General features: G+C 43.1%; 3 protein-coding genes and 1 long non-coding RNA gene across 6 annotated transcripts; 1 reads left to right on the top strand and 3 right to left on the bottom strand.

Annotated features, from left to right (window-relative positions):
• Positions 1-13,409: 13,409 nt before the first annotated feature.
• On the bottom strand, positions 13,410-45,119 carry ethe1 (ETHE1 persulfide dioxygenase). The gene is made up of 7 exons (XM_039770603.1): positions 44,861-45,119; positions 38,243-38,387; positions 34,268-34,416; positions 22,938-23,067; positions 18,721-18,810; positions 18,500-18,616; positions 13,410-14,382 (listed from the first exon to the last, which is right to left on the bottom strand). The coding sequence occupies exons 1-7, from the start codon at positions 45,014-45,016 to the stop codon at positions 14,336-14,338; spliced, it is 834 nt and encodes a 277-aa protein (XP_039626537.1). The 5' UTR covers positions 45,017-45,119; the 3' UTR covers positions 13,410-14,335.
• Positions 45,120-48,006: 2,887 nt separating this feature from the next.
• On the bottom strand, positions 48,007-84,734 carry LOC120540110 (transmembrane protease serine 5-like). Of its 3 annotated transcripts, XM_039770602.1 has the most exons (14): positions 84,692-84,734; positions 76,418-76,573; positions 69,374-69,536; positions 69,100-69,210; positions 65,949-66,098; positions 63,123-63,267; positions 61,875-61,994; positions 60,921-60,964; positions 59,506-59,671; positions 54,846-55,024; positions 52,740-52,835; positions 52,454-52,599; positions 48,295-48,447; positions 48,007-48,053 (listed from the first exon to the last, which is right to left on the bottom strand). In XM_039770602.1, exons 2-14 carry the CDS (start codon positions 76,424-76,426, stop codon positions 48,033-48,035), a joined length of 1,503 nt encoding a protein of 500 aa, XP_039626536.1. In that variant the 5' UTR covers positions 76,427-76,573; positions 84,692-84,734; the 3' UTR covers positions 48,007-48,032. The 3 variants fall into 3 exon arrangements, with proteins under 3 accessions (XP_039626536.1, XP_039626534.1, XP_039626535.1); XM_039770600.1 differs by lacking the exon at positions 48,007-48,053 and having other exon boundaries at positions 48,201-48,447; XM_039770601.1 differs by lacking the exon at positions 48,007-48,053 and having other exon boundaries at positions 48,201-48,447; positions 61,875-61,991.
• Positions 70,695-167,069, top strand: LOC120540113. The gene is made up of 3 exons (XR_005635752.1): positions 70,695-70,801; positions 75,462-75,570; positions 166,936-167,069. It is a non-coding gene; the product is annotated as an uncharacterized LOC120540113 (long non-coding RNA).
• LOC120540112 (D(2) dopamine receptor-like) lies at positions 93,575-189,485 on the bottom strand. The gene is made up of 8 exons (XM_039770605.1): positions 189,435-189,485; positions 136,114-136,448; positions 118,106-118,215; positions 112,034-112,170; positions 108,214-108,413; positions 106,565-106,654; positions 102,540-102,879; positions 93,575-99,173 (listed from the first exon to the last, which is right to left on the bottom strand). Exons 2-8 carry the CDS (start codon positions 136,435-136,437, stop codon positions 98,977-98,979), a joined length of 1,398 nt encoding a protein of 465 aa, XP_039626539.1. The 5' UTR covers positions 136,438-136,448; positions 189,435-189,485; the 3' UTR covers positions 93,575-98,976.
• Between the last annotated feature and the right edge of the window lie 14,304 nt (positions 189,486-203,789).

The raw sequence follows: 203,789 nt of genomic DNA, 5'->3' as shown, positions 1-203,789 counted from the left end.
TCGTGGCTCTTTTTTTAAATAAGCACCTACCACATCGCCTCAGTAGGCAGAAGCGCACGCTGGGGCAAAGCCGGGCAGGCTTACGCAGAAAAAAGCTCCATTGAGACAAATGACAGGATCCAAGAAACCCCTGTGTGAACGTGGAAAGGTTCTCACGGCTGACGAGCGGAGCGAAAACTAAACAAGCAATTGTTCCAAGCGAACAGAGAGAGATATTAACAATCCTAACCACAAAACCAGGCATTCATTAACCATAACCCCTACAGCTTTATTAAACTTCCGTAAATAAAGTGTCCTGTTGCAACTGGCAAGGCTTGTTTTCTCTTTCTGATGCTACTTTCTTTTCTGTGTGGTTGGCACTGTCGAGACTGGCAGCGGTCCCTAGCCTGGAGTTTGCATGTTCTCCTCTTGTTCAGTGGGTACCTCAGTTTTCCCCTCATATAAATGGCATGATGTCCCGTTTATGCCAATATTGCTGCCACCTGCGAGTATATTGAGACGGTATGCTTCTGTATAGACCGATATAAAAAATTACATCACTAAACTATACGCAATGCGCTATATCATGGATGTTTTACGGAAACATTTAGGAAGCATTTTTAAAAGCAACAAATTTCCTTAACAGTGATATCTATCTATCTATCTATATAATATAATAGTGATTAATAATTTAATATTATTCATCACTCCAGATCATGGGCATTCATACAAGCCATAAGTGATTCCATGTCATTGTGACTTACACAACCTGTGAAACACTTGGCTCCTTTTTTCCAACTGCAGCAGAGCCAGGTGAAGTGTCTTGTTCAGGGTCACACAGTGGTGTTAGCTGGGGGGATCTGAACCCACAGCCTCAGGGTTTGAAATCTAAAGCCTTACTCTGCACTACACCAATCATGCCTGCCAAAAATACTTACTAGTGATATCAAAGCTCACATTTATTATATTGAGTACAGTATTGTTCATCACTCCAGATAATGAGCATTTGTTCGAGCAATAAGTGATATGCTATAATATGATGGGGTAACGGGGGGCACAGCGACTACCACTGAGATCCGCGAGTCTGGGTCCAAAATCTGTACCCGTGTGTTTATTTTCTGTTTTTTCTCCCACAATCTGTAAAGACATTTGGGTTCGGCTAATTGGCTGGGGTTTTGTATGTGCGGGGTCTGCCATGAACTTGTGGTCTGTCCAGCAGGTCCCAGACGACCTCAAATTGGACTAAGTGGGTTTAAATATGAACGTACGATATATTACATGAGACCCCACTAATCTTAATCATTTAGATCGGACCCTGTTCCAGGGAATCATTTAACAACCTCCCCCAACTATCACGTCAAGTGACCCCCACCCACCTCAGGCTATCGTGCATAATATTATTTGGTGGATTTTGGGACTTCATCACATTAAACACCTCCAGTATTTCAAACGCCTTCTTGATATTTGGGGCTGATTTACGGTCACTGTGCCGATTGAATGTAAAAATCACGTTAACTTGTAACTTCTTTTCAATTCTCCCTGAAGACACGTCTGCGATCTCCGGACTTTTCGAGTGACCGATCGCCTTTCGTCCCCCCTGTTCAGCCCAACTCCGCTAAAGCCGCGCTACTCACCTCACCGGGGGTGTCGTGGTGTTTGTAGTCTTTAACCCCGCCGATGGCTTTTCTGTTTTCAGCGAGATTGAACTCCTTTCTTAGGCGCAGCTCCTCTTGTCCTTGACTCTTTTCCGACTTGAACTTTTGCGCCTGTGTCGAATTTCCAAAACCTGCGCGCTTAGCCACGCCTTACGTCGCCCACAACACACACACACACACACACACACACACACACAGAAAAACTCCACGTCATGTGAAGCGAAACTCTGACAGGCTGACGCGACGCACCGTCTCGATCTGTCACTTGAGTGGCTTTTATTTGACTGTTTCCTCTTGCGAGTCCCTGAGCAAAGCAGGTGGATTAAGCTGTAAACGAAGGGGCGGGGCTGGGAAAAGGAAAAAGAGCGCGCATGCTCGGTCTGCCGCAAGTCCGCGGATAAACCGAGTCGCTCGGGGCTCCAGTTTAGTACTTTATTGTTAATATTACCTTCAACATTGGTTTCAATTTCTTTTTGCATTTGGAGCGCAGGCAGATAAAGCGCGTTGCTTACAGTAGTGGGGTTTGAATCAACAGCCTCATGTTATGAAGTCCAGTGACTTAACCACAACGAAACACTCCCTGCTTTCTTTTAACAGAAAACTCCGAAAGTATCCTTGAATTGATCTACACCGGATTCACTACCTGCACACTGTATTGTGTTGTAGATTTAATTTGAAATGGAGACATTTGCCATTTTTGCTTATCGATTTGTACTCAATAATCCATAATCACAAAGTGACATGTTTTCAGAAATGTTTGTAAATTTGTTAAAAATCAAAAACTGACGCCTCTCCTCCATAGAAGTATCCAGATTCTTCATTCATTACACAGCAGAAGACCCTTTGGCAAGTCTCTACAAGCTTGGCACACCCAGATTTGGGCAGTTGACCCCATTCGTCCTGGCAGATCCTCATGTTATCAGAATGGTTTGCAAATGAATCAAACGTCAAAAACTAAAATCTTGTCACTCCTAGAAATATTCAGACCTTTTTGCTGTGGCACTCCAAGTTGTGTTCAGGTGCATCCTGCTCGATCCTTGAGACGTCCAGAACTTGACTGGAGTCCACCTTTGGCACGCTGAAGTCATTGGATGTTGTGCAGAAAAAAACAAAACAGTTTTGTACCTGTTTATAGAAGGTCCACAATTCACATTACACATCAGGACATAAACCAAGCCATGAAGTCCAAGGAGCTCTCCGTAGACCACCACAATCAAACTGTGGTAAGGCAGAGATCTGGACAAGGGGATCAAAGGATTTCTAAAGCTTTGAGAGCTGCCAGGAGAACAGCAGCCTCAACGGTTTTGAAATGGATGAAGTTTAGAACCACCAGGACCCATCTTAGAATTGTCCGTTCAGCCAAACTGAGTACCAGGTCAGAGGGGCCTTAATTGGTAAGGGACTTTTGGGCAAGAATCCAATGCTCACTCTAACAAAGCTTCAAAAGTCCTCAGCTGAGATGGGGGAACCTGTTGGAAAGACCACCATCTCCACAGCACTCTATACATTTGTGGCAGATGGAGGCCATTCTTTAGGCATTTAAGAGCTTAAAGCACTCTGAGAGCATGAGGGGACACAAGATTCTCTGATGTGATGAGACTAAAATTGAAATTTCTGTGCAGAACTCCAAGCACGACGTCTAAGACCAGGAACTGCCCATCATCTGCCTGGTATCATCCCAGGGGTGACAACAACATTTTTATTTATTTCTATAGCACATTTTCATACAAACAGTAGCTCAAAGTGCTTTACATATTAAAGAATAGAAAAATGAAAGACATAATTATAAAAAAAATAAATCAACATTAACATCGAATAAGAGTAAGGTTCAATGGCCAGGGGGGACAGAAAAACAAAAAAAACTCCAGACGGCTGGAGAAAAATAAAATCTGTAGGGATTCCAGACCAGACCCCTGACCAGTCCCCTCTGGACATTCTACCTAACATAAATGAAACAGTCCTCTTTGGATTTAGGGTTCTCACGGAAGGGCTTGATGATGATGATGGTCACGTAGACTTCTTCCTTTTAATCCGTCCATCATTGTTGGAGCATCATGAAGCTTTGAGTAGGTGGAGGTGGCGCAGGCCACCACCACAAAGAAACCGGAAAAAGAAACAGAAAAGAGAGTAGGGGTCAGTACGGATTTTAGAGCCACCATGAATAGTTGTTATGATGAATTGAACATACGTGTGGTGGTGGTGGTAGAAGCAGCATCCTGCTATGGAGGTGCAGTCAGTGACAGGGAGAACTCCTTGAAGACTGGGCTGACCCAAAGCATACAATCAGGACAATGCTGGAATGGACTGGGGACAAGTCTCAGAGCGTCCTTGAGTGGTCCAGCCAAAGCCCAGACTGAAACACGAGTGGACAGACCTGAAGATGGCACTTCACAGACGCTTCTCACCCAATCTAATGGAGGATCTGCCCAGGAAGATTGGGATCAACTGTCCAAATCCAGGCGTGCAAAGCTTATCGAGAGTTACCATGAAGACTCAAAGCTCAAATTACTGCCAAAGGGGCTTCTACAGAGTACTGAATGAAGGGTCTGAGTACTTCTAGGAAAGAGAGATTTCAGTTTTTAATTTTTTTAAAATTGCAAACCTTTCTGATCACATGCCGTCACTTTGTTATTATGGGTTATTGAGTTTAGATTGATGGGCAAAATGGCACATTGTATCCATTTAAAAATTAAATCTACAGCACCATAAAGTGTGCAAAGAGCGAAGGGGTCTTAAAACTTGTTAGACGTCTGCTGGCTTTGCTTCTCTACTAATGTTCTCATGAAGGTGTCACAGTGCTGGTCATGATGGCATCATCGGACGTCTTTAACTGGCCAGGGACCAATTGAACCCAGAATGTGATCCCTATAGAGTTAGCTCTACCATTTCAAAACAAAGCCATGTTGTTTTTGATGCCCATCTCCGTCTTCATCACATTGCAAATGTCAGGCCAGTTGATTTGCTTTTTTTAACACGTCTGACAATTTTTATAGCTAAAAAAAGATGGAATTCAAACTCACTTCTTATTTTGAACAGGATGTCCGTGGAGTTGCGTTTTAAATTCTGAGTACGTCAGCGGGTTCATGTTAGCCCATTGTGAGCAAACTGGAGGTCCTAAACATTCACAGTGTGTCCGTCTTCAGGATTTGATTCATTTTAAATGATTTCCAAATCTCGTCCTAATCAGATATTTGAATACATCAACGCACAGAGAGACTGCAGTTAGCTGACAGCGGGACCCACATTCCAGAAGATGGGTTTCATATCATTTTGTTTCCTGTGTCCCCCCCCTGCAAACCCATAAGAAAGGCAGAACTCAATGATGAAAGAGCAGACTGGTTGCACATTACTTGGGGCGATGGCCACCTCATGGAGGCTGGATTTGGGTTCAGCTTCCAGCCGCAGTGCCCTCACTTCTACGTGTCCACATTCTTCTTCTTCTTACCATCTGCAGTGGGGATTTCCTCAAACACACCAATGAGATAACAAGTCAAAACTGGAATAGCAAGTGTGGGTGTGCCATGTGGTAGGATGGCACCCTGTCCATCATGCTCAATTTGCCATGATATTAAATCCAACGTAGTGGGCATGGGGAGAGACAGAGACACAGACAGAGAGAGAGAGAGGCAGTGGCATTGAGGCTCCACAGTCTTTGGAGGGTCTGAAAGGTGTGGCGCTGGCATCTTTCTGGTAGGCAGACTATTCAGGGGTTTAGTTTTTTAAGCTGGAATAGACCAACCACCTGTCCTTCTGTCCAACCATCCATCCCTAAACCCACTTAACCCAAAGTTGGGTCATGGGGAGCTGGAGCCTATGGGCACAAGGTTTTAGGGTGCCAGTTCCTCACAGGGCACCCATTTGCAAATAATAAGCTTGGTAAGAGATGGCTGAAGCACATTCATTTTCCACCCACCTCTGCCTTGGCATAAAATAAAACGGGTCTCCATTTTTTGATAATGTTACACCAAACTGATTCTCTTTATGTGAAGATTAAAGCTTGGTAAATCCCCATAAGTGTGTTAAAAAAGAAACAGCATTTCCAGGGTGCACTTACTTTTTCACACGGCTGTTCTGTCTGCTTGTGCCTCTGCAAATCCACCCACCCCCGCCAACCCTTGTCTCCATTCCTAGAAAAAAAAAAAAGACTTTAAATATGTGGCAATCCATTTGAGCGCAATCAAAAGTGGCGGAAAAAAAACAAAACGTCCTTATCTGGCTGTGGAGCAGCTGACTAAACGCCTGGCGCACGCCCTGCTGACTCACCTTGGCACTCGAGTCTGCTGGGTATCCTCCTGCCAGTCTGTGCTTATCCTTATCTGCCCAACCCGTGGCTCAGTCAAAGAAATGGAGGCCTCGCTTTAATACTCCACTAAGGCGTCTTTTGTTTGGGGACTTGGGGACTGGGCGAAAGGGGACTGGGGAGGGCTGAGAGGGTAGCAAGGTGGCTCAGTGGTTAGAAGTGATGCCACGCAGCTCCAGGAGATCTGAGTTCAGTTGCTACCCTTACACTGTGGTTATGTGGCATCTGGATTTGTGGTGGGCACTCCAGTTTCCAGGACCCCAGTTTGGAGAAAAAGAAAATCCCAATTAAACATCTTAAGATTGTTGTACCGGTAACAGGAGTTGAGTTCCAGCCCAATGTGCCAGTTGTCCCGTGTCGCTCTTCATCCCAGGAGGTCCACTGCTTGCTGTATACCGTGCACAGTGTACAAGTCACCGGACCCCAAGTAAAGCCCACCCGTATTTTTAAGTCATGTATTAGGGATGAGAGGCCCCTGTCACTCAAAGTCAATGCTTTTCTGTATTTGGAAGTTGGCACACTATGCCACCTGGGTTAGATTTTTATGCCGTTTATTCTGCTGTTTCTTCCATTTTCTCAGGAGTGTGTGTGTGTGTTGACTCCCCATGCCAGGCTGGGAAACAAACCGACTGCCATGATCATCTCCTGGCAGAAACCAGTAATGCCACGTGAAGGAGCTTTAAAGGATGATGATGACGACTCGCTAATCTAACACCCGCTGCACTGATGACGGCTCACTAATCTAACACCCGCTGCTCAAGTGGGCACAACAACAGTCAGCAGCCCATGAGCTCACCAGATAAGCTCTTAGGAAGCCATGGCTTCTAGAAATGTATAACGTCACTGAGCCCTGACTCACCATCAAGAGAAAAGGTCATTGAACCAGCATGAGTTCATCGTTATGCTGCCCCCCCATCCCCAAAGTGTCCTCCACAGGTCCGTTTTCTGACCCTCATTATCTAGGACGGGATCACAGAGAGCCAAAGCCCAACTTAACTATCCTTGTCAGACGGAGTCCACCACACAGTGAAGGGTGACGCATGGCGCTTTATAATACATCAGGAGTCAAACTGGAGGGTGACAAAGACACTCAGAGAAAGGGACTGAGCTGTCATTCATGCAATCAAGGCCACCACAAGCTTCACTTGAACCTCACGTCACTTTATTTATTTTTTAATACACTAGGGAACACGGGGACCTTTGGTATAGCACCGCTTTTCATTCTGCCATGTCACTGTGTCCAGCACTGCACTTTCCAGTTACAGACTTGTTTGTCACTAGCCACGTCACTTTGTCGATCAGAAACCCAGTAACGGGGTGAAAGTGCCTGCATTCCCATTGTTTCGGTCACATATGACTTTCAGTCGGCCTGTGCAAATGTCCCTTGCTGGCACAGCCATCCCTGTCTGCAACCCTGCTCACTGTGAGAAGGATCTAAAGCCACCGCTGTGCTTCTCCTGTCCGTGTCAATGCAGGTCTAGTGAAGGGTCCTAGGGTGAATTCTGTGGCCGAGCTAGCCTGTCCGACTGCTTCATGGGAGCAGGAGCTCTCGATTGAGACCAAGGCCAAAAATCAGGCCTCAAAGCCCAGGGGTGTGCGAGGTTTTGTGTGACAGGCAGACTACCCTTGGCATTCAATCAATCAATCAATCAACATTTATTTATATAGCACATATTCATATAAAAAAATGTAGCTTAAAGTGCTTTACAAAATGAAGAATAGAAAAATAGAAGACACAATAAAAAATAAACATAAGTCAACATCAATTAACATAGAATAAGAGTAAGGTCCGATGGCCAGGGTGGACAGAAAAAAAAACTCCAAGAGCTGGAGAAAAAAAATAAAATCTGTAGGGGTTCCAGACCACGAGACCACCCAGTCCCCTCTGAGCAATCTACCTAACATAAGTCAAACAGTCCTCTTTGTATTTAGGGTTCTCACAGAAGGACTTGATGATGATGGTCACGTAGACTTCTGGCTTTCAGTCCATCAATGTTGGTGCATCATGAAGCTTTGAGTAGGTGGAGGTGGCGCAGGAAACCGGAAAAAGAAACAGAAGAGAAACATTGGAGATAAATAGACAGAGAAGGCACTACCTGTACATAATAGTTAGTTGTGAAAGGCACTATATAATAGACAGAAAGACACTAACTAACAGATAAACAGTGAAAGGTGCTATATAATAGATAGATAAGGCACTATAGAATGGATAGACAAACAGATAGATAATTCTGAAAGGGACTATATAATAGATAGATAGATAGATAGATAGATAGATAGATAGATAGATAGATAGATAGATAGATAGAGTGAACAGCACTACATAATAGATAGCTAAGGTACTCTATGATAGTGAGATAAGGTGCAAAATAATAATTGTGAAAGGCATTATATAATAACTGTGGTGGGCTGGCGCCCTGCCCAGTGTTTGTTTCCTGCCTTGCGCGGTGTTGGCTGGGATTGGCTCCAGCAGGCCTCGGTGACCCAGTAGTTAAGATACAACGGGTTGAATAATGGATGGATGGATTGATATATATATAATAAATGGATAAATAGATAAAGATCCGGCACCTTCACTTCACTTCTTTTCATTCCTGTAGTTTTCCCACTGATAATGGATTCGTTTTCAAGATGACTTTGGCTCTGCTGCTGTTGTCACACCTCAAGCCTTCACCGTCACTTCCACCTCATTTTTGTGCTTATTATCTCCTGCTTTCATCTTTTTCTTGCTCCTCTAGTGTTTTTTTATTCTTTTAGTAATTACCATATGTTCTTCTTTTCTTCTTTTGCTGGCCATTCTTCATCCCACATTTGGTCCTTTTTTTTTCTTCATGTCCCCCACTATTGCTCTTTAAATCAATGAAGACATCACCCGGCCCTTACTTATTACTGCCTTCATGTTTCACCCACTTAGAGATCTCCTGGTGCGCTAGCAGGACGGGGTAGGCATTTGAATTTGTAGAGAGGGACAACTAAATGCCAAAATAGGTTGAAGTTTTAGTTTTTTTTTTTTTTTGCTTTCTTTAATTAGATAGACGTAACACCAACCCCCCCTCCTTTATCACCATAGCCCTGTTGCACCTGCCTACCTGTACCCTCAAAGCCTCTGGTTGTTCCTTCACATGTCTGTGTGTCGTTGGAGTTCTCAAAGCTCTGACTTGTGATGTTTCGACTTCCTACTTCAGTGCACTCACGCGAGTTTCAGGTCTGAGTCTGGTGAGAAACATGAGGTTGATTTGTTTGAGGTGCTGTTTAGGACAGACATCCTACTTTGACAGCACGCACACACGCACACACACACACACACGCACACACACGCACACACTCTCTGCTGGATACTGAACCAGATACACTTTGCCCTGACGTGTATACACTGCATACTGAAATGCTTTCATTCCATACTGAGGCACATTAACACCGTATACTCTACCCTGAAACGCTGACTCTCTATATTCATTGATATGTACATGTGATGTTGCAGATGATGCTCAATAAATAAAGGAGAGTCTTGGACCATCGTTACATATGAACTCCAAACGCAGCCTTTCTTTATTGACACCTATAGGTTCTTGTTGACAAATCATGGCAGACTGAAGAAATTTAGCAGAGAGCTTCATTTAATCAGCTAGGCTCGTTTACATAACACATTTGATGGAACGGTCCTTATGGATGACACTGCAGTTGTGACCCGCTGGGCTGGCTACTTTGAGCAGCTGTTTAAAGCTGACCCTCCCGCTAGGATCTTGGATATCTCTCCTCCATGGTTCTTCAGGCTGATCCCCAGTCTCACTGAGATGGCACAGGCGGTGAACCAGCTGAGGACGGAGAAGGCTGCAGAGATCTGTGGTGTCCAGGGTGAACTTCTCCAGGTTGTAGGCAATGGCTGTCCTCTTAGCATTGCAGGCAATCTTGGCTTCCATTTGGGAGACGGCATCATCCCAACTGACTAGAAAATGACTCATTGTCCAAAACTGGAAAGGGAAGGGGGGTCACCTGGATTGCCACAATTTCAGTAGGATCCATGATCACTTGCTCACCTACTAGTGACCGGAGCAGTCTGGGTTTGCACCTAAGAAGTCTACCATCAACCGCATTCTGGCACTGAGGGTTCTCATGGAGCACAAACACAAATATCGGCAGAGTTTCTTTGCAGTCTTTGTTGATTTTCATAAAGCACTTGACTCCGTTGATCAAGTTGCATTATGGGACATCTTGAGGCTTTGCAGGATCTGCCCTAATTTGCTGGATGTCATGGCTGCCCTGTACACTGGTACTGTGAGTGCTGTGCAGAGTGAAAGCAGGCCCTCCGTGTTTTTCCCAGCTGATTCTGGGGTCTGTCAGCAGTGTGTTCTGCTCCTACTCTGTTCAATGCTTGCATGGACTGGGTGTTTGGGGGGCATTGTGGGGTCCAGCGGCTGTGGGGCATCTGTTGGTGAAGAGAGATTCATGGATTTTGACTTTGCCGACGATGCTGTGATCCTTGTGGAGTCAATGGAGGCTCTGATGGGGGCGCTCGAGAGACTAAGTGAAGAGTCTGAGTGTCTGGTCTTGCGAGTGTCCTGATAAAAATCAAGATCCAGGCCTTTAATGACATCTTTATGGGCACGGCCATCAGCAGTGTGTCTGTCTGCAGCGAGTGTCGACGTCGTCATTGAGAGGTTTACTGACCTCAGCGTTCATGTCTTCATATGATGACAGTAGATGTATTGGGAGAGCAATGGTCATGAGGTCACTGGAAAGGGGTGTGTGGCGCTCCCGATATCTCTGTAAAAGAATGAAGGTCCAAGTCTTGAGTCCTGGTGCTCCCGGTTTGTGAGACATGGACGCTATCCAGTGACCTGAGCTGAAGACTGGACTCCTGTGCCTCTTCAGAGAATCCTTGGGTCCCGCTGGTTTGACTTTGTGTTGCTCACGGAGTCCCGAATGAGGCACATGACCTGCACTGTGAGGGAGTGTTAGTTACAGCACTACGACCACGTGGCGCCATTACCCGAGGTTGATCCGGCTCATTGTTGAGGACCTGAGTGGCTGGATCAGGCCAAGGGGATGCCCACGTAACACCTGGCTATGGCAGATGGTTGACCATTTCCGGAGGGCGGGACTGGACTGTGTGTCTGCTTGCAGGGTTGCTAACCAGGATCCCAAGCTGTTTTGTTGTGTGGTGGGTGTGCCAGCGTGCGGTACCAGTGCAGGCTCCCCAACCACACCTGCCTTAGATACATGGTGTGTACTCCATAAACAGACCTCTGAATGAAGTGTTATGTAAAGTCTCAAATGAGTTACACATAGAAAAAGTCCTCGGAGTATAAGAAATACAAGTTCTCATGTGCACACTGTCACCAGACAACACAGCACAAAGCGAAATGTTCTACATCATCTTGTTTGTTTGTATTGGGACACACGTGTCTGAGTTTAACAAGCACATGAGTTTCAAGTATATTTTACTCTTACTTTTCAAATGCACAGCATTGTGGGAATGCATCTTCTACAGGGAGTTCTCCAAAAGTATTAATAATATTTGAATAAAAAAGCAGGCAGTTTGCACATCTCGAGCACACAAGTGACTAACGGACTTATTGATCATGTGACATGAGTTACGTGGGGATATTTTGCTTTTTTCACTTCGTTTCCCGTTGGTCGCCATTATGTGCCACTACACCATAAACATTTTTCTCTTGTTTTGCCAGAAATTACGAGATTAAAATTGTGGCCAGCACTACAAACTACATGGGGTAACATATAAAAAAATATCATTTTTGGGGTGGAATATTCCTTTAAAAACTGTGCTGAGCCCCCTGCAATTGAGGTGGTCAGGATGGTGCCATCTGGTGAAATTCCTTATGTTCTTACTAGTGCAGGAGGGAACTCTTGCAGAAATTTAAAATTGTCATGGTGGCAGGGTGGTTGACGCCGCTGCCATACAAGTAACTGGCACACCAAACCTGCACATTTTTGGAAGAAGCAAGGAAAACTGGACTGTTGGCGCTGCATAAATGTAAAGATTTAGCTGACACTTGACGTCTTGACAGGGAACAAACAGGCCATCACTCCTGACGGCGTGGCTCACTTGTGTTTGCAGACTAAGCGCCATTGTTTTACTGGGCCTGTCCTGACATGAGCTGTAATGCCACATTACCATTTAATAATCACAGCTGACAAGCAGAATTTGTTTATTTGTGTATGGTGGCTCAGACAGCCTCACCAATCCAGTATCAGGTGTTCATCTTGCACGCCAATTCAAATGATTTTTGTTCAAATGCTTCACTGACTGCAACTCAGGGCCACAAACAAAAACCCTTCCAATGTCCACCTCATGTCAATGTGGCTTTTTCTTCTTCGTCGTCTCAAGAGACTTAGTGATTCCATATTGGACCACATGTGGACACAGAGATGGACTGGCACCCTTCACCAGGCTCTTTCCTGCTGCTATGAAAAGCTCCTGCCCTGCTCATCCCTGAATTGGACTGAGTGGCTTTGAGAAAGAGAGTTTGGTATAATAATCCACCTACATTTTCATCCAAAGGCACTGAGGAATGCCAAGCGCACCATGCAGTACCTTCCATGTTGCTGCCATACTGTATGTCAGGAATGCCACTCAGTTTTCATAGAAGCAGAACTTCCCTCTGAAGCTCTGCAGCTTTGGTCAAGTGACATCTCTGAATGTTCCAACTATGAGCGAGTGCGCGTCCCCTCAAACATGCAGTCCTGCCTTGCACACAGTTCTCCCAGGGCAGGCTAGTGGCTAAGCCAGGGTTAGTAACTAATGGTTTAGTGCTGGGTACCTTGGTGGCATTGGGGCTCTGGTTAGTCACTGTAATGTATGGTGGAAAAAAACATAAAGACCAGAAAGAGCAACAGACAAGAATACTGGAGGCTATGGTGATGAAGTGCCTAAGAGTAATACGGTTAGGAGACTGAAGTCTTAATGAAGAATACAGGCAGCAGGTGAAAATAAGGACTATTAGAGACAAAATTCACGAATTGAGGTGGGATGGGTACGGGCAAAGAGTGGAGGACGGAAATTTAGGAAAAAAGGGGAAGGGCAAAGGGCAGGAAAAAAAAAACCAAGGAGGAGATGGACAGAATAAATCAGCAGACATAGTCAAGGCATAAACGTACGCTTAGAAACAAACGGAGAGGCAATGAGAGCAACACTGAGACAAGCTGAGCTGAAGAAGAAGAAGAAGAAGAAGACCTTCGTTTAGGTGTGTGCTGGGAATTTAGAAAGCTTTCTGAAACATAACAGGAGAACCTTCAAGGATGGATGGCATAATGACATGCTGAACAGGTCCTTGTGAACCACACATTTCTTAAGGCTTTAATAAAATATCATCATCATTATTATTATTATTATCATCATTGTGTATTTGGCAGACACCTTTACCCACAGCAACTTACAAGATCAGCTTTCATTACAATTGTTTCTGGAAGACTTTTTTTTAATACAATGCAAGCACAAACAAGTGAAGAAGCTGTCATTTTGTTGTTATTTATTTATTGTCATATTTCACATTTATTTATTTGTGTATTTGTTTAATTTCTCACAAAACATTCCCCCAAAGTCCCAGAATATAAAACCGATTGGTGATTATTACGTGACTAGCTCACCTGAAGACACTGACGTTGTGATCGTTGTCATTCCACGAGACGTGTCTTCTGTTGAGCTCAGCGGGTTTTCTCTTCATGCTGCTGTGTGTTCTTAACTGCACTCATCTACTGGGATGTCTCCCACAGTTGGTCACATTTTATCATAACGCCTTCATGACACAATACACAATTCACACAAATTCACTTCATGTACCCAAAAGCTGTGATTTGCCTGAACGAGGCGACTTTAATTGTATAAATACATTTTAGACTCCATGAGGCATTGCTGTGCTCCAGTGAAATGCTGTGCTGTGTTAATTCACCCCAAAATCATTGCCAGATTAATAATATTTTAAAATAGTAATTATGGCCAGATTAGACATTGTAATATTTTCAGAATTCCTCAGTGATTTTGTGTAATGATTAGTGAATCAGTGTTGCTTCTTACATAATCAGCATTGTGTCCAGTGAAACCCCTTAATGCCTGAAGAGCAAAGCTAAGACCCCATCAGCCCCGGGGGACAGCAAGCTGCTTTTATTCTGCACATAAAAACAAAGCCTCCCCCGTGATGGCAGAATTTAGCTGAGCCAGTCTTTAAGAACACAAACTGAACCAGAACTGTTTCAAATGGCACACGGATACAGAAAGAAAATTGTGCCAGCTTCTGAACTCTACCTTTAAAAAGGCCATTTCCAGGTGAAAGGTTTTAAAAAGTATAGAACTGATTAAACAAAATGATTTCCCATTTTCTCTGTGGCACCAAATATTTAAAAATGTGTTCACTTTAAATTGCTGCTGAAGAAACTTGGCCCATTACTTGTCCTGGACACCACACATGAGATTGGCTGGAACTGCAATGTCTGTAAAGAAGAAAACCACAAGATCTTTACTGTAGGCATCAGGGTGGGCAATCCCACAACATGTAGCGACCACAGCCATTCAGTTCTGTGGCCCCTGCTTAGCCCATCTATCCCTTTTTTTCTCAATTTGCTTCCTCTGTTAAGAGCTTGACTCTGTTTTGCCAGCAGAAACAAAACCTGAATGCTGTGCCACTCCAGTGCAGGTGAAACACCTAAGAGCACAAATAGAGGGCAAAGTAATCCAGCGTTCACATCATGGGAAAGGGGCAGGAGAATTGAAGAAAATACAATCTCCACACCACTACAGGACTGGGAGTCAAACCAGACTCAGACCTAGACAGCTTTGGAACATCCTCACTAACATCTCAGCCATCATGTAAGAAAACAATCGAGAAATATTAACAAATGCAATGCAAGCATTCATATGGAGATATTAGCTAACGGAAATCCTTGCATCCTTTCAGATTCTTAAGATCCTTGTTGTTGTTAACACGGCATAGGGAAATAGCCCTGCAAGGCAAATGAATGTGCTGGAAGGTAAACCTAAAGCTCAGTCTTTGACCGTATGCTGATCAGGAGAACATCTTTGAGATGAACTTTTCAATTTAGGCTAGAGTGCCATTTCTGAAATGCATTATAGGAGGTTTATCCTTATAGCAAATCAACAACACTCACTGCTAGCTTTCTCCTTTACCATTTAGGTGGAGTCTCATCGTAACTTTACTGTCGTTGCTATATTTCACCTTTTCTACATTTAATATAGCGTTTACTCTAAACCGCATTATCCTGCTTATCCACGTCAGGGTCACAGGGAAGTCAGAGGAAAGATTGAAATATTGTGTGTAGTTAAAAAGGTGGAATGTGATCAACAGACAGAGAGACAGACGGACACTATGTGATCAGTAAAAAGACAGACAGAGAGACAGACAGACAGGTACATCCTTAGTAGTCCCTCTTACCTTGGGGTTATCAACTTCCTCACGAGTATAAACTTCAAAGTTCAAAGCATTTGCTGTTTGACTGTCTGTATATTTCAGCTCATCTTCACCATTCCTAATTCTTTATGCCTCCTCCTTGACTTTCCAACTAAAGCATTGAAAAAATCTTTTTGGGTGGTCTTTCGCCTTTTCTGTAATATTTCTCTCCAACCGCCTGTTAGCCGCCCTAATGTCCTTTTTACTGTTGCCCTCGTGCTCTCAAACGCCTTACGATTAGCATAGAAGTCAGTAGTCTTATACGCCTTGTCGGTCGGTTCTTTCCTTTGAAACTCATCCTACTTCATACATAAAAACACTTTTATACCTGACCCACATCTCATCAGCGGTGTCAACATGTAAAAGGCTACCACATCACAAATTTAGGGGTACATTTTGCACAAACATTAACATTTTCTTTACATAGACAACCACAGACAAATGGAGTAAATAACCAAGCAGGGCGGAGGGCAGTGGGACTTTAGGGACTTTCAGAGCTCGACTTGATTACATTTTAGAAGAATTAGGTGGATAAGTCTGGCGAGCTTTGTTGGGCAGAATGGCCCGTTCTCATCCAGATTGTTCAAATGTTCCGGCACAGTTTATTTTACTTGGAGGCTCTGCTCAAATTTTTCCCTACCAAAATTAAACTGTTTTATTTGTGAATATGGGCTCTGCCGAAACACGGAATCGTAATCAGCAGATTTGCCAGATAGGTTCTGTATAATCTGCTTGGTCGAAAGACAGACAGACAGACAGACATGAACTACTGTATTTGATCAACAGATAGGCGCCATGTGATTAGCAGTGTTAGGGGTCATGCATTAAAAAGCAATGTGTGTTACGCAGTCAGATTACTTTTCAAAGTAACAAGTAACCGCACGCTAAACTTTATTGAGCTGAAAACACCTGCACTACTTAATAAAGTTCTAGATTACTGCAGTACTATTGAAACTTATATTTGACACTCAAAAAAAAAGAAGTACAGTACTGAGTTATATAGCAGAAATGTTCGGTGACATCCTGCACACGTGTGCTCTGGCCATCTGGTGACATCTAGTGGGGAAAAAGTTAAGCACATGTGTAGCCTGCGATCAGGTGACAAGAACTGAACAGCCTTTCTATTCATATGCATTTAATCCTACATGTGCTGAGGGGTCAATTGAATCGACCCAGTTCAGGGTCCCAGGGAGCCACCGATTATCACAGCAGCACTGATGTAAGGCAAGAAGCAGATGTGCTGGACACGTCAGGTGGTCTTCTGCAGAGTCAATCACACTGCCAGGAACAAAACAATGTGCTGCATGCAATTCAGGAACAGAAGCCTATGAATAGTCAGTTTGAGGTTTAATCAAATTAATTTCTAAAGATTTATTGAAACGGTTTGATTGGGTGGCACCCATACATCAAATCTTGGGAAAAGGGGATTGGTATTATTTACTTTACGCCAAATGAAGAACTAAAAGCTTTTATAAAACACAAGAAAAAGATTAAGTGTAGCCGTGTTTCTGGTCAGTTTCATGAAGCTTCATGTAAGAACTTAGGATATAATAAAAAATATTGATTGGCCAGTGAAATGTGTAGTCTTTCATGAAAAGTCGCCATGATAATTTTATTTTGGCGAACAATTCAGGTAAATGATCACTTTCAGTAAGCGGAAGTGGGTCGAATGTTGCAAGAAATTTTAGTAATGTGTGTAATGTAATTAATACTTGTACACAAAATATTATTTACATAAAGCAAAAACATTCTCAAATATGTATGTAGTACCATTTAACATCAAATGGAAAATTGCAATTTCAAAAACCGATTGGTTTTTGGAAAAGTGCAAAGAGACAAAAATGCTTAGAATGAGGTGCTTTACCATAATATGATGTGAAATTATCCAACTTTTAATATTTTTGGAGAAACGTTTCAGGTAAAGTGCCACTTTCGGTTAGCGTTTACAGCTCAAAAGTTGATAGAAATCTACACTGTGTACCTAATACTTGTATGCAAAATTTGGTTGACCGAAGTGAAAGCGTACTCAAGTTACCGTGTTTACACACACACACAGTTCCAAAAAATTGTATTTTTGGATTTCTAAAACATTGAGATTCATGAAAATCTTGAGATCAAATTTTTGGAGGATTCCAATACTTTCCCTATACTTTGTACACGAGAAAATTGGAGAAAATCAAATTCTCACTTAAGATAATTTGTACAAAACCTTTTCGAAACTTGGCAGGATCTCATCGGTAACATTTTAGAATAAGTATTTCAATTGAGGAGGTGGATTCTCTCCCCTCTTTTTTTATTTTGATTCATTTATTTATGTACATATTTTTACTATTATTAAAGTCTTACTCTGTTAGCCCAGCTCTGTTTCTCATGGGTGGGGTGGCTGATTTGTTTCAAACCTAGTTTTGTTAAACTTGACTTGCTTGTATGGAATGCTGTTTGATTTTAATAAAATTAATAAAATGTTAAAAAAAAAAAAAGGTCTAAAACGTCGAGGTTCATCAAAATCTCGACATCGAATCTTTGGTCGATTACAATACTTTCCCTATATTTCATATACAAGAAAGTAAAAAAGGAAAGCAATGCAAATGTAGCACAATGTAATACTTTACATTTCATAAGTAACATATTTAGTTACATTTTTTTGTGAGTGTCAAGTCATTTAACAAAGGTACTTCTAAAAGTAACATTCCCCAGCACTGGTGATAAATAGACAGATGGTCTGTATAAATAAAATGATTTATTACACTGCAAAAAAACTGTATATACAAAAACTTAACAAATAAAACTTTAAATTGGGAGTTGTTTTGCTTTTATTTCGCAAAAATATCTAAGCAAAATTTACTTGATAAGATTTCTTAAAGTAAGCTAAAAAATTGTAAATGCAAATGTTTTAATAGGTCAATAATTCTTAGAATATGGAAAACAAGATTTAACGTCTCTTGTACTTTTCACTTACTTAAACTTTTTGCAGTGTTATTATTCCCTAATCTGTAGACAGATTGTCATTATATGATCAGTAAGAAGGCAGACTGGCAGATTAGAGAGACAGACAGGCCCAAAGCAGCATGTGACCAATAGACAGACAGACAGACAGACGAGCACAAGTGCTTCAGTATTTTTAAGAATACGGCGAGTGTTACCTATTTGGTCTGGCTTAGGAAGATTCAAATTATTCATGATATGGACAAATTCCTTCTCTTTCAAGATAAGACGTGGATTTAGTCTTTTTTCCTCATCTACTGTTGAGACTGTGCTACCTGAAGAATAAACAAATGACTGTTAATTATTATGCTAAATTATGAAAAGTCAAAAATTAATCATAAATGGCAAAAATCTCTTAGGGGGTTTTCTTCCTTTTTACCTGTATAGTCATGAGCAGGATATACCAGGCATTCACCAGGGAGTTTGAAAATCTTTTGATGGATTGACTGGTACAATTTATTTGGTGAACCTAAAAAAGAAAAGTAAAAGAGACTAAACCTGTTGACAAGTCAGTAGCTTTAAAATCCAAGATGTTTAATCACACTGAGAAAAAAAATGCACAACACATATATAAAACGGGAGCGACGCAACGAGAAAAGCCTCCTGACAGCAATTAGCCGACTTGAGACCACTTGGCTCTCAGTTCACCCAACAAGCTTGAAGGACTGAAGGATCTTCTCTTCTGTCAGACTTTATATGAGCTTACAGACAGAAATGTTGCTCTAAACAAATGTAAATGTTAATGCTGAGAATACGCAGCAGGTCTTCATTGCAATTTTCTTCTTGGTTCCTAGACTGGCACACCAGCCTCCTGTCAGACACACAACCATCAGGAAAACGTTGCCATTAATTTACTCTGTAAAGCTGTCAACACTCACACCTCCGAGTCCTCATCATTGTTACATTCACGTACAGATCGATAAGAACAAGCCATAATGAAAGACACATGCCTTGCAGTCCTAAGCCTCGCTTCAGACTATTCATCGACATATGCAAAGATGGAGAGCGGAATCCACAAAAGTCTCTCTCTGGGTTTGTTTTCCAATTTCCTTTGATAAAATCAATCAAACTGAGGATGATCACATCCACGTCTCTGCTGTTCTTCCTGAGTTCACACCTTGAAGTTCACGATGGTACTTTGTTTTTGTCTTCACCGAGCTTCACATCAAAGTGTTTACTCTCTCGGTTGGCTCCCTCTATTCTCTGTTCTCTGTTCTTGAGGTCAGGTCTTCCTCATCCCCAAGTTTCTCTTCATGTGTGTTAACATTGGTTTTGTTGATCTTGTTGTAGCGGTTATTACTAAATGTCAGTTCTATCCTCAAGTTTCAGTCTCTTATTGAACAGTCATCTTATTTCTTTTGTAAAGTGCCTTATGAAGGTACCTGGGTTGTTGTCTACGCTTCCTTTCTCCTTCTTCCTCTTTTGAAAATGTGCCATCTTGGCTTATAATGTACACAACCTGGAACTAACCAGGAAAGCCCACCTCCTAAAGGGTCAACTGCTGTGCTTGGTGACGTCCTTACTGAAGCAGTGAGGAAACTCTTTTTCAGGTATATACATATATACATTTTATACCCAAAAAAGTCAGAGAAACACAACACTTTTAAACATCAAACCAACACTACTGACATGTTATGTAGCCCCACTACAACCTTAATGGAAAGTTTGAATATCAAACATCAAGCTAACTTGACCGCGGTATTCCATGTGACGCGTTCCAGGTGACGGCACTCAATTGACTTTAAACTAGTGAGAAACTCTTTGACAACTTTAATATTTTCAAGAGCTCTCATTCCCCAATCCGTCTCAAAAGAGCATCAAGATTTATCTGACAGACTGCTCGTCGGATTGGTGGGGCTAAATGCTTGAATGACAGGGACCCGATTGAAGGGGACAAGGCAGGTGTCCCTGCTCTCCACAAGCCTCGAGAACATTCAAGATGACAGGTAGAGACTGTCAGACAAAGGATAAAGAGCTCTGAGGAGCAGTTAAGAGGAGTTGTTACTGAATCAGGGAGAGTGAAAGAGACGGGCAATGAAGGGGCGGCCGATCAGATACACTGCCAGTAGTAGGGGAGAGCAGGAGAGTAGCAGGGTCTTCTTTTACCGTCAATTGTAACAATGAGAAACGCTCAGCAACAATATGTTCACTTATCTCTGTATATTTCATCTGCTTAATGAATAATCCCAACTCTTGCTGTCTCAATACCTTTCTGGTTTAAATAAATGTGAGAAAGGTAGAGCTAAAAGATCTTTAGTAGCCTACCAGCTATAAATCAGGCAAAAGTAATCAACAGCAAAGGATTCACCAATAGGAGAAGGTTCAGCCTGTTGGTCGTGATTGACAAGTGAGGAAATCACCACGAAAAGAGGCACCCAGAAATAAATAGGGCTGGCTTTAAAAGAAACACTTCATGAAATTAAATTTGTCTTTAAAAATATGATCATTTTGATATACAACATGTAATAAGTTTAAAATAATAACACTGAATTTCGCATGCTGGGGACGAATACAGTTCTGTCTATCAGTCTCTCTCTATGTCACACCCGTGTGCTTAGGACTCAAGTTCCAGGCTTGTTTAATGGTAATTCCACCCCGAGCTGAGGGCTGGCACTGCTGCAGAAGGTCTCGTCTCCTCTCCTTTCTCCCACAGACATGATGACCAGCAATGGAAACATGGATGATGTCACTTGCGGGTCTGGTCCCCTGAGCCCACCTCTTCCACCCTGCACAGGTCTTAACCAGCTTGTCCGCCACCTTGACTTAAGTCTAGTGGTAGACTTGCGACCATCAATACACTTCTAAACTAGACATTAAACGTTGTGTTTGTTATTTTCAATTATTCAGTTATATGGGGAGCCCCAATTCTTGTTTGTGCTTTCATTTACACATAATAATTACATGACTTTTTAAAGTAATTAGCTGACTTTTACTGAATTACGTGTTTTTCCACATTTTGACTCATGCACATCTATAATAGTACTTTTTCATGTGATTTTATTTATTTCATTTTGGCATAAATGGTATTTCATATTTTTCCTCCCACATCCCTCAAGATATTATTTTTGGTTAACTGGACATTTTAAACTGGTCCTGAGTAAGAGTGTGCAGTATGCGTGTGCACGTGTGGGCAAAGTGCTGGGCTGGCCTTCCTGCTGGGTTAGGATGTGGCTGCCCTGTGCCCATGAACTGGATCAAGAGGGTTTGGGAATGCCATGTTCTGTTAGTTAGGGGTGCTCAGGCCTCCTGCTTTGGATCCTTCTCAGGTGGGCCTAATATTGATGAACTAGCGACTTGGCGCGTGCTACGCTGCGCGTTGGATGACAACAGCTGAAGGACTCCCTGTTTAAACGCGGCTGCCAGTCGTGAACTGGGTCCTTCATCGCACCACATTTGATTTTTTGTCTATCACGGTTGTTTTGCAATCGTAAGGACCTCTCGTCGGGTGTCTCATTGGCACGCTTTTGCCTCTTTCTTTCCCGATCACAGCGTAATGTGTCTTCTCTCTCTGTAGGGGTTTCAGTTGCCTTTCGTTGTGCGGCAGAGACGCGTCGTTCAGCTAATCTGTGTGAATGCTGAGTGTCCGTTTCTTGCGAGCGACTGTCACGCCTTTGCCTCTTTGCTTCGTGATCACGCTGTAATGTGTCCTCTCTCGCAGCAGCAGCAGGTTTAGTTGCGTTTCGTTTAGGCATTGTTCAGTAAGGTCACATGGTGCACATGGGTAGCTGAAGACGGAAAGGCATAGTGGGCCTAGTGAAACACACGAACTGGTGACCAGGAGAACCATCCGACTCAGACGCGGGGCTCGAAATACTCAAGTGCACGTTATTTATAATTTATATATTTTTTTTTTGTTATGAACTTCCCCAAAAGAGTTGATCCTTGTAAATAGTTAATAGTATATCAACAATATAATCTGTTGTAGTACGGGCGTTAATTAGCGTCACACCTCATACCCTGCATACACCACGTGTTTGGCTGTAACACCAGAAGCACGATGGACGCTGTAAGGGTAGGTTGTGGTCTCTGTTTCTTTCGTGATTTTTTTATTTCATTTCATTTATTATTTAATAGGCAGAGGGGAGAAGACGTCAATGTGACGCTCTATCTATTTCTTTACTTTTCTTTTGAAAAGATTTTCAGGAACAGGACAAATAAAAGCAAAGGGGAAAGAACGGAGGGGGGTAAGCAGGAATTCTGCAAGGGGACGGACTGGCGGCCGCGCTGGGCTTTTATTATATAGATTATTATTGTTACATGGTAGAACCATAAAGAATTGAGCAGTGGAGTGATGCACTGCTCCGACATGACACCAAGTTATCTTCATGCCTCCTGTTTCGTCAGGTGGTGTTCACCTGATTCTATGAGGACAGTTCTGGATGAGGCAGAGTTGGAATGTTTTTGTGTTTATGATTGCAGTTACAATCACAGGAAAAGCATTATGCTGACACCTGCTGGCATATGATGGGATTGCAGAACTCCAGTGGGTGGAAATAAAGAGAGAATCACTAGGCAGTTCTCTCAGTCTCCAAAAGTGTGGCTGAACACCAGCAGGTGACGTTCTCGTTAGCTTTAGCATTGGGGTGCTGATCCTACCTTGCTGAAAATCCGTCCGTCCACAACCCCTAATCAGCAGCGCATCTCCGGTAAAAGCCATGGTCTTGTCGTTCAGCACAAATGTCAGGCACCCATCTGTGTGTCCTGGGGTAGAAAGTGAATCCAGGTGCTATAAAAAGAGAAAAGGAGCAAAAAACTGAAGAGACGTCAAGCTAAACCAAGGATGAAAAAAACAAAAGACACATTCAGTCTCAAGCAGTGGTCCTGCTCTCAAAGGCCTTAATAGAAGAAGCACATGGCACACAAGACACAGCATTTTGTAACATTGCACTTGGTTGTATGAAAACAGTCGAATGAAGTGCCATTGAGTAGTATATCTTTCAATTTGAAGTTATATGTAGTCATTAGCATGGGTCCAGAGTCCTGGCTCTCCTGGCTTCTCCAGCTCAGCATGTTGCCTTCGTGATCCTCACCAGATTAAGCAGGGTGAACGTCAAGTGAACCTCTCTGATGATAAAGCTTTGCTTAAAATAAACCTAATTTTACTCTTAAGGTTCCCATAGCTGTTAACATAGCATTGTGATACAATCTAATTGCATTTACTGTTAGATGTTTAATCCCATTCAGTTTCTTTTTTGCCCAGAAATTAAATGGGAGAGCAAAACCAGCATCTCCTTTGTGACCAAATCTGACATGCAGTCACGCGGCTCATGAGCCCACCCTTATGAAACTATTGAATACACCGACATTGTAAAGGCTTTTCTGTCACATTGGCTGTCGATTCCTCCCTTCTTAGATTCAAAATCTTCGTCATGACATTTTGCTTCACAGTGTCACACAGCGGATGTTGAGCGCAGGTCACGTCCACCTTGGTAACCATCTGCGACGGTCAGTCTCCGAGTTACAATCAGTACAAGTGTACGTTCTTAACGGGGTCATCAAGGGCGGACAGCGCAGGTGGTCACTGCACATCCCTGCCACTGAAGCGCCTGCACTTTCATGGCTGCTTGGGTTTTTCTGCAAGGTACTGCAGTATTGCACTCACATACCAAAGATCTTTAAAATGGCAGGCGAATTTTAGCGTAACCAGATGTGAGCAAGTGTGGTTGTGTAAGTCATGCGTCCCATCCAAGATTAATTACTGCCCGACGCTATAAGTGGAAGAAAAGGACATTTGCGTTCAAGCAACTCAAAATCTGAACTAAGCGGATTTGGAGAATGTGCTGCTGTGATGGTTATTCACTACGTCTTTTAAAGCAGGTATCAATGTAGTGCTGGATAACATCACAAGAGTTCCACTAATGCATTAGGATGACATTTGTACTGGTGAAACATGATAAGGCATAGCGAGATGAACATTTACACACAGGTGGAGAGGAAAGCTGCTTTCTTTTCCTCACAATGGCATACTAGACCTCTTGTGAAATGCAGGCCTGCTGTACTCGCAAAGATTTCAACCTACTTCATCCACGGGATTACCTCAAGGCTGATGTCTGCCTGCCCATCTCCTCTTTGGTTTATTTTGTGTAGCAGTGACTGCAGGAGTTCACATCAGCAGAGCCACGTCTTCAATCTCCAGGGGCCTCATGTATAACGCCGTGCGTAGAACTCGCACTATAACATGGCTTAAGCACAAAAGCCGAAATGTGTGTACGCACAGAAAAATCCAGATGCAGGAATCTGTGCGTACTCCAACTTCCACGTTCTTCCGTTACATAAATCCCGATCAGCGTGAAAACTGACGCCCGTGCACGCGCTTTATGTAACGCCCCAACTCCTCCCAGAATTACGCCTCTTTGAATATGCAAATCAATATAAATCGCCCTTAAGCGCAGCCTTCTGTGAAAAGACAATGAGAAAAGCACGGGGGAAAACATAAGAATTTCAGCGAATACCAAGTGGAGGCAAAGGAGAAACATACTATTTGTTCGAATAAACTGTGGTATAATCAACAAAAGGAAGTTGATCGAGTGACATAGCGTGTTGGAGAAACTTGAAAGCTCACGTTAACAAAATCGCACAGTGTCGGAAATAAAAAAGAAGTTGCATATCAAAGTCACCGTGAAAAGCCGAGTTGTAAGCCCACTGTCTGAGTGTCATATGAAAGTTTATTAGGGTACAGAGAACAAAAAAGGCACACAGTGGGGAAAAAGCACGAAATGTCAACTTCAATCTCGACATTTCCACTTTAATCACGTAGTTTATTTTGTCATTAAAGTAGAACATCATAAACTTCATCTTAAAATCGTTTAATTAACCAGTTTCTCAAATCACATCGTAATTAAAGTAGCACGTTAAATGCTTTGTTTTGTATTTGATCTTCTATGTGCTCTGTGTGTGTGAATCACTACTTGCTTCTTAAACCGGCTCTCTTCCTCCAACTGGTCACAGAATCCATGACATTCGTCATATTACAGTTCTCTGAATAACTAAAATACTGAGATGTATACGTGATGTCATTTTCATGATGATAGGAGTTAAAGCACATTATTAAACATGGCTTTCACGGTGCAGTGATTGTGTGCGACCTTCGATGAAATAATTTATTGCAGCAGTACTCAGGGGCGGCTCTGGGCTTGTGGTGGCACTGGGCAGAGGAAGAATCGGTGGCTCCTTCGCCCGCCAATGTCAGTAAGGCCACGTCCGTAAGTAAGTCCAAAAACATAGACTTACGGAAATGCAGGCTCCAACCCCACTGCGATCTCTTTGTGTTGATTACGTAGCTCTTCCCAGACTCAATTCCTGATTGGATTCTGCTCCTTCCCTCAATAGCCACCCTTCGCATAGGAAAAGATATTCCAACATGGAAGACACAGAGGAGTTGCTTACCTGTATGCGTCTAAATTGTGTTTTTTTAAGTTTAAATGCTGCATTGTGGAGGACTGCCAGCTTCCCATGCCGGTCTTCACCCCCAGGCCACCAGGAGGAGCTCTCCCGACAGCAGGATCGTGCCCCGAGGTCCAGCAGGGCCTTATGGACTTTGTAGTGTTTATTCACAGCCCTGCTGGATACCTTGGGGGCCACCAGGAGTCGTGTGGTGGGGGCTTATGGGCTCTTTTGTGCCTTATGACCCGGGAGTACGTCACGGTCACGTGACGGGAAGGAACGACGTGCTCCCGGGTTGAAGTAAAAGACTGATTGCCCTGACCCGGAAGGAATAAAGAACTGTGGACTGCTGGGACAGGAACACCTCCGGATCAGGGGCTATAAAAGGACAGTGCCTCAGTCCAGACGCTGAGCTGTGCTGGGAGGGAGAGGAGCAAAGTGTCTGGGCGAGGAGGAGAGTATTGTGGTTATTGGGATTGTGAGTTTATTGTATACGAGTAGTGTGGAAGGTGCTTGGTGTACTGTGCTTAAAAATAATAAACAGTCTGGGACTTTTATCCAGTGTTTGGAGTCATACCTGAGGGTTCAAGGGAGCACTAGCGCCCCCTACTGCCACACTGGTGTAGTCGGCAGGATTCTCTGGCCTTCTGCTGGCAGGGGACCTGTTTTAAAAATAAATATTGTGTGGGCAGACAACCCTCAGTGGATTCCGCATCATTGCACAGAGGCAACAAACACTCCCGCTACGCCAGCAGCCATCCCTTCAAGGACTTTCCTGCCAATGCTAAGCGAATGGCTGTCATATGCATTTTCTGTCATGTTATTATCGACTGAGATATTTTCGTAAACGATATGAAGAGGCTGGTGCGGATGTTATTTTTAAATGAGAACTTGGCCATGTGGATGTGGCTTCTGTCATTCGGAGTCTTTGATAAGTTAAAGAGGACAGCCATGGACCAATGGTTGAGGAGTTTCTTCAGTGGCTCGACTCATCCTTTTCACAGCTAAACATCTCTAAGGCTTTTGCTTTTTTAGACGTAACAACAGGGGAGACTGTAGACATGGCGGAGTACCACAAACACACCAGGAGAACCTTTGATAACAAGCTGACCTTTGATTACGGAACAAATCTCAAACAAGGGACAACAAATGGTTGTCCTTTCTAAGGAAACTCAGTTGTTTTAAAACAAACAAAATGATAACGATGTCTTCTTTTTTTTTTTTTAACGATTCTTTCAAAAAGTGTCTGAACAAGATTGTTAAAATTAGTAGTAAAATTATTGGCTTGCAGCAGCCATCTCTCACTGCGAGTATCACAGACAAGTCAGAAAGAAGGCCGATTCGATTAAGTGAGACCACCGCCACACTGTTTCCAAAGTTTCATTTGTTGCCATCACGCTGTAGATTTAGGTTGTCAAGGTTCAAGAACAGCAAATTTAAGAACGCGTTTATTCTTGTGCCAATCAACAGGCTGAATTCCAGTTCCTGCTGAGTTATTACGGATACGGCTAGAGATCATTATTACTTTTTGATTTTAGGAATCTTATGGGAGTGTGCACCGGGTGCAACAATAACTGTCATATGTTGTCATTTGGTTTATTTATGATTATCTGTTTGTAACAAGCACGGCACCGTGACACAGTGGGTAGTGCTGCTGCCTCACAGTTAGGAGGCTCGGGTTTGCTTCCCGGGTCCTCCCTGTGTGGAGTTTGCATGTTCTCCCCGTGTCTGCGTGGATTTCCTCTGGGTACTCCGGTTTCCTCCCACAATCCAAAGATATGCAGGTTAGGTTCATTGGCGATCCTAAATTGTCCCTAGTGTGTGTGTGTGTTGTGTGTGTGTGTGCCCTGCGGTGGGCTGGCGCCCTGCCCGGGGTTTGTTTCCTGCCTTGCGCCCTGTGTTGGCTGCGATTGGCTCCAGCAGACCCCTGTAACCCTGTAGTTAGGATATAGCAGGTTGGATAATGGATGGATGGATGAATGTTTGTAACATTTGAACTTTCATACGTCCTTAACCTGCTGTACATGTAAAGTGTTTACAATCTGCCATCTAGTGGCCACATCTGGAAATGTTCCATTGTTTTGCTTTGCCATCTAGTGGTCAGCATTGTAACTACTAAAATCAAGTAATGCAGACTTGTTTTCACAGCAGTGGTTCTCAGAGTGTGATGGTCTGTAAGGATACAGCATGTAATCCATAGGCTCACCTCGTCATCTCTCTTAAATGAAACCCCTTGCTGTCAGAGCCATTTGGAAGAACTCTGAAATAACCGATAAGGACGACTCTGTCTGCCTTTATGACAGACGATGACATCTTTTACTTCTACACCACTTCTGACTGCTTGAGTGACTTCTTTAAACTTCCTGTCTTTCTTTCATCTGACCAAACTCCACCACTACTTTTCTTAAATCCACACTGACATCTGCTTGTAGTGCTGACAGAACTCCTGGCAAGCGACAGCAATCCCTTAACTCCATGTTGGTGGCTGACACACACACACCTCCTTGGCTGTATTAATTCTCTGCCTGCCTGCCATGGCGCCACATTTTATAATGGATCAATGGCTGAAATCTGGGACTTAGGGATGTTACTCCAGCAATGTTAGGTTTAAATCAGACCACCGTAAGACCCCCACACAGTGGGTGTAGAACACCAAGTGATGCCAATAGGAACACTGCATGCTAACTGGACCTGTGAGAAGACTGCAGGGAAGAGGTGGAGACTTGCAGGTAAAACCAAATAAAAGTGATCTTGTGTGGCTGATTAGGGTCTTTTCCTGGTTTGGAGTGACTGAGGGGCTATAAACGTTTGATGGTGTGCTGTTCATGTTGAGAATTTTGTTGCTTTTTTCAGGGAGCAATACAGGCATTGAAATTACTGCCCTGAACTAATCAGCTATTTGTGTAAAAGATATTCATCTCTGCACCTCTGGTGTTAACAAAGGTGCCAATAATGGCATAATTACTACGTTATTATGCATGTAATATTTTTATACTAATTACAAGCATAATAATAAGAAGAGTAACTGTAATGCAGAAATGCATGAAATGTCAACTTTAATCTCGAAATTTCCACTTTAACCACGTAGTTTATTTTGTCAAAGTAGAACATCATAAACTTCATCTTAAAATCGTTTAATTTACTAGTTTCTCAAATTCCATTGTAACTAAAGTAGCATTTAGTTGTATTTGATCTTCTATGTGCTCTGTGTGTGTGAATCACTACTTGCTTCTTAAACCGGCTTTCTCTTCCTTCGACTGGACACAGAGTCCATGACATTCGTGATATTACAGCTCTCTGAATAACTAAAATACTGAGATGTATACGTGATATCATTTTCATGGTGACAGGAGTCAAAACATGTTATTAATCATGGGAACACGGTGGCTCAGTGATTGTGTGTGATCTTCAGTGACATAATTTACTGCAGCAGTATTATCTCTTTCAAATACACTAACCTCCAATTCCTGTCCTTACTTTTCTTTCCCCAAGTAACCGATCGCCACACAATCAGCTGAGTAATAGACGTTAAGCCATCTGTAAGCTTTTAATGCTGATTCTTCAAAACCTTTGAGGAACATTAAGATATCTTTGTAGTACATGTTTAATTATTCTATCCATCATGCCAGTCCCAGTGAAGCATACAGTGCGAGACAGGAACAATCCATGAATACAGCGCCAGCTCCTCACTAGCGCTGCGGCACCGTGTCCTCACATGTTTAATTACTAACAATGTTGATTATTTAAATGAAGTTAAAGTTTTATCTTTATAATATAATAAACATATTTTGTTGCATTTCATCTTAAAAATGATATCATCATCATATGTAAATACGCGCTTTATAAAGTGGCTCAGGTTGTGTCATATTATAACTGCATCATAAGTTTACAGTATAAGTCCAGAAAGTTCTACAAGGAGCACCTGATGGACCGATTGAGTGCGTTTAGAGCTCTTGGGATGAAACTGTTTGTGAACCGCGATGTCAGTACAGGAAAGGCTCTGAAGCGTTTGCCGTATGAGAGCAGTTCAAATAGACAGCATGGCTGAGGCAGCGTGTGCTTGATGCTGTATCCCAATAATTCTCTTTCCGATCAGCTGCTCCGAGTGGTGCAGTTAGAGTAATATGGAAAAAAATGATCCACTGTGACAACACCTAACGGGAGCAGCTGAAAGAAGAAGAAGGTGCAGTGAGAGTAACAACGCTAAAGCAGCTATGGTATTTAGAACAGTTTGACCATTCTGTGGACCATCATATTGTTACAGGTTAATTACAATCAGATGCCTTAAACTAATAAACACTATGCGGTTAATTTCAGTGTATTTATAAAACCGCATCAGGGATGTTGATCTGACAAAGAAAGATAAACCACACAGGAACAGTAGCACTGCTTTGATGCTGGGTGCCTCGAGTCTGCAAAGCTGAGCGGAGAACTTGCGTATGCTAGGGTATGAGGTACCGTTGAAAGGTGCTTAGCTTTATGCCAAGTTTAGGTTTTATACATCGTGATTAGAACGCGGAAACGTTCTTACGCAACATTTCTGTGCGTACGCACCATTTATACATGAGGCCCAAGGACTTTGTGCAGTTCCTTAAAGGTGTACCAAGTTCAACTTCCAGGTCAAGTGCCCCCAGTACAAAGATTCTTAGTCGGGTGTCTCCCACAGCCCAGTGGCACAGATGCTCTACCAATGAAAGAGAATACAAGCACAGGCAGAGAGGTTCAGATGATCGATATAAAGAAGCACATATCAGGTCCACACATCCAGTGGCCAACATGGGTGGCTCTTGAGTAGCCTTATGACCTGTGGGTAAAAACTGAGCAACCCAGTAATTCAAGGGTTAATAGTCTCACTGGGGGCTGGGTGGTCTCGTGGCCCTGGTACCCCTGCAGATTTTTTTTTTCTCTCCAGCCGTCTGGAGTTTTTTATTCTTGTCTTTTCTGTCCTCCTGACCATTGGACTTTACTTTATTCTTTGTTAATTAGTATTGCCTAATTTAATTTTTATATTTTTTCTTTTTTCATCTTTTAAAGCACTTTGAGCTCCATCATGTGTATGAAAATGTGCTCTAGAAATAAATGTTGTTGTAAAATGTGATTGGGCAGGAGGGTTGACGTCTTTGATAAGTGTTGTTTGCCATTCTCAGGCAGCGTAACAAAGGAAATATTTTGAAATTTCCTTGCTGCCCTCATCGGAGTGCAAATCTGACAAGTCATCCTGCTGCTCTATTTCAATGTGCAGCGAGTCAATAAGGGAACCAAAAAAAGACAATACTGACTGAAAACCAATGTCTGCCTTTTTATATCTTTCTTTTGAACAATAAAGAACAGAAAACAAACTCTGGAAATAGATTTGTTAGTGGGGTAAAACAATTGGACATTTAGATATCCATAAAAACACCTTACTCTTCTAGAATACAGTTATATGACAATACAATAATAATAATAATTATCAAGAATTGCCCATACTTTTACTCTGCTCCCTACTATTTATATTGTTGATTACAGATTTCTCTTCATTAAACTGGCAGGATGATGTAGCTCTTTCCACATGTGCCCATCACCCTTTTAAGTGGGGTGCCAAGTAAACCCTGAAGTAGTTGGCATAGAGTGGTCCGATTCTAGACAGTCTTTCAATTCTGTGACACTTCTTACTGTTCTTATTCCAGGATACACAAAGTCTGCTCTGTCCATCTCTCATAGTTCTGTTAAGGAGAGCAGGACAGGAAGCCGTGTCTCCTAAGCCAACATGTGGAGTGCCCTCGTGTTCACCAGTGATGAGGTAACGTGTGGTAAGCTGGGGCTGAGCTATTAGAGAGGTGCAGGGTGGTGACAAATATCGCTTCAGAACTCCATCGGCCAGACTCTGTTTTTGTTAAACACGGTGAGACTCGAACAAAAGCAGCAGCCGGGATGTCGCAGACAGTGCTGACCCCCAGGAGAGCTTGGGAGTTGAGGGTTGTTATTATTCCGACATTTTCCCTATTTGAGCCATTACTGCTTTTGTGTTGAGTTCACTAGACTCGTCTCGTCACCAATTTGTTAGAAATTCTTATCGTATTTATATGTCTAAATACATCCAATCCCACAGGGTGGTGAACAACAGGAACACTTTATTTGACGAAACTGAAACAACCACAAATGCTTATATCTTTCTCACACACTGGTCTCACTATTGCTCATTCCATACACATGATTTGCTCTAAACTGCACACTCCCTTTTTATATCACACCTGTGCACACAACCATACCCTTTACCATATAAGAAATAACAGGATACTCCTTGACATTTACAAATCAAGAGGAATACGTAACAAGGGTGGACTTGGATAAGCAGCTGGTTTATCCATCAGAAACCACTCAAACACCATTAGGACCAGACGTTGTGATACGGTCAACAGCTGCCAGGAAGGTCCACCTCATTGAACTTACCGTCCCACTGGGAGGAAGTGCTACCAGTAGCGCATGAGGACATGCACCTCCAGGACTCTGAGTTGGCAGCAGAGTGCAAAGAGGCAGGCTGGGCGACTTCCCTACCCATTAGGGGTTGGGTGCTGGGGCTTTGTGGGTAAATCAATAATCTGGCTCCTACTGGCTACGGGTATGACTGGTATCAACTTACAGAAGGTCGTTAAAAAGCTGGCATATGAGGTGGAGAAGGCCAGTTACTGGCTGTGGGTGTGGAGGAAAGAGTTTTGGGGGCTTAACCTCACAGTAAGGCCAGACATCCCCATTTGGCCATCGTAGCACAACTGGGAAATGTCCCGGATAGGGAGCAAAACATCAGTGAACGGTGGCACCAGCTGACGACCCTGCAGCTGGCCTAATGGACACTGGTAGAGGTGCATCAGGCAAATGCCGAACAGGAATAACGCCACCTGTACAACAATCTGAACTGGAAAAAGGTTTGTGGTTTGTGGGACTTGGCCACTGTCAGGTTAATCTGCAGATGAGTAAAGGAATGGTAGGACATTCTGTGCTTAGTTATCTTCATCTGACTGGTTAAAGCTATCCAAATGTTGGTTGAAGATATGGAAATCTTCTTGATTGTCTTGTTTTTTTTCTGTTTACTGCATTATACAAGTTCGTCTTAGGGATCACTCACACCACACTCGCTAAGGCAGTGCAGTTTAATATCCTATACGTCATATGCGAGGGTCTGGCTTGATAAAAGTCCAATTAGCACTCGGTCAAAAGCATCCCATATGATGCTGAAAATAAGCCACTGCCCATAAAGGTGGTAGGTAACGGTCACAATATGCACACATACATGTGTTTAGGGTGAAGAAACGGTCGTTACAAGTCACAGTCTTCCAAAGGTCACAGAGCTTTGAGGGTCTGGATGCTGACCTCTACTCCCACTTTTACTCACTGAACGCTCCTGGTACATTTCTCCACATTTTTTGGTACTTTTACCATCTAACCCTTCTGATGCCCTGTCCCTGAACCTCTCTCCTCAATCCCCTCTACTGATATCCTTCTTTTACAACTTATTCTTCTGCTCTCCCTCTCACCATTATAAAGTGGAGAATTTCCTCCTTGTATAGTATTGCAGCCTAGCTGGTACTAACTTCCCTTTTTTATAATTTCTGGAGGCCCTCTTTTCATAACCTGGTCCTTCCCTCTCTCGTCACATTGTGGATTAATAAGTCATCCATTTTAAAACATCAGTAAGTGGCTACCTGCAGCTCCGCTGGCTGGGAGCTGGGAGGCTGTTAATATGTGAAACATTTCATCTTCTCTGCCTTTTTTCTTGTGCTTGTCCTGGCACCTCTCTCCTCCCTTTTTTTCCTGTTCTTACAAGGTTGGCAAATGGAATTGGACAGGGCGATAGTAGGAGTTCTCAAATTATAGTTTTGCTTTTAATATCAGCTGTAAGTAACTGCTGGTCACCGTATTATTACATTTCCACAGACCAAAATGAGACCCAGCATCTGACACAGGAGAACAAATGTTATAAAAATCGAAACATTTTTTCTATCTTTAACGTCAGTCCATCTACCCATTCATTTATCGATCTAATTATTCCAATTCAGGGTCATGGCCATGGTCGTGCCAGAGCTTATCCAAGAAGGAAGTAACCCTGGATGGGACACAAGTTTGTTTTAGGGCCCACTCACACCACACTCGCTAAGGCAGTGCAGTGTAGTGTAGTGTAGTGTAGTGTAGTGTAGTGTAGTGTAGTGTGGTGTAGTGGTTAGGGTTAATTAGATCTCTGAATGTTGTAAGTCACCTTGGATAAAGACATCAGCCAAATAAGAAAATAAATAAATAAATAAATAAATACAACAATAGGAGGTCAATTTGGAGTCCCACGTGCTTATAGGATGCAGAAGTTGAAACTGGAATAGAAGGGGATTAAAAAACTAAACAAACCAAACAACAACACAGCTATAGTGATAATGTGGAGGCAGTGAGTGACCAGGCCAAGATCTGAGCCAGGTCTCCTTGAGCTGTGATGTAGGATTACTCACCACTGCAGTACCCTGCCATCCTGTGTGTAATTGTGTGCAAATAAATTATTAATGTAAAAGAATGCTTACAAATTTTCCAAACTTGATGGTGTCCCCCTCGTCAATGGTGATGTCCGCCTTAGCTCCACTATGCTTAGAAATAATGCTTTTGCAACCAGGCAGCATTTTCTTAAGGAGTCCTGTGCCAGTAATATGGTCAGCATGGCAGTGGGTGTTTGCTGGGGAGAAAAGAGAAGAGATCACAGATTGGCTTGGTGCATTGCAAGTGCTTTATGGACAGTTAAACCATCACACCAATGGCAGCCCCACGTGAGCACTCAAGTTAAAACAGATTAATCCTACTGTCCTGCAAGAGGTATTACTATGAAAACAAAATAGAAAATTGGTTAAAAAGTTAACAAGGAGAGTTTCAAAATACACAGCATAAACTAGCAACATCGCTCAAAGCATTTCAGGAATGTACTGGCTTTCTTTGTAAAGTATAAAGGCCAATGTGCACAGCAAAACTTGTGCAAAATACAGTCCGGCCATTTGGATAAGCCTGTCCTTGGAAGCCCAGCTTGACCATCACAATACAATATGTAAATATGTAAATATATATATATATATATATATATATATATATATATATATATACACAGTATATGTAAATAAATATACATATACTAGCAAAATACCCGTACACATACATACATACACACACATTAGGGGGCTTTCCCCCTGCTCGCTTCACTCATAAAAGGGTGATACAATGAGAAACAAATACAGTTTTGATTTTTTTTACCTCCTCTTTGCTCGATCAGCTGCTGGCTTGCTGCTGCTGCCGTGCCGTGTGATCTGCATCTTGCACGGATCTTCGAACATTTAAAAGCCTGTACAGCAGCTGTCTTTGTCATCTGCTCTTTGTCTTTTATTTCTGGCCCCGGCGTAGTTAAATCTTTTGGCACAAAGTCTCATCTCGTGGGACGCGAGTTCTTGATATTTTTTAGTTTATAATTTAAAAACAGAATAAAAATCTAAAAAAATCTAACAACATCACATTAAAGTTCGATAAATCCTGATATATATAGGGGTCCAGATCTAATTATGCAATTTTCATTACGCTGTAACTTAATTTTATTATATAGAGAATTCACAAAAATTTCTTTTTGTTGCCTATAGATGGCAGCACCTGCCCTGCATTCCAAAATCGAAGTCGAACAGCGGGTGCGATGTGTTCGTCTTTTCATAATTAGATCTGGACCACCCTGTATATGTGTGTGTGTGTGTATATATATATATATATATATATATATATATATGAGAGAGAATAGTTATGTGGATATCCCAAAAGTGAGACATTGTGAAGATTTTTGAAAGGCATTTTAAAAAAAACTTGATTACTTTTTGAGATTTGTTCAGTTGACATTCAGACCTTTTTGAGACTTTCTTGAATTTCAGAATATCTGAAAACTATAGCAAGTCCAATTGAAAATTTTAAAGGAAGCAATTTTGAGATCTCTTGAAATTCTTTTCAGATAACATCAAAAAGGGGTATTTTAAAGATGTCTCAAAATGTTGTGACACGGCCGCAACAAAAGGTGGCAAGGCTGAATGGTTAATATGCTTTAGAAATTCCATAAGATTGTCTTTGTGACAATCAGCATACCCGCATACACTACAGTGGGTCAGCGAGTTTCACAATTAATTTGATTAAAATGATCATGTGGATGGCACAAAGGTGCAGTTCAGTACTGCTGCCTCACGTACCCAGTGTTCCGAGTCCCAATCCCACCTTAGGTCAATGTCTGTGTGAATTCTGCGCGATCTTTCCATGTCTGCTTTGGTTTTCCTTTGAATAATCTTCTTCTTCTTTCTAACGTACCCTAAAAGATGTGCAGCTTAGGTTAAACAGTGCTGGAGCTGTGTGGCCCTAAGCAGACGGTGCCACCGGTAGCGGGATACGCAGACATGCCACACGGCCACCAATTGGGAGCCAACTGAAATCAAATTCTCGTCTGTTAATTTGTGCTTCATATGAATTCAAGCTCTTGCTCATCATGGTGACAAAGTGGTGACATGGCATATGTTGATCAGACATGGAAGTGGCACTTTCACCAGACACATGGCATAATGACTACAACTAGATGGCATTGAGACCATCCCTCGCAGATATCAAAGTCGCCCTTTCAATGCCCCCCAGCACTCACTGGACTGGACCCTTCAGCTCACCCCTTTAAAGTCAGTTACACTGATGAGCATGGGGACTGACCAGCTCATTGTTTTCTACATCTGCCACTCCAGGGGCACAATTACACCTCATCATTCTGCTCTTGCACCAGTTAGCACTGGGCCAGGCCTCGCACCCCATTTTCTGTTGTTTCCTACTCTATATAAATAAAACGTATTATTATTATTATTATTATTGCACTGCTTTACTACAAGCTGTATAAAACCAGTTTGAGAATACATGTTTATTTGCCTAGCAGACATTTTTATTCAAAGCAGCTTACAAAAGAAGTCTACATAATCGAGTAGTCAACAGCTTGCTATTGCCTATTACAAGATAAGGTGGGGTACAAAATTGATCATCCCAAGTTAACAGCTCAGAACAAAATAACAGTTGGTGACAATTCCTGGGCTACAAAAGCCTAACAGCTGATGTCAGTTCGATGGACACAAGAGTCTTCAAATGCTTCTTAGAACACACTGAGGGAGTCAGCATTTCAAATGGAGGTGGGCAGCTCATTCCACCATCTAGGAGCTACACATGAAAAGAATCTGAATTGAGATGTGATACCAGATGACATTCATTAGCAGACCCGAGTGGTCGAGGTGGACAGGAGGACCTCACAGGTGTCTCCATACATACAGCATAGGTGCCGACCAATTGACTACTCGAGGATTTGAACTAAATAAACGTCACTACAGGGTGCCAATGTAGTGATCTGAAAAGAGAAGTGACACGGGCCTGCCACAGGTGACTGAACACCAGATGTGCTGCTGCATTTGGAACCATCTGTAGCAGCTTAGTGACATATAACGGTACGCCTGCCACCGGAGAGTTGCACCAGTCCAGACATGACAAGAACAAAGCCTGGACCAGGAGTTGTTTACTGCATACTCTGTCAGAAGTGGACTGATCTTGCAGACACTGTATAGAGTGAATCTGTTGTTGTGACTTGATCAGTGAAGGTCAGCTGGTCATCAATCACCACTCCAAGGTTGACGACTGACATAATGAGCCGAGCTGAACACAGATAGGATGTTGAATAGATGGATGAGGTGGGATAACAAGACGGTCTTTGCCAGGTTGAGCTGGAGATGTTTTTCCTTCCTTCAAGTTGCAATATCAGTGCGACATGCAAAGATTCTAGTAGATACCATGTGATCCTCTGGAGGGAGCAACAGGTAAAGCTACTGTACATGTCACCAGCATTGCATGTGCAAGACAAACCATGGAACCAGATGATTGTGGATGATAGTGAGCGAAGAGGACAAGGCTTGCACAAGGGGTGGTCAAAAGGTATTTATTGAACCTGAATATCGTTATAGATAGATAGATAGATAGATAGATAGATAGATAGATAGATAGATAGATAGATAGAATTACTTTTTTAATCCCAAGGGGAAATTCCCATACTCCAGCAGCATCATACTGATAATAACAATATTAAATTAAAGAGTGATAACAATGAAGGTATAACAGGCAATAACTTTGTACAATGTCAACGTTTACCCCCCCCGGGTGGAACTGAGGAGTCACATAGTGTGGGTCTCCTCAGTCTGTCAGTGGAGCAGGACGGTGACAGCAGTCTGTCGCTGAAGCTGCTCCTCTGTCTGGAGATGACATTACAAATTGGTACAGTGAGAAAAAAAATTAAATTGTAATCCAATTTGTCAACAGTTCTTCTTACCATTACACGCTAAACATTACTGAGTGACTAAAAGCTCAGGTGTAGTGAAACCCAACAGTCGAGCTGGGCCACGGTGACCTGAGCTGCACTCATTAGTTAGCTAATGGCTGTAGATTCTGAACTCTGCCATGATAATGTACATACTAACCTGCATACTTCAATTTGAGGCCAAGTTCCTGGACCAGATTAGCATCCCTTTCAGCCATCTCTAGAACTGGGTCAATCAGAACTGCTTCCTTAGTCTTGACATCGGCCAACAGGTAGGTGTAGGTACAGCTTACAGGCTCAAACAGCTAAGGAATAAACACATTTTCAATTATGAAAACAGGCACAAACGTCAAGCATTGAGCGCTCTGCTCAGACAAATAAAGGTACCAAGAGTAAAGACTTCAAAAGTGATAAAGATATAAAATAACTGACGAACAGCAGTACGAACGTTGACAACTGTTGTCTGATATTTTTAAGGCAAGGAAGGCAGACTTTTTGACGTAAGGCAGTTCTGCTCATTGATCCTGGTGGCAGACAGCATTTTAATAGCACATGAAAAAAAAGAGTTTCATGTGACAATAGGGACCTTAGAAACACACTGCAGGTGAAATGAAACTTGTAGTTCAGATCGCTGCACTGTGCAGCTACACTTGAAGACGTGGAGACGTCTACAGCTCACAGCTAAGTACAGAAAATACAGAACAACTTTGACCAGCCATTCAGCCCAACTTAGCCTGTCAATTTCAGTTCAGATAACTTTTTGTGAAATATCAACAAGACAACCTTTATATAAAGTGATTTGAACCATGACTCTGAAACATGGACAATGAAAAGATGTAAAGAACAGATGCTGGGAAAAGCAGTAAAGGACTGATGAAGTGGAAACGTAAGTCTGATAGGCAGAGAGGAAAACCAAGACATCAGACAGAAAGCAGGAGTAACAGGTGTAACTGATAAAGCCAGAGAGGAGGTCGAACATGGACAGAGAATGGATGAAAAGTGTATTCCAGAAAGGAATTGGAAGAAGAATGGCCACAGCAAAGTGACAACGACTTCAAAGTATCAGGACTGTGACAGGAGGGTACAGAAGACCGGAATCTCTGGCAAAGGTGAATCCAAGTAGCTGACCCCCATGAAAAAAACCCCACGAGGAAGACGGGACAAGTTCAATCAATTACATTTTCATTCAGTCACAGATGAGTATCTGGATGAGCAAAGTTACATTTTTTCGACTAGCTTTTTATAATTTCTTCTTCCTTCCCCCTTCCTCTTACTTAATCTAAAAAGCATAATATCGTTTACTTAAGCATTTTATTTTATTCACTTGTCAGACAGACCCTAAAGAAGGAATGGCCATCTTTCCTGTGTCAAACAGACGCGTCCCTAAAGAAACTGGAAATTGTTTTTGGTCAGCTTACTTCACCCTGCCTTATGACAGGCGCCTGCATTAATAACCTGCTGTTATAACAAAATGGCTCTGTCAGCTATTAACCCTAAGTAGCTTGCAAGCTGTTCAGTTTTCTTTCACACCCCGAACAAGGAAATAACAACCTGAGAGGGACAAAAGAGAAAGAGAATGATAAAAGGCGGAGAAGGAGATGCAGTCAATTTTTGTTACTCCTATACACCCCACAACTTGGGAATTTACGCCGCACTAGCCATAGGTAACAGAATACATTTTAAAATACGTGGTATCTCTCGCCCAGCACCTTCAGCTCGTATCCTCGTGTGTCCGAGCCTCTCTTGCCCAGTGCATTCCCATACAGCCTGCCTCTGTCATTTTTGAGGTGCTGTGCTCACCTCAAGTCCGCTTCAGTGTGGCTCCTCCTTGAATTTCTTACACTTGCACTTCCTCTTTCGATTGCATCACCAAAGCCAAACTGACTAATCACACTGAAGCCCAAATGACCAATCAGATTGCTTGGAGGAACCAGACACAGACTTTCCCATTTTATTATACAGTAGATATACTGTATGTGGCTCTTCAGGTTTAGAAAAGCATTCTAACATTTGTGTACACTTTTCTTTTAGATAGACAGACAGACAGACAGACAGACAGACAGATAGATAGATAGATAGATATTTTATTAATCCCAAGGGGAAATTCACATAGAAACATTTTTAATCGGCTTCCATCTCTGCACCTGTATATTCTTGTTCTTGAACTCATTTTAAAGTAAAAGCTATCATCCGCTGTCTAATTCCCCTGATAATTCTGAACACTTCCATTATATATCATCGTAACAGCAGTTTGCATAAACTGGGAAGATTCACCTTTTTCAGTTTTTCTTCATAGCTCATATTCCATAGTCCTGGAATCAGAGCGGTCACTCTTTCTGGACTGTCTGTACTGCTGTTATGCCCTTTTTTGTAACGTAGAGTTCAGCAGTGCACCAATTACTCTAAATGGGGCTTCATCAGAATGCAGCTGCTAGAATCCTAACTAGGAAAAGAAAATCTGAACACATTTCTCCAGTTTTGATGTCACTACACTGGTTACCTGTGTCATTCAGGATTGACTTTAAAATTCTGCTTATGGTTTATAAAGCCTTAAATAATCTGCTCCATCTTATATATCAGAGTGTCTGACATCTTATATTCCAAATCGTAACCTCAGATCTTCAAATGAGTGTCTCCTTAGAATTCCAAGAGCAAAACTTAAAAGAAGTGGTGAGGCGGGCAGGCGGCCTTCTGCTGTTATGCACCTAAAATCTGGAATAGCCTGCCAATAGGAATTCGCCAGGCTGATACAGTAGAGCACTTTAAAACACGGCTGAAAACACATTACTTTAACATGGCCTTTTTATAACTTCATTTTAATCGTAATTTAACTTAATCCTGATACTCTGTATGTTCAATTCATCATAATAACTACTCATGGTGGCTCTAAAATCCGTCCTGACCCCTACTCTCTTTTCTGTTTCTTTTGCCTGCGCCACCTCCACCTACTCAAAGCCCCATGATGCTCCAACAATGATGGACGGATTAAAAGGCAGAAGTCTACGTGACCATCATCATCATCAAGCCCTTCCGTGAGAACCCTAAATACAAAGAGGACTGTTTCATTTATGTGAGGTAGAATGCCCAGAGGGGACTGGTCAGGTGGTCTCATGGTCTGAATCCCTACAGATTTTATTTTTTCTCCAGCCATCTGGAGTTTTTTTGTTTTTTCTGTCCCCCCCCGGCCATTGAACCTTACACTTATTCGATGTTAATTCATGTTGATTTATTTTGTTTTCTTATTGTGTCTTTTATTTTTCTATTGTTTATTATGTAAAGCACTTTGAGCTACTGTTTGTATGAAAATGTGCTCTAGAAATAAATGTTGTTGTTGTTGTATCAGTCCGTTCCCTAGCTTATGAATGACCTTCCTCGGTTTGCACATAACATCATCACTGTTTGTAACCTAACATCTTACTGGCCTTGTTAGTGGTCAGTCTTAGTTGCCTTGCTCTCCTCAGTCTAAATATGGACAGCGACGAGTCCACTCGGACTTTCAGTTCCATCTCATAGGACACACTTTCAAACTTCACTGTGTATTCAAAACTGCCGCTTACTTCTTATGTTACTAAGCCCGCCTTATCAATGACCTTCCATTTGCACAAATGATTTCCTCATATTACACCTGCGTCTATCACACTTTCACCAATAAAGGTAAACATCGACGTGGATTTAATTTCAGGGCTGAAGACGTTCTGTTTGCGTCTCTAGATAATATGAACTGGCCAGGTGTAGGAGACTGAATGAGTGCAACCAGCAATAAACGGATGCCTCATTCAGGGTGGCCTTTTCACTTGCGCTGCTTTTAGCAAGTTTGCATTAGGAAAAATAAATAAAAAAATATAACAGGGGAAAATAACCTTTGAAACCTAAGTGTATCAGGATTGCACAGTTACAGAATAGAACATCATACAAATTATTAACAGAGTGCATGAGAAATGAAAGGACAGTGCAGACGGTGAAATGATAACCTGATACATAATGCTGGACGGGTGTTTGTCCAGCATACAAATCTACACCGCTGGGGCCGTCTCCGCCAAATGGAATGATTTACTATTTTATTATGCTTGTCAAACTATAGATTAGTAGTACTAGGGTGTTGTACCGTGTTAGCCATTATGAATGTAGAGAAAAGCCAAGCAGAATGAAACCTTTTATTGGCTAACTAAAAAGATTACAATATACAGGCTTTCAAGGCAACTCAGGCCCCTTCTTCAGGCGAGATGTTTCCATCTAAACTATAGATTTAAATTACATGAGGCTCACCTGTATGTTAAATTGTTTGGAAATCGTTAGACAGCACATGAGCACAATCTCTACGACTGGCTTATTTCATACTGTAATGTCGGGCCACTATGGTGGTTGCCAGCACAGATCTGCAGTTGACTCCTGCTCCTTTAGGTAGCTCACGGTCCTTTTGTAAAGCGATTTGCTTGTTGGTTTACAGGCTGCTCTCTACGACATCTCCAGGCTGATGCAGCTCGTCACCACTGTTATAATATTTTGTACAGTGTAATGACAGCCAATCACTGGTCACTGGTGTTCATTTCAGCACCAGTTGTAATTCTTCTAAAATGGCCAAGAAACAACAAACTTCAAGAAGCTTTTTTAGGGCTGGAACTTCCATCATCAAGAAAGATATCCAGCGAAAAAAAATGATTAAATGTAGGAAAGAAAGGCATCTCTTAATTGGAAATATGACGATTCTTACATAAAAGCTGAATTGTCACCGATGACTACTACACAAATAAAATTAAGAAGAGACCTGGATGTGAACGACGCACTGATCGTGTCATTCAGTAACAGGACTCCTCACTATGACTGTCGTGTCAAAGAAACAAGCCCACTGCTCTCAGTGTATTTAGTATTTTGGTCAATCACAATGGTTTTATTATTATCTTTTAAATTTGACATTGTGCGTTTGACTTGTTTGGTCACACATGCACTGCCTGGTCTGTAGCTACAACAAGTTTGGGACCCGCTGCCACGGGCCGTGTTTTGTTCTGAACTTTGGGCAGCTTTACTTAGCAACTGCACCTGTGCTTTTGTCAGGGAGGTGCCCCTTGGAAGAATTTTAGGGACCTTCATTGAACCTTCAGTTTGGGGCCAAATATTGTGCCCTTTAGAAATTTGATTTTGTTACCCCACCTGCACTTTATTCCTCCTTGGGCAGCACAGGGAACCCCTGCTAGTCTCGGATATACTTGGGGCCGCTGCTCTACTTTCAAGCTGTTTTCCTGCTCTTCGTAAAGAAAATGGGAGACCCAGAATCCAATCATGAAAAGTCTTCATAGGCTACAGAACACAAACCTATGCTGTAACATGGCCAGGAGGGGACAGGTGGCCTGATGACACCCAGACTGTGACACTGTCCTCCTTTGTCTGTTATAGCTGGCCTTGGAAAACTCTGCGTTTTTAAATTTTTTTCTGCCTTTTTTGCATTGCTATCCTCCATTATTAACTGCACATCTCAACGATAATATGAATGGTCAGATATTGTTAGGATTGTTTCACAGCACTCAGTTTGAAAGTGTTTTGTTTTTTTACCATTTATTTTAAGTCTCTGTATCTTCATGTGTGTTCATTATGCAAATTAGTATTTTTTAAAGTTGATTTTTCCTGTGAACTTATTACAGTACCTTGAGTTTGCATTCAGGGAAAATGCTAAACAATGTGAGGAAACAATAGGCGACCCTGCCATGGTGGATCTTGCTCCCTTTCCTGGCCACGAGGCATGGGAAAGAAAAGTTAGCAGGGCAGTGGTGCTGTACCCTTTCTGTGCCAGGACATGGACACAGAAAGACACTGCGGCAGCAACACATACACCAGAGTTGGTGTCCCAGCAACCACGGAGGAACACTCTGGTTGGACTGGATACCAGGACTGTGGGTGACTGCCTGCGATGGGCAGAGCATACTGTTCACAGGGTGGCAGGATCTCAACTGGCAAGCGTCAGTACAGATGCCTACAGGGCAGTATGGGAGTTGAGGACCCAGGGGATTGCCCTGATGGGTTCGGTGGGGGCCGTCAGGGGGTGCGGACATATATTGGTGGCACAGGGACCGTTAAGGTCCTGACTGGCTAGGAGACAATGATTTTTAAAAACATGTAACCACTACACATAGGAATTTTAAAAAACGCGTCTCACAGGATTAAAGGCATAGTTAAATTTCATAATGAAACCGCCCCTGCAGTAGCTGTATGACTTACTGCTCATGACCGGTCTCTGAATGTACGGGTGCGAGTGCCAGTGGTCCTGCACCGCTTGCCAGAAGGGAGTGAGAAAAACGACTGAGCAGGACGGGCTGAAGGCATCAGAGCTGCGCAGCGCTGCACAAGAAGACTGCATTGATGACGTCAAGACTGCGCAGCTATTTCTGCGCTCGGCGGGCACTAGCAGAACGCTGCACCAGGCGCGCAATACTGAAAGTTGCGTTTGCTTTATGCCCAAGTTCTCCTGTTGTATCTGGGAAGTTTTTATTTATTCTGTTCGCATTCCGTTACACGCTATTTATATTACAGATTTCGTAATCGTGCTCTGCAGACGCCTACGACAAAGCAGCTTTAATGTTGTTCAAACGCGAGCTCTGCCGTAAAATGCTCACACTTTTTTGTGTTTTCGGCCGGGCTCTGCTTTGAAGCCTGAGAACTTCCCGGCGTAAACACAACATATTTCGACGGAGCCCCCTGCCCAGCCGAGTCCTTCCTTAGCGATCCTCAACCGTCAAAGTCACTTTGCCAGAACTCGTCAACTGAAGCCCCGAGAACGGCGTCATACCTGCCTGAAGACGAGACCGGAGAGCCGCGACATTCGCTGACAGTACGTCCGACGTCCCGTACAAGCGGGGGCTCCGCCGCTGCCTCCCAACCTGGCGGCGACCCCGATGGCACGGACGGGTAGAGTCCTGAGTGGTGCAAGCAGAGAGGCGCTCATGTCGACGACTGCACTGGCAGACGACAACGCCACTCGAGTCCACGAGCTGCGCTGCAAGGGGCGGAAGCGAGCAGCAGTGGAGAGCCGGCGAGGGGAGGTGCCAGTGCCAGTTGTATTCTTGTAGGCCGACACGCGGAAACGAAAAGCATTTTCACAACAAAAGAGCTACGTGCTTCGTGAGGCGTGCAATCAGGATGACGGGGCAGATTTGTAAGCATCTCTGTGTTTATTTTAATTTACAGTTCGCACCTGTTGGACTGGACGGTTTAACGACTAGGAAGCTTTAAAGATTCTTGGATGCCCGCCAGTCCAGACGCTCATTAAAATGTTAAATGCACGTGAATTCCGGGAAGGTGTAAGTTGAAGTTACAAGAGTAGATCACCTTATTCGGTCGTTCATATTTCAGTTTATCCATGTTATAATTATTTTGCCCAGTTCCGCGTCACAGGGATTCTGGCAGCAATGAAGAAACCTGCCCTGGACGGGATGCCCGTCCATCACAGGGCACCCCCACCATAACTCCCACCTGGCCGGTTTAGAGTTGAAATTTACGCAGCTTGCACGTCTTTTGGGATGTACTGATTCCATACATGCTATTTATTACTCCGAGCACATATTCCATGCAGCTCTATTTGCTATTCATTTGTGGTGTTATCTTTATGACAAGCATTGTCTCAAGATACACCACAAGCTGATAATGATTTGAGTTTGGAGATTTGATCCATTGGTGCATTTAATGAGCCTTCTTTATCAAGATTCTTAAAACTCTTACATAATGTGGGTAAACCCTGTTAAAGGATACGTTTGGTCTCTTTCAAGTCAAACCTGTCTCTTCACAAACATGGCATATATTCATATGGTATATATTTCAGTATTTATTTATAATCAATACTGAATTTTAATATATTTTCAGCAGTAAAAGAATAGTCAAGGAGAAGGTGAAGTGCATCAGGAGTAGTGAAGGGGAATTTAAAAATACAGACAGTGAAATAGCAGATGCTCTGAACTTGACTGCGCATTGGGAAAATTCTGAAGGACTGGCAAATGGCAAATCTTATCCCATTATATAAAAAGGGTGACTAGGCACATCCAAGAAACTATATGCCAATTAGCTTAACATGCATCACAGGTAACTTAATGGAAGGAATTATTAAGGAAAAGATTAAGAAACACATGGCAAGTACAGGAGTTTTACTGAATTGTCAGCATGGGTTCAGAAGAGGGAGGTCGTGTTTTACCAACATGCTGGAGTTCAATGGGGAAGCAACAAAAGCATACGATCAAAGTGGAGCTTATGATATCATTTATCTTGACTTTCAGAACACATTTGATAAGGTGCCACGTGAGAGGGCGGGCATCAAATTAAAAGAAGTGGGAGTTCAGGGTTTGGGGTGTAGATGGATGCAGAATTGGCTCAGACACAGGAAGCAGAGGGTGATGGTGAGAGGAACCTCATCAGAATTGGGGGACGTTAAGAGTGCTGGGGCTGCTGCTGTTTTTAATATATATATATAAATGATTTAGATAGGAATATAAAGAACAAGCTGATTTGCAGTTGATACCAAGATAGGTCCACTGGCAGATAATTGAGAATCTGTTAAATCATCACAGAGGGACTTGGACAGCAGACACGCATGGGCAGATTTGTGGACGTTGAAATTTAATGTCAGTGACTGTAAAGAATTACGTGTAGGGAAAAAATGGGAGGTTTGATGACACAAGGGGAGGTCTGAAAATCAAACGTTCACCCCATGAGAAGGATTTCAGAGTCGTAGTGGACTCTACACTCTCAACTGCCAGGCAGTGTTCAGAAGGCTAACAGAATGTCAGGTTATATAGCGCCTTGATGTGTGGAGTACAAGTCACAGGAGGGTCTGCTCAGGCTTTATAACACACTGGTGAGGCCTCATCTGGAGTCCTGTGTGCAGTTTGGGTCTCCATAAAGACATAGCAGCACTAGAGAAGGTCCAGAGAAGAGCGACTAGGCTGATTCAGGGCTACAGGGGATGAGTTAGGAGGAACGATTAAAAGAGCTGAACCTTTACAGTGTGAGAGGAGACCTGAGTGAAGTGTTTAAAAGTATGAAGGGAATTAGTCCAGTCAATCAAACTGGGACTTTAAAATGAGTTCAACAGGGGAACGTTTTAAGGGTAAATTTTGCACAAACAGGATGTTTTTCCTCACACAGAGAACCACAGACACTTGGAATAAGCTACCAAATAGTGTTGTGGACAGGAGGTCTTTGATGTCCTTCAAAACTCGACTTGATGCTGTTTGGAAAAAATGAATTAGATAGGACTGGCGAACTTGGTTGGGCTGAATGGCCTGCTCTCGTCTTGATTGTTCTAATAGTGCGCATTTGCCATTGTGCTGTGAAGTTAAACGCACTGCTTACACTGGTGATTTACAATGGAGGGTGTGGGGTACGGTGGAAAAGAATACAAACACTTCCAAATGCATCCATTTTTCAAGCCAAGACAGTTGTCATGCAAGTCTTTTGTTTTTGTGTTTATGAACCAAAGGTCTGCCTCTCGCTCACATTCAGCTTGTGCTTCCTCTCCATGTGCCTTAATACTTTGATTTTTGAGTAACACTTCCTTTTTCTCCATCATCCACCCACACAGGCTGATTCTCAAACACATTTTGTGAGGCGCCTGAAACGAAACAGGAGTTGCCACACACTTTCCAAGCAGATTTGGAGCCCAAATTGAATCCTCTAAGGGTGCTGCTGATCGTCTGTTTTAAGTTTATTTTTTTGTATGTTTGCTGCTGGACTCGTCCCCTCTTGATGATACAACGAGGATGTCCTCTCATGTGGTTGATCTTCACGTCTGCCGTGATGTCCTGCTCCAATTTTCGATTTTCTAAGGCTCCAACCCAGTGTGATTATAGTCTCACTTAAATGCATCTTAATTATTAATTACCTTACTCTTTATTATTATAAAATATGTAAAGAACATACAATCTGTAAGATACAAAAAAGAAGTTTCTGAGTGTTCTGGGTCTCTGGCAGCATCAGGGAGCATCTTTGTCAGCCTGCAGAAGATAAACAGACATTTGAACTCAAGTCAGTTTATTCCTATTTTTATTTCCTATCACGAAGCATCAGCTCCTTTTGCTATTTTTTTTATTCTCTTTTTAAATTCCAAGGGCAGATCACCTCAACTACTGCCAGGCACACACTGAATGAGTGTCCAGAACTTGCTCTCCATTTGGTTGTCACTTTTTATTTTTAATAAAAGCAGACCTGCTTTAGACATCTGATATTCAAACTCACCTGTAACTTGTGGTAAACCCAGTCCAGCAGGTCACTGACATTGGTGTAGACCCCAGGTCGGTTTTGACGGCCACAGCCATCACCCCAGCTTACGATCCCCACAAGCCACCAGGTGCCTTTTGATTGACAGACCAAAGGTCCCCCACTGTCACCCTAAAAAAATAAAAAAGCAGGCATAAGAGCGAGCCGAGTACTTCCTGTAAGTCTCAGATGTAAATAAATGTGTTTGTTTGTTGGTCTCATCCGTTGCCCCGTGTTGTCATCAATGTTTTTAATTGTCATTAAGGATCTTTAGTGTGATGAGCTCCTTCTGTCTCCTCTCATAGGTGCTCGATTCGATTGGGTTCTAATGACAGGAGTCCGTAGTATTAACCTCTGTGCAGCGTTGCTGCCATGACAGGATGCACCCGACCAACAGTGAAGTTCAGATCTCCCCTGGCAGACACACCTGATCTTATTTATAGGAATAACAGAAGTAACAATATCATGTATGCTGTATACGCAACATGCACAATGTCACCACTCTCCAACACCAGGATAAACATAACCTTATTTTAATTCATTTTTATAGATAGAAAATTACAAGATAGAGATGAAAGGCACTATATAATACGCAGACAGATAGATGGCAGTGACATTGAGCCATGTACTGAGTACCGTGAAGCTCTTACTCACATGTCTGACCAACGTACAACATGTCGTAACTCTGTTTCTGTATTAAGATGTATCACGAAAAACATCTATACCATTACTGTTAGGAAGCAGCCGAGGTTTTTTTTTCTTTAATCGTTCAATAAATCTGTTAAGTAAGTTAATAATTGATCTGTCCTTCTTATCCTTAATAATTCTGTCCATTAATTTACCTATGAGGCATTTTTAACAAATTAGTCAATTATCTGAATCAGCCAGATCTCATCTTCCTAAACCTCTTCTCCTGGGGCCACACTATAACATGGCATCAGGACAAAAGCGGAAATGTTCGTATGCACAAAAAAATCCAGATGTATAAATCTGTGCGTTCGCCAACTTCTACGTTCTTCCTGCTCCATAAATCCCCAACAGCGTGAAAAGTAACACACATACACGCGCTTGCCGCCACTCCTCAGCTCCTTCCAGAATTACGCCTCTTTGAATATGCAAATCAATATAAATAGCCCTTAAGCTTAGCGTTCTGTGAAAAGGCAATGGCAAAAGCATGGGGGGATATAGAATAATTTCAGCGAATACCAAGTGAAGAAAAAGAAAAATGTACTATTTGTTGGTTTAAATAGTGGGATAAACAACAGAAGGAAGTTGATTGAGTGACATAGCATGTCGGAGAAACTCGAAAGCTCAAGTTCACAAAGTCGCACAGTGCCCGAAATAAAAAAGAAGTTGTCAGATATCAAAGTCGCCGTGAAAAGCCGAGTCGTAGCCCACTGTCTGAGTGTCATATGAAAGCTTATTAGGGTACGGAGAAAAAAATAAGGCACACAGTGGGGAATAAAGCACAAATTGTCAACTTTAATCTCGAAATTTCCACTTTAATCACATAGTTTATTTTGTCATTAAAGTAGAACATCCTACACTTCATCTTAAAATCGTTTAATTTACTAGTTTCTCAAATCCCATTGTAACTAAAGTAGCACATTAAATGCTTTGTTTTCTATTTGATCTTCTATGTGCTCTGTGTATGTGAATCACTACTTTCTCTTCTTCCAACAGGACACAGAATCCATTACATTCGTGATATTACAGCTCTCTGAGTAATTAAAATACTGAGATGTATACGTGATATCATTTTCATGATGATAGGAGTTAAAGCATGTTATTAAACATGGGAACACAGTGGCAGAGTGATTATTCCTGCCTCACGCAAGATACTTGCTGCACCGTGCGCGACCTTCGATGAAATTATTGTAGCAGTCCTGTCTCTTTCAAACGTACTAACCTCCAATTCCTGTCCTTCCTTTTCTTTCTCCAAATACCCAATTGCCACACAATCAGCTCTGTAATGGATATTAAGCCATCTGTAAGCTTAGAAAGCCGATTCTTCAAAACTTTTAAGGAACATTGAAATATCTTCGTAGTACGTGTTTAATTATTCTATCCATCTGTCCTTCCAGTGTCGCGTCAGCCTCAGCAAGAATACAGTGCGAGGCAGGAACAATCACTGAACTAGCTAGCACTGCAGCACTGTGTCCTCACATGTTTAATTATTAACAATATAGATTATTTAAATGAAGTTAAAGTTTTATCTGTATAATGTAATAAACATAGTTTGCTGCTTTTCATCTTAAAAATGATATCGTCATCATATGTAAATACGTGCTTTATAAAGTGGCTCAGGTTGTGTAATATTATAACTGTATCTCAAGCTTACAGTGAGGTGATTGTACTTATAAGTCCTAACAATTCTATAAGGAGCACTAGATGGACTGATTGAGTGCGTTTAGAGTTCTTGGGATGAAACTGTTTGTGAACCGCGAGGTCTGTACAGGAAAGGCTCTGAAACGTTTGCCGTATGAGGGCAGTTCAAATAGAAAGCATGGCTGAGGCAGTGTGTGCTGTATCTGATAATTCTCTTTCCGATCAGCTGCTGTAGATCTGTGATTCACACTCAGATACAGTGGTATAAATGCTCCAAGTGGTGCAGTGAGAGTGATATTGAAAAAGATGATCCGCTGTGGTGACTCCTAACAGGAGCAGCTCAGCTAAAAGAAGAAGAAGAAGAAGGTGCAGTGAGAGTAACAACGCTAAAGTAGCTATGGTATTTGGAATAGTTTGATCATTCCGTGGACTATTATATTTTTACTGGTTGATTACAATCAGATACATTAAACTAGTAAACAATATGTGGTTAATTTCAGTGTATTTATAAAGCTGCATCAGGGATGTGGATCTGAAAAAGAAAGATAAACCACACAGGAACAGTAGCAGTGCTTTGACGCTGGGTGCCACCAGTTTGCAAAACCGAGCAGAGAACTTGCGTATGCCAGGGTTTTAGCTGGCATGAAAATGTGCGTGGCTTTACGCCAAGTTTAGGTTTTATACATCGTGATTTGAGCGCGGAAATGGGAGTACACAGCATTTTTGTGCGTACACACCGTTTATACTTGAGGCCCCTGGTGAGGGTCATGATGACAGCAGGTCAGCCCAGACTTCCCTGACCGCAGCTGCAGATTCCAAGTCTCCCTCAGGAATTCCCTGGCATTCCCACGCCAACTAAAAGATAGAATCCCTCCAGCATGTCCTGAGTTAGCAGCAGGGTCTCAACCCAGTGGGACGTGCCTTGAGCAGCTCTAGGGGGCAGCTGCCTGAGGGTCATTCCCAAAGCACCCCAGTGGGATGTTCTTGTTCCAGAGGAGCAGCAACTCTACTCTGAGGCTCTCCAGAACTTGAACTTGAGCTTCTTTCCCCATCACAGAGTGTGAACCCAACCACCCTACGACAAAACTTAATTTCTTTCTCTTTTACTTGAGATCTTCTTCTTCTTTCTGTCAGTATCCACAGCTCATGACCAGTCATGAGAACAGGAATGTTGCTTGTTTGGTAAACTGAATTATGACTTTAGACTCCGCACTCACTTTACCACCATGGACTGGTGCAGCATCTGAAGAACCGCAGCCACTGCTCCAATCTGCTTGTCAATTTCATGTTCTCCTTTTTTCCATCACTGATGAAAAATACCTTGAGATACTTGAACTGCTTCACTAAGAGCAACTGTACTCAACCCCTGGAGAGACCAAGCCGCTCTTTTCCAAGAGAAGGCCATAACCTCAGACTTGGAGGTGCTAATCCTCATCCCAGCCTCTTCACACTCGGCCATGACTCACTCAAGTATGTGATGGAGATCAGAGTCCGATGAGGCAAAGAGGGCAACATTATCTGCATAAAGCAGCAGTGCTAGCCCTGGCCTCCCCACATAGATGCCCTCACCTCACATCCTCGATATCCTGTCGGTGAAAACCACAAACGGGTTGGTGATGAGACACCATGTCAAAGAAGCCCAACACCCATAATAAATAATAATAATAAGAAGAAGTGGATATTAACAGGATATTTTTTTTCTTTATATGTTACAATCTCATTTGCTGTCTTCCAAACACTACATATGCTCAGTAATTTCAGAGTTCAGCTCTTAGGGGCAAGTACCCAAAAGTAACACAACCATCCTTACTTGGCACGAGTCCACCCTGCCATCCAAGTAACCGGCACACAGCATGCGAGGCGTTATCTCGTTGGGGTAGATCTCAATGTCATTGCATACGCTGCTGTCGATAAGCTGTACCTGGCCATCTCGGAGCACACGGGAGACTTGAGGTCCTGCAATAAGATACCAGGTGTCATTACAGGCCAAGCACGATTTAAAATGTGTGCACTGGGTCGACACATCTAGTGGTCAGGAAAGACGCTCGATACAGTAAGGAAAGACTGCTTGATGGTTACATTTTGATTGTCCATACCTCCCTCTGACGTATAACCCCATCCGGATATCCAGCAGTTCGAATTGGGTGAGAACGTCTGTGCATAGCTTGGGAGACACACTGGCCGCACCGTATCTACAACAGAAGAAGAAGGACCTTATATGTTGTCATCGCCTGACTCTTGACTGATGGCTCCAGCCCAGCACAGTTCATCCACACCACATTGAGGAAGATGAGCAGGGGAAGCTTCAGTGGACAACAGAAAAAGAAGACTTGTGGAGCCTCCTGGTGTCTGGTATTGAACATTACACTTCATAATTTATCTAAAAGATTGAAGTATTTTGTAGTCTTTGTGTATGCAGTGCTGCCAGACCAATAAGGCCCTTAATACATTCTCATACACGGTGGAGTTCAGACAGACCTGTTTGCTTTGCTCAGTCATTCTTTCTCTTTATCTGCACGCAGGTCTCTAATTTGTCATAATGAAATTATTCTGGAGGAGGAGGGTCTTCACAAAATTCTAATGACATCTTTTATTCTGGAAGGAAAATATTATTGATGGTTCAGGAGTAATGGAATGCATTACCACCTTTGGATTCAGAGAGTATTCAATCCCCTTCACTTTGTGCACACTTCATAGTGTTGCAGATTTCATTTTAAATGGGTAAGTTTACCATTTTTGGCCATCAATCTCCAGTTGAAAAGGCACAGTGAAAGCATGTTTCCAGAAGGGTTTGCAGATTTATTAAAAATATCAAAACCTGAAGTCCCTCCTTCATAGATGCATTCAGACCCTTAATTCAGTACATCATAAACAGCCCCTTTGGCAGCATTTCCAGCTTTGAGTCTTCTTGGGTAAGTCTTACCAAGCTCTGCACACCTGGATTTCCCAGTTGATCCCATTCCTTCTGCTCCATTAGATTGAATGGGGAGCATCTAAACTTCCATCTTCAGGCCTATCTGCACATGCTCTATGAGGTTCAAGTCTGGGCCATTCAAGGACACTCTGAGACTTGTCCTGAAGCCACTCCAGTATTGTCTTGGCTGTATGCTTTGCGTCATTGAACCATCGCCCCAGTCTTGAGTTGTTGTTCACTATTGAGCAGGTTTTCTACAAGGACTTCTCCTTATTTGGTTGCATTCATCCTTCCCTCAATTCTGAGCAATTTCTCTTTCCCGGCTGCTGAGGAGCAGCCCCACAGCATGATGCTGGACCCACCGTGCATCACCATAGAGGTGTTCTCAAGTAGGTGATGAACAGTGCCTGGTCTGTGCCAGACATAGAGTAACTTTCTTCTACCTGCTCTACCATAAACGCCTCATTGATGGAGAGCTGCAGAGATGGTTGTCCTTCTGACAGGTTCTTCCATCTCAGAAGAGGACTTCTGGAGCCCTGTTAGAATGACCACCTCCCTGACTTAAGGCCCTTCATGCCCACTTACTCAGTTTGGCCTGACTCTTCTGGTTCCAAGTGTCCTCCATTTCACAATTCTTGTAGTGAACTGAGCTCCTAGGAACACTCAAACCTTTACAAATGGCTTTGTCCCCTTACCCTGGTCTGTGCCTCACCACAGTTTGATCCGGAGAGTTGCTTGGACTTGATGGCTTGGTGTTTTGTCCTGCCATGTGGTGTGGCTTGTGGGACCTTCTATAAGGGGACTTCAATCAAGTTCTGGACACATCTCAATGAGAATTAAAGCAAACTGGAGGCACCTGAGCACAACGTGGAGCGCCTGAATACTTTGAGGAATGAGAGATTTCAGTTTGTGATTTTCAATGAATTTGCAAACCTTCCTAAAATCATATTTCCTTTTTAATATTAGGATTTATTGAGTATACTGTAGATTGATGAAAGAAAAAATTAAATATAACACAATAAAGTGTGCAGAACGTGAAGCAGTTTGAATACTTTTTGAATCGGCTACAGCACAGAGAGACCAGTGATCTGCCAGTTTAAGGTGAGTCACAAGTACTGGAGCTCAGGTCTCATGTCACAGTGTGAAGAAACAATAGGGACAAAAAAAAATGACAGAATGACAAAACGTACAGAGTGTGCATAGAAAATCTGACAAAGACAAAAAATAAAAATCAATAGAAATCAATCTAAAGGCGAGAGAAGACATTAGACATCCCAGTTTGTCTTACCAGTAAAGCTGATGGCAGTGGTAGTCCTCAGCATGGCAATGTCGTAGTCGATGTTGATCCTGGAGAACTGCTGATGGTAGAAGATTTTCTGGACGTTATATCGCCCCCCAGTGGGAGAGCCTCCCCAGTTCAGAGAGCCCACAATTATTGCCCAGTCCCCTGGTTTCAGCATATCATATCTGTAAGAAAGGGTGTGCAATCAGCAGGAGCGAGGAATTTAGGGGGGGTGTCAAAATTGTAAACGGCCAATGAAATAGGAATGTGAGGAGAGAAAATGAAAAGCCACAGTGTAGATAAATAATCGCTTGGATAGATTTGAAAGGCACTGCATGACACATATCTAGATAGAGATGAAAGGCTTGATCAGAGTTGGGGGTCTCAAACTCCGTCCTGAGGACCCCCTAAGGCTGCAGGCTTTTGTTCCAATCAGCTTCTGTTTTTAATTGGACTCTCAGACTAATTAAGTGATTTGTTATTGCCGAGATTCTGTGTTTTAGGACCAATATAGAAATTAGAAAACTAAATTTGGTAAAAAAATATATACAGGCAGTCCCCGGGTTACGTACGAGATTGGGACTGTAGGTTTGTTCTTAAGTTGAATTTGTATGTAAATTATTTTAATAAATGCTATTCTTGACCGACTGCAACCAAGTGCTCTGCCAATGAATGATGGAGTTTCACGTCTCTCTGAACGTTTTATTATTTCGACTTTATTTTCCATGGTAATGGTTTTTCTCTTCTTTCCTGTCTCACCAGCACTTGCATCAGATTTGTGTTTCAGAGACTTTCTTGAAGGGTGAAGACAAAAGGTTAAGATGAGCTCTTCTGCACAGCACTGTCCACGCGATCACAGCACGTCTGGTGTACTGATGAGAGACAACTTACTGCTATGTACGTAACAGCACAAGCAGGCTTGTTATTGAGGATGAATGGGAGTAGCGAGGGGCACTTCACCACCCACCCACCACACAGTCACCTCCACTACAGTATGCAGCCTGCAGCGTCCGCCCACCGAAAACGAACACGAATCGCCCACCACCGCCCCCATTCAACAGGCAGCCACCCGATGCACACTACAATGCTGCCCCCCCGCCGCCCCATTCACCCTCAATGGCCTCCGTTCAGCCACAACCGGGTCACCGCTTGCAGCATCACCAGCTGCCCACCGAAAACGATTCAGGGGCAGCCGTGTACTGAAATGTCCTCCACCTCTTCATCCAGCCTGCGTCCAGTCAGGGGCAGTAGCTGTGGCGGCGTAGTGGGCAGACAGCCAACCGCCCCATTAAGCCTCCATCCTGCACACGAGCGACAGCTGTGGCCTATGGCAGGCCGTTTTAACATTTAATCTGTTTTACATGATATCAACAGTTACAATGCTGATATCATTGCTTTTAAATTTGATATCGAGTTTTTAAAATTTAATATCACGCTTTTGAAATTTGATATCAAGCTTTTAAAATCTGATATCACGGTTTTGAAACTTAATTTCAAAAAAGAGAGCTTAAATGCTTCTATAGTATGGCAGGTCACTTTAACATTTAATCCATTTGTCTTTTTATAAAATTTGATATTGAGCTTCTGAAATTTGATATAATTTCAAAAGCTCAATATCAAATTCCAGAAGCTCGATAACATATTTCAGAAGGTTGATATCAAATTTCAAAAGCGTGATATCAAATTTAAAAAACTCGATATCAAATTGCAGCAAGTTGATATCAAATTTAAAAGCAACGATATCAGCACTGTAACTCCTGATATCATGTAAAACAGATTAAATATTAAAACGGCCCGCCATAGTTAATGAGGCGCATGCGTCACAGCTGCAGCCTCGTTCGTAAGTCGTAGGTCGGATGTCCATAACCTGGGGACTACCTGTATATTAAAATGTACTAAGCAGTTACAGTGGTGTGAAAAACTATTTGCCCCCTTCCTGATTTCTTATTCTTTTGCATGTTTGTCACACAAAATGTTTCTGATCATCAAACACATTTAACCATTAGTCAAATATAACGCAAGTAAACACAAAATGCAGTTTTTAAATGATGGTTTTATTATTTAGGGAGAAAAAAATCCAAACCTACATGGCCCTGTGTGAAAAAGTAATTGCCCCCTGAACCTAGTAACTGGTTGGGCCACCCTTAGCAGCAATAACTGCAATCAAGCGTTTGCGATAACTTGCGATGAGTCTTTTACGGCGCTCTGGAGGAATTGTGGCCCACTCATCTTTGCAGAATTGTTGTAATTCAGCTTTATTTGAGGGTTTCTAGCATGAACCGCCTTTTTAAGGTCATGCCATAGCATCTCAATTGGATTCAGGTCAGGACTTTGACTAGGCCACTCCAAAGTCTTCATTTTGTTTTTCTTCAGCCATTCAGAGGTGGATTTGCTGGTGTGTTTTGGGTCATTGTCCTGTTGCAGCACCCAAGATCGCTTCAGCTTGACTTGACGAACAGATGGCCGGACATTCTCCTTCAGGATTTTTTGGTAGACAGTAGAATTCATGGTTCCATCTATCACAGCAAGCCTTCCAGGCCCTGAAGCAGCAAAACAACCCCAGACCATCACACTACCACCACCATATTTTACTGTTGGTATGATGTTCTTTTTCTGAAATGCTGTGTTCCTTTTACGCTAGATGTAACGGGACATTTGCCTTCCAAAAAGTTCAACTTTTGTCTCATCAGTCCACAAGGTATTTTCCCAAAAGTCTTGGCAATCATTGAGATGTTCCTTAGCAAAATTGAGATAAGCCCTAATGTTCTTTTTGCTTAACAGTGGTTTGCGTCTTGGAAATCTGCCATGCAGGCCGTTTTTGCAGGCCAGTCTCTTTCTTATGGTGGAGTCGTGAACACTGACCTTAATTGAGGCAAGTGAGGCCTGCAGTTCTTTAGACGTTGTCCTGGGGTCTTTTGTGACCTCTCGGATGAGTCGTCTCTGCACTCTTGGGGTCATTTTGGTCGGCCAGCCACTCCTGGGAAGGTTCACCACTGTTCCATGTTTTTGCCATTTGTGGATAATGGCTCTCACTGTGGTTCACTGGAGTCCCAAAGCTTTAGAAATGGCTTTATAACCTTTACCAGACTGATAGATCTCAATGACTTCTGTTCTCATTTGTTCCTGAATTTCTTTGGATCTTGGCATGATGTCTAGCTTTTGAGGTGCTTTTGGTCTACTTCTCTGTGTCAGGCAGCTCCTATTGAAGGGATTTCTTGATTGAAACAGGTGTGGCAGTAATCAGGCCTGGGGGTGGCTACGGAAATTGAACTCAGGTGTGATACACCACAGTTAGGTGATTTTTGAACAAGGGGTCAATTACTTTTTCACACAGGGCCATGTAGGTTTGGATTTTTTTTTCTCCTAAATAATAAAAACCATCATTTAAAAACTGCATTTTGTGTTTACTTGTGTTATATTTGACTAATGGTTAAATGTGTTTGATGATCAGAAACATTTTGTGTGACAAACATGCAAAAGAATAAGAAATCAGGAAGGGGGCAAATAGTTTTTCACACCACTGTATATGGGAATAATGTTTTTTGTTTCCATTTTAACAAATTTTCATCTTGATTTTTATTCTACTTTTCCTGGTGTTCCGTTATTTACTAATTAGTGGGTCTGACGCTAAAGTAGTTTCACGATTCACTGCCAGTGTCTGCTCTGCTCGTGTTTAATTGTCATTATTAAGATACAATGAAGGGGGCAGACTGCACAGAGAAAGGGCAAAACAGAATGAAATTAAATCTATAGCAAAAATAGACATATTTCTGAATGTCTTATGATTGTAAAAATCATGCTGCTTTTCTTTTCTGGATGTAGAATAAGAGAAGAGAAAATAAATACCAGCTAATTAAATGAGACGAGTGTTATCAGTTGTTGTGACTGATTGTGACTCTGCTTGGAACAACAACCTGCAGCCACAGTGGACCCCCAGGACCGAGTTTGAGAACCTGCTGCTCTGTAATAATAATAATAATAATAATAGATTGATAGAAATGGGGGGAGATATGAAAGGCATTATATAAACTCTCTCTGAATATAAAGCTACACGGGGTCCTTGCCCTTTGTCATCTGGGAGGCACAAACCTGGCATATGATAGTAAACCGTATGGCGTACGTCCAGAACAGAGCAGAGCAGGAAAGTCTGATGAAGAAAGGCAACAAGAGGCACACAACGGGCTGAGCTAAGCCCATTTTGTCAAACAGACGTTTCCCTGCTGTGCTAGTAGATAAAAATAATATGAAAAACATCACAAAAAGTCTGCAGCGGATCGGGAGTTCAAGCACGACGGGCTGCAGGTCTCACGGCTCGAGCGGTACGCGTCGGTGGGAGTCGGATTGGGTTTCATTCTCTTTTGCCTTTTTCTCCAACTCCCTGAGACCTTCAGTCAGACAGACAAGTAATAGAAATGCTGGGAAAAAAGTAGAATTGTAGACCTGGAGAAATGGCCGGGGGGTACGCTGAGCAGCACTTAACCCCCTTTAAGTTCTTCTGCCCTGCTCATTTGAACATGTCCTACTATGTTTCTACAGTGTGATTCACTCAGTGTGCCAATGAAAGTTTTTTTTTTTTTATCAAATTTTTTTAGTTCAATGCCATGCATCACTTTCTAGTTGGACACCACCACAAAATCAGACGAGTCACACACAGCCTGATACTTACATAACAAAGCAGTGGGCAGCCGTCACCACCCACCGCTTGGACACCACCGATCCACCGCATATATGCCGGCCATCCCACTGCAAACTTGCCTGCCAGGGCCATCGTCCTAAAATAGAGGGGCTGCCTCCCAGAATACGGTTGATGGGTGCTGATTGACGACCGCAGTCTGGAGAAGCAAAAACGTAAATGTTCATATTCTGCTAAAAACATTTCAAGTTATAACTCCACAATATTATTTCTTTTGTTAATTTAATAATTGGCTTTGTAGAAAATTCCATGGGGGGGGTTGTACCATGGAGTGCAGTAAAAGACGTTTCTTTCAGTGGCTTCATTGTGGGATGTGGTACGGCATGTTGGTGGTCTGTGGAGTTATAAGAACAGTGGAGCTCCAGCTCTGTGGGTGTGCGTGTTCATGTGGCCCCAGGGTGTTTAATGGGGCTGACTGTGATTGAACGTGAGGGTGCAGTCGGCTCTCCGCAGCTCATGATTGGGGTTTCGCACCCATGGAAGTATAAATGGAGACTGAGTAGACGTGAGGGGGAAGATCAAAAAAGAGAAACGAAGAGTGTGGAGGTTAAAAGCGAAAGGAAAGAGGCAGGATCACGACACAGTTGACAATGTGAAGGGGAGGCGAGCGGATGGCACTTGAGGGGAAGGAGCAACAAAGCACTCCATGTGTGCTGTCGCAGACACCGAAAAGAGCTTACAGGGGGTCCTGCTGAAGGCCAGGGGACGGTGACCAGGGACACAAGCCCGCCACTGCACCCCATGCTGAGGAGACATCAGTTTTGAAAGACAGCACAAGAGGCTCCTGTTGGTTATGAGTCCTGTTTGGGGTTTACTTATTAGTGTTTGATCTCCACTCATATCTTTGTTTTTATCAACAATTATTTTTCGACTAATTTATTAATTAAGGTTTCTGCACTGCACTCTGTTGGATTTTTTTGTACCCTTTGTGAAATTAAAGCACTGAGCACACTTGTACCTGCTCTTCTCTGTCATCGATGACCCGGGTTCAAGGGAGTATGGCAGCTGCATGAACCCAGGCCACCCCAGGTGGGGGGGTTCAGGGTCTTAAGTACCCGATTTCTGCTGTTGGCCACTTGGTCATCCAGAGATGCCCCTCCCACTGTTTAACTTGACAGACCTGAAGGACTCAAGTGAAATCCCCAGAGGGATACGAGAGTAAGACTGCACACAACCTTCTGTGGAGGGGCTGAGACCCTAATATCTTCACTGATGAGCCTGGTCTCTTTAATGTATGCTCTCTTGTAGTGTTAATTCTATTTTTACAGTTGTAACAAGTCTCATTACCATAACTTATTAAGTGAGAGGCTGAAAATCATATGAGATGTCTGCTGTGGCGAGTTGGAGCAGCTCAGTCCGTGAGAACTTCGTCCATTTTGTAAACTCACCTGAGCAGTGGAGAGAAATGACTTCATTCTTGGGGCACTCCGAGCTGAAAGACATAGCAACATGAACAGATGCATTAGAAATCAAGATCCATTCTGTTATTTACTGCTCCAGTGACCCGCACTTAGGCCAGTGACTCAGGTCGATTCAATAACGGATGAGTACCCCATTCTAGTGATGGTCGCCTCACAAACGATCGACTCTCTTCAGCGAGACGTATGAATGAACGGGACTGCTGGGGCGCACGCATGTCCTGCGTGATGTCTGTTAGGCCCCGCCCCTTCTGACAGCGCCCCTCCCTCTCTCGCTCAGGTCCGCTGATCGTTAGTCATCAGGAAGCGCTGAGTGTTTGCCATGGCAGTCAGAGTTGCATTTCACATTACTAACACTTTCTAAATGATGTCTGAGATGCTTATTCCCAGTATTCAGACCCCAATCTGTCTCTCCTCTAAGAGTACCTGCTTTACTGTCACTGGTTTTTATCCCCTGGTTGGGCACACACTCTAATTTATTTATTTTTTGCTCTCTCTCAGATCAATAGTATTATCAAATTGTGATTGTGGTGCTGTGGCTCCAAACCCTGATAAAAAATATGCACATGCCAAAGAAAAATCTATTAGGCCCATCATTGACTGACATAACAGTGCTGACCGCTGTCATTTATAGCCCTGCTAATGCCCACCCTCCTCATTTAGTGTAAATGTCACCAAGCAAGACGTCAAAAACTAGTGTAACTCAAGGTCTAGTGGCATCAAAGATAAAGGATAAAGAAAGCAGACTCGCAGCGCGCGGACAGATCCATCTTGTAGTAGCGCATGTCTTAGCAGACATCAGATTCTGTGGAGTTAACTGAGCTTCTTTGCTGTGAATTTAAGGACATCCACACAGCAGGACAGGCCTCCCTCTGACTGCCAACGTGTCTCTCACCAATTTAACCAAACCCTCGAGGAACTCACATTGGCCTGAGGAGCCATTCGGTGCTTTGGACTGAGGTGCTGGCATTGATGATGGCAACTTTGCCCACATTCTTCTCCTGCAGTATTCTGAAGTTCACCGTCTCCTCCACCGGGATGCTGCTGAAGGAAAATAACGAAGAATGTCCAAATGAAGCTTCTTGTGTACCTGCTAGCTCAGTCATACAGACAAGTCCACATACGACAAGCCGCTGCTCCCAAGTAAAGGCCTCAGATTCAACACCAGAGCTGGCAAAATGGAGTAAGGGTCAGCCAGATTACAACACTGACGTGAGCGGGAGAGGGAGTGAATAAAGAAGAGAGTGAGTCAAGGGAAAGAAAGAATAATTTTGAATTGAACTTTATTAATCAATATTCAACAAGTCATTTACAATAACACAAGTAAAGCAAATAACTCACCCCAAAAAAACAACACTTCATTCATTCATTCAGAAAGAAAAGTGATTAAAATGAGTGTGCAAGCCACTGAGTGAGCTGGGGATTAGCAAGAGAGCAGCACATAAATGAGAATGTGAGCTGACAGGTGATTAGATGAGTGACTGAACATGAAAAAGAAAGAGTGCGCAACAGGACAAGCGAGTCAACCAGTGAATGAGGGAGACAGAGAGCAAGTGAATAAATGAGAGCGATCAGGTGGGTTAATAAGAGTGAGTTAACAAAAAGGTGAGTCAGATTGTGTGTGTAGAAGAGAGAGGGAGAGGGAGAGTGAGTAAATGAGTGATACAGTAAGTGACTGGGTGACAAAATGAATGACTAAGCATACAGAAGAGTAAGTAAGCAAGTGGATGTGTGAGCCAGTAATTAATCGACTTATCGAGGGAGTGAGTTAAAAAGAGTGATTGAGTGAAGGAGGGAGAAGGTGATATAGCCAGTGAGTGACTGAGTATACAAGAGATGGAGTAAATGAAAGGGAGAGAGAACAGAGGAGTGAGTGGAACAGCTGGCTGCGTGAGCAAAAGAACACAAGAGTGAATAAGCAACAGAGTGAGGGAGTGAGTTGGAAAATGAGTGAGTGATTGGATAAGGGATGGAGTGACTAAGTGAGTAAGACAGTGTGTTAGTCAGTCAGTGAGGTAAAGAGTGAGCCAGCAAACACGTGAAGTCAGGGAGCGTGTGACTGAGAATCCGCCAGTCCTTGCTCTAAAGTGCTGTGCCTGGAGGAGCCCAGTGTGGACGCCACCATATCACCCCTGACTCCCTCGTCTCTGTTTTAGTGACTGACGCCTTTACCTGGTCATGCCGAGCTCCTGGCAGAAGAGCAGTGCCATGCTCGCACTGAAGCCTTGGTGGCACACGCTGTAGTACTGCTGATCAGATTGTCTGTACAGCCTCAGGAGTGAGTCGCTCCCCCACAGCATCACGGGATTCCAATATTCTGGAATTAAGAGGCACCAAAAAAGAAGATGTGGATTATAAACAGCAAAGGTGCTCAGAGCGGCGGGACTCTGTCCTATAAGCAGCAGCGCTTAAGTGCACTTCATTGGCATTCTGGGGGTCTGCACTAAACCACTCGGTGTCCTGTACTCTTTCATCTCAGTGCACGAGATCATGTGAAGCTCGTCTGCCATGTTAGCTCAACTCAACACTCTAGCTGTGCTCAGCCTGTGATTTCGACTACATAGCCACTTGAGTTCAAAGACAAAACACGCATGGGTTAAACGTCAGTCATAAGACGCTGGTCATCAGAACCTACTGGCAGCATACTGGAACAGCGTACTGGAACAGCGTACTGGAAATGTCTGCTTATAACTTGAAGTGATCAGCCACTGGATTGTGACGTATAAATGTTGTGATTGGAGTTGAAACGGCCGACCTCGGTCAGTTCACGTAAGAATTTGTTTAGTTTTTATAAAATGTTTGGCTTTACAGATAATTGAAGGGTCTTTCTTGTGCCACCCATGCTGACATATGGTGGGCTCAGAAAGGCTTGAGATTTCTTTTTAAATTGGTACATTTGACATGTTTTGCTCATCCATCTACACACAGTAAGCCACAACGACAAAGTGAAGGCGACTCGGCTGATTCCAGGTCTACAGGGGTTGAATTATGAGGAAAGATTAAAAGAGCTGAGCCTTTACAGTTTAAGCAAAAGAAGATTAAGAGGAGACCTGACTGAAGTGTTTAAAATTATGAAGGGAATTAGTCCAGCGGATCGAGACTTGTATTTTAAAATGAGCTCATCAAGAACACGGGGACACAGTTGGAAACTTGTTAAGGGGAAATTTCACACAAACATCAGGAAGTTTTTCTTTACACAAAGAACGATAGACACTTGGAATAAGCGACCAAGTAGTGTGGTGGACAGTAAGACGTTAGGGACTTTCAAAACTCGACTTGATGTTTTCTTGGAGGAAACAAGTGGATAGGACTGGCGAGCTCTGTTGGGCTGAATGGCCGGTTCTCGTCTAGATTGTTCTAATGTTCTAATGTTCTAACGTGTTTTCAGAAGGGTTTGAAGTTTATTAAAAATCAAAAAGTCAAATCTCTCCTTCCTTGATGTATTCGGACCCTTTGCTGTGTGCGTATGCTTTACTTCCCCTACTGGAGTCCACCTGTGGCAAACTGAACTGCTGGACATCACTGAGGAAGGTCACACAGTTCACACTGCATGTCAGGACAAAAAATAAAGCCATGAAGTCCAAGGGGCTTCCTATAGACCCCCATTACCTTACCTGTGGTAAGGCACAGATTAGGGCAGAGTAACAAAACCATTTCTACAGCTTTGGGTGCTCCCAGGAGCACAGCGGCCTCAAGAAAGACAAAATTAAATATATTTTTTATCTACTAGCATAGTGAAACATCTGTTTGATAAAATGGGAATTGGAACAAGTTTGGGACCACCAGGACCCTGCCTTGAGTTGGCCATACAGCTGGACAAGAAGTGCCCTGGTCAAGGAGGTGATCGTGATGTTCAGAAGTTGTCTGCTGTCAGAATGATGACCATCTCAGCAGCACTCCGTCAGTCAGGCGTTTGTTTATGTTGGAGTAGCTAGAAGGAAGCAGCTCTTGAGTTAAAAGGCATTTCAAGGACCCTGAGGACAAAGATAATCTGGTCTGATAGGACCAGACGCCGCTCATCACCTGCATGATGCCATTCTTACAGTAAAACCTGGTGGTGGTAGCATCATGCTATGGAGGTACAGCGACATGGAGAGACTGCTGAGAATGAAGGGAAGGATGAATGCAGCCAAATACAGGGAGGTCCTTGAAGAAAGCCTGCTCAGTAGTGCACGTCACCTCAGACTGGGCCGATGGTTCAATGGCCTGAAGCGTACAGCCAAGACAATGCTGGAGTGGCTTTGGGACAAGCCTCTTGAGTGTCCTTGAGTGGGCAAGCCAAAGCCCAGATGCAAGCCCCACCAAACGAGTGTGGAGAGAGCTGAAGATGGCATTGGGGGGGAAGAACCGGATCAACGGCCCAAATCCTAGCGTGTCAAAGCCAGTAGAGTCTTACCAAGGTGACTTGAGGCTGAAGTCGCCATCAAAGGAAACTCTGCAAAGTCCTCAATTATGAGTTTAAGTGCTTCTGTCAAGGAGAGAATTTTACAAACCTGTTTACTCTAACTCATTATGGGTCATACAGTGAAGATTGATGAGCAAAAATTGACAACGTTATCCATTTAAAATGAAATGTACACAAACACAAAAATGTGTGCAGAACGTGAAGGGGTCTGAAGACCTGCTGCTGAATCGTCTGAAGTCACGCCAGATGACACCATCAGGGTCACAGCGTTTAAGCTGGCACTGCACTGACAGTAACCATCCAAGATCATTTTTAAAAAGACGTGCCTGCTGCTTCGTAGAAATCCTCAGCTGGACTTAATGAATTTGATTTCGACTTTTCTGTCTCGACTATTTTTTTTATTATATCTTAGCCTGATCTCTGACATTAATGTTTGTGTCATTCGTTCCCCAGGTCCTTCTTTTTCTTATTTATTGTCAATTCTGTCATTCCGTACAGCCAGCAGTGAATTACTAACAGGCCACACTAGATTACATTTCCAGGCGTTGCCAAATGATCGGTTTGTTTTATTCCTAGTGAGGCGCTACATTCACCATTTGAGGTCAGTGTGGTGCTGTTGATCTCCTTCTTGACCACGCAGGCAGCAGCGGTGGACGACAAGCTGCAGTTTTTTTCCTCCTTGCATGAAAGGCTTGAATTCCAGCAGGGAAACTTGTGCTGCTTTGGCAAGTAGATGAGCTTCACTGCAGGAAAAGAAATGGAGATAGAAAAGAATGGGAAAGGGAAAACCATCCATAAAAAATGACACTTCTTTCCATATCAGAAGGCATTGCAGTTGCTGTTTTTTAGGCTCATTAATTCAGACTTCCATCCACATAAAAAGTTCATAACTCTGTTCACATCCTCCAGGAGTAGCATATGGTGGTGGTGGGGGGGCGGCTATGTTAATATTATGGTGGGGGCTCACAAAACTCAAAACGAGGCTTCAGACTCAAAATTAGCTGCCAGGTAGTCCGGACTATAGAAGCCTGGTACTCCAAATTCAACTAGCAGGCACTGCAGACGTGAAAAGGGGACAAAGCTTATAATTCTCAAAATGGGAGAAGAGATCCGCAAAAGAAAAAGAAAAACCCAGGCTTGTTAAGGTTGACCACAAAATGCAACAAAAATTAAGATTTCGTAAAATAAGCAATGTTTCGTAACCAGAAGACTGTTAGGAAGGTCTTCAAACCCAAACTGTAACCCACAAATCCTAGTAGAAAAACGTACAGCAGAAGTCAGAAACCAAGGGATCTTTAGAATACATTTTTTAAGGAAGAAAACATATTTGGAGTTCAACAAGCTTGGATATTTATGGTTCCGTGGCTCCAGTCTTTAAAAAGTCGTGTTGATGACAGTCGTGACCTGCAATGTCCCAAAATGAGGCCTCCAAAGTAGCTGGGGAGCAGGCCCTCTGTGGTAACCAGAGACGTGAGATGTTTACCACACCACAAAACACCGGGATTAAGCAAAACGAATGACAGACTGTTACAAAGATAAGTAATGTGCATATTCAGACAAGAAACAAATAAGAAAAACATGAACCTGATAAAGCTCATCTATTTATCTAAGCCAAAATGTGAAACAAGTGCCAGAAGACATCAGTTCCAGGTCTGTCACCAGAAAAACAAAGTACACAATTGTGAGAAAGAAGGATTTTGAAAAAATCCACAATCTCGGACCAAAATCTACCCACAGTTCCCATGTAAATATTGTGATGTGGCAACTTCTGGAAACCACAGCCCTGTAATTGTAGTCACATCATAGCAAACATGTCACAAAATGAAAAACAAAATGACATTGTGGTAAATTAATAAATAAATAAGTGGGGAAATAAAGAAAAAGTCAAAAACGCATACTGTAATACGTACATTGCAAAAGTAAAAGTGAATTTTCCATTTTACAAAAGCATCATAGAAAACCTCCAGGGAAAGATATGAAGCTGAGAAAATAATAAAAAAAGTGAAAGGACGTAGACTCACCTAAAGGATTATTATGGAACACCTGTTCAATTTCTCATGAATGCAATTATCTAATCAACCAATCACATGGCAGTTGCTTCAATGCATTTAGGGGTGTGGTCCTGGTCAAGACAATCTCCTGAACTCCAAACTGAAGGTCAGAATGGCAAAGAAAGGGGATTTAAGCAATTTGGAGCGTGGCATGGTTGTTGGTGCCAGACGGGCCGGTCTGAGTATTTCACAATCTGCTCAGTTACTGGGATTTTCACGCACAACCATTTCTAGGGTTTACAAAGAATGGTGTGAAAAGGGAAAAACATCCAGTATGCGGCAGTCCAGTGGGCGAAAATGCCTTGTTGATGCTAGAGGTCAGAGGAGAATGAATGGGCCGACTGATTCAAGCTGATAGAAGAGCAACTTTGACTGAAATAACCACTCGTTACAACTGAGGTATGCAGCAAAGCATTTGTGAAGCCACAACACGCACAACCTTAAAGCGGATGGGCTACAACAGCAGAAGACCCCACCGGGTACCACTCATCTCCACTACAAATAGGAAAAAGAGGCTACAATTTGCACAAGCTCACCAAAATTGGACAGTTGAAGACTGGAAAAATGTCGCCTGGTCTGATGAGTCTCGATTTCTGTTGAGACATTCAAATGGTGGAGTCAGAATTTGGTGTAAACAGAATGAGAACATGGATCCATCATGCCTTGTTACCACTGTGCAGGCTGGTGGTGGTGGTGTAATGGTGTGGGGATGTTTTCTTGGCACACTTCAGGCCCCTTAGTGCCAATTGGGCATCGTTTAAATGCCACGGGCTACCTGAGCATTGTTTCTGACCATGTCCATCCCTTCATGACCACCATGTACCCATCCTCTGATGGCTACTTCCAGCAGGATAATGCACCATGTCACAAAGCTCGAATCATTTCAAATTGGTTTCTTGAACATGACAATGAGTTCACTGTACTAAAATGGCCCCACAGTCACCAGATCTCAACCCAATAGAGCATCTTTGGGATGTGGTGGAACGGGAGCTTCGTGCCCTGGATGTGCATCCCACAAATCTCCATCAACTGCAAGATGCTATCCTATCAATATGGGCCAACATTTGTAAAGAATGTTTTCAGCACCTTGTTGAATCAATGCCACGTAGAATTAAGGCAGTTCTGAAGGCGAAAGGGGGTCAAACACCGGATTAGTATGGTGGTCCTAATAATCCTTTAGGTGAGTGTACACTAACATAACAATAACAAGTCCAAAATCCCCCAAAAAATGAAAACCAAAGACAACATCCAAATTTTGAAGATGCCAAAGAATCAAAAATGCAAAACATACAAATTCTACAAGCAAGAAATGAGAGTCAGCAGCACAAGGAAGCAGGGGGCTCAGCAATGGCGCTGAGGCAACTCAGGCCTTATGTCGAAATGCTGATGTATCAAGGGGACCCACCCCCTTTGGCTTAATATGAAGAAGACAAGGAAAATAACTAACAATTCATAAAAATAAATAAATAAAAAAGTAAAAGGAGTCCACGTGAACCCAAAACACTTGATTGTGAAGCACGTCTAAGGTTAGGGATGTTACAGACAGACAGCCTCCCTGGCAGAGTACATACCACTGTATGCTGGTGCCAGTATATGGTATGGTATATGCCGGCAGTCATTGAGACCACTGTGTGCCACAGGCACCCCAGAGGATGTGTTTCTGACGGTCAAACAAAAAATCAAAACCTCCTACCAAAGAGGCAGACGCTGAGGGAGATGACAATCAGACATATCAGGATTAACATCAGGATCTTAAATCTGCAGGCGGCATCAGTGGGCGGGCTAGCGACAGGCTCAACAGCACCTAATATGTCAAGAAATGAAAGGGAGAGGTTAACAGCAGGGTGGCACGTGAAACATTCGGTAAGAGCAGCAAACTAAGATGTGGCGATTCGCACTTCATCAATTCTGAACTCTGCGTACTTGGCATAACTACTAGAAGAAGCAATGAATGACTGACTGATTACCTTCTCTCCCCTGTGGCTCCTTATTGGCATCGATTTGAACCTGAATGTCAAGTGGGCTGGTCGTGGGCTGGGAGTCACTGGGGAGTTCAGCCCTGGAACTGATGATGGAGTGGAGCTCCGCTGCCAGGTCCTGATATGGAGAGGGGTTTGCTGGTGGAAGTGGCTGTTTTTTCAGGAAATAGAAAAGTTCAACACATTAACACTAATCAATTAGAGCATTTCTCAGGTATCTGTTTGAAGTTAGGGGCATTGTATGTTTTTTTTTTTTGTTGTTTTTGTTAATTTTGAGTTATTATTTCTCATATCTTTATATTATTTCTGTTTGTTTTTTATGTAATGTGATTGTTATAATATGCTGGTTCTATCCTACAAGGTCTGAGTATGTCTTGTACATGAAACATGGACCCCAAAGATTAGGATTATTTCAAATTCATTTTTTGCATTATGCATTTTTGTACAAAGTTTAATTTTGATGACATCTTAGTGCAACATCATATTGTTTATACATAGTTGTTTAAGAATTCCTAAGCAAAAAGTCCTGAAAATTATTCAAAATGCTCACTAGAGGGGGAAAAACACACAAAGGGCAATGAAGAATTGTTATAAATAAAAAGGTTTTATTTTTACAAGAAGCTCTGTTAATGAAAAATAAGCTCTGAGGAGCAGGGCCATCTTAACACGAGGGCATGCTGGGCAGTTGCCCGGGTGCCCCATGCTAATCTATGTATGTATTTACATTTGTATTCCTGTGAGAGGTTGTGTAGGTAGGGGTCCCAATGCACTGCTTTTCCTAGGGGCCTGTTAAGATGGCCCTACTGAGGCGCACAGAGGCACAGAAGATGATGTCTTCAAAACAGGCCACCCTAAAAGCAGGCAAAGTCCCAATACAAAATCCAAAAGTAGTCGAAAAACAGAGCACAGAGGTCAAAATATCCAGAAACTCACAAAGGCTGAAAGATGGTCAACAATCCATCAAAACCCACCAACGTCAGTGCATTCACAATGAACCGCAAGAGACTGTGAGTCTGGAGTGGAGGGCAGTCCCTTGCAGTGATGGGCAGGAGGCCCCGCCTCTTGGGAACCACCCACAGAACATGAGGAACAAGGCAGAATAGACACGAACATACAGAGAGTAAGTAATCAACACTGCTCACATAAAAAAATGAGTAAAATAGACATAAATATACCATAGGCACCCCAGCCAGGGGAAGAACTTTTTTTAATATTAATAAGATGTAGTGCAGTATGCCATGCTGATTGGTAATCCATGTATTCTAATGTTTCCTTATTTTTATTTCCCCCTGTCACCCCCCAGGTGGTCGCCATGAATCCCCTCATGACAAGTCAGCATTACCTCATGTGTTGTGGACGTGACTTCAGTTCAAAGGGCCGCATTTCTACCTGAGTGTTGCCCAGGAGGTGCCACAGGTAAGTGCAGACACAACAAGCCTTTATAAAGGGCAGCAGTCAGGGCAGCTCAAATTCCACCTCAAAGGTTAATAAACCCAGATGGCTTTGTTCCACTGTGGTCCCCATTTGTAGTCACTGGGCGTACTGCACCCTGGTGGCCCCCATCCACCAGTAAGTGTACTTGGGGGCCTGTACAAATATTCGTGTGGGTTTCTTTGTTGATTTATGATACTGAGGCAGGCCTGTCTACTGTCCCATGCAGTGCCCCCTGCCAGTCGGACCCTACTTCAGAATGCATATCCAAGATGGGGGCCACAGCTGTCCCTGTGCCACAGACTGACCTTTGTGATCTGTGCTTCATAAATGTAAATTGAGTTTATACAATAAATGAGGTTAGTCCAGTGAATCATTTGCCACCTTTATATCACTGTTAGTACTGTAAATCTTCTTTAATGCGACCGCCATGTGGGCCAAGATGGAGTTAAAGAGTAACATCTACTGTATCTGAGTGAAGCTTTAATTGGTCAACTGCCAGAAGGGTTGGAAAAAATCCAGCAGCTCAACAGTTTGGGTGGTTGGACTGTTGATCGTTGAAGGACAGAAAGCAAAAAGTAAATTTTTAATTTATAGAAGCCCAAGATAAGGCCAGGACTCTTAGCCTGAGGGGCAGCAGGGGAAAGCAAGTGGACATTGCAATAGTCGTAAAGTGAGTTGGACCCATTCATCTGAGTCATATTCTCACAGCATGGCATTGCCCTCTCTACTGCACCTCCTGCATGTAAAAGCCCACCTCATGCAGTTTATGTAAACCCTAAATGGGGTGCCAGTCCATGGCAGGGTCTGCTCAATCACACACACACATTTGGGGCCAGTGTGGACTTGCCAGTGGCTTAGTGGATGTGAGAGGTAAAGTAGGGTGCAGTAAAACCTCGACTGTCCTTCAGGTGTCGGGACTGACGTCATGACGGATAACAGAACAGCTAACTTTAAAATGCTTTACTGTAGATTAGCGAATAGTCATATTTATTTACAAAACAAGATATAATATTAACAAAATGAATTAATTCATATAATATTGTAACAACCCACGTGGATAAGGAAACTCAGAGGTACTTGGAGTCTTTGTTCCATACAAATTGTGCCCTGCCTTATATGCCATTATCTGGGTTACGGAGCCCACCTCCAGAACAATTAAAGAAAGCTTTCCCAACCAGTAAGTATCTCCTGCCTCTCACGCTCCCTTTTTCTTTATACCGCAAACAATCCTGCTTATTGTCCCCTGACTCTCTACACAAACCTTCCTTCCTTTTTCTCCTCACTTCTCCGGTCACTCCTGTCCGCCACCTCACAGAACAGAAGCCCCTCAGCCTGTCCCATCACTTACTGCATTCATTACTCACTTTCTGTTTCGCAACGGCGCATCACAAGCTGCCTGCACCTCACAATATATTAACAAAACGTAATATAACAGAATTTAAAAAGAAACTTACAATACAGGAGGACATTAACATTAATACATTAAAATTACTGTCCGTGGTTTCCATTTTCAACACGTTTTTTAATTTTGTCAGCAACTGTTGTTCTTCCTACTTTGTAAATTGAAGCAATCCTTGAAGCACTTTTGCCGCTTTGTAAACGTTTAACAATTTCAGTTTTTTGTGACAATTCCAACACCACATACATACATTTATTGGCCATAACAATGTATAGTAGATTAATTAAAACAAAAGAGAAACGCCGCTATACGCTACTCAAATTGAAGGTGTGTCGCTGACACTGCGATTTCAAAATGCGCCCTGACATGTGGTGCTGGGGGTCTACAGAGGAGAGAGTTATTCCAGTGTGCCGAGCTCTCAGCGTACCACACAGCAGCAGTAGTACAGTCATAGGTAGCAGTCAGAGTTTGTATTTTTAAATTTTAGCCCTGGTTGTTAACAGAGACTGACGGATAATTGAGTGACAGATAATCAAGATTTTAAAACTCAGAGAGGCATCTGGGATCCCACCAGCCGAGACTGGCACATGTCACTCCTGGATGTGACCTGGATGAAGGAATGTGATCTCCAGCTCAACCTGGCACAAATGGACCTTCTGTCTCGTCAGCAGCTCACCTCTGTTTAGCTTTTCTCACTATCACTAAGTCCCACCAAGACAGTAACACAGTTTGGGGTGTTCACCAATGACCAAGTATCCTTCACTGAGCATGTTACAACTCTCTGTTGGTCCTGTGGATTCACTCCATACAACATCTGGAAGACTGAACCATATTTAACAGAGTAGGCAGCACAATTCCTGCTCCAGGCTTTGGTCTTGTCACATCAGGACTGCCATAAGTCTTTAATAGTAATAATAATAATAATACATTTTATTTATATAGCGCCTTTCCCATGCTCAAGGCACTTAGCAGTACTCTTTGCCTTAACCTTGTGGCCAATGGCAAAACGAAAAAGACAGCTTGGTAGAGCCCAATAATGAAAGGTTTCCCAGGCTGTAAAAGGCATGGGCAACTCCTCAGAGTCTTCTCCAGCTCTAACTTCTGACGTCATTCTGCCTGGTTTTATAGAGCCAAGCCAAAATGGATGTGGTCAACTCTGGGCACTGCAGCCGAGGTCAGATGCCCCCACTGATTGGCTGTTTGGAGTTGCAGTGAAAAAGGAGAGACAGTTAGTGAGAGTGCCCGCTCTCATCCTGGATTTGTACTGCTTACCTCAGAAGAGCCAGGAAGGAGATCGCCAGATGCCCATGCATGGATTATAGGGAGCTGTACCTGTCATTTGTACCAGCGAAGGGCAACACTGCATCAGCTAGAATAGCTAGAATCTCTGCACGTCTCACTGACACAGCAACCTGGATGAAGGAATATGATCTCCAGCTCAACCTGGCAAAGACAGACCTTCTGTCTCTTCAGAAACCCACCTCTGTTTAGCTTTTCTCACTATCACTAAGTCCTATCAAGACAGTAACACAAATGTTGGGATGTTCACCAATGACCAAGTATCCTTCACTGAGCATGTTACAACTGTCTCTTAGTCCTGTGGATTCACTCCATACAACATCTGGAAGACTGGACCATATTTAACAGAGTAGGCAGCACAACTTCTGTTCCAGGCTTTGGTCTTCTCACATCAGGACTGCCATAAGTCTTTGCAGGAGTATTGGCATCTGTCACCAAGCCACTGTAGATGATCCAAAACTCAACAAGGCATCCGGGATTCCACCAGCCAAGACTGGCACATGTCACTCCTCTGTTCAGATCACTGCATTGGCTTTCTGTGGTGGCATGGATTAAGTTCAAGTCCTTGGTGCTCAGCTACAGAGTAGTCGGTGGGTCAGCATTTACAGCACATATGGAGGCACTTGTGAGGTCCTGAGTTCCCCCTTGACCACTTAGATCTGCTGATGAAAGGTGATGCCACCACTGCGTGGCATTTATATCTGTGCTATGCAAATTAATGGCTTCCTCAATGTCTTTAAGAAGCCTTTGAAGGCCGTCTTTTTACCTAATCAATTTCTGTGCAAGTTAGGATTGTATTATCTACAGGGTGGTCCAGATCTAATTATGCAATTTTCATTATGCTATAACTTATTAAGTTTATTACATAGAAAATCACCCAAAAAATCCCGGACCATCGAAAAGTGTGCGAACTGCCGACATGAAGAATCATCTTCGCGCCGAACTGGAATCGTCCCCGCATAAATCAAAGTCTCCAGATGATCTGGAGCTGCATAATTAGATCTTGACCACCCTGTAGGAATTATAACTTGATTGTATTTTGTTCTGAGCTCTTCACTTGTGGTGCTCAATCTTGCTCACCTTGTCCTATCACGCTTATTCCCAAAACTGTCGCCATGACTGACGTTGACCTCTTTTGTAAGACGTATTGGATAAAAGCATCTGCTAAGTAAACAAATGTAGATGTAATGTAAATGACCGTCCAAGAATATCCTTCCTGGCACTAACAAATAAAACTTGTAATAAAGTGGAAAGTGAAATTTTAAAAATAATGAAATTCATAGTGAAATTCACAGTAAGTGCTGGAGTTTTATCTACACGGTAGTTACCTCCTGTAAGTTGTCCACAATCCTCGGCGCTCAAACTGTCCCCTCTAGCACATCGCCACAAGTCATTACCTACATTGGCCACTGGGGGCATCAGGGAGTTCATTTAACACGTGAATGCCGGCGTTTCAGGCGGCCAGCCTCCCACCCACGCCGGCTTCACTTCATTCCGACTCAAGCTGATGTTTATTGGCCATAACAATGTATAGTAGATTAATTATAATAAAAGAGAAAAGGCTCTGCTATATGCTATTAAAACTGAAGGTGCGTCAGATTTCAAAATGCGGCCAGACGTGCTGCTGGAGGCTACAGAGGGGAGAATTACTAAAGTGTGCAGAGCTCTCAGCGTACCACACAGCAGCAACACTGAAAAAAGTCTAACATGGATGTTGTTCATTCAACGTAACTTTTCTCTTTCAAGCAACTTAAGATTAGTCATTAAGTGTTGTAGCTTTAAATATTTGGCTTCAGATCTCAATCAAAGTAAAAAATGTTGTTTGTACCAAAGTACTGTAAGTTATGGTGGAGGAAATAAACATAAAAATCTATTTCAGTTACCCTAATATTTTAGGTTGTTCGTGTGCTGCTGTGTTTGAGGGCCGTTTGTATTTTCTTTCAGTCGAACTTCCCAACTGGCAACAATGAAGAAGCCTTTCCTGAGTGGAGTGGACGTGGCTGTCCAGGTCTGGTCATCTTCAGCAGCAGGCGTTTATAGCGGAGGATTTCTGGTAAGTAACCCTGATCCTCAACTGTTCATTTTAAGTATAAGAACTCGTAATAAAAGATATTTTAAAGAAAGCTGTAGAAACGTTTAATACTTTTTTGTTGTATATTTAAGATTTACACTACAAAATGCTTGTGTATTTGCACTAGATTTTAAAATAAATGTAAAGAGTACAGCTTTAGAATGTGTTATATTCATAATATTTTTAATAGCACAAAAACAGGTTATGACCAATAAATCATTTTAAATTGTAACAACTTAAAAAATAGATTTACTTAATTATAAAACAAGTGAATTGCACCCAATCACTCTAAATGATTTGCTTCAACATACGTGGGTTCAATAAGATAAAAACAATTCTATTGGTTCAGATTGAAAATATGAAGTGTGAATCATTACCTGAATTATTTGAAGTTGAATGGCGGTTATACTTTTTCAGTGTAGTAGTACAGTCATAGGTAACAGTCAGAGTTTTTATTTTTATTTTTTGGCCCTGGTGGTTAACAGAGACTGACGGATAATTGAGTGACAGATAATCGAGATTTTACTGTACCTGAAAATGAATAACACAGACATGGGGAGAAGTGCAAACTGCAAACATGGATGACGATTCAACTCCAGGACACTAAATAAGTGAGGCAGCAGCACAAACCACAGTGCCAGCCATTTTAGAGACACGTTATTAAAAATTACAAACAGGCTGTTGATTTAATGGATCTGGCAAAATTGTGCTGGGTAAAAGTAAATAGACATCCATCCATTCATCCATCTTCCAAACCTGCTTATCCTGAGCAGGGCCACATTAATGAACATCCAGCTTAGCATCTAATTATGAAGACACACACACTTACCACCTCCATATTGGTCTTTGCACAATTGTATTGTAAACCAAAGAATCCCTGAGAACTCTGGTATCTAGCGCTGAGATGAATGCTTCAGATGTGCAGAATCATCACTGCCTTTAAATGGACATTCTGCAGATCCCATAGATGATCAAAATGCAGCTTCTAGGCCAAAAAACATAGAAGGTTTTATTAGATTTGAATAAATGAAGTGTATTATGACATGTTGAATGTTTGTAGGACATGCAAGTAAGAATGTTACTGGACTGTAAACATGACTGTTGTAATACTACTACATGATATAATCCACCATTCCACCAAGATGGCTCAGCTCTTGTTACCATTGGAGATGTGTAACGGCTGGCTAGAGCTACCAACATGCCATCTGTCCTCATCCTACTAGATCTCTCCTCACGGTCTACTGCCAGATCCTCCATGCCACCCTCTCTGGCCTTGGCATCACTGGGGCTGCCCTAAGAGGTTTTAACCCGTCATGAGAAGATTCCACTGCATGTCTTGGTCAGGAGAGATGTCAGTGGTGCACCAGGCAAGCACAAGGGTGCACCAAGGATCACTGCCTGGTCCTTTCCTCTTCTCTCTCTACACCTAATTACTAGGCCTTAATGTCCAGTGGTGGACAGAGCAGAAGAGCCACTTTGAATGTTTGGGCACCAGCTGGGAGGTAATAAGCAAAAACACTAAACCTTGTGGCCAATGGCAAAACGAAAAAGACAGCTTGGTAGAGCCCAATAATGAAAGGTTTCCCAGGCGGTAAAAGGCATGGGCAACTCCTCAGAGTCTTCTCCAGCTCTAACTTCTGACGTCATTCTGCCTGGTTTTATATAGCCAAGCCGAAATGGATGTGGTCAACTCTGGGCACTGCAGCCGAGGTTAGATGCCTTTTTCTCCTCACTTCTCCAGTCACTCCTGTCCGCCACCTCACAGAACAGAAGCCCCTCAGCCTGTCCCATCACTTACTGCATTCATTACTCACTTTCTGTTTCGCAACGGCGCATCACAAGCTGCCTGCACCTCACAATATATTAACAAAACGTAATATAACAGAATTTAAAAAGAAACTTACAATACAGGAGGACATTAACATTAATACATTAAAATTACTGTCCGTGGTTTCCATTTTCAACACGTTTTTTAATTTTGTCAGCAACTGTTGTTCTTCCTACTTTGTAAATTGAAGCAATCCTTGAAGCACTTTTGCCGCTTTGTAAACGTTTAACAATTTCAGTTTTTTGTGACAATTCCAACACCACATACATACATTTATTGGCCATAACAATGTATAGTAGATTAATTAAAACAAAAGAGAAACGCCGCTATACGCTACTCAAATTGAAGGTGTGTCGCTGACACTGCGATTTCAAAATGCGCCCTGACATGTGGTGCTGGGGGTCTACAGAGGAGAGAGTTATTCCAGTGTGCCGAGCTCTCAGCGTACCACACAGCAGCAGTAGTACAGTCATAGGTAGCAGTCAGAGTTTGTATTTTTAAATTTTAGCCCTGGTTGTTAACAGAGACTGACGGATAATTGAGTGACAGATAATCAAGATTTTAAAACTCAGAGAGGCATCTGGGATCCCACCAGCCGAGACTGGCACATGTCACTCCTGGATGTGACCTGGATGAAGGAATGTGATCTCCAGCTCAACCTGGCACAAATGGACCTTCTGTCTCGTCAGCAGCTCACCTCTGTTTAGCTTTTCTCACTATCACTAAGTCCCACCAAGACAGTAACACAGTTTGGGGTGTTCACCAATGACCAAGTATCCTTCACTGAGCATGTTACAACTCTCTGTTGGTCCTGTGGATTCACTCCATACAACATCTGGAAGACTGAACCATATTTAACAGAGTAGGCAGCACAATTCCTGCTCCAGGCTTTGGTCTTGTCACATCAGGACTGCCATAAGTCTTTAATAGTAATAATAATAATAATACATTTTATTTATATAGCGCCTTTCCCATGCTCAAGGCACTTAGCAGTACTCTTTGCCTTAACCTTGTGGCCAATGGCAAAACGAAAAAGACAGCTTGGTAGAGCCCAATAATGAAAGGTTTCCCAGGCTGTAAAAGGCATGGGCAACTCCTCAGAGTCTTCTCCAGCTCTAACTTCTGACGTCATTCTGCCTGGTTTTATAGAGCCAAGCCAAAATGGATGTGGTCAACTCTGGGCACTGCAGCCGAGGTCAGATGCCCCCACTGATTGGCTGTTTGGAGTTGCAGTGAAAAAGGAGAGACAGTTAGTGAGAGTGCCCGCTCTCATCCTGGATTTGTACTGCTTACCTCAGAAGAGCCAGGAAGGAGATCGCCAGATGCCCATGCATCTCCTTTTCGACTGCTTAGGTCTGCTGATGAAAGGTGATGCCACCACTGCATGGCATGAAATCTCTGCTATGCAAATGAATGGCTTCCTCAATGTGTTTAAGAAGCCTTTGAAGGTCGTCTTTTTACTTAATCGATTTCTGTGCAAGTTAGGATTTTATTATCTAGGAACCGGAACTTGACTTTATTTCGATCTGAGCTGTTCACTTGTGATGCTCAGTCTTGCTCACCTCGTCCTATCACGCTTATTCCCAAAACTGTCCCCCAGACTGATGTTGACCTCTGTTGTAAGACGTTTTAGATAAAAGCATCTGCTAAGTAAATACATGTAGATATAAAGAATATCCCTCCTGGAACTAACAAATAAAACTTGTAATAAAGTGGAAAGTGAAATTTTAAAAATAATGAAATTCATAGTGAAATTCACAGTAAGTGCTGGAGTTTTATCTACACGGTAGTTACCTCCTGTAAGTTGTCCTCAAGCCTCGGCGCTCAAACTGTCCCCTCTAGCACATCGCCACAAGTCATTACCTACATTGGCCACCGGGGGCATCAGGGAGTTCATTTAACGTGAATGCCGGCGTTTCAGGCGGCCAGCCTCCCTCCCACCCACGCCGGCTTCACTTCATTCCGACTCAAGCTGACGTGGAGAACATCGGAACAGATAGAAAATGGGGCATCTGTAGAAGTGCCAAAGCAGGGGATTAACCAGGTGTTTGTTATTATTAAAACATCAGCTTGTCACCATTGTTGAAAACGCATTATATAAATTAGCAACTTCCTGACAAAACAGGCACAGCAGTGAAGTGTTCCATTAACATTCCATTTACTTTTGTAATTACTTTTTAATTCATGAATAAAGCATTTTTGGGCAGGAAACGTTGTTCGTTTGGGATTCCTTTGCGTAAAAGGCGATGTGGGAGAAAAACTGATAACAACTTGCGTTTGCAGTCATTTTAATGATGGGGACTGCAGCGCCGTCTTCTTATTTATAATACACGTGTATGTAACTCACTCACTGCCACATTCACTACTTCTCGTTTATTTAAAAGGCTGAAATTAAGAAAGATGTCAGTAGAAATCTGCCAAGAATGGACATTTAGATATATCAGTGATTAGGGGCGGCACGGTGGCGCAGTGGTAGCGCTGCTGCCTCGCAGTTAGGAGACCTGGGTTCGCTTCCCGGGTCCTCCCTGCGTGGAGTTTGCATGTTCTCCCCGTGTCTGCGTGGGTTTCCTCCGGGCGCTCCGGTTTCCTCCCACAATCCAAAGACATGCAGGTTAGGTGGATTGGCGATTCTAAATTGGCCCTAGTGTGTGCTTGGTGTGTGGGTGTGTTTGTGTGTGTCCTGCGGTGGGTTGGCACCCTGCCCAGGATTGGTTCCTGCCTTGTGCCCTGTGTTGGCTGGGATTGGCTCCAGCAGACCCCCGTGACCCTGTATTCGGATTCAGCGGGTTAGAAAATGGATGGATGGATGGTGTTTAGGGGTCATCCACCCCATTAAAAAACAAAACCTACTCCAATTCTCAAAACACTTTGACTGATTTGATTGAAATCTGGTGACGTTATAGAAAAAAAGAAAATTCGCCGACAGGTACTTGTTAAATTTCGTTTGTTTTTATTTGTTGATATTTGTTAAGGTTGCAATTTACTCACTGGGTGTGCTATGCAAATGAAGGGCGTAGCCGAAGTGATAGACGGGCTACTCGTAACCAATAGGGTGGACGGACGTCTTAAGATGGGGCGGTGTCCTGAACAGGAATAAACAGACTTGATCACATTATGAAATACAACAAAGAAAGGAAAATACAATGCTGAGCGGTTAGCAATCGCTGTTTATTTGCAATTGACTGCCAGTACTCTTGGAATCCTAGCGCCTGTCATCGTGGTTATCCGTCCCCTACTTTGATCTACTGGTCTGATTTACATGAACGTCGAATGGGCGACTATCAAACGCTGTGAAGCACCAACACTTAAACTACGGGTGCGTGGGGTTGGGGGATCGTCTCATGGGTTTCGGGTGTGCGGCACTTCAGAACGAAGCGAGGCACCCGGGAAAAATGTGCGGGTTATCCGGTTTCATTTGTAAGAACACAATAGGCTACCCTTTAAAACGGTGTTTTGTAATGACTGCCAACAAAAGGCAAATCATTAGGAAAAGAGGAGACAAGAGAGTTTAGGAGCAACCGCCACATGACAAACCAACTCGGGATCCCAGATTAGGACCCGAGTGTAGACATGCGACGAGTGACACCTCAGCACCACATAAATTCAGATTGAATGGAACCGGTGTGAGGTTTTTTTTTTATGGTGGCTGGAGTGCCAATTCCAGTGGCAGTTTTTTCCCTGCATGTTGGAGAGTTTACTTGCAGGGCTGGATGCAGATTAGGATTAGCAGGAGAAAAAAAATTGATCTAATACAGGAGTGTTTTATTCAAGGATAACTGAAATTAGTTGAGGACAGGCAGGTAAAGTGACTCCTTCAGGGTCATACAGGGTCAGTAACGGGATTTGAATCCACAACCTCAGGGTCTGAAGTTCAAATCCTGGCAATCATATTAGCCTCTGGTAAAAAAAAATATATATATATATATATATATATATATATATATATATATATATATATATATATATATTATATACAGAGAATCACTCCATTAGTTACTAAGTAAATCTGGCACACTCAATTAACCAACGGCACTAGAAATGATGCCCATTGTCTTACAAAATGTCTTGGGAACCTTGGGAACACAGCCAGTTTCTCAAACAACCAACACTTAGCATGTCTTTATATTGTATATAATATACTGTACGCATGTGTCTGTGTGTGCATATGTGTTTAGTGGTGCCTGTTAGTCCTGCCCAAAGGACAGCAACTCATTTTATCACTCGTTTAGGCAGCTCAATATAATTAAAGTTCAACTACACTACAGCGGCGACGTGTCACTGTGGCAGGCTTGCTGTTTTTATAGACTTTCACTGAAGCTGGTTACTGGAAATGCAATGCCAGCTCACACTGCTGAGGAGTCAGCAGTTCAGACTCTACATGGACTAAACCCAGGACACTGGATACGTGAGGCAGTAGCAGTAACTAACATGATGCCATGATAGATAGATAGATAGAGATAGATAGATAGATAGATAGATATGAAAGGCACTATACAGATAGACAGATAGAGTTGCACTCAAAATTATTCAACCCTCATTGTATCCCTCAAGTCATGAGGTTTTCTGGCCACTTGTCACCTCAGTAATCTGATGTCAGCTGTTGATGGCTCCCTCTCTCTGTTCCTTTAACTCTGGACCTGTCAAGTGTGTGGCATCTCTACGACCATTCAGTGCCTTTGGTATCTTTTTGTTTCCTTTTCCTTGTTTGTCTTCTCTTCATTTTTTGCTCAATTCTCTCGATTTGCTCGTATTTCTAACATGCAGTCAAACGTCCCGGTGAGCACACGCCGAGCCAGTGCAGGTACTGATTAGTTACATCAGGTGTGCCTGAGACAACAGCTGGCTTTGTAAATGTGCTCCTATGATGGTTGACTAATTCTGAGACTGCAGCAGTCATTAATAGCATGTGCAGAAACTCCTTGTAATCTTAGTTCTGTTGAGATATTTAAATTGTTTCTGTTTGATTTGTTTACTGCAGACAACTGGAAGTTTGTACATTTTGCCAATAAGCCTAATTTGCAATGAGGGTTGAATAATTTTCAGTGCAAAGGTAGACACACAAGGCACTATATAATACAGAGTTAGACAGAAAGATATTTAAGGCGCTTAATAACATACAGTATAGATATTCACTTTCAGTTCAATTCAGTTAATTTTTGTATAGCAGCTTTCACTGAGTGCAGGCTCAGAGTGCTGTAACAAGTTTATGGGTAAATAAAATTACAAACTTTACAAGTGACTAATTACATTGTCTGCAGTTGGTTGGCACCCTGCCTGGCATTGGTTGCTAACTTGTGCCTTGTGTTGGCTGGGATTGGCTCCAGAAGACCCTTGTGACCCTAGGATATAGCGGGTTGGATAATGGATGATAATTACATTATGAGCACACATAAAGACTCAGATTCGTTGAAACTGACAGGAATAAATGAAAGAGTTCCAAACTGGCTAAAATAAACAGAACCTGACAACACGTAGCTTCTGTCTTTATGTGTTGATCTCATTCTTCTCTACTTAATAAACTGACCTCCATTAACTCTTTTTCTGATTATGAAGGGGACAGAGGTGTCTCAAGGGGTGTTGGCGGGTGTGTCATGAGTGACATTATTGGACACTGGTGGGTGTGGGCTGCAGTTGGACTCTTCTCAGTGAATTACCAAGGAAGTGGCTGCACGATTTCTTTAATTCAGCTGCCACCGGGCTTCTTCAGCTGTTGCCACCAGATGGACAGAAATCAGTTTAGATTAAGTGGATATTTTTTCTATTTACAGTTTCCTTTATTAAGTTATGATGTTGGATTGTCTGTTGCCTCAGATATGCGCTGTTTGGTACAGGAGTCTCAGCATCAGTGCTAATATGTGTGATGCGCCATCTGTTGGATTGAAAAATGCAAAGCAGTTTGTCCATTCATTTTTTAAACCCACTTTATCCTTAGTAGGGAAGCGGGAGCCTTTCCCAGCAAGCATAGATCACAAAGTAGGAGGAATCCTTTGACAGTTTACCAGTCCATCACAAGATGAGCACATAGACACACACACGAGCCAGTTTAGCAATGCCCATCAGCCCAACTTACCTTTCTTTGGATCGTTGGAGGGATCCATTGTGGACACAGGGAACATGCAGACTCCATGTTGGCAGGACCTGAAATGTTAACCCCAGGCTCCTTCCTGTGAGGCCACCGTGCCACCTTTTATCACAACATGTATTGCAAAATATTTTCCAGTCAATGGCACATCACAAACGATACGATGAATATGCCTGATGGAATTTTGTAGATTAAAGCGGATTGACATCTTATTGGCTCACTAAGTGGTGGATTCAGATCCCATCCTGAACACAATTGTTTAGGGTTTGTCACATTCTTAAGGTGTCCCAGTGACATTTTTGTCTCTGCCCTTTGTTTACCTCACACCTGTCACCCAAAACGGGACCAATTCCGGGCTGATTCCTGTTTAACACCCAGTCTCCCTGAGAGCCTCAGAAGGTGATGATGATGATGATGAGATGAGTGGGTGGATTTGTTTTGGTTCCTAACTCCTTGTTCACAGTTTTTTCAAGATATTTCATTCATTTTTGACCTTTCGGAGTTTTTAATTTACTTTTCACTTTCAAGTGGTCTTTGAATATTTCTCAATAACTGAGGGAAGCACAACATTGACTGTCTGTACACAAATAACGTAACATATAATAAAGCAGGACACAGGATTCCAGAGAACGTTAGCCTATCCTGGGCACGCTGGGCACGCTGGGCACGCTGGGCACAAGACACAAACCATCCCTTGACCAGATCCTTGCCTGTCACAGTCTCACACTTAAAGTGGGCCAAACTGAAGGCTCAGGTTAATCTAACATGTCCAGCTCTGGGGTGAAATCCACAGTTCCTTGAAAAGTGAGAGTGTGAAAGGCGCTATGAAAATAAAATGTATTACTATTTAAAAAAATAAACCCCCCAGACACAGAGAACATGCAAACACTACACAAAAAATGACAATTTGACCCCAAGACAGTGGGTGCATGAATCAGGAGTGCTAACCAGCGCACTGCCATGCCGCCCTCTAGACTAATGCGTGACCCAGCTGTATAGCGCCGGCAGTGGGTCAGAGTCCGACGGAGATGAATGAAGGGAAAGGACAGGTTGGAGAAATGAGAAAGTCAGAAATCTGAAAGACAGATGGGTGAAGTTCAGCTTCAACTTAGGCACCACAATGACAATGGCCCACAGTTGTTGGCACCCACCACATGGTGAACATCTGAAGAGTAAACAGAGGATCGCCATACCTGTCTGCAAGCTGCCAGCCCTGCTAGTTAGGAGACGTGTGGCCATGTCTTCAGCTCTCGCTATTGTGCCGCTGCTCTCCGGCTATGGAGTCAGTTACCTGCCTCTGTGTGTGTGTGTGTTGGGGGTGTGCGTGCGGACGAGACAATATCCCATTACACATAATAACACACTGATGTCTAGGAAGAGCAGCTTGATGTCATCATCCAATGGCCTTGTTTGTAGTGGAAGGCTGCCTGGGCCTATAGGGGCGAGCTGATGGGTTGCTATGCCCTATGTGGAGCCACAGATGGGCAGATCAGGTTTCCCGTCAATCTGCTTATCTCATCTGCATCACATAATGTTGTAGTTCACGCACCAGCTGAACGAGACCTGGCAGCTCTGCCATTTAGCAACATGACAGAAGTGAATGTCCATCCGATTAGACAGGTAAATCAGGGCTTTGACTTTGGGTGTGCTGCCCTCATCCTCCTCTTTGTCATTTATCTTCACTAAAGCTCACCAACTACACTTCTTGTGGGTTTATATAGCGCCTTGAAAAGGTATGCTGCGTGAAGTGCTCCATATTTACTAAAGTTAACACCAGACGATGACGGTGCTCAGCCAATGACGTCCACTACATAACCATTTGCTGAAGTCCCCAACTCTGGTCCTGGAGGGCCCCAGGGGCTGCAGGTTTCCATTCTAACCTTTTTCTTTATTAGTCACCTGTTTTTGTTGCTAATGAACTCCTTTTCCTTTCATTTGAATTGACTTGTTTTTTAAGATTTGTTCCTCTGAATTGTTTCATTTCTTTCCTTAAATGGCACCCAAAAAAAAAATGGCAAGTGAAGTGAGTGAGCCAGCAGAAGGCCACCTAAGTCAGGGCCTCAAACACCAAGCAGTTGCTTCGTTATGCGCTGATTCTTGTCGTTAATTACTGTAAACCCGTTCTTTAATTCTATGGCTTGTTGCTGCTGTCATTGTGTAATGGCAGACATTTCAGAAATTATTGATTTTCTCTTTTCTAAGATCTCTGGTAAAATGTTTTTGGACCTGAGCAGATCAGCATTCCTGAGACCTTCATCTTTCTTTCTTCTCAGATATTGTATGATGGTCACAGTTTGCTGGTCGTGTTTTGGTTCATTTTGTATCTCAACAACTAAGGCATGTGAGTCTTCAAGAGCAAGTCAACTAAAATGAATTCAAAAGAAGTTCATTAACAGCAAAAACAGGTCACTCATTAAGTAAAAGGGTCAGAATGAAAAGCCCTCCAGGGTCAGAGCTGGAGACCCCTGACCACTTGGGTTCAAAGACAAAGGAGCCGATTATAAGAGAAATGTCAGCTGGTGACCTGTGACTGGAGACAACGGGCAGGTGAAGTGGGTGGTCCGCTGCCGATTGTGGCTCACACTATAAATATTGTGATGACAGAAGCAAGTAAGTTAATATTAAACTCATCTAAATATTTGGTTAGTTATAATAAAATGTTGGATTTAGAAAGCTAAATGGAGTACTAAACAGATCAAAGAAAGTTCTGCCTTGTCCCCTAAAAACTGAATTACGGTGGACTCAGGAAGTCTTCAGAGCCTCTCCCTTTGTGCGTATTTTATTGAGTTGTAGATTTCATTTTAAATGGACACATTTACAGTTTTTGTCCATCAGTCTTCACTCAATAACCCATCATGATAAAGTGAAAACCTGTTTACAGAAAGGTTTGCAAATGTATTCAAAATTAAAAACTGAAATCTTTTATCCCTAAAAGTATTCAGACCCTTTGCTGCGGCCCCTCAGATTGTTCTCAGATGCCTCCTGTTTGCTTTCATTCTCCTTGAGATGTTTCTAGAACTGGATTGGTGTCCCCCGTGACTCATTGAATCATTTAGAAAGGCTCACGTGTCCCTGTGGATTGAAGGTGCCACAATTTACAGTACATGTAATTCCCCTCTCGTTCTATTGTGGTACAGCTTACCTCAGCAGAGCTGGAAAGGTGATCCCTAGGCACACATTTGTGACACCATGAGATCCGAGGAACTCTCTGTAGACCTCTGTTAGAAGTTCTGGTGAAGCTTCGATCAGGGGAAAGGGATCACATCATTTGTAAAGCTTTGAGTGTTCCCTGGAGCACAGTGATCTCAAGAACTGTGAAATGAAAGAAGTTTGGAAGCACCAGGACCCTTCCTAGAGTTAGTCATCAAGCTAAACTGAAGCCAAGAATCCAATGGTAGCAAAGCTTCAGAAGTCCTCTTCTGAAATGGGAGAACCAGTCGAGAAGCACAACCATCTCCATCGATCAGACACATATGACAGCCCGCTTAGAGTTTGCCAAACAGCATTTGATGGACTCTGAGGAAAAACATTCACTGCTATGATGAGACAAAATGTGAGCTCTCTGCATGGAACTCCAGACACTGCGTCCGGTGAAGACAAGGCACTCCTAAAACCATCTCTACGGTGAGGTATGGTTCATGTTAAGGGTGTGCAAGAACAGTGAGATTGGTCAACACTGAGGGAAGGACAAATACAGAGAAGTCCTTGAAGAAAACCTGCTCCAGGCACCATGTCACCGCAAACCAGGGTGATGGTTCACCTGTCTTCATGACAACGTCCCAAAGCACAGAGCCAAGACAACACTCGCCACTCTTCACACTTGCTTCTGGTACACTGAAAAAATTCTCCATAGCTGTCTCTCATTAGAAAAACTCTGTCGTCGTTCATTGATGGGATGGTGACATTTGCATTCTTTGAATACATAGACTGAGATATGGTCAACAGGAATTATGGGTAATTGTTTAAAGATAATCATTACACTTTCATATGATTGCATTTTGTAACTCTATTCAGCTAGGCATTTTATTTCAGGGTCCGAACTTTAATATGTGTGTTTATGGGACTGTATGATAAGATTATGATTATACAGTCACCATCACTGCAATCTTCCTGCTAGGCTGGCGGGTTGAATCGAAAAATACGCTTCTGTCTCTTTGTTATTTCTCAGCTATGGTTCCTCCCCGGGCGCAGGTTCAATTCTTCTTCATGTCTTTTTGTGTTCAGTTTGAGTTGTTAAGGTACGCTGATGTTACTTTTGCTTATGTTTTTAAGCTTTGCTTTTCTTCTATGTGCTTTGTGGGTTCTGTGTGTTTAGAAATCCAGAGGGTCTTTCACAATTCCTAGTGGTTCATTTTGAAAGCTCTTAGGAGTGGTGAGTTCTTGTGCTTTTTGTGAATTTAATGTGATTTGCTAGATGTTGGACATTTCGCTCTGCATTTCGACTATTCTTGTGACTTTTGGTTCCACTGGATTGTCGTAGCGTTTTGAGCAAATCCTGTTGCCTTTGTGCTTCACAGACCTACGTTGTTATTGAAGAGCTTTGAAGAACAAATCTTTTATTTGATAAAGATTCTACCAAGGACCTTTTTTGTGTCTAGCCAGGGTTTGTAACAGAGTAGTCAGTCTGAATGGAGCTTTAGTGGCCTGCAGCAACATCTGGGCTCAAAAGCAGCAGGTATGGACGCTTCACTTTCTGTTCACTTTGGTGACTTTACCCTGGCGGTGTTCTGAGAATGGGGGGAGGGTATTGTCCTCCCAGCTTTAGAATTGGAGGGGCAGCTGGCAGAGGGCACCTCTCACTTGAACCCGGTGCAGACTTGAGTTACTGCCTTGTGCCCGTGCTGCCATGATAGGCCCCAAAACCAGGTAAGTGAATTTCAATGTAAATGAGTTTAAACAAGTGTACTGTGTGTGTGTGGCATGTCTGGAGGATCGCAGGAGTCGTCGGGTAGAGGGGTCCTTTCATCGGATTGGCTGACTCATCGGTGGAATGGCCAATAGGGCGAGGCAGCTTGATGGCTGAGGTCTCCAGGACTCTAAAAAGCCCAACTCCTGTTATGTGATATCATCTCCTGTTCAGTTCTGCTCTGTACTTGTAATATTGCTGTTGCACTGTTATATTGAATTGAGGATGGATGCCTTGTCTTCTGTTCTGTGTACTGTCTTGTATTTTCCCCCCCTTTTTTTTCCTCTCACCTTCGCTTCTCTTTTTTAAATTCAGAATGTCCCGGATGTAACTGGTGAGTTTAACGGGTGATTTCAGTCTCGGGGCTGCAGTCTCTCTCCATCATCCTTCCCGTCTTCACTTACAGGGACAACATTTACTGACGCACATATAATGGACAGTAAACGGGACGATGAAAACAAAACGCACTCAGCACAGACACAGACAAATACTTATTATTATGTAGTCCCGTTACATTGGGCCACTATACAAAAATAAATTGTATTATATTGTATGTCTGGGGCAGGCGCTCTCCACAATTGAAAGGTGCCAAATAAAATAAGAAATCTTGGCTTGCTTACTACTTAGGCTGCAGTTACTCTGTAATGGAAGAGGAAGGATTAGAAAATGAGTGGAGTGATGGTGCAAGAGTATTAAAGTCAGCCCTAATTATGTGACTCGTCTCTCCAATCCAGGATCTCCACAGAGCTCTTCCACTGTGTAACTTAATGCCTTGACTCCCATATTTGGGTTGCTGGGCCACCAGTGCTTTATCACCATCAATAAATAATTCACCACAGTGGTCACGGCACACTCAAAGTATAGAAATAAAAACTGACACTCGGGAAATCTGCTTGATACCGCAGTCGATGCCAGCAGCACTTGGCACAAGACAGGGAGCAGCCCTGGGCAGGGTGCCAGTACATGACAGGGGGCACGTAAGCACACAGCCACACTGAGCCCGTGACCTGAACACACCTGTCTGGACATTTGGCAGGAAAAAGCCAGAGAACTCAACCCAGACTGACATGGGGAGAACGTGTGGATCTGACCTGAGAAAAGTCCAAGTGTGGGATTCAAACCTGGGACGTTGATCTGTGAGTTGGGAGTGCAGTTTACTGCATTGCCGCACTGTAAAAAATATAAGTAAATTTAACAGTAAAAATACTCTAAATGGTGAACGTAAAATACCATCCATCCCACTACAGGGTCGCGGGAGCCAATCAAGGGCGAAAGTCAGGAAACAAACCCTGGACAGGGCGCACATACCCGGGACAATTTAGAGTCGCCAATGCACCTAACCTGCATGTTTTTGGACTGTGGGAGGAAACCCACGCAGACACGGGGAGGACCTGGGCAGTGAACCCGGGTCTCGTAACTGTGAGGCAGCAGCGCTACCCACTGTGCCACTGTGCCGCTCAAGTAAAATACCTTTTCTGAAAAAAAAGGAAAGTTACCTTTTGTTCTACTGATAATTACCTGTATATCTTGAACAATACATTTCATTATTTTTTACAGCCAAGTTCTGTAAAATCAACATTTTTCTACCTTCAAAATATGCTAACTACCGACTACTGATACATTACAGTTACACTGAAAAAGTCGCTGTTTAGTTTACATTGTAAAACTGTTAAATAGTGAAGCTAAACAGTTGTAAAATGTAAAACGGTAAAGCGCAGTTTCGGTAACAGCGAAGTTACGAGATTTGCATAGGACACGCCCCTTTTACCCTATGAATCGCATACCTTTGTAGGTTTGTCCACAGTAGGGAAAAAAAACTTCAGCAAAGTTAGCAGACTTAGTTTCCCTGCATGCTGACGTTATAGAAGAAGATTTATGGTGGGTTGTATTCGATAAGCTGGCACACCGGTAGGGCACCATACACCACAGTAGCAACCTTTACTTCTCCACCAGGCAATGTGCCATAACTTCCCTAAAAATTGAATTCTTTCAATGTACGTAATTAAATGATATATGTTTGCCATTGATTGTTATTAATTTATTAATGAAAACTGTGCACTGGTGTTTGATCCTGACAATATTTCCTACAGGTTTATTGATTGGCATATTTATTACAGTGCATGGATTTTAGGTTATGGTTGAAAGTTCACTTCTATTGGAATGAGCTGTAAAGAAAAAAAAAAAGTTATTTACTACAAAGTTATACCGTAGACCTTATTTTTTAAGGTAAAATTCTGGCAACCACAGCTGCCAGTACTTTACCGTAAATGTAACATTTTTTTTTTTACAGTGCATGCCACCCTAACATTGCCATGCATATATAAAAATGCATGTTGGGACCCAAATGGCATAATGTGCAGAATTACAGTGTTTCCCACATGTATTGTTAAAGCTGAATTCCAGGCATGCTAAGTGACCTGCTCACATTACAAAGTGGTCATCGTGGGTGATTGTCCAGCACTTTAGCCCCCCAGGCCAAACTGTGTGCCCGTACAGAGATCTACCACCTCATACTCCGATGGCCGATGCCACTCCCTTCTTGTGTTCTTCTGTAAACAGAGCAGCAGGCCAGCAGGTCAGTGACTGCCTGACAGTCCTACAAAATGAAAACCAGGTGGGCATTAAAGGGCAATTCCAGCACTGTGAGAACAGACAATGGAGAAAACGAGCTGGCGTGGGGGTCCTAGTCGTGCCCGATGTCCTTATTTTTTCCACCGCTTGATGTTGTAATTTTGTTTGAGGCTTATTGAATGTTATTTGAACATCAATAATTAAAAACCTGCCATTCGTCTGACTTGGAGCAGTGGCTCGGTGAAGCTTATCCTCCATGCTATGAAGAGTAAACAGAATGTGATTTACGGTCAGCGCTGCAATCCAGCAGACATTTACTGGAGGAGACAACGTGAGCAAAGGCGGTAGAAACACTCAGCGGACATCTTAGAAGCTCCTGCTTTGTGGTAACCTTATGCTTGCGCCGATATCCGTTTTCTCAGGCGGCGGCTCCACCTGATTGCTCTTTGATGTATAATGTAACACCTCAGCGTGTCAAAACGAGATCTGAGAAGCGTCACCTGCTGGCTCCATTTCATCTTGAATGCCTGATTGAGTTCTTAAGCAACTTTAAAGAGAGGAGCCCTCGGTCAGGGTGGATGCTGGCGATACCCAATACAGCCTGAGGTGGCCGTGAAGGGCACAGTGGGTAGTGCCGACCCCTCACACATCTAATACCCCATGCCCAGTTATCTTCTTATTCCACCCATGTCTGCCACATCCTCGCACACCTGTAGATTAGGTTGTCTGGTGATTCCTCATTGACCCCATTTGTCGGTCTGTTTGTGGACTCCATGATGTCCAGGATGGGTTCCATGCTAGCACAGACTTCAGCACTTGTGACCCCAAATTGGACAAGCAGGTTTGAGGGGGACTGTCATGAAGAAGGGGAATCATTGCCTGAGACAAATCAACAGTGAAACAACCCGGCAATTCTTAAACCTCTTCTGCTGGTGACAGAAGTCTACTACAGGGAAGGTGGCATAATGGACACGGCTCTGATGTCTCACCCATACGGCTGCTGGTTACACCCTTGTCTGAGTCTACTGGAGTAGAATGAGTCAGTTGGTGCTCCAAATGCAAAAAACAATGAAAGTTAACAGCATTGAGCATCTGCACTTGGAAAGACACTGTGGAAAGGTCAGGTGGAAAATGGCGTCTGTTCTTTTACTGGTTTTTCCATGTGTGCTTCCTGTAAACCTGAATCAAGGGTGCCACACCTTGGATGTGGCAGAATAATCCATGTGAATCCAATCTACCTAGAGCCAAAAGATTCTGAAGAATCCGATAAAGCACAGCTGGCAGCAAATGCTTCACCCGGTGAGCTGTGTATCCAAGAGCTTTCAGGCAATGGTGGCCTGCAGCCCTGCATTTGACTGCCTGGACTTTTCATTACAGCACAGCAATCCACTCGCCGCACTGCTTACTCCAAATCAGGACCATGAGGGGCCGTACCTGGCAGACAGCAGCTACGACAACCCTAGACCCCGCAAAGGATGGGGCGCCAGTCTACTGTGGTACAGACCCACCAGCTAACACACAGACCCCAAGGGCCATTTTAGACTCTGCAGTTCATATAAACTACTTGTGCTTAAATGGGGGCATGGGCTGCTGGGGGGACTAGGAGGAGGACCCACCAACACACAGGGAGAACATGTGAGCTGCACTGAGACAGCAACTGGAAGTGGAGCTCAGACACTGGGACCATGAGGTGCCAGGAGTACCAACCTCTACACAGTCGAGCTGCCTTGGACTTTTCATTCTGTAGTATTATAAATATAGCGCCTTTTATGGCCATATAACTAACCTTTTAAAGCTCTCTATCATTTAGTGCCACTCACATGTCATTATCTATTATATAGTGCCTTTTACATTATCTATCTATCTATCTATCTATCTATCTATCTATCTATCTATCTATCTATCTATCTATCTATCTATCTATCTATCTATCTATTATATAATGCCTTTCTATCTATCTATCTATCTATCTATCTAAATCCTGCCATCTACGCTATCTATCTATCTATCTATCTATCTATCTAATCCTGCCATCTACGCTATCTATCTATCTATCTATCTATCTATCTATCTATCTATCTATCTATCTATCTATCTATCTCTCTTTATTTCTCATGGGTCGCATGCGTGGTGACTGGCTGCTTATCGTCCATGCGGGGTCTGCATGTTCTTCCCGTGTCTAAATCCCAGGTCCTCCAGGGCTGTGTTGTGCTGCGTAAAGCAGTTTCATTTGATTATTAGGAAACGGGTGACTTGTCAGTAGCCAACTCCGACTTTTAGTTTGACCCTGAGTGAGTCGGCCTGCTGGCCTGTCCCATTGTAACCAAATGCATGACAGGACAGCGGTGTCGTAGTCAGTCATTCACTACTAAAAGGTGCGATGACATATAAAGTCTGCATCGTAATCAGTTAAACAAGTCAGACAGGCAGGGTGGCACAGTGCTTAATGCTTTGGACCTCAAACCCTGAGGATGTGGGCTCAGATCCCACTACTGACTCCATGTGACCCTGAGCAAGTCACTTCACCTTCCTGTGCGCCAATGGGGTTAAACAAAAAAAAAAATGTACCCAGTTGTATCTCAAGTATTGTACACCATCAGCCAAATAACTATAAAACAAAAAAGGAGCATGAGTAGCTGTAAAAAAATACTTTATTAAATATTTGTCTTCATTCTCATCAGTTGTTCTTAATGAAGCTTCAACCAGGTCCTCAAAATTCTGGTTCTGCTGTGACATCTCATGTGCACCCAAAGTAGGCAACGGCCGATGATCTTGTTGGGACTGGCTGGGCAAGCAATTGGGCACCATATGGGCCAGGAGTTGGTTTGTGTGCCACCCTGGTAAGGAATATGTTAACATTCGAGAATGCATGTAGTGCTAAGTCGCCATCAACAGAGGGCAGCATTTGGAGATCTCCATTTTATTACACTCCGAGTTTGGAATTAGGCAGAACTGGAAGTCTAGTGGCAGAGGTCCCCCAGTCCAGTAGGTGGCAGGCTTTTGATTTACTTCTGGCTCCCTGCTGCCTGTTACAGTGAGTGGGTCATTCTTGCCTTTTAAGGCTAAACTTTGGTCCACTGTGGCAGGGACACGGGTGGTCAGTACAGGGTTGACCCCATGACATCGTGAGCCCATTCCTGATCCTTGATGTTATTCGGAGCAGTAGCTCTCGCACCTCCTGGCCATAAGCCCATTTGGAACTGAAGGAGGAGAGACAGCGGTGTGTGTTGAAGGAACTGGCATGGCGGTAGATTGGGGGGAAAGTGAAGGAGGCGCTCTGCCTGTTAGTCACGGGTGCAACCGCAGTATAGGAAGGTCCTTACTTGTGCTGTCTTCAGTCCTTGCGCTGTACCCTTTGATGTAGGCTTTACTTTGTAATAATTCCACCATTGCTTGGGTTTGGGGACAGCTGAAGAGCACCCATAAAAAAGATGAGTGACAGAAGCTGCCTTCACAATGCATGGCCACATATTGGCAAATGGATGAAGAAAGACAATTGATCACCAGTACAGATCTGGAACAGGGCTGCACTTTTAAAATGAGATGAATGGACACGTGACGATGATCCTCATGAGGTGGTACCCTGAAAGAGACGATGAGGGGTCCTCTGGAATTAAAAAATAGAATCTGGAAAGGTGGAATTGGAAAAAGCTGCAGATAGCAAAAACTCAAAGACCACCCTGACAAATGTGTGCGCCCACCCTGTAGTGGTGCTTGTGTCCTGAATAGCAGCACCTCTCAAGGTCAGTCCTGGGCGCCCCCTTGTGGTGGCAGGTTATTCTTCAGGCTAATTTCACGATCTCCAAGTCGTTTTTCCTTTTAATGGACATCTTTGTTTAATTAGCTTGCCTTTCTCTTTCTCTTATTCTGCATTTAGGAAACCACAGCAGTGTGAGGTTAAAGTGCATAAGAATTTTTAAAAATGTCAATAATGTTTACCAAATTGTTCAATGCTTAAATGTCACTTCCATTTTAATTCACTTTTTTCTGTGAACCTAACTCCTGGCATTTGATGTTGAGCAGAGCAGACACGGGTTCAAAGTGTGCCAAATGCTAAAGGCCACCGGACTTCAGGGCTACCCAAGTGTGCGCTTAGTAGGGAATAATGGCTGGAATACCCAAAACATTGGAAAAGAACTGAGGATTACAAAGCAAAAGAATTGCCTTCTCACCCACACGTAAATTCTTGCTTCATTCAGTGAACATTTAGCATAACCAGTTGATCATTTCTGGTTTGACACAAAGGAAAATAACGTAAAAAAAAAGAAGGAATAAAAAGAAACATGCGTAACTACTATGGGAGTTAATAAATAAAGGCAGACATTGATTGTGAATGAAAACCTGCAGCCACAAGGGGGCACCCAAGACTGAAGGTTAGCACCGCTGAGGGATCAGAGAGGCTCTGAAATGAATGTGGAGGAGAGCAGGTGAGCTGCCAGTCATCTCTGAGCCCACCCTACAAGAGGGCAGTGATCCCATCCAGGAGGCGGTCTGAACTGAACGTGCAGAGGTGGAAATGCAAGGATGGATGGGCAGGTGGACAGGTGGCTCAGAAGGACAAGGTGTGTGGACAGGTGAGGGTAAAAAAGGTAAATATGTGTGGTGGCGCTTAGTCTTCTGTCCACCCTAAAATGAGGCTGGTGTCCTGGATAAGAAGGACACTGAAATAAACATAAAAATGAGGCAAATGCAGAGATGGATGATAAAGGATGACCATGGGTGGGATGGGGTTGTCATTTCTGTGCCCACCCTGTACCGGGTCGGAAACCTGCCTGGCAATCTGAGACAGACTTTGAAGTGAATTTGCATGATAGGAAGACGGATGGATGGTTGGACTGAATGGACCGACTAACTGCTTTTACTGGATGGATAGTAAAGGTCCATGAATGGTGAAGGGGAGCCTCTGTGCCTGTGTGGTCGCTCACCTTTGTGTTCATCCTGGACAGGGGTTTGAAATTAATAAGCAGAAATGAAAATAGGTGGATGGATGGCTGGATGGTAATGCGCTGCGGAGCTCAGAGTGCAGGTGAGGAGAGGCGAGTACTGGAGGATAGATGCTGATTTGGTCAATTCATTAGGTGACGTAGGCGGCCATCTAGGGTGCTGTATATGAAAGTTAAGGGACGCGCATTCTGGATACCAAAGGGTGCGGTTTATGTAGCTCAAGTGGCACATGTTCCCAAACTTATCACGTCCCCAAATCCAAGCTATGGACATTGAGGGACACCAATTTGGTAACACAAGGGGTGTGTACTCTGGACACTGAGAGGGGGTCCACTGTGTGGACTTTGACTGGTGCTAGGTGACTGGATGGATGGTAAAGTGCTGTGTGGCTTGGAGGTGTAATGCCAATGGACGTGTCTGGAGAGGCAGACTAGTGGAGGGCGGATGGTGAAGGTAACTGCGTGTGTGATGATGGCCATCCATGTGTCTACCCTTACATTGTCCTCTGAACTGAATACACTGATATGAACATGAAGGTATGGACGATAAAGATAATTGTGTGTGACGTCTCATCTTTGTGTCCATCTTACAGTGTAGTCAGGGTCCCATCTGAGATATGACCTGAAATGAATATGCAGGTATGAAGATGGATGGATGGTTGGACTGAATGAACTGACTGACGGACTGTGCGATGGAGGAATGGTAAAAGCCAATGACTGGTAATAGTAAGCCCCTGTGCCCGTGTGGTCGGTCATCTGACAGTGGCACCGTTGGCTGAAATGAAGAAGCAGATATGAAAATAGATAGCTGGGTGGATGAATGGATGGGTGGTAAAGTACTGTGGGGCTCAGAAGTGCAAGGCCTTCATCACCCACCACACGACGAACTCGTGAGTGACACCTCAGCACCACCCTGAACAGTGTGAGGTTTTCTTAGGGTGCCTGGACTGCCAATCCTGCCACCAACCCCCAGGTTTTCCCTGCAAGCTGAAGGACCTGCTCACAGGGCAGATTAATGTCACACCTTGGAAGGGCCTTGCTCAGGGTGTGCAATGGAGTAGAGTCTCTTCTGGCGAACTGGCAAACCTTCTGATTACCAGTGCAGATCCCTAGCCTCAGAGCCACCACTCCGCAGAAGGTAAAGGGACTGTAACTGTCTGCATGTGTGGCCCCCTATTCATTGGTCTATCCAAGAAAATGGCCCCATCTCTAGTATGGCATGGACACTGGCATGAAAATGAAGGGAGGGATGACAAAGGCAAGCGTGAGTGGCCCATCATCTCTGTGTCCATCATGCAGTGGGCTGATGTCTGAAATGAATATGCAGGCATCGGGAAGAATGGTGAGGTGATGGACACCTGATCATGTGTGTGTGTAGAACTGGACATCTGTCTGGGACAGAACTGAATATGAAGATCTGAAAATGGATGAATGGGCGGAAGATAAAGGTATCTGTGTGTGAAATGCCAGTTATTTACAGGGCGAGTCAAAATTATGTCAACATTTGAAAGGCAGAAACAATTTATTCACAAAACAGACTTCATATGTGATTTACAGGAATGTCTCAACCTGTTCTCCACAAAAACCAACAAGCAACAGCACCATTTAAAGGCCGGACGCACATTTCACTGGGAATAGATGACACAGCAGTCCGTATTCTGTCCTTCAGGCCACTGATATCACAAACGTTCCTGCTATCCCTGCGCTCATTCACCGCACCCCATCACCAGAAATCACAGGGTGTCAAATCAGGGGAGTGTGGAGGCCATGGCAATGATCCACCATGAGCTGTCCATTGACCTGGAAAGGTGTGGTCGAGATAAAAAGAATCCATTCGCGTTATCATAATTTTGACTCGCCTCGTATTTGCCCGTTCTACAGTGGTGCCAGTGTCCTCTCTGGAACAGACACAAAATGCAGGGATGGATGATAAAGATAAGTGTGCAAGTGGTCAGTCGTCTTGGTGAGAACTTCATACCGAGAGAGGAAGCCTGTCTGAGATTGACTATGCAGGTATGGAAGTGGATGGGTGAATGTCTAGGCAAGATGGAGAACTGAATGGATGGGCTAACTGTTCGGTGGATGGATGGTAGCGGTCAGCCTCCCTTCACATGACTGGTGTGCCATCTGAGATAGGCTGTGCAGATGTTAAGATGGATGGATGGCATGTCTATTAATTAAGAGGTGACAGTCCCTCCATGATGTTTGTCTGATTTCAGCTTCAGTCTGGTCGGTGATTTTTAAAGGTTTTTCTGTAGGACAAGAAGGGTGGCATGGTGGCACAGTGGTTAGTAGTTCTGCCTTACTCTTCCAGATCTACCCATGGTCACTGCTGGGCGGGGTTTCGTAGTTTTCCTGTCAGGTGAATTGTTGACCCTCAGTTGGCCCAGTGGAGATGTGTGTGGCCCGTGATGGACTGGCACCCCATACAGGCTGGCACTTGTCATGTACCCTGTGCTAACAGCAGAGGCTCCAACCCACTGTGACCAGATCACAGATAAATGGCTGAAGTATTCCACAATAATGGCCATAGCAGCAGGCTGGCATTCTTCTTGATCGGAGATGCTTGACTCCTCTTGGGCTCGTTTTGGCCCTTCATCCAGACTCCATCTTTGTCTCTAACTGGAACTTCTAAAGCCTCGCAGCTGAAACACAAACCAATGAGTCAGGAGTCCAAAGATGTGTGGAATCCACCAGGCTGAATGAGTGAGACATGGTGACTTCATTCATGTGGTCTTTCTCTTAAATCAGAATTCAACATTTTAGAAGGAATAGGATGACAAACGTGAAGGTGACGCGTTACATCTCAGCACCTCATTTTCTGGTTTCTCTGTCAGCCCTTTTTTCTCAGTCCTGCTGTCATCCAACACACTGAGGTCTTCACTCTCAACATTCAAAAAAAGCTTCAAAGATGAGTAACCACAAAGTGTCAGGCCTAAGGCAGAGAAGAAACCCTGAAGACTTTTTAGGCGGTCCAGTAAAGGTCCAGAAGGGCTGAGTGGCTCAAAAGTGCAAGGCGTTCAATCAGACCGATGTGTGGGAGGTTTGGCTGCACGCTTCAGCAGTGGAGGATCTTCATGAACGCTTTGCGGAATTCCACGTTGAAGGTGGTGTAGATGATGGGGTTGACGGCGCTGTTGACATAACCGAGCCAAGTGACAATACTGTAGAGCTCAGGAGAGATGTAGCACTGCAGGCAGTTCACACGCAGGATGTGGGTGATGAAGAAAGGGAACCAGCAGATGATGAAAACACCTGAGGACAAATCGGAGAAGGTCACGTTACACAATCATGTAAGGAGATGGGGGCGTCAAAGCACACTCATGGTGGAAAGAAAGCACTTGCGGGGAAAACGTCACACCCAACAGCCCGACAGCACGGTGAGTTTTAAAATATAATATCTACACAACTGGCGATGCCTAGGGACCCCCTCCTCTGCACCAGGCCGCTTCAGGGGGCGTAGTAATGCCAGGACAGCCTTGACAGAATGGGTAGCACCTGTGCCTTGGCAAACTTTAGGGTTACAGCATCTCCACATTTCTAAATTCAAAGCACAACGGTATGATCGTCACTTCAAGGCTGACAGAAGATCCAGTGGCTGTCCCTACAAACAGCGGCACCAAATGTCTGTGCCCACCAAGGCCCAAGCCTCATATAGAGAAAGCAATTAGACAGAATGGACAATGGCCACTGGCCTGTGTTTATAGACCCTCGGCTTCGAAGTAAATGTTCTCAGTTTGAGATATGAATATGAATGAAGAGGAGAACAGATGGTCAAAGAAAAAATGGAAGAGATAAAATGCCAGGGCTTAACATCTGCCCTGGCAGACACCAGGACACACAGACCAGGGCACCCAGGGCGGCATGACACCCAGAGAATTGTGGAAGAGGAGGGCCAGAGCCAGCCAGTCAGAGATCTGTGTGAGTGTGGGGGCACGGGGGGCTCACTTAACATGATTACTATGAATGGATAAAACTGAAATACCCCATTATTATTATTATTATTATTAATAATAATAATAATAATAATAATAATAATGGACATATGAATGGATTGATAATAATAAAGACCTAATTAGAAATCACATATTGGATGAAGTGGGTTTTAGGACTTATTATCACTAACTATTTATCACTGTTATTATCACTACAGATTCTGAATATTATTATGTAGGTTTCAGAATGTCATTATTATTATTAATGGAGATATGCATTGGCTGATAGTAATAGACATCATCAGAAACCATAATTATCATTTTTAATTATCTTTATTATTCTTCAGCTACCTATTATTATTCACCTTACATTGGATTACGTGGGTTTTAGGATTTTATTATTATTATTATCACTGCAGATTCTGAATATTATTATGCTGGGTTGAGAATCTTCTTCTTCTTCTTATTATTATTATTATAATTATTATTAATTAACATAGGAATGGATTGAGAATAATAAAGTCATAATTAGAAACCATTTCTACCTCAATTATTATTATTATTATTATTATTATTAATGGATGGATGAATTAATGATACTAATGATGACATTATGACAAGCCACTTCTATTCATTTTATTAATTATTATTATTATTATTAGTAGTAGTAGTAGTAGTAGTCCATTCATTTATTTATTAATAAAAACAAATATTATATGATAACCATATCCATCCATCCATCCATTCTCCAACCCGCTGAATCCAAACACAGGGTCACGGGGGTCTGCTGGAGCCAACCCCAGCCAACACAGGGCACAAGGCAGGAACCAATCCCAGGCAGGGTGCCAACCCACTGCAGGACACACACCAAGCACACAATTTAGAATCACCAATGCACCTGACCTGCATGTCTTTGGACTGTGGGAGGAAACCCACGCAGACACGGGGAGAACACGCAAACTCCACGCAGGGAGGCCCCGCGAAGTGAACCCGGGTCTTAATAACAATAATAATAATTGACTTTGGAATTGATTAATAATAATGATAAAATAATTCGACACTATCTCTACCCTAATTATTGACACTATTACTAAATGATCCTGAATTTCATTAAATATGTTTGAGAATGTTGATATTATGGTTATCATATGGCTATTATGGGCGGCACGGTGGCGCAGTGGTAGCACTGCTGCCTCACAGTTCGGAGACCCGGGTTGGAAAATGGATGGATGGATGGATATGGTTATCATATAATATTTGTTTTTACTATTAATAAATAAATGAATGGACTACTACTACTACTACTACTACTACTAATAATAATAATAATAATAATAATGACATTATGAAAAGCCATGTCTTCCCCAATTATTATTATTATTATTATTATTATTATTATTATTATTATTGATCCTGAGTTGGATTTAGTAGGTTCGAGAATGATATATTATTGTCATTATTTTTAATGGGCAGGTTAAAGGATGGATAATATTAATAATAATGAAATAATTACAGGCCATGCCTACACCAATATTATTGATCCTGAATTGGAAACACAGACGTTTATTTATTTAAGTGCAGGAGAATCCCAGCCAGGGTAGTTAGTGTTCCTTTTCCATGGTTGGAGGTCCAGTACAAATAAGGGAAAGTGAGAGACCCCCTCTCATGCACATATCAACCCCAAGTACACAGGGTGACAGCCTGCCTTTTAGGGAGCTCGCATGCCCATGTGGACACTTGCAGGACACCATGGGAGTTGAAGTTCCCAAGGGCTGCCCTATAGAGTACCAAGAGTTCCACAAGAGGGAGCTGTTGAGATGAGATTCCCCCTTGCCAGGGTGGCTCCTCCTGACCCCAAAGTGCATCCTAGAGACAATGGTTTGGCAGCAGACCCTCCATGTCACCGAGGGAGTTGGAGTCAAGAGAGCAGGAGGACAAAGTTCATCTGGGAATAGTGAAAAAGAAAGAATTGTGTAATGGAAGAAAGCCTGTAAAGGTGCTGTTATAAATTAAAGGTCTTTTGAACCCAGGACTCTTGTCTGTGTGGTCGTGTGTAGGGTTTCTGGGTCTCTGAGACGCACCCTACAGGTCACAACTAACAAAAACAGCAGCTCCAGAATCCCTGGATTTGATCCGCAGCCCTGCCTCTGTCTGTCTGAAATGTGTGCGTTCTTCCCATGTGTGTGTGTGTGTGTGTGTGGGATCATCCCTGGGTACTTCAGCTTTCTCTCAATTGTTGTGCAGATCCAGTTGATTGGTGTATCAGATTTCAGTTAAAGGGTGTGTGTGACAATGACCTGACGGCCTTGTGCCCAGTGCTGCTGGTATGAACTCTAAGAACTCCTCTCAATGTAAATGGAGCAGTCGGATGACCAAATGGATGACAGATAAATAGATAGATAGATAGATAGATAGATAGATAGATAGATAGATAGATAGATAGATAGTGAAAGGCACTATATAATAGATAGATAGATAGATAGATAGATAGAGACTTTATTAATCCCAAGAGGAAATTCACAAGTGGCACTTTCAAGACACTAAAGTCTGACACATTGAACTTGACCAGTCTTACAACTTCTATGAATGAACATCACCATCTATTTAGGATGAGGGCCTATCTGCCCATCAGCTGCCCACCGCCAAGAAGAGGACACCCATGTGGACCCACAGAAGAGCGGCTCACCCAGGACGATGGCTAACATTTGTGTGGCTTTCTTCTCTTTCTGCTGGGACAGCTTGCCCTTCGCCACCGATTTGAGGGCCGACTTTTCATCCCCGGTCGCCGTTGCACGTGGCAGCTCAAAAGCCCTTTTGAGTCTATGCTGCCCGTTGAGGAGCTGGGGTACAGCTGGTGCTTCGATTGTGGAAGGCAAGATGGCTCCACTGGGAAGAGGCCGAGAGGGTGACGGAGAAAGAGAGTGTATTCCTATCGGAGTGATTTTGGGCCGACTCCTCTCCGGCTGGGTCAGAAATCGAATTCGGTCCGAGTCAGCAGGGTGCACTACAGCTTCTTTAACCAAAGTCTGTGAAGAAAGCAAGAAGAGAACCAACAAAAAGTAAAGACGATGCTGGCAGGTATCATGTCTGTTAGTCTTATGAGTGTAAATTGATGGCCATGCGTGTAACACACAGAGTTTCGTGAGTTTTTTTTTTTCTGCTCTCATGCCGGTGACCTCACATCTATCTCGGCCTGGAGTGGACTCTCTTTCCCCTCGATTGTCCTCTGACTGTCTCGTCAGGTTTCTGGAAATGGCCTTTTCTTGTCCACCCAGTCCCCTCCTCATCCTTACTTCTCAATGTCTGACAATCAAAGAGCAGAAATCAAATCTGCGTTCATTTACATTGGTATTAACGTGCGCCACCGTCGAGTGGCACCTGACCACATTAAAACATCTGGAGCCCATCAGAAAGGGACAGCGACTGTATTTAACATGAGTGGCAATGCAAATGTGTTTTCTATCCACATGCATCAATCGACTGAGCAGAAAAGACAAATGAATCCTGTATGACGGAGGCAGCAGTCAGTAAACTGCAGAAGGGTGACTGACCAACCTATCACCAGTGGAACTTTAAAAAGTGACATCAAGCTACCCACTGGTGTAGAAGACGTGGTGGTCAGCCCTCCTCATCGTATCTGGACCGAGCCAATCAAAATAAAACAGAAATAAATATCTGGGGCTAAACAGAACAGTGAGAAACGGACTTGTTGCATTGTGTGACTCGTTACCAAATTTGCAAGAAAATATTTGAAAGAAAGTGCGGAGAGATCTTAAAGGGCAGGACTGGAAATGTTGATGGGCGATTTGAGAAGGGATTAGTTCTTTTTTGGATGAATCTTTTCAGCGAGTCCTACAGATCGGTTCGTGAGCAACAACAAATCGATTCAGCAGAGTTTGACGGGTGGGCTGCAGTGCATGCAGGTCGTCATCAGTGTCTCTCGAGTCACCGGCGGACACAGGTTGAAAGCACAAGTGCCAGTGCCATCCGTCTGACTCCTGATTCTCCTTCACTTCACTTCGGGATCTTTCAAGTGTGAACTGAAGCACTACTGACAAAGAAGGCCTCTGTCATTGATCACTCTGCCTGTCGTTCGTCAAACAAGTCGATACAGAAACAAGACATTTACACCAGAACGTACTAACTGTTAGCTCTGGGCACTTTGTTACTGGAATTGTTTATGTCCCTTTGTACATTTAACAAATTAGTCAAATAATTTCTAACTTTGTTGTTTATTATTTGCAGTCGACTTTACTTAAACACTCACTTTTTATGGTTCACTGACTGTGCAGGATGTGCTGTTCAGTAGTTCCTTCAAATGCGAACAGAATCATTGCTTTGGCACAAGTCACACCGTGTTAATTTATTTACATTCTTAAACTGAATCATTACCAAACACCAGTCACACGATCCTTTCATTTGATTTTCAAACTGAATCGTTACCTGAGAGCGAATCATACAGTTCTCTTTCATTCGATTCTCCAACTAAATCATTACCTGAGAATGAGGCACACAATTCTCGTTTATGTGTTTCTCAAACTGCAGTTTCCTGAGAGCGAGATACGTGATTTGTGTTCTTTGGATTCTCAAACCGATTCATTTCCTGTGATCAAGTTACACAATTCTTGTGCACTTTGGTTTTCTAATCAATTATGTATTTTAGCTGTGCTGTTATGCTTTGTGCTTTCAAACATGGCAATGTCATATTATATGAATTATCAGGATGTTAAATATCCATCCATCAAATATCCAGCCCAGTATATCCTAACTACAGGGTCACAGGGGTCTGCTGGAGCCAATCCCAACCAACACAGGGCACAAGGCAGGAAACAAACCCTGGGCAGGGCACCAGCCCACCAAAGGGCACACACACACACACACCAAGCACACACATTAGGGACAATTTAGAATCACCAATGCACCTGACCTGCATGTCTTTGGACTGTGGGATGAAGCGAACCCGGGTCTCCTAACTGCCGCCGCTGTTAAATATGTAATTTATTATACAGTGGAAGCTCGAGATACGAACAGCTCTGTATACGAGAAATTCAAGATACGAGGAAAGTATGAGCGAAAAATTTAGATCTAAATACGAGCATTGGCTCGGTAACGAGCCACGAACCAGGCTGTGGGTATGCGTGACGCGTTTCCCGATCCGCCTCGACTGGGGGATTCACCCAAGCTGACGCTGCCCGCCCGTCAGCTCACTCAGTGTTCCTTGTTCTCCCGTAGCGTGAGGATCTACGCGTTTGTGCGCTTGGGATTTCATTGTTTTTTTTTCATTTAACATGAAAATAATTATTCCACGAGAGAGCCTTCCTGAATCAGAGGGGACTCTCCTTCCCCACAGTAACCCGTTTCCTCCTCCCCACCTCCCTATCGTCTCCCTCAAGCCAGCCAGGACTCTTCATAAAGGTACACTACAGTTATATTATTTACCAATGTTATTTATTAAAGGTAAACTACAGAATATATTATTTATCAGTGTTATTTGTTAGGAAAATAGATTTTTATGTTGATATTTTTGGGGGTGCGGAACGGATTAACTGGATTTCCATTATTTTCAATGGGGAAGTTTGTTCTAGATACGAGAAATTCGGTATATCAGCTCAGTGCTGGAACGAATTAAACTTCTATCTCGAGGTTCCACTGTATATAATTATAATAATTATTATTATTTAATCGTAATATATAATTATAAACATGTAAAGCAACTGGTTCAGAGGGCACTTGCAGTGAGCAGGTATTATTCGTTCTGCTGGCCCAGGACCCTACTGACAAATTGAATCAATGAAATGGGTAGCTCAGATAAACTGAAGCAGTAGGTTTATCTGAACTTCTTAATTTATTTTATTATGTTATTTGAACTTACCAATGATAACTTGAGTTTCACAGTGGGAGGAGTTAGATCATGGAGCAGAATGGGCGGGGCTAGATATCTGCGCAGCAGCAGCCCAGTCTGTTTAAATCAATGGGGTTCAGAAGGACGATGGAGATTTTCATAAATAAGGTTGCACAGCTGCTGTATTTTTTTTTTTTTTGTGTTCAATAAACAAGTCCATCATTGGGATGATCCTGTGCCAGAACTACTGAGAGGACATCAAATCCCAGAAGTCAGCAGGAGTGCTGGGTCATTACGAGCCTCCATTTTCCATTCTAACTGCAGGGTAGTATCTGCGGTGCACCGTATTGTACAGATAATCTCAGGTGGACACTGCAGATGCATTTTAATATCCGTTGTAAATGCAGTTTCTCTAAATTAAATACAGATACAATCGTTATAGGAAGCGCATATTAAAAGGAGTCTTTAAGAAAACGAACTGTCATCGCAGGCCATGTCACTTGTTTAGAATATCGATGAAGTGGGTCACTTTGAAAAGATGTGTCCCTTTAAAGCCATCGCTATGACACAGTGGCATGTTGCATGGTGTGATGTCATTGCCATGGCAGTATAAAGGTCAGTGTTGCCTGTGGCACTTTGTCCAAGATTGTGGATTCGTTTTCAACACGTCCATTGGTGGTTTAGTGACTGGCTAGAGACTCTGTGCTTAGTTTTTTCGACAAACGTTTAGCGTTTTGGAGGTAATGTTTGGCTTGTTAAGTTTCAAGGCCACTTGAGCCCTCGCTAGTTTTCAGATTTACGATTCTGCTTCATCTCCCGATCCCATCCTCCTTTCTCTGTCTTTCGCTCTCCCTTGTCAGAACACTCACCACTTTCTTCCTGTTGGGCTGCAGGTTGTTATTGCTGGATTTTACAATTAAAGTGCACAGCTTCACGTCTTCGGGATGTGTGCATTTGTTCTGAAAAACAGACGTATGTAAGTATCAATCGTTAACGTATGTGTAAGAGACAATGCAATAACGTTTCTAGCCATTCATACCACCTTCAGAGCTGATTGCTTCGTTAAAGGGCTCTGATTTGACTGTGGAGCCCAAGATCATCCATTTGCACAGCCGCAGCACCACACGTCTCCGCGGGTCTCGGGCAGCAGTTCAGGAATTTTTGACAATTATAATATTTTAGTGAGTAGCAACATATGTTACGTTATGGTTATGATCATCATATTCAACATTTGCTCTTTATATTTTAGGTTAGATTACATTTGAAAACACAATAGAATGATAGCAAATACAAAACTTCTCAATGAGTTAAATCAAAATGAATGAATAGTGCCCGACTGTAAACGTCTGTCTACAATCTGCTGATCTGGACCGGCGGTGCCATGTGCTGCTGTGGCTCAACAAATGGATGCTTTTGGCCCTTTGCTCTCTTAATGTCTTCCTCCTGGTTCTCTCTTAACGTTTGTCCATTTGCCAACATAGCAGTTAAGAGTTCCCAGTTCACACTTTAGCTTTGATTTCTCCTTCTGTGAGTTTTCAGGAGTTTGATGTTCAATATGACTGATCTTTAGTTTCGACTCTCTGCCCGTGGCGTCTCCTCTCCTGGTCATCCCTTTGGTGGCGTCTCTTCCTGCACAAGGCTAACAATTCCTGCAGGCTCTAATTCAAAAAACTGGAGGCTTCAAATGAAGGCTGGGAATTAAAATCAGCCTTAATCCAAACTCTAGTAAGCTTCTGCCTACAGAGACTAAGAAAAGAGGGGAAAAAAAGACCCAAAACCGCTCAAAAAAATAACAAAATAAAAATCACAAAAGGGGCCAAAGTTGAGCCATTGAATCCAAACAGTTTTATAATTTTTACAGGCTTTATTTACAAACAGTCACAAAAACAATGAAGGATCAAAAAGGTTATGCCCACAAAAGCAAACAAAATCGATCCATAATCCAAAATTCCATTTCAAACAAAGCCAATCCAAAGTTCGAAACCAGAATATCAAAAGAAACACCGGCTGAATGGCTTCTTCAAATCCAAAAATGTTCAAATATGGATTGTGAGTCTGGCCATAATTCATAGTTGGCAAAAAAACAGTTCACTGGTCCCACAAGGGACACTAACTCTCAGCCAAGGAGGGTCCCTCAGCTGTGACGTCCAGAGGCCTTGCCCCCCGAGGTGCCAGCCACAACGCACATCCATCCATCCATTGATTCTCCTAAGTCGCTTATCCAGAGCAAACCAGCCTATCCCAGCAAGAACAGACGCAAGGCAGGAACAACACTCAGACTGGGCACCAGATCATCAAAGGGTCCACAAGGCACATAATAAACTTAGACTTAATTACCACAATCATTTACACTGGTAAGTAAAAAGAGAAGCACATAGTCAATAATAATGACATAAATATAAAATCCTAACTGAAAATTTAAAAAAAGGCAAGATGTGTTAAACCCTGGCATTAGCATGACAGGCCTTCTTCTTTTCAGTGACAGGAGGCTGGCAGTGGGGGGCATGTCGCCCGTTACCTTTATAGGAGGGTGTGGCTCAGGGTCCATTCCAGAGCTACAACGCCGCGTCGCCACCCTCTTCCGCCGCCGGCGAAGCACCACGTAGATCTGCACGTAGACAAGCAGCGTGATGATGAAAGGAACATAGAAGGAGACGATGGAGGAGTAGACCACAAAGGCCGGGTTGGCGATGCTGCATTTCGCTACGTCTCTTGTGGCTGGCAAAATTAAAAGAAGCAGAGTCGGATATGTGTTTTCACATGTTGGACATGCATGACTCGAGAGAGCAACGTTGTAACGGCCGACCGCTTAACCCTACACGTCCAAGACCTGTGGCCAGGATAAATTACTGAGGCTAATCTATGAATATTAAGCCGTGCCTTTAACAAATAAAATGTTTCCCACAATCGACAGCTTAAACATAAGCACACAAAAGCAGATATGCAAAAATAGGTGGAGAAATATATTAAATGAAACAATAACAAAAAATGCAAATTTCACACGTGGAAAATAAGTATATATGTGGATATGTAGACTCACCTAAAGGATTATTAGGAACACCTGTTCAATTTCTCATGAATGCTATTATCTAATCAACCAATCACATGGCAGTTGCTTCAATGCATTTAGGGTGTGGTCCTGGTCAAGACAATCTCCTGAACTCCAAACTGAATGTCAGAATGGCAAAGAAAGGTGATTTAAGCAATTTGGAGCGTGGCATGGTTGTTGGTGCCAGACGGGCCGCTCTGAGTATTTCACAATCTGCTCAGTTACTGGGATTTTCACGCACAACCATTTCTAGGGTTTACAAAGAATGGTGTGAAAAGGGAAAAACATCCAGTATGCGGCAGTCCTGTGGGCGAAAATACCTTGTTGATGCTAGAGGTCAGAGGAGAATGGGCCGACTGATTCAAGCTGATAGAAGAGCAACTTTGACTGAAATAACCACTCGTTACAACTGAGGTATGCAGCAAAGCATTTGTGAAGCCACAACACGCACAACCTTGAGGCGGATGGGCTACAACAGCAGAAGACCCCACCGGGTACCACTCATCTCCACTACAAACAGGAAAAAGAGGCTACAATTTGCACGAGCTCACCAAAATTGGACAGTTGAAGACTGGAAAAATGTTGCCTGGTCTGATGAGTCTCGATTTCTGTTGAGACATTCAAATGGTAGAGTAAACAGAATGAGAACATGGATCCATCATGCCTTGTTACCACTGTGCAGGCTGGTGGTGGTGGTGTAATGGTGTGGGGATGTTTTCTTGGCACACTTTAGGCCCCTTAGTGCCAATTGGGCATCGTTTAAATGCCACGGGCTACCTGAGCATTGTTTCTGACCATGTCCATCCCTTCATGACCACCATGTACCCATCCTCTGATGGCTACTTCCAGCAGGATAATGCACCATGTCACAAAGCTCGAATCATTTCAAATTGGTTTCTTGAACATGACAATGAGTTCACTGTACTAAAATGGCCCCCACAGTCACCAGATCTCAACCCAATAGAGCATCTTTGGGATGTGGTGGAACAGGAGCTTCGTGCCCTGGATGTGCATCCCACAAATCTCCATCAACTGCAAGATGCTATCCTATCAATATGGGCCAACATTTCTAAAGAATGCTTTCAGCACCTTGTTGAATCAATGCCACGTAGAATTAAGGCAGTTCTGAAGGCGAAAGGGGGTCAAACACCGGATTAGTATGGTGGTCCTAATAATCCTTTAGGTGAGTGTATATCCCACCATCAAAGCAACAACGTGACAACACCATGTATATACAATAACAAACCCTCCCTTGTCCCAGTAACATATAACAAACACAAAACACAAATAACGATAAATGAATACGGAAAATGCCAATGCTAGTGAACTTGAGTCCAAGTATACAACTGTCCTGAATGCGGATGACTGGCCAACAGATAAGTGATGCGTTTGAATTTACCAGAAAAAATGAAACGACTTCACCGTGAATCCACCGTGTGGTGGATAATGTAGTCCAACCCCGGGGTCTCTGGCGATGATTAAATTGAAATAAATCCGGCGGAATGAAAAACAAACTGGTACAAAAGAGTGACGTGGAAAACAGCAGGTAAAGTCGGGTCGTTGTCGTTGTCTCCTTTTTTTCTCTGCTTCCTCCTGATTTATATAGTAGTGAGCCGTCTGTAATCGATTGATTCTAAACAGGTGCTTTCCATCTTGGGCTGTGGTCTCTCTCCATCATCCGTCCCCCCTGTATTTACGGGGGCAACATTCACTGACGCACAAATGATAAACAGCAAACAGGATGATGGAAACAAAACGCACTCGGCACAAATACTGAAAACACTATTACTACTATGTAGCCCCGCTACAACATCTGTCAGAATTTTGTGGAGATTTGTCAGAATTTATACTCCCACCATGGATTTTCATGCAGTTCCAGCCCTTGTTGTACAATTGAATGGAATTCAAAAGCTTGGTAGGCCTAAGCTTGGAGATGAACCGTTCGTGGTCTGATTAGGAGTCCTAACCATAGCAAATTAGGCATAAAAAGACCATAAAGTCAGGGCCATAACCTGAACAGCCTGCCCAAGGAGACTCTCCCCAAATCCAGCTAACCTGAAAACTGCAGATCCCAAACAAGGTGAGCTAGCAAAATAGTTACAAATGTCCTAAAAATATAACAAAAGTGCCTTAAGAGGAGGGATGACCACAAACCCGTGGCAAACTGAGAATCTTTATTAATTAAGGATTTACTTTATTAACAACAAAAAAACAAATTATAAGGTAAAGCCCAAAAGAACAAATAGAGGCAAAGACAATTCTGCACTAATTATGTCCAAATCCACAATCCAATAGAGAAATAATAAGAACATAAGGAAAAAAACAAAAGAAAAACAGAAAATAAGTTCAATTTTACAAAGTCCTTCACAAACTCAATGTTCAAATCCTGAGCTGGTTAAAACATCAGAGGGCGGGCTCAGGAGTGATGATGTCAGTGTGGCCCCACCTCCTGGGGCTCCACCCACAAAAGGACAAGGAATATCAGGACATTTAAAAGAACATCACAGAAAAAAACATCTAGAACCTCCATAATAATTACACAAAAACGATGAAACACGTTAATATGTAAGAGAGCACAGAAATGGAGTAGACATTTCAATGTTGTTGCACCTGGTCAGGTGGAGGAGCGCGTCACAACCTTCACATCTGTGTGGTCTACCATACATCTTTCCTCATGCCATCAAGACTTTCTATGGGGTCTTTTGTCCAAGACAGGGGGTTTTATTCACAGTAGAACCTCTTTTGTTGGATAATGTGTTGACTAGCAGTAATCAATGATAGGTTAATATTTTGGCTTGACGACAGTTATATCTGTAGACACAAAATACCAAAAACGTTTAGAAAACGTCATTCAAAATAGAGTTTTGTATTGGCAACTCTGATAAGGAAGGAAATTCCAAGATGACCTTTTATCCCATCGGATTGTTATAAAAAGGTCACGAGCTCCATGGACACGCTCCGAACAATGTGAGAATGATTCCTGACGACAGGATCAAAGCCAAGCGGCAATAATGAGAAATACAAAATGGTGGACAAAATGGTCCAAAAGGTTAGGTGATTTAGGAATTTCCACACATAAATGTCGCAATCAGGAGCCTTAAAAACCCTAACACGATTATTTGGTTAGAGAAATCCATCCAAAAAAAAAAGTAGAAAAAATAAAAACAGAAGCCAATACCCTAATAATGGAAATGTTGTATGCAAGTAAGAAGCTGCCTGAACTCTACACACGAGACAATAAGAACCCCAGTAATCCATAAGTTGAAGATACGAGAGAGAAGCTCCTCACCTGTGTTATTGAGTCCAAAGAGCAGGGGGCAGGAGATGGCAAACGACAGGACCCAGACGACGGCGATCATCAGAGTGACTCTGCGCCGCGAGCTGTACCGCGTGTTGTAAAGCATTGGCATGGCGACGGCTGTGTACCTGACGAACAAGAAAGAAAATAATCAGCGCCGGACTTCATTGGCATGCCGATGAGTTTCTAACTTCTTTACGGTGAGCAGAAACTTCACACCCTTTATATCTGGTGTGTCATTGAATGCTGCACAGTTTGACTTCTTCAGTTAATCTCTGACGCCAGTTAGTGAACGGTTTACCGTAGGGTGCCTTACTAGATAGAGATAGATAGATAGATAGATAGATAGATAGATAGATAGATAGATAGATAGATAGATAGATAGATAGATACTTTATTAATCCCAAAGGGAAATTCACAATACATATACTAGGACACAGTCCAGGCAGGGCTGACTTAACAGCATCATAGGCCCCCAGGAAAAGTTTTGATAGCAAACCAGAAACACACATAGGCCTCAGAAACATCCATCCATCCATCCATTATCTAACCCGCTATGTCCTAACTACAGGGTCACGGGGTCTGCTGGAGCCAATCCCAGCCAACACAGGGCGCAAGGCAGGAAACAAACCCTTGGCAGGGCGCCAGCCCACCGCGGCCCCAGAAACATTGTAGGCCCAGTATTCCTGGGAACCCCAGCCAGCACCCATACGTTAAGGCGGCCCTGACTCCAGGTGCATCTTCACAGATAATCGCCCTGCTGTTTCAGTATGTAAATGAAAGACTTCCCTCCATGCAGACCAACATCAATCGGGTGGCTCCGTGGTGGAATGAGAGCACAGAGTGTTTTAAAAGCAGACATCATGAGTGTGGGCGCATGTAGAAGCGATGAGCGGTCGCAGAGTACTTAATGCGGGAATGGACTGATTACGCATTCATGGGCAGAAGAGCGATTGGCTCAGCCATCGCTCATTGAGGCTCCACGGATCATTTAGCACATTGGAATAGGAAGGACTGCGGTGGGCTGGCGCCCTGACTGGGGTTTGTTCCCTGCCTTGCGCTCTGTGTTGGCTGGGATTGGACCCAGCAGACCCCCGTGACCCTGTAGTTAGGATATAGCGGGTTGGATAATGGATGGATGGAATAGGAAGGACAGGGAGCAACGAGTAAGTAGAAAATGGAATGAGAAAGCAGAAGCAGCTGATGAAGTCGGTGAGAGTGGGAGAGACGGAGGGGCAAAGCGGACAAGCGATGCCCAGCGAGGGAGGGAGAGAGAGGGAGGGGCACTCCGGCGGATCGAGCCCTCAGTACAGAGCAGCACTATCGTGTGCTCCAGTTCTACTTGTAATAGTCCTAGCATAGAACTGCAGTAAGTTGGATATCTCCGGTTCAAGGACGACTCTCATCCATCTTGAAGAGTAGAATCAGCTCACAAGACCTCTCACATCGGAGGAAACTCAAGCTGACCATGCCTGATATATAAACTGTATATATTTTTTGTTCTTTTGACCCAACGAGTAAACACAAGGAGCCCATAAGCCAAGCAGATGGTATCAGAATGCATCTCATGCGTTGAGGCCAAGAACGTTGTGAATCTGACTGACTTTCTAGTGTTGATGTGCTAATTTGAAAATACACAAGTTGGGCTAAAACCATATAATGTCCTCCTGCCCTAACACACACACACTCACAAGGGCACAGGGACAATGCGTAAACTACACTCAGGCAGACACCAGGCGCAGGATTCAAAGAGGAGGACCCTGAATTCATCTCTGTAGCACCAAAGCTAACGTGACATCCTCGAACCTGGAGACAGGAGGCCATCCTAGGATGAGACATCAGTTCATCATTGCATTGCAAGAAAATATTCATTGGCATCACTTTTAAAATATCGATTCATTTGCTGTGATAAACTGTGCTGTGTTCCCTGTGGTACTCTAAACTCGTCGTATGCACACAGCATTTCTGATTACTCTGAGATGTTCTGTGCTGCCAGTCATCCACGTGGCACGTTTTATGTTGGCTTCAGTACACTGAACACTTTCCACAGCTTTTAAATGTCAAATACATGAAGCACACAAGCGTGTCTTCTTTTAATTAGACCTCTGCAGTCACCTCCATGGCTTTGGATCACAGTCGTGATTATCACATTCAGACGACTAAAGCCGTGGAATAGAGACGGCAAATCTGTCAAACTAACGTAACCTCTTGGCATCTCCTTCATTTCACATGATGTCTGAAAAGATTCTTCTGGTCTGCTTTGTGTGTAGCTGCCACCCAGGGCTAACATGAAATGTGTGAAGGAATGAAGAATTCAAAGAGCCGTCCCCTGAGACTCAGGCTGGCAGTGAGTCCTCAGATCAGCACTGAAGCACGAGGACGGAGCCTGACGGCTGCCTTAGCCCCACGTCATTCCACCATCGGGCCGGACGGCACTCACACTTACCTGTCAATGCTGATCGCACACAGATTGAGGATGCTGGCTGTGCACATCATGACATCGAGTGTGACAAAGATATCACAGTGGATGAGACTGAAGCGCCACTCTCCTACCACCTGTAGGTGACAAAAGGGGACACTTGACAAAATGAATGCATTGAAACGTAGGATCTTTGACATGAATAGCAGCCCAACCATCCATCCTTTCATTTTAACTCTTACTTAATCCAATTGAGAGGCACAGGACTGAAGACGATTCCAGTAGCCGTGGGCACAAAAGAAGGAACCAACCAGACCACTGCTGGCAACCTCTGCTATACTGGGCTAAGCGGACAAACTTTCTATTGCATGATAACAAAGCCCCCAAAAAGACAAGCTGTGGGGTCCCAAATAAAGTGCCTGTCTGGGACAAACGAATGGAAATGAAAAGCTCGTATATAAAAGAAAGATGATATGAAAGGCACTATATGAGTGATAGATAGATAGATAGATAGATAGATAGATAGATAGATAGATAGATAGATAGATAGATAGATAGATAGATAGATAGATAGAGTGAAAGGCACTATATAATAGATAGATAGATAGATAGATAGATAGATAGATAGATAGATAGATAGATAGATAGATAGATAGATAGATAGATAGATAGATAGATAGATAGATAGATGAAAAAATACCAAAACGTTTAGAAAACGTCATTCAAAATAGAGTTTTGTATTGGCAACTCTGATAAGGAAGGAAATTCCAAGATGACCTTTTATCCCATCGGATTGTTATAAAAAGTCACGAGCTCCATGGACACGCTCGAACAATGTGAGAATGATTCCTGACGACAGGATCAAAGCCAAGCGGCAATAATGAGAAATACAAAATGGTGGACAAAATGGTCCAAAAGGTTAGGAGATTTAGGAATTTCCACACATAAATGTCGCAATCAGGAGCCTTAAAAACCCTAACACGATTATTTGGTTAGAGAAATCCATCCAAAAAAAAAAGTAGAAAAAATAAAAACAGAAGCCAATACCCTAATAATGGAAATGTTGTATGCAAGTAAGAAGCTGCCTGAACTCTACACACGAGACAATAAGAACCCCAGTAATCCATAAGTTGAAGATACGAGAGAGAAGCTCCTCACCTGTGTTATTGAGTCCAAAGAGCAGGGGGCAGGAGATGGCAAACGACAGGACCCAGACGGCGGCGATCATCAGAGTGACTCTGCGCGCGAGCTGTACAGCGTGTTGTAAAGCATTGGCATGGCGACGGCTGTGTACCTGACGAACAAGAAAGAAAATAATCAGCGCCGGACTTCATTGGCATGCCGATGAGTTTCTAACTTCTTTACGGTGAGCAGAAACTTCACACCCTTTATATCTGGTGTGTCATTGAATGCTGCACAGTTTGACTTCTTCAGTTAATCTCTGACGCCAGTTAGTGAGCGGTTTACCGAGGGTGCCTTACTAGATAGAGATAGATAGATAGATAGATAGATAGATAGATAGATAGATAGATAGATAGATAGATAGATAGATAGATAGATAGATAGATAGATAGATAGATAGATAGATACTTTATTAATCCCAAAGGGAAATTCACAATACATATACTAGGACACAGTCCAGGCAGGGCTGACTTAACAGCATCATAGGCCCCAGGAAAAGTTTTGATAGCAAACCAGAAACACACATAGGCCTCAGAAACATCCATCCATCCATCCATTATCTAACCCGCTATGTCCTAACTACAGGGTCACGGGGTCTGCTGGAGCCAATCCCAGCCAACACAGGGCGCAAGGCAGGAAACAAACCCTTGGCAGGGCCAGCCCACCGCGCCCCAGAAACATTGTAGGCCCAGTATTCCTGGGAACCCCAGCCAGCACCCATACGTTAAGGGCCCTGACTCCAGGTGCATCTTCACAGATAATCGCCCTGCTGTTTCAGTATGTAAATGAAAGACTTCCCTCCATGCAGACCAACATCAATCGGTGGCTCCGTGGTGGAATGAGAGCACAGAGTGTTTTAAAAGCAGACATCATGAGTGTGGGCGCATGTAGAAGCGATGAGCGGTCGCAGAGTACTTAATGCGGGAATGGACTGATTACGCATTCATGGGCAGAAGAGCGATTGGCTCAGCCATCGCTCATTGAGGCTCCACGGATCATTTAGCACATTGGAATAGGAAGGACTGCGGTGGGCTGGCGCCCTGACTGGGGTTTGTTCCCTGCCTTGCGCTCTGTGTTGGCTGGGATTGGACCCAGCAGACCCCCGTGACCCTGTAGTTAGGATATAGCGGGTTGGATAATGGATGGATGGAATAGGAAGGACAGGGAGCAACGAGTAAGTAGAAAATGGAATGAGAAAGCAGAAGCAGCTGATGAAGTCGGTGAGAGTGGGAGAGACGGAGGGGCAAAGCGGACAAGCGATGCCCAGCGAGGGAGGGAGAGAGAGGGGAGTGGCACTCCGACGGCGGATCGAGCCCTCAGTACAGAGCAGCACTATCGTGTGCTCCAGTTCTACTTGTAATAGTCCTAGCATAGAACTGCAGTAAGTTGGATATCTCCGGTTCAAGGACGACTCTCATCCATCTTGAAGAGTAGAATCAGCTCACAAGACCTCTCACATCGGAGGAAACTCAAGCTGACCATGCCTGATATATAAACTGTATATATTTTTTGTTCTTTTGACCCAACGAGTAAACACAAGGAGCCCATAAGCCAAGCAGATGGTATCAGAATGCATCTCATGCGTTGAGGCCAAGAACGTTGTGAATCTGACTGACTTTCTAGTGTTGATGTGCTAATTTGAAAATACACAAGTTGGGCTAAAACCATATAATGTCCTCCTGCCCTAACACACACACACTCACAAGGGCACAGGGACAATGCGTAAACTACACTCAGGCAGACACCAGGCGCAGGATTCAAAGAGGAGGACCCTGAATTCATCTCTGTAGCACCAAAGCTAACGTGACATCCTCGAACCTGGAGACAGGAGGCCATCCTAGGATGAGACATCAGTTCATCATTGCATTGCAAGAAAATATTCATTGGCATCACTTTTTAAAATATCGTATTCATTTGCTGTGATAAACTGTGCTGTGTTCCCTGTGGTACTCTAAACTCGTCGTATGCACACAGCATTTCTGATTACTCTGAGATGTTCTGTGCTGCCAGTCATCCACGTGGCACGTTTTATGTTGGCTTCAGTACACTGAACACTTTCCACAGCTTTTAAATGTCAAATACATGAAGCACACAAGCGTGTCTTCTTTTAATTAGACCTCTGCAGTCACCTCCATGGCTTTGGATCACAGTCGTGGATTATCACATTCAGACGACTAAAGCCGTGGAATAGAGACGGGCAAATCTGTCAAACTAACGTAACCTCTTGGCATCTCCTTCATTTCACATGATGTCTGAAAAGATTCTTCTGGTCTGCTTTGTGTGTAGCTGCCACCCAGGGCTAACATGAAATGTGTGAAGGAATGAAGAATTCAAAGAGCCGTCCCCTGAGACTCAGGCTGGCAGTGAGTCCTCAGATCAGCACTGAAGCACGAGGACGGAGCCTGACGGCTGCCTTAGCCCCACGTCATTCCACCATCGGGCCGGACGGCACTCACACTTACCTGTCAATGCTGATCGCACACAGATTGAGGATGCTGGCTGTGCACATCATGACATCGAGTGTGACAAAGATATCACAGTGGATGAGACTGAAGCGCCACTCTCCTACCACCTGTAGGTGACAAAAGGGGACACTTGACAAAATGAATGCATTGAAACGTAGGATCTTTGACATGAATAGCAGCCCAACCATCCATCCTTTCATTTTTAACTCTTACTTAATCCAATTGAGAGGCACAGGAGCTGAAGACGATTCCAGTAGCCGTGGGCACAAAAGAAGGAACCAACCAGACCACTGCTGGCAACCTCTGCTATACTGGGCTAAGCGGACAAACTTTCTATTGCATGATAACAAAGCCCCCAAAAAGACAAGCTGTGGGGTCCCAAATAAAGTGCCTGTCTGGGACAAACGAATGGAAATGAAAAGCTCGTATATAAAAGAAAGATGATATGAAAGGCACTATATGAGTGATAGATAGATAGATAGATAGATAGATAGATAGATAGATAGATAGATAGATAGATAGATAGAGTGAAAGGCACTATATAATAGATAGATAGATAGATAGATAGATAGATAGATAGATAGATAGATAGATAGATAGATAGATAGATAGATAGATGTGAAAGGCACTATACAGTAGAAAGGTAGATATTGTGAGAGACACTATATAAGACAAAGGTGAATGTGAAAGGAACTACATTACTAAATAAATCTACTGTATCTTAAAACCATTATATAATAGATTGGTATTAAAGTGCCATAGGGTAGACGTGAAAGGCACTATTTAATAGATCATTTATTTGTTAAACAATGTTTAATCAATAACATAAAAGTACACAAATATGCAAACACCCATATATTCAATTCCCCTATATTCTAAATTTTTTTTATAAAAGAAATATACATTTTCAGTATTTTTTCTTGACATGACCTCTATTAAAGCCCACATTACACCGTTTACCCTACCAAATCAATTTGAGCCCCAGGTGGTCGGGCCAACTCTGGCATCGCTAGTTTGGTGGCTGGTTGGCCTTCTGCTGCAGAATGGATTCTAGTGCCAGTTTCGTGAAACTGTCTGTGTCTTGACTGTTGTGTACTTCGCTCATCACTTGATGGCAGATAGATAGATAGATAGATAGATAGATAGATAGATAGATAGATAAGATAGATAGATAGATAGATAGATAGATAGATAGATAGATAGATAGATAGATAGATAGATATGAAAGGCACTATAATAGATAGATAGATAGATACTTTATTAATCCCAATTCACACACTCCAGCAGCAGCAAACTGATAAAGAACAATATTAAATTAAAGAGAAATAAATAAAGCAGTGCAAGTTAAAAAATGCAGGGTGGTGAGTGCCAGGCAGGTATAACAGACAACAACTTTGTATAATGTTAATGTTTACCCCCCAGGTGGAACTGAAGAGTCGCATAGTGTGGGGTCTCCTCAGTCTGTCAGTGCAGCAGGACGGTGACAGCCGTCTGTCCCTGAAGCTACTCCTCTGTCTGGAGATGATCCTGTTCAGTGGATGCAGTGGACTCTCCATGATTGACATGAGTCTGCTCAGCGCCCGTCGCTCTGCCACGGATGTCAAACTGTCCAGCTCCGTGCCTACAATAGTGCCTGCCTTCCTCACCAGTTTGTCCAGACGTGAGGCGTCCCTCTTCTTTATGTTGCCTCCCCAGCACACCACCGCGTAGAAGAAGGCGCTCGCCACAACCGTCTGATAGAACATCTGTAGCATCTTATTACAGATGTTGAAGGACGCCAGCCTTCTAATGAAGTATAGTCAGCTCTGACCTCTCTTGCACAGATCATCAGTGTTGGCAGTCCAGTCCAGTTTATCATCCAGCTGCACTCCCAGGTATTTATAGGTCTGTACCCTCTGCACAGTCACCTCTGATGATCACGGGGTCCATGAGGGGCCTGGTCCTCCTAAAATCCACCACCAGCTCCTTGGTGTTGCTGGTGTTCAGGTGTAGGTGGTTTGAGTCGCACCATTTAACAAAGTCCTTGATTAGGTTCCTATACTCCTCCTCCTCCTGCCCACCATAGCAGTGTCGTCAGCGAATGTTTGCACGTGGCAGGACTCCGAGTTGTACTAGAAGTCCAATGTACAGCATGTTGGCTGAACAGGATGGTAGGCGGTGCTCTTATTTCTCAGCAGCTTATCATAGCGGTGTCTTTGCGGCACTGAGTTTTCATGTCGTGCTGCTCGGCTGAGTCACTTCCCACAGTAGACGATGAAGGACTTCTTTGTTGTACACCAATTTCTGGGGGTCTCCCCTCTTACACAACTACTATACAGTCTCTGATTTCACCTGAAATATGAGAAACGCTTGGACTTTATTTTAGTTTTATGAATACCTCGTTTCCCCGATGATTGCTGGGGTAGACTCCAGCTGCCCCGTGACTGAAGGTGAACAGACGTATGACTAGATGGGTGAATTTCCAGTTTAATTTACTGAACCTTCACCTCTGCTCCCCAAGGCTGACGTGAGGCCGTGACAAAGATCTCCAGTTAACAGTTGACGTTAAATAAAAGACGTGAGAGAAGTAACATTTTGTTTGGAGTGATGAAGTACATTCCAGTAATCCCAGGATTTGATGGAAGGCCTGTAGAAATAATCTGGCAATGCTATGTGATTTTCTTTTCCTTTTTTTGTCAGTGTAGTAATTTATTCATTGTAGGCCTCCATCGAACAATGGCGTTCTGTAATGGCAGGCAGACTTCCTTCTCTCCTTCAGAGTGTCACCTCTCACCTAATATCTCCCTCGCCTGCTACACTGCATAATGAATTTCATCTAATTTTACGCCGGAAAACATTGCTCATCTGCCATTCATTATTAATGCTTTGTCTTTCTGGATGGCGCAATTAGACCATTTGAATTGGAGAGCTCTGACATCTCTGCACTGAACAACGTCGCTCAACGCATATGAGATGCATAATTCATGTTCTGCTCAACGCGCTGTAGAGAAAGATGCCGAAAGACTCCAATCGCTCACTTTGCTGTTTGTTTTTTTACTTCCCGGTCACTTTTTTTTTTTTGGACCGCGAGATGAGATGGCATAGCATCCATATGGGAGTAAAATCCAAAAGCATGTAGGGGTCGGGGAGGCAATGGCGGTTTAAATAGGCAACGAGCATTAATAAACATTAAACACGAGAATGAAGATGAATAATAAACACAAAGTTCAAATGCCAAAGTGAAGTGGATCAGCAGCACAAACTAAATGAGCAAATCGCACAGGCGACACACGCCAAAGACGCAGAGTGAAAATTAATGAAGGCTTCCACGCGTTTGAATAACGCGATAAATAAATAAATACATGCATTGTGAAATGTGACAATGAATAAATAACAACAAAATGAGGCGCAAGTGTAAATAAATGAATATCTCCGTTTGGGTTTGCTTGTCCCTTTGTGGGTGAACGAGTCAAAGTCCCTGGCACTCATGGCACGCTCACTTATCTGCTGCCCTTAAACGTGTTCTGCCACGGATGAGAAAAGGCAGAGAGAAAAAAACAACTGAAGAGTTAACAGCTCAGGTGGGTCAGAGTATCGGCAAAGCCCACCAAACTTACCTGCTATGAAACTAAACAGGCGAAAAGGGACCAGGAAATGAGCCTAAAAAACATCAACATGGCAAAGCCAAAAGCAGGAGATCGAGACACTCAGGCGCCAAAGCCACAACGCCAGGTCTTCATTTTTAGTTTATTTATTTGCTTTTGTACTTTTCCTGTGTCTTTTTGGTTTAAATTCCTCCTTTTGTGGGTTTGGACAGGGCTGGTACATTGGGGTGTGGGGCGTGTGGCACATTCAGGGTGGCATTTCCGTGTAATTTTTGTTTTTTTCTTTTAACATTATGAAATAACAACACAAAAATGTTAGGAATGAACCTTAAGAATTTCTGACACACTCTGTGCCGTATTTATAAACTCCCTTTAAAAACAGTGAGAGATATTTTAATTTTAAAAATTTCAAATTTGGCATAACACAGTCCACTGCACCTCGGCCAAGTAGTTTTCTTTACAGCCTGTAGCCTTCACCCTAGAGTTGACTCCAGTGGGCGGTGCAACCAGAGCTCCAGGTAGGTGGAGTTGACTCCAGTGGGTGGTGCAAGTAGGTGGAGTTGACTCCAGTGGGCGGTGCAACCAGAGCTCCAGGTAGGTGGAGTTGACTCCAGTGGGCGGTGCAAGTAGGTGGAGTTGACTCCAGTGGGCGGTGCAAGTAGGTGGAGTTGACTCCAGTTGGCAGTACAACCAGAGCTCCAAGTAGGTGGAGTTGACTCTAGTGGGTGGTGCAAGTAGGTGGAGTTGACTTCAGTGGTCGCCAGTAGAGAGTAGCTGCAGATCTCCAGAGCTCTGCTCATTTGCATTATGGTTAAGATTAGGGATGTGGGAGGCTTATCAGACTCAAATAACACCAAGTCCTGTTGAGTAAGTTAACTCCACCTACTTGGAGCTCCAGGGTTTGATGTTCCAGGCTGCAGACATACCAGACTCGCCTCGCCACACTGCACGTGTCTGAGAATTAAACCAGCATTGTGTGTGTTTTAAAGCCACATGCCAATCTGTGGTATTGATGTTAATATTCCTGATATCTATGCTGGATATGAAAAAAATAATAGAAAATACTTTAGACAGATGCGGCCTAATAAACATGAATATCAGCTACATGGCGGCTTTACGCTCTTTACAACCCAGGATGTCAGTGCATTGGTCAGCACACGATGGCGAGTGCTCAGAGATGCTTACAATGGAATCATCTCTGCTGAATGAGTCTCTCAAGAAATTACAAGTTTCAGGCACAACATTTTGGAACATTTGTAGAAACTATTTATTTATTTTTTTTTTGTATTTCATGTTTCTGTAAAAAAGCATCGAATTTGCATCTTGACTGAAAACAAATGACATGAAACATTTCTGGTAATTCTCACATGGATGCACAGCTGCGTATTTAACCTTCTGGAGTGCCAGCTGGCTTACACTGATGGTGACAGCACCATTATCATTTTTGTTTTAAGTTTGACGACCTATAAACTGTAACCATGTAAATTATATTAAGCTCTTGGACTAAACTGACTAACCTAATATTATCATAACATTAATGAAATCAAAGTATGATGGTTATTTCTTACAATTACCCATGATTCATCTTTACTCTAATGTTGCTACTACATGCAAATGACCCAATGTTATTATCCAATGAATGTGCGACGTCGGTTTTTCTAGCTATGAGGAACTTTTTGTAGGACGGCAGGAGAAGTCGTAAATGTGAAGTACAGAATCACGTGGGCCTCCTGTCCTTAAAGAAAGTTGAATCATGAACTTCGTTTTCCTTCTTACTGTCATGGAGTTCATGTACATCAGTTGTCGGGCCAACACCATTTAATAGAGGCAGAAAGAGAAAATAAATGAACAGGCACACAGTGGTGCTCAGACTCAAATGAGAAGAGATAATCGCCTCAAGTTTTGTCCCGTAGCCGTGTCATAATACAAAAAAGGGTTGAGTTTTAGGGGCGAAAAGCGAAAGTACACGCAAGAAAAGAGCACAATGAATAACTTGGAATACTTCAGATCAGATAAGGATTTGCAGTCACATTGATTAAGCGTGGATCACAACCTCAGAGTCGGACCTAACGACAAAATAAACACTGGTGGCCTGTGAGGACCCAAAATCATATCAAATCACGATGGAAATATTGAAAAAAAGATGGAAGATGAACCAAGGAGAGTCTTTTAGTGTTTTAGCTGTAAAAGGACAGGAGAAGAAGCCCATTAACAACAAAATATATAAAGAAAATGGAATAGCAAACACTCTGAACGTGTCTGAGGGTTGCGCGTGTGAAGAAGTCAGTAACAGAGCCTGCCAACGTGGTACGTGGGATTTGGAAATTATAGAGGGAGACGTGCTGCGTAGATTAAATATGCTGAAATCTTAAAAATCACTGAGACCTCATAATGTTTGGCTTAGGGTACTTAAACAAGTTAGTGATTACATTTTGTAAAGAAAAGGTGGGATGGACTGGCATTTCGACTGGTTCCTTACCTGGTCAAAGGACCCATGTGGTTGACAAAAGACACCGACAGGCAGATGTCCAGACTGGGATGGATGGCGTTTCTTGGGTAAGGCTGCCTATCTAAGCTGTATACACCTGCCATGTGCCAGGTGGTGGCATCCTCTTAGTTGAATCTCTCATGTGCACACCTGCAGTTCAGCCTGGGAAATGTAGTCTCGTTGGGCACCCTTACTGGGTCTTGTGGGTGCCACCAGGGGAAGCTGTTAAAAATGAATTTCTTTATGCTGAGGAGATTCTACCTGATAATGGCGGTACTCCTGGGTCCAGCGTAAAAGGAAAAACTGAGTCAAAGTTAGGACTTGTCTGGTGAGGTTTGGAGGATGGAAGGAAGAAAGGAAAAGAAAAAGATTGGTGACTCGTGTGTGTGTATGTGCGTTCCTTTGAAGAACCCTGTCCTTTCAAAATATTTTATTTGAACCCGTAACCCACTTTCTCCTGACTATAGAGATAATGTCCAGTGTCATAAAGAATGTGTCAGGTCCCTCGGAGTGTCCGCAGGAATGCAGACCTCACCTTCAGATCTCTACTTGATGTTACTGTGGAGCCATCAGGTGAGTGGATTGGCAAGTGCGTTGGACTCCATGATCTGTTCTCATCATAACTGTTCAAATGTTGTAATTGTGCCCTTGAGTGGAGAAGCTCTGTTGGGATTCAGAAGATTCCTAAGCCGCCTCAATGGTGGCAGCATGCCCCCCATAGTACCCTCGGTGACTTAGCTCACCAGCAACACCCTGATGGTAGATCACTCCTGGGTGGGAGACTTTTGAGGTTGGCCGTGGCCCAATACTATGAATGGCGGCCTCCAATTCACTTCACAAGAGATCTCGGATTAAAATGGCACGATCCACCATTATGAATTGGATAAATACAAAGAATTGTTTAATCTTTCAAAACAAACACATCAAGAATATCAGCAGTGTGGTGTAATGGTTAAGACCTAGGACTTCAAACGCCGAGGTTGTGACTTTAAATCCCACTACTGACACCACTGTGTGGCCATGAGCAAGTCACTTCACCTGCCTGTGCTCCAGCTGGAAAAAAACAAAAGAAATGCAAGCAATTGTATCTCAAATGTTATAAAGTTATAAAGACATCCGCCATTCTTCTAAATGTCATAATAAATCAAAGTTCTTTTGGTTCTTTGCTGTGTGACGTTTTTTGGTACAGTGCCTGATGTTGGTGCCCATTTTGAAAAGCACTCTGTAAATTGACTAAACACACGGACATGCTTTTACACCTCAAGTCTTCATGTCAGACTGCACTCCACTCTGATGGTTCTCCTCCTTCTCCCTCTTAATTCATCCCACCTCCCATGGCCGGCTGCTGATCATTGTGGATTTTTTGGGCAGCAGATATCTGGCAATACGAGCATCCAGAGGGTTAAAGGTAAAAAGTGAGTTCTCCTCTGGCTGCCCTCGTCTTTGTTCTGAAGTTTATTTGCTTTCGCTTGTCACAGTTCACTTCAACTGTAATCTCCGGGCCTCAGAGAGCTCATTTGGAATTTGTAGCTCATGACGGGATATTGGAAAAGCTTGTTAAATTCCACTCTCCATTAAGTTGACCAAAAAAGTGATGAAAATTGGGAGTGAGTGTGTTGCTATATTTAAAGAATAATGATCTGTGGAAGCTTCAGAAAAAAAGACGAGAAAAGCTGAGAAGATCCCTGCAGCCTGTGGGTCTTTCTGACTCCACAAGTACACAATGATTGTTACAACATCAGACGCATGCAAATGCAGCAGACGCACACCATTAAGGGCACAAAACCTCCCGAGACGCTGAGCTGATTTGTAGGGACCGAGCATTTTAGTTTTTCCTCCTCACTCTTTTTGCATACAGCAGCATAATAATCAGAATGGACAAAACAAATTTCGGTTTTCACAAAGTGGCAGAGTGGAGAGTCTCCGGGTTCTAATATCCTCGGTTTGGATCCACTGCCTGCGTGGGGTTTGCATATTCTGCTCCTGGATATTCACGCCAAAGATGTCCAGATTGAATTAACTGGGAGCCCTAAATATGCCCGTTGTCGCTGAGTGTAGGCGTGTATGTATGCTATGGCAGCTTGACAGAATGAATTTATTTAATTGCGTTCAGGACTTGAATTTCAGCACAGGTGTATGGGTATCCAGCCTATTGTTTGAACACAAGGTATGAGTTAACTCGCATCTCATTGAGCCTGTCAAGGTGCAACATACAAGAAAACTCGTATCTCAGTATGTAGCCACTAAAGACACCGTCGGCTTGCTGGCGATGTTTGCAGCTGCGTCTCAGTTGCCCACTAAAATGCTGCCATCTAGTGGATTGCCACAGAATTTTATTTTTTTTGATGGCAACAGCTTTTGGAAAATAGTGTTACAAATAGTGTCACCCATGCCTTTCCCGGCTTGTTGTGCGTGTCAAGCTAACATTGGTTAGATTGTTATAACTGTTTGTTATGGTAATGTTCACGTTTAGTTACTCAATATTTGGTTTTATGGATTGAGGTGTTTCATTGAAATGCAGAACTTGTCTTTTCCAATCTCCAACTGAGGAAATGAAAAGAAAACACACCCTGAACTCGGAATTCCTACTCGCAGACTCTGGCCTGATCTCTCAAGTTTGACTTAGTCTGACTTGAGACTAAGAGATCAAATCCACCACAATCAGGAAGTACAGCAACACTTTATAGGTTTAATTTGTGTACTGCAAGAATTAAGTATAGGAGTCCCAGGCACTAACTCACTTCCACAAATACTCAAATCTTATACCACCAAACCCCAGCTGGAATAAGAGCAAACAAGAATCTTCATTTATAAAAATATTTATTCTACTCTACACATGACTCACAATACCCATTGAAGGCAAATCCAAACTCAAACAAAGTCAGAACAAGAGGTTAAAAAGTGCAGCAAATCATTAATCACAAGTGAAACACAAGAATTCACTGCTCTGAAGCGCAATCACAATGAACCGCCAGAAACTGTGGGAGACCCCATCAGCAGAAATCGCCACGTCCTAGGGAAACAAAAATGGTACCATTAGTGGGGCAAAATAACATGACCCTAGCAACCCCTACTTCCTTCATAGCAGCGGGACCTCAAAATGGCGACGTCTATGCAAACAAAATGGCGACGCTGTGCAAATCATCAAAACAATATGGTACAAAATTCGAATGCAAAGGAAATGACTTTAAATCAGGAAAATAATATTGCCCACAAACTCTCTGATGTTTAAAACATTGATTCATATCAGGCGAGTTGTACAAAAATGCACAAAGTGCAGGAAAAAATTAAATAACAATGGATTCACAATATCAGGGAATTAGGAGCAATTTTCTAACTTTTATTTGGATTTTAATTTTCCTATCTTAATTGGATCTGATCTCAGATTATGGACAGGACTTGCTCACTTTTTGGTCTGTTTTGCCCAAATTATTTTTGTCCTGCTATTTATATTATTCGACTAGCAGAATACCAGCGCTTCGCAGCAGAGAAGTAGTGTGTTAAAGAAGTTATGAAAAAGAAAAGCAAACATTTTAAAAATAACGTAAGATGATTGTTAATGTAATTGTTTTGTCATTGATATGAGTGTTGTTGTCATATCTATCTATTTATATATATATATATATATATATATATATATATATATATCAAAATAGCTGCGATTGCAGCGGAGAAGTAAAAGAAAAGGAAACATTTTAATAATAACGTAACATGATTGACAATGTAATTGTTTTGTAATTGTCATGAGTGTTGCTGGCATATATATATATATATATATATATATATATATATATACACACACACACATACATATATATACATATACATATATATACACATACTGTATATATACACACACACATATATACATACTGTATATACAACATATACATATCTACATATATACTGTATATACACATATATATACAAATCTACATATATATATTAGGGTGGGACTCGATTAAAAAATTAATCCAATTAATTAGAGGCTGTGTAAGAATTAATCTTGATTAATCATATGTAATCGCACGCGTAAATTTGCCCCAAATCGCAAATGTTTTTTTTTTATTTAAAAGCGGTTTTAGTGGGCGACAGAATCAAATAATAGACATGGACATGAATATTGTAAACTGAAGCTGTTTTAATTTCTGAAAAAAAGCTTTTAAACTGCATTTGAATTCAAAACAGAAACAAAAATATCATCCCTGGTTAAAATTGGGCAGACTTAAAAATAAAGTGGTAGTTTAAGTACTTTAAGTACATTTTCAGAATAGTATTGTCTTTAAATAATAATAACCAAAATTTCACCATAAAGTGCAGTTTTTCTTCTTAAAAAAATAAGTCAGAAACATAAAAGGTAATTTGACCAGCTTACTCTTTAAACTCTGAGTAACATTAGCCAAAATGATTTTGTACATTAGGCTAAAACAGTGTGATCATTGAACATTTTGTAATTAGATGTATTTAGAATTACTAACGGTCACGGAAGTCCAATGATCCCCAGTAAGAGCCACAAAGTCCGCTTTCTGTAATGCATCTAATTTTGCTTGCTTTTCAGTGTGCACAAAACCATGCTTTTATCAAGGCTTTCGGGTAGTCGAAATGATCAGTCGTAGGGCGCGCTTTATTCCGACTCTAACATTTTTGTAGCTGTGATGTGTGCATCAGTGTAATGGATGTACCAGGAAATCATGCATTGACAAAAGTTCCCCTTTGCTTGGAATTGAAAGTGTGATTAAATGCGTTATTTTTAGCGTTATGGAGTACATGCATCGAAGCTTCTCAACTGTGCTTGTGCTAAGAAAGGGAAAATTTTAAAAATAACGTAACATGATTCTGCGTTAACCTAATATTTTTCATACGTCCCAAACCAAGGAGATGGGAAGGTAAAATGAATCGGGTAGGCGTACATAGTCAGTACATCCCCTCTCGAATCGAACCTCGAATGTCGGCGTTAGAGGCGAAGACTCTACAATTGCGCCACCGCTTGTCTATGCTAAAGTATGTATTGTAGATCGGGCTATAGATATACATTTATATATATACCCGTGTATGCAGTGGAGAAGTAGAAGTTATGAAAAGAAAAGGGAACATTTTAAAAATAACGTAACATGATTGTCAATATACAGTAATTGTTTTGTGAGTGTTATTGAATGTTGCTGTCATCAAGGATTTGATTATCATTATTTCTTTCAATCAGGCTCGTATTTATGCGATGTGTTCAAGTTACATTCCGTGTTTGTCAATCGTTGTAAAGATAAGAGGTTTCATTCATCGATTAGTTCCTTACTGCATCAATAAACAGCTCGTCTTCCTTTTTATCTGTGATGTGACAAACTGCATGCACGGGTTTTTTTTTACGCTGTCTTCCTTTAGCGGGACATTGACTTTTTCCACCGTGTGCTTTGTTTCCACAGTAGCTGCATTTATGAATATGCTTATCAGGCGCTTCATATTTTTGCTGCCTTTTCAATTGTGTAATTCGGTTTTGTTCAGCTCTTTGGAACTGTTGCTTTTATCTGTGCACTGCATCAGTTCACGTGAGCCACTCGGTGTACTTGCATCGAAGGTTCCCAGCTGTGCTGGTGCCATCTCGTGCTATGTCCATAGCTTTATTTAATGTTACCTTAGTCCTGGCACTTAAAACTTTCTCTGGCAGTTTTGCTGAGTTTGTGTCAAACACCACCCTGACCATCTCATCTTCCTCTCCATAAGCACAGTCCTTCACCCGTGAATATTTACCCGTGGCAGTTTGCTATTGGATTGCCGCTGACGGATGGCCTTATATGGGCAGGCACTAAATTACAAGCGCCAGCGTAGCCTGTCTATGAACTTAATTTAAAGTGTAGGTTTACATCGTGCTTTGTTTCAAGTAGCAGAACTCGCTTCTTATTGTTTCGCTGCCTTCTCAATTATATAATGCATGTTTTCTTCAGCGCTTTTTGGAGGTCTTCCTGGTTTTCTATGTACTGCGTGATTACGTGGGAGGCGTGATGATGTCACACGAAACTCCCCCCCGGCGTTGAAGCTCATCTCCATTACAGTAAATGGAGAAAAACTGCTTCCAGTTATGACAATTACGCGTAGAATTTCAATATAAAACCTGTCCAACTTTTGTAAGGAAGCTGTAAGGAATCAACCTGCCAAATTTCAGCCTTCCACCCACACGGGAAGTTGGAGAATTAGTGATGAGTCAGTGAGTGAGTGAGTGAGTGAGTGAGGGCTTTGCCTTTTATTAGTATAGATTATAAAGCCCTTTGTTTAGTTTTTTTTGGAGTTTTCCTCTTTTCCCTTTTGTTTGACTTTCCGGTTATTATTAAACTTTTAACAGCCCCAGTCCCAATTCTGGGCTTGTGTAGGCCAAAGCCTGCCTTTTGAGTTGTGGTCAGGCTGACTAGGGTGAGGCCAATCAGGTCTTGTGCACATTTTGGGACATCTGCTCCTCTTTTTGAGCTTTGTGCTGGCAGGATTACATAACATGAAAACATTTTCAAACCACGTTTATGAGATAATTGTTTGCATTTGCTTCTTCCCCTTGACCCAGAGACTAGAAAAAAGTACATGTATCACAATTTAATCAATGAGCTTTTCATCATATTTTTTTTGTCAGGGTTTTCACTGAATTTTCTCGGAGAGACAAGTTTCAAGGTGATGATTATTTCAGGTCATTTATTCTACTGATGCCTCGTGGCCTTGATCCTTTTGTGTGTTGTAGGCTGCTTTGAAATTCAATTAACGTTTAGGACGTTACTGCCATCTGTGCATTGAATAAATCTGTAACCTAACAGTGAAAGTTATATAATATGCATTTATTTTGTATTTCTTATTATGTTTCAGTGTGTGATTTTCCAATTTATTATACATTTCGGATTTTTGCTTTCAGAGTGTTATGTATCAACATGCATTTACAGTATGTATTTTATTGTTGTTTAATGATTATGTGCCATATTTTACATATTTTCCATTACGACTATTAGAAGGTACTGAGTTTTTAAATGATGTTCCTTTTTGGCAGAGCCCAAGGAGGCGGGGCCATTTTTGACATCACCACTTCTGAGCCCTCCCACACAGGTAAACAGAAAGGCACGATATAATTGATTGATAGATAGATATGAGTGACACTATATGCTAGATAGATAGATAGATAGATAGATATGAAAGGCACTATATAATGATAGATAGATAGATAGTGTAGTTGGCAGGATTAGATAGATAGATAGATAGATAGATAGATAGATAGATAGATAGATAGATAGATAGATATGCGTCAAGGCACTATATAATGGATAATGGGATGTGAATGGCACTACATGATTTAGAGCTTTAAAAGGTTAAATAGTTACTTGGCTGTAAAAGGCGCTATATTTCTAACATCACAGAATGAAAAGTCCAAGGCAGCTTGACTACACAGAGGTCCGTTCTCCTGCTGCCCCATGGTCTCAGTGTCTGGGATTCAGAAAGTCTTCAGAAGCTTTTCCATGAATTATTCCTGAATGTTTGATTATGTGTGAGGGGTTAACTAGAAGCGCTTGTCTCTTTTTTAATAAAACGCACTTGAAATGATTCTTTACAATCCCAGACAGGAAGCTTCCTCTCATATTTGTTACTCTGAGATGACAGACGCCATGACTGGATTCAGACTGACAATTAGGTCTCATTAAACAAATGAGAAGTAAAAGCCTTTTTGTTTTCAAAATGATTGTGAGATGTCCTCAGGCAGGATGAACATCGAGACGTGCGCTTGTGATGCCTTTCACTGGCTGTCTTTCACACGACTTTAAACATTTTAACAGGACGGCGTGAAGTGTTTCACATGTCAGAATGTTAAAAAATGCACAAAGGAGCCTCTCGCTGCTTTAACTCTCAAAACGCTCAAACGTCCCGCTCACGGTGGAGATGTGGGCTCATCAGAGCGAGTCAGAGGAGAGGCCCCGGCAAGACCAAAAGACAAGGCTTGGAAAATTCTCTTTTTGTTTGTGATTCTGGCGTGAACATTTGGAAAGTAAGGCCGGCCATAACATCTGGGGGGTCAGAATCAGTGGTGTATTCTAAAGAAAATGTTACTGTTGTCCGTTGTCACAAATTACTTTTGAGAATGTCTGCCTAATTTATAAAGTCAAGTCAAGTCAAGTCAAGTCAAGATGGGCTTCCACCTCAAGCTACGCGCGTTTGGACCCAGCCGGTACTTAGATGAGCGATGCTCAGGAATACCCTGGGTTCATTACCGTAGGAGGTGTTGGTGAGGCCAGCAGGGGTGGGTGGATCCCAATGCAGTGACAGGGACACAAACTGGTGGATAAAATGAAAAATTAAGGTCCTGACTCCCTGTGGTCATAGAAGATCCCTGGGCCTCTTTTATAAAGTGTAGGGTGTTTTCTGGTGTTCTGCCTACATTGGACATCATGACCTGGTCATTCTACCCCCTTAAGCCCAAGGAGCTGGTGGTGGATTTTAGGAGGACCAGGCCCCTGATGGACCCTGTGATCATCAGAGGTGACTGTGCAGAGGGTGCAGACCTATAAATACCTGGAAGTGCAGCTGGATCATAAACTGGACTGTCAATACAGATGCTCTATGTAAGAAAGGTCAGAGCAGACTATACTTTCTTAGAAGGTTGGCGTCCTTCAACATCTGCAGTAAGATGCTGCAGATGTTCTACCAGACAGTTGTGGCGAGTGCCCTCTTCTACGCGGTGGTGTGCTGGGGTGGCAGCATAAAGATGAAAGATGCCTCACGCCTGGACAAACTTGTTAAGAAGGCAGGCTCTATTGTAGGAGTAAAGTTGGACAGTTTAACATCTGTGGCAGAGCGACGGGCACTAAGCAAACTCCTGTCAATCATGAAGAACCCACTTCATCCACTGAACAGTGTCATCTCCAGACAGAGGAGTAGCTTCAGTGACAGACTTTTGTCACCGTCCTGCTCCACTGACAGACGGAGGAGACCCCACACTATGCGACTCTTCAATTCCACCCGGGGGAGTAACCGGGGGAGTAAATGCTAACATTATTCAAAGTTATTGTCTGCTTTTACATGCATTTTTATTACTATTTAATTTAATATTGTTTTTTGTATCAGTATACTGCTGCTGGATTATGTGAATTTCCCCTTGGGATTAATAAAGTATCTATCTATCTATCTATCTATCTATCTATCTATCTTATCACCCCCTGTCCATTACTGGCTAACTATCTCTCTCACCCTTTCACTTTTTAGCAGCTAATGTGTGGTGAGCCTCCTGGCACAAAATGGCTGCTGTCTCATCATCCAGGTGGATGCTGGTGGTGACTGAAGTGCTCCCCCATTCTACATAAACCACTCTGAATGTTTTGAGAAGTGCTATATAAAGGCAATGTCTTCTTCTTCTTCTTCTTCTTTATTATTGTCATACCATCTATTCACATACCAGCGCCACAGCGTGATATTTAGGCAATAAATATGACAATGAAGCAGAACTGCAATGTAAAAGAAGGAGCAACACCTGTACAAACGGACATCAGACTGACAAACAGCCATCAGTGATGACAGAAGGTTTGCAGTGGACAAGGAATTCAAAGGAATGAAAAACAGAAGAGTAATGATAGGGGGGCACACTGAGGAACAGTGGGTGGGGTGACATTGTGTTCAGGAGAATGACTGCCTGTGGAAGAAACTGATTTTCAGTCTGGCATTGTTGGTCCACAGACTCCAATACCTTCTGCCAGAGGGAAGCAGAGAATAGAGAATGTGGGAGGAATCCCCCCATAATGCTGTTAACTTTTCAGAGGCAGTGCTTTGAGTGGTCCCGATGATGGTCTCCACAGTGTATTGACCTGCGATTAGAGGCAGGATAGTTCTCAGAGCAGACAGTGATACAGCTGGTCAGGACGCTCTCCAATACAATGTGGTGAGGTTATGGCTTGGAAGGCCTGTTCTGATTAGGTGGTGCAGGTTATGGAGTTGCTGCTGCACTTTCTTGGTCAAGGTGGAGGTATTGATAGATCACGTCAGATCCTCTGAAAAATGCACAACAAGGAATATGGTGCTTTTCACTCTCTCTACCTTGGAACTCTTGTTGTAAAGAGGGCAGAGCAGGTTGTCCTGAAGTTCTCTTTAGTTGTAGTAATATTGAGAGATGGGGTGTTGGTCTTGAACCAGTCGACCAGCTGGTCCAAGTCCATCATTATTGTTGATGAAACCCCACTACTGTGGTGTCATCATCGAACCTGAGGACGCAGTTGAGGCTGCGTATCACGGTACAGTCTTGAGTTAGCAAGGTGAACAGAAGTGGACTAAGCACGTACCCCTGGGGAGCTCCACACCTAAGAGTTATTGTGCTGGAGATGTAATTCCCAATTCAGACCATCTGTGTTCTTTCTACCGGGAAGTCTAAAATTCAGTAACAAAGTGGAGAACCGAAGCCCAATAGTCTGAGTTTTCCTATGAAATTCTTAGGGCATCTCTTATTTATCTGTCCATCTGTCTATGATGCGCTTGTTTCAATCTATGGATCTGTTCTGTTAAACGTTTAATCTATTCTCACATTATAAGCCCAGATGGACACACCCCCAATACCCACCCCCCCACTCTTTTAGTCATATGTGTGATGTGATTCTTTTCACAGTGAAGTACAAAAATGGAAGCAGGTCTCAAAACATGCCAGACCAGCAGAACCCCAGGCAGCCCAGCCCCAAACTCAAATGGCAGGCTTCTTGCATGTACAGGCCTTTGACTGCTTGGAAGTACTAAAACAGGAAAATACCGGCTGGGAGAAGCCAAACGTATAAAATTTACAAACAGGAGAGTGGGAAGCCCGTAGAAACCCCTGGCCTACAATGATAAAAAGGAAAGCTCCTTCATTTGTAAAGATATAATGCACAAAAATTTAAAAACAGAACAAAAACAAAGCAAAAATGCATTCAAAAAGAGTATAACTCTAAAAGACAAACCAAAGCAAACAAATGCACCCTGTAATCTGATAGTCCAAAAACAAGGCAAAGATTGAAGAGAGACAAAACACTTAAAATGACAAAAATTAAAATACAAACTGAGCCAAACAAAAGGACTAAGAGCTAATGTTGGGGTGAGGAACTGAAACCACTCAGCCAAATATAAAGGCTTCGGGACGCCCCCAAGGTTCTACTTTGATAGCACAAGCTGCATAAAGAAATGCTTTTAACACAAAGCAACAATTTATACAAGACATTCCATAAGAAATACAATACTCTTTAAAAAAGAAAAGAAAAAAACACTCTGACAAATACTTGAGGCAGGGAAGAGACATTAGTGTTACGTAACATTCGGCTGCCACTCACACATTTAGCCCCACCCAGCCATCTACTATTCAGACATCTAGCCCCGCCCAGTGAGCTACCACACAAACACCTTGCTCCACCCAGCCTGCTACCACTAAGACATCTGGCCCCTCCCAGTCAGCTGTCACTCAGACACCTAGCCCCACCCATTCTTCGCCATCACTCATATTTTTCCTGTAATTTCTGTTGTATTCATTTCTGACAAATGTGCTCTGAGATTTTTCTTCTGGTACGGCAGATAGAAGTTTCAAGGTCATGCAGCTGTACTACTCACTAATCATGACGCTGGAGAGGGTGACATGTTGATCAGCATATGCCAGTTAGAGTTTCACTGGACGGGCTACACCAGTCAATATGGACCCTATAAAGCTGTTATCAGAAATGCCAGGGCACAGCACAGCACACTTATGTAGACAATGCCAAGTTAGACTCAACAACCAACCTCTCAGCTTGTGTTTAGACTATGGCAGAAAAATGGAGGACTTCAATGTGGATTCAGGGTGGCCATACAAATCTCAAACTGAAAGAGGTGAGGCAACAGATATCCTGGCATCAGTCACTTAAATGATTACATTAAAAGATGCCAGTATTGCTCGTCCTTTTCACTGCATCATCTCTTACAAATCCACACTCACCCACCTCGAGGTACACGACCCACGGCATGACCAGCGTGGCCACCAGCAGGTCCGCCACGGCAAGGCTGACTATCAGGTAGTTGGTCGTGGTCTGGAGGGCCTTCTCCCGTGACACTGCCATGCACACCAGGACATTCCCAAAGACGATGACAAAGATGAGCAGGGTCAGCAACATGGCATAAAAGTTGTAGGGGTGTCGGCGCTCAGGGGTCGTGCTGTTGCCCGCATCCCAACCATCTCCATCCCAGAAGGACGTGCCATTGCCCAGGGGCTCGGCCTCTTCATTGCTCTTGTTCAGGGCAGTGAAGCCTGTTGTGGGCTCCGCCATCTCGCTGCCACCTGCAGAATAAAGAGTGGACAGGCTGAATGGAAGGCAGACTCTTTGAGACCAGGCGATTAATAAAAGGAAAAGGAAAAGGGAGGAAAGAAAATGACCAAAATTGTTCATTCTCTGGGGGTCCAGTTGATTCTGATGTTCTCTTTAGTGCAGACATGGGCTGAGACGCTCGCTACAGGGGGCTTACAGTACAAGTCTCAAGAAAATCATCACTTTTAAGGGAAATATCAGGCTAATTTATCATGCAGCAGATAAATGACGGGCAGGCGAAATTAAAATAAACATAAGACGCTTCACACCGAGAGGCAGTCAAGTCCGTCCTCTGCGATGGGGCCTGCGGCATCTAGGAAGAAAGACGCTGCTCGCTGGTGCCTACTGTGAAAGGATTAAGACGGGCACAGAAAGAGGTTTGGGGGCAGCTGCCCATATAGGATGATGATGGTTGGTTCAGAGTTTTACAGACTTTAGTCCAAACAAGAACAAACAGACAGGGAAACGTAGCAGATTTAAAGTCAGGCAGGGGAAGTGATGTCATCGGGGGCCGGAAGTGATGTCATCAGATCCAGGCGAAATTTCCTATGGTCGGTCTGCCGATGAAAAAGAGTAAGGATCAGTATATTCTGCAATCCCCTGGTCTGGCGTGGAATTACCTCCCTCTGAGCCTTTTAACTGTCTCCCATGTGCACGTGTGTGACACCACCATTGGGCTATTGCTACAGTGGCTGAGATGCAACTGGGATACAGACTTGAAAGGCGCTATATAAAAGGGATCGGCAGGCCAGCTCCAGGTTTCTGCCATCCCCACATGGGTTCTCTGGAGCTCAGGCACCGTGACCATCAGGCTCTCAGTCACCGCTCTTACCAAAGCTCTTCTTCCATGTTGGTGTTGGTCCTACCTGGCTGGATGGCCAACTCTAGGAGGAGTTCCGGTTGTCTCAAACATCCGCCATTTAAGAAGGCCACTGTGCTCTTGGGAACATTCAGTGCTGCAGGAATTTCTGGTGGTCTTCCCCAGATCTTTGTGGCGTCTTTAATCTCTGCAGGCAATTCCTTCAAACTCACGGCTTGGGGTCTGGTCCACTGTGTGCCTCTCCTAATCAGTCCAATCAACTGAATCGACTCCAAACAGCCTTTCCCAAACCTGCTGTGAAAGGCATACATAAAATATGAGAAAAGTTAACACCGCTGTGTGTGCGTTTCAGTTTAGTTTACCTATCTGGCCCCACTGGCAGATGGACTTTTTACCTTTTTTATGATTAGTTTGAAGCCATTGGTTGTAAATAACACTAAGCAGCTCCTCAAATCTCAAAATCAATAAATCATTCGGCGCTAAATTTAGGGGAGAAAAGCAGGCTTGTGTGTTCCTGCCATTACAGAATTGCAGTGTTTGACCGCAGGCTTACCGAGGCGTAATCTGCTGGAGGCGTCCTCTGAGCTCAAAAGATTAAAAACGTACGGCGAACATCGAGGGTCCGCCATTTAAGCTTGCTAAAGTAATAACATCCTGCAACCCTCTGAAAGGGGAGATCTGCTTGTGCAAATGTGACAGAATAATCGGGGATTTGTAAGCTTGCACATCACCTATTCAGCCAGGTCTGGTGTGCTCGGGTGGGAGGTCATCTGACTTGTTGACCCAGATAAATAACACCGGATCAGATGCTGGGAACAGGGATAATCATGACTGGTCTGAGATAAGTGAGCAACAAGTGACAGGAGGAACAGAAAATCTGCAGGATAGGAAAAGGAAAAGAAGACCCTCATATGCTGTCCCTGTGATCATCCCCTTCGAGTAAAACAAGTAGGCTGAGCTCGGTATGTCAAATACATTAGTGCGTAAAAGTGCAGAAACACCCAGAGATGTTCATATTTATTGATAGAAAATAGAAGGGTCCCATTAAATTGATTGAAAAATATAAAAGAGACGTTACACACTAATGTTACAGATGGCTCTTACTGCTTGAAATGACTGATTTATAATTTATTATGCGCATAGGACGGCAAAGCCCCATTTTCAGCAGTCGTCACTCCAGCGTCCTAAAGGTGAAGTCTGCTCGCTCAAGACGGGTCCAGCTGCAGACCTCCACGATTCAGGAGCCAATTGAATTGCAGCATTTTGTCACCTGGTTCATTGGACTTGAGTCAGATAACTGGCTCCCCTAATCCCAACCTTAGCCATAGTGTCACTGAAGCGTATAATAGAAAGTGACATCCTCGTCAATGGAGTGGAGCTCTGGGGGTCCACTGCCTGAGTCCCTTGGCTGGCTCATCCTTAGCTAACTGGTTATTAGAGAAACCTTTGCAGTTGTCGGATTTTTTAACAAAGGGGCGACCCTCTCCTAACTGTGTTATGTGGACCCACAGGCAGAACCTTCAGAAAGTCTTCAGACCCCATCGCCTTTTCATATTTTGCTATGCTCCCTATGAATTATTAAAATTATTTTTTTTTCCTCATCAAGCTACACTCAATGCTCCAGAATAACAAATCAAAAAGAGGATTTTGGACATTTGGGCAAATTAATTAAAACTTAAAATGTATTCAGACCCTTTTTTGTGATATTTGAAATGTGACTCAGGAACATCCCAAACTACTGACCATCATTAAGATGTTTGGAGTCCACCTGTGGTCAGTTCAGTGGACTGGACCTGATTAGGAACGGCACACACACACCTGTCTAGAGGAGAGCAGAAACGGAGCCATGAGGTCGAAGGAACTGCCTGCGGAGCTTACAGAGAGGATTGTGTGGAGGCCTCTGATCTTTCATTAAAAATACAAAACTGAAAATTCCCATTGACACAAGTATTCAGACACCCAGAGACAGTCGATCCATTAGGTGACATAGGTGGCCAGCTAGGCCACCGTCATATGAGGTGTACCATTTCTGAAAGTTAAAGGGTGTTGTGGGGTACAAAATCTATAAATTTTGTTCTGTATTTTCGTTATATTTTGCTCAAAAAACAACCGATGAACGACATTCAGGACAAATCAAAGCATCTCCTCTTTCTAGTTGTACCTCCCTCTTAAAACAAAGAAAGGCAGACATGCTGGTGCCAAAGGCTATTGATTAGTTTATAATCTGGGCATCTGGGACAACAAGTAGCTAAATTATTTTACAGCCCAGGAAAGGAAGACATGGTGACACCTCAGGCAACATCGAAAAAGTTTCATTGTTTGGGAAAACAGACAATGAATTCATTCATCATACTGACAGCCAGCCAATCAGAATATCTAACAATCACATCTTGCAAAACCCTCCGGTAGAATTTTATAATAAATATACCTCGTCTGAAGAGTGACACAGGAGGGAGGAAGACATCAGGAGAAGAGAACAGAGTGACGTCAGAAGAGGGCACCGGCCATTTCCATCTGATCATCAGAAAAGCATCTCATGAACAGCTACGAGTGCTAAGATCACAAGCCACTTGCAACATTCATCCTTGTCATCTTTACTTTTCTGTAAGCTTTTTCTAAAGACAATATATATCCAGACTTTGCTATCAGTCCTATTTTCTGTTATTCTTTGTTCCAGTGGTATTATTATTATTCCTGTAATAAATACCATGCTGCTTTTAACTTTCTATGCTTTGTCTTCATGTCTAGAGTGATTGAAGTAGTAAGGTAGATTTCTTTGAGCACCTGGTGAAGCCGGAGATTTGCCATACGCTCTGTGCTGCAAAGTTTATTAAGGCTGAGGGTGAGAACTCCACCCAATAGTAGGGAACAGGACGTCAAGTTGGCTGATAAATGGCCGATAGTCAAGAGTGCTGAGCCTTTGTATGTTTAAATGTATTCTTGGAGACTAAAGTAATATTTAGGTCTGAGATATCACTAGAACATTGTTTGTTGTTCGTAAGTAAGTCTCTTGAAGTGCTGAGAGAGTGACAGGCTGTGTTATTCCTAAGGCACTTGTGTGGTTTAAAGTGCTAGAGATTAACCAGCTGTGTGAGTGTCATTCATAGGGCACTGTTGAGTTTCTGTGTGTGTTAATCTTAAGGGGTGGCAGTGGACCAACCCCGTAACGAACTTCATGAGTACACTGACCCCTAGGTAAAGGGTAAGTAGAGGGAAATATCATGATAATACAAGGTCCAAAAACTTTCTGAAAGCCCCTGCATGTGTACTCCACCCCAACTCCTGTCCTCTTATCTTTGCTGCCACCTGGCCTTGAAAGGTGACAACTTAAGCCTGAGACTCCTGTCCAACCTACTGCGTCTTAATGTCCCCCGTCCCCAAATCTTTAGACCACAGGTGGTAAGATAGAGGGGACATGGAGGACACGTTTTGATACATCATCCACTCATTTTAGTCTTTAATACACTTCATGTGCCAAAAACAGAAGCAAAGCAAATGGTTGTGACACCATACAACCTGGTTGGCTTGAGAAAGCGTTACATACGATGCCATCTGGCGTTCAGTCTTGTCATCGCTGTGTCGCACGACATGGGGTCTTTTACAAAACGGAGGTCATTCCATGTGAGAGATTGTCAAGACTCTGAAGGTTTCATACAGAGGTGCCGACCAGTGCCTTGAGAGAAGAGGGCAAACAGGATGTTGTTATCAGAGTAGGAAAAGAAACAGAAGGTCCAGAAGTACAACTGAACAAGAAGATGAGGACATTAGAACATGTCGTGTGAGGAACAGTCACCATGCTTGTCCTCATGTGACTGTAGATGCCAAATGGCAGTGTCATCCAGGACAGGGGATGCCAGCCATAATACTCTTTTCCAGTCACCCACCACTACATGTCAGTGTTTTGTGTTTGCCCGTTTGAACCTTTCCCTTTTATTCACCCACATCATGAAGGAGTCATCTTTTCAGTGTTGCTCTTGTCCTGTGGTGTCACCCCAGAATCACCGAGTCAAAGGTGACACGACTTGTCGTTATTCAAATGCCTTTAGCAGCGCACACGTCTGTTTACGTTGAAGGTTCTATTAATCTTTTACCTTTAATATTTCCGAATCCATTGACCTTTTCATTTCAATTTTAAGTAACCACATTTTAGCGCATGCCTAATTAATAAGCTCTTTGTTTAAGGTAACTCACTGTAATGTTATCAGGACCAGAGGGGACGGCCCAGAAAAACAGAGAAAGAAAGAAATAAATGAAAGTCTTTGTTGCCTCACCAAGCATGAAAGCCTATTAGCATTTTGAGTGCGTGTACATTGTATTTATACATATGCTAAAACGCCGTGCAAGAGATTAAAGCACACTTGGTTAAAGCAAATTACTGCGCCTAAAACGTCTTTCTTAAATTTTAAAAGCAAAAAATGAGGACAAAGTGTAATCTTGCAGGATTCTGTTTGTTGTAAATTTTATAAAAGATAAATGGGACTTGAAGCGGCTGCTTTAGCCGATGTTTCGTCTCTTTGTTTAGGGTTCTCGTCTCAAAAGCCAGCAAACAAGCGTACAGATTGTACCAGACTGCCGTTAAAATTAAAAAGGAGATCTCCATGATGGGAATGTGGACGTCTGAAATATCAGAGAAGTGACGCCCCACGAGTGCCATGGTGGCTCCGATTACACCCAATTGAACTTACAGGTCGCTGCCTGTAGTGGGAAAAGGGATGGTGGGAGACTTGAAACACCCTTAGAAAGAGCAGAGAGAATACGAGACACCGAGAGGAAAGGCTCCCCGCCTGCCAACGCTTTTTATATCCTGTGTCAAAAAGACCGAAGGCGTCAGATGAGCGAGCTGCCATCTTACAGAGTGACGCAGTCTCATAAGAAAATGGCCCGTGTAAGTCATGCAGAAAGCCTCTGATGATTCGGTCCGCTCAGGCTTCCTCCTCTGGCTCATTTCTAAAATGTTTCTTTTTATCTTTTATTGTCTGCTGTTTTCTGTCATTTCTGATAAGATGATTGTTGATATTTCAGCTAAGCTTCCTCCCCTGGCAGGAGTTGAATTCCTTATTTTATGTCCATTTTGTTCATTTTTGTGCCATTTATGTTATCGTTACTTGCCTGTGTGATGTTCCATGTGTTGTGTGGGCCTCCTGCCATCACAGCAAGGGGTTGGCCTCAGCCCTATGAAGGCGATGGTATCAAACTAGGCAGCGGTGAACGTTTCTTGGGGCTTGGTGGTGCCTTGTGCTTATTCTTTTGGATTTTGACCATTTTGCTCAGTTTTTTGACTTTGCTTTGGATTTCGGATTGTTCACATTGGATCGCCATTTTGTTGCCGGATATTCCTTTTTGTCTTTTGTGCTCATCATTGAGCTTTCTTTTGTGAAAATAAACTTTTCATTTTTTAAAGATCCTGGTTTTACCCTTTTATCTAGCTAATGTTTGATGGTAAATTAGTGGGCATTTTGGGAAGTGATTTTGAAACTCTTTAGCGCTTGTCCCTAACAATCTTTCCTTCCATGTACAGTGGTGTGAAAAACTATTTGCCCCCTTCCTGATTTCTTCTTCTTTTGCATGTTTGTCACACAAAATGTTTCTGATCATCAAACACATTTAACCATTAGTCAAATATAACACAAGTAAACACAAAATGCAGTTTTTAAATGATGTTTTTATTATTTAGGGAGAAAAAATCCAAACCTACATGGCCCTGTGTGAAAAAGTAATTGCCCCTGAACCTAATAACTGGTTGGGCCACCCTTAGCAGCAATAACTGCAATCAAGCGTTTGCGATAACTTGCAATGAGTCTTTTACAGCGCTCTGGAGGAATTTTGGCCCACTCATCTTTGCAGAATTGTTGTAATTCAGCTTTATTTGAGGGTTTTCTAGCATGAAGCGCCTTTTAAGGTCATGCAGGTCATAGCATCTCAATTGGATTCAGGTCAGGACTTTGACTAGGCCACTCCAAAGTCTTCATTTTGTTTTTCTTCAGCCATTCAGAGGTGGATTTGCTGGTGTGTTTTGGGTCATTGTCCTGTTGCAGCACCCAAGATCGCTTCAGCTTGAGTTGACGAACAGACATTCTCCTTCAGGATTTTTTGGTAGACAGTAGAATTCATGGTTCCATCTATCACAGCAAGCCTTCCAGGTCCTGAAGCAGCAAAACAACCCCAGACCATCACACTACCACCACCATATTTTACTGTTGGTATGATGTTCTTTTTCTGAAATGCTGTGTTCCTTTTACGCCAGATGTAACGGGACATTTGCCTTCCAAAAAGTTTAACTTTTGTCTCATCAGTCCACAAGGTATTTTCCCAAAAGTCTTGGCAATCATTGAGATGTTTCTTAGCAAAATTGAGACGAGCCCTAATGTTCTTTTGCTTAACAGTGGTTTGCGTCTTGGAAATCTGCCATGCAGGCCATTTTTGCCCAGTCTCTTTCTTATGGTGGAGTCGTGAACACTGACCTTAATTGAGGCAAGTGAGGCCTGCAGTTCTTTAGATGTTGTCCTGGGGTCTTTTGTGACCTCTCGAATGAGTCGTCTCTGCGCTCTTGGGGTAATTTTGGTCGGCCGGCCACTCCTGGGAAGGTTCACCACTGTTCCATGTTTTTGCCATTTATGGATAATGGCTCTCACTGTGGTTCGCTGGAGTCCCAAAGCTTTAGAAATGGCTTTATAACTTTTACCAGACTGATAGATCTCAATGACTTCTGTTCTCATTTGTTCCTGAATTTCTTTGGATCTTGGCATGGTGTCTAGCTTTTGAGGTGCTTTTGGTCTACTTCTCTGTGTCAGGCAGCTCCTATTGAAGTGATTTCTTGATTGAAACAGGTGTGGCAGTAATCAGGCCTGGGGTGGCTACGGAAATTGAACTCAGGTGTGATACACCACAGTTAGGTGATTTTTAACAAGGGGCAATTACTTTTTCACACAGGGCCATGTAGGTTTGGATTTTTTCTCCTAAATAATAAAACCATCATTTAAAAACTGCATTTTGTGTTTACTTGTGTTATATTTGACTAATGGTTAAATGTGTTTGATGATCAGAAACATTTTGTGTGACAAACATGCAAAAGAATAAGAAATCAGGAAGGGGGCAAATAGTTTTTCACACCACTGTATTATTTTCCTAATTATGCATTTTGTGTCAATTTTATTCTATGTAGTTATTTTGTAATTTCCAGGTTTGTTTTGTGGTTCTCTTATATTCCTTGTATTTTGTGGGTGGACACCCAAGAGGCGGGGCCAACCCTGTCAATCACTGTTAAGGCCCCACCCCTAAACCTATAAAGGCAGGTTGCTATTTGCAATCACCATTGGCTGTTTACTTTTTGAAATGCATCAGAGATCAAGGGGATTTTCAGAGAAGGACCCTCTAATGTCCTGTGTATATGTCACTCCCAGTTAAGTTTAGGGCAGATTTCAAAATCCTCCTTTTAACATATAAAGCATTAAATGGCAGAGGTCGGCTTACTTGTCGGAACTTATCATGACTTACAAACCTGAGCGCACATTAAGATCTCAAGATGCCGGTCTGCTTAGGATTCCAAGAATTAATAAAATAACAGTGGGAGGTCGAGCTTTTAGTTACAGGACCCCACTAAACTGTGGAGTGGTCTGCCTGCTACTATAAGAGATGCCCCTTCAGTCTCAGCTTTCACATCCTAGCTGAGGACTCACGACTTCAGTTTAGCACACCCTGACTAGAGCTGCTGATTAACTGTACAGACTGTCATTAGAACTAAAACATAAGTAACACGAGAGTTAGAATTTATTCCTAACCATCGCCTATTCTGTTTCTCTTCTCAACACTCAAATGTGGCACTTGGTGCCCACGGCCCACCTGCCAAAGTCATTCCTGATGGAGGATCTCAGGAATCGTGGGGTAGAGGGGTCCTTTCATCGGATTAGCGCTGTTTCAGCTGTGGAATGGCCAATAGTGTGAGGCAGCGTGATGGCTGAGGTCTCCAGGACTCTGAACAAATCCAAATCATATTATGGGATATCATCTACTGTCACATTCTACTCTGTACTTCTAAAATGTTTATTTTTATACTGTATTGAGGATTTGTTCTGTTCTGTTCTGTGTATTGTATTGTGTTGTATTGACCACCCCCTTCTCTTTGACACCCACTGCACGCCCAACCTACCTGGTAAGGGGGTCTCTCTCTGAACTGCCTTTCCGGAGATTTCTTCCATTTTTTTCCCTACTAAGGTTTTTATTTTCTGGAGTTTTTTCTTGTCTTCTAAGAAGGCTGGGGGTCTGTCAAGAGGCAGGGCCTGTTAAAGCCCACTGTGGCACCTCTTGTGTGATTTTAGGCTACACAAAAAATAAATTGTATTGTATATCTGACCCACAAAACTCTGTGCCTACAGCGCTAACTGCACTAGCAGAATTTCAAAAGATATCTGGACTCAAAGTGAATTTGAACAGAAGTGTGCTCTTTCCAGTGAATTCTCTAGCTAACGACATTAGATTGGACTCGTCCCCTTTTATCATCGCAGGTCAGTTTAAATACCGAGGGGTCAACAACACAAGTAAACATAAAGTTCTCTTACAACAAAATCTTGCTGTTTGCCTGGGAAAAATTAAACAAGACGTGCATAGCTGGTCAACCCTCCATCTTGCTTTGGTAGGGAGAATTAACATTGTGAAGATGAATATCCTCCCTAAGCCTCTGTTTCTATTTCATCCCCATATACATTAACAGATCACTTTTTTAATAAATTAGATTCAATCATAACCTCATTTATTTGGAATTCAAAACACCTCCGCGTTCAAAAGGTGACCCTACAAAGACCTAAATCAGAACGTGGCCTGGCACTACCTCATCTTCAGTTTTATTACTGGGCAGCAAACATATAAGCTATAAAAACCTGGACATGGACACAAATATATGCGCACACACAGGCCTGATGTGCAATAGAACTGAACTCCTGACGTACGTCTTTAAATCCCTCGCCTTGTACCCCAATAAGTACGAGTTATCGCCAATATGCTAACAACCCAATTGTGCTTCATTCATTCAGAATATGGAGCCAATGTAGGAAGCACTTCAAGATAGAGAAGTTTTTATCTGTGGCTCCTCTACATGATAATCATCTTTTCCACCCTCTGAAACTTGTACAGTTTTTAATGTTTGAAAAATGAATGGGATTAAATCATTTAGAGATTTCTATATAAATAATGTCTTCGCAGTCTGAACAGTTACACTCCCGATGTAGTCTCCTGTCAACACAGTTTGCCCACAATCTCCAAATTAGAAACTTTGCTAAACTAAGTCTGCCTTCTTTTCCTCATCTCCCACATATTTCTATTCCAGAAGAGATCTTGATCAGTCTTGGGGACTCAGCCTGCATTTCTCTAATATATAAAACCATTTTAAAGTCCTTTCCTTTCAAAGATCCCAGAGTACAGTGAGAAAAGGGTCTCTCACTCAACATTACAGAAAAACAGCCATGAACAGAATGGACTCGAGCTCCATATGTGCAAAACATTCAATTATTTAACTTAAAATCATCTGCCGAGCGCATCTGTCTCGTTCAAAATTGTCCAAAAATGCTTCCAGGGCAAAATCCAACCTGCGAACGTTGCAATCGAGCTCCAGCCTCTCTGGGCCACAAGTTCTGGGCCTGCACCACATTAGCATCATTTTGGACCAAAATCTTTAAATGCCTCTCAGACAACCTTGGAGTGCCAATCCCTCCTAATCCACTAACAGCTGTGTGTGTCTGGTGGGCTCACAGAGGGGCTTAAAGTAGAGAAGGACAAGCAAACTGTAACTGCCTTAACTTCACTATTGACGCGTTGTCTCGCTCAACTGGAAGAATCCTAACTCAGCTCTGTTAAGTCAGCGGGTCACTGATGTTATACACTATTTGAAAATCAAATTCTCACTTAGAGGGTCTTTGCAAAACGTTTTTAAAACCTGGCAGGCTCTCATCAATAACATTTTAGAAGAAGCATTTAAATTGGGGGGAAGACTCCTTTCTCTCTTTACTACTCTTAACAGTTTTGTTCAGGCTGTTGGCCTTCCTCTCTTTCTCAAGGGTGGCGGTGGATTTGAATTTAGTTTTGTTACGTTTGACTTGCTTGTATGGAATGTTACTTGCTGTTAATAAATTCATTAAAAGGTACTAAAAAAAGCAGGCTGGGAACTGAAGTCCAGTGCGGTTCATTCGATTGGTTTTTGTCTGTTCTTGTAAATATTGCTTTCTTCTTTGTATTTCTGGTCCAGTTCTCATTATTCTAATGGATTTTAATTTGGAACATTTTTACCTTGGATTTTTTTTATATACATGTATATACATTTTTGCTCTTTAAACGGTTTGTTGCATTTTTTCCTTTCTTGCAATAAATTCCCTTTGTCATGCATGCCGCGCTCATCAGAGGTAAGCACTACCACCCTGGAACACAAGGGGGCGCTGTCGCTGATGATGTTGTCTCTTTTTCCACCCACTGCCCAGAGAAGCCACCCAGTGAATGCAGCTGACTTTGCCCCTTCTGGGCCAGTGACTATCAAGACCGGGTTGGGGGTCAAATCTCTTTGCAGGACAAGCAGACCACCAGATGGTTCTTCCGACCTAACAAGTGCGATCTCTGCTCTGATTTATTATATAGCAGTTTTTCAGGTGATATTGCCTTACCCTTTCTGTTTAGTGCCATCGAGCACCTGTTACTTTTGAAGTTATTAATAATTAAAAGGTCGCAACCTGTTTGGCACCCCAACATTTCTCTGGTGAATTAGTTTTTTCCCTTTCATTTGATGACACCCTTTATAAAAATGTATTGTGGCTTTGCTCTTTACAAGCCAGGGGCTGCTGGTGGTCCTCTCTCTTGTGGGTTTTCGAAGGCCTCACACAAACCCTGGCATCTTGCAAGATATCATGATAGCACTGTTATTAAATTCTCAGTTCCTTTATCTTTTTGTTGCTCTTTTTCAGTTCCTTAGCACTCAAATCTGGGGCTTTGCACTTCAAGGATTCTTGTGGTGACATTAGTTTCTTACCTTAGTTTTGTTTTTGTCATTTTACTTGGACTCTTTCAGCTGCCGCTTTGATTATTTACCGGTGACATCATCCCATTGTTAAGACAGCAGCTGCATTGTTGTTGTGGGCGTGTCCTTCAAGGTTGTGATCTGCCAATCATGACGTGTTGGGGTAAAAGTTCACCTGCAAGGTTATTTGTTCGTCTGAGTTTATAAATTCAAATCAAAAACCTTTGCCTTTGTTAAGTCCTTTGTTCCTAATGATCTTTCAGGCTTAGATCTTTTGCTCTTGTTTTTTGACTTTCATTATGAATTATGAATTTCAGTTTGGTTATTGTGTTTTTTGATTGCCTGGTATTTGATTCATTTCTGTTTTTGGCCTATTCTTTTATTTGGTTGCTCATTAATATCCAATGCTCTCCTGTCCAGCAGAACAACTTCCGTTTGAGTTTGGGGCCAGGCTTCCTGGGGATGGCCTTTTGTGTACAATTTTTGGGGGGCTCCCTTTTGTGCTTCAAAGTGAAAGTCTTCCTATGTATTTTGTTTGGTGATCTCCCAGTTTTGACACAAGTTCACCTTCTAGTCCTTTAATATTAACCTAGCAGCCTGATGTTTTTCACCTTCTGGCAGAGCAGAGGTGGCCAGTCCGGTCACTTTCTCTGAGGAGTTGGCGTGTTTTCTCTGTGTCCTCATTGCAGCCCTCGACACTCACACAGAGCCAATTAGGAATCACCAGATTGCCAAGTATGCACGTTTTCATGGAAGGAAAACCCAGAAAGACATCTAAAGAACCAGATGATAACTGGCTGTGGGACACTATGAGGAAGTGCAATCGCACTCTTCATAAGTAATAAAACGTCAAAAGAATTAAATTACATGGTGCCCAGCGATAACGGCCCGCAAAGGTTTACGTGATCCCTAAAGTTACAATCGACTCGTTTGAAATGTGACAGTAATGTATTGGTCTCTGGTCAAACTAGAGGACGCTTCTTCACTTGACTACTCTTATCTAAAGAGCGGATCAGCAAACGTCCACGTAGCGTTCATTCCATCTTTGATTTCCTTCCAAGGACTTGCAGAGGTGTGACTGCAAAAACAAACAGACACCGATGATAATAAAAAATGACAGGGCAAACATGAATAAAGCTGACAAAGCGCCTAAAAAAAATGATGACAGCCCCGTAAACACAGAATGGCATCCTTTTATCATAAATGCAGGGCGGTTAAGGCTGCCAGAAATTAATGGACACTCTCAGTTGAAGAACAGCACGTTACGCTTGGAGTTCACCTGCAGTATCACACTTGATGGCTGCTGCTGCTGCCTCACAGGATTTGAACCCCAGCAGCAGTTTGTGTGCTCGTCTCCTTTTGTGACTTTCCTTTATTGAGCCAGTTGGTACAAACATGGCAGCAGAGGTTCTCAGTCTTTTCCTTAATGTGATTACATTTTGGCGTAGTCGACAGGATTCCCTCATTGTCATGTCTCAGAGAAGATTCCATCCCAGGCTGGGGTTCAAATTTAGGTTTGATGTCTCTTTTGTTCATTTTTGATTCTTTTTATATTGATTAAGTGCATCTTTCTTTATTTTTGGGTTTTCTCTGTGTATATAAGCTGCCCATGTTATGTTCCACATGTTTTGTGAGTGGTCCAGCCAGAGGCATTGCCTCACCAGGAACTTCCCTCCGTCCTATAAATCCAGAGGGTCTCCCACAGTTCTTGACGGCTTGTCCTGAATGCACTTCAGAGTTGTGAGTTATTCCCCTTTGTGCTATGCTTATGTTTTTACTGGATTTCTGAACCCGCGCTCTGTTTTTTTCAACTTCATAATTGTACTGGGAGTCTGTTTGCCTTGGATTGTCGTGTTGGCGACTCCTTTACACGTTTTGTTCTCTTTGGAGCTTCATGGTGAGACATTTTCTATAAAAATGAACTTTTTATTTTTTTAATTTTTGGTGCTTGCCCTCATTACTAGTCATGGTTTGATGGTGATATCCCCTCTAGTGGACAGTTGTGGAAGTGCTTTTGGAGTCCATGGCTGGGTGTGCACATTAGTTTATGCATTTCCACAGTTCATTGTAAAAACAGACATTCTGACCTGACAGGCGTGAGGGACGGCCAGCGGTTCAGTCCGTCCGGGACGGCACTAAAAGAAAAGAATGGAAGAAGGCAGCCTTTTCAGGGCACTGCCTTCCCCGGGACGCTAGGTGGCAGTTCCCCAGATTCACTCAGGGCATCCTGGGACATGGAGTTTGTTTCCTCAGCCCTATTGGGTGCCGCCAGGGGAAGCTAACAAAGAACCTGGGGACTCCTACTGTTACGACAACCCGGAAGTACTCCAGAGTCACGAGGACGGAAGCCCAGAGTACTTCCGGGCTACTTGAGGAAGGATGATGTGGCATTTGACTCAGAAGAAGAGAAGGAACACTTCCAGGTCATGGACTATTGAAAGGACTGGTGAAAACCCAGCAAAGGAGCCGGAGTTGGGAGGTTGGATGACAAAGCTGCTGGCAGTGGAGGATTATTGGGATTATTGATTATTGTTTATTTTGTAATTATTGGAGAATTGTGGAGTTCCTTCTAAAGGTCAAACACAACATCATCCTTCCTCAAGTAGCCCGGAAGTACTACGGACTTCCATCCTCGTGCCTCCAAAGTACTTCCAGGTCATAATAACAGCAGGAATCCCCAGGTTCCTTGTGAGCTCCCCCTGGCGGCACCCACAGTATCCAACAGGGCTGAAGAAACAGACTCCATGTCCCATGATGCCCTGAAGGAATCTGGGGAACCTTTTCCGTCTAGGGGAGCTGCCATCTAGCATCCCGGGGAAGGCAGTATCCTAAAAAGCCTGGTCTCCCTCCTTCTTTCTGTTCAGGGACACACCGGCCAGACTGAAATGCCGGCAGTCCATCACATTGCGTATATTTGCAGTAACTCTGATCCATGCAAACACAACATTTCAAAGAAACTGGGAAATGTTAGCCCCCTCGCTCAAGTAGGGAAACAGGATTGGAAGACAACCATCTATTCTGCTGAAGTCAGTTGCGGAGGCTTCATCGAAATCTCCATCGGGTGAAGTCCCGGAGTGTTACCAGACTACGGTTAAGGAAATCGATTAGGGAGTTTGCAGAGGTGGCAGAACAAGAGAGGTCCTGGCTCAAGCTAAGAGGAAAAGGTATGGAGAAGATAAGGGTCCTAGGGCCAGCTGCAGGGGTCTGGGGAATGATGGTCCTACCACTTCTCTACCATTTTGAGATGTCATAAGAATAATGGAATGGAACATGAGTGAAGTGTGACTCTGGTTGACAGCCCTGTAACTGTCCCGTCATAGATGTGTGAGGGTGCAATGCCAAGCGGGTAGCTGGTATCTGTGTGAATATCTAAACAGGCGCATCAGAGGATGTCAAAGGTACAGCGAGATTCACTCAAAAGAGGCCCTGAATATCCTGTAACAACTCTCGCTAGGACAAAGAAATCTGAACGAAACAACGTGCAATGGTGTCCTCCTCAGTATACGGAGCTTCAAACAAGCCGGATGCCCCGCGTCGGAGCGATGAGGTGGGCACCGGACAGCCGTCACAGCTTTTAACCTCCGTTTGCAACTTCTGGGCGCTCGTACCCCTTCACTTAGTCACCTCATCAGGATGGTGGTGTACAGTATTGAGCAGCATGTCTTCATGGTGGTCACCAATTCATTTAAGCGATGTCAGAATCAACTGGATGATCTTGAGTTATTGGAAGGTGACTTCCAGCATGATGGAGCAACATGTCACACATCGGCAAGGAGCACGGAAGAAATCTTTTGGCAACAGGGGGATTTTAAAGGGGCTTTGGCCACCACAGTCACCAAATGTGACACCACCACACGTCTTCCTTTAGGGTCTGCTCAAAGGAAAAGTCTATTAGTGTGGAACACCGTGGAAGATTTGAAGGAAAACATCCAACATGAAATTGCTGCCGTTCCCACCAAGACGCTTGTTGATACGTTCAGGAACATGGAGCGCCGCCGTGTTGAAGTGTGTTAGACAGAAAACGGAAACCACTTCCAGCGCCACATGTAATGCAATCGATTACACGTACGTGAAGGTAGAGAGCAGATCTGTTTGGTTCGGATTGCTTCACCCTAACAGGAGTTACGACAGAATATTCGCCCCCCTTCCAGTGAATCTCCCTGCACAACCATTTTTTTTAAGAGAAGGATAGCGAAGAATAAATGAATGAAATACAATTCTCACTGATCTTCAGATATCCATTGTTTGTGGTGAGTAGTCTTTGCTCCTTCACTATTTAATGGGGCTAAAAGTGACAATGACGTTTTACTCGGGTAGCTGCAGCGGCTCTATTTGAAACGAAATGTCACGGATTACAGCCAAACGTTGTTGCAGCGTGTACTCGGCTCGACGTTCGTTGCAGGTGCAGTCCTCCTTAATGACATTTTTAATTACTCCTGATAAATGTGTCTCTGGAGCTCAAGGGTCGAAGACAAAGGGAGACGAGAGGAGCGACGGTGCATGCAGTGAACGAGGGCCCTTCTGGAAGTTGGGACAGGAAGCTTGAAATGGCAGGGGCTGCCATTGTGTTAGCCATGTCTGTTTATTCATTACCTCCTGATGCCATCTTTCATCTATTTAATTAAAAATCCCATTAGATTTGATCAAATTCTTTTGTTCTTTCATACAGGGAGGAATAAGCTGCACAAACAGAGCAGCCATTGGCAGGAAGTGGCAAATGATGGAGGCTGAGATGGAGAGAGCGGCTTTGATGCTCACACAGCATTTTCCCCTGCGACGAATCTCAGTCACCCAGCCAGTAACCCAAAATCGCTAACTTCATTTTTTTTTTTTTTTTATTTATTTATTAATTTTATTACAATCAATACATAGCAATCAAGTTTTACAAAAAAAAATTATGCTAAGAACAGATCGATCCCCACCCTTGAGAGAGAGAGCAAGCCAAGCGTGTAAAATTTAAGGCTTTTAAAAATACCTAAATCAACAAATTCTCTGTGCTTTATAAAATCATTTCAAAATATTACTGATTAGATCCTGCCATGTTTTGAAAAAGTCTGCACAGATCCTCTAACTGAGTATTTGATTTTTCCAATTTTAAATAATATAACACATCAGTTTCCCACTGACTTAAAGAGGAGAGTTTGGGTTCTTCCAGTTTATCAGAATAAGTCTGCGTGCCAACAGTGTAGTGAATGCAATCACAATTTGTTTGTCTTTCTCCACTTTAAGACCCTCTGGAAGAACCCCAAACACAGCTGTTAATGGGTTAGGAGGGATTGTGAGTCCAAGACTGTCTGAGAGGTAATTAAAATTTTTGTCCAGAATAATGTTAATTTGGTGCAGGCCCAGAACATGTGACCTAGTGAGGCTGGGGCTTGGTTGCAACGTTCGCAGGTTGGATCATGCCCTGGAAACATTTTGGAGAGTTTTAGTCGAGACAGATGTGCTCGATATATAATTTTGAGTTGTATAATTGTATGCTTTGCATATGGAGCTTGAGTGAATTCTCTGCATTGCTACTTTCCACTCCTTTTCTGATATATTAATTGAGAGGTCATTTTCCCAGTGTCCTCTTGGATCTTTGAAAGGAAGGGATTGTAAAAGGATTTTATATATTGTAGAGATGGAGTCTAACTCCTTGAAATTGAGCAATAATTTTTCCAGCGTGGATGAGGGTGCAAGATGAGGAAAATCTGGAAGGTTCTGTTTAACAAAGTTCCTGATTTGAAGATAGTGAAAGAAATTTGTAGCTGGAATGTTAAATTTGGAATGTAATTGTTCATAGGATGCAAAGGCGTTGTCTATATAAAGATCTCTAAGCAAGTTAATTCCAAATTTTTCCAGATATTAAAACTGCATATGTTTGTGAGGGTTGAAAGAGGTGGTTCTTTTGCAGGGTGCCACAGAAAGAAGCTTCTCCGTCTTAAAATGCTTTCTACATTGGTTCCAGATTCTAAGTGAGTGGAGCACAATTGGGTTATTAGTGTATTGCCGATAGCGTGTGTTTATTGGAGCACAAAGCAAGGAATACAAAGAAGTACTGCAGGATTTTACTTCTATTGCGGTCCATGCCTGTGTATGTTCTTCTATTTGTGTCCAGGTTCTTATCGACTGTATATTTGCGCCCAGTAATAAAACTGGAAGTTAGGTAGAGCCATGCCGCCTTCTGCCTTTTGTCTTTGTAGGGTCGCTCTTTTGATGCGTGGATGTTTAGAATTCCAAATAAATGAGGTTATTGTTGAATCTAATTGCTTAAAGAACGATTTATTAATGTATATTGGTATGTTTTGAAATAAAAAGGAGCTTAGGAAGAATATTCATCTTAACAGTGTTAATTCTTCCAGCTAGTGTGAGATGAAGGGTTGACCATCTATGCAAGTCTTGTTTAATTTTTTCCATACAGGCGACGAAATTTTTTGATAAAGAGCTTTATGTTTACTTGTGATGTTTACGAGGTATTTAAACTGTTCTGCAATGATAAAAGGAAGGGTGTCTAATCTAATATTATATGCTGCGAATTCACGGAAAGAGTACACTTTTATTCAGATTAATTCTGAGACCAGAGAGCTTTTGAAATTCTGTGAGTGCTGCTAAGACTGCAGGCACAGAATTTTCTGGGTCCGATATATACAGTACCATGTCATCTGCATATAATGAGATTTTCTGTTCCAGTCCTTCTCTGCTAATCCCCTTTATCTGATCAGTATTTCGACAATGTATTGCCAGTGGTTCAATGGCAATTGCAAACAGCAGTGGTGACAAAGGGCATCCTTGTCTTGTGCCACGTTCTAGTTTAAAGTAGTCTGAGCAAATGTTATTGATGCAAACTGAAGCTTCTGGGTTAGTATACAGTAATTTAATCCATGCACAAATGTTGGGCCAAACCCAAACTTCTCCAAAATAGTAAAAGGTATTTCCATTCAATCATGTCGAATGCTTTTCTGCATCCAATGATAATAATATTTCTGGGGTGTTTGATTTAGTTGGTGAGTATATTACATTAAACAGGCGTCGAAGATTTGAAGATAAGTGTCGGCCCCTAATAAATCCAGTTTGGTCTTGTGATATTATGAGGGAGCACTTTCTCCATCCTTCTAGCTATGATTTTAGAGAGTATTTTAACGTCGTTATTCAGAAGTGAAATTGGTCTGTATGATGCACATTGTAATAAGTCCTTATTTTGTTTTGGAAAGACAGTGATTAGTGCTTGGCGAAAGGTTTGTGGAAGAGATTGGTTATCTCTGGCTTCTGTAAATGTTGCTAATAGGACGGGAGCTAGCTGAGCGGAGAATTTCTTGTAAAACTCTGAAGGGTAGCCATCAGGGCCTGCTGCTTTTCCACCTTGGGTGACTTTATAACATCCAGTAATTCTGATAATGACAGAGGTTTATCGAGCTCCTCCACACTAATAGCGTCAATTTGTGGTATCTGTAATTTATCCAGAAATGCATTAGATTGTATATTGTCTTCTTTAAACTCAGTAGTATATAGGGATTTATAGTAGTCTCTAAAAGTGCACATTATATTTTTGTGTTCGATGATTTTATCTCCATTCGTGTTAGTAATTACGAGATTGCGTTGCACTTCTTGCTTGTGAATTTGTTGCGCTAAAAGCTTATTAGCTTTCTCTCCATGTTCATAATAATGATGTCTGGATTTGTAAATTAGTTGTTCGGTTTCTTTAGTTGTCAAGAGGTTTAATTCTGAATGTAGAGCCTGCCTCCTCTTATGTAGAGTCTCGCTTGGTAGTCTGGCATGTTCTTCATCTATTTTAGTAATTTCGCTTTTTATCTCTGCTACTTTCTTAGCTTGGTTTATTTCTGTGGGAAAGATATGAGATAATCTGTCCTCTTAAGAAGGCCTTAAGAGTTTCCCAGAGTGTTCCTGCAGAGATCTCAGGGGATGTATTTGTCTCTAGAAAGAATTCAATTCAAAATCGCTAACTTCATGGGGTATAAGAAAGGCATGGCAGCCTTCAGCCTTTGATTTATGAAGTGAAGGACACGCTGCCAGTGAGTTATTAATAGTAAGAAGAACAGAACTTCGGACGAGGACAACAACACGCTCCAATCCTATCCAACTAATTTCATGAAATGCTGTGGGCTCACATCACCAAACGTCTCAGTTTGAACATTTGCAATGCTGGTGGTCCGCTGCAAACCCACCACATCTGCTTCAGAAGGGGTCTCCTTCCAGCGTCTGCTAAGTAGTACCTCCATTAGCTGGCCATGCAGAGAATGTCTCTGAACACTGCGAGTGGAGGGCTACCTGGTGACAAAAAGTGAGCTCTCGCTCTGTCAGCCGCCATCTTTTCTGCACAGTGTCGCCAATACAAGAGTTGGCTATTGGGTTGATTTGTTGATCTTCAGAAGAGGGCATCTACCTGAAGCTAAGCCATCTAGGAGAAGCTTGGGTTGCTGCTATAAGAGGTGTTGGTGAGGCCAGCAGGGGGTGCTTATCCTGTGGTCTGAATGTGGATGCCAATGGCCCAGCGCAGTGACAGGGGACACCGTAGTGTAAAAAGGACGCCGTCCTTCAGATGAGGCGTAAAGCAGAGGTCCTGACTCTGGGTGGTCATTAAAGATCCCTGGGCAGGGTGTATCCCAGTATCCTGGCTAAAGTGTCACCATGGCAGAGTCAGCCCCGTCTCTAGCTGGCTAACTGTCTCTCAGTCCTTCACCATCTAACAGCTAATGTGTGGTGAGCATCCTGGCGCAAAAACGGCTGCCATCTCATCAACCAGGTGGGTGCTGCACATTAGTGGTGGTTGAAGTGGCTCCCCAATCACTGAAGTGCTTTGAGTAGTGAGAAAAATACTATATAAATGGAAAGAATTATTATTATTATTATTATTATTATATTATTAAATCTGCTAAAATGCCACTAACCTTGGGCTAATCAGCATGAGCGGTTGGAAACAATCTTAGAATTAGTCACACACTGCAATTGACTTGACGCTTTCAAGGTGAGCATCGACAAAAGTCGAAATACAGGGTTAGAGGCGTGTTGATCGAGATCACCGATGTTCGGTAGAATGCCTAGTGGGTGCTGGGTGGTCTCATGGCCTCGGTACCCCTGCAGATTTTGTTTTTTTACTCTCCAGCCCTCTGGAGTTTTTGTTTTTTTCCTGGCCTTCGGACCTTTACTTTACTTTATTCTTTGTAACTTAGCTTTGCCCAATTTTATTTGTATATATTTTTTCTTTCTTCATCTTGTAAAGCACTTTGAGCTCATCATTTGTACAGTTAGGCCCACTTACCTGTATGAAAACGTGCTCTAGAAATAAATGTTGTTATTGCTATGGCGTCAGTCCACTCCTTAACAAAAAGGGGGTGAAGCCCACTAATGGCCCCACAAGCCAGGCCAGGCCTTCCCAGCCTGCCTAGAATTGGCCTCAGGTCAAGCAGTCTGACTTCCCCACTCCACAGGCAGGATTCGGCCTACTTAGGCCCAAAATAAGGAACCGACTTCCAAAATTCCAAGCTAACTCTTATAATGTCCAAAAATCTATAAAATATTCCAAACTGCCGTTCTAGGGAAAGGACCTAAAAAAGCTTTCGCTAGAAAGGACAGAATCTCTATAAATGGCAGTACAGTATTTATTCAGAAACTCCAAATTAAAAAAGGCAAACAGAAGTGAACAAATCTCCATGTAGAATCCAAATATCAAATAGCAAGAATAGAAGCAAAAAGTCCAATAAGCCAAAAAATCCAACAAATTCCAGTAAATGAACTTCAAAGGACCGCTGAAGGATCTGCACCAGGCAGGTAGATGGTAGATAAAGGCTGTGGGCGGTCCTTCAGTGGGGACATCAATGTGGCCCCGCCTCCTGGGGCGCCACCCACAAAGTACAAGGGACATCGCACAACAATTCATTTTATATAGATGGTAAATAATAGGTTTTTGTCTTACAGTATGTAGAGTACTTGTGTACAATATGAGCTTCTTCACATGTGCTGTAGCTGAAATGAGGACATATTTGGCCATCACTACCTTATAACATCAGGAAAGACCTCTTAACTCCATAAACTGAAAAAAAATTCAATTTTGAAAAAATTGCAGTTATTAGATTTTTCCATTGAACGTTAAACGTAATGATTTAATCCAGCAGCGAAGACACAACGTTTGACAAATCTATGCACAGAAACAAAATCTTTTCATAATATTCTTATTTTGGTCAGCTAATGCACCGCTCAAATGAAAATATTGCATGCAAATCCAGCTGAAGTACCAATCAGGCAGTGACATCACGTATTTGTGTATTTGCCGTTCATTTTTCATGCTTTCACAAAGCGTGAGGTGGACTACAATCACAGTACGCAAGTGTGAAGCTCTACGCCTGAGTGATGCAATTTGGGCAGTAAGCACATATAGGGTAGTGTCATCTCCATCCAACATGGCTGTTACTGCTCTGTGATGTCACACCAGGGTTGCAAAGCATCATGGGGAGCTGGGAAAAAAATTCACCTAAAGCAGCCACCCAGTGAATTTCAAGGAAAAATTCAGTGAACAATGTCAGTGAAAACTGGGAAATTTGCTGTGAATAGCACGTTAGTGAATTTCACTGACCAACGGTACTGAGGAGCAACAAGATTTTAGGTACGTGTTTTATGTATCACAATAGAATGGGAAAAAAAAGAAAAGGGCCGAGATTGAGGTTGAACTTGCCATAACTGTTAACCCTTCGTACAGCACCAATTGTGTCAAGCAGCACGTTATTGCTTGTCTGAAAAAGAGGCAAGCACAACTTTACTAGATAGTCGGCACATAGTCACATAATTTGACATTTAACTATCGTGTTAGTTGACGTAATCTGCTGAGAGGATCAGCAATAAGCAAGTCTGACATAACCTATGACTACAAGTAACGTAATGTGACATCGGCTTTAGTGTACTGACTCGCAAGAGGCAGCAGTAGAAAAGATGTGATTGGGAGAGACGCAAAGTCAAAACAAAACTAACCTGAAGTCAATCGTAGACAAAAATCAACGGTCAGAAGGACCAGAAGGGATTTGAGAGCCAGGAAATCACACAAGCAGTCTTTTAGAAGTCACTAAGTACGTCAAACTGTGATACCCATGAAATGCTCAGGGTGACCTAAATACCGCGGCTCCAGTGACACCAGCGACGTTGTACACTCTGCGGCACTCTGGGAATGTCACCAAGGAGATGCAAAATGATGTCAAAAGATGGCAGCCAAATAGAACAAAATGGCGTCATGGCGAAACGTTAGTAAATCGTCTCATCCTCAGAAGAGCCATAAATGTTATGAGCTGTTATGTTAGCTGCTTTTCAGATTTTTCGACAGGCTTTCCTGAAACTGGAAACATAATTCTGGTGCCATTATGAGGTGTCACAGATCCCTGTTTCAATAATTTAGCTTGTTAAAATAATTTGATTAATAATTTAACGAATGCTAGATTAGTAATTATAATAACTACAATAATTCAGCTTATTTTACGCAAACAGCTACATTCTGACCTCCTGCTTATTATTGTAATGGATACCTCATTTTTTGTGGGTTATGATTTAATTAAAAGCGTGTTCTGCCTCTTCTGGGGGCCATGCCTTTGGCGAATGGGATTTAATTTAAACTGTATATGGAGACTCTGCTTTAATAGTAATTCAATTTAAAATTTGCATGTAGTCCTTTTTGTTGTAGAAGGATGCCCTTTGCATTACTTAATTATTTATGGCGACTCTCATTTAATTATTTACCAGCAGAAACTTCAGATTATGAGGATTTAACAGGAGAGTCTGCAGCAGAGCAAGTTAGGAGTATAAGGCAGGGCAACGCGTTTTCAAACCTGTTGGTGATTGAGATGGGGAGCGTCAAGCTCAACGCAAATGTAATTTCATATTGACAGGAGAAGGTCAGAAATTGGAGAAACATGAACTTAACTTTGAATTCGGAGTGTTTAATCGCTTAATGATGCTTTAGTTCAGCTGAGCTCCAGATGTTTTGCTGCTGATTTTCATTTGCACTCCACATCTGATGCGTCTCGATTCAGTTGGTCAGCATTGATGGAGTCCACTTGTCCTGAACCTGCTTTTCCATCGTTGCAATGTTCTCCATGTTCATTACTGACGGCAACAAGATTAGTGTGAATGCAAAAAAAAAAAGAGAATCTTCAGCAACATGTTGCACTTCATGATTTATATGCTTTAATTGACCAGTTGGAAGTACTCTGGTGTTCTGTAGTTGCTAATAAAATTCTCAACAACATTGTTAAATAGTTTCCATACAATTTCCTCCAGTCCCGCTAGTTAATCTTTCTTAATCTTGTTATCAGTTGTTAATGGAAACACCGGTCTTGAATACTGAAATCCTTCACTTTCCTTGTTCATTGTGTTTACAAAATGTTTCAACAGTCCAAGCTTTACATGAAGAGAAGGCAAACATAACTTTGTTGGGTTGGCAAGTGGTTAATGTGGCACACTTTTCTACTTATGGAGTGGTCGGGTCTTTTAATGTAATGAGACTCTTTATGAGATTGTTGTCCTATTTCGAGGTCTTGTTATACCCGAGCTCAGTGACGCTACTTTTAGATCAACAGAGATGTTTTAGTCACAGTTGCTGTACTGTGTATGTTGTAAAACGAGACAAAATGACAAGGTAAATGTATGGGGGTCTCCACAGCTAATCCTTGTTTAATGGTAAAGGCATGTAGAAGAATGAAATTGACAAGCTTGGACTATCAGGGTCCATCGATTAGATTTTCACTTTGTTTGAGGAGCCGTGTCTCTCATAGGTGCCGGTTCTCTAATAAACGCTCACTTGTCTCGTTATGTATCGACAGAGTTGGAAGAGGTGGGGGTCCGGTACTGTGGACTGGAAATGACATCAGTGCTCTCCAGGGGGGTCCTTCAGCAGAAAGAGAGAAGGAATCAACAATTACATAAAAAGTGACAACTTTGCATTATTTCTATCTGCAAAATGAAAATCTATCAGCAAAATCGACACCTTATAACAGTTGTTTTTTTACTAAGAAGGACCCCCGGTGCTGCCCAGGGTGGAATAAACTGCAGGACTGCTCTGTGAATAAATTTCCCCCAGATATGGCTCCCAAATAAAACTTGGCTGAGTAAACCCGCCACGTGGTACACCTTTCTGTTATGATTTGCAGTCTTCTTTATTTTTTCCTAGTTTTTTTACTAATAAATATAAAAATCCAAAATGTTTCATTTTGGGGGGCTTCTCAATCCCCCTGGTTCTGTGATTTAGTTCTTTTCATATTAGTTATTAGTTATTATTTTTACCATCATTGTTGGCGCCATTCTGTTTAGTTATTGGATGAAAATTGAGAGTTTCAGCACGCTCTGTTGTTATGGCAGTTTCCCACAATCCTTTGGGAATACATGAATGGTGACATCATCATGTGCAACGGTATAAAGGTTGGCACAAGAATTTCTTCTCTATTTGAGATTTGGATGAAAGCACATCGATAACATGTGACTACTTTCTACTGTTGTGTTGGACCCCCACCTCTACTGGTTCTTGAGGTTAGTGTTTGATTTTCACGATAGGCTCATCCTTTGTATCGACCCTCTTTGTTTTCTTCATCACGACTTTTTCCCCATAAAATATGCTGACTTTGATTTGATATACTTTGTTAATCTCTGAGAGGAACTTGTCTTTTCACATGACCTTGTGGGTCAGAGAGCAGGGTCAGCCATTGTACAGCAGGTTAGGGGCTTTGAGTGCCACACAGAGTAGGACCTCTTCTAGGATTAACACTAGAATCCCTGAAGCCTATGAAAAAAACTTGTAATCCCAGCCCTCCTTAAATCCCTTCGCACCTCTCCATCAGCATCTTTTGTGTTGTAAATGCGTCAATTAGCACAAGCAACAAGCAGCCTTGACGGAGCTCAGCTAGCGGGCAGAAAGCTCTCCCAGCTGAAGGCTCCTTATCTGTGTGTGAGGTGCCTGGAGTTGTAGGTAAATAATACAACATTCCGTTCTTTGGAATCCATGCATGTCATGTGCGTTCCATGTCTACAAAGATCTGGGTAAGTGTAGGATGATAAGAAATGCGAGAAATACAAGAAATACTGCCTAAAGCAGAAACTTTTTCCATGTTATACTAATAATGACGTGAAGTGTATAATGTGTGACGACTGTAGTCCAAATATCAAATACACACGTACGCTTTTACTCAAGAATATCACCAAAGAAAAGAAATCATTCAATTTACATGATGCTGTCAATGAGTTACAAACTCAACCTCAAATGTCAATCGGCAGAAAGTTGATACGCATTCTTGGATAGCACAGAGGTAAGAGCTGCTGCCTTATAACCCAAGGGTCCCGGGTTTGAGAAGTGAGCTGCTGTTATTATTACTGTCTTATATGTAATACGCTACCGTGGCTGTTCGTTTGTCTGTCCAGGATTTTAAATCACCTGTAGCTCACAAACCATTTGACTGATTGACCTGATATTTGGTACACAAATACTGCGTGACGTCTACTATCCGATTTCGGGGTGATGGTTGACCTCCAAGGTTATTCCTCTTTTTATTTTTATTATATTTTATTGTAAAATCAACTCTTGGCAGCGGCCAGCAGGTTGGCCATAGAACACATGCTTACAGGCGCCGTTCTCATCCCTGCCACCTTCACCATCACTTCCTCTACCTCTTCATATCTTAAATCATTCTTGAGGCAGATTGAAGACTTAAGTGCCAGCTTAAGTGAACAACTAAACAAAACGTACTAAGTAACTGCAACACAAACACTGACTTAATCAGTTTTAACGTGAAAAGATGGCGACGGAAGAAGAGAAGAAGCGGGCCGCTAGGGTGGAGAAGAGACGAGCTGCTCAGAAAGCACATCAACCTCGGAGCAAACGAATGCTAAACAGAGACAGAGAAAGAGGAGGAAAGCTAGGAATGCTCAAGTCAAGTGTATTCACTGCATGTTACCATTATAGCAGTGTGCCGTTACTGGTAACATCATAAAAACGTACATTTGATTTGAGTCTGTAATGCCCACTGTAAATTTTGGCCACTCATAAAAGTTAGCGCTTGTTTTTTTTATTATTCAGTTTTATTCTCTCAGTGACGTTCACGCGGTACAACAAACTCGCCTCTCCCTCTCTGAGTTTTCAAAGTTTATCTCCATTCTTTTCACAAAAGCAGCGCTGTGGCTGATGTCTGATCAGAATAATCAAAGATAAAACGTCCTGTGACCGCCATCAGACTGGACAAGGGCAGGACCGTAACAACAAACGGCTTCTTCACGTTGCTTTCACCAACTAATAGACTGCAATGCAGCTCTGCTTGGCACCATAAAGTAAAATGGGAGTTCCACCAGCAGCTAAAGTCACTTCAGTAGGTGACCAATTCGCCATGCTAGTGTTTTGATCTGGCAGTGCCATGCTGATAATGTATGCGCCCAAAAAGAAGAAGCCAGGCCAGGATTACAAGTTTTTTCGCAGGCTTCAGGGATTCTAGTGTTAATGGGATTTGAACTGACAACCCTCCAGATGCCAGCACAGATCCAAGCCACTGAGCCACCACTCCTCCTTATCCTTATCACGTGCACTCCTTAATTTTCACAAATGGTGGACCTAAATGACTGACCAGCTCAGGCTGTAATCACCGTTCTGAATTTTTTGGTGCAGATGCCCCATTCCATCATGGGCAGCTAGAAGTTGGCACCCATACCTAAATCCACCACTGACACTGAAGAAGATGAAAAAGTCCTGCATGGCCACTTTAGGAGTAAACATTCCAAAGACAACTCATGGAGACAAAGAAGAAGAAGAAGAGGAGGAGGAGGTGGTCAACATGCACGAGGGCCTCTTGAGGAGAAGCAGAGCAAGTGTGCAGATTGAGGACAACAGTATGTGAAGGCGGGGGATGGAAAAGCAAACGTTGAATTGTGACCAGAGAGAACTATGGGTGCAATTAAAAAAAAACCGAAATAAATCAAAGCAGGTAGTTTATCTGTTAGCCACGTGCAGCAGGAAGTAGGCAGACCCCTTCAATCATCTCACATTCTCTTATGTTGCAGCCTTATGCTAAAATCTACTCAGCATTTCCCTCATCAAATAACATTCAATGTCCCAGAAGGAAACAGGATGTTCAGAAATTTCTACAAATTCAGTAGAAATGAAAAAACTGAACTATCACATCCACACGAGTATTCTGACCCCTCTGTTTTGGCGTTGGTGTGTCCCATTCTGTTGATCATCGTTGAGAAGTTTCTACATCTTGTTTGGAGTCCACCTTTGGTTTCAATTCTGTTGAATGGCTCCCTACAGTCATACAGGCTCACCAATTGATGAGGACGGGGCCTTCGTCATCTGGGATCGATTACACCAACCCTACAGGGATACGAAAGGGAAAGGTGAACATCCGGTGTCGCCTTTTATCGACCACCGCGTGTCGTGTAAGGAAATAAGGGAGGGCGATGGGAGAAGCAGGTTCTAGAGTGTAGTACGGGGGCTGACCTGGGGGACACACCTGTCTGTAGAGGGTCCCACAAAGTCAAGCTCTGGGGTCAAAGGAATTCCATGCAGAGCTCAGAGATGGGGCTGTGTGGCAGCACAGATCTGGGGAAGGTTACCAAAGCTGAAGGTTCCCTAGAGCACAGTGGTCTCCAAAATTCTTAAATGGAAGAGGTTTGGAGCAACAAGGACACTTTCCTAGAGCTGCCCACCTGACCAAACCGAGCAGTCATGGGAAGGAAAGGTGCCCCTTGGTCAGAGGTGGGTAGTAATGAGTTACATTTACTTGAGTAACTTTTTTAAAAAAAATGTACTTCTAAGAGTAGTTTTACTGCACCATACTTTTTACTTTTACTTGAGTACATTTGTGAAGAAGAAACGCTGCTCTTACTCCGCTACACTGGGCAACACTCGACTCGATACTTTTTTTCCATTAGATACGCTATATTTTTGCCAGAGAGAAGCTGCCAGTGGATCCACTGCATGACTGTTTCACCAATCAGACGTAGCAACAATAATCACATGGCTCCGTTTCACAAATTAGACGTAGCCATGCAGTCACATGACCACGCACAAACTGTGGCGGCATAGCCGCATGACGGCATGTGACCCCCTTCCGGTCCAAGAACGAGAAGAGCGGGCAAGACGCTCCCAGCAGTTGGCGTCTCACTTGGGGATGGAACTCCAACCTGAAACCCGACTTGCTCTTCAGAGTTTAATCGCTTTGGCTAAAAGCAGATGCCATGTTTGTTCTGTTTTGTGTCATTGTGCGCCCATTATTTTTACTAAACGGGGTGACCCGGTTGGCACCCCAACATTTCATTTGGACTTCTCATTGTTGACTCTCACTGCAACATACAGTATGTACTTGATAAATGCCCATGAGGGGGCGCTGGTGACACGAGACAACAAGAATGATTTGATTGATTTTTTGCTAAAATTTTGGGAGCAGGACCAGGAATGCAGCGTCTTCCATCTGTGATTGTACGGGTTAACCGATGAACGACTGCGGCTCGTCTCTTGGGCGGCTGATGTTCTCGGTGGCTTAAACACACAGAGATGGACGACACAGAAAAGCTTTCTTCAGCCTCTTCTGTCACGTACAAAGGCACAAATTCATTTTATTTATTTATAATTTTATTAAATCCCAAATCCCGGGAGGTCATATCCTTGAATATCTGTTTTCTTAGCAGTGATATTTTCCTAATGGATTTTTAGCTCCTTAAGCAGCATGGAGTTCTTTGGCACCCATCACATAATCCACTTCTGAAAATGCCATCTGAATTATTGCATGAATTACGACCTGAAAGGAACGTAAAAAAAGAAACACTTAATGGAAGGCCATAAAAGACGCAGGGATTGGCCCTAAATGTATCCAATGTAAGCTCGTTCAATTACTACCCAAACATCAAAAGGCTCATCCCATTAACAAGGAGATGGCACTCACGGAGATCGACCAGAAGAGCTGTAAATAAAGGAGGATGCGGGCCTTTCAACTCTCAGCCTTCCTCCGAGGCTTTCTTCATCACGTCCTTGAACCCGATGTTAAAAAAGAAAGTGCTGTCCGCTGCAGATCATTCGATCTCAAGACGGACCAGCCGTCCGCCAGACTCACGGTGTTATGCAGGTGAAGGTGGCTGTGTGGCCTCGAGCTTCTTGATGTCCAAAAAATACGGATGCCAATTAGAGACTCTGCCCTCAGAGCTAAGCTGAAGTTCATTGGAAATGGTGCTGCGTCTAAAGTCGTCAAATAGAGCAAAACTGGCTTGAAATATTTGATCGGTAAACCAGCAAAACACACGGACACCTGCACACACACACACACACACACACACACACACACACACACACACAGACACACACACACGCACACAGAGACAGGAGCACACCTGGCAGACGGTCAACTGCTGAAACTTCTCTCAATGGCTTCAGTATCTGTCTGTATTCTACTGTAGAGCGCCATTCACAACTGCCAAGTTATATAGCGCCTTTCCTATTTAGCTGTCTATTATATGATGTGTTTTATATTTGCTATGTGGTGTCTTTCCTATCTGTCTATTACTGTTTTTAGTGCCTTTAAGTTGTTCTGTGTTTTATTTAAAGCTTCACGCTTTATAGGGGCTGCTTTAATGGGACACAGGGTGGGGAGGTTGACTGGAGAAGGTGCTTAACTCTTCCTTCTGTTTCCATTCTCAGGACAAAGGATGTCCTTCCTTCAAATGGATGTCGTCTCCAGTCTCACAGGGCTTCTCCTGTTCCACCCCACACTACAGAATAGACGGCCCCACCAGAGGGTCATCAGCCAGAGCAGCGCTTGGGGACAGAAGGTGACAGGGCTGGGACTTTTTCCTAAAATTCTTGTCTGTTCCCTACCAAGTCAGAGTACTTTTAATTAAATGGGGTTTACCCAGCCGGGACCCCAACTCTCCACAGTGTTTCTTATTATCACTTCTTTTATGTGTCGTTTAAATCTGCCATATGGGGTCTTTCCTGTCTATCATTCTGTTAGAGGGTTTTAAAGTGCCTGTCCAGTCCAAGAGTAACTTACTTACTCTCTACTTACTTCCTATCTATATTAGAGCGCCTTTCACATTTACTGTACCCATGTATCATATAAACCTTTCACATACTGTATATTCATCTGTTATTTAGTCACTTTTATATTTATTATATGGTGACTTTCCTATCCATGTCATGTCGAGTCATTTTCTAACCCTCATAGTCTAAACCAGGGGCACAGGGGGTGCTGGAGCCAATCCCAGCCAGCAGAAGGCACAGGGCAGAAACTGACCCTGGACACGGTGCCAGTCCATTGCCGGACCTTCCTGCCTGTCCTTAAATCCTAGAGGGATTTTCCTCACCATTATAGAATGCCTGTCAAGTTTATCGCTATACTGTATGATGTACAGCCTTTCACACAGATTCATGTATTATATAGCGCCTTTTAAGTTTATTTCTGTGTTTTGCAGCTGTGCTAATGTATTCATTTATTATAAATCTGCTGCTATCCTTTTTGTATTATATAGTGTATCATTTTTCCTATTGTCACACACGTGTGCATGGGAGGCAGCTAAAGGGCTCAAAGGAAGGTAATATCATGCCAGACCAGGGGGTGGCAGAGTGCGCTGATCCTTTCTCTCTGTCCACTGCAGACCCGTTACAGGAAATTCCGCCTGGCCGGTCCAGATGATGCCACTTTGCGCTCACGGGCCTGATGATATAATTTTCGGTCTAGACGATGTCACTTTGCGGTCATGACCTCAATGATGTAATTTCCAGTCCAGATGACACCACTTTCCGGTCACGAGCCCGATGACATCACCTCCGGTCCAGATGATGCCACTTTCCGGTCACGAGCCCGATGACATCACCTCCGGTCCAGATGATGCCACTTTCCGCTAACGAGCCCGATGGCATCACTTCCGGTTCCGGTCATAACTTCCTCACTTCCTCTACCGCCCTTTTAAAACCCCTCCATCTCAACCTCAGCGGTCAGTTCAGTTTTGGACTCCAATCTGTACACAGACTCAAATCATTCTGCAGCAGGATCAGTTTTTTGGCTCTTTGTCTCACCTTTTGACACTTTCTATTAATAGAGCGCCTTTCAAGTTTATCTCTGCATTATATGAGACGTATCACATACTGTAGATCCATCCATCATATTGTGCCTTTTAGATCTGTTATATGGTGATTTGCTCATCCATCTCTCTAACTTATACTGCCATTCAAATCAATGATACTTTATTTTCCATACAGCAGTTCCTTTTTACATCCCCAAACTCTTCACACGTGTCAGTAGTAGTAACAGTACTTTTATTACATCTGCAGCTCTTCTTTCTATTTTCTGCTGTCATTATTGTATCCGCTGCAGTATATAGTGCCTTTCCTCTCCACAGGCGTATTGCTGTATAATTTAATCTCCTTCTTACTGTACACCTCCTCCTATTACTGCATGTGGCTCTTTTTAACTGAGGCACAGGTAACGTGTTGTATTTTAGTTAAATTATTGACGGGAGTTTTGTTTTGTATTCTGCTCAAATGACATAAACACAAGAATCTGCCCGAGTTTGACATACCAAATATTATGACGCCGTATTTGTTGTTTCTCCACTGCTTATTGGGATGGAAAGTGAAAGTACATTTTCAACTGGGTAATTGAAGGACTTTGTTTCAACCCAAATATCTACCCCCCAGCTTGGAATTTCAGAAGCCCCCCCCCCTACAGATTTGTCGCGGGCGCCGTCTCCGTCTTTACGCTTTTCAGATTGAAGCCGCGAGATCAACCAGGCGCTGGCTTTTAGAAGAATACATTGAAATGAAATCTACGAGAGAAACAGAAGATCGTGTGCAATATTTGAAGCGTTTTTAAATTACTTGGTCGGGGTTTACTTTGTAAATATTTATGGGCAAGGGAAAAGAAAATAAGAAAAATTCAAAATTCAACCCCAAACAAGACTGGCATTTCAATCTTCGGGTGAAGAGAGTGAAGGTTCAGTTGTTCTTCAGCTGCCAATTGAATAATTGAAGGCGGCGAGAGGCGAGCAGATGAGCCGACAGGGAGACGGCGGCGCGGCTCGTCTTCTAAAAAGTCGGCCCCCGTTAGTGAGACTGCGGCAGGGGGCTGAGGTGCCGTTTTGTTTCTGCACTGTGGATATGCTAATGTGGGATCGCCTCCCTCCTGATCCCGACAGAAATTGAAAGGCTGGAATTAGACACTCATTGATTGAGGGATGAATTTCATCACCTGCTGATGGCCGAATCCATTCCAGAAATTAATGTCTCGGCTTAGCAAACATCTGTGCCCATTTAAAGGGAAATTTCCTCAGGGAGATGCGGGCCATCACTGGTGTAATGAACTAGATCAAAGGTAGAATGGAAGGGGGCCAGGCGTAGACCATCCAGGTGGGGGGGAATGAGGTTCTCATTGAGGAGTTTACCAAGGTCGTGCGGGAAGTGACCAGAAAGTTCACAACTTGTTTTAATGTCTGTGGAGCGGGACGAGTCGCCCGCTACTGTTGAGGTCAGGGGTCATACCGTGGTGCGTTTCTCAAAGCGTTTCAGATCAGGGACCACCTGACCAAAGTCAGAGATACAGAAAAGCGTAAACTGCCAACTCTGTGGCCGTGTCGCCATTGTGGAGTTCAGCAGGGTCAGGAATGAGGGGACAGGCAAGAATGGAAATTGTGTCAATGTAGGACAACGGAACGAGACCACGCCAGAGATGGATGTGCTCCGTAATGGAGGTCAGGGACCCTCTGTTAGCGTTTCTCAAAGTGTTTCAGATCAGTAAGTCAAAGATACTGCGGACCACTCACAGCCAATGGCCCCCTCTATTCAGAGGTGTTAATATTACTGAATCTAGCAAGGCTGTGCATGTGGTGACAATCAGCATCACCAACTGGGTACTGTAGGAGGAATGGCACGAGATCCCACCATAGACCGCTGTGTGCTGTAATGGAGGTCAGGAGTGACAGTGCGGGGTTTCTGACTGGGTTTTGGACCAGGCACCATGACATTATAGTTAATGATATGGAGGCCACATACAGCCAGAGGTCTGTTCTTAGTCGGGGTGGCCTTAGTGACATTCAGATTGTGGACGTTTTCAAGGTGGTGCCTGCAGTGAGAAGAACTTGTGCTGATGCTGGGAGAACGAGACGCGATCACACCGTGGAGCGACGTGTGCGGTCAGCGAGCAGACAACACAATCAATATCTGCAGACGTGGCCCTAGAATTGCTGCAGTGCTGCCACCCTGTGCCCTATGCCAGCTGGAATGGACTCCAGTGCCGCCCCTTCCACACCAGTTTGGATTAAGTGGGTTGGAAAATGGCATGACATGATGACATTAATAATTTGAACAATTCTGGATAAGCAAACAGAGACTAAGAGGTGACACGATTGAACATTATGAAGGGGCTTAGTGTTGGGGGTCCCAGGGCTTACTGAAAAGAAATTCTTCAGCAAGAAGACAGGGACCCAGTTAAGAACTTCTTAGGGGTTACATGTCACAGAAACGTCACAAAGGTGTTCTTCACACAAGGCAACCACAGACACATGGAGTGAGTGACCAAGCAGTGTGGTGGACAGCAGGACTTTGGGAACCTTCAGGACCTGACTTGATCTTAGGTTGGAGGAATCAGGAGGATGGGACTGGCGAGCTTGGTGGGGCGGAATGGCTGGTCCTCGTCAAACTTTACTCGAGTGTTCAAATGTTGCAACATTTCACCTCCCCAGCTTAGGCTCAGCACTAAAAGTGAGTCGAGTTACCGAGCTGTCCTTCTATTTGTCACCTGCTGCCCTGCACTGTCATGTGTCTCGTGTACTTAAAGGGGCGACTGAGGACACGGCCTGATGCAGCATCGTCAGACACCAACTTGAATCTCTTCTCTAAAGAGCGATGGCTTTCATGAAGCTGCGGCGGGGGGCCAGAGCCAGAACCCTGAGTATAGAAGGACCTGGGAGGGGGGGTATTTTCAAGACCCTTTCTCCCCCAGACTGACAGAGGGCAGCCCCCTTGGTTTCCAGCAGGGCCACAGGTGGTGAGCGTGGATGCTGAACCCTGCTGGAGCTCGTGGCCTCCTGCCAGGGGGCGCCTGGACGTTTTCAGGGCCCTGTTTGGCCGCACTTCCGGAAGAATCTCGTTGGGCACCAGGAGTCATTCTGGGTGCCCTATAAGAAGGGGCCGGACACTAGAAGTCAAGGGCCAGAGTCGGGAGGAAGAGGACAAAGCCTGAAGAGGAGTGGAGGTGGAAGGACTGGCGGCAAAGAAGGGACTGAGTTGTGCCTCGTGTGCTGGACTATCTTTATGTTAAAAGGTGACGAGAAAGGGGAGCATTCTGATGCAGGACTGTGGTGTGTAAGTGTGTCAGACATCCAGCTTTGTTAGAAAAAGGTTCAGGTGACCCAGTGGGGCAGCCTGGAGTTCTTTTTCTGTCTTTTTGAGTTTTCCTAGTGCTTATTCATTTGAGGAGTCACATTTGGAGAATGAAGGTCGGCCTGCACGCACCCTCGGGCTTCTCAAAGCATTTTCAGCTGTTTGAGTACTTGGACCATTACATGTATAGCGAACCATTATAGGTAAGAGTGGATCAGCAGAAGTGGAGATGCCCCCTTTGGCCTTTCTGTGGTGCCAGGCCTGGAGGGATAAGAAACTCTGCAGATTCCTTAAAAGTGAAGGCCCCGGAGCTCCCTATGGGTTTCAACCAAGAAAAATAACAAACCATTGTCAGGTTCTCAATGAGTGAAGACACGCGTGAGCCGTGAGGGCCGGACAAGGACAGACGTGACGCGCTCGATATCGAGTTTCATTTTCAGATGCCTATAAGCTTGACATTCTGTGCCTCTCCCTCCAGGCTCAGGTTGTCCTTTCGAATTCCTTCTTTGATACCACTGCCTTTTTTTTTTAAATTGTTCAAAGTACACTTTATTGATTTTGCTCTTCAAGTGTCAACATAAGTTATGGTTCACTAGAAGCTAAAAGGCATCGTAAATCCCGTTAGCCCAGATGACACAACATCAAGGAGGTGCTCGTTGTACAATGACACACAGCTGCTAAGTTTAAGACATTGTGGGTGCAGTGATGGTGCTGGTGTGCAGAAACGTTGGGATAGACAGACGGATAGAGAGACAGAGAGATAGAGATAGAGATCAGCTGACATCACCAGGAAGTGCTCCACTCGCAATGTTTAGTAGAAGTTCTCCTATTGGCTCACACTGTGAGGAGCCCACTTCTCAGTCAGGCATTGTGGGATCACAACTGACCACTGGCAGTTTGCCACCATGTAATTCTGTGAACTGAGATGATTGGTGGTCTGAGTCCACAGCTGTTCATTTGGAGACGAGGATGGGATTTGCACGACTGACAAGTGGAGTGTAGTCGTGGTGTTCTGCAGAAAAGGCAAGAACTGAAAGAGAGGAAAAGCTCAGTCTGATGTCACCAGGAAGTGCTGAGAGAGAGAGTGCAGTCAGCCGATACCACCAGGAAGTGCTCCACTCGCAGTGTTTAGTAGAAGTCTCTGTGCGGCCAAGACCAGGAGTTCTCCTATTGGCTCACACTGTGAGGAGCCCACTTCTCAGTCAGGCATTGTGGGATTACACCTGACCACTGGCAGTTCACCACAATGCAGATCTGTGAACTGAGATGTTTGCTGGTGTGAGTTCATATCAATTCACTTGGCACAGAGGATGGAATGTGCACGGTGGAGTTGTGCAGAAAAGTTGGGAGCTGAGAAAAAGAGCTCAGATGATGCCAAGAGGATGTACTTTGCATGCCATCTTTAGAAGTCCTTTCTGCAATGCCAAGACTAGGAGTTCTGCTATTAGTTCATGCTGCAAGGAGGCTGCTTCTGAGTCAGGCATTGCGGGGTCCCAGCTGACCAGCAGCAGTTCACCATGGTGCAATTCTGTGAACTGAGATGATTGGTGGTCTGAGTTCACAGCAGTTCATTTGGCAGTGACGATGGGATGTGCACAGTGGTGTTGAGTAGAAACGCTGGAAGCTGAGAGAGCGAGAGCGGTCAGCTGATGCCACCAGGAAGTGCTCCACTCACAGTGTTCAGAAGAAATCTCCGCATGGCTGAGACTAGGAATTTCTCCTATTAGCTCACATGGCAAGGAGACCACTTCTGAGGCAGACCTTGTGGGTTCACGACTGCCAACCCGAAGCTCACCACTATACAAATGTGCTTTGTGGTGGGAGTCCACAGCAGTACAGCATGCCATAGTTTCCAAAGTTTGGTTAAAAGACACCCATGAAAGGCCATTACAGATTTACTTGAGTAGTCCTCAAAGCAACAAGATGGGTGATTTGAATTCGAAATGGAATGTTTTTAACTAAGACAGCTGCCCAGGGAGAAATATAGCAAGTTATTCTGAAACAATTATGGAGCTTCAGTTGAAGTAGAACTTTAGAGGGAAAGGGAGGCCTGGAAAAAAGAAATGGAAAACAGAAAAAGGCCGTTGGACCCAAAGTGCGTGATGTTCTCTTGAATCCCCTGAGGAGACTGGCGCCCTCACGATCACATGTGAAATCAATGAACGCCACTTTGGAGATTGGCATCGTCGTAAGGACAAACAAAACACCATTTAAGTGCCCCCTAGAACATGGAACCTCTGGGCCACCATCTACTCAACCTAAACCTAGTGCCATCTCTGGATGAGTGTATATGGGAACACGAGTTTCTTCATGCTGGGCACATTCCTCTGCAGTCTTATGTTCCCGAGAGAGCAGATTATTTAAATCAACATTACTTGGTTTTGCATATGGCGTCCCACGTTATAATTTCTGTTAGCGGTACGTTAACTCTCGCTTGCCAAGGAATGTGATTTCGGACGGTGCTGCATCTTATGTCACCAGCGTGACCCCATAAATGCCAGCACAACCATTCATTCGTATCCGTGATTTGTACAAATTTTTAATTTCTGGTTTCTCAGCCTTTGGTTCTTACTCTGACTTTGCTGTGTGATTCAGCGCAGAAGAAATCGAGTTTCGTTGACTCGATTTCTACTTCATTATAGTTTTAATCTCCTTCAGGCAGAATACCGGCGGGTCCAGAGGGCATCCCGTAACTGAGCCTGCCTTGGCCTTTTGGTCTGTGATGATCTGTGTGTAGCGGAGCGCCTGGCTAATTATAAACCGATGTCGAGGTTCTGACACACAAAGATTTCAAACCCGAGACTTGTTTTTTGTGCTTTTTTGTCACCTTTACAAAGATTAGAGTTTATTTGCTCTTTTTACCGCAGTGCCATTCCGTCTTTTCTCTCAGGTGTGTCAATCTTGTGGATCACGTCGCCATGATGAGACGCCCGGTTTCTGGGGGTGTGTTCACAGAGGTTGTGACCCCGACCTCATCAGGTGAAGGCTTTGAAGGTTCCCTCGAGTGGTCCTGTTTTATCCGGGATTTACGGATGGGCCTTCAGTTTATGGTTTTGTTGTTGCCTTTTGGATTCTGAGGTTTGGCTCGCACTTTGGTTCTTTTGAAAGAAATTCTTTTTGTCTTCCTGGTTTCTATTCTTTTGCTCTCAGTTTTCATTTCTGATTTTTTGTTTCAAACGTAGGTTTGTCTTTCACTTACGACCTTGGCTTGCTTTTTGACTTTACATTTCTCCGGGTCTTTATGTAAAACAGTGACCTGGGGGGAAGTGATGGGACCAGCCTGGCACACCACACTGGCCATCTCAGGCTTGTAGAAGATGTGAAGGCTTTCCCTGCCCACATAAACTAATATTTTTCCAAAAAACAGTTTCTGAAAAGCAGCGGGTTCACACAGAAATCAACGTGAAACGTCTGTTGCTGCGGGCTGTGGCAGCCAGTTTGACAAGAACGTGCGGCAGGCTTGCTACCAGGCTGTCTTCACGTGTCTGAGGCAGCAGCAGCACCGATCACGGTGGCAGTGCATTGCAATCTGGTTTCTACCTCTTGTCATTGTTAAGTGGCACTCCTCCCTGGCGAACATTGCCATTGGCATATCAGCTACATGAACCCGATTAGCACCGGGATTAGCTGGGGACCAGTCAACTGAAGCTGGAACCTCACGTTCGTTTTCAATCACTTGCATCAAAATCAGAGTCCGACAAGTCGTAGTTCAGTTCAGAGATAATCGGCAAAACGTCGTCCACGCAGTAGTTTGCTTTATGCAATCACTTTGATGTCTCACCAGATGTCGGTGCCATTTTTGCTGCTGTTTATGCCTTGCTACTCACACGAGCCCAGGAAATCTCGATCAAACCAATGAAGCTAACTTTCCTTCTAGCAGCGAGAGTCCAACTAAACTATCAACTAAAACATAACAGTTGGCTTTGTCACCGCATACACTTGATTACCATCATCAACTCCTCCTTTTGACAAGAGTCGACATCAGCCCTGAAAGAGTTAACACAATCTGTGGGCCCTGATATCAGTGGTCTGGCTCAGTTTGAAGAAGACCCCCCAAAAAGACCTCCAGACGGCACTTGAGCATACGCATTCAAAACGAGAGCCATTCATTTCCTTGACAGTCGCCAATCCGTTACTCCAATGGCACACTTAGTGGCACACTTAGTGGCGAGTGTAGGGTTGTGTGGTGTGCCTGCACTGGATAGTGAAAAGCCCAAATTGTAAAACAGTGCGGTGCCAGGATTTTCAGTATGAGAAGAAGACGTCGGCTTGATCCTCCCTTTACCTTTGACTCGTTATCACAGTCGTGAAAAAACAAAATTAAACTTGAAAAAATTTATATGGACGGAGAGAAAAATGGATTGAAGTGAAAAAAAATGAACAAAAACAAGTATCGCGTGAGAGTCTGCAGCAACTGACTTGGCAACGAGCGTGTAACTTGCACCAAAAATGTCAGACGTCACGTCGAGCAAAAGCACAACCCCAGCAAGTTGAAGGTGCGTCCTACAAAGTGACGGCGCCTAAAGAAAACACAAATACACATTCCCTGCAGCACTAACCCAACTTGAATGACTCTTCATAAGAAAGAAAGAAATAAAACAACAACAACATTTCACAAAGGATAGCATCAAATAAAACTCATGAGAGACGAAAAACAAATTGTGAAAAGTGCTAATTCAGAAAATATAAGCCATAACAGCTGTCATGTGACCTGCGGCCGAGAGCGAGCTGACAATCCAGCTGAGGAAGCCAAACCCCAAGAAGGCGACGTCTGCCTTTGGCTCTTCACTTGGACGCTTGTGTTATTATCTCTCTGTTGAACAGTTTTAGGTTAATGTGCCTCATGAACTAGGAGTCCCAAAGAAGAAACATCTTTAACACTTCATGAATAACCGGGCAGCTTTCTGCCTGTTTTAGTGCTCAGAGGTCAGAGAAAGAGCCACCCCAGGAATTTGGGGCATTTTGTTCTGGTCTACGTAATAAAAAATGTAAAGGGAGGGAAGTTGGGTCACCCTGGGAGCCCCTCACGATTAAACAGCACCATCCCCTTTATGACTGACTTTTATTTTGTCACTTAATGTCTGTTTACATCTTAATAAGCTTTGTATAGTTTGTCGACTTCTGTTTTTACTCTCCAAGCATGTCGTCAGTGAGACGCACCACCACTGAATTAACAGACAGACAGATAGATAGATATGAAAGACACTGTACAATCGATAGATAGATAGATAGATAGATAGATAGATAGATAGATAGATAGATAGATAGATAGATAGATAGATAGATAGATATGAAAGGCACTATACAATCAATAGATATTAGATAGATGGATAGATAGAGAAATAAAGAGAGACAGACAGACAGATAGATAGATATGAAAGACACTGTACAATCGATAGCTAGATAGATAGATATTAAAGGCACTATATAAAGGACAGATAATCGATCTTTTATTTGGTTCTCAAACTGTGGGGTGGGCGCGAAGTAACAAAAAGTGGGGCGCGAAGATGTAAAAAAAAAAGAAAACAAGAATCGAAAATATGAAAAATAAATCTATTGAAACCAAAACAAATTAACTTAAACTCCATTCTGATACTAGAACAATAAATATAGAGTTAGATAAATGTCAATAAAAGTTAAGTTGGTATAATAAAATATGCATCTATGATATATCAGTCATTAAAAAAGAACAAATTGCTATTAGTGGGCTCCTTTCAAAGAAACGTTAGGGGCGCGCGATTAAAACTGTTATGAAAACTCGGGTCGCAAATACTTAAAGGTTGAGAAACGCTGGCTAAACACCGGAGTGACAGGCGCCGCCGTCACCACAGAAGGCTCCCGGCAGGCTGAAGACCCGGCGGCTGGCGGACTTGCCGCTGCAGTCAGAAGCAGGCGGATAACCAAATCTGGATGTGCGTGAGACCTGAGCAGACAGCTGAACAGAAGGTGTTGTGCTCAGGCAGGAGTGGATTTTACGCCATTACACTGCTGATATCTCGCAGCCCAACCTCAGCTGGCAGCGCTGGCGTTTTCTCACCGATGTCAGAATAATTAACACTCCTCACGGTGCTATAAAAAGGCGACAATCACAGCCGCTTTTATTTAGACATTTGCACTCCTGCATGAAGAGTCATGTATCTGACGAAACAAATTGGCCCAATCCTCAGTTGTCATCTCGTGTATCTCTGTGGACGTTACGTTGCGATCCAACGTTCTGATGTTAATGAATAAGTAAAGAAAACCTGACCTCCTTTATTACTGTCATCGCAAGCAACCTAATTACACTGCCGTACACGATCACAGCGCGTCTCCGAGGCCACCTCAAGTCACCGGGGCACAGAAACAGAAGATTCAGAAACAGATCACCAGCACACACTTTCACATTTAAGTTCACACAGCTTGTAAATGATTCAACATTAGCCGCTTTAGGAGAAGGAAGTGTCCGGACGTCTCTTAACATTCTGAAGGAGTAAAAATAGCAAAAGAAAGTGCAGGGCAGAGCTGGAAAAGCAAAGAAAAGGGACAGGGTCAGGGGGCGGCCAGCAAAGATATGAGACAAAAACAGGGAAGAAATCAAACAGGATAAAATACATAAATAGATAGAATGAAAGGCACTATATAAGATAGATAGATAGATAGATAGATATGTGAAAGGCACTATATAAGATAGATAGACAGAATAAAAGGCACTATATAAGATAGATAGATAGATAGATAGATAGATAGATAGATAGATAGATGTGAAAGGCACTATATAACAGGCAGGCAGACAGACAGATAATCGATCTTTTCCTGCCGTCCCGAGTGAGAGGCGTTGCTGTCATTAAGCTCCGCTTACCCGTTAGATTTCAATTTAATTATAAGAGAAGCGCCGCCGCCGCCGCCGCCCGTGTGCGAGGAGATGACAGCCCTTCAATACCTCCATTAACACGGCAGACCCGGAGGGATTTAAATGGCCTCTGAGCGTCTCTTTACAATCAAGTTGCATCGTAATGAGAGGCGCGGAGTTTTGCTGCGATTCCCCCTATTGTTTCAGCCTCTTAAAAGCCCCTCTGATCGTCTGGACCGCCACCCTTGTTGTATGTTGCTGCGTTCTGTGAAGCGTCTCTTGAAGGTGGGGACGGACGGACGGACGGGCAGATGGATGTTGATCGCTGGGTTCCTCCGTGCGGGGCGCTCACTCACAGGTGGTCTTATTTATTTTGGCGGTTGACAATTTTAAATTTAATCTCAGAAGGTGAAGGCTGCTGAGTGAAATGTTGAAGTTAAAGAAAGAATAAAGAAAAACTTCCTTTTGCTAGAAGTACTGTAAGTCTGACTGATATCGGCAGTCAAGAAGAGTTTTCTAATTTAATAAGCAGGAAGTTCACGACGTTGACACTTTTCCCCCCCTTAAACAGCAGCCACACGTTAATGAGATCCAAAGCGGGCCAGCAGACGAGTTGCTAAGTTAAGGGGGTCTCAAGAGCAGGGACACCATTTTGGCTCCAATCAAAGTGTTAATTAGAAGCCAGTTCTTGCTGTGATTTTAACGTTGCGGCTCCTTCGTGCTGTCGTTCTGCTCCGCCAGATATGAACTGTTGATCTGCTGGTGCACTTTGAAGTTTCTCAGACTTTTCAAACAAACGAAACACCGAAGACTCCTGAATTTGTAAAAGCGTGTCAGTTAAAAATGAAGGTGAAAGCCACGTGTGCGATTGGCGGCCGTAGCTGGTGATTCATGAAAGGTGCGACTGAAAGGAAAACCCGCGGTCACCGTCGCCCCCCGGGGACCCCCGAGACGCGCTGCTACGACGCATGTCAGGTATGAGCGCTTAGGGGACGCCCCCCCGACCAACACCCCCACGACGCGGCCTGTTTCAGTTTCTGTTCTGCCGCATTTAGGGTTTTGTTTCACGAGTTCTTTTATCCCCGGCATTCGTTCACACTTTTTGGGATTTCTGCATTAATTCCTGATATTTGAGTCACAATAATAGACTGTTGTCATGGATTTGCTAAGTTTCAATATTTTACTGCTTCACTTGAAGTTTTTTTTTTTGGCCATTTTGAACTGATGGGATTCTGAAAATCCCACTAATTTTCTACAAAATGTGATTTTATTACTTAAAATTGTTTACCATCTTTTTATTTTTTTAATTACTGTGATGTTCACTCTATTTCCAAATACATACACTTTTGTTGGGCAGAATTTCAAATCTCTTTTTAAAAAAGCAAACATCCAATTTCAACATGATGACTCCATTTTAAATGGCAATCAACTGCCTTAAATGTCAAATGAACGTCTTAAATGTGGAATTTCCAACTTAAATGTCAAACTTGAATGGCCAAAATCCACCTTAAAAAGGCAAACACGTCCACTTTAAATGTCCTGTGAACATTGTAAATGTCAAATGATCATCTTAAATGGCAAATGTCCAATTTCAATTTCAAACATCTAAGCTAAATGGGAAATGTCAAACTCTAATGGCAAATATCCATCCGAAATGGTAAACTGATTCATCGTAAATGTCAAATGTCCATCTTAAATCACAAGGACAAATACCATAAATGCCATATAAACATCTTAAATGTCAAACTTAAGTTCAATTTTTAATATTCAGGCAAAATGTGCTCTGACCCCGCAAAGGTCATGCAAAAAGACAATTTTTTTTAAATTGGGAATCAACAAAGTGTAACAAATAAAAAAATAAAATTGGTAAAATGTCAAACTTTAACAGTAAATACCCAACATAATTGACAAATATCAATCAACCATACACTGTGTCCACTTGACTGGCAAATATCCACCTTAAATGTCCAACGTATATGGTAAATGTCCACCTTAAGTATCACATGTCCGTCCTAATTAACAAATGGATAAACCTTAAATAATATGCTGTAAACACCTTAAATGGCCGAAAATAACTAAATAAATAAATACAAAAACACTTAATTTCTAAATGAAATTTTAATAGCAAATATCCACCTTAAATGTTATATGTCAATCTTAAATTACAAACTGATTCACATTAAATGTCATATGAACATCTTAAATGTTAAACGTCCTACTTAGATTTCAAATTCCTGTACTAAATGAAGATGAAAAAATGTCATACTGTAATGGAAAATATCCAACTTAAATGTTACAAGTGCTTCTTAAATGACGTTAAATTGCACACATCCACCTTAAATGTCATAGGAACAACTCAAACAGCAAAAATCCGTCTTGAATTTCAAATATCCAGGCTGGATGTCACAATGTCAAACTTCAATGGCAAATATCCATCTGAACCTCCTGAGCGTTAGTCCCGAGTGTCACTCAGACGCGTCACGGGCTGTGAAGGTGACAAGAGCGTTAGGGCCGAGCGTCACTTGGGGAGCAGTAAAGGCGAGTCTCTGGGTGACTCTGGCGAATCCGAAAGTGACATTCGCGTCACTCACATATCTGCCGTGTGCTGGTCATATTATTATTATAATCATTATTATATTTTCTACACTTCTGACTTTGTTCTTTTAGTGTTTTGCACGTTTTACGGTAGAAAGATGAGATTTAATAAAAATGTCACTTTTCCAGCTAAAAAATGATGTGTTTTGTTGAGAAAAATGTAACACTAAGGAGGTCAAATGTCAAATTCCCAACTTAGATGTCGTATATCCGGGCCAAATGGCAAATGGCCACACTGAACTGCAAATGTCACAATTCAATGGCAGATAATATGAACTTCTTTGTTCTCTACAGAAAGGCACTATATAAAGTAAGGAGGCTTAATCCTGACCGCGGGCTCAATGAACGACCCAAAGCAACTCACATGAGCTTTCATTGCTGCAGCGCAGACAACGCCGGAAATACAGAACACAAAAGCTGAAAAGTCAGAATATGAACGTATGGCACAAGCAGACAATTAAATGACAGGAGAGCGAAGGGAAGTGTTAAACGAGCTGCACGTATTCTCAGATCTCACCATCTGAAAACGCTGCGGAAAACCAAAATAAATGAAATGAGAGACATGGGATGAGCACAGGAGGGCTGCAGGAAAACTGGGAACGTTGTTGGAGGAGCAGGAATATGGGCTGGGTGCTCAGTGGGACAGCACAGTGGGAGCTCTTGACCGCCGACAGACCGAGTGAACTTGAAGTCCTTTACCAGACTGTCTTCACCATGAAGGACTAAAATAACCGCATTGTTACTTTAAAGTACTCCAAGCAGTGTACATTCTGAAAGGCGCTATATAAAACCTTCATGTTGCCCTCCTTTATTGCTGACACACTACATGACGTTAAGTGAGGTGCCACACTGGCCTGTCTTCATCATGTACTCATCTCATAATAACTGTTTAGTAACTAGTAACTGATGATTATGAAAGGCACTATATAAAAACAATGAGGCTGAATCATTGAGACACCACAAGACCGACTGACGCAGATCACCAGTCTGTGTTCATAAAGCAGTAATATTATAATAATCGTGATGGTAACCATTATGTAAGCCTAAACATCGTAGAAGATGGTCCCTGATGAAAGGCACTATATAGAACCCTAATGTTGCTGTGTCACTAATCCACTATGTGACTCGTTAATGGAGGAGATGCTTTACCAGTCTGTCTTCATAATGTAGTAATATTACAACAGCCGGTCGATTTCTTCAAACTTCTTATGAAAGGCACTATATACTGACTGACCATAATGTTGCCAGCAAAGCCTACTCTGTGGCACTGAGCGGCTCTCCATATCTGCCAGGATTCAAAGTGAAAAAATGCAGTGCCCTGTGAGGCTTTACGCTGTTGAAAGGCGCTATATAAATGCTGTTTAACTCCCCTTAACCTGATTATACGTTCAATATGTCTGTAGAGGTAGACATTCCTATTGTCTGGCTCCACGGCTTCACGGTTTTCTAATCTGTTTGTTAAGACCCCGCAGCAAGTCAGCTCGGACTAAAGAATGTGGGATTTTCATGCCAGGTCTGAACACAAAGGCACCATCCTGCAAATCCTAATGCAGAAAATATCAAAAAATTAATCTTACAAATGAGAAAGTCTGAGTGCACTAGGAGTGTCACAGGATGGGCTCGTTTCTATAAGACCCTCCATACAGTCGAGTGCCTTTCAGTATCACCACAGGCGACTCTGCAGCAGCAATGTGGGGTCTCCTCCTCTGATCATTCAGCCAGCCTGTGCCCACATTTTATTTTCTAGGAGTATCTTCATCATACCCCTGGCAGCACAAATCATTCAGACTCAGAAATAAGACCAGCAAGTCACACTCTTCAAAAATGTCTCTTAATGGTAACCCCCGAGACCCTCAGTGGGATTAAGTGGGCTTGAGAATGTGCTGCTGTGTGGACGTTCACCTTACCGGTGCCCAAGGTCTCATGCCATAGCAGATCCACCCATCCTTATTTGTCCAGTTCAGTGTTATGGGGAGGCACAGACCCAACTCTGGGTGGGATGCCAGGAGACTGCAGGTACATTGTAAAGTCCCTAATGGGGATAAAAGTGGCTCTGAGGCTAAGGACCTGCGCTGGTATCCAGAAGGTTGCTGGTTCGAATCCCTGTCACTGCTAAAACAGATCCTTCTCTACTGGGACCTTGAGCAAGACCCTTAACCTGCAATTGGTCCTGGGGCACCACACAATGGCTGACCCTGCACTCTGACCCCAAGGGGTATGCGAAAACTAACAAATTCCTAATACAAGAAATGGTATAAGGTGAAATAAAGAACAAAAAAAAAATGGCACAAACGCCACATGGAGGGCACCTGAGCTGGGGTCCATGCCACCTGCTGAGAACAACTGTGATGAGATTCAGCCCGATAGATAGATAGATAGATAGATAGATAGATAGATAGATAGATAGATAGATAGATGTGAAAGGCACTATAAAATAGATAGATAGATAGATAGATAGATAGATAGATAGATAGATAGATAGATGTGAAAGGCACTATATGATAGATAGATAGATAGATAGATAGATAGATAGATAGATAGATAGATAGATAGATAGATAGATAGATAGATATGAAAGGCACTATATGATAGATAGATAGATGAAAGGCACTATATGATAGATAGATAGATAGATAGATAGATAGATAGACAGATAGATAGATAGGTAGATAGATATGAAAGGCACTATTAGATAGATAGATAGATAGATAGATAGATATGAAAGGCACTATATAATAGATAGATAGATAGATATAGATAGATAGATATGAAAGGCACTATATAATAGATAGATAGATAGATATGAAAGGCACTATAAAATAGATAGATAGATATGAAAGGCACTATATAATAGAGTGAAAGGCACTATATAATAGATAGATAGATATGAAAGGCACTATATAATAGAGTGAAAGGCACTATATAATAGATAGATAGATGAAAGGCACTATATGATAGATAGATAGATACTTTATTAATCCCCAAGTGGAAATTCCCATACTCCAGCAGCAGCATACTGATAAAAAACAATATTAAATTAAAGAGTGATAACAATGCAGGTAACATATATCTTGTTCATCCTGTTCAATGAGCTTCTCCAAATTAACATCAAGTCACGATCTAAAGGTCCGTAAAGCTTTCCTATCCATCGCGCTAGCTGCTAATTTAACCACACGTCTGGGGTTCTTTTGATGAAGAACTTTCTAGAATGTGTGCACACTCTGCCCTTAACAAGTCTTCAACCGTGCCCCCATGTTCTTGATGAAGAATTTATTTTAAAGTGACAGTTGGGATCCACCATACAATTTCCAGCTCCTGGGTCTTGTCACCTCTTAATACGCTTTGCCTGACCTAATGAGGTTCCGCTCCGTCCGTCTCTTCTCCGTGGTCGCTCTCCATGGTCCTGAATCAGCCCAGTCTCGCTCTCCCTCTGTCCGTCTCTACCTAAACTGAGCCGAGTCCGCTCCTCCAGCACGTCCTCCTCGGCGGCTCTCCGGTGGTCCTGAATCAGCAGGGCCGCTCTGTTTGTTTTCACTCAGACTTCGTCCTGGGGGGCTCACTGTGGCTGCAGGTTTTTGTTCCAACCAGATGCCCAATCAGTGATAATAATCGATAACAACTCATGTCATTGAATTAGCTTGGTTTCTTTACTCTTCTCTTATTCTTCATTCAGAACAACACCACAGTATGGTTTTAACATTTATAAGACATTTAGAAATAGTTCTATATATTTTTTTCTAAAGCTATAAATGCTTAACTGCCTTTTCTTGTTTTCCTATTACTTTCCACTTTTCCTGCGTAGTTTGTTGATCCCTAATAGTGACAAATAACAAATGGCAGGGCAGACACCCGGGATGATGAAAACAGCAATGACTTCAGTGTCAGACCCGCTAATTAGTAAAATAATCAATGAAATAACCAGAACACCTGCAAAAGCAAAATGAAAATTAGGTTGAAAAACGACATATTCTCCATATAACTGCTTATTACATTTTAATAAAAATCTTCCAAACTTAATTTCTCATTTGTACATTGACTACAAAACACAGAAACTGAGAAATAATTACAACTCACTTAATTAGGCGAAGAGTCTAAGAAGTTGGTTGGAACAAAAACCTGCAGCCACAGTGGGACCCCATGACTGAGTTTGGGGACCCCTGGCTTTAAATGAGCCGAGTCCGCTCTTTGAGCCTTTCCTTCTTGCTCGCTCTCCGTGGTCCTGAAGAGCCCAGTCTCGCTCTCCCACTCTACGTCTCTACCTAAACTGAGCCGAGTCCGCTCCTCCAGCGAGTCCTCATCGGCGGCTCTCCGGTGGTCCAGAATCAGCACAGCCGCTCTGTTAGCTTTAGCCTTCAACTGAGCCGAGTCCGCTCTTTGAGCCTTTCCTTCTTGCTCGCTCTCCGTGGTCCTGAATGAGCCTAATCACTTTGAAGTGCATTTTTCCCCAAAATGATCGATCTTATTGAATAATTAACAAGACAGTGATTGACCTCAGTAAAGAACGAGTGAGTTTTGCAAGTGTTTCATCCGTTATCTGACATTTAATGAAAAAGTTTAAAGTGCTTCTTTGTTAGCTTGTCTCCAGTGTCCAACTCAGATGAGCACAGAATATTGATAACAGGAAAGCTCATCTTATATATTTCAGTGGTCAAATATGTTATACTGTCACACCAGACATGTGCAAATATAGAAAAAGTATTAACAAATGTTAAAGCACATTAAATAAAGACCAAATTATTACGACTAGGAGTCCCAAAGCACCTAAGTCCCAAAAGCATTTCCCAAAAATGCCCACTAGAGGGGGAAATCCCATCAAAAACCCTGGCTACACACAAAAGAATCTTTCTAAAATAAAAGCTTTACTCTTCACAAAAATTGCTCTGTAATACTGTGAATCTCCAAAGAGCACAAAGGCACACAAAGGCAATTCCAACAGCAAACAAAGTCGCAATCCAGAATCCAAGAAAGGTCAAAGGAGCAGGCTGCCCTGTTTGCTTAAACTAACACGTCTCAGGTCATTCAACGTTTTGTCCATGGCTGCTCTCCGTGGCTCTGAAGCGGCATAGCAGCTCTCTTTATGGGATGCTCTCCTTGGTCCTGAATCATCCTATTTGCTCTCAACTGGACTTTCTCTAGCACTGCTATGTCGCTTTTATTGTAAAACGCCAGCCTTCATCTGAATTATTTTTTCACTAGAAAGTGTACACCCTGCTGCTGAATTCACTGACCTCCACATGTACGTCCTTCAACAGGTTTGGTGCCAGTTTACCAATGGAATGGCAAACTGGTAAACTCACTTTGGATTATGTAGTGAGCACATCATTCCTTAGGCCCTGGAATGCCACCTTTAAATGTACGGGGGTCCCATCTCCGGTGCCTGCTGCTGCTTGATAGGCTCAGGGTTTAGGTGGTATCAGTGCCAGAAAAGCCTTCAGGATTTTGATTATGGATGGCGAGTATCAGTAACAATGCAGATGTGCAGCGTTCTGTTGTGTAGTTAAGAAGATTAAGGATGTTGCAGATCTCTTGTTTGGCTGGTATAAGAAATGCTAAGCTTAAAGCCATTTTAGGTTTAGAATAGTGAGCGTTCATACAGGCGGCGAGCTCCTCACCCCTTTGTAGATATATATTTTTTTTTTTCATTAAAGCCTTAGTTAAATCCCATCAGTTAGCCTCATCTGCCCTTTCATGTTTTACAGCATTTATTTTCTTATTATGGCAGAAATGACAAAAGCAATGCATATGTCTGTCATTTGCCATTTGGTATGAGATTTTGTAAATATCAACACTGCTTTAAAAAAAGTCCATGCCAAATAGCAAACAAGACACGTGTGCATTGCATTTGTCAATCCAACAGATGGTGCATCACAAACATTTGCAATAATGAATACAACGAGGACTGATTGAGGTCATTTATGTTGGGTAGAATGCCTAGAGGGAGCTGGGTGGTCTCGTGGCCTCAGACACCCTGAAGATTTTTTTTTCTTCTCCAGCCGTCTGGAGTTTTTGTTTTTTCTGTCCTCCCTGGCCATCTGACCTAACTTTTATTCTATGTTAATTATTGTTCCCTAATTCTATTTTCTAATTTATTTTGTCTTTTAATTCTCTTTTCTTCGTCTTGTAAAGCACTTTGAGCTACATTGTTTGTATAAAAATGTGCTTTATAAATAAATATTGTTGTTGATGCACCATTTGTTGGAATGACAAATGTAATGCATTGTATTACTGCAGGTGTTCATGATGCACCGTTTGTTGGAATGACAAATGTAATGCATTGTATTACTATATGCATTACAAAATACTTTCCAATACATGGTGCACTGTAAACATTAACACTGAGGTCTATCCTGGTTACTTCGATTTCAATCTGTCTTCGATTGGTAACACAGCTAGTTAAAGGATACATGACACTTTGGCTCTGTATCTGCATGTCTCTCTGGTTGCTATGTCTCTGTCATTCCAAACGATGACACATTACAAACATCTGTAATAATACAATACAATGCATTGCATTTGCCATTTCAACAGGTGGGACACTGCCATTACAAATTCCATAGCAAATGGCGAATAAGAGGCATATGCAATGCTTTTGGCAATCCAACAAATGGTGCACCACAAACATGTGCAGTAATGCAATTTCTTACTACAAATGTGATGTGCCACCTGTTGGAATGGAAAATGCAGTTTATTTTATTACTATACGCATTACAAAATGTTTTTCAACAGATGGTGCACTGGAGACGTTAATGCTGAGGTCTACAGTAACAACCGGTCTTTGATGGGTAGCACAACCAGCAAAAAGGATACATGTCTGTGTGGCTGTGTATCTGAGTGTCTATCTGGTTATTATGTCTCAGTCATTCCAAAAAATGGTGAATTGCAAGTATGTTAGTAATTAAATGCATCGCAATTGTCATTCCAACAGAGGGCACATCATAAACATTAACAGTACTTTTTACAAATCCCATACCAAAAGGCAAATAAGAGACATTTGTATTTGAAATGTCAACAGATGGTGCATCATAAACATTTGTACTAAATCCATTTTATTACTACAAATATTTGTGATGTGCCATCTGTTTTTTTTTTTTTTGATTGACTATATTAACCCCAGAGATATTATAACATGCATTACAAAACACATTCCAATAGATGGCGCACTGCCAGAGTGACTGCTTTATATACTGAGGTGCAAGTTGATTACTTTCATTCCAAGCCTTCTTAGACGGGTGGCGCAGCTAAAACACCGAGAAACTGATCAGCGCAGGAAAAGAGGGACAATGGCGAGCAGGAAATACAATTGTGCAACAGAAGGAGGTGATACCAATGAGGAGAATTTGTCAAAAATGTACAGGCAAGGCAAAATAATTTGTGATCTGAAAGAAGAAAGAAAAGGAAGAGGCTCAAAAATGAAGAATGTGACAATTCGTTGAATGGAAAAAGATCAGGCTGATATCATTGATATGTAAAATTAAAGTTTGGAACTACTTGATTTATATGTGGAAAAGAAAGAAAAGGCAGTGAAGGTAAAAACAAATATTAAAGTATTTGTTGTGGTGAATATAATAACAGTGGAAAAAAAATATATGTAAGAAAAAATGAAATGCACGCGGGAGTGTGATGGGTGCTTTAAAGTGGACGGAGGTGATGGACAACTCCGTTATCAGTCTGGTGGCTGAGAAGAGCAAAATAAATAAATAAATTGCAATATCAGGTCTTAGACCAAAAGCATCCATGCAGGTATCTGCTCCAGGGGGCTAGAACCCCCAAAATATCATTTTAACGCCCCACTCCCCCCACCATGCTGTCAGGTATTCTGTTAGAGTTTATCATGCCAAGTATTTCAGAGATGTGCCCCCCATGCCCGGCGCTGCACCACACACGACGTCTCTCTAAGTCAGAATGGCGTGAAATGAAATTCAGAGATTTAAGAGCCGCGAGTCCCGATGAGCTGCCTGCCTAAGTTCTCCTCAAGTTGCGGTGTAGTAAACTTGTCATTCGTTCCGTTTATTTTATTTACTTACTTGTTTGTTTGTTTGTGTTTTTTTTTTTTATCGTGTCGCATCACACCTTGACAAACATCTCCAATATCGTCCTGCTCAATACGCTAAAGCAAACTTTCTGCTAAAAGAAGAAGACGAAGAAGAGCAGACTTACAGCGATAACGGACCTCCAAAATGATCCGCACACTCGCTTCCCTAAGTGACACAACACCTCTACCCGCCGGCGTACATTTGGGGTCCAAAGCTGACTTGGGGACACCCGAATGGGCCATCCAACAAAACTCCAAGGCGAGACCCTTTATCGCTCTCCTAAGTTGTCACCGCAGTCTCACGCATTCCAAACATCTTCGTTCAAAGTCCGATTAACGAGACAGGAAGGAATGAAGCGCACCGACCTCACTTGTTCTGCGCCGAAGCCGCCGACGAGCGCATCTCCGGGAACTTTCTTTCCAGCACTCGCCCCCCTCCTCCTCCTCCTCCTCCTCCTCTTCTTCCTCGTCCTACGCCAGGTGTGCAGGTCGGCTAAAGTCCGAGATCCGCTATCGCCAAGCTCGTCTGACAGAACCCCCCTTATCCGATGTATCTGTTTATCCCGTGTAGACTGAGTACTTGCGTTGGTGGGCGTCGAGCTGAGGGGGTTGGGGATCCTATTAGAAAACTCCTCTCGGTGTTTGATTGATCGATCCAACAGCCAATGGACGTGAGCGGGGAGCTCAACTCGCAGCCCCGCCCCTGCGCTGTGACTGCCGTGCGCGCAAGGACGGCGGGGTCTTTTCACGCGGCGACAGGGGCTTCTTTTCTCGTGATCGTCGCTCAGCGTGTCCTTGAGGCTCAGTTCAACTTTCTGGCTTGCGCCAAAACTGTCCTCAAAGCCTACTTTTGTGTTTAGCTGTCCTGACTTGAGAAGGCATCCTGGTCTCCGCAGCGCTCAGTAAAGCGGGGATTCTTAAACTTTACTTTCGCGAAACGACCCGTCCTCCCTTTTTTGTGTCTTTGAGACCCCTTCCTAGTTGGATCGTCAGTGTCCGAGGGTTCCAATGGAATCCCCCTTGGAGTATTGAGGACGATCGCGACAGAAATGTCGATTGCTTAATCAACCTGCGGCGACCTGCTTAGCAAACCATCCACGACCACCTACCGTTAAACACAACTGCAGCTCTTAAAGACCGATTTGCGACCTGATTTATAGAAAATCCGTACATCTGCTTTGAATGGTCTTCGTAATGCTCTTAAGAGTTCGTACATTTTTAGGTGACGCTTTTATCCAAGGCAACGTACTCTACTTACGATACAACGACTTACCAATCACCCCAAATAACATCCATCCATCCATCCATCCATTATCCAACCCGCTCTATCCTAACTACAATGTCACAGGGGTCTGCTGGAGCCAATCCCAGCCAACACAGGGCGCAAGGCAGGAAGCAAACCTCAGCTGAAATAACATTAAATAGATAAAAACTTTATTAGCTTGAATTTACGTATTTGAAGCAGAATCCCTGAGAAGCTTTATTGAGGATCTGGGTGGGATATTGGGGACAGCAAACCAATTCGCTAAACAAACGAGTGACAAATGGACTCGATGGTCTCCTCTTACTTGTCACATTTCTTATGTTCTTGGCGACTGACAATATTTGAGTTACGTTTGGTTTCGTTTCTTTTGCTTTTCCATTCGGAACGCAGGCGGGTGGTCACGCAATGGTGTCAGCAGTGGGATTTAAATCCACAATGTCTGGGTTTGCAGCTTAAAATCCTTAACAAAATACACCACACTGTAACTGAGAATTTATAATACTAGGGAACTTTATGTAGTGAGAAGTCGGTAAGCAAAATGATTATAACATTCGAGGCAACTCAGGCCCCATCTTCAGGCAAATTGGGATCAGTTATGGAACTTTACGAAACTCGAGTGACACTTTTTACTATAAAATGTGTTGCAATTTAAATGACATTTTAAGTTGGACAAAATTTAAATGTAAAAAAAAAGTTTTGATGTTCTTGTAACAACTTCTTGGTTTAGTGGTTGGGTCTTTGAGCCTCAAACCCTTTGGCTCCTGTTTAAGATCCCACTGCTTACACCACTGTGTGACCTTGAGCAAGTTCACCTGCCTGGGCTCTGATTTGGAAAAAACTAGAAAACTGGAACCAGTTGTACCTGAGATGTTGTAAGGTGCCTTGAATAAAGACCAGATCAGCCAAATAAGTAATCTAAATCTTAGATGATTTCAAATGATTGCTCCATTTTATCTCGACCAGTCTGCGGGGACCCCCAAACTGTCCAGGTGTCTGTTCGCTCCCAGCACACCTGAACCAATCGGTAACACTGCCAACCCATATGGGCCCCATAGGATCCTCGGGCCACTGACATGTTACTCATATAGGTGATAATTGATGCCAATGAAGTGGGAGATAAATGTGTAGTATTGGAGACAAGGCAGGAAGCAGCCATGTGACAGGGTGGCAGTGCCACTCACACACATAACCGCACATTGACACTCACGCTCGGACAGTTTGGGATTGCTGACTTACCAGACCTGCTTGTCCTTGGAAGAAAAATGAAGTACCTGGATGACAATTCACGCAGACACGAAGAGAACGTGCAGAGTTCATACGGACAAGGCCTGGGAGTAGCGGCGAGAATCAGTGCGTTAGCCTTGACAGCACAACTTGACGAAGATGAAGATTAGTAGACGTGATGATATATCAGCACACCTCACTCCATCCTAACGCCAATCTTTCCGTTGTTATGCAGGATTGCTGTCTGTGCTGTGACTGCGCGCGCCCCCCCCCCACCAAACAAACAAAGTAGAGAAATGAACAAAGGCAGAAGTTCAAAGAATGGGTGGCATGCACAAGGAATCCACAGGAAAGCTCCTGCCGGGAAAGTCAAGTGGGATTGCAGCTTTGTGAGCGCGAGAAAGAGTCCGATGATTAATTATTGATTACCCTCAGGTAGGCACGTTAGACCAGCCGGGGTCCCGCGAAAAGAAAGAATTTCAGTAACAGCAATAATAATAATAATAATAATAATAATAATAATAATAATAATAATAATAATAATAATAAAGAAAAAAACATCAGACACTCCGCTGGGCTCGGAGACACAAGCAATGGCAGCGGCGACAAGTCCTCAAGTGGGCTGAAAATCAGGAGAAATCACGCAATGGAGCGACGTCTTCCGTGCCGTTCATTTCAGGACACTTTCCGAAATGTAAAGTATTTCCTTCTTTTTGCATGTTGTGCCTGCACCCTCATTTAATGAAGACGCGTTTAACTTTAAGAAGAAGCCGTCCGGGTGCCTTCAATCCGCAGGGCAGACTCGGAAAAAATTCGTCACGGTCTAAAAAAACTCGCGGACAATCCTCCATGCTGTAGATGAATGACCACGGGTTGGAGTGCTCTGTCACCTTTGATTTATATGGAAAGCGCAAATAAACTAATAAAACAAACAAACAAACAAACAAACAAACAAATAAATAAATAAATAGTGAAGGTCAGTAAAAAGGAAGTCTGGACGCGAGTACAAAGCAAGCAGATGCGTAGCGCGGCGAGGCGCCGTTCTTCAGCGCTCAGATGTTCTGTTGATTTATTTAAAAGGACTCCTAGACAGGAGATTGAATGCTTTGGTTAAATAAATGAATGGATAAAAAAATAAATAAATGCATAATACTAATATAAAAGACCTTGAGGTGAATTAAGCACTGAATAGGGAAAATAACGTAGATAAAGATAAATAGATGAACGTGAAAGGCACTGTATAATAAACAGACAGAAAAAAAGAAAAATAGCCCGGAAGCCAGTTTTTAATAAATATGAAAGACAGTGTCTACTAGATAGATAGATAAGAAAGACACTGTATAAAAAGATAGATAGATGTGAAAGGCACTATATTATACAAAATTGATATAAACTGCACTGTAGAATAGTCAGACAGGCATACAGTCAGATAGCTAATAAGGCACTATATAAGGGTTAGATAAAAATGACAACGTGAGATAGATAGATAAATGTGAAAAGCACTATATAATAGATAGATAGATAGAAAATAGATAGATAGATAGATAGATATGAAAGGCACTATATAATAGATAGATAGATAGATATGAAAGGCACTATATAATAGATAGATAGATAGATAGATAGATAGATAGATAGATAGATAGATAGATAGATAGATAGATATGAAAGGCACTATATAATAGATAGATAGATAGATAGATAGATAGATAGATAGATAGATAGATATGAAAGGCACTATATAATAGATAGATAGATAGATAGATAGATAGATAGATAGATAGATAGATAGATAGATATGAAAGGCACTATATAATAGATAGATAGATAGATAGATAGATAGATAGATAGATAGATAGATAGATAGATAGATAGATAGATAGATAGATAGATAGATAGATAGATAGATAGATAGAGGTCACCGTTTTTAAACCTGAATGTGAATTTTGTTTTCTTGGCCCAGCACACTCATTTTATGTCATTTAATTCAGTTCAAGCTCATTAGGTGCTGAAGCACATCTACTCAGTGCCAAGTTGAAGACGGCCATTAACTTTGGTCAGGGTGCTGTTCCATCAGATTGCCTTTTTAAGCTAAAACACTAGAAAAAAAGAAAAGAAAAAGAAAGAGTCGAATGATGATCAATAAACCAGAACATCAACTGAACCTGATGAGGCATTGGGGTCACCAGGGAGGCACAAACTCCCCGTCCGTCAAATTCAAATTCAACTTCATCAGCACTTTCTGTGCCGGTACTGGGGGTTTGTGCTGTCAAAGCACACACGCATTAAACAATAATGAAGATAAATAATAAATTCATGCATACATACATACACATACATAGATACATACAGCATGACATGGCCTCGCTTTCTCTTGAAGGTCTGAGGATGTTGTTTTTCTTCTTGAAACTCCGGGGCTTTTCTTCAGTGCTGCTCAGTCTGGGACAGAATCACACACACCAGCTGGCCACCCTGGTCCCCCCGTCAGCGCCCCTCATTTTATTTTCTGTTGCTTTGTGTTGTTTTAGTCTTTAGAAGCCATTGTGGGGGTGGTTGCTGTGGGTTGCTTGTCAGACAGGAGGATCTGAGAACCTCTGCCACCCTCTTGGTCCACCATCAGCACACAGCCAACTGCCCGGGGGGCAGCAGATCTTCTGTGCCCAGCGTATGACCCTCAATCAGAGTATTCAGGCTTTAATAAGTGACCTCGAGCTCAAGGCGTCCCATAACTTTCTGATCACTTTTGTAAGTTATTAGTTTAGCTTTAGCTTTTAAGTTAACTTTCTTTTTTTTTCTTTCTTTCTCTTTCTTTCTTTCTTTCTTTCTCTTTCTTTCTTTGTGATTTTAATGTTTTATGATAAAATCGTTATTGCAAAGATGAAAATTAGAACATTTAACAAAAATACAAGAAGAGCTACAGGGGTTTGAGACCCCCAATCTACACACAACAATCCATAATAAGAAACTGAAAACATGTGATCAGAAAGATTTCAAAGTTACACAAATGTAACACTGAAATCTCTCCTTCCTAAAGTATTCAGGCCTTTTGGCTCCCCACATTGTGCTCAGCTCTGTCCTACTTGTCCTGATTCTACTTGTGATGTTTCTAGAACTTCATTGGAGTCCACCTGTGGCACATCGAATTAATTGGACATCATTTAGAAAGGCACATGTAGACCTGTGGATAGAAGATCCAACAATTCACACTGCATGCCAGGACAAAAACCAAGACATGAAGTCCAAGGAACTCTCTGTAGACCATCATGATCGAGATGTGGTGAGGCAAAGATCAGGGCAAAGGAGATACAAGCAGTGTCAAAGCTCTGAATGTTTCAAAAATTGTAAACAAAAGATGAATGGAAGCAAAAGAACTCACCCAAGAATGGGTCATCCAGCCAAACCAAGTAACCAGGGAAGGAGGGTCCATTCCAGGGAGTTAGCTAAGAAGTTAGGGGTCACTCTGAGAGAGCATCAGAGGTCCTGTGCTGAGATAGGAGACCCTGTCAGAAGGACGAGCATTACAGCAGCACTTTGTCAGTCAGTCAGTCATTTACAGTAGATAGATAGATAGATAGATAGATAGATAGATAGATAGATAGATAGATAGATAGATAGATAGATAGATAGATAGATAGATAGATAGATAGATAGATGTGGAAGGCACTATATAATAGATAGATAGATGTGACTATGTAACTCAAGAAATGCACGCTCCAGATTCCCCACATTATGGACATCAAGGGTCACGCCCTTTCGGCACCAATGTGACCTTAGGAATCCCAACATAAGGCTCCATATGGGCTTCGACCAACACTGTCTGCTGAAGTCCAAAAATGCTGGAGTGTTACAAAGAAGATGTGTAGCATTGTTCATAATGGCTGTCATTTTTAATTTGATTCTCTGCTACCTCCAGCAGGTCCAGATGGCATCCCTTAGCGGTGCCAGCCCTTTTAATCGACTTCTTCATTTGGTTTGCTGCTCATTTTGTGACTTTACCAGCCCAGCACACCACAGTGGCCTTCACAGCATTGTAGAAGGTGTACAGGATGTCATTGCCCATGTTGAACGTTGCACTGTCTCATAAATAAGAAGAGAGTCTGCTCGGCCCCTTTCTTTTCTTGTTCCTTTTTGTTATGATACCAGTCACTTGTGTGGAGCCCCCCAATCATTAACAGCAGTGTACCACCTCCACATCCACTTCCTGAACAGCAATCGGACACAGAGGCTCTTTGGTGTGGTGAGAGTCAATCGCCAGTTCCTTGTTTTTGCTGATGTTGAGTTGCAGGCAAACACCAAACTTCTCTGTCTGCCTTCTCTCCTCTGCCTCACCCCCCTCATCGATGGACTCCATGAATCATCAAATAAGTTCTGCAGGTGAACACCAGCTGAACAAATTTGATCAAATTTCAAAATGATGGTGAAAGCTGCAATTCTTGCAACCAGCTAATGACCTGGCAGCAACGTGCCCAAGAGCCAATGAAATGCCCACTCACTCGGCCACAGACGTTTGTAAGCGGTGGGCTCATCGTCGCTGGAACGTGTTGACTTCATGAAAGGCTTGAGGGCCTCGGACTGCGCAGTGAGTGTCAAGTCTGTAAATGTCAGCCGCACATGAGGCCGGTCGCGTATTTTTCGAATTGGAATATTTTATTTTCATCTTTTTTTTTTGCACGTCTCATTTTTAATTGTCAGTGTTGGCACTCCATTTGTAATTTTAACCTTTGTCTTGGTCCCCCATGGCTGTGGCTTATCTTTTTGACCAGCAGTTAAATGTCAGGACAGCACTGACGCACTCAAATTGTACCCACCAGGCTGAACAACCTTCTCATTTTCTCGATGAAATGTTAAGCTCTTGGTGGAATGGCAGACACGAGGGACTGCGGCGCAGTGAAATGGCAGGATAGAGGTGCATTGGTGGAATCCGTGAGCTGTTACCCACCTAATAAAACGTGACACACGGGACTGACGTGAAGTTCTGTCTGGCAGAAATAATGAGCGAGCGGAGGGCACAGCAGCCCACCGTATGCCACGCAACCAAACAGCCCCGGGGACGCGTCTCAATTAGAGTCAATGAAGGGACTCGCATCCTAGCGAGGGTCTGCTACGTGGATTATAATAAACATGAAGGCAGCAGCCAGGACATCGGAAGTGACAAAGAAGCCTGTCAACCAGAGGAGGTCTGATGCTGATGGCTCTTCTGATCTTGTGGATTCATGGAATCGGGGGCTCTCAAACCTGAAATGAGGTAGAGCCTCGGAGAAAGACTGCACTGTAACATCGATAACGAGAGCGGCAGCCTGGCGAGACAGCGGGCCGTCAGGGACCGTACTGTCAGAATCCTGTTATTAATTCATTTGTCATGCAGTACTCATTTTTGTGTTGCCTCAAAAGAGTACAAGATGGACCAGTAGTGTTTTTTTTTTTTTTTTGAGAAAAGAGAATACAACTCACTGGTAGTTCATCCGGTCCTGGTGCTTTTCCATTCTTCCTTCTTTTTTAGTGGATCCTTTACTTCCTCCATCTCGTTGCTAATCCGTCATCTTGGACTCGATCGTCCGCCACTCTTGAGTTTTCTTCATTCAACGGCTTTTCAAAGCTGCCTTTCCACCTCCTCCTGATCCTATCGCGCTCACTGTGGACCACACCTCGCTCGTCCTTCACCTGTTTTTATCAGACTTAGATCCTTCTTCTGAGCCCTCGCTCTTCTAAAGATCTTTTGTCTCCAAGTTTCCATACACCTGTGACTCGGCTCTCGCCGCTGCCCTCTTTGCCTCCTTGTTTCTTTATCTTCTTCCCTCCCTCCCTTCCTGATTGCCATGTCTCCTTTGTCTCCTTCTTTGTTTTCGTCATGCTCTGCACCTCTCTGTTCCACCACCTGGGTGTCTTTATCTCCAAGTGGTCTTCTTCCTGTCATCCTCTTCTCAAAATTTGCTCTTCTTTATAAAAAAATCGTATTTTTAAAATTGGTCATTCACACCTATGTGTTGAATTCTAATAAAAGCACTTACACCTTCTCCTTGCTTCAGGTGTGTATTGTCCTCATCTGCCACCCTCATCTCAGTTACGGTACTGACGGTGTCGGGTTCAAGAGGCTTCCATTATAGAAAGAGGGAGCAAGGAGCTGACCCGCACCATCACAGAACCTGGCTTATAGAAGCAGTGGTGGAGTAAGAGACAAGACCCCAGTTAGAGGTGGTCTGCACCTGGGCTCTTCTTGAACTCCAGGATTGTCCAGCATATGAATGACGGAGTGAGAAGCTGGGGTTGGGGTAACAGACAAAAAACCAGTTAGACCCGGGGATCTTCCTGAAGTCCTCACCTCTTTAATCTGGTTTGGGGTGTGTTGATTTGTGGGATACCCGACCGATCCCCCAGGTGCAAGATGTATCTTGATGATGTTGAGTTGTGTAGCAAGCAGAAAGGAGGAGATGGAGAAGAAGTTGGAAGAATGGAGAAGAGCTTTGAAAGATAGAAGGTTGAAGATACGGTAAATAGGAAGCAGAAGATGATGCGATGATCAGAATTCATAAGTTGGCCTGCAGGGGGAGTGACTGAAAAGAGTGGAGAAGGTTAAATATTGAGGATCAGTGGTAGCCCAAGATGGAGAATCAGATAACCAACAGAGTGCGGTGGGGATGGAACAAATGGAAGAAGACATCAGGAGTTTTGTGTGATCGAGAAATGAAGGCAAAGGTCACAGGTGAGGTCATTAAGACCAGCAATGATGTATGGAGCTGAGGCATGGACAGTGAAGGAAAGCAGGAGAAGAAGAGAAGTAAACGATGCAGTCTTTGCACTGAGATGTCTCACAGAGTGGCATCAAGAACAAAAGAAAGGTTTGCGTGTGGTGGTACTTGATTTGGAGAAGAGTTATAATAAGAATCTTACATCACAAGGTTTGAGTGAGAAGAGAAGAATATTAAGATTGTTCAGGACATATTTGAGGGATTGAGGACCTGGGTTTGAAGCAGTGGTGGAGGAAGACACAAGACCCCCAGTTAGAGTATCGGTTTGCACCAGGCATCTTCTGGAAGTTCTTACCTCTTTGATCTTGTTATGGGTATGTTGATTTGTGGGGTACAAGACCGATCCCCCAGGGGCAGGATGAGTGCAGCTGACATTGTGTGGTGTAGCACCAGAAAGAAGGAAATGGAGAGGTACCCTAAGCTAGTGGGGACCCCCGGGCAACTGCCCAGCGTGTCCATGTGTTAAGATGGCCATGAGTAATAGGAGAATAAGTTGGATGTGGCAGAAATGAGAATGTGGATATGGATGTGTGGAGCTACAAAGGGGGACAGAATAAGAATTGAGACAATCAGAGGTACAATGAATGTGGGAGAGGTTGGGAGCACTGACAGCACGTTGCTGTACCCTCCACATGATGAACCACCCAGATTGGGACCCAAGTAAATGTGGGAGAGACACCTAAGAAAGCACCGAAAAGTAAGTCAGATTGGACACACGACGAGGACAGACAATGAAGATGTGGCCCAAAGAATGATGGGCATGGAAGTCCAGGAGAACAGAAAGCAGAGGTGGGCGAATGAAGTAAAAGAAGACACCTGAAGGAAGAGGGTCTGATGGAGGAGGAGGAGGAGGACCGAGTTGTATGGAGAAGGCTGATCAGCATCGCCTTACATTGAAGTAGTAAAAGAGGAAGAATGAAATGAGTCCATAAAGAAATAATCAACCAAACGTGCGATTCAGTTATTTGACTTGCATTTCCCGTCGTCTTTATTTATTTACTAGCGGGGATGCCCGGCTGTCCATCGGGTTGGAAAAAAAAGTGAAACAGTTTTTATTTATTATTTAGCAAGTAATTAATTATTCGAATATTGTTTAAAAGTCCAACTGCCATTATTACCGAATAACGGATTAAGAGCCCCTTAGGATACCCGACGTTCTTCGTTTCGCCGTTAGGACGATGAACGTAAACTTCTTTCCTGATCCCACGCTGGACCTGCGCCGTCTGACTGGCCAGTGACTTGACGTGAATGTCCTCGCGCTTTATTTATGGACAACGCAAATGCAAGGCGTACTGGACATTGAAGTCGTTTGAATTCCATAGGGAGTTCATTGGAAGTTTTGTCCGAAATATGTCTCTATAATTTTCTACCTGAAACTGCCCAGCTTATCGGTGAAGCGTCATTTAATATAGCGCCTTTCTGCAAGCGCACCTCCACAAAACGTCTCACATCCCAGACGCTTCAGTGGGCTGCCAGCTTTTAGACTTTTTTCGGAGCGGGTCGCTCTCGCCCGATTACATGCCGGACTGAACAAGGGGGTTCAAGAATTCCAAGAATGTAGTATTGTGCCGACTAATCCCGAGCCTAAATTCAGCCCGCGGCTGTTTCGAGAAAGGCGGCTCGAACCTTCTGTTGTTTTCGATGTCGCAGTCCTCACAACTCGATGGATGGCACATCAGACGTCCAAGGTCACGACGCGCCTCGTTAATTTGCCGCAGCTTCATAGCACTAAAGTTTTATGTAACGGAATGAGGCGCGCGTGGAATGCACATCCCGGCAAGCACGTGCACGCGCACGGACACGCGCCAACGCGCTCGAACTTGAGCTCACGCACGCGCGCCGTGTTTCCCGTGAGAGCGCATCGGCGCCAAGAAGAGCAAAGTCGCACACTTACAATGAAATCAAAACGCATCATTTGAAATGAGAAAAGCTCGCGATGGGAGCCTCTGGGTAATGAAAAGACAAAGGTGACGCTCCCTTGATGCGCTCCGCCGGAGTCCCGGTGATCCTTAAATTATCATCTCCGAGTAGCAAAGGCGGCAGAAAGCAGTCGATGAAATTGTTGGCCAGAGTTTGTCAGATCGATATTTTTTATTTTTTTCATGTCTTTATTATCCAGAATGGACAAATCCGATGTATAAAGGATAAGAGAAAATCCCCTGACCCTGCCGTGCCCCGCATCACCAATAATAGAAGAGGCTGCCTGATGTTTCATACCCGGTGTGCCACAAACATTTCAGGCAGGCTTTTGATTTCAAATGATCTGAAAAAGGCTTGAACGTCTAAATCCATACCTGATGTTTATGAATGTGCATCGGGCTAAGAGATGGAGGAGAGGAAAAAGACACAGGTGGGCATTGCCTTGGCATCATCTCCATCCATCTGTTACCCAGAGCCTGCTTTATACATTGCGGGGTCACAAGGGGGCTGAGCTGCCCCTGGCAGTGTTGGATGTAAAACAGGAGCCAACCCTGGATGGGAAGCCAGAGTAGCACCGGGAACATCCAGCCAGACTGGGCCAAATGAGGGTTTTCAGGTAACCTGTGCACATTGGGCTGTGAGAAGAAAACACAGAGAGATAGCGGACATACAAATCCCACACTTGGACGAGGCTGGGAAAACTGGAGCTGGGAGGCAGTGGCTGGGAATGTTTTTATAAAATAAATGAAATAAATAAATGCATACATAATATCACTAAGTGATGGCATGAGGCCTACCGCCACTGCTCTGAATTGAAGCCTTCAGTCTCACCTCACTTTACATGTAACTGGAAGGCCCATGGTGGCCTGCAGGGGGAGCTTTCCAGATTACCTAAGGAAGTCCAATACCTCTGCAGCCTGGAGCTTCCAAATACCTGGAGTTCACTTAGCAGACAGTCGTCATTATTTGGCTTGAACAACTGCCTCACAACCCTAATCTATCTAACCATAGCGTGACAGCGTGAAGCTCTGGAGGTCTGCAGCCCGACTCTCTAGGCTCCCACTGGAGTTAACTCCACCTACTTGGAGCTCCAGAATGGAGGCACAGGGCTGCAGAGAAATAGACATGAGGCTCCAGCCAAGAGGCAGTGCGGCCCTCTAGTGGCTCAAGTGCCAAACTGCAAAGGATAAGGTGACTGTTTCAGACCTTAACTTGGGGTCTCTGTGTGGTCCTTGTCACCTTCCATCTGTTACAGTGGTAATATATGGAAACTACTAGACTAGGTGCTGTCTTTAGGAATAAAGACATTAGACATATGACTGACAGAGATAGATAGATAGATAGATAGATAGATAGATCTGTGAAAGGCACTATATAATAGATAGATAGATGTATAGTGCCTTTCCTATCTATCTTATCTATTATCTAATAAGTAGATTTATATAAAAGGCTCCATAAGGTAGGTAAACACAAATGTTACTGTGTAGTAGTGGTTGGCTCTGAAAGACTTTACAGACAAACATTTAGACAAAGTCGCTACATGATAGATACAAAGACAGGTAGGTAAAAGGCACTATATTGTACTATTTAAATGTGAAAGGCGCTACATTGTTGTCAGACCAACAGATAAAAATGCCTAATAAAATTAGCAGTTTGCCTCCAAACTGCGCACCCCGCTAAATGCTCTTGATTTGAGCTTCACAGTTACTGAGAAGTGAAAACGCTGAAAGTGCAGCTGGCAGCGCCCTCTGAAATGCCCGCCACTGTCACCTCCTCTTCTATTCTTAGCTCCGCTTTGCACTTGAGGTGTTAATTCAGCCTGTCTGACTAAACGCGGCCCACTTTCTCTGCAAATGAAATTCAGACTTTACTTTCACGCTGCAGGTGACAGGCGGCGTTTAGTGACGTGGTGAACTCCGCAGTGCATGGCACTATATAAAGGTGACAACTCTTAATATGTATGCTTGAAGAAAAACAAAAAGCAAGAAGGAGAACAGTTTTGACTCTCAGTTAGAAAATCTCTCTTGTTACGCGCCCCCTACTGTTCACCCAGAGAATTGCATTCGACGACACACAGCCCGTCATTTTCGATTTTCAAAGCGGTCCTCACCGGGGTCTGCAGGCAGCTGACAGTTTCATTCACGCCACGCTTGACAGCATCGACCATTTTGCACTTTCAACAAGAATTGTGAGGGGATTTGCTTAATGACCTGCCATCCTGACGGTGATTAAGATTAGGCTGGGGGTTCCTCACATTCAGGCCTGGGGACAATTAAGGCAGCAAACCGAGTAGAAAAAAATAAGTTAAATGAACACAAAAACAAGCAAAGAGAGTCTTAAAAGACAGAAAAATACAAAATACTTATAAACGACTTACAAACGTAAAAATCACTCCGCTGTGTTTTCCTGAATGCAGAACAAGAAAAGAGAAAAACTGAGCAGCTCATTAGGTGGGAATACTTGGTGGGTAAACGGGGGACAAACACCAGCAGGACTGAGTTAGACAGCCACTGGATTAGAGGGACTGCTGAGGGACGTCGATACTGAAAGTCAGCTAATTAATCCAAAGGACGCTGCTGACGCCTGCACCGCACTCCTCCTGAGGGGGTCCTCGCCGTGTGATGGGCAAGTCAGAGGTGGGTGGGATGGATGGCTTACCAAACAGGGTGAGGTGTTCACAAAATGACATGTAATGGGGTTGGGCACATGTGGGCAGAGTTGAAGGGCCAAGTGGGGCCTCACGTATAAGGCTGTGCGTCGAATTCACACTAATTAACACATCGTGGTGTACGGAGAAAAGTGGAAATGTGCACACGCACAAAAAAAATCCAAATGCATAAATTTGTGCGTACGCCAGCTTCCACACAATTCAGCTCCATAAATCCCAATGAATGTGAACTTTAACAAACGTGCTGGCACCTACAGCACCACCCCGACTCCTCCCAGAATTTTACATATTTGAATATGTAAATCAATATACACGGTCCCTTCCATTCAGTTTGTTAAAAGACAATGGCGAAATCAAGTGGAAAAAAGTGGAGGCAAGAAAAAACGTACAATTTGTTGGCTTACGCGGTGGTATAAGCAAGAAAAAGAAGTTATGGAGGGATACAACATGGCAGAGAAGCTCGAAAGTTCCAGTTCAGAAAGTCGCACGGTGCCTGAAATAAAAGAGAAGTGGTCAGATGTCAAAGTCGACGTGAGGAAGTGAGTCACAGCCCGCCCGCCCGCCGTCTGTTCATTCGTTTCAGACGGTATTACAAAGCTGACCCCCCGTGTCGAGGACGCGGCTCCAGGCGCGGATGTGCCCAGCATATCGTCAGACGCTGGCTTCACACACACCTCTGCCTCGGAAACCTCCAGGCGACCATCTGGCTGTGTGTGCGGACAGACGCCATTCCGGAGGCTGTAAGAGACGTGGCCAGTGAACTGAGGGGTACACGGGCTGCACCGTGTGACACTGGGCACAAGTTAAATAATAAATACTGCATCTGATTACCCGTTTTTACATTCTGCTAATGACATTCAAACGAAGTTGTGATGCTGTCCGATCTGGCGGACCATTTG

The sequence above is a fragment of the Polypterus senegalus genome, chromosome 12, assembly GCF_016835505.1.
Source record: "Polypterus senegalus isolate Bchr_013 chromosome 12, ASM1683550v1, whole genome shotgun sequence".
NCBI lineage: Eukaryota > Metazoa > Chordata > Cladistia > Polypteriformes > Polypteridae > Polypterus > Polypterus senegalus.
The sequence above is the reverse complement of the archived record's forward strand: the minus strand, read 5'-3'. Positions and strand labels throughout refer to the sequence as shown.

Bases quoted from the DNA above. Each gene is read 5' to 3' on its own strand.
- ethe1 (XM_039770603.1), bottom strand. From the start codon at position 45,016: ATGAGCGCCTCTCTGCTTGCACCACTCAGGACTCTACCCGTCCGTGCC. The intron at 38,388-44,860 runs GTATGACGCCGT...TTTATTCCTTAG, and splicing joins CCGGTCTCGTCTTCAGGCAG to CTGTTTGAGCCTGTAAGCTG. The intron at 18,811-22,937 runs GTAGGATCAGCA...TTTCTTTTTTAG, and splicing joins ACGGACGGATTTTCAGCAAG to GTTCACCAAATAAATTGTAC.
- LOC120540110 (XM_039770600.1), bottom strand. The intron at 60,965-61,874 runs GTGAGTTCCTCG...TATGTCTTTCAG, and splicing joins GAATGGCTCCTCAGGCCAAT to CTCGGAGTGCCCCAAGAATG. The intron at 52,600-52,739 runs GTATGGACAATC...ATCTTATTGCAG, and splicing joins GGGTTATACGTCAGAGGGAG to GACCTCAAGTCTCCCGTGTG.
- LOC120540112 (XM_039770605.1), bottom strand. From the start codon at position 136,437: ATGGCGGAGCCCACAACAGGCTTCACTGCCCTGAACAAGAGCAATGAA. The intron at 102,880-106,564 runs GTGAGTGTTCTG...CTTTCTTCACAG, and splicing joins AGCCCAACAGGAAGAAAGTG to ACTTTGGTTAAAGAAGCTGT. The intron at 99,174-102,539 runs GTGAGCCGCTCT...ATTTGTCCTCAG, and splicing joins AATGTTAGCCATCGTCCTGG to GTGTTTTCATCATCTGCTGG.